At 46.1% G+C, this 238,914-nt stretch overlaps 6 protein-coding genes and 1 non-coding gene across 13 annotated transcripts; 3 read left to right on the top strand and 4 right to left on the bottom strand.

Moving 5' to 3' along the window:
• Positions 1-2,429: 2,429 nt before the first annotated feature.
• CLUAP1 (clusterin associated protein 1) lies at positions 2,430-38,061 on the bottom strand. 2 transcript variants are annotated; one of them, XM_029058557.2, is made up of 14 exons: positions 37,917-38,061; positions 31,228-31,339; positions 28,321-28,405; positions 27,528-27,707; positions 26,865-26,960; positions 22,450-22,533; positions 19,602-19,735; positions 16,785-16,926; positions 10,640-10,712; positions 8,606-8,713; positions 8,164-8,219; positions 7,811-7,867; positions 4,896-5,084; positions 2,430-2,635 (listed from the first exon to the last, which is right to left on the bottom strand). In XM_029058557.2, exons 1-13 carry the CDS (start codon positions 37,936-37,938, stop codon positions 4,935-4,937), a joined length of 1,299 nt encoding a protein of 432 aa, XP_028914390.1. In that variant the 5' UTR covers positions 37,939-38,061; the 3' UTR covers positions 2,430-2,635; positions 4,896-4,934. The 2 variants fall into 2 exon arrangements, with proteins under 2 accessions (XP_028914390.1, XP_028914391.1); XM_029058558.2 differs by lacking the exon at positions 7,811-7,867 and having other exon boundaries at positions 37,917-38,060.
• Positions 38,062-54,901: 16,840 nt separating this feature from the next.
• C2H16orf90 (chromosome 2 C16orf90 homolog) lies at positions 54,902-63,229 on the top strand. Of its 2 annotated transcripts, XR_001604263.3 has the most exons (4): positions 54,902-55,019; positions 59,149-59,526; positions 59,877-60,397; positions 63,031-63,229. XR_001604263.3 is itself a non-coding variant. In XM_016226640.3 (3 exons), the coding sequence occupies exons 1-3, from the start codon at positions 54,974-54,976 to the stop codon at positions 60,101-60,103; spliced, it is 651 nt and encodes a 216-aa protein (XP_016082126.2). In that variant the 5' UTR covers positions 54,902-54,973; the 3' UTR covers positions 60,104-60,436. The 2 variants fall into 2 exon arrangements, 1 of the variants encoding a protein (XP_016082126.2); XM_016226640.3 differs by lacking the exon at positions 63,031-63,229 and having other exon boundaries at positions 59,877-60,436.
• On the bottom strand, positions 63,229-122,959 carry NAA60 (N-alpha-acetyltransferase 60, NatF catalytic subunit). 4 transcript variants are annotated; one of them, XM_029054148.2, is made up of 7 exons: positions 122,788-122,959; positions 82,719-82,834; positions 73,075-73,204; positions 72,207-72,303; positions 68,340-68,593; positions 67,473-67,593; positions 63,229-65,193 (listed from the first exon to the last, which is right to left on the bottom strand). In XM_029054148.2, the coding sequence occupies exons 2-6, from the start codon at positions 82,826-82,828 to the stop codon at positions 67,510-67,512; spliced, it is 675 nt and encodes a 224-aa protein (XP_028909981.1). In that variant the 5' UTR covers positions 82,829-82,834; positions 122,788-122,959; the 3' UTR covers positions 63,229-65,193; positions 67,473-67,509. The 4 variants fall into 4 exon arrangements, with proteins under 4 accessions (XP_028909981.1, XP_028909978.1, XP_039766890.1 ...); XM_029054145.2 differs by lacking the exon at positions 67,473-67,593 and adding an exon at positions 66,824-67,028 and having other exon boundaries at positions 68,359-68,593; positions 122,788-122,955; XM_039910956.1 differs by lacking the exons at positions 67,473-67,593; positions 122,788-122,959 and adding exons at positions 66,824-67,028; positions 99,891-99,911 and having other exon boundaries at positions 68,359-68,593.
• A 13,173-nt stretch (positions 122,960-136,132) lies between these two features.
• Positions 136,133-156,536, bottom strand: C2H7orf26 (chromosome 2 C7orf26 homolog). Its single transcript, XM_029057464.2, is given in 8 exon segments — positions 136,133-139,636; positions 143,078-143,117; positions 149,305-149,662; positions 149,664-149,833; positions 150,897-151,062; positions 152,749-152,970; positions 154,111-154,309; positions 156,457-156,536. Coding segments are annotated over 7 exon segments (1,356 nt in total). The 5' UTR covers positions 154,303-154,309; positions 156,457-156,536; the 3' UTR covers positions 136,133-139,428.
• DNASE1 (deoxyribonuclease 1) lies at positions 156,483-186,386 on the top strand. The gene is made up of 9 exons (XM_039911282.1): positions 156,483-156,988; positions 178,349-178,490; positions 179,437-179,525; positions 179,899-179,982; positions 180,977-181,092; positions 181,322-181,434; positions 182,584-182,738; positions 185,185-185,281; positions 185,895-186,386. The coding sequence occupies exons 1-9, from the start codon at positions 156,483-156,485 to the stop codon at positions 185,940-185,942; spliced, it is 1,350 nt and encodes a 449-aa protein (XP_039767216.1). The 3' UTR covers positions 185,943-186,386.
• A 4,863-nt stretch (positions 186,387-191,249) lies between these two features.
• ZDHHC4 (zinc finger DHHC-type palmitoyltransferase 4) lies at positions 191,250-238,541 on the bottom strand. 2 transcript variants are annotated; one of them, XM_007656212.2, is made up of 7 exons: positions 238,473-238,541; positions 207,075-207,205; positions 199,956-200,029; positions 196,483-196,661; positions 194,443-194,568; positions 193,594-193,838; positions 191,250-191,825 (listed from the first exon to the last, which is right to left on the bottom strand). In XM_007656212.2, the coding sequence occupies exons 2-7, from the start codon at positions 207,195-207,197 to the stop codon at positions 191,538-191,540; spliced, it is 1,035 nt and encodes a 344-aa protein (XP_007654402.1). In that variant the 5' UTR covers positions 207,198-207,205; positions 238,473-238,541; the 3' UTR covers positions 191,250-191,537. The 2 variants fall into 2 exon arrangements, with proteins under 2 accessions (XP_007654402.1, XP_007654398.1); XM_007656208.3 differs by lacking the exon at positions 238,473-238,541 and adding an exon at positions 210,268-210,355.
• LOC114809325 lies at positions 229,582-229,719 on the top strand. The gene has a single exon (XR_003757112.1). It is a non-coding gene; the product is annotated as a small nucleolar RNA SNORA7 (small nucleolar RNA).
• Positions 238,542-238,914: the final 373 nt, after the last annotated feature.

Raw genomic sequence — 238,914 nt, 5'->3', positions numbered from 1 at the left:
GGTGGGAGTTAGACGTGGTCTCTGTCCCTCCGAGGGGGGCGGCGGGGGGGCGGGACTGAAGCGATCTTATTTCTGATTTATTTGGGGCTTTCCTTTGCTATCAAAATGGGTCTTAACTTTGTTTTTCCCAGGGGGTGGAAGGGATCTTGCTTCTGCATCTTTTTTTTCTTGTTGGTGCTTTGTTTCATTCCATTCCTACTGTTGGTGAAAGGGATATAAAAGTTCTAACCAGAGCGGTCATCCTCCAACCACACATCCCCAGAAAGCTACTGCAGCCGTTTGATGGGCCCTTTGACTTCAGAGTCTCAGGGGTTTGGAGGCGCAGCATGGCCTAGTGGAAAGCCCAGGGCCCTGGGTTCTAATCCCAGTTCTGCCACTTGCTTGCTGTACAACCTTGGGCAAGCCACACAACTTCTCTGGGCCTCAGTTTCTTCTCTGTAACATGGAGATTCAAGGCCTAACAGACTGTGTGCTGCATGTGGGACAGGCAGGGACTGAGTCCAACCTAATTAACCTATATCTACCCCAGTGCTCATCACAGAGTAAGCGCTTAATAAATACCATTATTATTAGGAGCCGGCCGACCCCACAAATGTAGGATGGTGTGAGTGTGCCTTTGATAGGGAACTTTACACTGTTCTGTGTCCACAGAGGAATGTGTCTGTTTACTGTTTTGTACTCTCCCCAGCGCTTAGTACAGTGTTCTGCACACAGTAAGCGCTCCATAAATATGATTGAATGAATGATGGTTTGATGCCAATGGTTTGTTTTTATCTCTAGGAGATTCAGATCTAAAGTGTCTTGAAATTTTAGCAATATTCAAAAATGTGCTCCTTCAATGCAGACTAGGCTAATACTGTTTTAGATGCCACAGTTATTGGCAAATAACTTGATTTCAAAGTATGGCCATTTATCAGTTGGTTATAGGGGGAATGCTACAAACAGGAAACTGATTTCTGATCAAAATTAGATTGGGTAATCAGAAAAAGTAGAAAACTGAAGAAGATTGGGTGTAATCCTCACTGATTTCTTCCATTTAGTTGGGATACTGTTTTCTAATGCAAACAAATTGACAGTTGTTGGCCTTAGGCAAAAATCAGACTGAAATCGATAAACTGTGATGCTAATAATCATGGTATCTGTTAAGTGCTGGCCTAGGTGGAAGATTATTTGATCAGACACAAGTTCTGTCCCATATGGAGCTCACAGTCTAAAGAGGAGGGAGCACAGGTATGGAATCCTCATTTTACAGATAATGAAACTGAGGCCCAGGAGGTGAGTTGCCCAAGGTCAAACAGCTGGCAAGCGGTAGAGCTGTGCTTAGAACCGAGTTCTCCCGACTCCCAGGCTCATGCTTGTTCCGAAGGGCTAAATCTTGCACATGAGGCAGACACATCTTGGGTCCTTGGTTTAGGACCACTTCATTTACCCGGTGACTACACCCACGCGTGAAGTCCTCGGACCTGGAAAGGCTAATGTATCTTCTGAAGGGACTAAAACCTGTGGAATAAGCATGGGAGCATCGCCGTGGGCTCGCCAGCTTTCTTGGGGGCGGGGGTCAAACACCTATTTGCAGTATCAGGGACCTTAGAGCTCCTGAGTGATTTACTGCCAAGTTAGGGAGTCTCTTTGAGCTTCACGTTCACGTACCCCAGAACTGCCCCAGTTGTTTGGCTACCACTTTTTCCCTGCTTCTTAGATTTAGTAGATGCACCATCCAACTTCTGTCTCTTCTCATTTTCCCCCCTCCCTTATTCTGGATTTATCCTATCAACCGGAAATCACCCAATCTTTAGTCAACCTCCATTTAAATGTGTCTACTGAAACACTCCAGATTGACTCCTCCCACTCTTCTGGCCTCAAGATAATAATAATAATAATGGTATTTGTTAAGCTCTTATTATGTGCCAAGCACTGTTCTAAGTGCTGCGGGGGGTGATACAAGGTAATCAGGTTGTCCCATATGGGGCTCACAGTCTTAATTCCCATCTTACAGATGAGGCAACTGAGGCACAGAGAAGTTAACTGACTTGCCCAAAGTCACATAGATGAAAAGTGGCAGAGCCAGGATAAGAACGCAGTACCTCTGACTCCCAAGCCTGTGCTCTTTCCACTGAACCACACTGCTTCTCAATCTATGTCAATGTCTCCAGCCTTGTTTCTATTTCATTATATGTATGCCAAAGGTACCTTTATTCTTTTATTTTATCTCACTATAAGTTGTTCTCTACTAACCAAATGTTTGCGCATTTGGCTTTCCCTCTTATGAGTTTAAATTTCTCACAGGCAGGGACCACAGCTTTCATTCCTGTGTAATTCCCCTCTGTGTTCTGAACAAAGTAGGTGCTTAATGTTGTTTATATATATATGTATATATATATGCATGTATATATACACAGAGATCGTAAAAGTGTAAATAAATGACAGTGTATTTTTAAATGTAGAGTTTAATGTATAAATGAAGTAATTAAATATTTCTTAAATCTCATGGATTGCTCCAGTCTTTTGTTTTAGAAATATGATTTTTTCCTGGATAAATGTTGAGCTCTCCAATCCCATTTTGAAAACCAAATTCACTCTTTTTCCAAAAAGCTCTAGGTCATTTCTTGCATATCTTGAAAATAGATCAGGAAATCTACAGCGGGGAAAAATAAACAACAAAAAGCCATATAAGTCATTCTTGACATTTGTTTTGGGTAAGGAGGAATGGCATTTTAAGATCCTGTTTCAGCTTTGGCATTAAGTGCGATAACCGCCTTCCAGTGCAGTTCGGCAGTGGAGGTGTAAAATGGCCCGCTCTCTGGTGACTGCACCCGGAAATCAAATAACTTGGTTTCCCTGCTGGGTCAAACAGCAGCAGTTAACCCCGCCTTGCTGTGCAAACGGCAGAGGTATTGCTTGCCTTGATCAGAGACTGGGGGAAGACCGGGTCACCGTAAGACAGTGAAAACCAGCAGCTCCTGTAAGTGGCAGTCTCTGAACTTGTGCCCTTAGGACGGATGGGACGGTGGGTTTTTCAATCTCACACACGTGCCCAGATCAGACCTCACAGGTGGTATAATCCTCTTCATCAAACAAGAACAGCTACAGTTCTTGTCCTACCTCCTTTATAAAGAACTGAGATGTTCAAAATTGTCATTTGCTTTGCTGCAGTAGGGAGGAGAAGGTATGATTTTGGTGGTGGCTGAGGAAGATGATTCTTCTATTCTCTGTGTTGGTCCTCTTAAAAAGTGTTTCAGTTTCACAATGTGTAACACAGACAAAGAAATCTAGGTCAGTACAATATTAGTTAAGTTCCTCAGCTCAACACGACACTGTGGGCTTAACCCATAGTACAACAGGGTCGCAGTCCTTAAAAATGGATGTGTATGGGGTATGGTTTGGGATGTTATAAATTGAGTCCTGGTTCAGGACCTCTGGGAAACTATTAAATGCCTTTTTATATGGCCCACATTGTTTAACCACCACCAAATCATTGCTTAATTCTGTGCAATGCATTGTCTTAATATTAAATTTTTCCACCACATACATGCACAACAAATCCATTCCCAGCTATTACCCATTACGGAGTAGAATGGTTGACCCAGCTGTTCACCGGCCGAGGGATGCTCTTGGCTGCTTGGGCTGCGCATCTGGAAAAAGTGAGTTTTCCCTTCCCTATTAATAATAAGGACTGTGGCATTTGTTAAGCGCTATGTGCCAGGCGCTGGACTGGATACAAGCAAATTGGGTTGGGCGCAGTCCCGTCCCACATGGGGCTTACAGTCTCAATCGCCACTTTACAGTTGGGGTAACTGAAGTGACGTGCAGTAGAGAAGCAAAGTGACTTGCCCAAGGTCACACAGCAGATACGTGGTGGAGCTGGTATCAGAACTCAGGTCCTCTGACTTCCAGGTCCATGCTCTATCCACTAAGCCACACTGCTTCGCAGGCCCCCTTGGTGTTGAACTGGGCCTCGTGGTACAGTTCGACCGGTTCATTGTTTCCCCTGTAACTCTTAGCAGCAGCTGGGGATCCAACTGACTTATCGGCAGTGACTGGCTCTAATGTCAGTGGCTGAGTTAGACTTTTCAGCACTTCCTAGCTTGTACTAAGAAGTGGCATTATTCACAATTGTATTTCCTGGTAGACAGGGCCATTTAAGCCTTTCACCCTAAGGTAAGTGGGTGCCCATGGCTATCATTGCTGATGGCCTGTGGACACTCTTAAGGAAGCCAGGCTCAATTACCATAGAAATCACCTGTTACCTATCCCCCTCTCAGAGGGATCAAAGTGAACCATTGATTTTTCTCAGGTTCAGCTGTTCTTCCCCCAACATTAGTGGTCCAGAATGGCACTTTTAGGGTGGATGTAAGGACTGGCCGAGCCTCTGATTGAAAGAGGAAATGAGGGAGGAACGGGCAGAATTTGAAATGTTAATTTCCCTTGAAGTTACCACAGTGTCAATCTTATCCCTAAATCTGAAGCACATTTCTATTGGAAACTGAGGACGCGGTCTAAAGAGGGCATAGTTCCAGTGCTTCTAGGCCTTCAAAAATTGTGAATAAAGAATCAATCGCTCTGGAGTTCCTGGGCCAACAAAGTTTACTTATCCTTGGGCCCAGGGCTGGGATTGATTCTTACGACGAAGAAGATTTTGGGTCACAAGGAGCTTCTCGGGCCCCTCCTGGCTGAGAACTTAACCTGGGGGAAGTGACTTGTTTTTCCTGTTAGATTTAAGATCAGTGAACCTTTTGAGGGCTTTGATCATTTACCAATCCAGTGCAAGAGAGGGGTAGCTGGGGCTTCATCCTTAAACGACATAATGCTCCCCAAGATGGGCTTTGGACTGAATTAGACTATGCAGGCCATTATTATTACCCAGATAACGTGTCTAGACCTCTGATTAGATTTACCTATTGGCATGTCTTAGCTAGCCTTGGACCAGAAGGGAGTCAGAAGTCATTATCACTCTCCTCCAAGGGCTCGGGTTTCCTCGCCCTTTGGCTCGCCTTGGTCGGAGACAGCGCCACGCTCTCATCTTCTACGTCTTCGTCGTCGTCTTCGTCATCGTCCATATCGATTTCACTCTCCTCTGAACCTTGCTGGGAAGACAAAGGGAGGTAAGGGCTTTCAAACCTCGACTCTGCCTTTGGTCGGCTCCTTACATTAGGATTTGAAACCCAACAGGTTGCCATCCAATCCACGAGAGCGGAGGGGAATAATAAAGCGGGACACAGAGCAAAATCTAGCTACTGTGCACGATGAGTGAGGGAAAAGAGGGATGCTGGATAAATGGCAAGGTAGGAGAGGTAGAGGGGAAAGGGCTTGGGTCTCTGGGTGGAGCTCTGGGTTCTAGGGCCAGCACTGTCTCTACCCTGTTGCGTTACCTTGACCAAGTCACTTAACCTATCTGGGCTTCAGTTTCCTCACCTGTTCAGCAGGGATGATGTGAAGACAAAATGCACGAAGTAACAAGAGAGTTTTGGTAAAGAAACAGCTTGACAAATTCATGGTGTCATTCTAATGTTAAGAAGCAGCGTGGCTCAATGGAAAGAGCCTGGGTTTAGGAGTCAGAGGTCAAGACTCTGCTGCTTGTCAGCTGTGTAACCTTGGGCAAGTCACTTAACTTCTCTGTGTCTCAGTTACCTCATCTGTAAAACGGGGATGAAGACTGTGAGCCCTACGTGGGGCAACCTGATTACTTTGGATCTACCTCAGTGCTTAGAACAGTGCTTGGCCCACAGTAAGCGCTTTACAAATACCAATATTATTATTATTACCCCTTTAATTGTGAACTTTGGCTATTTGTAAACCAAGAATGAGGTTTGTATTGCCACCCCACTGCCACCTGGATTTTCAGGCTGTTGAATTGGAGCATAATGATGTGCTCTTTTAGAGATAAAAGTATAATATTATTATTATTATGGAATTTGTAAAGTGCTTACTATGTGCCAGGCACTGTACTAAGCCCTGGGTTAGACACAAGTTAGTCAGATTGGACACAGTCCCTGTCCCACACAGGACTCACATTCTTAATCTCCATTTTACTGATGAGGTAACTGAGGCACAGAGAAGTGAGGTGACTTGCACAAGGTCACGTAACAGGCAAGTGGCAGAGCCAGGATTAGAACTCAGGTCCTCTGACTCCCAGGCCAGTGCTCTATCCATGAGGCCACGCTGCTTCTAATTGCTTGGGGGACAGCAAAGAAAGGGTTTTGGTGCAGTTCCTGGAACGTCAAAGGAAACAATGCAGTTTAGCTGAAGCTCCCAAGAGTTTGCTCCAAATTTCCCCCTCTCCTGGATCACTGGCCCTTGAATTGTTGGTGCTGGAAATTGTCCAATCATATTTTTTCTCTTTGCCTTAGTTGAGGAGTCTTAAGTCACGGTTACCTAGTCACCTTAACCCAATAACTGCTCTTTAGGATGCCAGCTTCAAGTGAGGTGAGGTAAAACCTCACTGTAAGTTATGGTTTCAGTCTGCTTGAATTGGGTCTTTCACCAGAGCAATGAATAAATAGCACACTTGGAATTTCTTCGCTGACTCTGGAAGCCGCTAGTGTAATGTAGCCAAATCCCTACACCTCCTCACCCTGCCTTGGCCTTTCTGGCTGGTGAAAGGTCCTTAACCAAAATACCCAGAGTATAGGGCAGAGGCTGGTGTAACCCTTAAAATAAATAAAATAAATGTTGGTATTTGTTAAGCGCTTACCAAGTGCACAGCACTGTTCTAAGTGCTGGGGTAAATACAGGGTAATCAGGTTGTCCCATGTGAGGCTCACAGTTAATCGCCATTTTCCAGATGAGGTAACTAAGGCACCGAGAAGGGAAGTGATTTGCCCACAGTCACACAGCTGACAAGTGGCAGAGCCGGGATTCGAGCCCATCACCTCTGACTCCCAAGCCCGGGCTCTTGCCACTGAGCCACGCTGCTTCTCTAATACTAATAATGGAATGCGTTAAGCATTTACTTTTTGTCAAGCACTGGACTATATACGGGAATCAGGTGAGACACAATCCTTGGCCTCCATGGGGCTCCCAAGTCTAAACAGGAGAGAGAAGAGGTACTGAATCCCCATTTTAAAGATGATGAAACTGAGGCACAGAAAAGTAAAGTGAATCGCCCTATATCACACAGCAAGCAAAGTGATGGTGCCAGAGTTAAATAAATTGTGGTATTTGTTAAGCGCTTACTATGTGCAAAGCACTGTTCTAAGCGCTGGGGGATACAAGGTGATCAGGTTGTCCCACGTGGGGCTCAGAGTTTTTTAATCCCCATTTGACAGATGAGGTAACTGAGGCACAGAGAAGTTAAGTAACTTGCCCAAGGTCACACAGCTGACTAGCAGCGGAGGCGGGATTAGAACCCGTGACCTCTGACTCCCAAGCCCGTGCTTTTTCCACTGAGCTACGCTGCTTCTTATAATAGTAATTGTGGTATTTAATAATGTTGGTATTTGTTAAGTGCTTACTATGTGCAGAGCACTGTTCTAAGCGCTAGGGTAGATACAGGGTGATCAGGTTATCCCACGTGAGGCTCACAGTGAATCCCCATTTTACAGATGAGGTAGGTGAGGCACAGAGAAGTTAAGTGACTTGCCCACAGTCACACAGCTGACAAGTGGCAGAGCCGGTATTCGAACTCATGACCTCTGAATCCCAAGCCCGTGCTCTTAACCCAGGTGCTCTGACTCGCTGGCCCCTGCTCTTTTCAGTAGGACCTGAAGCTGGAGAGGATAGAGTGGTTATTCAGAAAGGAGAGGTGAAACCAGACACTAAGGAAACTCTGCCTATGCCTGGTTTTACCACAAAGGGGAAAAAAGAAACCAACCTGCTTCTTGCTGCTGGAAGTCTTGCATTTACTTAAGGGAGCTGGGGCTGCTTCCGGCTTTGGAGAGCGAGAAGAGAAGACCGTGGGAGGGTGGAGGGAGGGGAAAGTCAGGGCAGGGATGTTTGTTTGAAAAGAAAAGAAACAAAATAAGCAAGTCAACAGGTAATGGAAACAGTTCAGACCTTAGTGCACCCCAGCTCTGTCACTGGAAAGAGTCAGAACTGACCTCAGGCCTCATCCACTGATTGGACCAGCAAGATGGAACCCACTGTAGACAGGGTTTATCTACACCACATGCTGGCTTCACCGGAGCCCAAACCTGCGATTTCTAAAGGAGGTTGTTTTCCACTTACATCATCATCTGTATCTCCACCTTGCATGGTGCCCACGACGCGTTTGCGAGGTCTTCCTGAGGAGGGTTTTAAAAAATAAAACGAAATAAGACTCGCGGTTGCTTGGGTCTGGAATTGCACACTTACAAAACAAAGCAGGAGCGACAGTCATAGGCTTTCCTCAGTACTATATAACTCAGCACACTGGCTAGCAGCTTCTCCATGTACTACTGAGGAGCTACAGATAGCAGTTACACGCTAAGTTGTTCCCTGGCAACCTGGAAGGGTGAATATGCCTTCCTGGCCTTTGGAGAGAAGATTCTTCCTGGCTGAGCATATATACAAAAATGGGAATCATGAAGCTCAAAAGGATTTGTGGCAGAGAGTGTCTTTTACGCCTTCAAAGGGGACATCTTTACAACGTACAGGCAGGAAGGAAAATTAGTAAATGAACTCTGGATACCTTCCATCAAGGCTTCCAGGGCCGTCCGAGGCTTTGACAGGCGTCTGTCTTCTATTTCACTGTCAGATTCATCATCCTCTTGGATTTCTAAATCGGAATCGTCGTTGCCTGGCAAAAACACATAAGAGAATGCGGCCGCTGTAATTTTTTTTCTAGAATTCATCTGCTACATTCATCTGAAATTGCTTCCACACTTAAAAGCCACTCGCACAAATCTCTACCCTCAAATCTGCGAGGAGGATAAAGGGGTTTTCTGCTTTGGCCTGCAGGCTCTCGGTTAGCTCAGTTCTGCCCTTCAGACCATGGAAGGACCGAGCAAAGGTGAACCGGGGAAAAGGGCTCCTCCTGCCCTCTCTGAGAGGCTCGGATGCGGGCACATAACCAGGGAATCGCCCAGCTGCCAACGGGAGTCATGTGAAGCTCCATCCTGTTGGAGAAGGGAGAAGAGAGAAGCTGACTCCCAGGGACCCCCACCATCCCAGGGTGACACCAGAGGATGACTCCACATGACAGCTTCCTCCCATTCTAGCTTCCCATTCTCCTTGGGTTCCAAAGGAGCATTTTCCCCAAGCCTGGTCAATAAACAATCTTCACTTTGCCTGAGGGCAGGCAGGGAAAGAAATCCTGGTGATCCGTCAACATCCAGTGGGAAGCCAGATCTGATTTCCCATCCTCCCTGCCACTTCAACCTTCATTTGCGGAAACTCTGGTGGATCTGCGGTCACAAAGAGGGTGGGGAGGGGGTGGGGATGGCTATTTGAACTGCTCCTATTTTTGCAGTCTTCGAATCCAATGTCTCTCCCTATTCACAGAACGATTTCACAGCTTTAACTACTCCTGCCCAGATAGACAACCTGTAGTGGTTTGGATTGAAATTTGTGGCTTCCAGAAGATGTGATAGAGAGCCCAAGAAGCATGTACTGATTTCAGGGAAAACTGAACACAGAGTGGTTCCCACTGGATGACTTAAATTTGGGCTTTCACTGATTTTGCAAAAATACAAAAATAATTAGATGAAGCACTCAAAATGGGATGGTTATTTCATTAGAAAACCACATTAGCTGGAAGACCTCAGCCTTAAAACAAATAAGTGATGTAAATAAGGAAATAGCAGTACATCAAATTAAATCTAAAAATCAACTTTTAAATAATAATAATAAAGATGGTATTTGTTAAGCGCTTACTATGTGCCAAGCACTGTTCTACATGCTGCTAACGGTATTTGTTAAGCGCTTTCTATATGCCAAGCACTGTTCTAAGCGCTGGGGTAGTTACAAGGTAATCAGATTGTCCCCTATGGGGCTCACAGTCTGAATCTACATTTTACAGATGAGGTAACTGAGGCACAGAGAAGTTAAGTGGCTTGCTTAAGGTCACACAGCAGACAAGTGGCGGAGCCGGGGTTAGAAGCCACGACCTCTGACTCCCAAGCCTGGGTTCTTAAAGAAACCAAAAGGACTAAAGTTATGCCAGTGTTTCATTTCAAAATGATAATCTTCTGGGTGAGAGAAGGTATTCTTTGGTCTCATGGTACAGCAATCAATCCAACAAGATTTGACTCCCTTGGCACTTTGAATTGAGGAGCAGCATGGCCTAGGGGGCACAGCACAGGCCTGGGAGTCAGAAGGAACTGGGTTCTAATCCCGGTTCCCAAACTCGTCTGCTGTGTGACCTCGGGCAAGTCTGTGCCGCAGTTACCTCATCTGTAAAATGAGGATTAAGACTGTGAGCCCCATGTGGGACAGGGATTGTGTCCAACCTGACTAGCTTGTCTCTAATCCAGTGCTTAGAACAGTGCTTGACACATAGTAAACACTTAAATACCATCATCATGTATTCATTCTGGCTAGATAAAAGAACACATTATAGAGAAATTAAACGTTGGTTTCAATGACTCATTACCGAACCGATGAAGTTTCGTTCTAGAGAGTAAATAAAATGATAATTATTTCAAAGCAACTTTTTGGGAAACCGAAGCATTTCAGTGTATTAAGGATGAGAGAGGGAGTCCTCTCTCTAAACAGGGAAGCTTACTTCCATTCTTGAGCAGTCGTTTTTCTTCTTCCTTCAGCTTGCTCTGCATCAGACGTAGAGTGTTTTCAGCTTCCTAAAGGGAAAGAATGGTGAAGAGTCAGAAAGGCTGCGATACTCACTGGAGAGTGGAAATGCTAGGCAGTGAGGAGGTTAATATTATAAAGAAAATAACAACATTGCAATTCTAGCAGTTGTGTGTGCAAATCAAAGGGTGATTTCTTCTCCCCTTCAAATCCCTCTCCGCCCCACCAGGTGAAGGGGGTTCCCTGTTCTCACTCTACTAGGCTGACTGGAATCACCCGCTCAGAGAGTAGAATCCGCCCCAACCAAAATCGCCAGACCACCGGGAAGCCTCAGTCAATCGTATTGATTGAGCACTTACTGTGTGCAGAGCACTGTACTAAGCACTTGGGAGAGTACGAGGACAGTATAACAGATAAGTTCCCTGCCCATAATGAGCTTACAGTCTAGAGATGAGCTTATGCTTATGCCCTCCCTGGAGGTAGCCCTACTGTAATACTAATAACTGTGGTATCTGTTAAGCATTTACCTTGTGCCGAGCACCGGAGAAGATGCAAGAAATCAGGTCAGCCCACACAGGGCTCACAAGGGGAGGCAGGAGCAAGGGAGCACGGGAGACTTAGGTGTGGAACTGCTCTAGCCCTTCTCACCACCTCCCCGCCTTGCAGAGCAGGTGACCCCAAGAGGGTAGGACTGAGCCAACCGCCCCAGATGGGCCCTCCGCAGGACCGACCCCGGTGGAGGCACCATCAAAACGCGGGATGACACCCCCTAGCAAATAAGTGCTGCAAGAGTGGCTATTCACTGTCCTGGAAAGCTCAACTTCCCAAACACACTGGCAATCTAATCCCCTCGAGGATAGAACTCTGATTAATTTTCATGACAGTAATTTACAAGCCACCTTTGGCTCTTGAAAAAGATGGGAGCCGCAATTTAGAGAGAGACACTTACTTGACTGAACACGTTTTCCAAATAAAAGTTAATAATATCTGTTGAGTGCCCGAGTGGAGAGCATTATACAATGCACTTGGGAGAGTACAAGAGAATTAGGAGACCTGATTCCTGCCCTCTGGGATTTTACAGTCTAGTGTGGGGAGGCAGACATTAAGTTACGATAGGAGGAAGTAGCATATAGAAGATAGATACATTAGTACTCATAACCACCCCTAACCCTTACGGGTTCAGGTGATGTGAAAGTGAAAAGCAGTGCGGCCTAGAAGATACAACACGGGCCTGGAAGTCAAAAGGGCCTGGGTTCTAAACCTGGCTCCGCCACTTGTCTGCTGGGTAACCTTGGGCAAGTCACTTCACTACCCTGTGCCTCAGTTACCTCACCTCTAAAATGGAGTTAAGACTGTAAGCTCCATGCTGCTTCTCAAAGTACCAGGTTACACCTCTGCATATGATTGAGTCGGGTACCCAGAAATCTCTCTTCCCTCCATCTCTGCAAAAATAATAACAATAATAATGGTGGTAATTTGTTAAGCGCTTACTATGTGCAAAGCACTGTTCTAAGCGCTGGGATATACAAGGTGATCAGGTTGTCCCACGCGGGGCTCACAGTTTTAATCCTCATTTTACAGATGAGGTAACTGAGGCCCAGAGAAGTGAAGTGACTTGCCCAAAGTCACACAACTGGCAAGCGGTGGAGCCGGGATTAGAACCCACGAACTCTGACTCCCAAGCCCGAGCTCTTTCCACTGAGCCACACTGCAAAAAGCCAAGTTAGGTCAGGAGGACCTAACAGAGAGGAGGACCCAGAATTTTGGTCCAGGTTGCTTCCTATGCTTTCTGTAATATTGAAAAGAAGGGTTTAAGCACCTGTTAAGTGCTTACTATGTTCCAGGCACTGTTCTAAGTGCTGGGGTAGATACAATGTAATTAGGTTGGACACAGTCCATGTCCCACATGGGACTCACAATTTTAATCCCTATTTACAGACAAGGGAACTGAGGCACAGAAAAGTGAACTGACTTGCCCAAGATCTCCCAGCAAAGAAGTTGCAGCACCAGAATTAGAACCCAGGTCCTTCTGACTCCCAGCTCCATGCTCTATTCACTAGGCTATGCTGCCTACATATCTTAAAAATCAAGTTTTCAGCCCAATTCTTCTTTTCTGGTCTTTAATTCAATCCACTGAAGCAAATGATTCAAAACAAATAAGGTATGAGCGGTTAATTAACTATCTGCAACAGTAATTAGTTTGACATGTAACCAACTAAAGATGCAAATATTGCACCATCAAACAAGGAGGCTAAAATGTAAGAGGCTTTTGTTGAGAAGAATGTTCATAATTTTTTGCTATTTAAATTAATTCAGCATAACATGCCACAAATGCCATTTAATCCCCATTTTCCCATGGAGAAAGAGATTGCTAAAATTTCCTCCTGGATTAAGCTAGAATTAAGTCACAATGAGGAACCAAAGGGTTTTGCTCTGGAGATATGCCCAGGTGAAATCTGCTCGAGGATAAGAGCTGCTCCTTATTCTACCTTCCTCTAGTCTCCATGGATCGTGTCCTCCAATCAAATCAACGTTAACTGAAAAATAATTTGCTCAATCGTATTTATTGAGCACTTACTGTGTGCAGAGCTCTGTACTAAGAGCTTGGAAAGTACAATTTGGCAACAGATAGAGACAATCCCTACCCAGTAACGGGCTCACAGTATAGAATTCACACTGGGTCTTCTTATGGGGACTGCCAGCAAATAGAAAAAGACAGTGACACCCCTACCTATCAATCAATCAATCACTCAATCGATATATCAATGGTATCTCTTGAGCACTTACTTCGTTCGAATCTTGGCTCTGCCACTTGTCAGCTGTGTGACTGTGGGCAAGTCACTTCACTTCTCTGTGCCTCAGTTCCCTCATCTGTAAAATGGGGATTAACCGTGAGCTTCACGTGGGACAACCTGATTACCCTGTATCTACCCCAGCGCTTAGAACGGTGCTCCTTACATAGTAAGCGCTTAACAAATACCAACATTTATTTTTATTTTATGCGGAGAGCATGGTACTAAGAGCTTGGTAGAGAAGAATAGGGTTAGACACTTTCCCTGCCCACAGCGAGTTTACAGTCTAGAGGTACGCCATCCTTACCTTCACGTCACTGCAACGAGTGGAAAAGATAGCCATGTTTGTCTAAACTTGATCCAGATATTCCACAAAGACTCACTGAAGACTGTGTTTTTTTAATGGTATTTGTTAAGTGCTTACTATGTGCCAGGCTCACAGTCTTAATCCCCATTTTACAGATGAGATAACCGAGGCACCGAGAAGTAAAGTGACTTGCCCAAGGTCACACAGCCGATAAATGGCGGAGCCGGTATTAGAACACAGGTCCTCCGAACTCCCAGGCTCGTGCTCTGACCACTAGACCAAGCCGCTTCCTTTTGAAAGGGACCTTGATCGAGTCATCCAACTGGCTCTAGGAAGGAGATTCCAGACCTCTCTGGATAACCTCTTTGAATGTCAAGAAACTTTTACCGGGGTTTCCTCGAAATCCTTCCTTCTTGTACCATCATCGGTGCAGATGTAGGACAGCTGTCCTCACAACCTGGTCATTTCACCTTTCGTGTATGGCAGCTGTCTCTGCAAGGTCAACTCATTGTTGTTCTCCCCAGATATCCCGATTTCTAGCTAAGTGGTTGCCCATCCACTTCTGCATCAAACAGAAACTCCTCAACATTGGCTTTGAAGCACTCAATCACCTTGCCCCTTCCTACCTCACTCACTACTTTCCTATCACAACTCAGCCCGCACACTTCACTCCTCTAATAATAATAATGTTAATAATGTTGGTATTTGTTAAGCGCTTCCTATGGGCAGAGCACTGTTCTAAGCGCTGGGGTAGATACAGGGTAATCAGGTTGTCCCACTTGAGGCTCACAGTCTTAATCCCCATTTTACAGATGAGGGAATTGAGGCACAGAGAAGTGCTAACCATCTCACTATACCCTGATCTCATCTATCTTGCCACCGCCCTCTCACCCATGTCTTACCTCTGGCCTGGAACGCCTTCCCTCCTCATGTCCGACAGACAATTTCTCTACTCGCCTTCAAAGACTTATTGAAGATACATCTCCACCAAGAGGCCTTCCCTGACTTAAGCCCTCCTTTTCCCTTCTCCCATTCCTTTCTGCTTCCCCCTAACTTGCCCCCTTTAAACATCCCCCCTTCCTAGCCCCACAGCACTTATGTACATATCTGTAATTTTATTTATTTATATTAATGTCTCTCCGTCAAGACTGTAAGCTCACTGTGGGAAGGCAATGTGTCTGTTATATTGTTATACTAAACTCTCCCAAGCGCTTAATATAGTGCTCTGCACACAGGAAGCACTCAGTAAATACGACTGATTGACTGGCTGACTTTTAAAACTATTGGTTTCCTCCTGCCTTTCTGGAAAAAGAGTCCTGATATGGCCATGGCCCTACATACTTCCTCACCTTGGCAGCATCCCTGATGGTGTCTCATCAGCAGGCAGTCCCCTACTCCTAGCTATTTCACCCCCGTGCTACAGGAAGGTGTGGGTCAGACTTTGACGGGACGTTTAGATGGACTGGAATGAGAAACCCTGTTTAAATTTTGTTTAAGGGCAGACAGGCAGATTTGGGCCTTAATACTTCATTAACCTCGTCATATAGAGGTGTTCCCCTCCTCTCTCAAACTAGGAAGCACAACCACTCACAGATGTATTATCAATTCATTTTGCCAAAGACTGCTACGCTTTGGTTTTCTAGAATGAAAGGCAACCCTGGGCCTGGAAACTCCATTACTCGCTAGCTAAATTTCCATTTTTGAATTCGAGGGATCTGATTCTAGGAAAGGTAAAGCGATTACGGTGAAATCCTAACGCTTTTCTCTGCCGAGTTCAGGTGAAGAAAATATACTTCTCGCTTAACTGGCACTAGTTTCTAGTAGAATTTCAAAACATTATATAACCCGAGTGCGTGACACAGTGCAGTCTCCTAGCCAGAGCCGTTGATGGGAGTGGTGAATTGGGTTACAGATGCTTCAGGCTCTGGCTCTCTCTGATGTAGTCACCACGCAAAGTCGGCTTCCCTTCGTTCCCCAAGGGCAATAGAGAGGGTCGGGGCAAATCGGGGTGAGGAGAGCTTGGCCTAGGCTGCCGTCTTCGTCCTCTCCTGAGCCCATAGCTGGATGTGCGAGCAGAATGTAGGCTCCCGGTGGGCAGGGAATGTGTCGGCCAACTCTGCCATATTGTACTCTCGCAAGTGCTTAATACAGTGCACTGCACATAGTAAGCCCTCAATAAATACCACTGACTGATTGACTGATTGGGGCCCCTTGCTGGTAATGCTATATTTGACAGCGGTTAGACTGGTCAGCACTACTGTCAGTCAAGACTTCTGAGTAATGAGGAAACAAGCTACAGGTTCTTTCCTTTTGGTATAATGTGGTGAAATGGCCAACTATTTTAAGGTGGAAACCACTGTTTTTCCAAAATGACTTTATGGGGAAAAAAAAAGGTGTCCAGCTTGGGGGGAGGGTGTTATCCTCCCCACCCCAAAAGCATCCGTTGAATGCTTCCTGTGAAGAGGACTGAACAGAGCGCAACACCGGCTTCAGACATTTAGTCACCCTGAGGTCGGAAAGATTTCACTGCTCCAACCCTTTGTGGTGTCATTCACAACATTTTGCGAGCGTCCATCTGAGGAATATTTCTCCAGTGGGGATCAATGACGCACTCCCTTACTGTGTGAAGCTGGCCCTTAGGCACTGGGGAACAGATAGTAAAATAAAAGATAACCCCACACCTCGAAGAGTTTATAATCTAATGATGGAGAAGGGCAGACACATAATAGCTAAGTGAAAGCCTACACATATCCTCTGGACTGTAAGCTCATTCTGGACAGGAAATGTGTCTACTAATTCTGTTGCACTGTTCTCTCCCAAGCACTCAGTACAGTGCTCTGCACATAGTAAGGGCTCAATAAATACCACTGATTGATACAAATATAAAAACAAAAATTTGTAACTTTATATGTGCCTATATAAGATTAATCATTGTATTCATCTTATATATAAGATTATATCAGGAGAAAGAGTTTGACATTTGGGACGTCTGCAAGGCCCGATCGGTAGGCATTTACGGCTACCTCAAACCGCTCCTGCTCCATTCTATGGTGATCCTCAAGTTGCTGTTCGAGGTAGGCCAGATTCCGAAATTTTTCCAGGTAAGTGTCATATTGCTTCTGCAGCTCCTCCTCAATCTTCTCATACTCATCCATAAAGGCTGGCCTGGAGAGAACAACGGAAATGGCATTTAAAAATAAACGGATTTGCAGCTGCCTGAGCTTTTGAATTTTCCACACAATTGGGGGTCTGTCCAGTTTTCCTGCCATAAACCTTTGGCTCTGGATACATGCCCTCCTTTTACACATTGGAAACTAGTTTAAGAAGCAGTTACGAACTCTCCCCTCACACAAATCCAGTTCAATTGGCAAGTCTAACCAGTTTCCTCCCCAGCTATTCTTTCCTCTTTCCTCTCAGAGTCAGAGGGAAAATTCTGATACTTTCAAATGAACAAACTGAACAAATCAGTTGAAGGAAACATTTGTCAGGGGAAGTTTTCTTGTTCACCAAAAGTCAATGTTTGTTTTAAAAGGAACTATGATAATCAATGGCTTGGATGAATTTCGAAGATTGTTCCTGAGGAGAAAGGAGAGGTGGTAGAAACAATTAATACCATTATGATATTTGTTGAGTGCTTACTATGTCAGCCACTGTTCTAAGCTCTGGTGTAGATACAAGTTATCTGGGTTGGACACAGTTCCTGTCTCACACAGGGGTCACAGTCTAAGACAATCCTTTCTCTAGACAAGGCCTCCACAGCTTCCCACAACCGTATCTGATTTCCTTGGCTGCCTCTTTCCCATAATTGGCAGGAGGGTGGACTCACGCTGCTCTGGAGAGGTCTGGAGACAGAAATGCCAAACCCGAACTGTACAGACTATTGTTGGGGAGAGAAGAGAGAGCAGGCAGACAAAGAGAAGGGAGTGAAAAAAGAAAGAGTGAGCAAAGCAGAGCAAGAGAGAAGTGATGATGCAGATGGAAAAGAAGAAAAGAGAAGGAAAGCAGATAGATGAGGAACAGGCTGAAGAGATTTTTTATGGAACACTTAAAGGGAAATCAATCGTATTTATTGAGCGCTTAATGTACTAAGTGTTAGGGAAAGTACAATGTAACAATATAACAGAGTTCTTAGACAACATTCCCTGCCCATTACGAGCTCTGTCGTGGCCACTTAGGTAAAGCATTCTCTGAACGGGGCTCCTTCAAAATATTTCTGAAAAAGTCATTTTTAATATAGGAAAACTAAGGGAAAGGTCAACACTGGTTGGAAATGTAAGCAATCTTCTCAAATAGAGCTTTGGGAGAGGGTTTTTCGCTTTCATACAAAAGGCAGTACAGTATACTGAGGGCACTGTTTCCCTTTTAGCTTTCTATGATCACCACCATCTGGATTTACTTACTGTACTTTTGTTTTTCATTCCAGTGATATTCAAATGCTTGAGCTGGACTACAGAAATCGAGTAATGTACCAGACATTTTCAGAGCAGTAAAAAAAAAACCCCAAAAAACAAAACCGTACTTAAATTTTAAACCCGTTACATGCTGTAAAGTAGATGACTTAAAGCTGTTCGTACATTTTTGGGTAATGGCACACATTTTCATCCTATTTCTTGGGTATAAGAAAATGAGAGTTTAAGAACAAAGACATGCCACACTAGGATGAATCAACGGTCCATCCAATCCACCATTCGACTTGGAAAGTGACCCTAAAAGGCTCTGGAACCAATCTTACGATGGTTACCCCACCATCCAACCCTGTGGCCAAAAATATACCTCGTAAATTCCCAACTTTCCTTATTAATAATCTATCTTGGACCCATTTTACCAAACTAAACCTCTTTATTCTTCCCCCCAGCCCAAGACCTTTTACGGAACTTTTCACGAGTTGAACTATTCTTAAGCTCACTGATATTTCGGCCAGCACAACTTCCAGTGATAATGCTTACCAGCAGTTATTTGAGGAAATAGATCTTATGGGTCTGGACCTGGCTCCTTCCAGTTTTATTAGATGCCTCACAGTCTAGCCTCATACAGAGGTGGCAACGTGGGAGGAGGTTGAAAACCTGAAGCAGATCTGAGAGGGGAGAGAGGCAGCTGCTGCAGTCTCTCGGGTGGTCCAGAGCTCCTTTCCCCAAGATTCCTCTGGCTCCTGGGCTCACTGGCTCTGAGATGCCCACCCTGTGAGCCCCTGGCATTACTAGCCCCTGTGTGGTGGGGAGGGAACAGAGTACTGAATGCTTAACAGGTATCATAAAAAAAATTACCCATTAGGCTTGCCATTTTGTTTCAGTAGCCTTCCTGATAATAATCTCGACGAAAGTATTTGTTAAGCACTTACTATGTGTCAAGCACTGTTTTAAGCACTGGGAAAGGCAATCAGGTTGAACACAGTCTCAATCCCCATTTTACAGAGGAGGGAACTGAGGCTCAGAGAAGTGAAGTGACTTGCCCAAGGTCACAGAGCATGCCCAACATTTGCAGACCTTTGAGTGCCTCAGGTCATGAAGCTGATCCTCACTTAATAATGTTGGTATTTGTTAAGCGCTTACTATGTGCAGAGCACTGTTCTAAGTGCTGGGGTAGATACAGGGTAATCAGGTTGTCCCATGTGAGGCTCACAGTTAATCTCCATTTTATAGATGAGGTAACTGAGGCACAGAGAAGTGAAGTGACTTGCCCACAGTCACACAGCTGACAAGTGGCAGAGCCGGGAGTCGAAATCATGACCCCTGACTCCGAAGCCCAGGCTCTTTCCACTGAGCCACGCTCTCTTTAGCTTGACATCATGGTCAGAGGCTCCAATTCATTTTGCAGTGGCTCAACGGTCTCACAGCGCATACCTGACACTCTGTAAAGTCTGGAGGCGCTTTTGGTTCCTTTCGAGTTCGGATTTTCTCTTTTCGATCTTGGTCTCCAAGTTAGCTTCATCAGAGGCCACGTTGTTCAGCAGGTCTTTCGTCCTTTGGATTTGTGCCTGAGTGTGATAGGAAATGGATGAACGTGGATCATCCTTCCAAACCGGATTCTTTCTACAGCCACATATATATGTCAGAGAAGCTGGAGGAGATGTAAGACTTATCATTCTTCTAATTCATTAATCATAGTATTATTAAGCACTCACTAGGAGTCAAGTACTGTTCTAAGTGCTGAGCTAGGTTAATCAGATTGGACATAGGACCTGTCCCACATGGAGTTCTAAGTAAGAAAGAGGACAAGTATTGACTCCCCATTTGACAGATGAGGAAACTGAGGCACAGAGAAGTTAAGTGACTTGCCCAAGATCCCACAGCAGGGAAGTGGCAGAGTTGGGATTAGAGCCCAAGTCCTCTGACTCCCAGGCCCGAGCTCTTTCCACTACGCCACGTTGCTTACTTTTCTAGGCAGCCACTTTTTTAGTCTTCTCTTTAGTTCTTGCCAGTCACAACAGAATCCTTTCCTGAGAAGCCTAAGGATGGCAAGAGTAACTTCTTCCCAAAAAAGTTGAGAAGCCCGGGACCTGTGGGTCTAGACAGAGCAAGGACGCCTGGTAAACAGGGAAATAAAATCTGGGGCTATTCGAAAAACTATTCAATACTCTTAATAGAGAAGATCTAAGTACTCTCAATAGAGAAGTGGCCTAGTGGATAGAGCATGGGCGTGAGAGTCAGAAGGGTCTGGCTTCTAACTCCAGCTCTGCCACTTCTGTTGTGTGACTTTGGGCATTGACTTAACTTCTCTGTGCCTCAGTTAACCTCATCTGTGAAATGGGGATTGATTATGAGCCTCATGTGGAACATGGACTTGTGTCCAATCCGAATAGGTTGTATCTACCCCAACACCTAATATTATAGTGCCTGACACATAGTAAGTGCTTAACAAATACATATATATATATATATTTAAAAAAACATGCTTGGGAAGGAATTTCACTGATTGGAGTGCTTTACCGTTCATCTGACCCTTTTATTAAAGCAAAATTGACCTTCTTTGGATGCTAGAAAATAATCCATCCAGGTGCTAGTAAAATGGGGGGGGTCTCCGTGGGGCAGAGGAGAGCGGGCTTCCGTGAGAAGGCCGGAGGCTCCTCTCTGGGACTCCTGGAGCTAGGGAGGTGGTTCCACTTGGCCACTGGCCCCTGGAACTCCTGGGAGTAGGAGGGAGAGGGGAGTCCAGCAGTAGGCAGCCCACGCTGGCAATAAGTACCTCATTTTCAACCTTGAGAACTGCGGTGAAAAATTAGACATGGGAGTGCAAATATGGTGACTTCAAGACCTTTCCAAAATCTAAGTTAGCATCAAAAGAGAAACGACGTGGCCTTGCTCCTGCCTAGTCCTGCCCCAGGCGCTTTCCATTTTTTCTCCCAGTAGAATATAACGTTTCTACTTCTAGCTCTTTAAGTTCTCCTACTCTTGCTCTGCACTTCTTTTGGGCGGTGGTCAGGAAGACATTGGGCATAGGCCCTCAATAATAATTAATAATAATTCCGGTATTTGTTAAGCACTTACTATGTGCCAGGCACTGTACTAAGCGCTGGGGTGGATATAAGCAAATCGGGCTGGAGACAGTCCCTGTCCCAAATGGGGCTCACAGTCTCAATCCCCATTTTACGGATGAAGTATCTGAGGCACAAAGAAATGAAGTGCCTTGCCCAAGGTCACATGACGGACGAAGGTACTCAATGGTGCCAGGAGTCTATAGTTTTGAGAGCGGTTGAAAAATGATCTCGATTTCACCATCTTTTTGTATAAGCAGAGAGGAGGATTTCCTCTGAAATGAAGTGAGAAGCAGAGCAGGGAAGAGCCAAGTGAATGAGTACAGAACCCAAGAAAAGAGGAGGGAAAATAGATGACAGAAGCGAGAGACAAAGAGAATGGGAGGTGGGGGAAGAGGTGAAAAAAAGAGAGGTAAGGAGAAGGAAGAAAACAGAGGACAGGAGAAAAAAATACAAGATGGGAATAAAAGGAATGTGCAACAAGGAAAAGGAAAGTAACATGGAACAAAAAAAGGAAGAAAGGAGAATAAATGGAAAAAATGAAGAGAAATGAAAACATATCAAGGAACGAGAAGAGAAGAACAGCAAGAAAGAAGAGAGGAGGCAGATGAGCGAGTCCTTAGGAACTTGGCCACTTCTCATCTGTAATTTATTTTAGTCTGCCTCCCCCAGCAGACTGTAAACTCCTTGTGGGAAGGGAGCGTGTTTTCCAATTCTGTTGTACTGTACTCTCTCAGGTTCTTAGAACAGTGGCCTGAACTCACCAAGTGCTCAATACAGACCATTGACTGAATGAGTGAAAAAAAAGAGAGATCACAGAAAACCGGGGAATTGGGATTAGCAAGGGGAAAAGGAGCGAAGGGTTCAGGGAATTAAGGAGAGAAGCTGCATTTGTGAAGGAGGAAGCAGTTCGATTTATTTTAGCCCGAGTGCTTCGGTTGACCTGGTGTATTGGAAATGTTTAGACCAACTCTGCCTGTTGAAGGTGAGACCCCTTGACAGATTTCAATGTTGGTAATGAATGATCACAGATACAATTGCGACGTTATCTCGACATTAATGATTCAAAAGCAATCCAGGTCCTAACCTTTTTTCTCCACTTACATAGTCCCTATTTTTACAATTAGATTCACTGAGCACACTAAAACGACTCCTGTTCTATGTAGGCCACACGCAGCTATGGTGGATGCTTGCTATAATAAGCATTAACGGTTTACCAAAATATCTTTGACCGCGATCTTCATCACTTTTTCTGCTTCGTTTATCTCCAGCGGTCTGGCAATTGCCTCCATTCTCAGTTCCTACAGACAAAAAGCAATGTATTTACAAGCTGACATAAACAGGGCAAGCAATTTTCCAAACGGGATTACTAATGCTCCCAGGACCGAAGGTAGTTCAGTCAATCAAACCGCATTTATTGAGTACTTACTTGTGCAGAGCATCGTGCTGAGCACTTGGGAAAGTACAATAGCACAGAGTTGGTAGATATATTCCCTGCCTAAAAAGATCTTACGATCTAGAGGGAGAATGAATTGCACGAATGAGTGGAATTCAAATACGCCTCAGAATTTAGCTGCCATAGCAACATTAGCTCTCCAGAGGATTTCACTTTACAGTGACTTTATTTAACACATAATGTTGAGTGCCTCAAAATAAAACATGCACCAACCAACATGTTACCTGGCTCTTTATCAAGAGGATCCGAATGCCTATTGCAAACATTTTGAACATGCAGTTATAATAAAAAAATCAGTAATACTGGACAAAATTTCTACTAAAATAGGAAAACAAGATTTCGGGAGTAACTCTGTTGACTAACTGTTTTCTTCCACTCATCCTCCTCTTTCCTTCCTTCTCACCTACAGCCATCGTCCGCTTTCTACCTCCACCTCTTCACGTCTTCCTACTCACCCACTATGGGTGAATGAACACTGATGTACTAATTATTATTATTATTGTTAGCATTATTATTATACTTGTTAAGCATTTACTTTGTGCCAAGCACTTTCCTAAGCACAGGGGTAGATACAAGTTAATCAGGTTGGACACAGTCCCTGTCCCTTATGGGGCTCACAGCCTAATTAGGAAGGAGTAGGATTGAATCCTCATTTTCCAGATAGGTAATTGAGACACAGAGATGTTACGTGAGTTGCACAAGGTCAAACAGCAGATAATCGGCAGATCCGCGATTAGAATCCAGCTCCTCTGACTCCCAGGCCCGTGCTCCTTCCACGAGGCCAGGCTGTCTATAGCCATTTTTATGGACTTCTAATTTTGACTCATTTGTATCATTTTAAGCACTGGAGCCATGCAGTTTAAAATTCCTCTCGCCTTTCCTACAACATGGAGTTTTTTTCACTGTTTGTGAATATAGGAATACGGGGATTGTTTTCACTTTACCTAGAAATTCTGATGTGGTCTATTTGTTAGACTTAAGGTAGCTGCTGAAGCTGCTGTGGTTTGTGTTGAAGAAGATAAAAGTCAGAGGAACGTCTGAATCTTCTATCACAGGAAGTTATGCAGGCTGAAAATATCAGAGGTTCAAAAGGAGTTTAGATGAACTAATGGGCAGTGCTTAATACAGTGCCTGGCACATAGTGAGCACTTAAATGCCAGAACTATTTTTATAATGGGCCACTGCAGGAGAAAGGGAGACAGAGGGGAAAAATTTGGTATAGTCGGTGATGGTATTACTATTCTTATCACTACTAATAATAAAAATAATGGTATTTATTAAGCACTTACTTTACACCAAGGATTAAACTAAGGCCTGGGATAGATACAAGATAATCAAATGAGAACCAGAGTGGCCTAGTGGAAAGATCATGGACCTGGCAGGCAGAGAACCTGGATTCTAATTCTGGCCACGTATCTGCTGTGTGACCTTGGATAAGTCATTTAAGTTCTCTGTGCCTCATTTCCTCATCTGTAAAATGGTGAATAAGACTGTGAGTCCCACATGGGACAGGGTCTGTGTCCAACCCAGTTATCTTATAATAAAAATAATTAATAATAATAATGGCATTTAAGTGCTCATTTTGTACCAAGCACTGTTCTAAGCGCTGGGGTAGATACAAGTTAATCAGGTCAGACACAGTCCCTGTCCCACTTGGGGCTCACGCTCTTAACCCCACTTTACACATGATGTAACTGAGGCTCAGAGAAGTGAAGTGACTTGCCCAAGGTCACAGAGCACACATATAGTGGAGCTGGGATTAGAAACCAGGTCCTTCTCACTTCCAATCCAGTACTCTGTCTACCACGACACACTGCCCTAGAGCACGGGTCTGGGAGTCAGAAGGTCATGGTTCTAATCCCAGTTCCATCACTTGTCTGCTGTGTGGCCTTGGGCAAGTCACTTCACTTCTCTGGGCCTCAGTTACCTCATATGTAAAATGGGGATAAAGACTGTGAGCTCCAGGCAGGACAGGGACTATGTCCAACCCGATTTGCTTGTATCCACCTCAGTGCTTAGTACAGTGCCTGGCACACAGTAAGTGTTTAACAAATACCATAATCATTATCATTATTATCACAGTGCCAAGCACATAGTAAGTACTTAACCAATACCACAATTATTATTATTATCATTATTAATCAGGTTGAACAGAGATCCTGTCCCTCATGGGGTTCCCAGGTTAAGTAGGAGGGTGAAGAGGTACTGAATCCCTATTTTACAGATGAGGAAACTGAAGTCCAGGGAAGTTGTGACTTGCCCAAGGTCTCAAAATAGGCAAGTGGCAGAGTAGTTTTAGTGATCCATCCCTAAATTTGAGGATGATTTCAGAGGTCAACCATCACAGAGTTCCTCCAAGGAAGAGTGGAGGAGGTTTTGGGAAACACTGATTGATGCCCATCCACAGTCCACAGAAATTTTTTCCTCTGTTGTATTCTTCTAAGTGCTTAGTTCAGTGCTTTGCACAAAGTAAGTGCTCAATAAATCCTATTAGTTGATTATTTTTCCTTGATGAGCTGATTTGGTTAATCAATGGTATTTATTGAGTGCTTCCTGTGTGTAGAACACTGTACTAAGCACTTCGAAGAGTACAGCAGCGTAATAAATCTTATGGATGCTGGCTGGGCACTCATCATTGCTTCCTGGCATAATAATAATGTTGGTATTTGTTAAGGGCTTACTATATGCAGAGCATTCATTCATTCAATAGTATTTATTGAGCGCTATGTGCAGAGCACTGTATTAAGCACTTGGAACGTACAATTCGGCAACCGACAGAGACAATCCCTGCCCACTGACGGGCTTACAGTCTAATCAGTGATGTAGCACTTGAAATTAACCTTCGAAAGTATAAAATGAATACACAGTACTGGTCTAAGCGCTGGGGTCGATACAGGGTGATCAGGTTGTCCCACATGGGGCTCACAGTTTTAATTCCCATTTTACCGATGAGGTAACTGAGGCACAGAGGAAGTGAAGTGACTTGCCCACAGTCACACAGCTGACAAGTGGCAGAGCTGGGATTCGAACCCATGATTCCCTCCAGTGTTCCTTCAAGGAACTGTGCGGCAGTTATCCTCTGAAATCAGGAATGGGGTAGGGGGGGCAAGAGGTAGAAGCAAAGAGTCTTTTTTGGAGGCTCAGAGGAGGTTGTGTGAGAAGTGAGAAGTGGGTGGGCTTTCTGATGTGGTAAAAGCACACAGGCCTAGGGACATGGGCCTCCAGAACAGCGTTTGCGAGTTTTCTGTGCGGTTCCTTCATGTGCAGAGTACAAGACAGCTGGCCTGCCGCTTGGGGCTCCTAGAGAGGGTGCCTTGAAAGAGGGGACTGAAACAAGCTGAGAGAGGATAGTATTTGAGAACTGTTTGGGGGGAGATGAGCACAGCTGGTCCAAGACCCAATCAAAAGTTCCCCCAAAGCAACGGCTGCCTTTGGCAAGACATACAGGTACCATAGAGCCATTGGTTTTTTTTGAAAAGAGATGTCGTACTTCCTTCAGACTGAGCCCGTGTTCCCCAAAAGGAGCATTCGAACGGCATGTCGATCTTCAATACAGTTGACCCTGCCGCTATCCCTGTTGTTGTTCTGATAATGGATCAAAATCGTATTTGCTCTAGGGCTGTTGACCCTTTTGGAAAGGGTCGGTCAGTTCTACAGCTTCCCCTACATTCCCGTTCTCATCGCTGGGAGCCCAGGGTGTACATTCGTCCCGCAGGCCTTCAGAAACCCTTGCTGGACCTCCTGGACACCAGCCAGGTCTTGAGCAGCCGCTGTGCATCAGTCAGTCAGCCGACTGTATTAAGTGCTCACCTTGTGCAGAGCATGTACTAAGCACTTGGGAGTGTACAATACAACAGAATTATTAGATACGTTCCCTGCCATAACAAGTTTACAGTCTCGACGGGAAGACCTGAGGGTTTGGATGAGTCCAGTCTGTTTGCCACCATTCCCAAGTCAGAGATTCAAAGTTGTCCCAGTAGCTGGGTACCTCACTGCCACAAAATATGTCATTTCCAGCCCATCACTGAATCACAGTTTTAGTTTTAGCTCATTTGACCTTTAGCAGTGGGGCTCAAACTGATAAAAAAAATGTTCTGGTAATGTGATTTCCATTTGTTTTTTTTTCCCTTGTCAAGCTGCTTTGCTCAGTAACACAAATTAGAATCTGTGGCTTACCCTCAGCTCCACTTCTTTGCCAAGTAAGTCATATAAAGATGCGCCTTTGGAGGTGATTTCAGATGCAAGATGCCTGGCTGCCTTCAAATCAGCAATCTAAAACAACAGCATCAAACCATACGATTTCAAGGTTTCACGTTACTTTGACTTCAAACCGGCACGGTCATTGTATCTAAGTGTCTGATCTGTCTACACAGCAGATAGGTCATTTTTGGTAAGATGAGAAACAGAACTCATCGCTGATTGAAGGAGACTATATAGGCATGAATGTACGCGTGGAAACACACACACATAAATACACACACACATACACACACACACACACACAAATACACACACAGATGCATAGCTGACCACCACTCTGGAAGATGAGCCAACTGATGAACGTGATTCCCTAGATATGAGCATGTTCAGAAGGGTAGACTATTGTCTGGTGTCCATTCTCCACAGGCCCATATGAAGATGGCTTTAGGAAGGGCCCTGGTTTTATTTCTACTCACTGGGATGAACTGTTTCAAATGCTGATGAACGCACATCCAGCAAAATGAGCGAGAGACAAGTAGAATGGAAAAAAGGGGATGGGGCATCTGTGGGGTGCATTTCTTTTCAAAATTTTAGAGCAAAATTAGTCCCTTCGTCCCAAGCCATTAACATCTGCCTTACCTTTGAGCCTAGATCAAATTTGAATTTGCTGGTATCTTCCTCTTCTATTTCAGGACCTTCCATCCTTTTGGTCTTCATTGCATTATAAAGCACAGAAGTGATTTTCAACAGTTCTTTGACTGCATACCCATCTGCCTGATAAAGCTTCTTAGTATTGAGTTTTATGTGAGCTTTGGTGGCCTGTTTCAAAGAAAAAAAAGGAATCAAATAATTCCAAACACAGTAACTTGACACACCACATGTAACATTTCAGAAAGTGTCGAAGTAAAGAGGACCCTAACAGCAGTATCACGTTATCCTAATAACCACATATTCCGGGAGAAATTATTTCAGAAAATGAAAGCAGAGAACTCCGAAGTAGGAATAAGGGTGTATCCTTCATCTTCATATCTGACAGACTACTATTCTCCCCATCTGCAAGGCCTTACTACAATCACATCTCTTCCAAGAAGCCTTCCCTGACTCCTATCTCACCGCTATCCTGTTCTCCTCCCTACTACATCGCCCACACATTGAGCCGATGCCTCTTGGTACCTACCCATCCACCCCACTCTCACGATGAATATCCTTATGAATATCGTTATACTTGTTTCCCCTATCTGTAATTTATTTTAACATTTATCTCCTCCACTAGATGGTAAGCGCTTTGAGGACAGGGATCATGTCTAATTAGTCAGTGGTACTCTCCCAGATGTGTCAAACAGTGCTCTGCACACGGTAAGTGTTCACTAAAAACCATCGACTGATCTTTTCCATCTCTCATTTCCTTGCTTCTAGACATCTAGGAACTCACCATGAATTGTGCAATTGCCTTAATGAAGAAAACTCGATCTTGTTCCGTCTCAATATCAGAAGGGATGTCAGTGTGTGGCTCATACCTATCATCAGGAGGAAATTTAGTTAACTGGGGGACAGTCCAAGGTGACAGTCCAAGACAAGCAACGTACCCCATACTCTCCCATTCCCCCATCAATAAGTAATTTTCTCTTTCCCTACCTCTAGTCGGAGCGCTCCTCGTGGGCAGAGAATGTGTCTACCATCTCCGCTGAATTGTTCTCTCCCAAATGCCTAGTGCAGTGCTTGGCACACAGTAAGCACTCAATAAATACCACCAACTGATAAATGGAAAAACTGTGGAGGTGCGAATCAGAGAGTGTACCAACAAGTGCCCCTAGAAGTCTGGCTGGGATGCAGGAGAAAAAGACGGGAGGAAATCAGGGAAGGCTTATTGGAGGTGGGCTTTCAGGAGGTATCTGAAGGAGGGCGACGTGGCAAAATTGAACAACGAAGATTATCCCAGGCTAAAACGTGGACCGTTCAGTCCATATCTCCCCAGTCCTCAAAAACCTCCAATTGTGGTCCATCCACCTTGGAGGCCCAAGAAGTTGAGTAGGGGCTATCTTTAAACAATTAGCTTGGGCTGATTACGCAGCACTGCTAGGGAGAAGGGAAAAAAAAGACGTCTAGGTAAGAAAGTCTTAAAGTTAATGCCCAATGCTCTCAGCTTAGAATCAACTCTTCCAGGATCACTCTTTCCCTGGGTTCAAACTATTCCAAGGAAACACTCAGACCTTCCCGGGTCAACCTGGAATTTCCCTCTTTCGAACACTCAGTCCCTGCCAGCCTGGCAGCATTATGTGCCCTTTATCAATCAAGCAAGCAGTCAATCATATTACTGAGAGCTTATTGTGTGCAGAGCACTATAGTAAGCGCTTGGGTGAGTACAATACTATGGAGTTCACAGATCTGTTTCCTGCCCACAAGGAGCGACAAGGGAGAGGCAGACATTGATAAAAATAAATAAATTAAAGATAAGTACATAAGTGCTGTGATGCTGAGGGTGGGGTGAATAAATAGTGCAAATCCAAGTGAAAGGATACCACAGATGGGAATGGGAGAAGAGGAACTGACGGCTTAGGGAAGGCCTATTGGAGGAGATGTGCTTTGAAGGTGAGGAGAGTGATTGTCCCATATGAATGGGAAAGGACTTTCAGTCTAAAGGCAGGATGTGGGCAAGGGGTTGGTGTTGAGATAGATGAGATCTAGGTACATCGAGTAGACTGGCATTTGAGGAGCAAAGTGTACAGACTAGCTTCTTGTAAGAAATAACAGAGGTAAGGGACAACCTGATTAGCCTACAACCTGATTAGTACAGTCTCTGGTGCATAGTAAAAACTTCAATAACTTTTTTTAAAAAAGGGTAAGGAAGGAAGCGGCAAGGTGAGTGAGTTCTTTAAAGCCAACTGTAAGGAGTTTGCTTGATTTTGAGAGGGCGTTTATAACTAAACCCCCTCTCAGCACACCACAGTTCTTCATGAATTGCCTCACTTGCCCCACCAGGGCTACTTCTTCCTCTTTAAAACAGAGGCTTCCTTAGAGGCAGCCATTCCTCTTACTCCATAGCCAGCCCCGCTCCCCAGGCCTTTACCACCAGAACTCCATGTGCAGATCACCTGTTGCACTCTGAGATCTCCACTCCCCTGCGGACTACGCCACAAGGCACAAACATGGACCGTTCAATCCACATCTTCCCATTCCTCAAAACCCTCCAATTGTTGTCCACTCAGCTCTGCAAACAGAAACTTCTTGCCATCAGCTTTAAGGCAGTCAATCCTCTCTTCCTCTCCTTCATTACTTCACTGATGATCTGATACAACCCTATCCACACACTTCGCTCCTGTATCGCCAACCTACTCTCTGCACCTTGATCTCATCTATCCTGCTGCCAACCCCTTGTTCACGCCCTCCCTCACGCCTGGAACTTCCTTCCCCTTCATATCCAACAGTCCATCACTCTGCCCATCATGGAAGCCCTCTTAAAATCACATCTCCTCCAAGAGGCCTTTCCTGACTAAGCATTTATTTCCCGAACCAAACCTCTCCCCTGCGTTTCTTACGCATTTGACTGTGTATCCCTTAAGTACATCTCCCAGACCTACAGCTCTTACGTACAAATTCTTACAGTCTACTTCCCCTGTCCCTAATCTACCTTAATGTATGTCTCCCCCTGAAGTCTGTAAGTGTCTTGTGGGCAACTCTATTATTGTATTTTCCCAAGAGCTTATTACAGTGTTTTGAACACAGTAAATGTTCAGTAAATACCACTGATTGATAGGTAATACAGAGATCCAACCTTGTTATTTTTAATGGTATTTATTAAGGGCTGACTATATGCCACTCACTGTACTAAGCATTGGCGTAGATGTAAAGTAATCAGGTTGGACACAGTCCATGCCCCACATGGGGCTCACAGTATTAATCTCCATTTGCAGATGAGATAACTGAGGCACAGAGAAGTTAGGTGACTTGCCCAAGATCATACAGCAGACAAGTGGTAGAGCCAGTATTAGAACCAAGGGCCTTCTGACTCCCAGGCCTGTGCTCTAACCACTAAGACACATTGCCTCTCTACCATTCTCCAAAACCCTGGAACAGCTGTTTCCTCCTAAGCCACACCTCCCCTCAGGGCACTTCTCTTCCCAGTTCCTCTCACATAACCCCTCTTACTTTAATTTCTTTTTTTTTAATTTTACTCTCGTTAACCTTCAGTGATTTTTCAACAGGCCACATTCAGCTGTTGGGGCTAATAATTTCAATTTCACCAGCTTCTCTTTTGGCCTCACATGTTCCCAGGTGAAGTGTGCATTCTAAACATTAACATCAGCTATCAAGCATTATCTCGCTGGAATAAAAGACTAACCTCTTCACAAGCCAGAGAAGCATTTCCGATACGAGTCCGAAGTTTGGAGTGCGGAAATTCTCCATAGAGATGTGACGGGGGTATCCCAGGGTCCGCATCATCTCTGTGAAATCTGTTCAAAGAAAAATGATTATTATTATGGTACATGCCAAGCACTTACTATGTGCCAAGCTCTGATCTATGCTCTGGGGCAGATACCAGTTAATCAGGTTGGACACAGCAGTTGTCTCACATGGAGCTCAGAGTCTAACTTAGGAGGCAGAAGGAGTGAATACCCATTTTATACATATGTAATTGAGGCACAGAGAAAAACCCAATACTGTCAACTCAATTTTTCATGGCTGATTTTTGCAGGTTATGAAATATTCAAGACCCTAATGCCCTTCTCTCCATCTTCTGGATAGATGTCCAATAGATACTACTGATTGACAATGATTTTCAAACAAAATTAAGCCTAAGGTTAAGTGCATCATGAAGGGGGAGGAGTAAAATAAGAGTCTTAATTGAATGAATCAAATAAGAATCAATCAGTGGATTGACTCAAATAGGCTGAGGCTATAGTAGGGTGATTTGGAAGAGGTTTGTCAATTTTCTGCCAGATAGGGAAGGCTTATCGAAGGAGGGCTTTCAGGGACTCCTCAAATGATGAGAAAGGTCTGGGAGCTGGAACAACATGGTTCTGAGCAAATTTGCCTAAGAAGAGAAAAGGGGACAGACTGGAGAGGCAGAGGAGATGGGAGAAAGGTGGTAGCTGGACAGGAGAAAAGTGGTAACCAGACAGGAGAAAGGCGGGAGACAGAGAGAAGAAAGGGGGTAGCCAGACAGGAGAAAGGGGTAGCCAGACAGGAGGTGGGTGGTAGCCTGACAGGAGGTGGGTGGTAACCTGAGAGGAGATGGGTGGTAGCCTGACAAGAGACAGGCGGTAGCCTAGGAGGAGAAAGGTGGTAGCCTGATGGGCTGATGAGGACTTTTGAAGCAGAGACTGAATCTTGCACAGACTGGGCCTCGCCCTTGAACCCCTTGGAGCCAGACCAGCTGCTACAAAACTAAGCCCATTCGGGCCCAATCGGGTTTGGCTAGCCCTCTGATGTCCACAGCAGCCCACTGAGGCAGTCACACGTTTGAAAACATGGCACATGCCTCAAGTCACCTTCCTAGTCTGATGCTTGGACACTGAGGTCAGTAGCTGGAACCAAAGAAGTGCCTGAATCTGAACAGAGATCTGGATTTCTGGCCTGTGCAGGAGTCTAGCGTAAAGATCTTCAAATCAGTTGTATTTATTGAGCGCTCCCCGTGCGGAGGTCTGAAATGCAATGGGAAGGGCGGAAGGACCAAATACAAAGGAGAAGAAATAACCTGGAAGCACCAAGGATCAACGAGAGTACCTGGGAGTGTTCGGGGAGCAGGCTGAAAGTGAAGTTTCCAACACCCTATTAAATTCAGCCCGATTGCTTTACTTGATCTTCTAGAATAGCGTATCCTGTTGGATTGGGTGATGTGGTTTTACAGACTTAAAGTAGTACTTTGAATTTCTACAGTTTTTTAAAAATATTTTACTAAAGCATTTGCACATCAGTTATCTCATTTTATCCTCACAACATTCCTATGATGTAGAGAGGGGCAAATATTATGATCCTCATTTGACAAATGAGGAAACTTAGGTAAGGAGACAAGTCTGAGGTCACCCAGCAGGCCAGGGCTAAAGCATGGACAAAAAACACAGGACTCCTGATTCCCAGGCTCTTTCCGCTAGCTCATACTATCTCCGAGATGCCACTTTATCACAATATACAGGTTAGTGCCTGTGGATTTGAATGAAAGGGGTAAGAAATGAAAAGGTAAATGGGTGAGAAATTTGAGACCCTAACCGCCTCGGTAAAAAAAATCAAATCACATCATATCACGAGAAATACTCGTCTGCTCAAATGTATATATTTTCATTACCCTATTTATTTTGTTAATGAAATGTACATCGCCTTAATTCTATTTGCTATTGTTTTAATGAGATGTTCATCCCCTTGATTCAATTTACTGCTATTGTTCTTGTCTGTCCGTCTCCCCCGATTAGACTGTAAGCCCGTCAAAGGGCAGGGACTGTCTCTGTTACCGATCTGTACATTCCAAGCGCTTAGTACAGTGCTCTGCACATAGTAAGCGCTCAATAAATACTATTGAATGAATGAATGAATGAATGAGAAATAGATTAGCATTGCTTCTTTATCAAAGCACAAAATCCCCAATCTTAACCAGCATCAGAGACCGGAATTGCCAATTAAAGCCTGTGAACACAAATCCAAGCCCACACTGAAACTCCCAGAGAGAGAGGATACCAGTGCTCATCACTAAACGGAAGCAATTTTATGCAATTTTGCACTTGAAGCAGCATGGCCCACCAGACAACTGGGAGTCGGAATCCCGGGACTTTAGTCTGTAATCTGAGCTCCATCACTTGCGTGCCTTGTGACCTTGGGCAAGCAACAACTTCCTGGTGCCTCAGTTTCCTAATCTTTCAAATGGAGAATAAAACCTGCTCTCCTTCCACTTAGAGTGTCTGATCGGATGGGCTGATACCTTCCCCAGTGCTTAGAACCCAAGTGCTTAACCAGTATCACAATTATTTACTTAGCACAATCACAACTACAATCCAAAAGTAGGAAAGAAACATAGCTGAGCAGTCAATTGCATTTACTGAGTGCTTACTACATCCACAGCACTATACTGACTGGGAGAGCACAATTCAACAGAATCAGCAGACACGTTCCCTGCCCAAGGGACGTAATGAAGGGGTCACCCTGACTCTCTTATGTTTCAGAGATTTGGAGAGTGTGTCTGTGGGCTCAGTCCTGTTTGGCTACTTCTGCCTTTCCTCCTTTGGTCATTAGGAGGCTGGTGCATAGAGGATTCTGAATGAGGGCTCACCTCCTCCAAGAGGCCTTCCCAGACTGCGCTCCCCTTTCCCTCTGCTGTTCCTCCCCTCCCCCCTCTGCTCTCCACCCTCTGCTCTTCCCCTTCCCCCTCCCCTTAGCACTGTGCTCATTTGTATATATTATTTATTACCCTGTTTATTTTGTTAATGAGGTGTACATCCCATGATTCTATTTATCTTGATGATGTTGTCTTGTTTTTGTTTTGTTCTGTTTTACTTTCCTGTCTGTCTCCCCTGTTTAGACTGTGAACCCGTCACTGGGCCGGGATTGTCTCTATCTGTTGCCAAACTGTACATTCCAAGTGCTTAGTACAGTGCTCTGCACATAGTAAGCGCTCAATAAATACTATTGAATGAATGAATGAAGATATGTAGATGAGAAGCAGTGTTGCCTTGTGGATAGACCACGGGAAAGGGAGTCGGCGGGCCCTGCCTTCTAATCCCAGCTCTGCCGCTTGCCTGCTGTGTGACTTCGGGCAGGTCCCTTCACACCGCTGTGCCTCAGTTACCTCATCTGTAGAGTGGAAATTAAGACTGTGAGCCCTACCTAGGACACGGATGGAGTCCAACCTGATTAGCGCTTAATACAGTGCCTGGCACACAGTAAGCGCTTAACAACTACCATTAAAAAAAGAAGACCAGCTATTAACTGCTCTTGAGGTTGAGGCAACAACAAAAAAAAATTAAAGTATACTTAAAAAATGAAATCTAGCAGGTGCAAGTTGGCATAGATTTCCCTGATTGAATAACACCCCAAGTTGCCCTCTCCCCTTGAGGCTACTTCATTCATTCCTGTTTACTGAGCACTTACTGTGTGCAGAGCACTGTACTAAGCGCTGGGGAGAGTATAATATGACCTCTGACCTGGAACTGCCCTCCCTCCTCAAATCTGCCATTCAATTCAAATCTGCCATTCAAATCTGTCTCTCCCCTCATTCAAAGCCTCACTGAAGGCCCATCTCCTCCAAGAGGCCTTCCCAAACTAAACCCCACTTTCCCTCATCTCCCCCTGCCCCTTCCTCCCTCTCCCCACTCCACAGCACTTATATATATAGCTATCATTTTATTTATTAATATTGATGTCCGTTCACTTATATTGATGCCTGTGTCCCCCACCTCTAGCCCGTGAGCTCGTTGTGGGCAGGAATTAATTAATTAATTAATTCATTCATTCATTCATTCATTCAGTCATATTTATTGAGCTCTTACTGTGTGCACAGCACTGTATTAAGCACTCAGAATGTACAATTCAACAATAAAGAGAGACAGCCCCTGTGCACAGTGGACTCACAGTCTTGAAGTGGGGAGACAGACATCAAAACAAGTAAACAGGCAACAACAGCATCAATATAAATTATATATATATATATACACATCAAAACAAGTAAACAGGCATCAATACAAATAAATAGAATTCTAAATCTATAGATATATATAAGTGCTGTGGGGCAGGGAAGGGGGAAGAGCAAGGGGATCCAGTGGAGGCAGAGGGGAGGGGGAGCTGAGGAAAAGGGGAGCTTAGTCTGGGAAGGCCTCTTGGAGGAGGTGCGCCTTCAGCAGGGCTTTGAAGGGGGGAAGAGTGGTTGTTTGGCGGATGTGAGGAGGGAGGGCGTTCCGGGCCAGAGGTAGGACGGGGACCAGGGGTCGGCGATGAGACAGGTGAGATGGAGGCACCGTGAGGAGGTCAGCACCAGAGGAACCGAGTGTGCAGGCTGGGATGGAGAAGGAGGGAAGGGAGGTGAGGTAGGTGGGAGCAAGGGGATGCAGACCTCGGAAGCCAAGAGTGAAGAGGTTTTGCTTGATAGGCAACCACTGGAGGCTTCTGAGAAAGGAGTGTGACATGACCAGAGCGGTTCTTTAGAAAGGTAATCCGGGCAGCGGAGTGAAGTAGCGTGGCTTAGTGAAGACAGCACGGGTTTGGGAGCCAGAGGTCGTGGGTTCTAATGCCGGCTCCTCCACTTGTCAGCTGTGTGACGCTGGGAAGGTCACTTCCCTTCTCTATGCCTCAGTTCCCTCGTCTGTAAAAATGGGGGTTAAGACTGTGAGCCCCACGTGGGACAACCTGGTGACCTTGTATTTACCTCACTGCTTAGTACAGTGCTTGGCACAGAGTAAGAGCTTAACAAATGCCATAATTATCAAATATAGACTGAAGTGGGGAGAGATGAGAGGTTGGGAGGTCAGAAAGGAGGCTGATGCAGTGATCCAGACGGGACAGGATGACTATACCAATGGGGGAGAGGTTTGGATGGAGAGGAAATTACGGATTGTGAAGGTGAGACCGGCAGGCTCGGGTCTCTCTCTATTCCTGTAGTGTACTTTCCCGAGCGCTTAGTCCAGTGCTCTGCACACATTAAGCGCTCGATAAACAGGATTAAATGAATGTCAGTAAACGGGCCCATTGCCTGGCCACAGTGAGGTCACAGTCCTCCCTGGTCAGTAGGGGCTGGGCCGGGCCGGCCTGGGAGCCTCTTGGTGACCCTTCCTCTCCCTGCCTGGACGCTGGTGGGCAACAACCCACCAGAGAAGCAGTGTGGCTTAGTGGACAGAGCCTGGCCTTAGGAGTTAAAGGTGTGGGTTCTAATAATAATAATGATGATAATAATGATGACATTTCTTATCCCGGCTCCGCCACTAGTCAGCTGTGTGACTGTGGGCAAGTCACTTCACTTCTCTGGACCTCAGTTCCCTCATCTGTAAAATGGGGATTAACTGTGAGCCTCACGTGGGACAACCTGATTGCCCTGTATCTCCCCCAGCGCTTAGAACAGTGCTCTGCACATAGTAAGCGCTTAAATAATAATAATAATAATGTTGGTATTTGTTAAGCGCTTACTATGTGCCGAGCACTGTTCTAAGCGCTGGGGTAGACATAGGGGAATCAGGTTGTCCCACGTGGGGCTCACAGTCTTAATCCCCATTTTACAGATGAGGGAACTGAGGCACAGAGAAGTTAAGTGACTTGCCCACAGTCACACGTGGCTCAGTGAAAAGAGCACGGGCTTTGGTGTCAGAGGTCATGGGTTCGAATCCCGACTCTGCCACTTAGCTGTGTGACCGGGGGCAAGTCACTTCACTTCTCTGTGCCTCAGTTCCCTCATCTGTAAAATGGGGATTAAGACTGTGAGCCTCACGGGGGACAACCTGATTGCCCTGTATCTCCCCCAGCGCTTAGAACAGTGCTCTGCACATAGTAAGCGCTTAAATAATAATAATAATAATGTTGGTATTTGTTAAGCGCTTACTATGTGCCGAGCACTGTTCTAAGCGCTGGGGTAGACATAGGGGAATCAGGTTGTCCCACGTGGGGCTCACAGTCTTAATCCCCATTTTACAGATGAGGGAACTGAGGCACAGAGAAGTTAAGTGACTTGCCCACAGTCACACGTGGCTCAGTGAAAAGAGCACGGGCTTTGGTGTCAGAGGTCATGGGTTCGAATCCCGACTCTGCCACTTAGCTGTGTGACCGGGGGCAAGTCACTTCACTTCTCTGTGCCTCAGTTCCCTCATCTGTAAAATGGGGATTAAGACTGTGAGCCTCACGGGGGACAACCTGATTGCCCTGTATCTCCCCCAGCGCTTAGAACAGTGCTCTGCACCTAGTAAGCGCTTAACAAATACCAACATTAGTATTATTAACCAAAGTCATCATGGCCCGGAGGGCGCGGGGGCTGTCGGGTCCGGCAGCCCCCGGGGCGGAGGCCGCGGGCCCGGAGGGGGCGTCCCCGGCTCCCCTCACGGAATCGGACGGAGGAGGCCTTACTCCTGAGGTCGCGGAACGTCATGGCGCCGGTCCGGCGGGGCTAAGGGCGGCTGAGACGGCCGGCGGCGGCTGAGGCGAGGGAGAGACGGAGACGGAGAGACAGGGAGACAGGGACGGAGAGAGACGGAGAGAGACAGAGAGAGGCGCGCATGCGCGCGGGCCTGAGGCGTTCAGTTTCCATAGAAACCAACGGGCCCCCGCGACGGTGCGCAACCAGGGCCAAACCAGTGACAAAGCGAAGCTGGGCCCAAGTCCGCTCCACAGCGCCCGGCGGACACCGGGAAAAACCGCCCTGGCTTCATTCATTCATTCATTCATTCATTCATTCATTCATTCATTCATTCATTCATTCATTCATTATGTTGGTATTTCTTAAGCGCTTACTATGCGCAGAGCACTGTTCTAAGCGCTGGGGTAGATACAGGGTCATCAGGTTGTCCCACGTGAGGCTCACAGTCTTAATCCCCATTTTACAGATGAGGGAACTGAGGCGCAGAGAAGTGAAGTGACTTGCCCAAGGTCACACAGCTGACAAGTGGCAGAGTCGGGACTCGAACCCATGACCTCTGACTCCCAAGCCCATGCTGATGCCACTGAGTCACGCTGCTTCTCCACTCACTCAATTATTCACTAGTATTTATCGAGCGCCTACTACTACTACTACTATAATAATAATAATGTTGGTGTTTGTTAAGCACTTACTATGGACTGAGCACTGTTCTAAGCACTGGGGGAGATACAGGGTCATCAGGTTGTCCCACGTGAGGCTCACAATCTTCATCCCCATTTTCCAGATGAGGTCACTGAGGCACAGAGACATAAAGGGACTTGCCCAAAGTTACACAGCTGACAAGAGCCAGGATTGGAACCCACGACTTCTGACTCCTAAGCCCGGGCCCTTTCCACTACTGTGTGCAGAGCACTGTACTAAGCGCTGGGGATGGACAATTGGGCAACAGCTAGAGACGATCCTTGCCCAACAACAGGCTCGCCATCTAAACGGGGGGAGACAGACAACAAAACAAATAGGCATCAATAGCTTCAAGATAAACAGAATCATGGATGTATACACATCATTAACAAAATAAATAGTGTAATAAATAATATCTACAAATATGCACGAGTGCTGTGGGGAGGTGCAAGGGCAAGAGCAGAGGGAAAGCGAGGGCTGAGTCCGCGAAGGCCTCCTGGAGGAGGTGAGCTCTCAGTAGGGCTTTGAAGAGGGGAAGAGAGTTAATTTGGCAGTATTTATGATGATGATGATGGTTTATGTTAAGTACTTACTATGTGCGAAGCACTGTTCTAAGCGCTTGTGGGGGGGAAACAAGGTGATCAGGTTGTCCCACGTGGGGCTCACAGTCTTAACCCCCATTTTACAGATGAGGTCACTGAGGCCCAGAGAAGTTAAGTGTCTTGCCCAAAGTCACACAGCTGACAATCGGCGTAGTCGGAATCGGAATCCATTACCTCTGACTCCCAAGCCCTGGCTCTTTCCACTGAGCCACGCAGCTTTATTGAGCACTTACTGCATGCGAGCACTGTGCTAAGTGCTTGGAAAGTACAACTCAGCAACTAATAGAGACTGGACTGTGAGCCCGTTGTTGGGCAGAGATTGACTATATCTGTTGCTGAATTGTACATTCCAAGCGATTAGTACAGTGCTCTGCACACAGTAAGCACTCAATAAATACGATTGAATGAACAAATAGAGACGGTCCCTACCCAACAATAGACCATCATAATAATAAATAATGATGGTACTGGTTAAGTACTTACTATGTATCAAGCACTGTTCTAAGCGCTGGGGTAGATTCGAGGTAATGAGGTTGTCCCACGTGGGGCTCACAGTCTTCATTCCCATTTTACAGAGGAGGTAACTGAGGAACAGAGAAGTTAAGTTAGAAGCAGCGTGGCTTAGTGGCAAGAGCACTGAGCTGGAAGTGAGAGTTCTTGGGTACTACTCCCAGCCCTGTCACTTATCAGCTGTGTGACCTCGGGCAAATAGCTTAACTTCTCTGTGCCTCAGTTATCTCATCTGTAAAATGGGGATTAAAACTGTGAGCCCCACGTGGGGCAACCTGATTACCTTGTATCTTCCCCAGTGATTAGAACAGTGCTTGGCACATAGTAAGTGCTTAACAAATACTATTATAATTGCTATTATTATTATTATTAAGTGACTTGCCCAAAGTCACTCACCTGTCAAGTGGCGGAGTTGGAATTTGAAACCACGACCTTTGTTTTGTTTTGCAGTCTCCCCCTTTTAGACTGTGAGCCCGTCATTGGGCAAGGATTGTCTCTAGCTGTTGCCGAATTGTACATTCCAAGCGCTTTGTACAGTGCTCTGCACACACTAAGTGCTCAATAAATACGAATGAATGAATGAATGAATGAATGAATGAATGACCTCTGACTCCCAAGCCCGTGCTCTTTCCATTAAGCCAGGCTGCTTCTCACATCAGTCCATCGGTTATGTTTATGGAGCACCTACTGTGTATAGAGCACTGTATTGAGAGCCTAGGAGAGTATATCATTATTCTTACATTACTACTAATGATCAATCATATTTAAGTCGATCAATCACTTGAATGTATTGAGCATTTACTATGTGCACAGCACATAGTAGTGTTTGTGAGAGTACAACAGAATTAGCAAGTGTTCCCTGTCCATAATGAACTTATTATTAGCAATTATTATGATTATTATTATGGTATTTGTTAAGCGCTTACTATTCATTCATTCAGTAGTATTCACTGAGCACTTACTATATGCAGAGCACTGTACTAAGCTCTTGGAATGTACAAGTCAGCAACAGATAGAGACAATCCCTGCCCATTGACGGGCTCTCAGTCTAATCGGGGGAGACAGACGGACAAAAACAAGAAAACTTAATTGCGATAAATAGAATCAAGGGGATGTACACCTCATTAACAAAACAAATAGGGAAATAAAAATATAGACAAATGAGCACAGTGCTGAGGGGAGGGGGAGAGGGGGAGGAGCAGAGGGAAAGGGGGGAAAGGGGGCTTAGCTGAGGGGAGGTGAAGGGGGAGCAGAGAGGGAGCAGAGGGAAAAGGGGAAGTTCTAACCCTGGGGTAGATGCAAGGTAATCAGCTTTTCCCACTTGAGGCTGACAGTTTTAATCCTTATTTTACAGATGAGGTAACTGAGGCACAGAGAAGTTAAGCAGCTTGCCCACAGTCACAGAGCAGACAAGGGGCGTAGCCGGGATTAGAACGGACATCCTCTGACTCCCAAGCCCGGGCTCTTTCCACCAAGCCACTCTGTTTCCCCAACAATAATAATAATACTACTAATAATGATGGTATTTGTTGAACGCTTACTATGTGCCAGGCACTATACTAAGCACTGGGATGGATACAAACAAATCATGTTGGACACAGTTCCTGTCCCACATCGAGCTGACAGGGGTACTACTATTACTAGTACTAATCATTATTATTATTATTGTTATGATATTTGTTAAGCTTTGACAAGCTCATTGTGGGCAGGGAACGTGCCTACCAATTGTTATATTGTACTCTCCCAAGCACTTAGTACAGTGCTCTGCCACAAATAAATGCTCAATAAATACCACTGTTGGATCAACTGATGGTCAAACAGTGTTTTAAGCCCCGGGGTCGAAACAAGATAATCAGGTTGGCTCTAGTTCCTGTCCCACATGGTAGTCACAATTTAAGTAGGAGGGAGACTGGGTATTTAATCTCCATTTTACAGATGAGGAAACTGAGGCATAGAAAAATGAAGCGACTTGCCCGTGGTCACCCAGCAGGCAATTAGCGGAGCTGGGATTAGAACCCAGGTCCTCTGACTCCCAGGCCATGCCCTTTCCATTAGGCTACTCTGCTCCTCAGCTACCACTGGTAATGGCAGGAGTTTGGTAATGGTATTTATTGAGTACTTACTATGTGCAGAGCACTGTACTAAATACTTGGGAAAGTATAAGACAGTAGACTTGTTGAACGCATTCCCTTTCCCCTACGAGTTTACAGTCTAGAGGGGGAGACAGATGAATAAAAATGAGTAAGTGGTGTGCATAAATAGATTTCTACTTAAGTGCTGGGGTTGTGGGAATTGATTTAGGAAGGCTTCCTAGAGGAGGTGGGTCTCCAAGAGGAGGGGAGGGGAGAGCTGTGATCTGCGAAAGACGTGCTGTGATTTTCCCCATGGCTCAGTGGAAAGAGCCTGGGCTTGGGAGTCAGAGGTCAGGGGTTTGAATCCCAGCTCTGCTACTTGTCAGCTGTGTGACTGTGGGCAAGTCACTTCACTTCTCTGTGCCTCAGTTCCCTCATCTGGAAAATGGGGATTAAGACTGTGAGCCTCACATGGGACAATGTAATAATAATAATAATAATGTTGGTATTTGATAAGTCCTTACTATGGGCTGAGCACTGTTCTAAGTGCTGGGGTAGATACAGGGTAATCAGGTTGTCCCACGTGAGACGCACAGTCTTAATCCCCATTTTACAGATGAGGTAACTGAGGCACAGAGAAGTGAAGTGACTTGCCCACAATCACACAGCTGCCAAAGTGGCAGAGCCAGGGTTTGAACCCTTGGCCTCTGAATCCCAAGACGTTTCTCTTTCCACTGAGCTATGCTGCTTCTCAATGTGATGACCCTGTATCTACCCTAGTGCTTAGAACAGTGCTCTGCACATACTAAGAGCTTAACAAATACCAACATTATTATCATTATTATTAATAATGATAATAATAATTATGGTATTTGTTAAGCACTTACTATGTGCCAAGCACTATTCTAAGCGCTGGGGTAGTTACAAGATTATTGGGTTGGATACAGTCCCTGTCCCATGTAGGGCTCACAGTCTCAATCCCCATTTTACAGGTGAGGGAACTGAGGCACAGAGAAGTGAAGTCACTTGCCCAAGGCCACCCAGCAGACAAGTGGCAGAGCCGGAATTAGAACCCATGACCTTCTGACTCCCAGGCCCAGGCTTTATCCACTATGCCATGCAGCTTCTCCTCCTAACCACTTGCTCACCTTGAATGGCAATGAACAAAAAAGGGACACTAGCCAGTCAGTTGTATTTATTGAGCGCTTACTCTGTGCAGAGCACTATACTAAGCACTTCAGAGAGTAAAATACAACAGTATAACAGATAGGTCCCTTGCCCTCAATGAGTTTACAGTCTAGAGGGAACTTATTTTCACTGAACTATGAATAATAAGAATAATAATCATCATCATAGTTGTTAAGTGCATACTATGTGCCAAGCACTGTATTAAGCACTGGGATAGATACAAGTTAATTATGTTGGACACAGTACCTATCCCAAATTGGGGCTCACAGTCTAAATAGAAGTAGGATTTAATCCCCATTTTACAGAGAGGGTAACTGAGGCAGAGGGAACTTAAGTGACTTGTCCGAGTACATAGTGTTCTTTCCACTAGGCCATGCTGCTTCTCTACATATAAGTGTGCAAGAAATTCTCAGTGGGACATTCCTTTTCACCATCAACCACATCATCTTCTAAACTCTGGAGTTCTTTAGTACTTAAGTAATCTCTTCTCTTGGATGTTCTGCAGTGGTGGTGTAGAATCAAGTAGCATGACTAGCCTGACAAGCCCCGATTCACTTTTGTTCAATCCCTCACTTCAGTGAGGATCTCAATAAATTCTCTTGACTGACCATCTCCTTCACACTTGTGCTCGAGCTGCAGAACGCTGCTGGTGAAAATCTAAATATCAGGCTGATTTTGTCCATTTCTAATTTATCCTTGCAAGCTTTAACTCTGCCCTCTCCTCTGCCCAGCAGAGCCATTTCTTCCCTTATTGACATCCATACCCATCGCCCTCGCCAGTTGTTCCAGACATTTAACTCCCTCCTCAGGCCCCACAGAATTTATATACATATCTGTAATTTAATTATTTCTATTAATGTCTGTCTTCCCCTCTAGACTGTAAGCTTGTTGTGGGCAGGGAACGTGTCTGTTATTATATTATACTCTGCCAAGTGCTTAGTATAGCGCTCTGCACACAGAAAGTGCTCAATAAATCCGATTGACTGACTGTTTGAGGGCCCGATGGGGGCGGGGGGCCTGCACACATTAATCTGGTCTTTGCTGGGAGACTTTGTTTTATGGGGTTTTATAAAAATATATATTATTTGTTAACTGTTTACTATGTGCCAGGCACTGTTCTAAGCACTGGGGTAGATGGAAGCTAATCAGGTTGGACACAGTTCCACTTAGGCCTCACAGTCTTAATCCCCAGTTTACAGATGAGGGAACAGGCATATAGGATGGAGAACTGGTATTGAATCCCTACTTTACAGATGAGGAAACAGAAAATTTCAGTGACTCGCCCATGGTTACAGAGCAGGCAGGTGGCCGAGCTTGGATACCCTAGCAAGAGTTGAGAGGTCTGCAGCCCATCTAGGGTAATCAGTCAGTCAGTTGCATTTATTGAACACTTAATATTTATTAATAATAATAATAATGTTGGTATTTGTTAAGCGCTTACTATGTGCAGAGCACTGTTTTAAGCGCTGGGGTACAGGGTAATCAGGTGGTCCCACATGAGGCTCACAGTCTTAATCCCCATTTTCAGATGAAGTAACTGAGGCACAGAGAAGTTAAGTGACTTGCCCACAGTCACACAGCTGACAAGTGGCAGAGTCGGCATTCGAACCCATGACCTCTGACTCCCAAGCCCGGGGTCTTGCCACTGAGCCACACTGCTTCTTTGCAGAGCACTGTACTAAGGGCTGGGGAGAATACAATATAACAGACACATTCCCTGCCCACAAAAAGCTTGCAGCGTAGGTAGGACAAAGAAGCTGACTCTCTCATCTGGGCATCAATGGATAGGTTTCCTGCTGCAAAAATATGGTGTAGTTTGGATTTCTGAGACAAGAGCCTAAGGACTTTCTCTTGAAAGCACTTAGTCCCTTGGGAAATTTGGCTTCATCTCTTTTTTTGCAAAATCCCTGTGGGGATAGAAAAGTCTGGATGGAAACATTTTGACATTCAAGGAGGAATTCCCGGAGCGGAAAGGGACAGGTGGGGAGGAAGAAAAGAAATCGTTGAACGGAGGCTATGGAATTCCAGAGGAGGGGGAGAGCGGAGCCAGCAGCACTTGTGTTCTTCCCCACCCCCCCCATAGAGGAAGAATCTCTGCAAAAACAGCAGAAGCTGGGGCTCAACTCCAGAAGTGGTTTTATTCCCCTCTAGTGGTTCCTGTCTCTCTCTGCTCCTGGATAAGAAGGAAGTCCAGGAGCCTGAATTTGGAAATCTGCCTTTCAAACCTCCTTTCTCCCTTTCAGCCTCCCTTCCAGGGAGAATTGATGCCAACTAGGACAATAGAGCAGAAGTGGGCAACTGCTGTCTTCTTTCTTCTGAGGAGTTTTCTTGGACTGTAACTGAGAGAGGCTGGGAGAGGAGAGCACCTCTAAAAAGTAAATAGCCTAAAAAGCAAATTTAGAAAAGGGAATAGTCTTTTACTAGGGGACAGCAGGCTCAGTAAATCAGAGAGAAGGCAAAAAGTAGAAGGAAAGAGGAAAAACCTGCATTGTATGCAGGCTTGTTCAATTATGATTCTTCCCCCCTAATTTGGGCCTCCACAATCAACATTGTTTTAAATACAGCAAGTAGTCTGGGGGGTGTTTTAGTGACTCTTTGAATCCTAAGGGAGAAGAGAAATAATTGTAAATCAGTGGACTAAGACCCATTTGTATTGACAGCGATTGAAACCAGGAGTTGGACTTTTGCACAGATTTATTTCACACACACATATAAAGCCTTCCCCAAACAGGTCTCCCTCCCCCATTCCCTTAAATCTCATTTACATGACAAGCAGAAATTCCAACATCGGGAAATTCATTCTGAAACCAAGTTAAGCTCTTTTGGTACTGACTTGGAAAAGGCTGAGTGACACAACTAGGTGGTGGAAACTGCAGGACATGAGAAGACTGGGCAAAAGAAGAATGTAGGAGGAAATTAGGAGTTAAGAGTTTCCGCCCTTTCCTCTCCATTCAAACCACTATCACTTTAGTATAATCACTCATCCTGTCCCGACTGGATTACTACATCAGCCTCCTTTCTAATCTCCCAACCTCCTGTCTCTCCTTACTTCAGTCTATACTTCACTCTACTGCCCGTCTGCTGCCCAGATGTTTCTTTCTGAAACGCTCTAGGCATGTCACCCCCCTCCTCAAAAATCTCCAGTGATTGCCTATCAACCTCGGGATCAAGCAAAATCTCCTCACTATTGGCTTCAAAGCTGTCCATCACCTTGCCCCTCATTTCCTCACCTCCCTTCTCTCCTTCTCCAGCCCAGCCCGCACACTTCGCTCCCCCGCCACTAACCTCCTCACTGTGCCTCATTCTTTCCTGTTCCGACATCGACCGCTGGCCTACGTCCTACCTCTGGCCAGGAATGCCCTCCCTCCTCACATCTGCCAATCACACTTTCCCCTTCAAAGCCCTACTGAAAGCTCACCTCCTCCAGGAGGCCTTCCCAAACTAAGCCCCCTTTTCCTCTGCTCCTCCTCCCTTCCCCATCACCCCAACTCTCTCCCTTTACTCTATCCCCCTCCACTGCACTTGTGTATATATGTACATTTTTATACTTCTATTTATATTAATGATGTGTATATATCTATAATTTTATGTATTTATATTGATGCTATTGATGCCTGTTTCCTTGTTTTGATGCCTGTCTCCCCACTTCTAGACTCTGAGCCCGTTGTGGGCAGGGATTGTCTCTACTTGTTGCTGAATTGTACTTTCCCAGCACTTAGTACAGTGCTCTGCACACAGTAAGCACTCAGTAAATACGATTGAATGAATGAATGAATTAACCTGAAGTAGACCTTCCAGTCTGACAGTGAACACATGTTTGAAAAGAAATCTTCTCATTCTTAGCCAGAGAACCCTTGGGAGAGTTTTCTGGAAACAGGTGGAGATTCCCTGTTCTTTCTCACTTATTCTCCCTGCCTATTCCTTCACCTTTGCTCCCAAGGATAACAAAGGCACCCCAAAGGCATGGGTTTCTCCCCATCCACCCTGGATTATAGATTAATGGAGCTAAAATGGTAGAGACCAGGTCTACCAACTCTATTGTATTTTCCCAAGCATTTGTAACATGTAACATGGTCATTTGTAACATGGTTCTACCTCCTGTTCTTTCCAATAGAAATATCCCTCAGCCATTCCAGACAAAGACCCTCCAGAGAAAAAGATCCCACAGGCTCTTACCATAATCCTCTGTAACGTGCAATACCCTTCCTGTCAGGAACTCTTTCTTAACTACCCTAAATCCTTCCTGCCTCTGGCTAAGCTCCCAAATTCTTATCCTGACCTCCCGGAAGGGAAAACAGCTGTTTGCCGTGCCTGGGAGAGTAATTCTTCCGATACTTGGAAAGGGCCCCATAGAAAAGTTCTCGTTAAAAGTACTCAAATCCATTCTTTATATTGAAAGATCTTAATTCTAAATCCTACTTTCAGAAAGCTCACCAAACCCATCCCATTCTGGGGCTTGAGAAAAGCTTAATCAGCATAATAATAAGTGATGAACAAAAAATACAACCAGAACTTCCTCATGAGAATCAATGCTGCCCAGAAGGGGGCTTTGGAAAGTTGGAGAAAGTTTGGTTCTTTCCTCTGAATCAATCATTTGCTCGTTTGCAGGGAAAGAAATGGGGAAGCTTCCAAATTTAATTTTTAAACTAATGGGTTTGTTAAAATGTTAAATTGCAGTTGAAATGCACTGTGCAACAGAGGTTTCTCAACCTCTTTTAGAAATCGTGCCCTGATCTTTAGGTTTTACCAGAAACACTCCCTCTCCCACCATCTCTATCTCTCCCTTATTCTCCCCTCACATCCAGCGACTCCCCCAACACACACAAAGACCCTTGTGCCCGTCCCCACTTTGGTTTATTAACACACAGAAGTGTTCAGTGGAGGTAAGCTTCCTTCCAGGAGAGTTGAAAGCAGCAACATTCTGTGCTGCTGAGTAGAGAAAATAACTTCTGCTACACAGTTTTGATATGCTGAACAAGGCACTTTTACCATCTGCTGATGTTACTTTTATCTGAACTCTTGAGAGTTGCCTTTGTCGATTGCCTGTCTTAATTGCTGTTCCCTCTGCAGTACTTTGAAGTAGTCCTGGAGTACTCATAAGCACTTAGTACAGTGCTCTGATGGTGATGATGATGACTGTGGTATTGGTGAAGCACATACAATGTGCCAGGCACAGTCCTCCTTGACCTCTCTGCTGCCTTTGACACTGTGGACCATCCCCTCCTCCTCCATACCTTATCTCACCTTGGCTTCAGGGACTCCGTCCTCTCCCGGTTCTCCTCTTACCTCTCTGGCCGGTCATTCTCGGTCTCCTTCGCTGGCGCCTCCTCCCCCTTTAACTGTTGGAGTTCCTCAAGGGTCAGTTCTTGGCCCTCTTCTGTTCTCCATTTACACTCACTCCCTCGGTGAACTCATTCGCTCTCACGGCTTTGACTACCATCTCTACGCAGATGACACGCAGATCTACATCTCCGCCCCTGTCCTCTCCCCCTCCCTTCAGGCTCGCATCTCCTCCCGCCTCCGGGATGTCTCCACCTGGATGTCGGCCTGCCACCTAAAACTCAACATGAGCAAGACTGAGCTCCTCATCTTTCCTCCCAAGCCCGGTCCTCTCCCAGACTTCTCTATCACCGTGGATGGCACGACCGTCCTTCCCGTCTCTCGGGCCCGCAATCTCGGTGTCATCCTTGACTCATCTCTCTCGTTCACCCCACGCATCCTATCCGTTACCGAGACCTGCCGGTTTCACCTTTACGATATCGCCAAGATCCGCCCTTTCCTCTCCACCCAAACGGCTACCTTAGGGCTACGGGCTCTCGTTATATCCCGGCTAGACTACTGTGTCAGCCTTCTCTCTGACCTCCCTTCCTCCTCTCTCGCCCCGCTCCAGTCTATTCTTCACTCCGCTGCCCGGCTCATCTTCGTGCAGAAACGATCTGGGCATGTCACTCCCCTTCTTAAACAACTCCAGTGGTTGCCTATCAACCTCCGCTCCAAACAAAAACTCCTCACTCTAGGCTTCGAGGCTCTACGTCACCTTGCCCCTTCCTACCTCTCCTCCCTTCTCTCTTTCTACCGCCCACCCCGCACGCTCCGCTCCTCCGCCGCCCACCTCCTCACCGTCCCTCGGTCTCGCCCATCCCGCCGTCGACCCCTGGGTCACGTCCTCCCGTGGGCCTGGAACGCCCTCCCTCCTCACCTCTGCCAAACTGATTCTCTTCCCCTCTTCAAAACCCTACTTAAAACTCACCTCCTCCAAGAGGCCTTCCCAGACTGAGCTCCCCTTCTCCCTTTACTCCCTCTACCGCCCCCCCTTCTCCCTCTACCGCCCCCCTTCACCTCTCCGCAGCTTAACCCTCTTTTCCCCCCATCTCCCTTCCCATCCCCTCAGCACTGTACTCCTCCGCTCAACTGTATGTATTTTCATTACCCTATTTATTTATTTGGTTAATGAAATGTACATCGCCTCGATTCTATTTAGTTGCCATTGTTTTTACGAGATGTTCTTCCCCTCGACTCTATTTATCGCCATCGTTCTTGTCTGTCCATCTCCCCCGATTAGACCATAAGCCCGTCAAACGGCAGGGACTGTCTCTATCTGTTGCCGACTTGTTCATTCCAAGCGCTTAGTACAGTGCTCTGCACATAGTAAGCGCTCAATAAATACTATCGAATGAATGAATGAATACAAGATAATCAGGTTGCACACAGTCCCTGTCATTCATTCATTCAATCATTTATTAAGCGTGTACTGTGTGCAGAGCTCTGTACTAAGTGCTCAGGAAAGCACAGTACAACAATAAACAGTGACTTTTCCCTGCCCACAGTGAGCTCACAGTCTCGAGGTGGGGAGACAGACATCAATACAAATAAATAAAATTGCAGATCTATATATAAGTGCTATGGGGCTGGGCAGGATGAAGGGAGCATGTCAGGGCAATGCAGAAGGGCATGGGAGATGAGGAAATTCAGGGCTTAATTTGGGAAGGCCTCTTGGAGGAGTTGTGCCTTCAAAAGGCCTGTCCCTGTCCCACTTAGGGCTCCCAGTCTCAATTTTCCAGATGAAAAACTGAGGCCCAGAGAAGTGAAGTGACTTGCCCATGGCCCAAGGCCATGCTGCTTCTCTCCTGCACACAGTAAGTACTCAATAAATAGCACTGACTGTGAAAACCTCAGTTGTACAGTATAACAATCTGCTGCTCTCCATGTAGGTTTTTTTGTTTTGTTTTGTTTTTTAAATGTCAAGCACTTACTCTGTGCCAGGCACTGTACTAAACACTGGGGTAGATACAAGCTAATCAGTTTGGACACAGCCCATGTTTCACATAGCGCTCACAGTCTTCATCCCCATTTACGGATGAAGTAGCTGAGGCACAGAAAAGTGAAATGACTTGCCAAAAGTCACACAGCAGACAAGTGGCAGAGTCGGGATTAGAACCCAGGTCCTTCTGACTCCCAGCCCCCTACTCTTCCACTAGGCCACACTGCTTCTCTCCATGTGAGGAGTATGCTGTCCCCCTCAAATCTCTCCTATCCCCTGGACCTGATCCTCAATCAATCAGAAGTATTTAGTGAGCACTTACTAAGGACTACTAAGCACTTGGAAGGGGACAATAAAGTTAGATATGATCCCTGCCTTCAAAGAATTTTCAATCAAGGGGGAGAGACAGACACCAAAATAAGTAACAGGTGAGCCACGGTAGAGGAACAGAATGACTGGGTGACCAGCAATCCATCAGTCAAGGCTATTTATTTAGTGCTTACAGTGTGCAGAGCACTGTACTAAGCTTACAGTGGGAGAGTGCAAAACAACAGAATTGGAAGTCACATTCTCTGCCCACAAGAAGCTAATGGTCTATAGGCAAGACAGACATATGTCTTCTTCAGCAGCAAAAATGGAGGATTCATCTTCCCTAGTGATGGCTAAGATTGGTCTCGTCTGGAGGCCTTCTTCCAGCCCCAGGGTTCTTGGAGTCTGTCCTCCTACCATTTCCTATTTCTGGAAACGGTTGGCTGACTCATTTTCTGTCACTGGTCCTGGCCTACTTGCCTGTGGAGTTGACACTCTTTCTTAGCAAGAATCACATCTGCTCTGCTGGTGCAGTTGGAATCTCAAACTGCATTATTCCCAAGGCCCCCAGCCAAATAGCTTCCCAAATAACTCCGCCACCAGAGTATTCGCGACCGATGAGACCTCCTTCGCTTGCCACAAATTCCACTACCCCAGACTAAAAACTTTTCCTGTCACAGGACCTCTCGGTGTGAAGTCTCCTGTCAGATGTGTAGCCCTCCTGCTTCCTCCTGAACTTGACCCCTCTCCTGACCTGATTCAATCACTTAAACATTCAATGGTATGTCTTGAAAGTGGACAGACTGCAGAGAATCCTGAAATCCTGGGTCAGGACTGAGGAATAGGGGTCTGGAGGGACTCAGTATGTTCAGCATTATCAATCAATCACATTTTTTATGGTATCTGTTAAGCACTTACAATGCGCTGAGCACTTTTCTAAGTGCTGGGGTAGATACAAGCTAATCAGGATGGACACGGTCCATGTCCCTCATGGAGCTCAGTCTTCATCCCCATTTTACAGATGAGGTCACTGAGACAAAGAGTAAGTGAAGTGACTTCCCCAAGAACACACAGCTGACAAGTGGTGGAGGTGGAGGTGGGATTAGAAACCGGGTCCTGGATCTGAGTGCCGGTTGACGCTTACTTAAGGGCAGACCACTGTACTAAGTGCTTGGGGAAGTATTCATTCATTCATTCGACTGTATTTATTAAGCTCTTACTGTGTGCAGAGAGTACGACACATTCCCTGCCCAAAATGAGCCTACAGTCTAGAGGAGGGGGAGACAGACACTAGTATACTATATACTTATATACACAAAATTACAGGTATGGAAATAAGTGCTGTGGGGCTGGGCAGGGGAAAGAACAAAGGGAAAAAGTCAGGGCGATGCAGAAGGGAGTGGGAGAAGAGGAGAGGAGGGCTTAAACTGGGAAGGCCTCCTGGAGGTAAGACTTTGAAGCAGGGGTGGGTAATTGTCTGTAGGATATGGCGAGGGAGGGCGATCCAGGCCAGAGGCAGGACAAGTGCAAGGGGTTGGCAGTCAGATAGATGAGACACAGTGAGAAGGCACTGGTGAGGAAGGGTGGCCATGGGCGAATAGAGGGACGGCCCCAAAACAGCCAGTGGGCAGTCCAAGGCAGGTATACTGACTCCGGGAGAGGACACTGCAGGGGGGCTTCAAGCCCCAGGCACGAGGTTTCTCCCAGCACCTAACGGCGAATAATAATCTTGGTATTTGTTAAGCGCTTACTATGTGCAGAGCACTGTTCTAAGCGCTGGGGTAGATACGGGGTCATCAGGTTGTCCCACGTGAGACTCACAGTTAATCCCCCTTTTACAGATGAGGTAACTGAGGCACCGAGGAAGTGAAGTGACTTGCCCACAGTCACCCATCTGACAAGTGGCAGAGTCGGGATTCAAACCCATGACCTCTGCCTCCCAAGCCCGGGCTCTTTCCACTGAGCCACGCTGCTTCTCTAATGGTTCGTTATCAAAAGGCGAGCCGACCTGGAGTCGCCACAGACAATCGGGCTAATCAGAAAGCGAGACAATGCCTACGGGCATATTAACAAAGTATAAAAGGCGAAGCATAAAGGCCTTGGGTGCGCTTCCCTTCCCTCGAGGGATCGCCCGCCACTTTCAAATTCCTGGCGTTATAATTCGGGCAGGGGGCTGGGATTTGGGAGTGAAATAAACTTGTTTTGGCCTTGTTTATCCCCTCGGAGTAATTCTTTACTCACCAAGGTTCTGAACCGTAGTAGTCGGTAGCGGATCGCCAACACTGGGGTAGAGAAAAGCTAATTAGGTGGCTAATCAGAAACAGCGTGGCTCAGTGGAAGGAGCCCGGGCTTGGGAGTCACTGGTCGTGAGCCCTTAAGTAAGCATCAACCAACACTCAGATCCGGGACCAGACTTCTAATCCCAGCTCCGCCACTTTCTGCTGTGTGTTCTTGGGGAAGTCACTTCACTTACTCTTTGTCTCAGTGACCTCATCTGTAAAATGGGAATGAAGACTGAGTTGCATTAGAGGATTTGAAGAGGTTGCTGGGCCAGGAGGTAAATGGACCAATCCCCGGCTCCCAACCTGCGAGAATGAGGATCTTGCCCTCCTCCCATCATCTCCAGGTGGTCACCAGGTGACCAGCTAGCCAGACTAGTTTAGGCATCTAGCTCTCTGGCCCGGGGCAGGGCAGATTTAATAATGATGGCATTTGTATTTACTATGTACCAGGCCCTGTATTAAGCACTGGGGTATTATACAAGCTAATTAGGTCGCTAATCAGAAGCAGCATGGCTCAGTGGAAAGAGCCCGGGCTTGGGAACCAGTAGTCGTGAGTTCTAATTCCGCTCTGCCACTTGTCTGCTGTGTGACCTTGGGCAAGTCACTTAACTTCTCTGGGCCTCAGTAACCATCTGTAAAATGGGGATTAAGACTGTTAGCCCCATGTGGGACAACCTGATGACCTTGTATCTACCCTAGCGCTTAGAACAATGCTTGGCACATAATAAGCACTTAACAAACACTATCATTATTATTATTATTACATAGCTCTGCATGATGAGAATAACACTGGTTAAGCGCTTATTATATGCCAAGCACTGTTCTAAGCACTAGAGTGAATACAAGTTAATCAGCTTGGACAAAGTCCCTGTCTCACATGGTGCTCACACTCTTATCCCCATTTTACAGATGAGGTAAGTGAGGCCCAGAGAAGTGATGTGATTTGCCCAAGGTCACAGAGCAGGCATGTGGCGGCGCCAGGATTAGAACCCAGGTCCTTCTGACTTCCAGGCCTGTGCTCTATGCACTAGGCCACACTGCTAAGGTAAGCACTTAGGAGACCCACTGCAGTGCTAACATATGAAGTGCCCTTTTTTCAACATCTGCTCTGGCCTCTGCTTCCCCAGGAGGGTCCATCTGCTGGGGAGCAGGCTGCATGGGGGTCAAGATGGCTGAGGGGCTCCCCAGATTCCCAGTAACTTTTTGACCACCCACAAGGCAACCCCAAATTGGGAGCACAGGGCAGGGCTGTGTTTGGGCCTGCCCTCTCAACCCTTGCAAGGCTCCAGGGCCGAATTCCACACTGATAATCTCCCAGGCCACTCAGAGATGGGCTATGAAGAGCCCCAACTTTGGCTAGTAGGATTTAATTTTCCTTGGAGCCAGGAGCACTTTGCTACCTGATCCCCAGGAGGTGTCAATCCCTTCTCAGATAGTGGGCCAATGTGGGCCTGAGGGTAGAGGGCCTGGGGAATGTCACTGTGTTTGGTGGGCCTGAATCTAGAAGAGCATGGCCCAGTGGCTAGAGCACCAGGCCTGGGAGTCAGAAGGAGCTGGGTTCTAATCCCAGCTCTGCTATTTGTCTACTCTGTGACCTTGAGCAAGTTGCTTAACTTTTCTGTGCCTCAGTTACCTCATCTGTAAAAAGGGGATTAAGACTGTGAGCCCCATGTGGGACAGGGACTGTGTCCTACTTAATTAGCTTGTATCTATGCCAGTGTTTAGTTCAGTGCCTGCCACATAATAAGCACTGAATAAAGATCACAATTATTATTATTATTATCTCCACTCCCATCTCACTTGGATCCTTTCATTTTTCCCAGGCCTGGGCCCTCCTCTCTCCACTCCTCCCTCTCTAGTCACATGTTCCAGGAAGCTGGACAGATGGACTGGTGGATCCTGAGGTGATGAGGACGATGCTGAGGGTGATGATCGTGTCTGCGGTTGTGAGGTAGGGAAGGTGGGACGCTTTATAACTTGTCCTGCCTGGGTTCCCCAAGTTAGGAAAAATGATATTTTCCATTATGACATCACAATTCCCATGGAGAATATCTGCTGCAGTGCCTGAGCTCCAGAGTGTAGACTGAGAATGGACCAGAGGAATGCCCGGTTAGCTTCTCTGGCCTGCTCTCTTGGACAGAGATGGACGCCTTGGCCAGTGCTTTTTCTCAACTGCGGATAAGAGAAGGTAGAGGATGGGTGAAGATGGGAAGGGGGGATTGGAACTCTCTCTCCTACTGAGCTGAGTCCGTGCCTCGAGATGCTCTTATTGAATGGCAGTGGGTAGTTGTCTTTAGAGGCTGAAAGTGGTGAAAACCGCCTCGCTCAAGGTAGTACAGGCGGAGACCAGAGGACGGGGGCAGGTGATGAGATGTTACCCCCACCTTTCTCATCTCAGTTTCCACATCTGTAGATTGGAAACTGGAGCGCCCTCCCTGTTTAGGTCTCCTAAAGGAGTCCTGAGGGATAAACAAAATGACCGTCGAATGGTTGGAGCCCTCGGGAGATGGGTGTTGTGAGGCTATCTAGTGTTACCCTTAACCTGATCTGAGTACTTGTTTCATCCCAGCAATTAATGACTGTTTCCCAGCCTTTGGTTGATTTCTGAAGAGTCACTCTTGATCCCTATCTATCCGATCTGCTGCACTGTTTGTTGGAAACACAAGCTATTATTATTACTGTTTTTATTATAGTACTTATTAAGCACCTACTATGTGCCAAGCATTGTACTAAGTGCTAGGGTAGTGCTGGAGTAGATACCAGATAATCAGGTTGGACACGGCCACATGGGGCCCACCTGGGACTTCCTCTAGACTGTATACTCATTATGGGCAGGGAACATATCTACCAACTCTGTTATACTGTACTCTCCCAAGTGCTTAGTACAATGCTCTGCACAAAGTAAGTGCTCAATAAATACCAATAATTCAACCCCATTTCACAGATGAGGAAACTCAGGCACAGAAAAGCAGCGTGGCTTAGTGGAAAGAGCACAGGGTTGGGAGTCAGAGGACATGGGTTCTAATGCCGGCTCCGCCACTTGTCTGCTGTGTGCCTCAGTTACCTCATCTGTAAAATGGGAATTAAGACTGTGAGCCCCATGTGAGACAACTTGATTACCTTGTATCTACCCCAGAGCTTAGACCAGTGCTTGGCACATAATAAGTGTTTAACAAATACCGTAATTATTATTATTATTGTTACCTAAGGTCCACAGAGCAAACGAGTGGCAGAGTCAGGATTAGAATCCAGGTCTTCTGATTCCCAGGCCTGTGGTCTTTCCATTAAGCCATGTCGTTTCCCATGTTCTGGCTTGTGAGTACTGTTGACCTGAAAAAAAAGTCCTAGCTATGGGTTCAGTGGACTGATGTGTTCCCACTTTGAAAACTGACAGAGGATCAGGAGGGTGGGACATGGCGGGAGGGATTGGCAAGGCTATCCCAACAAAAGAAAGTCAGCCCTCAATCAAATCAATCAGTAGTATTTATTGAATGCTTACTATGTGCAGAACACTGCACTAAACATTTGGGAGAGTACAATACAACAGAATTAGCAGACACGTTAGCGCTTAGAGTCTAGAGGGGAAGATAGACATTATTATGAATTAACAATATATAATTTAGAGATATTACATAAGTGCTGTGGGCTTGGGAGTGGGGAGAACATCAAAGATCCAAAGATCACAGATCCAAGCACATAGTCACGTTGTCATGGACCCAGGGGAAGAGAAATCCAGCAGGCGGGATCCTGAGGGAAGTGTGGCCACACCAAGCCCTTGACTCTGTGACACACTGACTTGTCTCCCTTTATTCATTCTCCTCCTACCCCCCACAACACTTAGGTACATATCTGTAATTTATTTATTTCTATTAATGTCTGTCTCCCCCTCTAGACTGTGAGCTCGCTGTGGGTAGGGAATGTGTCTGTTATATTGTTATATCGTACTCTCCCATCTTTTAGTACCGTGCTCTGCACACAGTAAGCGTTCAATAAATACAATTGTCTGACTGACTCTGACTCTGTGCCGAGCCTCCAGAGGCCTTTCCCGTGTTAATCTTGAACACTCTCAGGGGGGTTCTGGAATCTAATGGCTGCATTTCCCAGTCAACCTGAGGCCCAATGGAACACATCTGGCACATGTTCCCATCATTACACCGATTCCACATTCAGGCTTGCACCCAACCGATGTTTCGAAACGTGGGCATCCTGCTGCTGCTTTAGAGGTGCCCACCTCGAAAGGTGCCACCTAAAGGACGATTTGGGATTCCGTTTGGGTTGGAATAGAGCAGGGGACGGGGTTATGCGTTGAGCTGATTCCGATAACAGAATCTCCCAAAGCCCCTGCTTTAGGAAGAGTAGTTTGAGCAGCGTTCTCTCTCGTCCCTGTCAGGCACGGTTCTGTTGGGGCACAGAGTACGTACCACGAGGGAGTAGATGGGTGGCAGAGGCACAGGACATTTCAAAGTGCACACACGATTTTTTAATGTGTTGGACAAGTTTACGGTCGAAGCGAGGGCAGCAGAGCGCTGACCCTGGGCTGCAGCACCCCATCTGGAAGACAGTCACCTCTGTAGCCACCGGGTCCTTCCCTGCCCACGTTACCCAGAAATTTTTTAGTCAGTCAGTCATCCAGTCAATCAATCATATTTATTGAGTGCTTACTGTGTGCAGAACACAGTACTAAGCACTTGGAAGAGTACTATATAACAATGTAATAGACACATTCGCTGTTCACAGTGAGTTTACACTCTGGGGGGGAGACAGACATTAATATAAATAAACTGTGGATATGTACATAAATCTTGTGGGGCTGGGAGCGGGGGGAATAAAGGGAGCATATCAGAGTGATGCAAGAGTGGGGGAAGAGGAAAAGAGGGCTTAGTCAGGGAAGACCTCTTGAAGATGTGCCTTCAATAAGACTTTTAAAGGGGAGAGAGTAATTGTGTGTCGGATTTGAGGAGGGAGGGTGTTCCAGGCCAGAGGCAGGATGTGGGAAAAATGTTGGTGGCGAGATAAACGAGATCGAGGTACACTGAGAAGGTTAACATTAGGGGAGCAAAGTATGTGGGCTGCCCCAACCCCTTCAGAGACCTGTCCACCCCATGCAACGCTTAGGCCTAGGAGAAGCAGAAGGGCCTAGTGGAAAGAACATGGGCTCGGGAGTCAGAGGCCCTGGGTTCTAATCCTTGTTCTGCCACTTGTCTGCTGTGTGACCTTGGGCAAGTCACGTAACTTCTCTGTGCCTCAGCTACCTCATTTGCAAAATGGGGTGTCAATACCTGTTCTCCCTCCTACTTAGACTGAGAGCCCCACGTCGGACCTGATGATCTTATATCTACCCCAGCGCTTAGTACAGTGCTTGACACAGAGTAAGTGCTCTACAAATTCCGCAATTATTACTAGTCTTCGGTCAGAAATGAGAAATAACTGCTGATATATGCAGAGCCTCCCTAAAGTGAAGAGCAGTGTGGCCTTCTGGAAAGAGCACGGATCTGGGAGTCAGAAGATCTGCGTTCTAATCTCGGCTCTGCCACTGGATGGCTGACAGTGGGCAGGTCACTTAACTGCTCTGTGTCTTAGTTTCCCCAATTGTAAAATGGGGATTAAATATCTGTTCTCCCTCTTCCTCAGACTGTGGCCCTCTGGGGATAGGAACTTTGTCCAACCTGATTATCTTGTCTCCACCCCAGAGCTTAGAACAGTGCTTGACATATAGTAAGTACTTTAATACAACAATAAAAATTAAAATACTTAAAAATAGTAACGAGGAATAGAACTCAGGTCTACTGATTCCCAGAGCGGTGCTCTATCCACTGGACAAAGGCAGGGTGACAGCAGATTCTAGGGCAAACACAAAGGCAGAGTTAAACTGGGAGCATCTTGGGTTCCCCGGAGAGGACTCTTGTGGACCAGCCTGACCTAAAATGGATCCAGGGGCTGGGAGAAAGGAGCAGAGCCAGTGCAGGGTAGGGTTGGATGATGGTTCTGAATAATAATAATAATAATAACTTTAGCATTTGATCAATGCTTACTATGTGCCAGGCACTATACTAAATGCTGAGCTAGATATAAGCCAATGGGGTTGGACACAGTCGCTGTCCCATGAGGAGCTCACAGTCTCAATCCCCGTTCTACAGATGAGGTAACTGAGGCCCAGAGAAGTGAAGTGACTTGCCCAAGGTCACCCAGCGGGGTCAGGATTAGACCCCATAACCTTCTGACTCCCAGGCCTCTGTTCTGTCCACTAGGCCTTGCTGCTTGGGGGTGTTTTCCAAACGACAGTGGAGCCTTCACATGCCTCTGTGCTTTCCCTGTAGATGAACTGAGCCAGGCGGCGGACGACACTGGCTCTTCGGACATGCCCCCTGACATCTACGAGGGGGGCCTGGGGGCCCGAAGGCCACCGTGCTCCAGCCCGCCCGGAAGCAAGCCCAAGAACTTCCGCCTGCGGCACCTACGCGGGCTGAATTCCTACCTGCCCAGCGACCTCCGGCCCGCCGGCCAGTGTGAAAGCCACTGGCTGTGGAGGCTCATGAGCGGAACCTGTCCCCCGCTCCCTCGGGTGCCAGCCGGGGGTGGGGCCGGGACACTGCGGACTCTTTTCCCGGAAGGCCAGACATGCCCTAAGACAGCCTTCCCGGCCCTCCCTGCGTCCGCGGAGAGCCCCGGGACTAGCCGCCAGCAGGAGAGCTTGGGTGAGCAGACACACCGTCTAGGATTTTGGGATGGGATTTTCCATGGGAACGGGTGAGGGGCAGGAGGAGAGACTGGGGGGAAAGATTATTTTCCTTCCAACCTACCAACTGCCCGGAGCTGGGATCCTTAGAAGGAGGCAGTGAGGCTGGAGAGTTGGAGAACATGAAGCCTTAAGGGGCTCCGGGGAAGCCTATAGAATAAACCAAAGGTGACTGGGGAAGAGATCAAATTCTTCCATTTTTATAGGATTGCTGGAAGATTCCAAGCCTAATGGAGACAGGAGGGAGGGTTCCCCCTCTTGGACACCCCGGGATCACTCACCTCCCTTCCCTTTCCTCCCCCTCGGCAGCTCCGGGTTCCGTCAAGGATACGACAGAGGCTTCCCCCTCCCAGGCCAGACCCAGACCCGGGCCCAGGCCCAAAAGGTCCAGGTTGGCCTCGCAGAAGTCTGCATACCCCGCGTGCAAGAGAACACGCCCTGATAGCCACGAGGGGCCACGGCAGGGCCCAGAGGCGGAGCTAGGATGCTCACAGGAAAAAGGGGAACTGAGTGCAGAGACGTCTGACCTCGCCTAAAGGGCCCGTGGAGGGGAAGAGCTGAGAGAGACCCCGGGCGGGGGAGGACGGCCTCTTGCCGCCACCACAGCCTACCAGCCAGCCGGTCGGGCGGCCCTGGAAGAGAATGCCAAACGGTCCAGGGCCACCGAGAGAAGAAGCGGGGTGGCCCATGCCCCGGTGGCCAGGAGAAGAAGAAGCAGGAGTCGGGGCACCGGGAGGCTCTGCTCTCAGGGCATTCAGGAACCGGCATGACACCGCAGACAAGAAGCAAGGCAGAACATCCCAGCCGGGCCGGCGGCATCAGGGTTTCAGGTCTGTCCTAATAAAGGACCGGTAATGCGGTTGTCTTACTGCCGGTCTAGCCTTCTTTTTCTCTCTCTCTTTCTCTATAATAATAATAATGATGATTATAATAATAATTGTTGTATTTAAGTGCTTACTTTGTGCCAGGCACTGGGGTAGATAGAAGATAATCGGGTTGGATACAGTCCCTGTCCCACATGGGGCTCACAGTCTTCATCCACATTTTACAGATGAGGTAACAAGCACAGATAAGTGATTCTCTCTCTCTCTCTCACACACACACACCCTCCCAAAAAAAAAACTAAACCTCATAAGGAGAAGTTCCATAGTCATTAAAGAAGCAGTCTTCTGACTTTACCTATCAATAACTCACCTGGACCACTTTTTTAAAAAAATGGTATTTGTTAAGCACTTAGTATAATGCCAGGGACTGTACTAAGCACTGGGGTAGATAGAAGCTAATCAGGCTGAACACAGTCCCTGTCCCACATGGGGTTCACAGTCTTAACCCCATTTTACAGGTGAGGTATCTGAGGCACAGAGAACCGAAGTGACTTGCTCAGTGCCACAGAGCAGACAAGTGACGGAGCTGGGATTAGAACCCAGGTCCTTCTGACTCCCAGACTACATTGCTTCTCAAGACCACTTACTCAAGAAAATCCAAAGTACTGAACCCAATCACCCTGGCATCCCTCTGGCCCCACAGCGACCAGTTGGCAGTTGAGTAGCTCAGCTTTCTGCTCAGTGTAGGGACACTTTCTCCCTCCTCCCTTAGTTGCCCTGATTAAATCCTTCCTCTGGCTGGATCAGACACACACATGACCTGTCCAATCTAGTATTCTGCAGGGCAACAAGCTGCTTAGAGAGATTGGGTGGTGGTTGCCCTTCTTGACATAGCCATCCTGATGTTTAAGAATGTACCTTTGAACATACCTAACCTTTTCTAGTAACCCATTAGGCATCTATCCATGGATCTAATGCAGGTTGATCAATTGCATAATCCTTTTCAAGTCTTATTAAATTCCTAAATCTTCCCTTTAACACCCCAAGTGTGCTATAGGTGATCTACTTTGGACCTCTTGCCCAGAGAATTCATCTCAAACCATTTTGAATCTACTGATATTTTTGGGCTATTTCTTAGGGAAAATTCCATATACTAAGGTCTCTTTGGGTAAATAAAGAGATTTTCCTTTTGTTTTTCCCCCCTACAGCACCACGTTTCAAGAGCTGCCCTAAATAGTCTTCTGGTTTCCCATAGTCCTGGTAGTGAGCGATTTGGTGAATGATAATTCCATTAGGAAATCCAGTCACTATAGAGGGGAGGGGGACAGAAGGAAGGGGAGAATTGAGGGAAGAGGGCTGGACTTATGTGCTCTACTGCATTTACTGATGGTCCTTGATATTCCCCCCACCACTTGGCCTTGGCAGGCACCTCCCACCCAAGTTAAGTAGCGGGCAGCTGACAGCAGGCATGCTAATGCCAACCTTTCCAGCCTGCGAATGAGAGTTGGTTGGGGCCCAGGAGAACCAGTTCAGCTCTTGTGGTAATAATAATTATGGTATTTGTTAAGCACTTACTACATGCTAGGCACTGTACTAAGCACTGGGGGAGATAGAAGATAATCAGTTTAGACATACTTCCTGTCCCATAGTCTTAATCCCCACTTTACAGATGAGGTAACTGAGGTACAGAGAAGTAAAGTGACTTGCCCAGAGTGACAGCAGACAAATGGCAGAGCCGGGATTAGAACCCACGTCCTTCTGACTCCCAGGCCGGTGCTCTATCCATTAGGTAGGCCTAGCTGCTTCTGTTAATGGCTGATGGAATCAGCAACCCAGACTGTGTGCAAAACTCGAGTGGAAGGGTTGTGATTTTTAGATAGTGGGCAAAAGGTTACTTCGCTTAGTTTCTGTGCCCTTCTCTGCTAAGTTCCTTCTGAATTCTTAGGCCTGGTGAGTTGTTTGTATCTAGCTAATCAATTTGTGTTGCTTTTATTGTTGGCTTTAGTTCCTGACCTGCCTGTGATACAACACTATTTGGGTGTGGGAACTTCCCTAACATGTTTCCGGAAAAGACTATGCTAAAACTTCCAGGTCGCTTTAACGCCTGTGGGCATATTTTGCCCATGATCTTGCGAGCTCAGCTGCTACCCTGGTGGCTGTTAATCTTCACAACCCTCACCAGGCCAATTTTTAAACTCCTTTCCAGACCATGTTCCTGTTGGCAGTTGACCTGCCACTCCTTTTGGATTTACCGATCCCCCGATACCCGTTCATTTTGGTAGTCTAAATTAACCTGTTTGGACGGCTGACATTCGGATCACTGACTTTTCAACCGGAGCTTACGTTAGAGAAGCAGCATAGCTCAGTGGAAAGAGCACGGGCTTGGGAGTCAGAGGTCATGGGTTCGAATCCCAGCTCTGCCACCTGTCAGCTGTGTGACTGTGGGCAAGTCACTTCACTTCTCTGTGCCTCAGTTACCTCATCTGTAAAATGGGGATTAAGACTGTGAGCCTCATGTGGGACAACCTGATTACCTGATCTCTACCCCAGCACTTAGAAGAGTGCTCTGCACATAGTAAGTGCTTAACAAATACCAACATTCATTCATTCACCATCTTCTCTTTTTTCATTTACTACAGACTCGGGAGACTCCTCCAGAACTCTAACCAACAAACCCCGAAGTTCCATTTTCAGTTAATACTGAACAGTGCTGAATGCTTTCTCCCCTGGCGTCACACTTGCGATCCCACGAGCCCCAGGGAGGGTAGGTGATGAGAGGTCAGGGGAACGTGTTATTTCGGTCGAGTCCCCTAATATACCAAAAGCTGAGCATCTGATTGACTTAAGATTTTATTAATTTTTTGTAATAAGACAGACAAAACACTACAATCCATTCAACACTGAATTAAACTCCATGGTGATGGGGCGGGCACGGGGGCAATTCCCTTCTTGATTGAATGCTGAATGGTTAAACATTACAGGGCGAATATTAGAATCGGGAACATTCGTCCCCACCCCTCATCACCAAAAAAACCCAAACCAGATGATAATCTGGATTTATTAAATAAGAGGGCACGTTAGGGCCTCAGAGCACCTGGCCAGCTATCGCAGTAGTCTGGACTGGTTTAGAAGGTGACCGAGACCCTACTTTGCTCCAACAGTTACACGTGCCAGTTACCGCCCTAGTGCCTGCCAGCAGGGGACAACAGGGTGCTGCCAGGGTGCTGGCAACCTTCATCTAAAGAGGTCTCTAAAATACACCTTCCCCACCACCGGGACAGTGGAAAAAGAGGGGCAGAGAGGTCCAATCGGTCTCCTTCGAGCATGCTGGGAGGGTGGGTGGAATCAGGTGCTGGGAAATCCGGTTATATTTGGGCGGTTGTTCGCACGCTTGGAGGGAGGGTTGAACTCGTAACACTATGCAGTGGTTTAACGGAATACTGATGACCCTGTGCCCTTTGCTCTCGCCACCCTTTAGGGGTGCGGAATTTAAGGGAGGGGGATGTCAGAGGGTCACACAACGGATGAGCATGCTGCGAGCCCGGTTTTACAGTACTGAAATAGTCTAACTACCGCCACGGCCTTATCCGCCCTGGAGGAATTGAAATTGGCTTCCTCAGAGGCTGAGAAATGAAGCGTGGGCCTCAGCCCACACCAGCATTTCTCTAGTCACTGTAGCTCCGAAGCTGTAAATTCTGACCCGCATTAATTTCTTCCTACTTATAAGGTAGTTCACGCTGGCTGATTCACGTGAGGCCTTAGGAAGCTCTAGGTGGGAAGGAAGAGGAAGAGAAGGAAGGTCAACAGGGGAAACATCGGAAAGAATTCCTCAGGAATAACAGGGAAACAATTGGAAAGAATTTCTTAAGGCCTGGCCTTGGGAACTCTAATGATTCAGCCACTGTGCCTTGGGAACTCTAATGATTCAGCCACTGTGCTCCAGCCCTTGGACACTAGCTCAGAAACATAGAATTTCAGTAAGAAAAAGCAATTTCATTCCCCGTCCCCAAGGCATAATTGAAATCAGATACTAATGAGGATGTGAAAGAAACAGAATGGGGAATTATCCCTGGTTGCCAGACCATCCCAGCACAAGTTCATCGGTCTCCCATCCAACGGAATCTGAGGATCACCGGTCCATTTGTTCTGGAAATCCTGTGGTGGCTGGGGGCGGTGCGAGAGGGTCTGGGCCTGACCGCCAAAAGAGGCCTAGGCCGTAAGAAGCCGCCATCTGCAGTCAAGGACGCCAGGTGACTGTGACTTTGGCAGGCTGGATAGCCTCAGAGGGAGGGCCAGGGTGGTTTTTAAGTCAGCATCTTCTCTCCGCTGCGCCAACCAGGGGGCCATGGCATCGCGGGGCGGTGGGGTTCGGTTTCTCACACAGGTGCTGCAAAAGCATTGTGCGATCTCCTCATCTGCCCCACTTTCTCACTTCCAATCTGTTCCGGGGTCCAGCCGGCCAATTAATTCGGAGCTGAGGCCACGTGGAGGACTCGGTAAAGTGATGAGGGAAGCAACTGGATCAGAAAAGAGCGTGCTCGTTCCAGTGATGAGACTTTGCTGCTCCCCAGCTGGCTGCGGAAGGGCAGGTCCTGGGCGGCCGCCCTCTATGAGGGCAGAGGTAAGCCTCTCCTGCACCTGGAGGGGAGGTTAAAGGTATGGCAAATTGGGATCAGTGTCAGCCCGGCCTTGGCTCATTTATGGAGGGCGGGCATTTTAGAGGACCTGGTGGACAGGGAGGTCAAGTTTGCAGGAATCAGTGCAGAATTAGGTGGTTTCAACTGAAGAATGATGGGATAAGCCTGGGTAAAAACAACAACGAAAAAACCAGTGTCAAAATGCATCAGTGAAAGCTCAGTCTTCCAGAAGTGTTGAGGTACAGGTATGGGCCTGAAATTTTTACTGCAAGTCTCGTCACTTGCTGGGCTGTGCAGGTGATGAGTGCCTCCAGATTTCACTTTGGCTTCTTCCCCTCTTCAAACCTGGCAGGTCACACCTCTTCCCCCTTCTTCAAAGCCCTCAAGAAAAATGCCACCTCCTCCATGAAGACTTGATGAATTAACGTTGCCCCACCCAATTCACTTCAACCCAGCAATCACACTTAGGGTTCACACCCATTCCCTGCAAATGTGTTGACTGACAGAGTGGTGGCCTATCAGGCTACATATTTTATTTTATTCATCTCTTTCATTTATCAACTCACCTGCCACCAGATGCATTTGCTCTTCCTTCTGCTCACAGGATTTGTAAATTTCTATCTCCCCCTCTCCCTTACTAGCTTGTAAACTCCATGAAGGCAGAGACCAAATCACTTAGGCCTTTGGCATACTTCCAACTGTTTAGCCCGGCAGTTTCTCTACACTATCGAATTCTCGATGGCTGGAGAAATGCCATTTATTACAGAAACGTGTTCGGTAACTAGCTGACGACAACCATATAGGATGGTAACCTGTTTTTCAAATCCAGCATTTCTCCATTGCAGAAGGCTATGGATAGGGGAAATGATCCAAGCAACAAATTATCAAAGTGGTTAAGAGGCCAAACTTAGATCTAATAAAGCTCAATGAATTAGGAGTTCCTTATACTGATCGCCCAGAGTAGGGATACTTGTTTTAAAGTTGCATTATTTTAGGGGACAGTCAGCTCTCCAGTCTGGGATTGTCGATCCAGTTTAGGGTTTCACCCGTTGCTCGCACTTCCCAGCTCAGTCGTCACTCCACTACAAAATCTGAGCCAGTCCATTGGGTGCTTTCTGCTGCTTAAGGTTTGGAGGGAGCAGAGCTTCTGACTGATCACCTGTGACTTGAAGCCCTTCAGGCTCTTTCTTCCCCTTTCTCTCCTTGGCCCCCCAACCAACATGGATCATCAAGTGTTGGCTGTGCTTCGAGGGAGATCAGTCTTTACAACTGCAAACCAGAGTCGAAGGGAGATATTATAGCTACTGGTAGTGGGGGAAATCGGGCCTAAATTAAGAAACAGGCCCGAAAAAAAGGGGAAAAGCATCAGGAAGGCAGCAGCCAAAATGCCCACACCTGCTAAACTGGATTTCTTTCTAGAAGCTACCGATCTCCCATCCAATTCCTGTGGCTGAGCTGCCGGCGATGCCGACCGCCGCCGCAAGTAGCGATTCGAGGGCCTGAATGAGCAGCAAGGCTCCACCACGTCCCCTTTGGCCTCATCTTCCTCACACCTCTTGTGAGCCTGCTTCGACTGTTTAAACCCCCATGTTAAAACTGAGTTACATGGTTTCGCTTGATTTTCCGTTCCCTCTCTGCCCTAGGCACCTCTGATTCCCACCCTCCCACCCCCGACACACCACCACCTCTCAGCAGGGAGCGCTCCTCTCCCCGAGCGAGCTGGGTGGTCCCGGCTTAGTGTCGAGCCGATGCTAGGGTCTTGAGGAGGGGGTGAACGGACACTCCGGCTCGGTACCTCTCGTTGGCTTTTTTCCGGGGGGGGATGGCGGTCTTCTACATGAAGTCACATTGTCCTGCTGTACTCGATTCCGCTCTTGGCAGAAATGCCCGACCAAGGCAAGAGGCTGCAAAGAAGGCTCTGGGCCTGGCGGTAAATTCTCTGAGGAATTGAACAAGGGCTCAGGTTGGCTAGCGCAGAGCCGATATGCTGAATATAATCGGTGGTACTCTGTTAAGGAACGTCACCTCAAAGGGGAGACAATGGCAAAAATCCCTTCCAAAACCCCAGCCTAATGAGCAGCTTCCACTCTTGCCACTCTTTAGGCGGGGCTGCTTTGCAAGTTGGCAATATATGTGGAAGCAGTGTGGCCTAGTGGAAAGAGCACGGGCCTGGGAGCCAGAGAATCTGGGTTCTGATCCCGGCTCTGCCCCTTGTCTACTGGGTGACCTTGGGTGAGTCACTTCATTTCATCATGCCTCGGTTACCTCAAAACATAAAATGGGAATTAAGTGTGAGCCCTATGTGGGACAGAGACTGTGTCCAACCTGATTAGTTTGCATGCACCCCAGCATTTAGTACAGTGCCTGGCACACATTAAACGCTGAACAAATACCATGAGTTTTGAAAAAGGCCACAGGGTTCCCTTAGCAGCTCTTGTACGGACCTGATTTGGTACAGCTTCTCCTGAACAGGTTGAAAAGTTAAGGGCTGCATTTTGGAGCACTGTGTCTCTGCGAGTTGTCATATATAGCCTTCCTGCCCCTGCTTCCAAGTCTTCCTGTTGCCTGTGGAAAGGCCACGAGAGTAAAGACAACAGGTAAACTAAAGATGGGTGGGAGGAAAAAAAAAATACAGGAATGACGGTCCAAAGACTCCCCACATCCTTCTCCTCATATCTCTTACCACAAAATGAAACCCACATTCAAGTGTAAATAAATATTCAGTGCCTCTGCCGGGCCTATGGAAAGAGACAGGAGACTGGAAAGAGACAGGAGACCCAGGTTCTAAACCCGGCTCCTCCACTAGCCCGCTGTGTGACCTCGGGCAAGTCGCTTAACTCCTCTGTGGCTCAATTTCATCATCTGTAAAATGGGGATTAAATACCCGTTCTCTCTTCCCCTTACACCGAGGGCAAGGGACTGTATCCAATCTGATTATATGGTTTCTACTAAAGCACTTAGCCCCATAATGAGGCCTTAAATACCACAATTACGATTGTTATTCTCTGAACAAATGGGTCTAATCCTGGACTTAGAGGGTGGACACACAGCCCTAGCCAAAAGCAGGCACCCATCCAGGCCACGCTGACTTGCATGAGCGCCCTTGTCAGTTTTCTGCTTTTCCCACCAAATTTTTACTGGACACATTTTATAGAACTGGAATGGGGCAATGGTGGAGACACTGCCGGCCACTCCACCTCTGGTCTGCAGAGGCAGTTGGAGGCAAGAGCTACCCCCCTGCCACTCAAACCTTAGATCTGATAAAACCCTTGGAGACCCACACAAGCATCCAAAAGCCAACTCATTGCTACCCGACACTGCAAAGGATATAAGATTGTCCACGGAGGGTGCCCTCCATTGATATAGAGAACATAGGTGAAGCCATCTTTCAGGACTCCCCGAATGGAATAATAATAGGGCAGATAGTGGTGCTGCTTAAAGTCTCTGTTTTCGTAAAAGTTTATTGCAGTGTTGTTGGTGGTGAGGACGTGCAGGTAGATGGCTTTGCAGTGGTCTTGGGCTGTAGTAGATATATGATCCTTCAAGCTTTCCAGTAAGAGGGAACCTAGGTCACAAAGAATGAGAGGATTACATCTAGCTCTCGTGCTCCCGTCGGCTTCTTCCCCGAGCTACGCCAAGATCGGTTTCGGCATCCTCAAAAATCATTCGGAACATTGAACCAGACATTGGGAGAACGTGCGCATATCTGCCCTCAGGTAGTTTAGAGATATAATGGAGGACAACCGGATGACCCACCCTGACTCCCACAGCACTTATGAACATAGCCGTAATTTATTTTAATGTCTGTCTCCCCCTGTAGACTGTAAACTTGTTCTGGGCAGGGGACGTGTCTACCAACTCTCCCAAGTGCTGAGTACTGTGCTCCGCACACTCTAAGTGCATTTATTTTTGATTGATAATAATGACGGTACTTGTTAAGCACTTACTATATGCCAGGCACTTTACTAAGGGCTGGGAAAGATACAGCAAATTGAGCTGGACACAGTCCCCGTCCCACATGGGGCTCACAGTCTCAATGGATGTGATTTGGCAAATTTGAGGAGGAAGAAAGTCTGAGCAAAAAGGAAAAACTAGAAGCAGATAGGAGGCAGGAGTCGTAGCAAGGTTCAGAGATGAAGCTGGGTTTCTTGGTTTAATAAAGAGAAGGGAGGTTGGATATGGGACTGGGAAACCAATACTACTTTTAAGTGGAAATCCCTTGGATTTTTATACCCAGATTGTGATTCTTGAATTGAAGCCCCACTTTAGCCAGCTAAATACTTGCTCTCTAAATCTGCTATTAAAAGGGGTGGCACCCTTTTCCCATAAGCAAAAAAAAAAAACCAACCCAATTATTTTGGGAGCCTGATGGCTCTCTCGGTTTAAATCTGCATCGGACTCAACCTCTGGCAAAAGACTGCAGTGGGCGAGATGTTTAAAAATAGAATTTTAAAAGTTGTTCTTAGAGCCACTTTGGGCTCCGTTACAACTGTTTCAGAACTGTTTCCCATTTTCTGTGGGGCTCTCTGTTCTCTACTGGAGACTCTGAAGGCATTCTGGCTGGGCTCAAAGATGTTTAGAAGGCTGTGGTAACTCACACGAGCAAGGTGAGTGGAAAACAGGAGCTCAAGACACCACCTTGCTTTTTATGCCTTCAAAATAGAAGATGCTCTCCTTAGGTTGAGATGGATGGAGCCAGAAGACAAGAAGTCCCTTAATGATCAAAGGAGTTGAGTGGATCAAGAAACATTTTCAATCAGGAATCCAGATTAACTTGGTTTACCAGTACACTGTAGTTTTGTACATATACGTAGATATATGACTGAACAACAGGTCTCCTTCAGCCACAACGTTCCTTTCACACTAGGGGCTTAAACTTTGATTCAGTCCTAAAACTGCCATCCCCTTCACCCATGGGTTTATCTGTGCCCGGGTTGCTGGGGCTTTTTTTACCCCCAGACTCCTCAATCACAAGCAGCCTTTCTTTTAGCTGCCTCCAGGCCTGGTTCAGAACAGGTTTGCTACTGAAAATAGCCAGAGATGTGGGCATGACCGAATGACCACAGAGAAAGCCCCACTTCTTTACTTCAGGGCTGGCCTATGCTTAAATTTTTTTAATGGCATTTGTTAAGCGCTTACTATGTGCCAGGCACTGTACTAGGAGCTGGGGTAATAATAATAATGATGGTATTTGTTAAGCGCTATGTGCCAAGCACTTTTCTAAGCGCAGGGGGGATACAAAGTAATCAGGTTGTCCCACGTGGGGCTCACAGTCCTAATCCCCATTTTACAGATGATGGAACTGAGGCACAGGAAGGATAAATGAATTGCCCAAAGTCACACAGCTGACAAGTGGCGGAACCGGGATTAGAACCCATGACCTATGACTCCCAAGCCCCTGCTCTTCCCATTGAGCCAAGATGTTTCTCTAGACACAAGCTAATTTGACTGGAGACCGTCCACGTCCCATATAGGGCTCTCACAGTCCTAATCCCCATCTTTCAGGTGAGGTAACTGAGGTGCAGATAATTGAAGTGACTTGCCCAAGGTCTCACAGCAGACAAGTGGTGGAGCCGGGATTAGAACTCAGGTCCTTCTGACTCCCAGGCCCGTGCTCTAGCCACTAGGCCATGCTGCTTCTCAGATGCAGGGAGCCTAGGTCATCCCTATGTCTGTTTTAAGTTTGATCTCTGAATTGGTCCACCAATTGATGTTTCAGCTCACGTATTTGCAGATTTTTGCCTCCTGGCAGATATTTACGTTTAGAATAACAACGATGTCTTGCATATACTGAATGCATTTCAACTTCACCTCTATTCTAGACTTGTTTATAAACTGTGATGCAGTGGCATTCTGTTGCATCCCAATATCAATATGAGACCTGGCTGAGGGACTGTCTTGCCTTCATGACTCCACATAGAAAAAAAAATCAACCTTTCCATCAACAGAATTTATTGAGCTCCTACCATGTGCAGAACGCTACAGTAAGCACTTGGGAGAGTACAAGAGAATGGCTAGTCACGTTTGCTGCCCTCCAGGAGCCTACATTCTAGCAGGGTTTTAAAGAAACACTAAAGACTAGACCACTTGTGAATCAACACAAGGGGATGTGATGTGCTAATCCCCTCATGCCAAGAAAGCACACACATTAAACCCTAACTCATTGTTCTACTTTCGCTATTAATCATTAAAATCATGCAGGCCATTAATGTGGAAGAGGAAACATTAAAAGCATCAGAAGCTGAAACAAAAGTACCATCAAGGTTAATGGTATTTGAGGAGAAAGCTAAATATGAAAGCTTGTGGGTTAAGAAGTCATCCCTAAAGATTTTTGCTAAGGGTCACCCACCCAGCTTCATTCTCTCTAAGACTTGAGCTGCGGTTGAGGTTTCAGCAAGAGTCTGAATCGGAATGCTGGGGGGGAACATTACAAGCTGCCATCCTGGAAAAAATCTTGCTATCATGTGGGCGTAAAGGCGAGCTGAAAACTCCTTTCTCCCCCCTCAGAATGTGCATGAAAATCAAACACAAACTGCCGAGTGTTGCTGAAGATGCAGGTTATAAATATCCACCTAAGGGGAGAAAAAAAACACCTCATTCATCCTCTACCTGGATAGTCTTGTTGGAGAAAGGAAAAAACAAAAACTGCATTTTGGTGCTGGTGATAAGTATTGTAGAAACTCTTCTCCAGTGAAAACCCTTTATCTATTCAGTCAATAGGTCTAAGTCGGGAAACGTACACAGGAGAGCTAGTAGATACAGTCCTTTCACATCACAGGTCTTCATTTTTGGTTCAATGTACTTTTAACCATCCCTCGAGGACTTCGTTTCTTTTCCCTGGAATAATCCATATTCACATTTAGGGTAGCCACTGAATTCTCCAATGTGACTCCCTTACTCCAAATTTCAGGCCAAGGTGCAAAAGAAGTCATTCAATTGCATTTATTGAGCACTTATTGTATGCAGAGCACTGTACTAAGCACTTGGGAGAGTACAACAATAAGCAGACACATTCCCTGCCCACAACAAGCTTACAGTCTAGAGGGGAGACATTCATTCAAATTTATTGAGTGCTTACTGAGACAGACATTAATATAAATAAATAGAATAGAAGAGAAACCCGGACAACAGAGACGCAATTGCAGGATGCCAAGGAAAGGTATGCTGTATGTTCTTACCGATTCCGTGCTTTCTAAATTCTTTCACCACACCTAGGCTTAAGATGTAAGCAACTTGGGTATCAACAGGAAAGTTGGAGGCTAGAATATCTCCATCCTAAAGAGAGAGGACAGAAAAAAGTAAGTAGGGGTTCTCTTCTTGCACACTGCAACAATAGATCCAAATCTCTCTCTAGATTATAAAGCAGATAAAAAAATGGTCAAGTTTGCAGCTAGCTGGATTATTTTTGAAGAACTGAGAACACGGGGGAGAGGAGGGCAAGAGTCTGGACCACGGCAGGATGACTGCTGTGGAGAAGACTTTCCACGATCATCAGCAAAGATTTTTTGAGAGCTTAATGTGTGCAGAGCACTATACTAAACACTTGGGAGAGTACAATGTAACCAAATTGGTAGCCATGTTCCCTGCCAGCAATGTGTTTACAGTCTAGAGAAGAGCTTACAATCTACCTTCCATGGGAAAGAAGGAGAAAATATTAACTTTCAAAAGAAGGTTCTACTGATCCCTTCTCCACTCTAGAATCAAGGATAGGTTGAAGAAATTAAATAAATAAATACATAAATAAAGCTTTTCTGGAAGAGGAAAAAAAAAGCGTACCCAGAAAGAGGCCATGGCCGAATATCCCTGCCAGTAAAAGTTTCAGAGACAGATCTGATTAGTCCATTAATCTTTTTGATGATTAGAACCTTGTGTTTGGCCTCAAGATCGGCATTAAGACATATGCCTGGGGAAGGCGGGGATTAGCATGCTCCATTAACGATCGCCTTTCTGGAGTCTGGCAACCCTCTTCGCTGACTCCCAACCCCACGTCCCTCTGGGCTGCTCAGAGGCTGATGATTTTCTTTTGGGCTGCACTCCGACCCCTACCTCTTTATGTACTTTTGTCCTGTTTTTTATTTCCGCCACTATCATTCCCACAATGGCTCCTCTGTAAGTGGCAGCGAGGGAAAAGAATTTCTTGTTGGAAGTGATGTCACGATACCATGAGTCAGGATACCTAGGGGGAGGAGAACAAAGGTTGACATCGGTGTCTGGAGTTGGAGTTGCAACTAGACTGTACGTTTCAAATCAACTTTCTGTCCCTGGGAGAAAGGTGCCATTTACTTCCCTTTCATGGTCCATTACTAAGGATTTTCTGTTTTCATCTGCTTTTGTTCAAGGAGGGGAAAACGAAACAGGCACAAAGAATTTGACTATTTAAAACCATATCCATATGCTTATTGCCATAATCTCTAGGCTTTTGCCAAACATACTACAGCAACTAAATGATAAAATGATGGCATTTGTTAAGCGCTTACTACGTGCTAGGCACTGTAACTAAGTGCTGGGGTGGATACAAGCAAACTTAGTTGGACAACTGGTCCCTGTCTCACGTGGAGCTCACAGTCTCAATCCCCATTTACAGATAAGGTAACAGAAGCCCAGAAGTGAAGTGACTTTCCCAAGGTCACCCAGCAGACAAGTGGTGGAGCCGGGATTAGAACTCATGACCTGCTGACTCCCAGGCCCATGCTCTATCCACCATGCCATGTTGCTTCTCAGCTAGTGAAATATGCTACAGATATGCTAAGTTCTTCCATAACGCATGTTCTTCCTGTGTACTTCAGATAGAACCCTGTTAGGGAATTAGAGAACGTTCTTCCAACAACGCGGATCTAACTGATGTTGGAAGGAACGGTGCATATTTATGTACAATGACAGTCCAAACATGCACATATTCTAACATGAGATTTTCTTAACATAGCCTGCCAAGACCATAACCTCCATGTTCTTAAGGTAATGTTGAACGGACACCAAAGACTGAATTTTGGCAGAAAAAAGGCAGCCGCCATTTAAAGGACATCCAAAACCAAGCACCTATCCTCAAGTATCGCAAGAAAATTGAACAAGTGCTCTTTTTTAAAATGGCATTTGTGAAGCACTTCCTATGTGCCAGGCACCGTACAATCACTGGGGTAGATACAAGGTAATCCTGTCCCACATGAGGCTCACAGTCAAAATTCCCATTTTACAGGTGAGGTAACTGAGGTACAGAGAAGTGACTTACACAAGGTCGCACGGGAGACAAGTGGAGGAGCCGGAACAGAGCACAGGCCCTTCCTACTCCCAGGCTCCAGTTCTATCCACTAGGTTTAAGGTTTGCAAGTAGGATTAAACGCAGCCCTCAGGGAACAGAGACCACAGTGCAATCTTCTGAATCAGAGAAAATGGAAGAGCCATGGGACTCTGAAACGTTTTGTATGGCTCTACCGATTACTCTACAAAAGACTGCTACGTTATCGCGAAGCCGTAAGTCATGTTGGCACTTCTGGGCCACCTAAGCACTGGTCCATTCGAAATTTCCTGAAGCACTTATATCTTACAAACCCTATTCCTTAAACATTTGCTTGTGTACCTATCCCTTCTTCCTTCTGCATCATTCTTTTTAATCGTATTTTTTAAGCACTCACTATGTATCAAGCCCTGTTCTAAGGGCAGGGGTAAATACGAGATAATCAGGTCGGACAAAGACCCTGCTTTACAAGGGGCTCGCAGTCCAAGTATATAAACAATCTTAGTGTCAGTCTCTCTCACCTGCTCTTAAAGGGCAGGGAGCATGTCTACTGACGTGCAGAAATGTGCTCTACACAGAATGTGCTCAGTAAATAGTACTCCCTGAGTAAAGGAAATGCAAATTTAGAGAAGCAAATTTGAGAAGCGGTGTGGAGAAGTGGAAAGAGCATGGGCCTGGGAGTCAGAAAACCTGGGTTCTAATTCTGACTCTGCCACATCTGCTGTGTGACCTTGAGTAAGTCACTGAACTTCTCTGTGCCTCCATTTCCTCAACTGCAAAATGGGGATTTAATACTTGTTCTCCCCCTTAGAGTGTGACCAACCTGATGAACTTGTACCTAGCCCAGTTCTTAGAACAGTACTTGGCACATAGTAAGTGCTTAACAAGTACCATAATAATTATTTAGATGAATTTTGGGGACAAGATGTTTCCTAAAGATGATAGACACTTGACTCTCCTATCAGCAAACCTCTTAACTATTCCTTGCTCTCCATTTTCCCTTCTCAAATCCATTCTTCACACTCTTTTCCCTTTTCCAATCCCCGACTGACCTCCTCAGACATGCACTTGGATCTGTGACATTTGGGCACATGACATTCGCCCACTCCCAACCCCAAAGCACTTACACATGTATCCTTAAATGATTTCCTATAAATTAGTTATTTATTCATATTAATGTCAGTCTCCCCCTCTAGACTGTAAGCTAATTACGAGCAGGGAATGTGTCTAATTGTGTTGTACTGAATTCTCCCAAGCGCTTAGTATAGTGCTCTGCACATAGTAAGCGCTCAATAAATACCACTGATTGATCATGTCTTCCCCCTGACCGCCTCAGCATTTTATTTGACTTTATTTGTTGATGACTTATTGTGTATTATTTATATCTAGTCTCTTCTCAGTGACTGCATTTTTGTTGATTTTTATCTACTTGCCTCTTTCCATTATGGTTTGAGTTCCTTTAGGTCAGAAACAGTGTTTTTTTTTTTTACTTCATGTTTTACTTTTCTACCTAGCACTTACTGCAGTGTTTTACAGCCAGTAGGGAGAGTCAAGCAGAGGCCTACCCATTCCATTCCTAGCTTGGGCAGTAACTAGTGAGTGGAAGGCAATCTGCTACAAGTCAAAACTCACTGTGCCGGGCAGCAGCGGCATGGGAGAGAGTCGAGGGCGGAGACTCAAATTTACTGCGCGGAAGGCGACAATGGTAAACCACTTCTGTATTTTTATCAAGAAAACTGTATGGATCGTCTACCAGAACAATTGCAGATGCAGAGCGGGGCATTCTGGGAGAGATGTGTCTGTTGTGTCGCTATGGGTGGGAAATGACTCGAAGGCCTAATACAAGACCCTAGCAAGTTCTTTTGATGCTAAATCAAGTGCACAGCGGATGGCGGGGTGGGGCTGGGTTTAGAGTCCAGGACCTCTGACTCCTAGGTCCGTTCTCTTTCTACTGGACCACACTGTTTTTCTCTTTCCTGTCACTCTGGACTTTGAGCTCACTGTGAGCAAGGAACGTGTCTACCTGCCAACTTATATTGTACTCTCCCAAGTGCTTAGAACAGTGCTCTGCAAACAGTAAGCACTCAATAAACACCACTGACTAATGAAGGAATTTGGACAGAGCACTTCAACTAGAAAGCTAGTCTCAAAATCCCAAATGGGATTCCCCAAGGTGGACACCAATCCCAACCAGGAAAGCGTATATTGGCAGGTCCAGAATTCCTTGTTTCGATCCATGACACCTGAGTCCTTACTGTGTGCAGAACATCATATTCATTCATTCAATCGTATTTATTGCGCGCTGTGTGCAGAGCATTGTACTAAGCGCTTGACCCTGGAATCGGACGGGTTACAGAGCTTAGGAGACGGCACAGCTGTAAGCACAAAAAAGGAGCAACACCAATCTCTCAAGTGCCAGCTCTGACTTTTAGTGACTGAATAATACAAAGACACAAGGCATGAGTTACTTAGTCAAGAATCAGCCCAGGAATCTCACAGAAACCAAGAGGAAAGATCCTTTTCTTTATATGCTGGAAATGTCCTTTAAAACAACAGGATGGGCGCAAATGTGGCTGAAAAGGCTGATGGGGGAAGTACAGCCCTCAGCCACCCTGTGCAGACATCTATCAACCAATAGTATTTATTGAGCGCTTACTGTGTGCAAACCATTGTACTAAACGTTTGGGAGAGTACAATACAACAATAAACAGAAACATTCCCTGCCCTTAATGAGATTATAATCTAGAGGCGGGGAGAGACAAGTCAATCCAAATATATAAATTACAGATATGTGCATAAGTGCTATGAGGCTGGGAGATGGGAAGAGCAAAGGGAGCAAGTCAGAGTGACACAGAAGGGAGTGGGAGATGAGGAAAAGGGGGGCTTAGCTTGGGAGAGCTTTGAAGTGGGGGAGAGTAATTGTCCGTCGGATTTGAGGAGGGAGGGGGTTCCAGGCCAGACGTAGGACGTGGGCTAGAGGTCAGGAGCAAGATAGGTGAGATGGAGGCATAGTGAGAAAGTTAGCACTACAGGAGCCAAGTATGTATGCTGGGCTATAGAAGGAGAGTAGCGAGGTGCAATAGGAGGGGGGGCAAGGCGGTGGAGTGCTCATAGCCAATGGTGAGGAGTTTCTGTTTGATGCGGAGGTGGATGGTCAACCACTGGAGTTTTTTGAGGAGCGAGGTGACAGGTCCTGAACGTTTTTGTAGAAAAATGATCCGGGCAGCAGAATGAAGTATGGACTGAAGTGGGGAGAGACAGGAGGCAGGGAGACCAGCAAGAAGGCTGTCGCAGTAATCCAGGAAGGATGGGAGAAGTGATTGTATTAACGTGATAGCACTTTGGATGGAGACGAATGGGTGGATTTTAGCTATATCGCAAAGGTGGCACAGACAGGATATAGTGATGGACTGAGTATGTGGGTCGACAGAGAGGAGTCAAGGAGAACATCGAGGTTGAGGGCTTGTGAGACAGGAAGGATAGTGGTACTGTACTAAGCATTTGGGAGAATACAGCCTGAGGAGGAGCATGGCCTAGTGGAAATAGCACAGGCCTGGGAGTTAGAGGATCTGGGTTCTAATCCTGAGCTCCGCCACTTGTCTGCTGTGGGCAAGTCACTTGGGCAAATCACTAAACTTCTCAAGTACGAGAAGTCGGGCACTAGTCACAACTTTTCAGTGCATAACTGAGTTAAATTAACATCTCAGTGCGCAAGTCACTTAACTTCTCAATGCATCAGATACCTCATCTATGGGACAGACTGTGAGCCCTGTGGGACAAAGGCTGTCCAACTCGATTTGTTTGTACAGTGCTTAGTACAGTGCCTGGCACATAGTAAGTGCTTAATACCATTAAAAAAAAAAAGGTACAACCATAAAGTAGGCAGACACGATCCCTGCCCTCAGGGAGCCTCCAATCTAACTGGGGAGATTACTCGTCTGCTCCCACAGAGTTCTCCAAAACCAAGAGATTTCACCAGGCTCCCAATCTTCCAATTAAGAATGTTGGGGGCAAGACTGGAGTGCTCTGTGCAAGCAGACTCAAGGGACTTCTTTTACCTTCCATTTTTCACTACTTACAACTGACAGCACTTATGCATATATATCCGCAATTTATATATTTATAATAATGTCTACTTCCCCTCCTGGACTGTAAGGTCATTGTGGGCAGAGAATCAGAGTTATACTGTTGTGTTGTACTCTCCGAAGTGCTTAGTACAGTGCCTTGCACACAGTACACACCGAAGACACACATTTCCTTATTGCACACCTTTTGGTGCCGCACCCTCTGGCTGTACTTGAAGACTCCACCAATTTCTACTATGGGCTGAGTGTCTTTCAAGCACCTATCCCGCTGATCAAATCTCACCCACTTCCTCTCCCCTTTAAAAAACCACTCCCCGCACCCCGATGTTAGACCAGAAGAACAATCTGGGTCAGATCGGTGGTCCGTCGAGCCCCAGGATTCCCTCTCTGAATTGAATGAACTTTTCCTAAGTCTCCTAGCATCCCTAACTTGCCCCCACAGTGATCCACTATAAATCTATTTTCTGTGTGTATATCCACACTTTCTGAACCTATACAATTTTCTGTCTCCACTTCCTGTGGTTACAAATTGCATGTGTTGAGCCCCTGCTGGGTGTAAAAGTAGTTCCCTTTATGTGCACTGAACCTGCCCCTTCAAGTATCAAGGGGTTCCCTTTAGCTCCAGTGTTGTGGGATTTGGCATTTGGGAATTCACAGTCAGCCTGCCCACACCCTTAATGAATTTGTAGACTTCAATGATGTCACCTCTCGTCCTGGATTTTTCCAAACTGGTCAGGCTGCTTCCAGGCTATTTATTAAAATGGTTCTTAACTCTGAATAAGAGGGACCTGATTCAACACTTTGCCTATCCTCATTTTGGAGCAGTCATAATGCAAATCCAGCTCATAACTTAGGAATATGGAGATTAATTGGAATGTAACAATTACAAATTCTGAAAAACAATCCCACATTATAAGGAAAGGCCAAGATCACATTCAGTTCTCTTTGAAAATATCCCCAACTGAAACAAGGAAATGAAATGCAAAAAGCCATGTTAATGTAAATTCTGGCTTAGGGTGATCACAAAACAAAGACAGGAATTTTATAGTTGCCCTTAGTACTAGAAGCAGTTTGGCCTGGTGAAAAGTGCACAGACCTAGGAGTCAGAGGACCTGAGTTCTAATCCCTGCTCTGACACTTGCTTTCTGTGTGACCATGGGCAAGTAACTTAGCTTCTCTGAGCCTCATTTACCTCAGTGGTAAATAGGGATAAAATACCCATTTCCTTCATCAGACTGTGAGCTCCATGTGGGTCAGGGATTTGGGCCTATATGATTATCTTGTATCAATCCCAAGCTTAGTGCTTGGCTCATAGTAAGCACTTAAATATCATCATTATACAGCATGGCTGGGGCCTAGAGGTCCATATTCATTCAATAGTATTTATTGAGCGCTTACTATGTGCAGAGCACTGTACTAAGCGCTTGGAATGAACAAGTCGGCAACAGATAGAGACAGTCCCTGCCATTTGACGGGCTTACGGTCTAATCGGGGGAGACAGACAGACAAGAACGATGGCAATAAATACAGTCGAGGGGAAGAACATCTCGTAAAAACAATGGCGACTAAATAGAATCAAGGCGATGTACATTTCATTAACAAAATAAATAGGGTGATGAAAATATATACAGTTGAGCGGACGAGTACAGTGCTGAGGGGATGGGAAGGGAGAGGGGGAGGAGCAGAGGGAAATGGGGGAAAAGAGGGTTAAGCTGCGGAGAGGTGAAGGGGGGTGGTAGAGGGAGTAGAGGGAGAAGGGGAGCTCAGTCTGGGAAGGCCTCTTGGAGGAGGTGAGTTTTAAGTAGGGTTTTGAAGAGGGGAAGAGAATCAGTTTGGCGGAGGTGAGGAGGGAGGGCGTTCCGGGACCGCGGGAGGACGTGGCCTGGGGGTCGACGGCGGGATGGGCGAGACCGAGGGACAGTGAGGAGGTGGGCGGCAGAGGAGCGGAGCGTGCGGGGTGGGCGGTAGAAGGAGAGAAGGGAGGAGAGGTAGGAAGGGGCAAGGTGATGTAGAGCCTCGAAGCCTAGAGTGAGGAGTTTTTGTTTGGAGCGGAGGTTGATAGGCAACTACTAGAGTTGTTTAAGAAGGGGAGTGACATGCCCAGATCGTTTCTGCGCGAAGATGAGCCGGGCAGCGGAGTGAAGAATAGACTGGAGCGGGGCGAGAGAGGAGGAAGGGAGGTCAGAGAGAAGGCCGACACAGTAGTCTAGCCGGGATGTAACGAGAGCCCGTAGCAGTAAGGTAGCCGTTTGGGTGGAGAGGAAAGGGCGGATCTTGGCGATATTGTAAAGGTGAAACTGGCAGGTCTTGGTAACGGATAGGATGCGTGGGGTGAACGAGAGAGACGAGTCAAGGATGACACCGAGATCACGGGCCCAAGAGACGGGAAGGATGGTCGTGCCATCCACGGTGATAGGGAAGTCTGGGAGAAGGAGCGGGTTTGGGAGGGAAGATGAGGAGCCGGTCTCGCTCATGTTGAGTTTTAGGTGGCGGGCCGACATCCAGGTGGAGACATCCCGGAGGCAGGAGGAGATGCGAGCCCGAAGGGAGGGGGAGAGGACAGGGGCGGAGATGTAGATCTGCGTGTCATCTGTGTAGAGATGGTAGTCAAAGCCGTGAGAGCGGATGAGTTCACCGAGGGAGTGAGTGTAAATGGAGAACAGAAGAGGGCCAAGAACTGACCCTTGAGGAACTCCAACAGTTAAAGGATGGGAAGGGGAGGAGGCGCCAGCGAAGGAGACCGAGAATGACCGGCCAGAGAGGTAAGAGGAGAACCGGGAGAGGACGGAGTCCGTGAAGCCAAGGTGAGATAAGGTATGGAGGAGGAGGGGATGGTCGGCAGTGTCAAAGGCAGCAGAGAGGTCAAGGAGGATTAGAATGGAGTAGGAGCCATTGGATTTGGCAAGAAGGAGGCTGCTCAACTGTATATATTTTCATTACCCTATTTATTTTGTTAATGAATTGTACATCGCCTTGATTCTATTTAGTTGCCATTGTTTTTACGAGATGTTCTTCCCCTCGACGCTGTTTAGTGCCATTGTTCTTGTCTGTCCGTCTCCCCCGATTAGACTGTAAGCCCGTCAAACGGCAGGGACTGTCTCTATCTGTGGCCGACTTGTTCATCCCAAGCGCTTAGTACAGTGCTCTGAACATAGTAAGCGCTCAATAAATACTATTGAATGAATGAAAGGTGACCTTAGAGAGAGCAGTCTCGGTAGAGTGGAGGGGACGGAAGCCAGATCGGAGGGGGTCTAGGAGAGAATGGGAGTTAAGGAATTCTAGGCATCGATTGTAGACGACTCGTTCTAGGATTTTGGAAAGGAAGGGTAGTAGGGAGATAGGACGATAACTGGAGGGGGAAGTGGGGTCAAGAGCGGGTTTTTTTAGGATGGGGGAGACGTGGGCATGTTTGAAGGCAGAAGGGAAGGAGCCATTGGAGATTGAGTGGTTAAAAATAGAAGTTAAGGAAGGGAGGAGGGCAGGGGCGATGGTTTTAATAAGGTGAGAGGGAATGGGGTCCGAGGCGCAGGTGGAGGGGGTGGCACTTGCGAGGAGGGAGGAGATCTCCTCTGAGGATACTGCAGGGAAGGATGGGAAAGTAGGGGAGAGGGTTGGTGGGGGGGAGGGGAGAGGCGGAGGGGTGACTTTGGGGAGCTCAGACCTGATTGTGTTGATTTTCGTGAGAAAATAGGTGGCCAGATAATTGGGGGTGAGAGATGGGGGAATTACGCTTCCTTCAACTTTGTCTCAAATTGCAGTGAGTCAAGAGACTATCTGATATTCAAATGCAGACAACTGATTTCCTGTCACAGAGTACAAGGTTGCCATTTTTGCAGGGCAGAAGCTGGAGAAATAAAGTTAACTGTTCACTTGCTTTACTTAGAGGCTCTTTCTAATAAAATGGAAGCATCAACTTACTTTTTGGCAGGCATAGAGGACATTATATTTATTCTTACTGGTTGGGTGTAGAATTATAAAAAAAAAAATCAATCTAAATGCAGCTGAATCAACTTGGAAATTCTATACACAACCCATACGGAAAGCCTGATTTTTTGTTTTCTTTAATGCAGATTAACAGAATTACCTTTAATCATAAGTAAATGTATTGAATTGGAGAAGACAACATTTGCGAAGAGACCGCAAATCCAGCACTGGTGCTGGGGAGGGAGAAGGCTAAAGGGGGTGGGGGGTGAGGAAACTATCAGGTTGGCTAGGGCTTAAGGACCAAAAAGGAAGCAAGGAACAGGCTAATTCATACTGAGAGGTAGGAAGGGGCTTGGACAAAGGAGGATGGAAAAAAGCCTAGCAACCTAGCAGGGCATTCGCGACCCTGAAATTCACTCTAATGGAGGAACAGCACCTACAGTACTTACTCAATGGGGAACCAGTCGGCACAGAGTTGCTTCACTGTGTCTATGTCATCATGGCAGAGAAGGCGCCGGTTGACCTCACTGAGTGCAGTGGAGGGCACTTCCTCTGTCATTCACACCTAGAAGGAAAGGAAATTATATTCAGGGAGGAGCCTAGCAGGGTTAACTTTCTTTTACTCCATCAAGCATTGCTGCTGCTAAATGGGGAAGTAGGTCAGTCACATCAAAGTCTGCTGGTTCCAGTTTCCCTGTGATCCCTCATGGTCTCTGGCCCAGACAGCCCTAGAGCTGGGGCCGGGGGGCAAATCCTGGCCTGGAAGTGTGGTAGTACAGATGCCACTCTAAGCCACCCCCTCTCCTCACCCTGCAGATCAGTTCTGTACAACTCCCCAACGGGAGTGTGCAGAGCGGAGAGTCCCCAGTTAGGAAACCAATCTAACCAAATCAGCCACCACCTGTCTGCTATGTGACCTTGGGCAAGATACTAAACCTCCTTTTTTTTTTTTTCTTTAAATGGTATTTGTTAAGGGCTTAGTTTGTACCAGGCACTATAATAATAATAATGTTGGTATTTGTTAAGCGCTTACTATGTGCAGAGCGCTGTTCTAAGCGCTGGGGTAGACACAGGGGAATCAGGTTGTCCCACGTGGGGCTCACAGTCTTAATCCCCATTTTACAGATGAGGGAACTGAGGCACAGAGAAGTTAAGTGACTTGCCCACAGTCACACAGCTGACAAGTGGGAGAGCCGGGATTCAAACCCATGACCTCTGACTCCAAAGCCCGTACTCTTTCCACTGAGCCACTATATAAAGTGCTGGGGTAGATGCATGCTAATCAGGTTGGAAACATTCAGTCTTAATCCCCATTTTACAGATGAGGGAACTGAGGCCCAGAGAAGTGAAGTTACCTGCCCAAGGTCACACATTAGATAAGTGGTGGAGCCAGCATTAGAACCCAGGTCCTTCAGGTGCCCTGGCCTGGGCTCTATCCACTCGGCCACACTGCTTCTTTAATACCTCATTTGTAAAATGTCGATTAAAACTGTGAGCCCCATTTTCACACTGGGAAATGGACTGTGTCCAACCTAATTAGCTTCTATCAACACCGGAGTTTAGAACAGTGCCTGGAACATACTGAGCGCTTAAAAAATACCATAAAAACCCTCCAAAAGACAACAAAATATTTAGATGATTCCAAACCAGGACTCTCAAAGCCTCCATCCACCCACTGCAGAGCTGGATCTGCTGCCATTTTACCCTGAGACATGAAGACACTGACAATCTCCATGTCTGTAATTCAGTGGATGAAGCAAGGCTCACCAGCTTCTTCCCCTGAATTGGAGAGGACATGGAGGATCTCTGTGCTGGCCCAGGTGGTTGCCAAGGTGTATAGGGCTGGCTCAGGGAGTCCCCATGGGGAGAAATAATAATAATTGTGGTATTTGTTAAACACTTATGTGCCAAGCACTGCACAAAGTGCTGGGATGGATACAAGCAAATCAGGTTGGACACAGTCCCTGTCCCACATGGGGCCCACCGTCGTAACCCTCATTTTACAAATGAGGGAAGTGAAGCACAGAAAATTAAGTGACTTGTCCAAGGTCACACAGCAGATAAGTGGCAGAGTCAGGATTAGATCCCAGGTCCTTCTGACTCCCAAGCCCGTGTTCTATGCACTAGGGCACGCTGCAAGATAGCATGCTCCAATTTATTGTAATTACAGCTTTCGTAATTTAAGAATATAGGGAACCCAAATTACAGTTGGGTACGAGGTCAAACAATTCTATAGTCTTGAAGATCCAAAAGTATTTAGACCTAAGAAAATGAAGTATTGCTCATATTTCAAATTTCCTCAAAATTCTCTAAAAAAAAAAAATCATTCTTTTTTCCCACGGCCTCAAGGTTTCCAGAAATTTCACTCTTAGCTCTAATCCAGCTAAAATGCGGTGTTCAATCACCTCCTGGTTTTCAAGGCAAGGGAACAGTAGATGAATCAGCAGCAATTAGCACCACTGACCAGGAGGAGCTTGAAGAGAGAGACAATAAAGTGCAAACTAAAATGCAAAGAAGAAGTATGCTCCTCTCTACACCCCCATTAGAAAAGAGGCAAAAGGAAGCAGAGTTCTTTCTGAACGGCTACCTGAATTTGGACCAGTGAGCAAGCTGGTTGACCAGACCTCTCAACCAGAATCCCACAGTAAGGGGCAAATCTGGGACCTGGCCTGGATCTGGCTGCCACTGCCTCTCGCTCTTGGACACTGTCATTTATTTATTTGACCGGAGGTCTGTCTCTCCCCTCTAGACTGTAAGCTTGTTGGAGGCAAGGAATGTCTCTGTTTATTGTTCTCCTGTACTCGCCCAAGCACTTAGTACAGTGCTGTGCACACAGTAAGCACTCAATAACTAGAGAAGCAGTGTGGCCCAGTGGAAAAAGCCCGGGCTTGGGAGTCAGAGGTTATGGGTTTGAATATCAGCTCTGCCACTTGTCAGCTGTGTGACTGTGGGCAAGTCACTTCACTTCTCTGGGCCTCAGTGACCTCATCTGTAAAATGGGGATTAAGACTGTGAGCCTCACGTGGGACAACCTGATTATCCTGTAACTACCCCAGTGTTTAGAACAGTGTTCTGCACATAGTAAGCGCTTAACAAATACCAACATTATTATTATTATTATTATTACAAGTGAATGAATGAATGACTTTTCCATCCAGGAGCACTGACACTCAGACACCAAGCATTTGAACCACTTACATTTCATCTTGTGGCTCCTAACTTTTATCCTTTGGCTGTGTTCTATTGCAGGAACAGGGATTATCAGCAAAGTGCCCATTGTTATTTCTACTTGCCCATCAATTGCCACACTTTATCACCTCACCCACACCTCCCCTGAGTTCTAGGGTCCAGAAGGTAGTGTGCCGGGCCTCTCTCTGCCCAAAGCCCCATTCGCCACTGCTGGGGTGACCACCTGGCCCCCTGGGAGCAAGGTGGGCTAAGGCCAAGACAGCAGTCACAAGGTCCAGCCTTCCCCCTCTGGGGTCTGGGCCTCCTCCCTCTTCCTTTGGCGCTGGGGAGGTTGTGACTTTCAGATATAGAGGATTATCTTGTATCTACCCAGTGCTTACACATAGTAAGCGCTTACAAAATACCATAATTATAATTATGATGTTGAGTATATTTGCCAAAAAGTGTCATAAATGAAACAAACTCCAAAACCCGGTTCTCCCTGGCAACAGGTCCATGAGGCTGCCACTGCTGGACAATTTAGGCAGGGGCAGGGGAGGGATGGAAAAGGAGTTGAGAAAATCTGGGACCAGGGGAAATGACCATTCCGTCCCTTCCAGCATGCCTTGGTGTATATTCAGCCAGTTGAGAAGCCTGATACCTGCCTAACCTTCCTGTGATTTATTTTGTTCTGCTTAAAATGCATAAAAAAATTATAAGAGTGCTTTAATGGCATAACAATTGAAAAAAGAGACATCTGGAGTTCAACTGTCTGCCTCAGCAGAATCTATCAAATGAGGAAGCATGGCAGAATAACATGAAGCCCTCACTTACCTAAAATGAAGATTTAAGCTGCCTGCTGTGAAACTTTGGGCAAATCACTTCACTTCTCCATGCCTCAGTTTCCTCATCTGCAAAATGGGGATTCAACAACTGTTCTCCTTCCTACTTAGACTGTGAGCCCCGCATCAGACCTGATGATCTTTTATCTACCCCAGCCCTTAGTACAGTGCTTTTTTTTTTTTGTTGGTATTTGTTAAGCGCTTACTATGTGCCGAGCACTGTTCTAAGCACTGGGGTAGACACAGGGGAATCAGGTTGTCCCACGTGCGGCTCACAGTCTTAATCCCCATTTTACAGACGAGCTGAGCTAACTGAGGCACCGAGAAGTCAAGTGACTTGCCCAAAGTCACACAGCTGACAAGTGGCCGAGCCGGGATTCAAACCCACGACCTCTGACTCCAAAGCCCGTGCTCTTTCCACTGAGCCAGGCTGCTTCTCACATAGTGAGTACTTGGAAAAGCAGCATGGCTCAATGGAAAGAGCAAGGGCTTCAGAGTCAGAAGTCATGAGTTCTAATCCCGGATCCTCCACTTGTCAGCTGTGTGACTTTGGGCAAGTCACTTAACTTCTCTGGGCCTCAGTTACCTCATCTGTAAAATGGGGATTAAGACTGTGAGCCCCATGTGGGACAACCTGATTACCTTGTATCCCCCCCAGCACTTAGAACAGTGCTTGGCACATAGTAAGTGCTTAACAAATGCCATCATCATTATTTAACAAATATCACAATCACTGATGGTCTTAGAAACGTGCACTGCTGATATACACCGAGTCCCACTGGGCAGAAGTGAAGAGAAGTGTGGCCTACTGGAAAGAGCACGGGCCGGGGAATCAGAAGGCCTGCATTCTAATCTCAGTTCTGCCACAGGCCGGCTGTATATTTAAATATGGCAGGATGGGTATGTGTGTGTGTGTATATGTGTGTATCCATCCTTTTATGGTGGCTATGTATTCACCTAAAGGCAATAAAATCCTCGAATGGCCCCCCAAACCTTTGCTTTATTCAGTTTCGTCCTCTTTCCCCCATCAAACTTTGGTGGAGGTGGCAATGGGAATAAGAAATGAGGCAGCCACAAGTCCAAATTTAGAAAGAGGAAGGGGCTTGGTTGATTCACAAACTGGATAATCAGTCCCTGAATCACCAGGCACTGGCTGAAGTAGATAACTCTCTCTCAAATACCACACCTAAATTCAGGGGTTACTTTAGAAATGTTAGAGATACTTGGTGACACATCAGCATGTCCTATTTGTGTGTGATTTATAAACAAAAAACATTCCACAAAGCTCTTAATGGGAGCTCCTTCGACCCAAGTTCAGAATTTGTTCCACATTTAACATTCAAGGAAAATAGTATGCTCAGAAAAAGTTATTTGGAAACCAGTTTCTCATCTCTATTAAGAGGTTTCTGTGTTTTCAAGGCTCTGGTTCTTTATTTAAACACTGCCTTTGGATAGTTAAAAATAGGAATAGGTTGCATTAGGCCAGCCAGGATGTGGTTATGGGGTAATAATTTTTTTTAAAAACCAAACACCCTATTCTATGTCTAGTCTTAACAATTCCAAATTTACTGAAATGTTTACCTTAATTGACAGGTCATTTAACTATGACCTGTTTTAAATTAATGGGGGTGGGAAAAGGTTCAAGAATATGGACAGAAGGAGGTAATGTGACCACTCAAAAGGGACCACTCAAGGTAGGATGTCTGTTGGTCGGGAGTTGATGTCCCTGGCTAGTTTGGGTTTGGGGAGAGGCTGGGGGTGGGTATTCCAGGCTACCAAGATGCATGAAGTAGTGTGGCTTAATGGAAAGAGCAGAGGCTTGGGAGTTAGAAGACCTGTATTCTAATCCTGGCTTCACCACTTGTTTGCTGGGTGACCGTGGGCAAGTCACTTAACTTCTCTTTGCCTCGGTTACCTCATCTGTAAAATAACAACAACAAAAACAATAATGATTATGGTGTTTGTTAAACACTTACTTTGTGCCAAGCACTGTTCCAGGCACTGAGGTAGATACAGGGTAATCAGGGTGTCCCACATGGGGCTCACACTTTTAATCCCCATTCTATTCATTCAATTCAATAGTATTTATTGAGCGCTTACTATGTGCAGAGCACTGTACTAAGCGCTTGGAATGAACAAGTCGGCAACAGATAGAGACAGTCCCTGCCGTTTGACGGGCTTACGGTCTAATCGGGGGAGACGGACAGACGAGAACGATGGCAATAAATACAGTCGAGGGGAAGAACATCTCGTAAAAACAATGGCAACTAAATAGAATCGAGGCGATGTACATTTCATTAACAAAATAAATACGGTAATGAAAATATATACAGTTGAGCGGACGAGTACAGTGCTGAGGGGATGGGAAGGGAGAGGGGGAGGAGCAGAGGGAAATGGGGGAAAAGAGGGTTAAGCTGCGGAGAGGTGAAGGGGGGTGGTAGAGGGAGTAGAGGGAGAAGAGAAGCTCAGTCTGGGAAGGCCTCTTGGAGGAGGTGAGTTTTAAGTAGGGTTTTGAAGAGGGGAAGAGAATGAGTTTGGCAGAGGTGAGGAGGGAGGGCGTTCCGGGACCGTGGGAGGACGTGGCCCGGGGGTCGACGGCGGGATAGGCGAGACCGAGGGACGGTGAGGAGGTGGGCGGTAGAAAGAGAGCAGGGAGGAGAGGTAGGAAGGGGCAAGGTGATGTAGAGCCTTGAAGCCTAGAGTGAGGAGTTTTTGTTTGGAGCGGAGGTCGATAGGCAACCACTGGAGTTGTTTAAGAAGGGGAGTGACAGCCCAGATCGTTTCTGCAGGAAGATGAGCCGGGCAGCGGAGTGAAGAATAGACTGGAGTGGGGCGAGAGAGGAGGAAGGGAGGTCAGAGAGAAGGCTGACACAGTAGTCTAGCCGGGATATAACGAGAGCCCGTAGCAGTAAGGTAGCCGTTTGGGTGGAGAGGAAAGGAGGTAACTGAGGCACAGAGAATTTAAGTGATTTGCCCAAGGTCACACAGCAGACAAGTGGCAGAGGTGGGATTAGAACCCAAGTCCTCTGATTCCCAAGCCTGGGCTCTTTCTACTAAGCCACTGTGCTTCTCTAAAATGGGGATAAAGACTGTGAGCTCCATGTGTGACAGGGACTGTGTTCAACCTGATTAGTTTGTATCTTCCCAGTGCTTAAAACAGTGCTTAGCACATAGTAAGTGCTTAAATACCATGTATAAAAAAAAAAACCTCAAAAGGGGGCTGGAGGAAAACAAAAATCCATGATCATAACAGTAATAATAACTGTGGCATTTGTTAAGCTCTTACCATATGCCAAGTACTGTACTAAGCAGAGAGGTAGACAAGATAAGACAAGTTACAGTCCTCATCCCAATCCCATACAGTCTAAGGGGGAGGGAGAATAGGTACTGAAGACCCATTTTACGATAAGGATACTGGGGCACAGGAAAGTTAAGCGACTTGACCAAGGTCACAGCAAGCAAACGGCAGGACCGGGATAAGAACCCAGGTCCTCTGCCTCCAAGGCCCCCGCTCTTTCCACAAGGCCAGGCTTTGCCTTACACAATTATCTGCTCTAAAGGGATCATGATTGCCTTGGGGGAAAAATGTCTGAGGGGAGATTTCCACCTGGTACCCTGGGAGAGATGTTTAGAGTGAGCGGGAAGGGTATTCCTGAAGAGAGGTCTGTGAGAGGCAAGTGTTTTCAAATAGGATAGGGGAAGGGAAACTAGCAGCAGGGGGAAAGTGGTAAGGACTGCTGGACTGTTCTCATTAAGGGAGGCAGTCAGGTGACTGAGCCCTTGGGATGAAGGGTGCTGGGGATGGGAGGGTGGGAATCCCATGATGGAGAAGGCTTTTCAAAACAAACGGCTCTTCGAGGCGCCCTTTACTACTGAGGAACTCTTTTCTCTCCCCCTTGCCCCAGCCCCACTCCTTTCTTTCTCTGTCTGAGCCACAGGCCAACCACCTGTGAAAAGCCCTGCAGAGGTTCAGTTCAGTTCTCTCAAAACTGAGGGGAACAAAGATGAAGAGAAAAGAAAACCAAGCCAGTTCAGTAGGCAGTATCTTGGGCCCTGGGGAAGCAGTTACCAGGATGTGTGCAAGGGAGGAGTGGCAGGAAAGGCCATTAGGAGTAGTCTGACTGAGGGGACACCTAGTTCCAACAAAACAGCTCCCTCACTCCACCACGCCCTCTTGACACCAGGGCCTTTATGGTGGCAGGATGTGGCATACTTGTTAAGCACTTATTATATGCCGGGCTTCACTGTTTTAAGTGCTGGGATAGATAAAAGTTAATCAGGTTGGATACAGCCCTTGTCCCACATGGGACTCACAGTCTCAATCCCCATTTTACAAATGAGATAACTGAGGCACAGAGAAGCAAAGTGACCCACCTAAGGTCACACAGCCAGCAAGTGGCGGAGCCGGAATTAGAACCCATGACTTTCTGAATCCCGAGCCTGTGCTCTATCCATTAGACCTCGCTGCTTCGACGGTGTGGACCGCTCCACTCTCTGGAAACACTATCTAACCTTGGGGTTACTGCCACTGTCCGCTCCTGGTTTTCCTCTTACCTTTCAGACGGATCGATCCCTCTCAGCTTGTAGTCTTAGCTCTTTGTGGGAAAAGATTGTGTTTACCCAGTCAGCTGGGCACTCAGTAAGTGCTCAATAAACACCACTGATTTGTCTGGCTGATCGATATCATTTGCCAGTCCTTCCTTTGTCTCCCACCCTCTCATTATAGGTCTCTCCCAAGACTCTGATCGGGGTCCCTTCTCACTTTACATCCATTCTCTTGGGAAACTTATGCACTGGCACGGCCTCAACTAACCCCTCTTTACGGCTGACTCCCAAATCTACTTTGTCAGCCCTGTCCTCTCTCCTCAGAAGCCCTGAATTTCCTCCTAACTCCGTAGCGTCTCTAGATGTGTATCATACCGGCACTATATATCCAAAATTCAACTCATCATCATCTTTCACAAATCCTGTCCTCCACCTCACTCTCCCATCAGAGTTTACACCACCACCATCCTCTCCAACTCAACCCCACAACTTTAGCAATTCTCTTGAATCCTCCCACTCTTTTAATCCCCACAGTCAATCTGTCAACAAATTCTATCAGTTTGTTCTCAAAATTTCAAGGATCCATTCCTTCCTCTCCAGCCTAGAGCCACCAACCTGGCCTGGGCACTTGCCATATTATGGCTTGATCACCTTTTCGGTCACTCCAGCCCATACTACACTCTTTAGCCCAGGTCAGCTTTCTAAAATGACATTCTTCACACAACTCCTCTCCCTCAAAAACTTTAAAATGGTTACCCATAATGGTTACCCATTCTTCTCCACAATAACAAGCCAAAAGTTCTGACCACTGGCTCTAAGGTATCCGCTCAGCATTCTCCCTCCTACTTATCACTCTCTTCTTCCACTATCCCCCAGTTAGCACTTTGATCCTCTCAAGCTAACCTACTAACTGTGTCCTGTTGGAGAGAGCACAGGACAGGCAATCAGAAGACCTGGGTCCTAATCCCAGCTCCACCACGTACTAGCTGAGTGATCTTGGTCAGACCACTTAATTTCTCGGCACCTCAGTTTCCTTGTGTGCAAAACAGGGATTAAATATCCATCCTCCCTCCTCCTTAGACTGTATCCCCATGTGGGACAGGGGCTGCATCTGATCTGATTGCAATGTAAATACCCCGGCCCATAATAAGCGCATCCCAGATACAACTCTTAATACTATGAAGCTCTTGCGCATGTCCTCCCTTAGGCTTAAAACCCTTTCCCATCAACTTCATCAGACCAAAGCTCTCCCTATTTTAATAATCCATCTGACATCACATCTCTTCCAGGAGAGCTTTTCAACTACCACTGTTGTGCAACTAAGCACTCAACTTCCCACAGCATTTATGTTACAGATCTTACATACCCTATTAAACTTTAGCTTACACACATACACACCCTTGTCCTACTCCTTCCTCCCTGTACTTTAGATTCTCTCTCGACCTCTAAATTGTAAATTCCTTGAGACCAAGGGCCAGGTCTTACAGCTCTCTAGACTGTAAGCTCATTGTGGACAGGAAATGCTGTATTGTACTCTCCCAAGTACTTAGTAAGCGCTCTGCACGCAGTAAGCACTCAATAAATATGACAATGAATGAAAGGTTGAATTCCTTAACTCCCATTCTCTCCTGGACCCTCTCCAATCCTGCTTCTGTCCCCTCCACTCTTTCGAGACTGCTCTCTCTAAGGTCACCCATGACCTCCTTTCTTGCCAAATCCAATGGCTCCTACTCCATTCTAATCCTCCTTGACCTCTCAGCTGCCTTTGACATTGTCGACCATCCCCTCCTCCTCCACCTTATCTCACCTTGGCTTCACGGACTCCACCCTCTCCTGGTTGTCCTCTTATCTCTCTGGCTGGTCATTCTCAGTCTCCTTCGCAGGTGCCTCCTCCCCCTCCCATCCTTTAACTGTTGGAGTTCCTCAAGGGTCGGTTCTTGGCTCTCTTCTGTCCATTTACACTCACTCCCTTGGTGAACTCATTCGCTCTCACGGCTTTGACTACCATCTCTATGCAGATGACACGCAGGTCTACATCTCTGCCCCTGTCCTCTCCCCATCCTTTCAGGCTCGCATCTCCTCCTGCCTCCAGGACCTCTCCACCTGGATGTGTGCCCGCCACCTAAAACTCAACATGAGCAAGACTGAGCTCCTCATCTTCCCTCCCAAGCCCGGTCCTCTCCCAGACTTCCCTATCACCGTGGATGGTATGACCATCCTTCCCGTCTCTCAGGCCCGCAACCTCGATGTCACCTTTGACTCGTTTCTCTCGTTCACCCCACACATCGAGCCGTTACCGAGACCTGCCGGTCTCACCTTTACGATATCGCCAAGATCCGCCTTTTCCTCTCCACCCAAATGGCTACCTTACTGCTACGGGCTCTCGTTATATCCCGGCTAGACTACTGTGTCAGCCTTCTCTCTGACCTCCCTTCCTCCTCTCTCGCCCCGCTCCGGTCTATTCTTCACTCCGCTGCCTGGCTCATCTTCCTGCAGAAACGATCTGGGCCTGTCACTCCCCTTCTTAAAAACCTCCAGTGGTTGCCTATCAACCTCTGCTCAAAACAAAAACTCCTCACTCTAAGCTTCAAGGCTCTACATCACCTTGCCCATTCCTACCTCTCCTCCCTTTTCTCTTTCCACTGCCCACCTCGCACGCTCCGCTCCTCCGCCGCCCACCTCCTCACCGTCCCTCGGTCTCGCCTATCCCGCCGTCGACCCCCGAGCCACGTCCTTCTGCGGTCCTGAAACGCCCTCCCTCCTCACCTCTGACAATCTAATTCTCTTCCCCTCTTCAAATCCCTACTTAAAGCTCACCTCCTCCAAGAGGCCTTCCCAGACTGAGCTCCCCCCTTTTTCCCTCTGCTCCCTCTACCCCCCCCACCTCTCCACAGGTAAACTCTCTTCTCCCCACTTTCCCTCTCCTGTCCCACCCCCTCAGCACTGTACTCCTCCACTCAACTGTATATTATCTTTATCACCCTATTTATTTTGTTTATTTTGTTTAATGAGATGTACATCACCCTGATTCTATTTAGTTGCCATTGTTCTTATGAGATGTTCTTTCCCTTGACTCTATTTATTGCCACTGTTCTTGTCTGCCTGTCTCCCCCGATTAGACTGTAAGCCCGTCAAAGGGCAGGGACTGTCTCTATTTGTTGCCGACTTGCACATTCCAAGTGCTTAGTACAGTGCTCTGCACATAGTAAGCGCTCAATAAATACTATTGAATGAATGAATAATTCTATTGTACTCTCTTCAGGAGCTTAAGTAGACGCAAGAAATATTAATTGACTGGACTCACCAAACGTTGAAGTCAGCACCAAAAGCATCAGGGTTGTGATCAATGGTTCAATTAAAAAAAAAATCGCTCCCCAACAAACGTGAATTTACATGGAAATTCTGCTGAGGGTATTCGATACATTCTGTAGTTCTCTCCCCGCCAGGACCTCAAAATCAGAGTTGTTTCACACTATCAGATTCAACAAGAAGCTGGCCTATTGTGGGTGAGTTTCATAACAAGAACACTATTGTCTGAAAGGATGATTGAAGTCCCTACATAATATGGTCTCTGTAGAATTTCTGGAAAGATACCAATCAAGCAATTGTTTTGATTTTTTTCTGTGTGCAGAGCACTGTACTAGGTGCTCAGGAGAGTAAATGTAAAAGAGTTGGTACAGTTTACATGCCAACAATGAGCTTACAGTTTAGAGGGGAAACAGACATTTAATATACATTCCAGATACGTTCCTAAGTGTCATGGGGCTGAGGGTGGGGTGAATAAAGGGTGCAAATCCAAGTTCTAGGGTGACATAGAAGGAAGTGGGAAAAGAGGAAATGAGGACTTGGTGAAAACCTCTTAGAGGTGATGTGAAGCAGCGTGGTTCAGTGGAAAGAGCCCGGGCTTGGGAGTCAGAGGTCACAGGTTAGAATCTCGGCTCTGCCACTTGTCAGCTGTGTGACTGTGGGCAAGTCACTTAACTTCTCTGTGCCTCTGTTACCTATTCTGTAAAATGGGGATTAAGACTGTAAACCTCAAGTGGGACAACCTGATGACCCTGTATCTACCCCCAGCACTTAGAACAGTGCTCTGCACGTAGTAAGCGCTTAACAAATACCAACATTATTATGTGTCTGAATTATTACAAAAAAAGCAACAAGACCATATTTCCTCTTTTTCTCCAGACTCTAAAGCCAGTAACAGCAAGTATACTAAACAAGTGTAGTCATCCTAGGGCTTTATCACAACCTCACAGAAATCCCATGGGGATAAAAAAATAAATGAATAAAATCAAAGGGTCACAGGACATCCAAATGTTTTTTTAAATGGGATGATGATGATGGTATTTGTTAAGCACTTACTATGTGCCAAGCACTGTTCTAAGCGCTGCAGTAGATACAAGGTAATCAGGTTGTCCCACATGGGGATCACATTCTCAGTCCCCATTTTACAGATGAGGTAACTGAGGCCAAGAGAAGCGAGGTGACTTGCCCAAGGTCATATAGCTGACAAGTGGCGGAGCCGGGATTAGAACCCACGACCTCTGACTCCCAAACCCATGCTCTTGCCACTAGGCCAAGCTGCTTCTCATTGTTTATTTATTTGTTAGAACACTAAATGCTATGCACTGTATTAAGTTTTGGGGTAGACAGAAGCTAATCAGGTTACACGCAGTCCATGTCCCACGTGGGGCTCACAGACAATCCCCATTTTACAGATGTGGTAACTGAGGCCCAGAGAAGTGTTAAGTGACTTGCCAAAGGTTACACAGCAGACAAGTTTTAACCAGTGTAGAAACCATCTAATCAAAAATAAGAAGGGCTTCTCCACTGAAAATACTCTCTTGACTCAGATGGAGGAAAGGTAACTTTTTTTTTTTTTAAATGTCCACCTCTAAAGGAATGTGGATTCTGGGGCAATTTTTTTTTTCCAAATGAACAGCTTCACATTAGTAAGCAAAAAGTATTCTGTAGCCGCCTACACCACTTCTAAGACTCTAAGGGAAACATGAATAATTTACAGAGTGACAAGATCCTGCCCACCATTCCACCCACAAATAGATACGCTCACACCTTATTAATCTTTCAAGTTGGGAGGGGAGTTTCACTATGCGTGTGTGTGCACATTTGCATGCATGTCTCAAGTGCAAAATTCATTCATTCAGTCCTATTTACTGAGCGCTTAGTATATGCACAGCCCAATAAGCCAGGGTCAATAATTCATTTTTGGATTCCTGGAGAAATTTGTTTCCACTGTGTCAATAGACAAACAAGAATGAAAAATGCTCATAATTGGTTCCATCTTGAAGGGATGGTACAAGCAATTGTATTTATTGACTTTCTGTGCTCATTGAGCTGTACTAAGCGCTTGTGACAGTACAATATAGCAGAGTTGGAAAACATGTTCCCTGTTCACAACAAGCTTACAGTCTAGAGATACTTGCGAATCATTTGAATTAACTCAGGTCTATCTTCCGCTTCTGGAGACCCAATCATAAAGAGAAGGATGCACACCAAGCCTACATAACTCTTCAAAGAGCAACGTAACGAAAGTTAAAATTGAAAAAACAGGAAGAAAAGTGATCAAACCAAATCATTACGCATTGAAACAGTCCTGGTGCTAAAAATGCTTTTTCAAGGAGGCAAAACGTCCTGGTTTCTTTAAAAGAAAGAAGTAAAAAATAATTTTCAAATGCTGTCATATGAGATGAAACAAGCCTGGCCTCTCCTTAGGGACTGGTTTGTTTTTCTCTTCTGGATGAACCTAAGGCATTGATATAATGGGGTAGAATGAGTTTTTCCAAGCAGTGACGAAGTCACCCTATTATTAGGAGAAAATTCTGTGTATGGGAACAAGGCTCTCAAAAGACAAGTTTGTGTTTCCTAAGTTCCAAAGGGAGTTCTGTACTAAATTCCTTAGGGGCCTAAAGGGGATACATCCTGCCGGCCACAAACACCGGGCCATAGCTTAAAGGGCACTACAATCACAAAAACCTGTAAACAATACCTGGGCAAGTGGTTTCGGGAACTTACTGACCAGAGAGAGGATGCTGTTTGCTGAAAGTGACCATCACTAGAAGGGTTGCAGGTGGATGGGAAGCAGCATGGCTCTGTGGAAAGAGTACGAGCCTGGGAGTCAGAAGGACCTGGGTTCTAATCCTGGCTTCACCCCTCGTCTGCTGTGTGACCTTGGGCAAGTCACTTAACTTCTCTGTACCTCAGTTACCTCATCTGCAAGGGTATAACGACTGTGAGCCCTACATGGGACAAGGTCTGTGTCCAACTTGATTATCTTGTATTTACCCCAGCACTTAGTACAGGGTCTGACACATAGCTTTTAACAAACACCACTAAAAAAACAAACCAGAAAACCCTACACTGGCATTTGGTGACTTGCTAGGTTTCTAAGTTCCAGCTGAGGAAGTTGATATGTAAATATCTCTCCCTTCCAGACTTGACTCTCTTGTCCAAACCACTTTTCTTCAGCACTATTCTGCATGTCTCCCCACTCCTCAAGAACCTTCAATGGTTACCCATTTCCCACCAAGCAGAAACTACTAAACCATTGGCTCGAAAGCTCCTTCTGACTCTCCCACCCTTTTCTCCCCCACTTCACCCCAGTCCACAATCTTTGTTCTTCTCAGTCTCACCTACTCAGTGTGTTTTGTTTTCAGCCCTCTCTCTCTCCCCCACACCACCCTTCTTCATACTTGACAACCACTGATCAATCAGTGCTCCTGATTCAGAAGATCTTCCTCATGAAATCACTGCTCTCCCCATTTTACATTCAACTGACACCCAGCTCTTCTGTGTCACCTAAATCCTTAAATTACCACAAGGTCTGTAGCATTTAAGAAGATATCCTGTGTATTCTATTATTCCCTCTATCTGTAATTTAAGTGTCTACCTCCTCCGTTACACTCTAAGTCCCCTCTCAGGATCACATCTGAAGAGTTTTCAGTACTCTATCAGTCTCAGCTATGGGAGGGAGACCCCAAGCTGAGGCATACCCATTCCTTGCTTTGTCAGTGGCTAGTGAGTGGAAGGCAGTTTGCTAAAAGTCAAAACTCACCTGTGCTGGGCAGCAGCAGCATGGGAGAGTTGAGAGCGGAGACTTAAGTTTACTGCACAGAAGAAGGCAATGGGAAACCACTTCCGTATTCTGACCAAGAAAACTCTATGGATATACTACCAGAACGATTGCGGATGAAAGTGGGACATTCTGGGAGAGAGGTATCCATGGAGTCGCTAGGAGTCAGAGATGACTTAACAGCACAAGACAAAACACTATAAGCTCCTTGAGGGCAGAGATCATCCATCCATTCATTCAGCTATATTTATTGAGCACTTACTTAGTACGAAGCACTAAGCGCTTGGGGGAGTACAATATTACAACAGACATTCCCTGCCCACAATGAGCTAAATTCCCAAGCACTTATTACAGTGCTCTGGACACAGTAAGTGCTCAATATGACTGATTAATTCTAATTTCAAACTCTTCGGTCCTCTAAGTACACAGTTTAGTGCTCTGCATATAGCAGACACTCAGTCAATGCTTCAGAATGACTGGCTACTGAGCAGAATGCAAACCAAATTGTAGTTGTAGCAAGAAAGCGGAACAGGGATGGAAACCCATCTAGTCTTTGGCAGCTATGAAAGGTGAGTACTTCAGAGGAATCCTCATACTTTGGAAGCGATAATGGGTAGTTCCAGAAGCCAGTCTTGCAAAAATGGATAAATATCAACTTCAGGAGATATACTGGAAAGAAAATAAATGTAATTCACACTCTGATCTAGTTTCCTGGGCAAGTGACAATTTGCCCCAAATCTGACTCTCTGAAAGAAAGGCACTACAAAATCTAACCAATTCGGGCAATTCGATCCAAGACACTGCTTGGTTCTTCAGGCTTGGACAGAGTGATTAACTAGGTGTAAGACCCTACCGGGTTGCTAGCTCGGCTTCTGACTTGCAGAACGGAAAAAGTAGATTTTAACCTGAGGCTGGCTAAGCTTCAATTAGAGGAATAAAGCAGCAGCAGAATTCTGTTTCCGGAAATTCCATCCAAGTCCCGCTGTGGTTGCCTTAGGCTAAAGGAGTAGTAGAGATAGGATAAAAAATCTTAATTCTCCACTCTCCCCAAATCCTCCATCTCCTTTCAACATCTCTATGTTTGCCTGAGCTAACATCTAGGTTATAAACACCTCCAGGGAAGAAAACAATCTTTCTTCACACTATCTTAAAAAGCAATATACAACGACTGTTTAATATAAAGAGCTAGTTTAGAAGAAAAATCAATTAGCATGGGGCTTTTAGTTAAAAGCCACACTTTTGAAGAGCCTGAAGACTTTATATACACTTTATTCAACAGCTGCCTCATTGCATATAATTGTATACGATTCCTGGAACTCTTCTGCTTCAGCTGCCCAAACCTAATAAGGCTCCACTCTCCAAACTGCTCTGCCCATTAATCATATCCTTTCCCATCCACTCCACCCTCTCCACAGGGTTCTACTGTGGCCACTTGTCTGCTGTGTCACCTTGGCCAAATCGCTTAACTGCTCTGTGCCTCAGTTACCTCATCTGTAATACGGGATTAACTCCTCCTCCTTCCGATTTAAGACTATGAGGCCTGTGTGGGACAGGGACCGTATCCAACCTGAATATATCTACCCCAGCACTTAGTACAGTGACGGACACACAGTGAGTGCATAACAAGTACCATTTAAAAAAATAAATTTTTTAAAAGTTGGCTCGCGCAAAGATATTGAAGGCAAACTCCATCTCTGAGCAGCTCTAAGAGCCCTGGGTGAGGGGACCCTTAGGAAGTGCTTGTTGGGCTGCAGACCTAAGTCTGATTCAGCCTTCCAAAAAAGTCACAGCACAAGCTTTATTATTTTTATTATGGAATTTGTAAAGTGCTTACTAGTGGCAGGCTTTATACTAAGCGCTTGGGTGGATACAACCAAAGCAGGTTGAATGCAGTCCCTGTCCCACATGGGGCCCAGAAGCTCAATCCCCATTTTCCAGAGGAGGTAATTGAGGCACAGAGAAGTGAAGTGACTTACCCAAGTCTCTCCAGGACAACAGGCATGTGTGAATGCACCATATTCTCCTGGCCCTGCCCTGAAAGGGATGGGAGAAACTGTTAGCAATGAGAAGAGCGGAGGTGGGGCTAGAGGGCAAGAGGAGGATGGGCTTTGTCAAGGGAATCAAGTGCCATCTTGGTTTTACCTTGGGACAAATCAGGTTTTCAGCTTTTACTGAGTTTGACTCCTATCTAACTTGCCTTCAGTAAAGATTATCATCCAGAAGGCTCAGTACGGAGCTTTGAACAGCACCCCCCCGCCCCGCCCACCCCCCACCCCCCAATATGGGGACCATGGAATAGGGAGGGATAGCAGCTTGAGGCATCTCACCAGGGCAACATGCATGTGTGAATGCACTGAACACTCATGGGTCTGCCCTGAAAGGGAAGGAACGGAGGGAGGAAGCGGGAGAGAGAGAGAGAATATGTGTGGGTGACACACACATACACACATATATAAGGGGGAAGCTCACAACTGTGAGGCTCACTTAAGCCTGGACAAGGCCCAAAGTCTTTATTTCACACTAGGCTTTACCAGGGTCCTCTGCTCATTACCACTGTAGCCCTTCCTAGCCTCCACTTGCCACCTGATTGTCCTCAGGCCTCTTCATCCTTGGCTCTGCTTCCTAGTCCTAAACCAACAGCCTCTCTTCCTCCTTAACAGTCCCTATAAAACCATCTTAACTACTTGAAGTATTTCCTATGCAAGTGACGTTTACATCAGCCAATGGGATTCTTTTGAGCACTGTACTGAGTACTGGGAAGAGTACGCTGCAACAGAGTTCGTAGACGTGATCTCTGCCCTTGAGATTTTTCCATATAAAACTTTAAAAAAATAACCTGAGATAGAACGATGCAAAAATGACGTGGCACATAGAACATACATCGGTGAGAAGCAGCATAGCTCAGTGGAAAGAGCCCGGGCTTGGGAGTCAGAGGTCATGGGTTCGAATTCCAGCTCCGCCACTTGTCAGCTGTGTGACTGTGGGCAAGTCACTTCACTTCTCTGTGCCTCACTTACCTCATCTGTAAAATGGGGATTAATTGTGAGCCCCGTGTGGGACAACCTGATTAGCCTGTATCAACCCCAGCGCTTAGAACAGTGTTCGGCACATAGTAAGTGCTTAACAAATACCAACATTATTATCGGTGACTTGAAAGAACAGAATGATATTTAAAGAAAACTCCAAGAGAAAAATGACAGTTGAGATTAATAAACAGTGATGAACTAATGCACTCTCACCTCAGTGGAGCAGTGCGAGGGATCAGATAGGTGAGAGAAAGTGGGTGGAGGGTAGGAATAAATGAGGATTAAAGTTAATAGATGGGAGAGAAAATCGCTTCAGAGACCAGCTAACCATTTCAGAATCCTGGGTATCTAGATTAAAAAAAAAAATTATCCCATCTCAGGAGGTCACAAAAACAGGTCTCAGGGAGGTGGGGTAGGGAGGGGAAGAGGGAAGAAAAAAAAAAACTTTTTGAACTTCCTTTTTGAAGTTCCTTATCTTTTTGGAACAATGCGGTCTATTCATGAAGAATTATTACAAATGAAGTTAGTTTTCTATGTCTATAGTTGACATTTTTAAGAGAGACAAGGAGTTGGTGAACATACTAATGGGCAAAACCTGTATTCTCAATAGTTTCTGCTTAAACTCCTGAAATGTTTTACAGGGTTGTGCATTGTATTAATGCACAATGGAACAAAAACACTCACTTCAAAAGGTGGTGGGGAGGAAGAAAAGGGGGCAGATTAAGCCAAGAAAGATAAAAGCTCAAAAGGCAAAGTGATAATGAGCCTCTACCAAGAAAACCCAATAACATTCTGATCCCATCAGAGAACAAGAATCTTTGACGAGTTTAGAGATGCCAGATAATTATAAACCAAGATAATATTAGTTGGAGCAAAGTACCCAATAATTAATGTTAAACATATTCCACTAGTCCAATATACAGATGTCATTTCATAGCCAGAAGAATTATTTTTTTAGAACACAATAGGGAATGTTACCCACAGGGGTCTTTTAACAGAGTGAAAACTATTTCCTCTCTGATTTCTTTTCATGAGAATGAACATTCTTGCCTCATTCTTCTTCAACTCAGCCCATGCCAGGGCCACAAAAGTACTTAATACAAAAGCAACTGAACTGGATTTCTAGAGATGACTTTTTCACCGCCCAAAATACAAGGGGGAGAGGGGGAGTACTGAAAGAAGTCGGTATTAAATTTGGACGCTGAAAGCCTGGAGACCAGTGAGGTGCTGGGAACACTGACATGCTCCTTGATGAAAGCCAGTGGTTTATGAATGTGACTGTCACAGGCTGATTATTTCAACAAGGCCAAGGCAGAATACAAGAGCCCCTGAGCTCTTCAAAGTGCGAATCATGGGGCAGGAAGCGGCAGAGTACGAAAAGAGAAGAAAACTCAGTGACAAAATAATGAGAGGTCTTGACCCAAAAAAATACCAAGGCTGATTAAAATGACTCGGCCAATGCTTGGGGTCTCATCATTAAGGGATAAGTCACAAGTGGGAAATTTGAAAGCACTATGATGAAGAGTCATTTGCCGGAATAAACTGTAGGGATGAGATGCGTTTTGAAACTATAGTGCTGTTTGTGTCACCATGTTCTCTCCTAACACTCCTTGTTGGCTTCATGCCTAGGCCTTTCTCAACTGGCAAATTGATGGCATCCTTATTTTCCCCACATTCTTTGTTTACTTTTGAATTGTGGTCATTGCTGTAGAGGAGAAAGGTTCAGCATGGTGCCTTCACAAGAGAAGTCATATTTTGTTGAAAAACTAGGACCACATGCAACACAAATGCATCCTTCTCTAAGCAAAGACAAAATCAGAAAAAGGGATCAGTCAATGCCTGGATCATTTTTCTAGAAAAAAAAATTCAGTCCATATCTCTCCACTCCTCAAAATACTCCATAGCTGCCCATCCACTTCCACATCAAATAGAAACTCCTTACTACAGGCTTTAAAACACTCAATCAGTTCCTCCCCTCTTACCTTACCTTGTTGATCTCCTACAGTCAAACCCACACATTTCCCTTCTCTAACACCAACCTACTCACTGCACCTCAATCGCGTCTATCCCGTCACCGACCCCTTGCTCACATCCACCCTGTGGCTTGGAACTTCCTCCCCTTCATACCTGTCAGACCACAACTCTACCCGCCTTCAAAGCCCTCCTAAAAATCATCTGCTCCAAGACGCATTCCCTTAACTAAGCCCTCATTTTTCCTACTGGCCTGCCCCTCTGCAGTTGGATTTATTCATTCATTCAATCCTATTAAGAGCTTATTGAGTTCAGACCACTGTACTAACCGCTTGGGAGAGTACAATGCAACATTAAGGGGACACATTGCCTGCCCACAACAAGCTTGGATCTGTCCCTTGTAAGCACTTGATATTCGCCCCGCCCTCGGCCCCACAGCAGTTATATTCATAACCTCACTCTCTGCCATTTCCTCTCTCCATAATTTATTTTAATGCCTGTCTCCCCTGCTAGACTGTGAGCTCCTTGTGGGCAGGGAATGTCTTTACCAACACTGTTGCACCGAACTCACCCAAGAGCTTAATACAGTGCTCTGCACATTAAGAGCTCAATAAACACCCATGATTGATTGTTGTGTTTGGCACAACAGCCCATACTGGGCTGAGGCTGTTAACCACCACTCCTGTCTTAGCGGTATTGTAAGCCCCTACCTCCTATGACAGTCATGGGTTCATCTCTCAAGAGTTACAGCACACTTGCACAAAGTCTCAGATCTGAAAGTCAGGCTGCAGCAGCTGAAACAAAACTAAACCTCCACTGGAAGGCATCGCTGAGGGAAATGGAGGAAGAGTCCCCTACTGCTATCAAAACGCTGGTATTTGGGGAAACACATCCCACTCAGATCGACGGCAGCAGCCCGTGGTCCATCTTGTATCTACCCCTGTGCTTAGAACGGTGCTTGGCATATAGTAAGCGCTTAACATTACTATTATCATTATTAATAAAGCCAACGGTAGTTGCTTCTTGCTGTCCATATCATCACTCTCCTTTGTCATCATCCGCTCTGTGTTAGAGGAAAGTTAACTCTAATAGAGAAGAACTGTCAAACGAAATTTGCAGACCACTGTACACAGTGAATACCACAAAAATTTGTCATGTTAAGTATTTTAAAATATCGTGTGTCTATATATAAATGGTCTGAAACCAAAATGACACTTTTTCCAGTATAAACATTTTTACCAAGTTTGAGTTCCTCCTATGAATTGACACCTTATCGTGGCAGGTTAGTTTGTGTATGCTGATGAAGTTTAGAACTAGGCCACACAGGCCTACCCATAACGGAAAGGTCTAAGCAGAAGCATCAAAGTCAATTCACCTGTGCTGGGCAGCATCAGCATGGGAAAGGGTCAAAGGCCAACGATCAAGTGATAACAACATTGATCAGGGACAACAACAGAGACTCAGGTGTCTGCTGCGTGGAAGAAAGCAATGGTAAACCACTTCCGTACCTTTACCAAGGAAACTCTATGGATACACGTACCGGAAAGATGTTATGGCAGAAAACGGGACATTCTCAAGAGGGTGTGTCCACGGAGTCGCTATGGGTCGGAAATGACTCACCAGCATTTGAAGAAGATGAGGTCCTGGACTTTTGTGTTTGTTTTTAAATCAAGAGCTACAAAACAAACTATGGTGGTTCACACAGATACTTTTAAAGGACTTGGCATGTGTACAGGAGCAAGAGGAAAGAATCTGGGACCCTGCCCTTGAAACATAAACACCATGTTCCCAAATATGCACTCTCTCTTAGGACAAATGTCTTAGAACACACATTCTCCCACAACAGTCTCCCAAGACCAGTACATTCCCCTGACTCAAGTAAGGTCCTCTGCTGGTATTCCACACTCTTTGCCAATAGCCATTTCTTCTTCATTTTTATGGTATTTAAGTGCTTACTATGTTCACTCATTCAATCATATTTACTGAGTGCTTACTGAGTGCAAAGCACTGGACCAGGCACTTGGGAGAGTATAACAAACTGACACAGTCCCTGCCCATAATGAGCTCACGGTCCAGAGGAGCAGACAGCCATTAATATACATAAATATATAAATATGCATCAGGCACTGTACTAAGTGCTGGGGTAGATACAAGCTAATCAGTTTGGACATAGTCCATGTCCCATGTGGGGCTCAGTCTTAACGCCAGTTTTACAAATGAGGTAACCAAGGTACAGAAGTGAAGTCACTTGCCCAAGGTCACAAAGACAAGTGATGGAACTGGGATTCAAACGCAGTCCTTCTGACTCCCAGGTCAGTGGTCTATCCACTAGGCCATGCTGCTTCTCTAATCTTTCTTTCTATGCTCACCGTGTCCCCTATTGTCTCAGAGAAGTTTCCTTCACCCTAGAAACATCCCTATTTACCTGGCAATGCATTTTACTTGAATTCTTCAGCTGATGAGGAAGAGTTTCAATGGGAGGGACTGAGAATGGGCAGGAACAAGCTCTTTCCACAAAAACCAAACTGAGGTTTTCCTGCCACTGGAGCAGCTCTCAATCCCAATGGAATTGGTATCTAAACTCCAGTTTTTTTTGGTTAATTTTTTTTTAATGGCATTTAAGTGCTTATTATCTATCAGCCACTCAAACACTGGGGTAGATACAAGTTAATCAGGTTGGACACAATTTGTGTCCACATGGGGCCTACAATCTTAACTGCCATTTTCCAGATGAGGTAACTGAGGCACAGAGAATTTAAATGACTTCCCCAAGGTCACGCAGCAGACAAGTGAAGAAGCCGGGATTAGAACCCAGGTCCTTTTGACTCAAGTTTCAAGCATATCCACTACACAACAGCAGGGTGAGGTAGGCCTTCACTGGGATAATTCTCCACAGCCTCCATATCGCCTCTCGATAAGGTCCCTACTTAAGGGACTCTATTCCAAATTTCTCTCCCCACAATCAACTCTTTCCCCAAATCAAGAGAAACAGTGTGGCCTAGTGGATAGAGGATGGGTCTGGGAATCAGATGGACCTGGGTTCTAATCCCAGTTCTGCCATTTGTCTGCTGTGTGACTTTGGTCAAGTCATTTCCTTTCTCTGTGCCTCAGTTACCTCATCTGGAAAATGGGGACTAAGACTGTGGGCCCCATGTGGGACAGGAACTGATTCCAACCTGATTACTTTGTATCTACCCCAGCACTTGGAACAGTGTCTGGCATGTAGTAAAAACTTTAATACCATTTAAAAAAATCCACAAAACTTCCACCTGTCTCATGCCTGTAAAGCCCTCTCAAATTAGTCACCTCCATTTTGAGCTACATCCCTCAGAAAATTATTTCTTCCACCCACTATTTTCAATTGAGTCCTCAATTTAGAACACCTCCCTAGGGTGAGTTGTTCCCTTTCTTCCCACTCCTTAACCATGACAAAACTTTTCTTGGAATTTTACCTATCCACCTGCCCTCTTTAACTGGGGGTGAAGGATGGATTGGAGATTGGAGTATAAACTAAAATTTAACAGGATTTAGAGCACATTCTTGAAAACAGTCAAATAGCTATACACTTCCAAAGAAAAAAGCCAGTGTAGTGCGGATGGGGTTGAGGAAGGGCTTTAGATGTTTAAAATTTAAAAATGAGGAAGAAATGGATTGTAGGAGAGAGAAAATAAGATAGAAGGCATAGGGAATGGATGCTTGAGTCCCCTGACCCAGGGCTTTTTTTTTTTTTAAATCAACAGTATTTATTAAGTATTTATTTGTGCAAAGTGCAATAGGACAGGACCCCACCTAAAGAGTTTACAATTTAAGGTAATGATCCAGGCAGAGATATTAAAAACCCACTGTTACTCCTTACTTATGTCACTGAATGACTGATTAAGGGAAAATCACCTTAAAACACCCAATATTCACTTGCTACACAGTACTGTATGGGTACCATGTGCTAGTAAGGTAACTATGTAACTATTTTGTAACAGACGCCAGGCAATGATCCTGCTTCAGCATACCAGTAGCCTTACCTGTGATTGTACTGTTCAGACTAAGGAGCACAATGCAACAATGAGAGAAGAACGGAGCGCTTAGCAGTAAGAAAATCATGAGTTTGGGTACGAAACCAGCAGAGTAGATTTTAGTGTCACTTTAGGTCTTATTCCGGCCACTGGAAACAATAGCCGACAATAGCAGGTCTAGTGTTCAGTGTATACTGCCACTTTGTGTGACTACAAAAGGTCAATCGACACAATTTAATGGAAAACATGAAGTGCTTTCTCTGAGTGGACAGAAGACTAGCACCAGCTGACCCTACTTCTATGTTTGCTAATGCTCATAGGGTCAACTTTTCATTTGGAGTGAAGAGGCAGACTGATTGGACATGAAAAGAGGGATTGAGGTCCAGGAGGAGACAGGATTTATACAGCTGACAGACCAGGAAACCTCTATTTGGGGACCTTTTGGGCTCTGACTGCAAACCTTCGGGTGTTTCCAGAGGCCTGGGATGAACAAAACTGGAAGTCCAGATTACACTGGTCAAGGGGCCATAACTCCCAATCCCCCCATGAACTGGGAACCTACACTAGAGCTACAAGTTAGACCAAGAAGTAGGATAATTGGAAGAAAATTATGCCTATACAGTTTCCCTGGAATTTAACCCTTCCCTATTATATCAAGTCCCCTGGAAAAACAATTCTAATAATTGTGGTATTTAAGCATTTACTATGTGCCAGGCCCTGTACTAAGTGCTGTGGTGGATACAGCAAATCGTGTTGGACACAGTCCCTGTCCCACGTGAGGCTCACAGTCTTAATCTCCATTTTACAGATGAGGTAATAATAATGATGGTATTTGGTAAGCGCTTACTATGTGCAAAACACAGTCCTAAGCATTGGGCGGGGGGGAGAGATACTAGATGATCAGGTTGCCCCACGTGGGGTTCACAGTCTTAATCCCCATTTTACAGATGATGTAACTGAGGCACAGAGAAATTAAGTGACTTGCCCAAAGTGACACATCTGACAAATGGCGGAGCTGGGATTAGAACCCATGACCTTCTGACTCCTAGGCTTGTGCTTTATCTACTATGCCATGGAGCTTCTCCTGAAAAACTGGATTAATTTAACGCTGTTTCACTTAGAGTTGCATTTTTAAAGATGTTCCGGTTGAACTCTGTTGTACTGTATTCTGCACATGAGAAGTGCTCAATAAATACCACTGATTGATTGAACATACAAGTGAACCAACATTAACCAAATGTCACGGAAGGCCATATCTTAATCACTGCTCTCCATCAGGGCACAGTTGAATTTCTTGGCTGTTAAACAGGCATGTGAATATCATTTTGGATACTGTATGGGTTATGTAATTTGGCCATATTTAGAAAGTACATTGAACTTCATAATGTTCTCGTTTTCTCAAGTTGAGTCCCTGTCTAATATAAAATTAAATAGGAGATTTATGCTTAACTAAAAAACAAATATCACCTTTCACTACGGAGACTCAGTTGGTTTAGTCAAGCTAACAACAGGAAAGCAAGGATAAGGTTGCGAAGCGACCCTCCAGGGAGTAGTTTATAGAGTACCTAAGAAAGGCAAATTATAGCGCTCCAGACAAAACAATCACAGAGCTCTGGATTTCCAATGAGGCATACCAATCTGTGCATGCGCTTAGAAGCACAACAGAGTTAAAGCAATAAAAGCTGTTCCCATTATACTAACCTGGTTTTTACAAGGTTTGTAAAAATCTTGTGTGAACGATACCTGTAATAATAATAATAATGTTGGCATTTGTTAAGTGCTTACTATGTGCCGAGCACTGTTCTAAGCGCTGGGGTAGACACAGGGGAATCGGGTTGTCCCACGTGGGGCTCACAGTCTTAATCCCCATTTTACAGATGAGGTAACTGAGGCACCGAGAAGTTAAGTGACTTGCCCAAAGTCACACAGCTGACAAGTGGCCGAGCCGGGATTCGAACCCAAGACCTCTGACTCCAAAGCCAGTGCTCTTTCCACTGAGCCACGCTGCTTCAACCTGTGTAACCGCTTACGAGGCTTCTTGGATCTGCTGTCATTATGGCTCACTGAGCAAAGACCTCTGTCTTTTACAAGCAGAATTCTGAGCTATGAACACAAAACCGCATAGCCTGGATCTTTGTTTTCTAATCTTTTAAACCTGAACATGAGCCTTTTTGCATTAAGGTCAGAAAATTCCATTCTAATCATTATGTTTCTTTTTTAGGCAACTTTTCTCTGCTAGAAATTCGAATATCTAGGAGGCAGTGCTTGTCCACTGTCTGGCTGATAACCCTATGGAATCAGTGACAGACACTCGGCTGTTCTTAGCTGACCTTGAAAAAACAGTGTTCCTCTTTACCCTTGAAACAAAAGTGCTGTATAACCTCAAGGTGCTACATTCTTACTGGTCCAGCTTACCAGTTCACAATCTACAGTGCAATGCAAATTAATACAGTGCAAGTGCTTAGTACAGTGTTCTGCACACAGCAAGTGCTCAAATACAAATGAATGAATAAATCTGATTTCAAAGGCAAAAGATCTATTTTTTTTTTTTAAAGAGACTTGCAGTCTACCTTTTGATGCTCTTAATAGAAGCTCTCAAAAAGATTTCCCCCTTCATTATGAGTGGCCCCTGCAAAAAGTGTCTGACCTTCGCTACAGGCGACCCTTAGATTTACCACACAATTGGTTCCTGGAAAAGTCCAAGTCAAAATTCTATTAGAACAATGTTACAAATATTTTAACCCCAATTACCTAGACATATGGAAGCGATCCATTTGACATGATGAATATAGCTACATTAATGTATTTTGAGTCAGAGGGGTTCCATAACAGAGTAGCTGACTGACTTAATGGGAAATAAAATGGACATGCTGAATTTTCAATCAATGTCAGCTCGTTATGGGCAGGGAATGTGTCTGCTAATTCTGTTGGAGTGTACTCTCCCAAGCGCTTAATGCACTGAGTGTCTGCTGTGTGCAGAGCACTGTACTAAGCAGCTTGGGAGAGTACAATACAATATAGCTGGTAAAACAGGCTCCCTGCCCATAAAGAGCTTAGGGTCTAGAAGGGGATTTCTCCCTGGTGGCTCCTCTCCACCCAATCTCTCCTACTCTGACTCTACCCCTTTAAAGTTTCCTCCATGACAGCTTTTAAAAAATATGTCCTCATTTCCCCATCAATGTCTATTCCCGCCAGAACCAGTGCTATAAAGGAGGTTAATGCTGTAAAACCCAAAACTTTGTATACCTAAAGCAGGCGGGGAAATTAGAAATGTTGGCAGTGTCATTCAACTTCACTTGAGACATCTTGATCGGATTTACTTTTTTTTTTTTTTAATGGTACCTGTTAAGCACTTACTATGTGCCAAGCATGGTGCTAAGCCCTGGGAGAGAGACAATTTTATCAGGTGATTACAGTCCCTGTCCATCTGGGGCTCACAGTCTAAGTACAAGAAAGTAGGATTTAATCCCCATTTTAGGGATGAGGAAACTGAGGCTCAGAGAAGTTAAGTGAAAGTTAAGTGACTTGCCTAAGGTCACACACCAGACAGATGTAGAAGCCGGGATTAGAACTCAAAACCCCAGACCAGGCATGCTTCCACAAAGCCATAGTGATTCTCTGAGCTCATCTATGGGCAGAGCACTGTACTAAGCACTTGGGAGAGCACAATAAAATAGATTTGGTAAACATGAATCCTGCCCTCAAGGAGTTAAATCAAGGACTATTACACTTTAAATATTAATGATTTTAATCAGCTTCAATATGCATTGCTAGTCTGACCCTACTTAACATTGCCTGCCACCTCTTCCTCCTCCTCTCCGATCTATCAGTGTTTATTGAGCACTTACTGTACTGAGCACCTACCTTCTGTCAACTCTACTGGGTGCAGACTACTGAACTAAGAGTGCTTGAGATCTGTCAATGGTATTTACTGAGTGCTTAGTGTGTGCAGAGCTCTTTTCTAAGCACTTGAGAGAGTTCAATACAGGAGAATTAAAGACACGTTCCCCTCCCATAATGAACTAACAGTCCGGAGAAGAATAAAATATAAGAGTTGGTACTCACTTGCCCTGCCCACAAGAAGCATACAGTCTAGAGGGGGAGACGGACATTAATATACATAATTCATTCATTCAATAGTATTTATTGAGCGCTTACTATGTGCAGAGCACTGTACTAAGCGCTTGGGATGAACAAGTCGGCAACAGATAGAGACAGTCCCTGCCGTTTGACGGGCTTACAGTCTAATTGGGGGAGACGGACAGACGAGAACAATGGCACTAAACAGCGTCAAGGGGAAGAACATCTCGTAAAAACAATGGCAACTAAATAGAATCGAGGCGATGTACAATTCATTAACAAAATAAATAGGGTAACGAAAATATATACAGTTGAGCGGACGGGTACAGTGCTGTGGGGATGGGAAGGGAGAGGTGGAGGAGCAGAGGGAAAAGGGGAAAATGAGGCTTTAGCTGCGGAGAGGTAAAGGGGGGATGGCAGAGGGAGTAGAGGGGGAAGAGGAGCTCAGTCTGGGAAGGCCTCTTGGAGGAGGTGATTTTTAAGTGAGGTTTTGAAGAGGGAAAGAGAATCAGTTTGGCGGAGGTGAGGAGGGAGGGCGTTCCGGGACCGCGGGAGGACGTGACCCAGGGGTCGACGGCGGGATAGGCGAGACCGAGGGACGGCGAGGAGGTGGGCGGCGGAGGAGCGGAGCGTGCGGGGTGGGCGGTAGAAAGAGAGAAGGGAGGAGAGGTAGGAAGGGGCGAGGTGATGGAGAGCCTCGAAGCCTAGAGTGAGGAGTTTTTGTTTGGAGCGGAGGTCGATAGGCAACCACTGGAGTTGTTTAAGAAGGGGAGTGACGTGCCCAGATCGTTTCTGCAGGAAGATGAGCCGGGCAGCGGAGTGAAGAATAGACCGGAGCGGGGCGAGAGAGGAGGAAGAGAGGTCAGAGAGAAGGCTGACACAGTAATCTAGCCGGGATATAACGAGAGCCCGTAATAGTAAGGTAGCCGTTTGGGTGGAGAGGAAAGGGCAGATCTTGGCGATATTGTAGAGGTGAAACCGGCAGGTCTCGGTAACGGATAGGATGTGTGGGGTGAACGAGAGGGACGAGTCAAGGATGACACCGAGATTGCGGGCCTGAGAGACGGGAGGGATGGTCGTGCCATGCACGGTGATGGAGAAGTCTGGGAGCGGACCGGGCTTGGGAGGGAAGATGAGGAGCTCAGTCTTGCTCATGTTGAGTTTTAGGTGGCGAGCCGACATCCAGGTGGAGACGTCCCGGAGGCAGGAGGAGATGAGAGCCCGAAGGGAGGGGGAGAGGACAGGGGCGGAGATGTAGATCTGCGTGTCATCTGCGTAGAGATGGTAGTCAAAGCCGTGAGAGCGGATGAATTCACCGAGGGAGTGAGTGTAAATGGAGAACAGAAGAGGGCCAAGAACTGACCCTTGAGGAACTCCAACAGTTAAAGGATGGGAGGGGGAGGAGGCTCCAGCGTAGGAGACCGAGAATGATCGGCCAGAGAGGTAAGAGGAGAACCAGGAGAGGACAGAGTCCGTGAAGCCAAGGTGAGATAAGGTATGGAGGAGGAGGGGACGGTCGACAGTGTCAAAGGCAGCAGAGAGGTCAAGGAGGATCAGAATGGAGTAGGAGCCATTGGATTTGGCAAGAAGGAGGTCACGGGTGACCTTAGAGAGAGCAGTCTCGGTAGAGTGGAGGGGACGGAAGCCAGATCGGAGGGGGTCTAGGAGAGAATGGGAGTTAAGGAATTCTAGGCATCGATTGTAGACGACTCGTTCTAAGATTTTGGAAAGGAAGGGTAGTAGGGAGATAGGACGATAACTGGAGGGGGAAGTGGGGTCAAGAGCGGGTTTTTTTAGGATGGGGGAGACGTGGGCGTGTTTGAAGGCAGAGGGGAAGGAGCCCTTGGAGATTGAGTGGTTAAAAATAGAAGTTAAGGAAGGGAGGAGGGCAGGGGTGATGGTTTTAAGAAGGTGAGTTAGAGATCTGTACTTAAGTGCTACGGGGCTGAGGGTGGGGTGAATAAAGGGTGCAAATCCAAACGCAAGGGTGATGCAGAAGGGAGTGGGAGAAGAGGAAGTAAGGGCTTAATTGGGGAAGGCCTCTTCTGTCAGGTCAATCTAGCTGCCTTTCGCCATCTTCCTTACTTTATCCCCCTCCTGCCTCTGTGTCTTTTTCCCAAGGCTATCCCTTGGGAAAGCTATACTTTGGTAGCTATCCAAGGCTACTTGGATTCTCTGTCACCAACTTTTCCTTGCTGAGCTACTGACAAAGTATCTTTTTATCCTCTTTCAGAGCTCGCAACAAAGCTTTCTTCAGGCAGGGTGTCCCAGCCCAAACCATGCCTTTTAACTGCCACCCCCGACCTCTAAAGCCTTAATGGAGATGACGAGGGGCTCTTCAACTCACCACCCAAAACTTTAATCTACAACCCTCCTCCACTGGCTCAAATTTAAATGGATTTAGGGGAGAAATTCAGGGTGCGTGCATACCTGTGTCGGTGTTCAATTTGCCTGGTGCTGGTTCCCTTAAGGTAGTAATTATGTCTTGTTTTTGTTTGGCTACAAATCCCATCAGCCCATTGTCGATGCTCGGAAAGGAAGTTGACCTACCTCTTAGTCACAAACCCGAAAGCCACAACCCATCCTACTTTAAAGGATGCAACATTACCTAGACACTTTACATACCAATGTATATTTTTGACTTTGTTACTGTTCCGGAAAGAAACAATAATAATGGTATCTGTTTAGCGCTTATTATGTGCCAAGCACTGTTCTAAGCACTTGGGTAGATACAATCAGGTTGTCCCACATGGGGCCTCACAGACTTGATCCCCATTTAACAGATGAGGTAAATGAGGCATAGAGAAGTGAAGTGACTTCCCCAAAGTCACACAGCTGACAAGTGGGAGGGTCGGAATTAGAACCTACGACCTTGGACTCCCAAGCCTGTGCTCTTTCCACTAAGCCACCCAACAACAGACAAGGAAGTAGAAAAACTTCAACAAAACATTAAGCATTTCTTTGGGAGATTGCCAGACAGGCTGCAGTGACAACATGGCATCAGGATTTATATAAAACTGAAGGTCTGGAGACCTTTAGCACTGCCCAGCGCTTTATAGGGTTTTGAGACCTGGATCCCTGCCACACACACACACCCTGGTCTTTTTTTCCCTAAAGTAGCATTTAAGTGCTTACTATGTGCCAAGCACTGTACTGAGCACTGGGGTAGATACCCCTAATCATGTTAGACATAGTCCGTGTCCCACATAGGGCTCACAGTCTTAATCCCTCATTTTACAGATGAGGTAACTGAGCCCAGAGAAGTTCAGTGACTTGCTCAAGGCCACTGAGGCGACTAGATTAGAATCCAGGTCCTTCTGCCTCACAGGCTTGGACTCTTTCAGGTAGGCCACGCTGCTTCCCAAGCATTTAATCAAGACTTGATTATCTTGAATGTAACCCAAAGTTTAGCCCAGTTCTTAGCACAAAATAACTGCTTAACAAATGCCACAATTAAAACAAAAAAAAAAGGAAAATCAGTATCAGGTAGAGCAGATACAACAGCCCAATAAAGGGCAATCTGGGTGAACATAATGTGACCAGGACCTTTGGCTCCACTTCGATCTCTTGCAGCCCGCAAAACCACTGGTAAATTTAGGAAGATCAAATCTAAATACTACAAATTGGAGGGGTCTTCTCTTACAATCAATGGTATTTATTGAGCACTTACTCTGTGCAGAACACTGTAATAAGCTCTTGGGAGGGTACACGATAACAGAGTTGGCAGACAGTATTTCACATATTGTTACTTGATGACAAGTAAGAGGGAACGAGCAATGGACTGGGAACAGAGGACCCAGATCAAATTGAGCCAAATTGGCAAAAGTTAATAATAATAATGGTATTTGTTAAGCACTTACTATGTACCTGGTACTGTGCTAAGCACTGGGGTGGATACAAGCAAATTGAGATTGACAGAGTCCCTGTCCCATGAGGGGCTCACAGTCTCAATCCCCATTTTAAAGATGAGGTAACTGAGGCACAGAGAAGTGACTTGCCCAAGGTCACAGCAGAGAAGTGCCAGACCTGGGATTAGAACCCATGACCTAACTACCACACCCATGTTCTATCCATTGCTTTACAGGCTTGAACATCTCCCTTAAGGCTGCTGGGTTTTGTGGTTCGAAGCCTAAACAGAGCAGAAGAGACTGAGATGAGCTGGTATATGATGCACACTTCTGGAGAACAATTACCCTAAGTGACTTCTCTGTCACTAGGGAATCAATTAATCACAATGAATGTTATTTACTGAGCACTGTGTTCAGAGCACTGTACTAAGTGTGCTGGAGTAAACAATACAACAGAGTTAGTAAACACAATCTCTGCCCACAATGAGCTGAGAGATTTGAGGAGTGCTGTTGCTTCTGACCAAAAAGGAACAAGAAGCAGGTCGCGACAATAAACCAGTTTGAAAAATCGGAAAAGGCCAACTAATGCAATATGTTGGTTAGAGCTCTCCGGCTACTTAGAGGAAATAATGTTAGTATTTGTTAAGCGCTTACTATGTGCAGAGCACTGTTCTAAGCGCTGGGGTAGATACAGGGTAATCAGGTTTTCCCACGTGACGCTCACAGTTAATACCCATTTTCCAGATGAGGTCACTGAGGCACCGAGAAGTGAAGTGACTTGCCCACAGTCACACAGCTGACAAGCGGCAGATCCGGGATTTGAACCCATGACTTCTGACTACCTCTCCTCCCTTCTCTCTTTCTACCGCCTACCCACCCTGCATGCTCCGCTCCTCTGCCGCTCACCACCTCACCGTCCCTCGGTCTCACCTATCCCGCCGTCGACCCCCGGGCCACGTCCTCCCGCGGTCCTGGAACACCCTCCCTCCTCACCTCCGCCAAACTGATTCTTTTCCCCTCTTCAAAACCCTACTTAAAACTCACCTCCTCCAAGAGGCCTTCCCAGACTGAGCTCCTCTTCTCCCTCTACTCCCTCTGCCACTCCCCCTTCACCTCTCCGCAGCTAAACCCTCTTTTTCCCCTTTTCCCTCCGCTCCTCCACCTCTCCCTTCCCATCCCCACAGCACTGTACTCGTCCGCTCAACTGTATATATTTCCATTACCCTATTTATTTTGTTAATGAAATTGTACATCGCCTCGATTCTATTTAGTTGCCATTGTTTTTACGAGATGTTCTTCCCCTCGACTCTATTTATTGCCATCGTTCTCGTCTGTCCGTCTCCCCCGATTAGACCGTAAGCCCGTCAAACGGCAGGGACTGTCTCTATCTGTTGCCGACTTGTTCATCCCAAGCTCTTAGTACAGTGCTCTGCACATAGTAAGTGCTCAATAAATACTATTGAATGAATGAATGACTCCCAAGCCCGGGCTCTTTCCACTGAGCCACGCTGCTTCTCTAGGAAAGAGGAAAGAAAAGAATGCCTAGGCATAATCTTCAGAAGACCTTTTTAAGATGTACTGTAGACAATTCTGCATTTTGCTCCTTGTTCTGCTCCATAAGAATTAGAAGGGATATGTCTATAGATCTCCCATCCTGCTAGGGAAGCAGCGTGACCCATTGGAAAGAGCATGGTTCTGACAGTGGACCTGGGTGCTAAAGCGCTTAACAAATACCAACATTATTATTATTATTATTACTATTCTGGATGACCTTAGAAGTTTACTGACTCACCCCAGTTCCCTCATCTGCAAAATGGGGATTCACATCTCCCACTTAGTAATAATAATATTTGTTAAGTGTTTACTATATGCCAAGCAGTGTTCTCAGCACTGGGGTAGATACAAGGTAATCAGGTTGTGCCACGTGGAGCTCACAGTCTTAATCCCCATCTTACAGATGAAGTACTGGGGCACAGAGAAGTGATGTAACTTGCCCAAAGTCACACAGCTGATATGTAGCGGAGGGGGTTTAGAACCCACAACCTTTGACTTCCCAGCCCCTGTCTTTCCATGAAGCCACACTACTTCTCTAGACTGTGAGCCCCATGTGGGACCTGATTATCTTGTACCTATCCCTGCATTTAGTACAGTGTTTGGCACATAGCAAATGCTTAATATCACTATTATTATTAATAATAACAATTCAAGATGAAACAGCCTTTAAGACTTGACAACTAAAACCTCATTGCTGGTCACCCGAAGACAATGATATTCCTCAGCATGAAGAGCAGCATCCTGATTTCCCAGCTAAGTCTGAACTCAACGTGATCTACCTTTCATCACCCCCCATCTCACTACACTTGGGAATTTCTCCAATTTTAGTCATTGTGTTGCTGTCAGCTATTTATTACTTCTTCCGGGCTACCGTACTTACATACCATACGAAATTTAGTAACTAAAAATCACCAAAAGCCTTTAAATTCTAAAAATACCCTCTCCATCTCAGTACGCTAGACGCCTCATTCCAGCACCCTGACGACAGCTTTCATTATGGTCCGGCTGCTTCTCCGAACAGATTTGGAGGCGAAAAACCTTCGCTTAGAAAATTAAACGCCCCTGACCCTCACCTAAAACTGCATCCTGATGCGTGCTCCAACACCGGCAGAAAACAAATCAATTTTCACGCAAACTGTGCGCGGCTCAGAATCCCAGATGCTACCGTAAGAAAAATGGTTCATTTGGAAGGATTACCGGGTCCTTCAGTCGATCTCACCCACGCGTCAGTTTCTGGAAAGCGAACGGATGACACTTAAGTGGAAAACATTGATCTGTTTCCCACCAGTCTCGGGTAGGCGAATACCCAACTGTGCCCATAGTTGGAGAGATTTTTCTGTCAGATTTTAACTCTGGGACCGTGGAAATGCTCAGGGGACATGTTACGTGTGCAACTGGGGCAGGTTCACTGAGGTGTGGTCATGTCCATGGATAACTACAGCTAAGACTCGCCCACGCCCGTGCATCACTGTTCACCTGTCCTCCTGCAGGACTCGCCTCCCTCAGTTTGGAACAGGAGGATGACAGCTGATGGAAGGGCCCTACTTTCATGCATCTGATTTTGCATTTGGGCTGTTTGGCCTGGGCGGGTCCTGTCCTTCACCCACTTGAGCTTGAGGAAGGCCATGGCCATAGGAAAATTCTGATTTTAATTTCTTTGTGTGAGGTCATATTTCTTATTCCATTAGCTCAGGGCTGGTCACAATTCCCCCTGCAACAAAGGCTGGAACACATGAATGGGGCACTAGTCAAATGGGTCGAGCCTTAGGAGTTACATTTATTGTACTGGCTAGAGATAGTTTTGCCTCTAATTTGAGCATTGTTGGGAAATGAACTCTGTATTAGACAAGAGCACTTGTGATACTTCTGGCCTGTTGTCCCTCTTCTAATTCACCGGTTAACTGACTCCAGAGTCCGGTAATTTCTGCTGACAGTATGTGTACCTCTGTTAGATTTTGGATGGGGAGGGGAAGAAGACAGAGAGAGAGAGAGAGAGAGAGAGAGAGAGAGGGAGAAAGAGAAGAACCAGAGACAGTACTAAATAACTGAAGACTTGGCAGAGAAAAACAATTCTATGATATATCCAGTTTTCAATGTTTACAGCACGATTATAATTACAACCACTCAAACTCTGTATGTGAATTAAGAACATCTCACAGCCACAAATAATCCTGAATTTCATTTTGATTCTTCATTTCACTGGGCAGGGCTATTTATTTTGACAGATTTATACCTACTTCCATTAAAGTGTAATAGGGCAGGAGGATGCGGTAGGCCGGGGGGTAGGTGGGAGACACTAGCTGGTCACCAGTGCCCTCTTTAGACAGTGGAGTTTGTGCCACCCCGGCAGTCTCCACTAGCCACCCATCAGACTTTTAGCATGACGTTTCCTCTTTGAAATGTGCATATTTTACACTGGGCCTTCCCTGGCTAACCCCTCATCTCCCTCCCTTCTGCACTGCCCATAAGCTCAGATCTATACCCCTTTAAATGATACTTGTTATGCGCTTTTTCTGTGCCAGGCACTATATTAAGTGCTGGAACAGATAAAAGATAATCAGGGTGGAGAGAGTCCCTGTTCCACATGGGGGCTCCCAGTCTAAGTAGGAGGGCTTTAATCCCATTTTACTGAAGAGGCAACTGAGGCAGAGAGAAATGACCTGCCCCTAAAAACCTGATATTCACCCAACCCTCGGCTCTACAACACTGCTGCCATTTATTTTGTCTGTCTGCCCCTCTAAAATGAAAGCTCTTCGTGGGCAAGGATCGCGTCCTCGAATTCATTTGGATTGAACTTTCCAAAGCACCTAAATCAGTGCTGCACACATAGTAAATGCTAAACACCTTTGATTGACTGATTGGGGCAGACCTAGGGTAGGATATGGAAACTGATTTTCTTTCCACTCCCTCTCTCCATCTACAGAGGGAGGATGAATATAGAAGAAGCACACCCTTGGTAAAAATTAAGTGGATAAGTACTTAATCCTACTTAAACTGTGAGTCTCCAGTTGGACAGGGACTTAGTCTGACCTGATAACCTTGGACTTATCAATCACATTTATTAAGTGCTTACTGTGTGCAGAGCACTGTACTTGGTGCTTCAGAGAGTAGAATCCCAATACTCAGTACAGTGTTTGGCACATAAGAGCTAGACAATACAGTTATTATTACAGGACACTACTAGGCTTCTTGGCCAAACATTTAAGCGAGGGTGTTAGCACGGCGTTATTGACAGATTTGGGTTTCACCTTCTCTCTCATCCATACCTTCTGTGGGAGCTAATAATAAAACAGTAAAAAGAGAAGGTGAGGAGAAAGAAGAACAAACTCCCTCAATCCACCATCCTTATATAATTGAGGGTTCACTAAACCGCAAAATACAGGAGGGCTTGTCTTTCAAAAGATACATACACACACAAATGGATATACATTTCATGGAGCTACAAAAGAGACAAACCTGATGGGGCTGGAGAAAATATATTTGCTGATGGAAAAACCATAGTGCTCACTGATGAGTCAAGATAATAAGTACTATTTGAGGCATTAGGTTGCTAGGCTAAAACCTCCAGTCTCGGATCCAGGCTCTAATTGAGTCCAGTCTGGGCTTTAGTTTTACACATAATTGTGCCACTTTCACGGGGAAATTAGGAGATTGCAATTTCAGTAAAAGATCTTGAAGAACAGGAGTCGAATACATGAGGGGGACATGTTAAGTCCGATCGGGTCTACAGAAGTATCTTTGTCGCTCATTCTCTGCCTGGGAAATTTTAATTCCCTCATAAAATTGTATTTATTGAGCGCTTACAGTGTGTAGAGCACTGTACTAAGCACTTATTTGTGTTTACTGCTTCCAAGGTTCACAAGCTTCCAAGGTTCCAAGCTTCACAGCTTCCCTACCCGAAATGGACTCACTGGGCAAAAAGCTCATCTTCTGAAAGCTTGGGATAGTTTGGAGGTAAGGTTCGAGAGCTTAAAAATGGCTACAAAAACAACCTCCCTCATAAACCTTGATGCCATAGCTTTGCCCTACAAGGCCAAGCTGCTTCCTACAGCTGATGCTCTAAACTTCCAGTAATCTTCTAGTAGGTGCCTCTCCAATCAGATTAGACACACGGGGCTTAGAGTTTGAGGGGAGGGAGAAGGGGTAGTGTATCTCCATTTTACAGATTAGTAAACTGAGAGCCAGAAAAATTTAAGGGCCTTTCCAATACCCACTGCCACTGTCCAAATCCTTATACTCCCCGAGGCCTTTTAACCCACGGTCTTTTGGTCTCCTCAACCTTCACTGCTGGGTCCCTGGCTTTTTACTCGTTACTGGCAGATCTCTCTTTTCCAGCCACTGTGAGTTCTCCCATCCACCCTGGGCTGGTGAAAAGGGCACAGGGATGGACCTCAAATGGGATCTTGGTTATAACCCCAGCTCCACCACTTCCTGCAAATCACTTAAACTTTTCTGGGTCTCGGTTTCCTCTTCTGTAAAATGGGGATTAAAATACCTGTTCTCCCCTCCCCTCAAACTATCAGGCCCGTGTGTCCAATCTGATTGTATCTACCCCAGCACTGAGTAATAATAGTAATAATGGTATTTGTTAAACACTTACTATGCGCTAGGCACTGTTCTAAGCGCTGGGTAGATACAAGGTAATCACGTTGTCCCACGTGGGGTGCTCAGTCAATACCCATTCTACAGATGAGGTAACTGAGGCACAGAGCAGACAAGTAGCAGAGCTGGGATTAGAACACACATCCTCTGACTCCCAAGCCAGTGCTCTTACCACTAGGCCCTGCAGCTTCACTACTTGGCACCTATCAATCAATAGTATTTACTGAGCCCTTACTAGGTGAAGAGCACTGAACTAAGCACTTGGGAGAGTACAATATAACAAGAATTCTAGACTGAGAGCCTGTTGTTGGGTAGGGATTGTCTCTGCTGCCGAATTATACTTTGCAAGCGCTTAGTATAGTGCTCCGCATTCGGTACACTCTCAATAAGTACAACTGAATGAAAGAATTAGAAGACTCTTAGTAAGCGCTTAAATAGTAAACACTGTGGCCCAGGGGGAAAGACACTGGCCTGGGAGTCAAAGAACCTGGGTTCCAAACCCGCCTCTGCCACTATCCTGCTGTGTGACCTTGGGCAAGTCCCTTTACTTCTACGTGCCAAAGTTCCCTCATCTGCAAGATGGGGAATTCAATACCTGTCTTCTCTTCTACATAGACTGTGCACCCCATGTGGGACCAGATACAGAAGCGGCATGAGGTAGTGGATAGAGCCCGGGGCTGGGAATCAGAAGGTCATGGGTTCTAATCCTGACTTCACCCGTTGCCTGCTGTGTGACCTTGGGCAAGTCACTTCACTGGGACTCAGTTCCCTCATCTCTAAAATGAGGATTGAGACTGTGAACCCCACATGGGGCACGGACTATAATGATAATAATGATAGTATTTGTTAAGTGCTTACTATGTGCAAAGCACTGTTCTAAGCGCTGGGGGGATACAAAGTCATCAGGTTGTTCGACGTGGGGCTCACAGTCTTAATCCCTATTTTACAGAGAAGGGAACTGAGGCACCGAGAAGTGAAGTGACTTGCCCACAGTCACACAGCTGACAAGCGGCAGAGCCGGGATTAGAACCCATGACCTCTGACTCCCAACCCGGGGCTCCTTCCACTGAGCCACGCTGCTTCTCAATGATAATAATGATGGTATCTGTGAAGTAGCGTGGCTCAGTGGAAAGAGCACGGTCTTGGGAGTCAGAGGTCATGGGTTCGAAACCCGCCTCTGCCCCTTGTCAGCTGTGTGACTGTGGGCAAGTCACTTCACTTCTCTGTGCCTCAGTTCCCTCATCTGTAAAATGGGGGTGAAGACTGTGAGCCTCACGTGGGGCAACCTCATTCCCCTGTATCTCCCCCAGCGCTTAGAACAGTGCTCTGCACGTAGTAAGCGCTTAACAAATACCAACATTACTATTATCATGGGCAAAGCACTGTTCTAACTGGTGGACTATGTCCAACCCAATCTGCTTGTAACCACCCCAGCGCTTAGTACAGTGCCTGGCACAGAGTTAAGCGCTTAACAAATCCCAGAATTATTACCTTCTATTCATTCAGTCGCATTTACTGAGCGCTTACTGTGTGCAGAACACTGTAGTAAGCGCTTCTATCTATCCCAGCGTTGAGAACAGTGCTTGGCCCCTAGTAAGAGCTTGGCAAACAGCACAATTATGATGTACCCCAGCGCTCAGAACAGTGCTCTGCACATAGTAAGCGCTTAACAAATCCCCACATTATTATTACTATTATTAGTAGTAGCGGGGGTATTAAAAGAGTAGCAATTCCCGAGCCTTCAGGCAGCCACCGGCCGGGGGGCGCCCTCCAGGGTCTCACCTTGTAGGAGAGGCGGCGACGGGTGCGAGGGCTGGAGCGCATCAGCGCAACCTGCAAGGTTGTCCCGGGCCGCGGGGGAGACGCCGCCGGGGCGGGGGTTACGTAATAGACAGCGGCAGGGGCGGCGGACAGGACCGGCCAAGCCACACTTCCGCCTCCTTCCTCCCCCCCGGCCCGGCCCGGCCCGGAGGCAGCCCATTGGCTAGCGGGGCGCACGTGACGCCCTCCCCCGCCGCCATCTTAGAAGCGGGCAGGGACGGCTGAGAGGGCAGGCTCTAATCGGGAGTGCGCGTGCGCAATAAAAAGGGAGCGTTTGCCCCCCGCCGTCGGCACGTGGCTCCCGCCTGGGCTCGAGCTGCGCGCATGCGCGCTCTGCCTCCCCTCCGGCCACTACTGCCAAGACGAGCCGACCTGAATAATAATGTTGGGATTTGTTAAGCGCTTACTATGTGTAGAGCACTGTTCTAAGCGCTGGGGTAGACACAGAGGAATCAGGTTGTCCCACGTGGGGCTCACAGTCAATCCCCATTTTACAGATGAGGGCACTGAGGCACAGAGAAGTGAAGTGACCTGCCCACAGTAATAATAATAATAATAATGTTGGTATTTGTTAAGCGCTTACTATGTGCCGAGCACTGTTCTAAGCGCTGGGGTAGACATAGGGGAATCAGGTTGTCCCACGTGGGGCTCACAGTCTCAATCCACATTTTACAGATGAGGGAACTGAGGCGCAGAGAAGTGAAGTGACCTGCCCACAGTCACACAGCTGACCAGTGGCAGAGCCGGGATTCGAACTCATGACCTCTGACTCCAAAGCCCGTGCTCTTTCCACTGAGCCACAATGCGGCCTCCTGTCCCTTCACCCTTTGGGCGAGATTAGGCCCTGTTGAGCCCAGTGGCTCTCCACGTTGGCCCCGAGGTTCAACTCCCATTTAGGCCCGAATTTATTTATTCATTTATTTATTGAGCGCTTACCATGTGCAGAGCACTGGACTAAGCACTTGGAATCGACAATTGGGCAACAGATAGAGACCATCCCTGTCCATGATGGGCTCACAGTCTAAACGGGGGAGACAGACAGCAGAGCCAAAGAGAATAAAACCAAAACAAGACAACATCAAGAGATAAATAGGATCAAGGGGATGTACACCTCATTAACAAAATAAATAGGGCAATAAATAATATATACAAAGGAGCACAGTGCTGAGGGGAGGGGAAGAGCAGAGTGGGGGGGGGATGGGGGGAAGCAGAGGGAAAGGGGGGCTCAGTCTGGGAAGGCCTCTTGGAGGAGGTGAGCTCTCAGTAGGGCTTTGAAGAGGGGAAGAGAGTTAGTTTGGCAGATGTGAGGAGGACTCCCTTCTAGTGGGTTGGGTCGAAGCCAGTAATTAGCGTTTTTTCACCTTGGGGTTTGCGCATGGAGAACCCAAAGCCCACAGGAAAAAAAAATGGCTCCCAGTCGGTGGAAGAAATGTAGTCCCAGGGAACAGAGCACAGGACTGAATCAGTCAATCCATCAATCGTATTTATTGAGCGTTTATTATGTGCAGAGCACTGTACTAAGCGCCTGGGAGAGGGACAATACAATGGAAGTGGCAGACGTGTTCCCTGCCCAAACTGAGGTTACTGTCTAGAGGGGGTGATGGAATTTGTAAGAATATAGAAACCATTAATAATACATAATTCAAAGGTATGTATATAAAGTGCCGTGGGGTTGGGCGTGGGGCAAATTTCAAATGTCCAAAGTCAGTCAATTATATTAATTGAGTGCTTACCAAATGCAGAGCACTGTAGTAAGTGTTGGGGAGAGGACAATACAACAGTGTAACAGGCACAGTCCCTGTCCACAGTGAGTTTACAGTCTAGAGGGGGAGAAAGGTCACAGAACCCAGTTCTAGTTCTGGGTTCTAGTTCACCTTACTTGTCACATTAACAGCTGTGTGACATTGGGCAAGTCACCACTTCTCTGTGCCTCAGTTTCCCCATCAGTAATATAGAGATAAAATAGATTGTGAGCCTTTGGCAAGGCACTTTCTCATTCCCACACTCCCCATTTTTTGAGCTCTAAGGACTTCCTGATGAAGGCAATGAGAAAAGGAGGGAATTGTCTATCAGTAGACCCCAGTAGAAGCAGTGTAGGCTAATGGATAGAACATGAGGCTGGGAGTCAGAAGGACCTGCATTCTAATCCCAGCTCTGTTATCTGTCTGCTGTGTGACCTTGAGCAAGTCACTTCACTTCTCTATGCCTCAGTTACATCTAATAATAATAATAATGATGGTATTTGTTAAGCGCTTACTATGTGCAGAGCACTGTTCTAAGCGCTGGGGTAGACACAGGGGAATCAGGTTGTCCCACGTGGGGCTCACAGACTTCATCCCCATTTTACAGATGAGGTAACTGAGGCACAGAGAAGTGAAGCGACTTGCCCACAGTCACACAGCTGGCAAGTGGCAGAGCTGGGATTTGAACTCATGACCTCTGACTCCAAAGCCCGGGCTCTTTCCACTGAGCCACATCTATACAATGGGGATTAAGACTGAGCTCCACGTGGGACATGGATTGGGTCCAATCCGATTAGCTGGTATCTACCCTCTTGCTTAATACAGTGCCCGGTACACTTGCTTAATACAGTGCCGGGTACATAGTACGTACTTAACAAGTGCCATAAAAAAACAACAACAACAAGGCTCCTTTCAAGAGCTGTCTCATTTAAACTACTGTCCTAGATTTTCTACCCTGGAAGATAGCTTGTTTCCTGAGAACCTTTTGGTGGGGTTTAAAAACAGGTAAATGTTTGTTCTCCCTTCCCCCAAAATAAGAAAAAATGGGGAGTCAACCACATCGGGTTTTCTGCCCACTGGCTTTGGTTCATGACTCAGGGTCACGATGTCACTTTTGGCAGCAACCCAAATGCCACACCTAACTAAATGAATTACCTTTGATCACCTTTTTGAAAAGATGAGGCAACTATTTCTTCACACCTATGTAAATTCTAACCAGTTCAGCCAGTTCCAGAAGTGGTTTGCAGTTGAGTCAGGTCAATTCCTTGCAAAAATCTTAAAACCTTAGTTCCTGCCGTCCAGCAGTTTACAGTCTAATCTGGGAAGCAGGACAAACAAGGGAGAGAGACTGAAATCACTAAGAGAATCTGAACCTGATTGCCAAAGGCAAGTGAGACCCCGGGCAAGCAGTCCTCAGCTCTAGCCACCAGCCACCTATGAAATGCCACAGAATAGAACCAACCAAAAGTTTGGATACTCTTCTAACCAAATTCAAGGAAAAACTTCATATTGTCTCCAGGAAACCTTCTTCAATTGATTTCTAATCTCTGAAATATAATTCCCTTTGGTGCTTAGTACTGGGCTTTGCACACAGTAAGTGCTCAATAAATATGATTGATTGAGCCCTCCCAATTACCACTTCCACTCCAATGCCACCTAAGCTTTCAGGTACTTGCATTTCTTGAGGCTGAAGCACTTAGAGGCATATCATTAAACTGGAATTCTTCCTCCTATCTGTAACTCATTTTAATGTCTGTCACCCCTGCTAGATTGTAAGGCCCTTGAGAGCAGGGAACATATCTATTAATTCTGTTGTACCTCTCAATTCTCTGCTCACAGGAGGCTCTCAATTAGTACTTTTGATTGACTGATTTTGACTAGGCCTAAAAGCTACTGTTGGACTTTGACTCTTGGCAGAAATATACCACAAACTACTCCTTAAATTTGGGTATTGTTTTCTATGGTTAAAAAGCAAATCTTGACCAAATCTTAAATTAAACCCGCCCCTTTGTTCAGTAAAATTTTCAAATAGATCAGTCTTTTAGGAAACACACCCCTTACAAATAATTCTGCACAGTAAATCCCAGATAAATGCATTTAATTTTTGAAAATGACTCAAACGGTGCCAGTTCTTGATTACTGACTTTATTTCTGCAGTTGAGGTCACTTCTTCTGAATGCTGCTGTGATGGAGGCAAGAGCCAAATTTAAACCATTTTCCTTTCATGCTTTGCCAAGGGGCCAGAAAAGGTGCACCACTGAATTTTCATGGACAAAGTGGGCAAGTGCTACTCTCTCAGAGGCATTCATACCCACGGAGGCAGCTTCACTGTCAGCAGCATCACCCTCAAACTGAAGGACACTTTATTATTAGCTGTCCTACTCAGTTTCTGATCAGGTAAGAGAAAAGGACTTTTAACATCCTCAGTCCTCATTTCCCCTACGGGTCCTCTCCTTTGTACTTCAAATGCACTTGCCTGAATTCATTCATTCAATCGTATTTACTGAGTACTTCCTGTGTGCAGAGCACTGTCCTAAGAGCTTGAAAAGTACAATTCCCTGAAGCACTTTGATACTCACCACAGCCCCCAGCACTTATGTCCATTCCTCATACTTTACTCTTTCCCCTATCTGTAATTTATTTTAATGCCTGCCTTCCTCTGTAATCTATAAGGTCCTTTCTTATGGTATTTGTTAAGCGCTTATGATGTGCTAGGCACTATACTAAGTGCTGGGGAAGATACAGGCTAATCAGGGTGGACACAGTTCCTGTCCCACATGGGGCTCACAGTCTTAATCCTCATTTTACAGATGAGGAAACTGAGGCCCAGGGAAGCGAAGTGATGTACCCAAGGTCATACAACGGACAGGTGGTGGCGGGATTAGAACTAGGTCCTTTTGACTCCAGGTCTATGCTCTATCCTCTAGGCCACACTGCTTCTAACTCGGCCACACTCCTTGTAGGTGAGGAGCAAGATCCACAAGATCTGTGCAAGATCCGCCCTTTCCTCTCCATCCAAACTGCTACCTTGCTGGTACAAGCTCTCATAGTATCCCGACTGGATTATTGCATCAGCCTCCTCTCTGATCTCCCATCCTCCTGTCTCTCACCGCTCCAGTCTATTCTTCATTCCGCTGCCCGGAGCATCTTTGTACAGAAACGCTCTGGGCATGTCACTCCCTTCCTCAAAAACCTCCAGTGGTTGCCTATCAACCTTCGCATGAAACAAAAACTCCTCACTCTTGGCTTCAAAGCTCTCCATCACCTGGCCCCCTCCTATCTCACCTCGCTTCTCTCCTTCTACTGCCCACCCCATACACACTGCTCCTCTGCCGCTCACCTCCTCACGGTCCCTCGTTCTCGCCTGTCCTGCCGTCGACCCCGGTCCATGTCCTACCGCTGACCTGGAATGCCCTCCCTCCTTACATCTGCCAAACTAGCACACTTCCCCTCTTCAAAGCCCTACTGAGAGCTCACCTTCTCCAGGAGGCCTTCCCATATTGAGCCTTCCCTTTCCCTCTGCACCTCCTCCCATCTCCATCCCTCTGCTCTTCCCCCTTCCCCTCCCCACAACACTTGTGCATATTTGTATATATTATTTATTACTCTATTTTGTTAATGATGTGTGTATATCTATGATTCCAACTATCTTGATGATATTAACACCAGACTACTTGTTTTGTTCTGTTTTGTTGTCTGTCTCCCCCGTTTAGACTGAGAGCCCGTTGTTGGTCAGGGATTGTCTCTGTTGCCAAATTGTACATTCCAAGCGCTTAGTACAGTGCTCTGCACATAGGAGGAGGGAGTAGGGGGAATGGGGAGGGTAAGAGGGGCAGAGGGAAAGGGAGGGATGGGTCTGGAAAGGCCTCCTGGAGGAGGTGAACTCTCAGTAGGGCTTTGAAGAGGGGAAGAGAGTTAATTGGGCAGATGTGAAGAGGGAGGACGTTCCAGGTCAGCAATAAGACGTGGGCCAGGGGTCGACGGCAGGATGGGCATGAACGAGGGACTGTGAGGAGGTGAACGGCAGAGGAGCGGAGTGTATACGGGGTGGTCTGTAGAAGAAGAGAAGAGAGGTGAGGTAGGAGGGGGCAAGGTGGTGGACAGCTTTGAAGCCAAGAGTGAGGAGTTTTTGTTTTATGTGAAGGTGGATAGGCAACAACTGGAGGTTTTTGAGGAGGGGAGTGACATGTCCAGAGCGTTTCTGTAGAAAGATAAGCCGGGCAGTGGAATGAAGAACAGACTGGAGCGGGAAGAGACAGGAGGATGGGAGATCAGAGACGAGGCTGACACAATAATCCAGTCGGGATATTATGAAAGCTTGTTACCAGCAATGTAGCAGTTTGGATGGAGAGGAAAGGGTGGATCTTGGCAATGTTGTGAAGGTGAGACTGGCAGGTTTTGGGGACAGATTGGATGTGTGGCGTGAATGAGAGAGCAGAGTCAAGGATGACACCAAGGTTATGGGCCTGTGCTCTGCACACAGTAAGCTCTCATTAAATATGATTGAATGAATTAGCATTAGTTCCTTCCTGAGCCCTGCCTGTGCCCTGCCCATGATCCCCAAATTTACTCAGTGTCCTAGTATCTGGAAAATTTGCCCCATCTGGGAGTGGAGATATCTCACATCTCCTGAACCCACTTCTGTGTCCCTAAAAGACTCAGTCAAAGTACCCCAGCTCTGGCAGAGTGGAGCCAAACTATCCTGTTCAGGATTTCCTGATGAGGGGGTCATTTTGGATGGAATTTGGGGCAGCTGCGGTCAGTTCTGGGCAAACTGTGACAGGTGGCTTACTCTAGTTCAGGAGCTCCTCCTGTCACGTGGACTTTTTCCTGTAGGTCAGCCCTGCCTAGAATAAATAGTGGGTTGAAGGCGAGGTATTCTACTGACTCAGAGAAATAATTGAGCCATTAAAGAAGCACTTTCCATTCTGCAGGATTGAAATGGGTCTGATCCTACTGTGGTTTCAGGGAAAAAAAATCCCATTCAAATCAGAGTGTGCTGCTACTGAGCAAGGGCCGTAGAATACAGTCCACTCAGTCCTGGAAAAATGAACAAAAGCTGGGAACCCTCAGCTGTTCCAAGGAAGTTTTATCTATGAGAGCCTGGGAATTTTTGGAACTGCTTTTTTGGAAATCAGGAAAGGGGAGAGGGTGACGTGGAACTCTCTGCCTCAGGTTCTAATATCATTTGCTCCACCCTTCTGCCCTCACAAGAGCAGTGTTACACAGGGCAGTTAAGAATGTCCCCCTGGTTTGTTGTTTTCTTTCGAAAATAGAGAGGAAACATGGCAACATACACTGTGGTTCATTTTTCCTGGCAAAGCAGAAACAAGAAAATTATGAGAGGTCTTTAGGTTAATTATTTTGGGGTGTTTGAATCAGTGGTATTTTTTCAGAGCTTACTGTGTGCAGAGCACTGTCCTTGGGAGAGGACAGTACGACAGAGTTGGGGGCCATGTTCCCTGCCCAAAGGGAGCTTACAATCTTGAGAGGGAGAGCAAAACAACTCTGCAAAGATGGTGCAGGGCTGCTGAAATGGCAAATAAAGTGCACAGATGTTTCAAATAAAACTTGCTTTTGCCTTTCAAAAATACCCCAAATGCAGGAATTAGAATTTTGACACATGAAAAAAGGGACCAAGAAAGTACAGATGCACCAGCACCACCATGTTTTCTAGTCGATACATTTTTTTGGGGTGCCTGCACCTTTTTAAAATCAGATTTCAAGTTGAAGCTCTGTAGGCAAATATAATAAAATACGTGAAACATTACATTTTGTATTAAAATATCTATTATTTGGATTATTATTTTGTTGGCAATTGAACTGAAATGATTGGGTGGCTGCACGTAGTCACAGTGTCTGCATTTGAAAACCACTGGTACAGGACTTCTCAAGCAATAAAGCAAAATTGCATTATCCCCAAAGAAGCAAGAAGTATCTTTGGGTAAGAGTCTCGACTGAGTTCAGAGATGAGCTAAAATTAATTTGCATTGATTTATACCCTGTAATCAGAGAACCCCAAAGGGTTTAATTAAATACATCGAATGGTGGAGAAGTCAGCACTGAGGCGATCAACACACATTTCTTAGCTGGCCAATTTTGAAGTCCAGGAAAACAGAACCTTGGATAAAGAATACAGTTTCTAAAGGGCACATTCAACTTTTATGGAATGAAGAAACCCAAAGAATGTGAAAATGGGTGGGATTAATGGATTCAGTTTTCAAAAGACAAAACAATGAAATGGCATGATTTTATATCAGAGGGTTTTTGGGGTCACTTTGGTATTAATATGCTCTTTGTTGTACTTGGGACTACACTGCAATAATTTACACATCTGGGTTTTCTTTTCTATTGCCTCCCCTTTTTTAAAAAGAAAGTGAAAGGGAGAAACTGAATTCTAAAAGGAGAATTAAGCCCGGGCTAATTAAAGACCCTAGGTAATTTCAGTGGGGAGTGTGACTTGAACTTTAAACTGCCACTAGAGTCCAGACACAAAATTAAAATTTCAGTAGAATGGTGACCTGTGGTACAACTTCATTTGTTCATTCATTCATTCAGTCAGTTGTATTTATTGAGCACTTACTCTGCACTAAGCGCTTGGGAGAGTACAAGAGAAGCAGCGTGGCTCAGTGGAAAGAGCCCGGGCTTGGGAGTCAGAGGTGATGGGTTCTAATCCCGACTCCACCATTTGTCAGCTGTGTGACTTTGGGCAAGTCACTTCACTTCTTTGTGCCTCAGTTACCTCATCTGTAAAATGGGGATTAAGACTGTGAACCCCAAGTGGGACAACCTGATCACCTTGTATCCCCCCAGCACTTAGAACAGTGCTTTGCACATAGTAAGCACTTAATGAATACCATCATTATTATTATATAATAGTAAACAAACACATTCCCTGCCCACAATGAGCTTAAACAAACAAAAAAACCCCAAACTTGTCCAGTTAGTTTATGACTTCGGTATATATCTAGTATTTGTGTCAGAATGTATTCTTCAGGAGTGGGTCTGCACATATCCACCAGGGTCAGGGGCTGCAGGAAAATAGCTGTAGCATGATGCTACAGTCCTTCTTCTGTTACTACTCACTATTGGCTTCAAAGCTGTCCATCCCCTTGTCCCCTCCTACCTCACCTCCCTTCTCTCTTCCTACAGCCCAGCCCGTACACTCCGCTCCTCAGCCGCTCACCTTCTCACCGTGCCTCGTTCCCACCTGTCCTGCCGTCTACCACTGGCCCACGTTCTACCTCTGACCTGCCAGTAATGTTATTTGGGCATTTCTCACATTTATTCATGATCCATTTGGTTTGATTAAGCGGTAGAGGGTAATGACATCAGGGCAGCAGTCTCTCTCTCGACTTTAAACTCGCTGTGGCCAGGGAACGTGTCTGGTTATTGTTGTATGGCTCTCTCCCAAATGCTTAGTACAGTACTCTGCACACACTAAGCAATCAATAAATAGGAATGAATGAATGAAGAGCAGAGCCAAGGTTAGGAATTTCTCAGCTCACAACTCGGCTATTGCAATTCCCTCTTTCCCCCACTCCGATTCTCTAAGTCCCAGAAAAATGCCACACACACACACACACCCTCACATACTTATTGTGTGTGTGTGTGTGTGTGAGAGAGAGAGAGAGAGAGAGAGAGAGAGAGAGAGAATGTGTCCTTAGGGGTGTGCCCTTCAATTCCCCAATCTCTCTGATTCTAACTTTTAACAAACAGCATATTTCAGAGAGGGAGGAGGGTAGCTTTGTCAAGGAGAATGTCCCAATCAAGGATTTTTTGCCAACACTTTTGCCATCAATTTGCAAACAAATGATTAGTTTCCTCTATCTTCCAAACCCTGAATTGGAGCCATAAGTCCAAATTTCCTTTGCCCCCAGGTAATCAACACTGTCCCCTTCCGGCCTACAAAATGTTTCCATAGTACGCCAAACTCTTTCAACCCAGCTTGACTTGAGACATTTCTAAAGAATGGATTTCACATCACATAAATACATAAAAAAATCAAAACAGAGATGGAAGCATTAGAAAAATAGGTGTAGCAGAGCACATGATTGGAATGCATACTTGCCTTACCTTAGCATAAAGAAAGCATAATGAACACACGCTGTAAAAAAAAAAAAAGGCCACTTTATTTTAGAGTGCCATCACTTCATTTCTAGATTTCTCTTTGGTCATTTCATGATTGTAACCCTCTATTGGCTGCTTTAATTACTCTACAAACTTGTCCTAAACTTGCATTATACCCTCCCAAGTACTTAGTTCAGTCCTTTGCACACCGTAAACAAGCATTGAATAAATACGATTTGACTGACTGGGTAAGGTCGGTTTGATTCACTTTGGAAATTGTGATGATGCCAAGGTCGATGGGAGGGGTTTCCTGACCTGATTTCCCCTGGTTGAAGGCTGGATGGGTGTGAGACTTCCAGGGGGTGAAATCAGAAAGAGAGTGGGGACAGAAAAGGGGCGAGGGATAGAGGGAGGGATCAAAGAGAAGGACAGAGAGAACAGATGAAGAAAGGCAAAGAAAGAGGGGGAAAAGGATGCCCTGCTGCTACTCTAATAACACTAATAATTATGGTACTTAAGCACTTTCTGTGTGTCAAGCACTGTTCTAAGTGCTAGGTTAGATACAAGTTAATCAGGTCGGACACAGTCCCTGTCTCACATGGGGCTCATACTCATCCCCATTTTACAGATGAGGTAACTGAGGTCCTCCTCTGTCCTTTGCTGCCGCCTCATCTTGGCTACGGCAGTGATGGGCAATGGCAACTCTGGCTGCCCAGTTGTGACCCAACAGATGCTTCTGGGCCATGGTCGGGACTTTTCAGCACTGTCAAATGATACCTTTATGTTTTTGCTTTTTTGCGGTATTTGTTAAGCACTTGCTATGCGCAGGCACTTTACTAAGCACTGGAGTAGATACAAGTTAATCAGGCTAAACACAGTTCCTATCCCTCCTAGAGCACACAGATCACTTAGGATCACTGGTAGGAGTGGGCAGGGATGAAACTCCTACTCTAGCTTATTTATCCCACCAAAAGAAAACTGAATGGCTGGATTCCTCATGGTTTGGGGGGGCACCCGTTTCTGAGGAATTGACCCAATTCTGGGTATGTGCATTATTTTGAGGAACTGAAAGTTTAAAAGTAATTTTTAGATCCAGCCACAAGGAGACAGGTGACCAGCGATTCCTCATTTTACAGATGAGGTAATTGAGGCAGGGAGAAGTGAAGTGGCTTGCCCAGGGTCACACAGCCTCGGGGAGCCAGAATTAGAACCCAGATCCTTCTTACTCTCAGGCCCGTGCTCTATCCACTAGGCCACTCTGCTTCTCACTCTAGGTGTATGTCCAATTTCTTAAAGCCAAGGATGACTACTGTCCAGAGCTACTCATCTGCAAACCAAATAACCTTGATTCACTCCTTTCTTTAAGGCCTGGACATCTGCTGTCAGATACGCTTCTTTAATTTCCTCCTTTGGGTTAGGGACTCCATCCTGGCTATCACACTTTGCTTAGGGCTATGCTATTCATAATAATAATAACAGTATTTGTTAAGTGCTATGTGCCAACCACCGTACTAATTCCTTGGGTAGATACAAGATAATCAGGTCCCACATGGGGCTCACAGTCTAAGTAGGAAGGAGAATAGCATTGAATCGCCATTTTGCGAATGAGGGAATAATAAGCACAAAGAAGCTGGGTGACTTGCCCAAGGTCACAGAGCAGACAGGTGAGAGAGGCAGGATTAGAACCGAGGTCTTCTGACTCCCAGGCCTGTACTCTTTTGAACAGTGCTGGGCACATAGTAAGCGCTTAACAAATACCAAGATTACTAGGCCACGCTCAACCTATTCGGTTGGCTTGACTACACCTGTCCCCTAGTGGCTGGATCTGAAAAATCCTTTTAAACTTTCAGTTCCTCAAAACAATTCGCATATCCAGAATTGGGTCAATTCCTCACAGATCGGTACCCCCCAAATCAAGAGGAATCCAACATTCAGATTTCTTTTGGTGGGACAGAATAAGCCGGAGCAGGAATTTCGACCCTGCCCACTCCTACCAGTGATCACAAACTGGTAGGGAAGCAGCGTGGCTCAGTGGAAAGAGCCCGGGCTTGGGAGTCAGAGGTCATGGGTTCGACTTCCAGCTCTGCCACTTGTCAGCTGTGTGACTGTGGGCAAGTCACTTCACTTCTCTGTGCCTCAGTGACCTCATCTGGAAAATGGCAATTAACTGTGAGCCTCACGTGGGACAACCTGATTACCCTGTAGCTACCCCAGCGCTTAGAACAGTGCTCTGCACATAGTAAGCGCTTAACAAATACCAACATTATTATTATTAGTGTGGCCTAGTGGGTAAGAGCATGGACCTGGAAGTCAAATGACCTGGATTTTAATCCCAGCTCTGCCCCATGTCTGCTGTGTGACCTGGGGCGAGTCACTTTAATGTTAATGTTGGTATTTGTTAAGCGCTTACTATGTGCAGAGCACTGTTCTAAGCGCTGGGGTAAACACAGGGGAATCAGGTTGTCCCACGTGGGGCTCACAGTCTTAATCCCCATTTTACAGATGAGGGAACTGAGGCACAGAGAAGTTAAGTGACTTGCCCACAGTCACACAGCTGACAAGTGGCAGAGCTGGGATTCGAACTCATGAGCCCTGACTCCAAAGCCCGTGCTCTTTCCACTGCGCCACGCTGCTTCTCTAACTTTACTTCTCTGTGCCTCAGTTACCTCAGCTGGAAAATGGGGATGAAGACCGTGAGCCCTGTGTGGGACATGGACTGTGTGAACAGTGCCTGGCACATAGTAAGTGCTTAACAAATGCCAAAATTATTATAAACTTCATAGCCGACAGTATCAGAGTCTACAGATTGTCTTGAAAGGAAGTATAGGGGCATTTGGCTGCCATCTTGCACTGCAGGGCCAGGGGGAGGGAGAGGAACTTAGGCAAAGATATGATGATAATAATAATATAGCATTTAATAATAACAATAATAAGGGTATTTTTTATTACAATGTGCCAGGCACTCTACTAGGTGCTGGAGTGGATTCAGGCAAATTGGGTCACTGTCCCAAGTGGGGCTCACAGTCTCATTCCTCATTTTACAGATGAGGTAACCGAGGCACAGAAAAGTGAAGTCACTTGCCCAAGGTCACACAGCAGACAAGTGGGAGAGCCGGGATTAGAACCCATGATCAGTGTGTGAGGTGGGGAGGAGGGTCTGTCCTAGAGGGCAAACTTTTCTAGGTAGGACTTGCTTCAGGGGATATCCAAGTGGGTATGTTCTTCTTGTGGGGTGTTCCAGAGAGGGGATCTTTTTCTAAGTCAGGATTAGGGGGTTGGGGAAGGTGTGAGTGAGGAAGGGGGAAGAAACTCCTTTCCTATGGCTTTTGTCCTTTCTCTTGAATCCCCCTACAACCTCCTTCCTACCCATCTGTCTTTAAGATGTAGGCTTCAACACTTAATTTGATTTCTGGCTCATGGTAGGAATCTTTTTTCCCCCTTTCGCACATGCATGGTTATTACAAAAGGGTCACATAGGAACTGGAACACTTGCCTTTTTCATGGTAAAGATAGAAATGCAGCAATTTTAATACAATCGAGAGGCACCTTCCAAGATTAATATCCCAAACATAAGGAAATATTAACAATATCCCTGGGACTTGGATCATAATCCCTTCAAATAATCAACTACTGTTGCCGTTTGAGTTGCTAGAATGTCACAGAAGCTTTCGGGCCACTCCTTGCACAAATTAGACGTTTTTTCTCCAAGTTCCAATTCTTGCATTAGGGTATATAGTCTTTCTTCAAAACACATTCTGAAAGGTTAACCAGCATTTGCTCTTCCCTGGTAACTCAAGAGCCCTGAGTTGAGGCTGGACGGATTGCCGCTAGACATTTTCACCTTGCAATACTTCAATTATTTCAACCTGAGCATTGTTGATACTGGCAGTGAAACGAAAGGTCGGGAAGTGAACCCAAGACCTGAGCCTTCAAGGCCAGGCAGTTTTAATCACTTTACCGCATCTAGTTGCCTACAAGCTACCCATCCTTTGAAGAACCCCATGATCATTTATCAGTTCCTAGCATTCTTTATTCAACGAGCTCCATGAACTAGCCTTTGGGACAGTGAGGGCTTTTGGGGTACGATGATCTCGATGCTAATAATTGAGAGACTCCTCTTCAAAGTCTTGCAGTCAACATGATAACAAACCGTGGCCCTGAATATTCTCACCCAAAATATCGTCCAGGGGACACCACCAACCCTTACTCTGAGTCATGACATTACCCAAAACATCCTTTAAGGAGGGTGGCAACTTTCAAAGGTACCTTTCTTTTTGGAATAGAAACAAACTATCTTTGGTGAAACTTCTATAAATTCTAATGACTTGAAGGAGTGAAGGAATCACCTGTTTGAGGAAGGCCGGTGTCATTATGCTCCGTGCATTTTCGCCGGTATTACACTTCAGTACGGCTTCAAGTCAAACGTTTTGGCTCGTATTGGCCTGATACTTGTCCTACTTCCTTGCTCCACTTTAGGAGAGGAGATGAGGTGGTATTGTACAGGAGAACCAAGAAGCCCAAAATGGTAAACAACTTGGTCTATCACGTTTATGACCCGGTGGTTATTTCTATGCAAGAGGCACCTCGATTTTAAACAATTTTCCAAACTAGCTGGTATCCTACTTGCATTTCAGGGAAGAAACATCATTCTAAATTGGGGTGGTCTGACATTTTACATTTCAAAGCCCGCTCTCCAAGTAAATGGCGGACAGCACTTTTCTTCAAAAACAACTTGATTAAAAAGCCTCTGGGTTGCAAATGAACATGGTCTGGCTTTAATTTAAAAAGAACAAAAGTAAATTCAAAAGAAAGGTATCTTCTTCAGGCAAGAAATTGTAGATTTCAATTTTCTCTAGAGAAAAGAGTTTGAGAAAGAGGGAGGAAAAATAGAAAAAAAACCCCCATGGCTTTGTTGTTCTGGAAAATGACAAAAAAACAGCATCTTCATCCCCGAACAGTGTTTGAAAAATAGGGTTCAAAGACGACTGAGTAGCGAACTGCATTAAGAAAACATCGTTAAACAGCAAGGTTAACATCACTTCTACCCAAGTTTAAGGAAGAATCTGAAAGAAATGTCACATTTGGTATTAACCAAATATAGAATTTACTTTGTACTTTTATTTTAATAAACTGCCTTTTAAAAAACTTTTCCCACTCTAGGTTAAAAATGGACTCACAGGAATGTTTTCAGTATTCTGATTTGGACTTCTTGAAATTCTTCTTTGGCCAAAAAAAGACAAAAATGATGGATAAATCACAGGATTAGACTTTCGTCACGGCATTTGGTCCTTACTGAGAGAACAGAAGAGGCCATAAAGTGGATTCATTCTGTTTACCCCACGATTTCCAAAAGGATCAAGTGGCCTACTGCAATTTTATAATTCAGAACCTTACTCTTCTGTCCTATCTTAGCATCTTCCTACCATTGTCCAAAGACACTGCAAGCAAAGAAAGCCCACTACCATCCTAAAAAGGAATAAAATTTCAAGGGGGACACATTTTGCAAAGAATGTAGTACAGATTCCAAAACTGTAAAACTGTGATCCAGAAAAATCTGCCACCTCCAGAGTGAAGGTCTATTGTCATTTCCCATCTTTCTCGCTGTGAAAACATAAACTGGGCCATTGCTCCAGGAGATCATTTGCATTAGGAAATGTGAATTGACAGTGTTCACCGCTCAGGCAGTTAAAAGATCAAATCCGACAGTGAATGCATCTGGATCTCACTATCCTGACAGTTAGCCTACCTGATGCCAAACCTTTGCCTCTGAAAGAAGCAGGGTATAGTATTAGTATATCTCATATACATAAAAAGCAAATGAAGAGTTATATTTCATCCTTTACCATGATTAGCCACAAAATTCATTGGGAGGTTCAATGGAGCAATACATTTTGTAAAACAAAATAGCTTTTTACAGCACAAGCTCTCTTTATATCCTACCAGGTGGTTTTGGGTTGTTTTTTCTTTTTTTAAAAAAACTGATGGGAATAGGTTAAAGGAAACCTCAGAAAACTATCTAAAAATAAGACTCATTGCAGTGCCCAAACAAAGCAAGTTTTTTCCTTAAATTTCAGAAAAAAATTTGAGTTGTAAGATGCAACCTCAAGAATAATTAAAAATGGATGGGCACTTTATACCTTTATCTTTCGAGGTTTTCTTTAGCAGTGGAAGATGCTAAGTGTACCTTGCAGTCCGCAATCTTCTTTTGTAAAAATATACACTATATATTAATGGGCCACTTTACCAACATGGAGGAGGGAATGAATTTGTATATACTGATTCCTGGCCCACTTTTTTTTCCTCCCAGCCCTTTGTGAGAGGGACCATTTAAAAAAAAAAAGAGAGAAAGAAATCCGGCTACTTCGACACTAGGCTCTGGCGGATAATGGGTCATAGGTAAATGATGACAATGGTGCTTTTCGTGAATGAGAGGCAGGGTTGGCATGTTTGGAAAAAAAATGAGGAAACAAACAAAAAATGACTTTAGAAGGGGGCTCACATTTTTTCCTTCATTCACACAATCTCAATTTTTAAGACTACGTCCATATTTAGAGCCGGTAATCCCTACTAAGTGTCTTTTTATGGTTTGCCTTCCCCCTGTCTTGGCGGGGTGGGGAAAAATTCAAATCTTCTATGCGCACAGTTCTGTTAGGAGAGAACAAGGTTCTTTAAAAGTCCTGATCGAAGCAGGAATGGATGAATCCTCTTCTCCGTAAGGCTTTCCCATCCCTCCGAGGCGAGGGAAAATGGACGTGTGTGGGTGTTCCATTTTCTGAGAGCGGTGGGCCTTTTAACGAATCGGTCTGTACGGAAAGGTCATGCCCGGTATGAACGTCTGTACGGGATGGGCCGGGAGGGCCGGGTGGGCGGGCATCGCGGGGTGAGCGGCGTGGGTGGGGTAGCCTAGGGGAGGGGTGTGGATATGAGGGTAAAACCCCGGGGGCAGAGCCGCGTGGGTGGACTGTTGCACCGGCCCTGAGATCACCAGCTGCAGCAGGCTGAAAAACAGACAGACGGACACACAACGGACACGTTACTGGGCTCACTCAGGATTGTGTCTGCTATACTATTATACTGTACCCTCCCAAGCGCTTAGTTCAGCAGAATGTCACAATGGATAGAGCAGGGGCCTGGGAGTCAGAAAGTCATGGGTTCTAATCCCAGATCCACCATTTTGTCTGTTCTGTGACCTTGGGCAAGTCATTTCACTTCTCTGGGCCTCAGTTACCTCATCTGGAAAATGGAGATTGAAACTGTCAACCCCACATGGGACAGGGACTGTGTCCAACCCGATTTACCAGTACCCACCCCAGCACTTAGTACAGTGCTTGGCAAACGGTAAGCACTTAACAAATACCACTATTATTATTATTCTTAGCGGATAGAGGACGGGCTTGGAAGTCAAAAGACCTGGGTTCTACTCTCAGCTCTGCCACTTGCCTGCTGTGAGACCTCAGGCAACTAACTTCACTGCTCTGTGCCTCAGTTGACTCATCTGTAAAATGGGGATCAAGACGGTGAGCTCCAAATGGGACATGGTCTGTGTCCAACCCGATTAGCTTGTATCTACCCCAGCTTTTAGAACAGTGTTTGACACATAGTAAGTGCTTATCAAATACCAGCATTATTACTATTATTATTACTACTACTACTATAATATATTACTATTATTATTACTATTACTACAACTACAATCAATCAATGGCATTTACTGAGCCCTTACTATGTGCAGAGCCCTGGGCTAAGCACTTGGGAGAGCAAAATAGAACTACAACCCTGAATGATATTTTGGGTGGAGGCACTGTTATGGCACATGGGAATTAATATCTCTCCAAAAATCTGAATGGGGATTCAATAATTCTGCTTTGCGATGATGTGGTTGGGAAGGGGTCTGCGTGACCTTGTCCAGGAGCCTTGAGAGCAAACAGCCTGAAGAATCTCACCATCCTTAATCTATTTTAAAACAGGACTGTATAGAAGGAAAATGACGAGCTGCTCTCTTTTCCCAAAAGTCTCTCCTCTACATTTGGTACTTAGACTGTAAGCTCATTGAGAGCAGGAAATGTGTCTACCAAACCTTTTCTTTATGGTCTTTATTAAGTGCTTGCTATGTGTCAGGCACTGTACTAAGCACTGGGGTAGATACAAGATAATCAAGTTGGGCAAAATCTGGGGCTCACAGTCTTAATCCCCATTTTACAGATGAGGTAACTAAAACACAGAGAAATGAAGTGACTTGCTCAAGGTCACGCAGCAGACAAGTGGTGAAGCTGGGATTGGAACCCAGGTCCTCCCGACTCCCAGGCCGGTGCTCTATCCACTGTTATCCTAACCTATCCACTAAGTCTGTTATATTGTATTCTCCCATGCACTTAGTACACTGCTCTGCAAATAGTTAGCCCTCAATAAATACGATAGACTAATTTGTGAAACCTTCTGCTTAAAAAGACCACAAGATTACTAGAACAGGATGGGCTAAGAATCCAAAAAGGATTCCAATAGGATGTCCACGGGAATCTAGTAGGATACTGTGTGCAAGGGACCCAGAAAGCTCAAAAAATACTCAAAAAATTGCTTGACTGACTGATTAAAATAGGGAAGGACAGGTCTTTTGCTAGACGGATGGAAACTCAACTTATCAAGAAAAGGATACAACTGTAATTTAGAAATTCGGGATTTGTTATACAGAAATGCAGTTTTTGTTCCAAACGAATGGTGATCTGAACTAAAATCTCTGATTTTAGCTCACCGGGAAGCTACGAGGAACAACTAAGAACTGTAACACGATTTGAAAATAATGTGCTACGATGAGGTATTAAAAGGCACGCTCACTTCCTGCTAAAAGTGAGGCCAAAAAACTTTTCTGTCTAAAACAGAAAAAGAACTAGAGAGAGGAGGTTGAATAGATAACCTGAATGGAAACACAACAGGTTCAAACCCAATTCACATCTGGGAAATTTAGACAGAATATCTAAGCCCCAATATGAGGGTGTTCTGGGTTCTATCTTCTGTCCTTCTCTCTGCATTTTGGGTCTCTCTCCAAAATAAACATGAACACCGGAAGATTTTACAGAAAACTGAAACAGCTGGGGCCAAGCTGAATGTTCTGAGGTTCCTAAAGTGACACAGAAAGGAAATTAACATATATGGGGAAGTCTGAAGGGAGTAGAAGAAAGGTCATGCACGTGGGGTATTCCTATTCAAGTGAATTCTTTTCCTAATCGGTATAAAGCCCTCTAAGAGATAACCTAAAATGGGATACACATTTATATTGTTCTGGTTCCTATCTTTGTCATGAACATTGATGCTGGAAAGAAAAACACAGATTGGACATTCAACTAAATTGAACAGGGGTCAGAAACGTAGCCTTCGCTGCAATAAATTAATAGCACACTTTCCAGTTCTGTAATTTCTAAGGAATTTATTACCTTAGAGTCATCTCCCTGGTGGAAAAAATACAGTACTGGGAGTCAGAAGAGCTGGGTTCTACTCCCTACTTCTCCACTCGTCTCCTGTGTGATCTTGGGCAAGGCAATGCACTTCTCTGGGCCCCAGTTTTCTCAGCTGAGATATGGAAGTGAAATACTTGTTCTCCCTTCCCCTTAGACTGTGAGACCCTTGTGGGATAGGGACTGCCTTTGATCTGTATCTACAACTCAGTGCTGGGCACATCAATCAATGATATTTAGTGAGCGCTTACTGTATGCAGAGCACTGTACTAAGCGGTTGGGGGACGACGATATAACAGATGAAGACTGTGAGCCATTATGTGGGCCGGGGACTGTGTCCAATCTGATTAGCTTATACCTACCCCAGTACTCAGAACAGTGCTGGGCACAAAGTAAGCGCTTAACAAATACATTATTATATTATGAGCAATCAAACTATAGTATTTATTGAGTGCTTACTAAGTGCAGAACCCTGTACTAGGCACTTGGGAGAGTACAACAGAGTTAGCAGTCACATTCCCTGCCCACAGTGAGCTTACAGTCTAGAGAGGAGCTTACACCACCATCCTCTCAAGCCAGGAGGCAGCTAGGAGGAGCTAATTATGTGGGATTATCATTTGTTTTGGATGATATATATCACTGATCCTTTTTATTAGTGCAGATAATTAAGAGCTGATTGTTTTAGTACTTAACTACCTTAGATCTTCCTTTCCGGGAGATGTGAGGATTCATGGTCTAAACCTTGTAAAATGCCGTGAGAACTTTGGAGGAAAGGTGAGGTAACATAAGTGAATTTTCCTGGTTCCTTTCAACAGAGGATCTCCCAGGAATTTTAGCCGATATTACAGAAAGCTGCTCACTATCCAACCAAACTGCATTTCTAGAGATGGATGGGACTATGGTGTGGAAATGGACCCCAACGGTGTGTCAAATATCAAATGGGCTGAGTCTCCCAACCAGGGAAATGAGGATCCAGTTTAAGAAACTTACTTGTTATGTGGCAGTCTGGAACACAAGGTTCTTAAATCATCTGAAATTAAAGGAGAGGCAAGGAGTTAGGATATCACCGAATCACAGAGCTGAAAGGGTATTTGAGAAGTCAAACATTCCAGCCTCCAGTTTCCAAAAAAGAAGAAGACTAAACCAACAACGGTAAATGGTTGTCTATTACATATTATCTTTTTTAATGGTATTTGCTAAGCGCTTACTCTCTGCCAGGCACTGTACGAAGCGCTGGGGTAGACAGAAGCTAATTGGGCTGGACATAGTCCGGCTTCCATATGGGGCTCGGTCTTAATTCCCATTTTACTGATGAGGTAATGGAGGCACAGAGGAAGTGAAATGACTTGACCAAGGTCACACAGCAGACAAGTGGTAGAGCTGGAATTAGAACTAAGGTCCTCTGACGCCCAGGCTTGAGCTCTTGCCATTAGGTCATGCTGCTTTACTCTACCATCTTCCCTGGAAGATCCTTGAAAAAAAACTGAAGGAGTCCTGACCTTCCAGGTCAGCACACAGAACCTTTGGGCACGTTCTCCCTTCAACTTCCTACTAGAAAGGCTTTACAGTCCTTCCTTCCTCAGATTCATTTTTGATCCAGTGACAAAATTATCCCTCGGGACTGTGTTCACTCTGATAAACGTATATCCACCGCAGCACTTAGAACAGTGCTTGAAACATAGAAAGCACTTAATAAATGCTATTTTATTGTTATTATTACGGAGCCAAAATAGTGGGTGAAGTTGGAGCAGGGAACCAAGCTTTCGGACAATTCTCGGGATCCAGGAGGTCATGGAGTCCCCTGCAGAATCGCCATACCTCTAGCTTTCTTTCCAATCCTCCCTTCAGCTGTTCAGGACGCAGAGAGCTGAGTTCTAGTAAGGTCTTGCCCCAACCTCCCCTTCTGCTCAGGACTGACGTCGGTGCCTTGCCAATACTGGAGAAACACCTCTTTTATTCAACCAGAGAGGTCCATGGTGTACCGGTTAGAGCACGGGCCTGGGAGTCAGGAGGTCATGGTTCTAATCCCAGCTCTGCCACTTGTCTGCTGTGTGACCTTGGGCAAGTCAGTTCACTTCTCTGTGCCTCAGTTCCCTCATCTGTAAAATGGGGATTGAGACTGTGAGCCTACATGGGACAGGGACTGTGTCCAACCCTATTTGCTTGCATCCACCCCAGTGCTCAGTACAGTGCCTGGCACATAGTAAATACTTAACAAATACCATGATTATTATAATTATTATTACTCGAGGAGCAGTTTTCCATGGCCGAGTAGATCTGGAAACAGCTCTTCTCATCTCTCAATCAGCAGCGGGGGAAGATTGCAGCACCCCATTATCAATTTAAGCAGCTTGGCTGCATTGGGCTCTAAATTTTGGTCTCAGCAACACTGCTTCCTTCAAGGACCACTTTCCTAACATCCTCTCATTAACTCTCAGAATAGCCCATGGGCAGCTCTTTGCCACTGTCTGTCGGTCAACCATATTTACTGAGCGCGTGCTGGCTGTGTGCAGAGCACTGTACTAAGCACTTGGGAGAGTAAAATATAATAATAAGCACACACATTCCCTGCCTACAACAAGCTTACAGTGTAGAGGGTGAGAGAGACGTTAATAAAAGAGAAATAAACGACAGATATGTACATAAGTGTTGTGGGGCTGGGAGAGGGGATGAATAAAAGGAGCAAGTCAGGGTCATGCAGAAGGAAGAGGAAAGGAGAGCTTAGCCAGCGTAGGCCTCTTGGAGGAGATGTGCCTTCGATATGGCTTTGAAGACAGGGAGAGTAATGGTCTAATTGTCACCTGGGATCTACTCATGGCCTGGTGCTTGTTTGTTTGCCTTGTGGAGAAGAACGCGAGTTGCAACTTGCTGGACATTTGGGAAGACTCAAGTTTGAAAAGGGTAAGATATCTTGTGCATTCACAACCTTATACTGTCAAATCCAAGGGCCTAAACTGGCGGCTTCAGAGGAATTCTAAAAGCAGGCATGAGATTCTAGCACAACGAGGCACTACTGAAGCATTAAGGTGGTGGGTCCCAAAAAGCCAAAAGGAAACACGTCTTCAAGGTGTGGGCGGTAAGCAAATGAAATGCACAATCACAGGATATTGTGCAGGCCAGAAATATCAATAGGCTCGAGAAGGGGATGGGATAAAATCATGGCCAATAATGTCAATAATGTCAGAGAGAAAGAGCTGTACAGGGGAAATGTTGGGGTATCCAGGATGGAGAAGAATGAGGGAAATTATGCAAGCCCATTCGAAAGCGGGGGGGGTGGAGAGTTCTAAGACGACCCTTGCCTCAATTTTCTGGATTGTCTTTCTGCAATTTGACATCATCTCTGTCTTGTTTGCATTGAACCCTGGTTGGCTCCTTTTCACCAAGCCCCAGACTCTGCTGGACAAACCGCGAGAAGTTGAACCACTAAGCAAGACTGAAAATACGACAACCCAAATGGACTCATAACACATTAGAAGGAGCGGCAGAACAAAACAGACCTCTTCGGCTCTCTTCAACGAGGAATGGATCAACCACTACACAAGCCCTCCTTCTCCTGCCAACCATCTTGAAAACACAATTGCACGATCACGGGTGCCGTATTAAAGTCCACATTTTGGCTCTAAAAGTACCCGCATGAACATGTAAGCTCGGTCCATTGCTTGGAGAAGGTCAACTAACCCCCTAAACTAGAAGGTCTTCTGATTTACACTGGGTTTGAAAGGGGGTTGAGTGGTCAAGTACAGAAAGCTGCTTCTCAACATCTATATTATTATTGTTATTATTATCCTATCCTACCATCTAAGAGGGTGGCACAGATCTACCTTGTCAACGATGAATCCAGTAACTACTCCCCTTCCCTCGACCGTCATGAAGAGGGGTCGATTTTGGAAATTTGGTTACTGTGCTCCTAACACAACCAAAAAACCTTGGGTAGAACTTGCTGAAACTCAAGAAGATGATGGTATCGATACCCCTAACTGCTTTCTCTCCTTATCTAAGAGTCCCATGTGGGACAGAGGCTGTGTCTTATTTAATTACCTTGTATTTACCCCAGTGTTTAGGACAGTGCCTGGCACAAAGCAAGCACTTATTAAGTATCATCATTATTATTTTTAATGGCATTTGTTAAGCACTTACTATGTGCCAGGCACTGTACTAAGCGCTGGGGTAGGCACACGCTAATCAGGTTGGACACTATCCATGTCCCAAACGTGGCTCCTATCTGAAATCCCCATTTTATAGATGAGGCACTGAGATGGCAAGTGACTTGCCCAAAGTCACACGGCAGACAAGTGGTGGAGCCAACACTTAGAACCCAGGTCCTCTGCCTTCCAGGCCCATGCTCTTTCCACTAGGCCACAGAGCTTCTCTTTAGGTAGGTAGGTATTATAATTTACCACACAACATTCTGCTATTACAAGTTTAGCCAATTCACTCTGAATAGAAGGTTCCACGGGTTTAGTTTCTGTTGTATTTTCCCAAGGACTTCACGGTCAGCAGGCCTTCAATAAATACCACTAATCCAAACTTCAATGTATTTATAAGTTTTCAAACTAAGAAGCTGGAACTACAAATCCTTGCCTTTAGCTGCGAGACTCATCCCAAGCACTTAGTACAGTGCTCTGCACACAGTAAGCGCTCAATAAATACGATTGAATGAATTCTCAGGTGTACCACCCAAATAATGAGCAATGTGGTCTAGTGGATGTAGCATGGATCCTGGAGTCAGAAAGACCTGGGTTCCAACCCTGGCTCTGCCACTCGTCTGCTATGTGACCTTGGGCAAGACGCTTCGCTTCTCTGGGCCTGTTTTCTCATCTGTAAAATGGGGGTAAAGACAGTGAGCCTCATGTGGGACACAGACTCTGTCCAAGCTGACTAGCCTTGTATCTATGCCAGCGGTTAGTACAGTAAGTGCTTAACAAATACCACAAAAATAATAGTAATACCCCTTGATTTTCTCTTGGAGCCTAAATTTGTAAGGGACTTCAAAATGATCCTTGAATAATTTCTGAAGCGCTTGTTGGTGGGGACTCCCCTTCATTCTATTTATTGTGATAATGTTGTCTTGTTTTTGTTTCGTTCTGTTTTTCTGCCATCTGTCTCCCCCGATTAGTCTGTGAGCCCGTCACTGGGCGGGGATTATCTCTATCTGTTGCCGAATTGTACATTCCAAGCGCTTAGTACAGTGCTCTGCACATAGTGAGCGCTCAATAAATACGACTGAATGAATCAATGAATGAATGTAGTTTCCTGGAGGAGCACTGCAATATGTTCAGAGAACACCAGCATGGCCTAGAGGGTAGAGCACAGGCCTGGGAGTCGGAAGTTCACAGGTTCTAATCCCGGCTCCTCCACTTGTCTGCTGTGTGACCTTGGGCAAGACACTTCACTGGGCCTCAGTTCCCTCATCTGTAAAATGGGGATTAAGACTGTGAGCCCATGTGGGATAGGGACTGTGTCCAACCTGAATGTCTTGTATCAACTCCAGTGCTTAGAACAGAGCTTGGCACATAATAAGCACTTTAAAATATGTTATAATAATAATAATGTTGGTATTTGTTAAGCGCTTACTATGTGCCGAGCACTGTTCTAAGCGCTGGGGTAGACATAGGGGAATCAGGTTGTCCCACGTGGGGCTCACAATCTTAATCCCCATTTTACAGATGAGGGAACTGAGGCACAGAGAAGTTAAGTGACTTGCCCACAGTCACACAGCCGACAAGTGGCAGAGCTGGGATTCGAATTCATGAGCCCTGACTCCAAAGCCCGTGCTCTTTCCACTGAGCCACGCTGCTTCTCATATTATTTATTCTCATATAACATGCTTCTCATGTTATTTATTATTATGATGATGATGTCCAATTTCTCAAACCAGAAATCAGTTTTCGGCCAGCAGTGGTCATCAGCACAACAACTGAAACTGAAAAGCCAAGTCTTTCTTAGCCTGGAATGATTGACAAAATCAGAATGAACCGAAAATCCCCCACCCTGGCTTTGGACAAAATTGGAGGAGATATCCCTCCACACCAAATTAAATATTAATTTTTCAGTTTTGTTGAGTCATTAATATTTTGCTGAGATTAACTGGGTTTCTGGTTCCTTTGCTCCTTAACAAAGGAAGTGACTCAATAGGGAACACGCTCTGCAGTCAGTTCCAGGGAGTGGCCTACTGGGAAAGAAAAAAAAAATCCAATGACTTCCCTCCTGGCAAATTTTAAAGGGGACTGGAGGTGAAAAGAGGAGGGCAGATCCCTAATTAAGAAATCCTTCTTAGTCGGTCATAGGCTGTTACAACTCCACAGTGGAAATCTAGCATCCATCACGGTAAAAAAGCCAATTCCACATGCCAATTTAAAATGAGAAACAAAACTCAAAGTTGGTTTACTCTTTTACTTCAAGGGTTCTTCTTGCATACTTAAAAAGTCACCACATCTCTTTCCCCGCAGAAGATTCAGGGGATCGCGAAGAGTGAAAGTATACAGCTGCAAATTTTCTTCTATTCGAGATCATCTAAAACCTAATCAAGCTTTTGATCAAGTTACAGTAATCAGTCAATCGATCAGTGGTATTTATTGAGCACTTATTATGTGCAGGGCACTTGAGAAAGCACAATACAGCAGAGCCAGCCGACACGATCCCTACCCACAAGGAGTTTATAGTTTACGGGGAGGGAATGAGTTCATTGTGGGCATGGAATGTGTTGTTATACTGTACTCTCCCAAATGCTTTGCACACAGTGAGCATTCAGTAATAATGGTATTTGTTAAGCGCTTACTCTAAGCGTTGGGGTATATACAAAGTAAGATTGGACATAGTCCCTGTCCCACATGTAAGGCTGTCGCTCAGTCTTAATCCCCATTTGACAGACGAGGTAACTGTGGCACAGAGAAGCGTCTTGTCCAAGGTCACACGGCAGATAAGCGGCGGAGCCGGGAAATAAGATCGAATGAACTATGTCTTCTTTCAGGATACTTTTGGGGATAAATACCATGGATTGACTTTCAACTCTGCACTCCCAGTGAAAAGCTGGAACCTACTCAAGCCGGGTGAATTTCCCTTGAAGAGGGGATCGCTTGTGCAACCTATTTCCCCGCAACCATCAGCCACATTGTCCCCTGGAGGCGAGGATGTTTCCATATCCGCCCTGACAGCCAGCCCCCGGGCTGAGGAGCGGCGCCCCTATGCCAGGCTCCTGGCTTGGCGTTTTCACTCACCTCTGGTGCAGAGCAACGCCCCGGTTGCCATGGCCACCTGCAGGGCCTGAGCCAGCCTATCCAGAGACAGCTCGATCTCTTTGGAGGCGTTGAGCGGATTGAGTTCATCCGACAGTCTATTAATCTCCTCCACGAGGGGCACCATGTGGTCAAAGAGGACCAGCCCTAGGCGGCCATAGAGGTTCTTCTCCGTTAAATGCACCTGGAGCATCATTAGAACCTGCAGGACGCTTAAGTGCAGTTTCGAGTACAGGGAGTGGCAGTCTCTGACTGATCCGAGGGAGGAGTCCTTGGCGATTTGGGTGTCGGTGTGGCCGTTGGATAAGGTGGTCTTCTTTTTCCTCTTGTAAGCGAGGGGGGGCCTTCACACACCAGCGGATTAGTCCGGTGAGTGGCGTAAGCTCTAAGAATCCAATGGGTAGGTTGGCTGCAATGGGGGTGTTCAGAAAAGTGATGAGGATCAACCTGGGGTCCTCGAAAATCCAGGTGACGATCGTCTCGAGCAAATCCAAAGGTGGGATCAGATCATCTGGGAACAGATAAGGACCATTAGGACGATTTAAAAAAAAGAGCAATGTTTGGTTTCTTTTCATTCTTTAGGGAGCAGATGGAGGATGAGCCCCAATGTCAAAATTCATTTTCACATCTTGACTTCTCGATGAAAACTGCAATTCCCGGGTGGACCGAGTACTGCCCTGAATGCCTGTCCCTGAAATCAGCCTCATTTGGGGTCATAATCAACTTGTTGGCAGTCTTAAAGAAACTCTGATAAAGGCAGTACCTGGACAGATTGTAAATAGAAAGCCTTGGAAGGGCAAACACATTTGTTCAGGCTGTCTACTTCAAAGGGAGATCTCAGAATCCTCTTTCCAAGACTGGAAAGCACAGTATAACAGAGGTGGCAGACGTGATCCCTGCCCACCACGAGCAGCATAACCGCCGCCGCCCCCGCAAATTTGGCGAAGTTCGCGGTGGAACAGTCAAAAGCCAGAATCCCAAATAGGTCTTTGGACTGTGAGCCTACAGTTGTGGGTATATGAGCTGTATTAGCAAAATGTGGAAATTAGCATCAAATGCTCACACGTTCAAAATTGGTAGAGCATGGGTCTGAAAAGATAGAATGCTCATTAGAGTGCGCCACTGTCCTTTGAGAATGAACGTTTACAATTTACAGACTTTAGTAATTCAAACCTGAGGGCAGAGAGTCAGTCCTCTTCTAAATGGGAAGATTTATCTGCTCAGATTTTAGACAGACTTCTGCATGTCCTATTCTGTCTCTTTACAAAACACACACCTGTCTGGTGGAGGAGCTCGGAAAAAAGAAGCACTACCTTTGGAAAGTGCCAATTCCGGCTGACGACCACCAGCTCCTCAGTCCTTCCTCTAACCCCGCGGGCCAGTAAGTGATGAGTTTCCCTAAACAGAGCCTGCCCCCGAACGTCATGACAGGTGAACAACTGAGAGCAGATATCCCAAGCAAGTGACTCTGGGCTTGACTTTAGCATTCTTTTAAAACACAGGGACAGTTCCTACAGCCGTTTTTGCGGGCTCCTGGTATTCTGAAAGTGATAAACACTTCAGGGGACGTTTACCTGAGGAGAGGTCGTAGAGCGCGGTGACCGACGTGATGAATTGGCAGCAGAAGCGAGGGCTGGCGCTGAATATTTGCTTCAACGTCTGAATGGAACCTGGCACCAGACTACAGTAGTCGTCCACTAAGGCCCTGGCTAACCTCACACAGTAGATGACAGGCGTTCGCTGGAAAAGATTTATAGTAAAAAGAGCGACCAGTTCCACTTCATAATAATAATAATGATAACAATAAAATACTTATGGTACTCGTGCCAAGTACTGTACTCAGCACTGGGGTAGATAAAAGTTAGTCAGGTCGGCACACTACCTGGTCCACGTGGGGCTCACAGATTAAGTAGGGTGGGGAGAACAAGTATTTAATCCCCATTAGAGAAGCAGTGTGGCTCAGTGGAAAGAGCCCGGGCTTGGGAGTCAGAGGTCATGGGTTCAAATCCCGGCTCTGCCACTTGTCAGCTGTGTGACTATGGGCAAGTCACTTAATTTCTTGGTGCCTCAGTTACCTCACCTGTAAAATGGGGATTAAGACTGTGAGCCTCATGTGGGACAACTTGATGACCCCGTATCTACCCCAGCGCTTAGAACATTGCTCTGCACATAGTAAGCGCTTAACAAATACCAACATTATTTTACAGTTGAGGAAACTGAGGCACAGAGAAGTAACTTGCCCAAGGTCTCGCAGGAAGCAAGTGGCAGAGCCGGGAACAGGACCCATGTCCTCTGACTCCCAGGCCTGTGCTTTTTTCACTTGGCCGCCCTGTTCCTCTATACTCCACCAGATGCTGCTTTTCATTCAATAGTATTACTATGTGCAGAGCACTGTACTAAGCACTTGGAATGTACAAATCGGTAACAGATAGAGACAGTCCCTGCCCTTTGACGGGCTTATAGTCTAATTCAACTCTTCAGTGCCACTTAAGTGCACACCAACCCCACAGTGCACTTGTCTATGGATCTAAGCTACTGTTTCCTTCTACTGTATCTTACTTTATTGTCTGTCTTCCCTGCTAGACTGTAAGCTTCTCGAGGGGAGGGATTGTGTCTGTCAACTCCGACGCGCTCTCTCAAGTGCTCAGTAGAGAGCTCTGTCCGGAGTAGGGCCTCAGAAAATACCACTGACTAAATGAAACATCTACGCTTATAATAATACTGATATTTGTTCAGCGCTGCTGACACGCCAAGTGGTGTAGAATGGGGACTGATTACCTGTTCTACCTCCGACTTGGACTGTGGGCCTCCGACCCGATGAATCTAGATCTACCTCAGTGCTTAGAAGAGTGCTTGGCACATGGTAAATGCTCCATTAATATAACAGCAGTAATCAAGGTGATAATAATAAAAGTTAAATTGATTTTCAGAAATTTCCATTTAGGTAAGAAAACTCACAAAATCCCTGATTGATTGACTGGTAGTTGCTAAGCGCTTACTATGTGCCAGGCACCGTGCCAAGCGCTGGGTTAGATACAAGGTAATTAGTTCAGACATAATCCCTGTCCCACATAGGGCTCAAAGTCTTCATCCCAATTTGACGGATAACTGAGGCCCAGAGAAGTGAAGCGACTTGTCTAAAGTCATACAGCGGGAGGTGGCGGAGCCAAGATTAGAACCCGTACCCTCTGACTCCAGGTGCATGCTCTTTCCACTACATTTTCATTCATTCAATCGTATTTATCGAGCATTTACTGTTGCAGAGCACTCTACTAAGCGTTCGGAATGTACAATTCGGCAACAGATAGAGACAATCCCTGCCCGACGACGGGCTCACAGTCTAAACGGGGGAGACAAGCAGCAAAACACACTGCTTCTCTAGGGCCTCACATCCCTCCCCACCCCACTTCATTTTCAGAGGCTTACCTGCAGCCAGGATGCAGCACACTCTAGCACCGGAACCCGACACACCGCCACTGCCATCGAGACCAGCTTCCCAAGTAAGGCCATCCGGCTATCATCTGCTTTGTTCCCCTGAGGGCTGAAGAGGGATGAGAAGATAATCTGCCTCACGGAATCCTTGGTTTGTTCCTGGAAGTAACTGCACATGATCTCGAGGAGTTGAAGCTCCTGAAGTGAATTTAACCTCTGTGAAAGAAAGCAAAGAAAGGCGATAGGATCTGGGGTTTCTAGAAAGCAAAAGGACGTGCCGCTCCCGGTTTCTTCGTTTCTCCCTCTGCGAAAACCTCAAATACCAAGGAGGCGTGGGATTCCATCCTTATTTCCACAGTTTTTATTACAGCAATTTCTAAGCGCTCAAATCATACGATTAACTGACTGATGGACTCTAGGCTGTAAGTTTGTTGTGGGAAGGGAGTGTGTCTGCTATACTGTTGTACTGCACTCTCCCAAGCGCTCAGTACAGCGTTCTGCACACATTAAGCGCTCAATACATACGGCTGACTGACTGAGGAGCTCTTTGACGCGCACTCGTACGATCTACGGCTGAGACCAGGATGGAGCCCAGCTAGCTGGGTTCTGCCATCTTACGCTTGCAGTGAAAAATAATCATCGTGCTCTTGTGCAGGAGGAGTGGCGCTCAGTAAACAACTGCAGGCGTTACACATCATCCCTATTACAAGCGGGTCCTCATGATCAGCTGATCTCTCAGAAAATAAAACTGGGAAGAGGGTTCCCAACAAAAAGCCCAGGAGAGGCTGCAATAAGGAAAGGAGGCTTTGATTATTAATCAAGTGCTGTGTGCCTACCAAGGCGGCACTAGAATTATCTTGGAGAAGCAGTGTGGCCAAGTGGGTTGAGCCCAGGACTAGGAGTCAGAAGGACCTGGGTTCTAATCCCGGCTCTGCCACCTGCCTGCTGGGTGACCTTGGTCCAGTCACTTTGCTTCTCTGGGCCTCGGTTACCTCATCTGTAAAATGGCGATGAAGACTGTGAGCCCCATGTGGGATCGGGGCTTTGTCCAATTATCCATCCCGGCATTTAACACATAGTAAGCGCTTAACAAATACCATCATCATCATCGTTATTATTTTACTACCGATCTTTTGACAGAGAATGCAAGTGATAAGAGGACTAGGGAATTTGACATTTTCAAAGGGGGACGTGGCTTATTATTTATTCACGAAAATCCTATAAAAAATACACGGTAACTATAAACGACACTCAACCAGTTCATACTGGATCGCCCTAAAACTTGACCAAGAAATGCATTCCTCCGATCCCGGGGGTTTATTACCCCATTTTACCCCTTAAGCCCTCGCTACTTACTTTTGGTTGAGAATTACGTTCTTTGGGGATCTGAAATATGAATTCTTCCAAAAGCTCAATGGGCCCTTTGTCCACAATAGGAAGAGGTGCATTTTGGAGCTGGCTGTTGAAATAAATGTCTAAATGATACAGAACTTCCTTAGCAGCACTTAATGCATCTCGGCGGATCAAGGAGTGGCGAATATCACTCATCGTGTTCCTGTGGGAAGACAGAGACGAGAAATGACGGTCGGCTCCCCAAAACCACAGTAATAGAACACTCTGTTCCCATTCCACGGGCCAAGTGAAAGTCGACATTTTACTTCTACCTTTTCCTTCTTTTACTGTTCCCTCTGCCCACATTCTCTGAGGGAAACCACTAAGCCTCCAACTCCACTGGCTGTTTGATTTTTTTTTAGCATATTAAAATTGTGCAACTAAAAAGCCAAATGGCACTTCTTATTCTGAATGGTTATTCAACGTTCAAAAATACTGGGTGATACTTGACCATTCCGGGTCATTTGATTAAAAAAAAAAAAAAAGGTGTCCAGTCCTTAAAACAGGGAGAGAAGCTGCCATGTTAGAGATCCAGAGGGCTCGAGGCTAGACCACTCCTTTCTGCTGACTTCGGAGGAGCTTCGCTAAAATCAATACCACGTGCAACTATTTCTGTCAGACTGTAAACTCGTTGTGGACAGGGGATTGTGCCTCCCAACTCTGTTATACCGGCCTCTCCCAAGTAATATTTATAATAACCGTGGTATCTGTTAAACGCTTACTACGGACACCGTATTAAGCGCTGGGGTGGGTGGAAGCAAATCAGGTTGGACACAGTCCACGTTACCAAAGGGGTTCACAGTCTCCACCCCCACTTTTACAGATGAGGTAACTGAGGCCCGGAGAAGTGACTTGCTCAAGGACACCCGGCAGATCAGGGGCTGCGCCCGGGCTCAAAACCCATGATCTTCTGACTCCCAGGCCCGTGTTCTATCCGCTACATCTGGCTGCTTCTCACGCTTAGTCTTCTTTGTTGTTGTTGTTGGTATTTGTTAAGCGCTTACTATGTGCAGAGCACTGTTCTAAGCGCTGGGGGAGACACGGGGGAATCAGGTTGTCCCACATGCGGCTCACGGTCTTAATCCCCATTTTACAGATGGGGTAACTGAGGCCCAGAGAAGTTAAGTGACTTGCCCACAGTCACACAGCTGACAAGTGGCAGCGCCGGGATTCGAACTCATGACCTCTGACTCCAAAGCCCATGCTCTTTCCACTGAGCCACGCTGCTTCTCAGCAGTCCCGTGCTCTGCACACAGTTCGCGCTCAATAAATACCACTGACAGACGGATCCCCCGCCTTACTTAAATAGACAGATGGGCGGACTCCCCGTCTCCCTCCCCTTAAAACTTCCTGCCTTCTCCTCCACAGGGTCCAAGTTTTAGGACGTAACGAAACGGTGCAAGGAAAAGACGCTGGGCAGACAAAAGTAGCGTGGTGGAGGATTTGGGGGCGTGAGGGCGAATCGGTCTCCATCTGGTGAAGCTGGGGCCCCGGTGGATTGGGGTTTAAAACTCCCAAAGTGGAGGGAGGGCTCCAAGACGTGGGTGGGTGGGTGGGCGGCTTTTCGGGCCCTGCGGGCCTCGGGAAGGGGGAGCGGCCTCCGGGCAAGCGGGTGGGCAACGAGCCGGGCAAGGGGTCCGGGCCCCATGGCTTGGGGAGCCCGGGTGGGGCACGGTCTGGGCACTGGGGGGGGGGGGGAGCAGGGTCCGGGGCTTCGGGGGGGAGCACGGTGAGGACATCAGTGGGGAGCATCGTCTGGACGACCGTGGGGAGCACGGTCTGGGCACTGGGGGAAGCAGGGTGAGGACATCAGTGGGGAGCACGGTCGGGGGGAGCACGGTGAGGGCTTCAGTGGGGAGCACAGTCCGGGGGCTGGGGGGCGCCACGGCGAGGACATCGGTGGGGAACCCTGTCCGGGGACTCGGGGGAGCACGGGGAGGATTAGTGGGGCGCAGGGTCCGGGGGCCCGGGGCGAGCACGGTGAGGACGTCGGTGGGGGGCACCGTCTGGACGTCCGAGGGGAGCACAGCGCTAGGGCTGGGGGGGGAGCAGGGGGAGGACACGGGTGGGGAGCGGGGTCCGGGGCCTCGGGGGGAGCCCGGCCTGGGCCCCGGGGGAGGGAGGGGAGGCACCGTGCGGATGCTGATGGGGAGCACCGTCTGGGCCCTGGGGGGAGCACGGGGGGGATGGCGGGGGGAGGGAGGAGGAGGAAGGACCGGCCCGGGGGCCCCCGCCGCGGCCTAGGCCTCGGGCGCCGCGCCGCGCCGCCCGCCCGCCCGCCACCCCGCGGCCCCCGCCCGCCGGCGCTACCTTCTCCTCGCTGGCGTCAGCGGGGCATGGCGGGCGGGGGGCTCGGAGGGCTGCGGGGGGCTGCGGCGGGGGGCTGCGGCGGGGCCCGGCGGCCGAGCGGGGGCACCGAACGCCGAGCGCAGCCGACGGTGGCCCTCTCAGCCCAAAAAGGCCCGGCCCCCGAGACGCCATCGGCGGCCCGGCGCCCCCTCGCGGCCAAAACGGGAAACCGACCCGACCCCGGAGACGCCATCGGCGGCCCGGCGCCCCCTCGCGGCCAAAACGGGAAACCGACCCGACCCCGGAGACGCCATCGGCGGCCCGGCGCCCCCTCGCGGCCAAAACGGGAAACCGACCCGACCCCGGAGACGCCATCGGCGGCCCGGCGCCCCCTCGCGGCCAAAACGGGAAACCGACCCGACCCCGGAGACGCCATCGGCGGCCCGGCGCCCCCTCGTGGCCAAAACGGGAAACCGACCCGACCCCGGAGACGCCATCGAGGGGCCGGCGCCCCCTCGTGGCCAAAACGGGAAACGGGCCCGGACCGGGATGCGTTAACTATAATAATAATAAAAATAATAATAAAAATGATAATAATAACAATGATGTTGGTATTTGTTAAGCCCTTACCCTGTGCAGAGCACTGTTCTAAGCGCTGGGGGTCGATACAGGGTAATCAGGTTGTCCCACGTGAGGCTCACAGTCTTAATCCCCATTTGACAGATGAGGTACTGAGGCACAGAGAAATGAAGTGACTTGCCCACAGTCACACAGCCGACAAGTGGCAGAGTCGGGATTCGAACCCATGACCTCTGACTCCCAAGCCCGGGCTCTTTCCACTGAGCCACGCTGCTTCCCTAACTAGAAGGGGGGAGACCGACATCAAGACAAATAAACAGGCATTGATATAAATAATAAAAATAATGGTATTTGTTGAGCGCTTACTTTGTGCCAAGCACTGTTCTAAGCGCTGGGGAAGATGCAAGGTGGTGCCACGTGGAGCTCACAGTCTTCATGCCCATTTGACAAATGAAATAACTGAGGCACAGAGAATAATAGCGATGATGGCATTTGTTAAGCGCTTACTATCTGCAAAGCACTGCTCTAAGCACTGAGGAGGATACAAGGTGATCAGGTTGTCCCACGTGGGACTCACAGTATTAATCTCCACTTTACAGTTGAGGGAACTGAGGCACACAGAAGTGAAGTGACTTGCCCAAAGTCACCCAGCTGACAAGTAGGGAAGTTGGGATTTGAACCCATGACCTCTGACTGCCCAGCCTGTGCTCTTTCCACTGAGCCACGGTGCTTCTCTAAATAGATAAACAGACATCACTATAAATAAACAAAATTATGGATATATGCTCATCAAAACAAGTAAACAGGAATTAATATAAATAGAATCATAGTTACTATATATACATATATATATATATGTATACACACGGACTGTGGGGCGGGGAGGGGGGTGGAGCAAAGGGAGAGGTTCAGGGCGACGCGGAGGGGAGGGGGAGCCGAGGAAAAGGGCGGCTTAGTTTGGGAAGGCCATTTGGAGGAGGTGAGCCTTCCGTAAGGCTTTGAAGGGGGGAAGTGTGATTGGCGGATTTGAGGAGGGAGGGCATTCCAGTCCAGGGGTAGGATGTGGACCAGGATCCACGGCGGGACAGGTGAGAACAAGGCCCAGTGAGGAGGTTAGCATCAGAGGAGCCAAGTGTGCGGGCTGGGCTGTAGAAGGAGAGAAGGAAGGTGAGGTAGGAGGGGGCAAGGCGACGGACTGCTTTGAAGCCAATAGTGAGGAGTTTTTGCTTGGTAGGGGGGTGGTTAGACAACCACTGGAGATTTTTGAGAAGCGGGGGTGACATGCTCCAAACGTTTCTGTAGAAAGATAATCCAGACAGCAGAGTGAAGTATGGACTGAAGTGGGAAGAGACAGTAGGTTAGGAAGTTGGGAGGTCTCCCCTTCTCATTTTCTGGATTTTGAAACCCCATCAAATCATTTCCACTAGTTTGGGACACCTGTTCCCTTTAAAAGCACACCCTCTTTTCCATTCCTCTTGTCAACCTTTCCGTAGGTTATGGCTATTTATTCAGCTCGAGTCTCTGCCCAGTCCTGATGTTTCTGGATGATCGCATCGCCCTCTCCTCCGTTTTGGTTTTATAAATCTGCCCTGAGGGTGAGCGAGCGGAAAAAACCAAAAACAAAATACCCCGATCTGTTGGAGAGCTGAGTAATGGAGGGGGCGAATACCATGAACCTTCCCACTTTTACTCAACCTTTCCGACATTGATGTTGTCAAGCCTGAGGCATTCCCTGATGAAGCATCCCACACCTCCCAGACATCTCAACACTTAAATGTATTCACTGGGCTTTCTTATGGTACTTGTTAAGCATGTACTATATGCCACGCACTGCTCTAAGGTCTGAGATACATACAAGTTAATCAGGTTGGACACAGTCCCTGTCCCACATAGGGCTTACAGTCTGAATTCCCATTTTACAGATGAGCTAACTGAGGCCCAGAGAAGTGAAGTGACTTGTCCACACATCAGTCATGTGGCGGAGCCAGGATTAGAACCTAGGTCCTTCTGACTTCCAGTCCCATGCTCCTCTATCCACTAAGCCACGAGGCTTTTGTTATTTATTCACTTATTCCTCCAGTTGTGCTTGTTATTTGTATCTATTAGATCAATCAGTGGTATTTACTGACCACTAACTGAATGAGGAGCACTGTACTGAGCACTTAGGCAAGTACAATACCACAGAGATGGTAGAAACAATCGCTGCCCTGAAGAACCCAAGAGTCGATTTTACCCTCTTGACTATTGTGAATTGGTCAAATGATGTCCACTTCTCTCTCTCAATCACATGTTAGCTCTTCAAGGGCAAGAATCACATCTTTTACTTCTTCTTTGGGTATCCAAACTCCATTAAAGGACTCTTCTCACAGAAGACGCTCAGTAAAGCACAGAGACACTGGCCTTCTCTGTCTGAGCCAGGCCAGGTGAGTTGTTGAACAATAACTGAGATGGTGAGAAAGGTGATTTGCCAAGATCAGTTTTGCTCCATAAAAGTGGTCAGATTGAATGGTCTGGGCTTACCTTGCCCCCTGCGATCACCTCCTCTTTTTTCCCCCAACCACCATTTCTGCTTGGGTAATGAATAAAACCGAGTCGGTGGGAAATAAGGTCATTTTTCTTATAGAACAGTAAAGGCCAAATAATTGGTTTCAAACTGTCTCAGCCTAACTACCAGAAATGAGTTAACTAAAGGCCCGAGGAAGGAAACCCAGGCTTCATCAAGTGGGAAAAACTGTGGCACTGTCTTGATCTGAAGAACTTCAGGGTACATGATAGATTAGTGGTCTGCTGGTAAGGTACCTTGAAAACGGTAATCCGTGGGGAATTTGCCAAACAGGAGAAACGCCCCTCATGAAGTTGCATTGACTTTGTGGTACTGAAATTCAGACAGCTGGGAAATGTGAGTGAACCCATTGTTTGTAATAGAAAATATTTCCCCACCTGAAGATAAATGACTGCAAATACCATTATCGATCCAATGGAAAGCTCATTTTTTTCCTCCCAGTAAATAAGCCTCTCAGCCAGGAAAGTAACATCTGGCCACAGCAACTGACCTTGAGTAACTATTTTTAGGAATATGCCTGGAGAGGTTAGGGTTTCAGAAATGGTAGAAAATCCAAAGCAAAAGGAAGGTATGGGTGTGAGGAAGGAAGATCTCAACTCACAGGCCCTTGACAACTTTTCTTTCTCGCTCTGTTTCAGTTTTTTAAGCTCAAAGGAAACATGATATGAACTGTGAAGACTAAAGGTGAAAAAGAAAGGAACATTGGACTCTAGAGAATAATAAAAATAACTGTGGTTCTTGTTAAGGGCTTACTACGTACCAAGCACTGTACTCAACTCCGGGAGAGATACAATATCAGCAAGTTGGACACAGTCCCTGTCCCACATGTAGCTCACAGTCGAAGTAGACAGGAGAACTGTCAATGATGGAAGTCCCATTTTACAGAAGAGGAAATTAGGCACAAAGAAGTTAAGTGACTTGCCAAAGTCACCCAGCAGCCAAGCCAGGATCAAATTTTAAAAAAATAAATGATGGCATTTGTTAAGTGCTTACTGTGTGCCGAACACTGTTCTAAGCCCTGGTATAGATATAAGGTAATCAAGTTGTCCTAGGTGGGGCTCCAAGTCTTAATCGTCATTTTACAGATGAGGTAACTGAGGCACAGAGAAGCTGTGACTTGTCCAAAATCACACAGCAGAGAGGTGACAGAGCCAGGATTTGAACCCATGACCTCATTGCCCAGCCCGTGCTCCTTCCACTAAGTCACGCTGAATCTCCAATTATTAGATTAGATTAGATTAGAACTCAGGTCTTCTGACCTCCAGGCCCCCTTTCGTTATTCTTGCTAACCCAGTTGTATTTTTAACCTCCCTATTCGTCTCACTAGACCTCTAGACTGTGAGCTCCTTGTGGGCAGGGAATATGTTGTTGAACTGTATTCTCCCAAGTCCTTAGTACAGTGCTTTGCACATGGTAAGCACTCAATAAATATGATTGATTGAATGAATGAATGGTAAATAATTAATCAATTAATAGTATTCATTGAGTGCTTACTCTGTGCAAGGCTCTGTATTAAGCATTTAGGAGAGTGTGATAGAGTTAATAGACAAAATCCCTGCCTTAGGGGATCTTAAAATCTAGCTGGAGAGACAAGACACCAAAAGACGAAAGTAGGGGGAAGCAACCGAGTTTAAATACACGTAAACAATGTGCTACCAAATAATTAGATAATTAATAATTTGTGTCTGCATGTCTTCCCTAATAGGTTATAGGTTCCTTGATTGATTTATTAAAAAAAGCACAGATCTAGATCATATTATTTCTAACATCTATAATTGCCTGTAATGTGAAAACCGTGACCTAGTGGGTAGACCATGGGCCTGGGAGTCAGAAAGACCTGGGCTCTAGTCGAGGCTCTGCCACTTGTCTGTTATGTGACCTTGGACAAGTCACTTCACTTCTCTTTGTCTCAGTTATCTCATCTGTAAAATGGGGATGAAGACTGTGAGCCCCATGTGGGACAGGGACTGTGTCCAACCCAATTTGCTTGTATCCTCCCCAGTACTTAGAGCAGTGCCTGGCACAGAGTAAACACTAAACAAATACCATAATTATTATCATCATCACTATACTGAGCGCTGAAATACGGCAGCAACTTCTGCAATTTTCATTTTACTAGAGGTCTGCTAGAGGGGAAGTAAACCTCAGCTGCCCTCTCACAGTTTTGGCTCTAGAATGGTCTTCCATCCTGGAGAAACAGAAACTGTGCCAGAAATGGCGAGATCTAAACCCAAATCCCGCTAAGAATCATCACGATATTTGGACGCGGTTTATTCATTCATTCATTCATTCATTCGATAGTATTTATTGAGCGCTTACTATGTGCAGAGCACTGTACTAAGCGCTTGGGATGAACAGGTCGGCAACAGATAGAGACAGTCCCCGCCGTTTGACGGGCTTACAGTCTAATCGGGGGAGACGGAAAGACGAGAACAATGGCAATAAATAGAGTCGAGGGGAAGAACATCTCGTAAAAACAATGGCAACTAAATAGAATCAAGGCGATGTACAATTCATTAACAAAATAAATAGGGTAATGGAAATATATACAGTTGAGTGGACGAGTACAGTGCTGTGGGGATGGGAAGGGAGAGGGGGAGGAGCAGAGGGAAAGGGGGAAAAGAGGGTTTAGCTGCGGAGAGGTGAAGGGGGGGTGGTAGAAGGAGTAGAGGGAGAAGGGAGCTCAGTCTGGGAAGGCCTCTTGGAGGAGGTGAGTTTTAAGTAGGGTTTTGAAGAGGGGAAGAGAATCAGTTTGGCGGAGGTGAGGAGGGAGGGCGTTCCAGGACCGTGGGAGGACGTGGCCCGGGGGTCGACGGCGGGATGGGCGAGACCGAGGGACGGTGAGGAGGTGGGCGGCGGAGGAGCGGAGCGTGCGGGGTGGGCGGTAGAAAGAGAGAAGGGAGGAGAGGTAGGAAGGGGCAAGGTGATGTAGAGCCTTGAAGCCTAGAGTGAGGAGTTTTTGTGTGGAGCGGAGGTTGATAGGCAACCACTGGAGTTGTTTAAGAAGGGGAGTGACATGCCCGGAGTGTTTCTGCAGGAAGATGAGCCGGGCAGCGGAGTGAAGAATAGACCGGAGCGGGGCGAGAGAGGAGGAAGGGAGGTCAGAGAGAAGGCCGACACAGTAGTCTAGCCGGGATGTAACGAGAGCCCGTAGCAGTAAGGTAGCCGTTTGGGTGGAGAGGAAAGGGCCGGTCTTGGCGATATTGTAGAGGTGAAACCGGCAGGTCTCGGTAACGGATAGGATGCGTGGGGTGAACGAGAGAGACGAGTCAAGGATGACACCGAGATCGCGGGCCCGAGAGACGGGAAGGATGGTCGTGCCATCCACGGTGATAGAGAAGTCTGGGAGAGGACCGGGTTTGGGAGGGAAGATGAGGAGCTCAGTCTTGCTCATGTTGAGTTTTAGGTGGCAGGCCGACATCCAGGTGGAGACGTCCTGGAGGCAGGAGGAGATGCGAGCAGTCAGGTATTTGGTGTTTGGTTTCCCCGTCACCTGGCCTCTTTGGTGTACACTTCCAAAATGAGCGGGCGATGATGACGATGACATTGTCATTATTATTATTATTATTGGAAGGTCCCATCAGAACCAAAAGCCTGCCTGGAGAAGTTAATTACGATGAGCTTACCATGGACAGGGAATGTGTCTGTTCGTTGTTATATTGTACTCTCCTCCAAGCGCTTAGTACAGTGCTCTGCACACAGTAGGTGCTCAATAAATGTGATCGAATGAATAATGACTGTGGCTCACCTGGCGCCTCACATATTCTCTGGTCCATGCCAGACGCGTTCTCGCTGGCGTCCAAAGAGTTGTTGTTTTTTTATAATGGCATTTGTTAAGCGATTTCCTATGTGTCAGACACTGTACTAAGTGCTGGGGTAGATACAAGTTAATCATGTTGGACCCGGTCCATGTCCCACAAGGGGCTCACCATCTTAATCCCCATTTTACAGATGAGGATCTGAGGCACAAAGATATTAGTTGACTTGTCCAAGGTCACACAGCTGGTAAACTGCAGAGGTGGGATTAGAACCCAGGTTCCTCTGACTTCAAGGCCTGTGCCTACCCACTAGGCTGCACTGTAAGAAGCGAGGTTAGTGAGGAGGTGGTTAAGGGCGCAGACCATCGTGGAGTGCATAAGCTCGTTTTGTGCAGGGAATGTGTTACATTTTTGTGTTGTCCTTTTCCAAGTGCTTAGTACAGTGTCCGGCACACAGTGAGCGCTCAATAAATAACATTGATTGATTGATTGCATGTATGAGGTCTTTGCTCACGTTAGCCAGCTACAGGCAGAACCAGGGAAGCAGCAAGGCCTAGTAGAAAGATCCTATGTCTGGGAGTCAGAAGAACTTGAGTTCTAATCCTGGCTTTATCACTTGTCTGCTAAGTGGCTTTGTGCAAGCCACTACTGTTATATTGTACACTCCCAAGCATTTAGTACAGTGCTCTGCACACAATAGGTACTCAATAAATAGGACTGAATGAACATCATTCCTCCGGGCCTCAGTTCCCTCATCTGTATAATGGAGATTGATACTGTGACACCCACATGGGACATGGGCTGTGTGCAACCTGATTAGCTTGTATCTACCCATCGCTTAGTACAGGGCTAGCCACATAGTAAGCGCTTAACAAAAACCATAAAACCCCCCCACAGGACCAGAACCAGATCTCATTTCCTGAACAGTGCTCTCTGCAGTGACCCAGCAGGAAGGCTGTACACCTAATAATGAGCTCATCTCAGTAGATTCCGCTCTTTCTGGGCTTTATAAGTCTGCATCTGGCTGCTTACTACCTAGACTAATTCTCCCAATCTCATATATGGAAGAGAGGGAGAAATCCCCGGAGGGAGTAACTGACCTTTCAGCCCAGGGCCCGCTTAATACTGTACTCTGTACACAGTAAGTGCTCAATAAATATGATTAAATGAATGAATCTGCCCCAAACATACAATGAGGAGGTCACAGCCCTTAGCTACCCTCGTATCATATCGTGGAGAGAAGCGGCGTGGCTTAGTGGAAAGACCCCGGGCTTGGAAGTCGGAAGTCGTGGGTTCCAATTCCGGCTCTGCCACTTGTCAGCTGTGTGGCCTTGGGCAAGCCACTTAACTTTTCTGTGCCTCAGTTACCTCACCTGTAAAATGGGGATTAAGACTGTGAGTGCCACATGGTAGATACAACCTTGTACCTACCCCGGCGCTTAGAACGGTGCTTGGCACATAGTAAGCGCTTAACAAATACCATTATTATTATTATTATTACAGTCTCAGAACATTCCAAAGTGGCCCATCACCACCTGCTTCCCCATCCGCTCCAACTCCTACCGGGCCCGGCCCAGAATGTTGCTACCTCACACAAGCTTTTCCACTCCCACCACCTCCTCAGCATTCGTTGCCAGGGACGGTGGGGTGTTTTTCAACACGTGGAAAAACCCCATCATAAATCCACAGAGATTCCTGGATCCAAATCCTTTTTTATTTCTAAGCCCTCTTCAGGCCCCTGCTCTGAGTCATCCCTGGGACCCAGGGTCTCTTCCTCATTCCAACATAAGAGTTACAATACAACCTGAAAAGTCACCCTGATTTGATCCCACTTATAAGCAAATCTACTACGGCACTTATATAAATATCCATAATGCATTTATTTGTATTAATGTCTGTCTCCCCCTCTAGACTGTAAGCTCATTGTGGGCAAGGAATGTGTCTGTTAATTGTTATATTGTACTCTCCCAGGCGCTTAGTACAGTGCTCTGCACACAGTAATTGCTCAATAAATATGATTGATTGATTAATTGAAAAGTCACTAGAAAGACATTGGCTGAGCTTGTGGCGGGAGCGGATATTCAGAGGAGTATAAAGGAAGGTCTAGATTTAGGTGCTGTTATTTTCCAGAGGAAGGCATTTAGTAGTGTTTTTACCTCGAAGAGCTGGCTCATTCTCTCTCTCTCTTTCTTCCTCATTCTAGAAAACCAGTGCCCAGACTCCTGATTTATTAGAATTCCTCCTGGTGTTCAGATCCCGACTTTGAGAAGCTGTGTTGCCTAATGGATAGAGTACAGGCCTGGGAGTCAGGAGGACCTGGGCTCTAATTCTGCCTCCACCAAGTATCTGCTGCCTGACCTTGGGCCACTCACTTCACTTCTTTGTGCCTCAGTTTCCTAAAACCTCTTCTCCTCCCTCATCGACACCCATGCCTGTCACCCCCGCCAATTGTTCTGGACCTTTAACTCTCTCCTTAGGCCCCCTGTTCCTCCCCCTCCTCCATCCTTGACCCACAGTGATCTGGCCACCTACTTCATCACAAAAATTAACACAATCAGGTCTGAGCTCCCCAAAGTCACCCCTCCCCCTCTTGCCTCCCCTCCCCGCAACACTCTCCCCTACTTTCCCATCCTTCTCTGCAGTATCCTCAGAGGAGATCTCCTCCCTCCTCGCAAGTGCCACCCCCTCCACCTGCGCCTCGGACCCCATTCCCATTCACCTTATAAAAACCATCGCCCCTGCCCTCCTTCCCTCCTTAACTTCTATCTTTAACTACTCACTCTCCAATGGCTTCTTCCCCTCTGCCTTCAAACATGCTCACGTCTCCCCCATCCTAAAAAAACCCTCTCTCGACCCCACTTCCCCTTCCAGTTATCGCCCTATCTCTCTACTACCCTTCCTTCCCAAGATCCTAGAATGAGTCGTCTACACTCGCTGCTTAGAATTCCTTAACTCTCATTCTCTCCTGGACCCCCTCCAATCCGGCTTCCGTCCCCTCCACTCTACTGAGACTGCTCTCTCTAAGGTCATCCATGACCTCCTTCTTGCCAAATCCAATGGCTCCTGCTCTATTCTAATCCTCCTTGACCTCTCAGCTGCCTTTGACCCTGTCGATCATCCCCTTCTCCTCCAAACCTTATCGCACCTTGTCTTCACGGACTTCGTCCTCTCCTGGTCTTCTCTTCTCTCTCTGGCAGGTCATTCTCGGTCTTCTTCGCAGGCTCCTCCTCCCCCTCCCATCCTCTAACTGTTGGAGTTTCTCAAGGGTCGGTTCTTGGCCCTCTTCTGTTCTCCATATACACTCACTCCCTCGGTGAACTCATCTGCTCTCACGGCTTCGACTATCATCTCTATGCAGATGACACACAGATCTACATCTCTGCCCCTGTCCTCTCCCCCTCCCTTCAGGCTCACATCTCCTCCCGCCTCCAGGACGTCTCTACCTGGATGTCTACCCGCCACCTAAAACTCAACATGACCAAGACTGAGCTCCTCATCTTCCCTCCCAAACCCGGTCCTCTCCCAGACTTCCCTATCACCGTGGATGGTACGACCATCCTTCCCGTCTCTCGGACCCACGACCTCGGTGTCATCTTTGACTCGGCTCTCTCGTTCACCCCACACATCCGATCCGTTACCAAAACCTGCCGGTCTCACCTTTATAATATCGCCAAGATCCGCCCTTTCCTCTCCACCCAAATGGCTACCTTACTGCTACGGGCTCATGTAATATCCCGGCTAGATTACTGTGTCAGCCTTCTCTCTGATCTCCCTTCCTCCTCTCTCTCCCCGCTCCAGTCTATTCTTCACTCCGCTGCTCGGCTCATCTTCCTGCAGAAACGCTCTGGGCATGTCACTCCCCTTCTTAAAAACCTCCAGCGGTTGCCTATCGACCTCCGCACGAAACAAAAACTTCTCACTCTAGGCTTCAAGGCTCTCCATCACCTTACCCCTTCCTACTTCTCCTCCCTTCTCTTTTTCCACTGCCCACCCCGCACGCTCCGCTCCTCTGCCACCCACCTCCTCACCGTCCCCCGTTCTCATCTATCCTGCCGTCGACCCCTGGGCCACGTCCTCCCGTGGTCCTGGAATGCCCTCCCTCCTCACCTCCGCTAACTAATTCTCTTCCCCTCTTCAAAACCCTACTTAAAGCTCACCTCCTCCAAGAGGCCTTCCCAGACTGAGCTCCCCTTTTCCCTCTGCTCCCTCTACCCCCCCCACCTCTCCGCAGCTAAACCCTCTTCTCCCCCTTTTCCCTCTGCTCCTCCCCCTCTCCCGTCCCATCCCCTCAGCACTGTATTCATCTGCTCAACTGTATATATCTTCATTACCCTATTTATTTTGTTAATGAGAGGTACATCACCCTGATTCTATTTATTTGCTATTGCTTTAATGAGATGTTCTTCCCCTCGATTCTATTCACTGCCATTGTTCTGATCTGTCCGTCTCCCCCGATTAGACCGTAAGCCCGTCAAAGGGCAGGGACTGTTTCTATCTGTTACCCATTTGTACATTCCAAGCGCTCAGTACAGTGATCTGCACATAGTAAGCACTCAATAAATACTATCGAATGAATGAATGAGTCATATGTGGGACAGGGACTTTGTCTTACCTAATTAGCTTTTATCTAGCCCCAGGGCTTAGTACAGTGCTTGGCGTATAATAAGCACTTAAGTAAGACCGTTTAAAAAAATCATTCAGAAGGTGCTTTAGAACAGTTTCTGTACCTGGAAGGCACTCAGTGAATACTGTTGATTAGTGCTGGAGCCCAGGTTAGTTTAGTGATAAATATGGAACTAAGTGCTCCCTAGATTTTGGAACTTCAACAAATTCTCAGAGAGATTGATTATTATTGGATGGCATATAATGCACAATCAATCAGTGGTATTTATCGAGTGGTTACAGTGTGCAAAGCACCATAGTAAGCACTTGGGAACATATAATAGAGCTTGGTAGACCGGATCCCTGTCCTCTTGGAGCTTCGCCATAAAAGATGCCTTTGAAGCATGGGGTTTTCCAGATGTGCAAAACCAGAAACCGTGAAGAGACCGAAGGAGCCGTCCAAGCTCTAAAAACTTGCCTTGAAAGAGGCAGCTGACCTGGCTCAAAACTGCTACCAGGAAAGAAAGAGCCTCTCCTAGAGGCAGTTAGGGAGGGAGGCATTCATTCATTCATTGTATCATATTTATAGAGTGCTTACTGTGTGCAGAGCCCTGTACTAAGCACTTGGGAGAGTACAATGCAACAGTAAACAGACACATTCCCGGCCCACAACAAGCATACAGTCTAGAAAGCTACAGTCTAGTTACCCACAACGACTTACAGGCAGACAGGGAGGAGGGTGGGGCAGGCAAGCAGGCAGGGAGCCAACTAGAGAGGGAGACAGGCAGAAAGACAGGAGGGCATGTACACAAGAAGATAGCTGGGGGGGAGATAGGCAGGCAGGGAGGTAGCTGGGGGGCAGGCAGTCAGGTATGGAGGCAGCTAGGGAGGAAGGCAGGCAGAAAGGCAGGAAGGTAGATTGGGCAGCAGCTGAGGGGGGGCAGGCAGGCAGACAGGGAAGCAACTAGGGATGGAGGGGAGGAGGCAGCCAGAAAGGTAGGAAGGGAGGCCCTTAGGGACATAGACAAGCAGGCAGGTAGGGAGGTAGGCAGATAGGGAGGCAGGCAGGGAGATAGGCAGATAGGGAAGGATAAAGGCAGGCGGGCAGGTAAGGAGGTAAGCAGGCCAACAGGTAGGAAGGCAGGGAAGGAGGGAGGCAGGCAGGGACCGAGGCAGATGGGCAGGCAGGCAGGCGGGCAGACAGGAAGGCAGGCAAGTAGGGAGGGAGGGAGGCAGGCAGACAGGGAGCAGGCAAGTAGGGAAGGAGGCAGGCAGGGAGTTGGGGGCCAGGCAGGGAGAAATGTAATTGGGGGGGCAGACAGGCAGGCAGGGAGATAGCTGGGCAGGCAGAAAGGCGGGCAGGCTTACAACCTAGGCCCAAGCACCACCTTAGAATTAGGCCGTGGTTCACACCAGTTACTTCGAAAGCCATTTACAAAATACAGTAGATTCCAACGACCTACCTAGCAAAGGAGAAGAACTCAAAGGTGTGCTGTTGACTCTGCCCCCTGGGTATATGTGGTAGAATCAAGAGCAACTACCAAGAGAGACAAACTCTGCCTGTGGCAGTTCAAGGAACCAAGGTTTCATTTCAACAGGAAATAGAGCTCAGGTGCTTCCTTAGCCGAGCGAGATTAAAAGAGACTGAAATGAAAACTGAATGAAGTCCAGAGAATATAAAGAGAAATATAGGAGAAAGCAGGGGATCAGGTCGAAAAACATCTTGTGAAGTAGGAGCTTCACTAAATTGCCTTCACCCCTGAAAATGGCTCCACTTAGGTTGAGGCTTATCTAGGGATGTCTATGAGTCTGAAAAGGCCAACTGGACACCCTCATTCTGGCCACATTGTACACACACGACTCTTATGGCCCTAGGCCATAATTGTGATATTTGTTATGCACTTACTATGTGTCAGGCACTGTATTAAACACTGGGAAAGGTACAAGCAAAATGGGTTGGACATATTCCCTATCCACATTGGGCTCACTGTCTTGATCCCCATTTTACAGATGAGGTAACTAAAACCCAGAGAAGTGAAGTGATTTGCTCAAGGTCACGCAGCAGGCAAGTGGTGGAGCTGGGACTAGAACCCAGGTCCTTCTGACTCCCAGGCCCATGCTCTATCCACTAGGCCATGCAAGGTGCAGAGTGGCCTCGTGAAAAGAACATGGACCTAGGAATCAGAGGACCTGGGTTCTAATCCCATGTCTGCCATTTCATCATCATCATCATCAACAATTGTATTTATGGAGCGATTACTTTGTGCTGAGCATTGTCCTAAGCACTTGGGAGACTACAACAGGCTCGGTAGACATGTACCCTGCCCACGATGAGCTTACAGTCTAGAGGGAGTTGTACATGAGTGCTGTGGGGCTGAGGGTGGGGCAAATCCGAGTGCAAGGGTGACGCAGAAGGAAGTAGGAGAAAAAGAACTGAGGGCTTAGTCAGGGAAGGTTTCTTGGAGGAGATATCATTTAATAAGGCTTTGAAGGTGGGGAGAGTGATCGTCTTTCAGAGAGACCCCGCCTGCCTTCCCAGCCGACCCAGAGCTTTGTGACCTTGGGCAAGTCATTTAACTTCTCTGGGTCTCAGTTTTCTCATCTGTCAAATGAGGATTCAATATCTGCTATCTCACTCCCTTAGACTTAGAGAAGCAGCATGGCCTAGTGGAAAAAACATGGCCCTGGGAGTCAGAGGTATTGTATTGTCTTATACTGTTGCTCCGACCCACAGTGATGCCTTGGACACATCTCTCCCAGAACGCCCCCCGTCCTCCTACTGCAATTGTTCTGGTAGTATCCATAGAGTTTTCTTGGTCAAAATCCGGAAGTGGCTTACCATTGCCTCCTTCTGCACAGTAAACTGAGTCTTCACCCTCGACTTTCTCCCATGCCCCTGCGGCCCAGCACAGGGGAGTTTTGACTTGTAGCAGATTGTCTTCCACAAGCTAGCCAGTGCCCAAGCTAGAAATGGAATGGGTAGGCCTCTGCTTAACTCTCACTCCCATAATCGAGACTTGTAAAGTACTAGAAACTCTCCGGGGGCAGGAGTCAGAAGACCTGTTCAAATCCTGACTTTGTGACCTTGGTCAATTTCCCTGTGCCTCAGTTCCTTCATCTGCAAACCGTTGTTACAATACCTGTTCTCCCTCCTACTTAGACCGTGAGCTCCATGTGGGACCGGTTGATCTTATATCTCCCCCAGCGCTTAGTACAGTGCTTGGCATACAATAAGCGCTTAACGAATACCACAATTGTTATTAGACTATGAGCCCCATGGTGGGGGGACTGTATGTGATCTGATTATTTGGTAACTACCTCAGTGCATAGCAAAGTGCTTGACACAGAGGAATTGCCTAACAAATAACCACAGTTATCATTATTTCCTCTTTGCCACGGGTGTCTCATGGTTTGCTCACCAAGGCAGCTTCCATTCTTTTCCTTTTTCATTCTTTTCGGTAGCATTTATGAAGCACTTACTCTGTGCTGAGCATTGCCCCACTCCAGGGCTCACAGTTGAGGACAATTCTTTTTCTGAAAATCAGCAAATTTTGAACTTTTAGATCAAGTAAAATAGGCTATGTTCTGAAGTGCCTGAGGAAACGACTCCAATTTTGGGCTTTGCCTTTTGTGAGCAGCTTAATCTAGTCAAGCGAATGCTCACCTTACAAGAACATGCTGATCTGGAATATGAGACATTTGTTGTAGACTATCAGGATTTGTTTAAAGGATTAGGATGTGGACCAGGAGAACACATAATTTGGATAAACCATGAATTCTTTCCCAGTAGACATCCATGCAGAAAGTTGCCCTTTCCTCTTCATGATAAACTTACAGCACAGCACTGTGATAGCAGAAAGGCAATCGTGGTATTTTGTTAAGTGCCAACCCCATGCTGGGGTTGATACAATCAGATCAGACACAGTCCCTGTCCCACATGGGGCTCTCAGTCTTAAAAGGAGAGAGAACAGATATTAAATCTCCATTTACAGATGAAGAAACTGAGACACAGAAAAGTGAAGTGACTTAAGTGACTTATCTGAAGTCATGTAGCAGGCAAGTGGTCAAGCCAGGATTAGAACCCAGGTCTTCTGACTCCCAGACCTGTGCTCTTTTCACAAGATCGTACTGTTCTCTATCAATCATGTTTATTGAGTGCTGGCTGTGTGCAGAGCACTGTAGAAAGCACTTAGGAGAGTATAATACAACAGAGTTGTTAGACACACCCCTGCCCACATCTCTGAAAGTCACACTATGGAGGACACCCCACAAGCTGGCCTTTGTTGAAGTTAATGTTCCTTCACATTCATGATCATCTGTGGGTTACTGAAGGAAGCAGCGTGGCCTAATGGATAAGAGCCCGGGCCTGGGAGTCAGAAGGAGTGAATCCTAATCCCAGCTCTACCGCTTTTTTGCTGTGTGACCTTGGGCAAGTCTTTTAACTTCTCTGTGCCTCAGTTACCTCATCTGTAAAATGCAGATTAAGACTGCGAGCCCTACATGGGACAAGCGCTGATGCTCTTGTATCTATCTCAGCTCTTTGAACGGTACTTGACCCAAGGTAAGCGCTTAACAAATACCAACAATATGATTATTAATAAACCCCTATGATCACTACAAATATGGAGTCTATGGTTATACTCAATCCATCATATTTACTGAGGACTTACTGTACTAAGTGCTTGGGAGAGTCCAATATAACAGAGTTGGTAGACAAGTACTTGAGCAAAGTGTGCTGGACAACCATGAGAGATGGCTAATCAGAGAGCCTGGACTCCCCGTGCATGAACATCTGCTCCGGCTCCCTGGAACCAGTCCGGAGGGTAAGCTGGCCGTGGCCAAGCCGAGCTCTATTTCTGGCCACAAACATCAGATAGCTGCTGATAACTACTCCGATTCAAAGGACTATTTTTGCCTAAGAGATGGAGCCTTTCTGGACTGAAAATTCACATGTGGAGGCAATGAATCAACCCAGACAGAAATCGAGCCCAAAAAATGGCACCGTTCCGCCCCTTGGGGCTGACGCAATGGCCGAGCACACCTTAACAAAGGTCATGGCTTCCACCACACATAAAAGCCACCGAGAGGGAGGAGGGTTTTCGAAGCACACGACAAGCAGGCGGGTGAACAGGTACCTTTCAACTCCATTTTCTTGTGAATTTCTTTTGTGCGGCTTCTGGAAATCAGCTAAGAACACTTAGACCAAGGAAGATAGGATATATGATTAGAACGGGCTGCCAGAAGCCAGTAGGAAAAGTTAAAGTCAGAGGGAATTAGAGACTTGATGTAAAAAGGAGTTGCAGGGAAACTTCAAAGTGACCCTAATTAGAAACCTCGACAGGTAAAAGGACAAGGTTCTAGGAGAGGAAAGGGCATAGCCAGGTGAGAGCCAGGGGCCACCGGATAGTAGGGAAATGAGACACGAATAAGAAAAAGGACTTTAAAGGAGAAAATTTGTGAGGAAATACTATTCTCAAGATCGGGGGAACAAGGGGATCCCTTTCTTCTGCCATATTGAGAATGGACAGATCACAGTGAACTTTCCAAGCTTAGCTGTGACCTGGTTGGAACTCAAGCAATTGGATTTACTGAGTGCTTACTATGTGCAGACTTGGAAAATAACTGGACTCTGTGTTGGAAAGGTAGGCTGGAGGGCATGAGAGCGGAGAATCCATTGGAGAGTGAGTTCCCAGTGGGGGCCAGATGTGATAAGGCCAGGGGAAGATAGGATAATATGGGAAGGTGGGAGTGAGAGAGATCAAAGGATCGCAAGTCCTTAATGCCTGCTTGTTCAGAGCTCTGTGTGCAGAGCAGGCATATGGTAAGAGCTGCTGCTGTTAGTGGGGAGGGATTTGGAATATAGTTTTGCATATCTTCATTTGGAGTGACAATCAGGCTCTTGTTGAGACAGGTAAGTGGATGGACGGGTGACATTTGGGGGTGCCTGTGCTTATGAGGGGGTGTCTGTTTCCCCTGGAGATGTCTGCCCTAGGGGAGAAGGTGTCTCAGGACAGGGATTCGATTCAGGGAGGGGAGGGTTACTATAGGTCTTATTCTGAGGACTGTAGACTGTGAGATTCTTCAGGGCAGAGAAGGTATCTACCAACTCTATACTCTCCCAAGCGATTAGTACAGTGCACTACACACAGTAAGTGCTCAACAAATACCATTGATGGAGGGAAACTGATATTTGTGAATGAGTGGGTGGGTACTCTCTCTAGGGGTCATCACCTTAAAAAGGTCCATTGGCATCAGTGATGGGTGGGCAAAGCAGGGGACCGACAGGAAGGTGTGTCCTGAGGTAACTTTGTAAGGACACAAGTTCTAACCTTGGCTCCACCATTTGTGTTATGTGTGTGAACTTGGGCAAGTTTCCATGTCTAGTTTCCTCAACTGTAAAATGGGAATTCAATACTTGTTCCCTCTCCTACTTAGACTTCTACCTCCATGTGGGACAGGGACTGGGACTGAACTGATTAACTTATATCTACCCCAGAACAGTGCTTGACACACAGAAAACACTTAACAAATATAAAAAGGCAGGTCTCCTAAGGATACCTGTCCCTTAGATTGTGAATTCCTTGTGGGTCAGAGTCTGTATCCCACCTGACTAGCTTGTACCTACCCTAGCTCTTAATATAGTGTTTGATATAAGTAAGCACTCTACAGATACCACAATTATTATTATGCAAAGGAAGAAATTATTATTTCTTTCCCTCCACCTATTTGGTTTCAAAAAGATCTCAGATTTTTTCCCTTTCCTTTTCTCCTCCTTCATGTCCTCTCCCAAAACCAGCCCACAATCTTTCCCTCCTCAAGAACAGCCTTGACCGGACTTATTTCTTTGGAACTACACGGGGCTGCTTTCATTCCCTTGCATGGTATCGGTTCTTTCAAATGGGACAGATGGACACTGAAGAGTAGGTGGTGCCATGGTAGAGGCTGCGTGTACGTGTTTGGGCGTGGGGATGGTGGCCCTGTGGGAAGACTGAATGCTGAGCTTAATCAGGGAGGGGAGGTGTCTGGATGCTATTGGTCACCCGCTAATCTTAGTTGTCCCTCAGTTTGCCATTTGTGTGAACTCACCAATGCCCCCTGACCCTTCCTCTGCCATGACTTGCTTTTGGCCACCTGGACTGGAGTCCCAGGAGTGAGTGACAAGTAAGTTGTGGAACCCCAGTTTTTCCCCAAGCTTCGGTTGATTCTTGCCTAGGAGAATGGCTGTCTGGGGGGAGGGAAGGGGGAGGGATGAGCAGCTGAACAGGTGGTTGTGAGGGCTAGGGAGGCAGGCCAGTCAGAGCCCTCAGCAGATGCCACTCCTCCATATGGGCAGAGCGGAGCATTGCCAAGGACTCAGGGAGACTCCCTGCTAGGGTGGCCATGGTTCTCTCTCCTGCCACCATGTGATTCTTGCTCGGTAATGATCAACCGGTGAGAGTGACAGCTAAATGAGTGCAGAACACCACACTCAGGGCTTGGGAGAGTACAGTAGAAGTAAACCCACAGTCTCTTTCCTCAAAGGGCTTATAATCTAATTCCGGCGGCTGACTTTCAGGGGTTATTATGCTCCCCAGGAGTTGTAGGAGATGCCAACTGGTATCGTGGGAACCCTGCTGCTTGCTTGCTTCCTCCTCCTCCCACTGCCTGCCTCTCCTCTTTTATTTCCCTCTTCCTCCTCCCCCTTCCTTCTCTCTTTTTCTTCCTCCTCTCCTTCCTTTTCCCCTCTTTTTTCTCCTCCCCTTTTCTCTTCTTCCTCCTGACCTTCCTTTTCTTCTCTTCTTCCTCTTCTCTTTCTTTTCTCCTCTTTTCTGCCTCCCTCTCCTCTTCTCCTCCTCTCTTTTCTGCCCCTCTTCCTTTTCTTCTCCTCTTTTTCCTGCTTCTCCTCCTTTCTCTTCTGCCTCCTCCTCCTCGTCTCACTCCCCTTTCTCTTCTCCACTCCTTCTTCTTTCTCTTATCAAAAAAATCAATTCATCAAGGTGCCTGGGAGAGAACAATACAGTTAGGAGACAGGATTTTGGCCCTTGAAGAGCTTACAGTCTAGCAGGGAGACAGAAACTGAACTAAAGTACGGAGAGAAGAAAGAAAGTAGATAGGAAGTGAGTGAGTGAATAATAGGGAATGTACAAAAGTCCTACAGGGCTGGTGTGACTACATATGTGGTTGGGGCAAAGTGCTGGAGTGGGAGTTGGGGAAATTGGAAATTAATCAGGGACGGTATCCTGGTGGAGATGAAATTTCAGCAGGGCTTTGAAAGTGAGGAGAGCTGTGATCTGTCAGACATGAATGGGGAGGGAGTTCCAAGCAGGAGGAAAGACATGAGCACAGAGTTGGAGAGGAGAGACCAGAGCATCCATATTTTCCAAGTGCCTCTGTGTGCAGGCTAAGGACAACGGCAATGCCCTATCTCAGGTGAGGCAATTCCTCTTTTTAATATGTGGTTGGCAGAATTTTACCTGCAGAGGTGCAATCTCCTGTACCTGACATCCAGGTCAATTGGTTCAGAGCCAGAAAGGATTAGAGGCCTGGGAGATGCAGCCAAGACTGATAAGGCTGTATCCAAAGGTTCATTCCTCAAGAGATGCCAAGGATCAGAACACGGCATGCCCTGGGCTGACATGGGGACAAAGAAATCAATCCTATTTGATTTTATCAACCCCACCCTGATGAATCTAAGAAAAGGGACAACTCAAGGAGGTCTTGAGCCTAGAGGGAGGGAGGGCCATAGAAAATTACTCCAGAACCCTGATTGGAGAGTGTGAGTGAGTTTAGAGATTTTATTGGTTGAAAAAGATATCCCTCATCCTTTCAGATGGATCTCAGTCAGAGATAGTTAGAGCTAAGCGGGTTGGGTAGTAAAGATGAAACCTGGAATCTGCAAGGGAAGCTGTGTGGCCTAGGGGAAAGGGTCGGGTCCTGGGTGTCAAAGGGCCTGGGTTCTAATCCCAGCTCTGCCACCCTTCTGCTGTTTGACCTTGGACAAGTCACTTCACTTTTCCGTCTCTCAGATTCCTCAGCTGTAAAATGGGGATTCCTGTTCTCCCTCCTACTTAGACTGTGAGCTCCAGGTGGGACAGGGACTTTGTCCAACGTGATTAGCCTGAAGCGACCCCAACCCTTAGAACAGTGCTTGACACACGGTAAGTGCTTATCAAATAAAATACAAACAAAAAAAAAACTGCAGTCAGTTCTCTGCCGGCAGTAGGCTTATAATCCCAATGAACCCCAAGTGAGGAAAAATTTGCATTGCAGTATTCGCCCTGAGTCTAATGCTACTCATGGGTAAAAAACTGTTTCTTTCAGTAAAATTGTTGTACTGTACTCTTCCAAGTGTTTAATATAGTGCCCTGCACACAGTAAGCACTCAATAAATATGACTGACTGATACATCCATAATTTATGTGTTTATATTAATACCGGTCTCCCCTTCTAGACTGTGAGCTTCTTGTAGGCAGGGAAAGTGTCTACCAACTCTGTTATATTGTACTCCCCCAAGTGCTTAATACAGCACCCTGCACACAGTAAGCACTCAATCAATATGATTGATCAATTGATTGATTCTAATACTGCACGTCACCATATCTGGGCAGACTGGTATTGTTGGGAAAACATTTCCTAGCTCTGCTGTCATGTTGTGTCTGGAAGCCTTTAGATTGTAAGCCCATTGTGGGCATGGATCATCTCTATTGCTGATTTGTACTTTCCATTCGCTTAGTACAGTGCTCTGCACACGGTAAGTGCTCAATAAATACGTTTGAATAAATAAATGAATGAAGACACCCATTTTGACTGAACTGACTGTGCTCTCCAGGGGTTTCTAACTGGCTCTTGTGGTTCAGGGTTATCAGGAAAGGAGTTTGGCTTGGTTCAGACCCAGAGCCCCGAAGACTGAAGAGTCCTCTAAACTATAAGCTCGCTGTGGGTAGGGAATGTGTCTGTTTATTGCTATAATGAACTTTCCAAAATAATAATAATGGCAATGATAAGAATGACAATAACAATAATGTTATTTGTTAAGCGCTTACTACGTGCCAGGCACTGTATTAAGTTTTGGGGTGGAAACAAGCAATCAGTTTGGACACAGTATCTGTCCCACAGGGGGCTCACAATCTCAACCCCCATTTTACAGATGAGGTAACTGAGGCATAAAGAAGTGAATTGACTTGCTTGAATTCACACAGCAGACAAATGGCAGAGCTGGGATTAGAAACCATGAATTTCTGACCCCCAGTTCTGTGCCCTTTCCGCTACACCAGGCTGCTTAATAGAGTTCTGCATATAGTAAGCACTCAGTAAATAGATTGACTATGGCTGACTGATTGAGGTTGGTGTCGAACCAACTGAGCCAATGGTGTTCCTGACTCCTCACTCTAGAAGTAGCTAACGTCCCCTCGGGTTTGCATCCCTGCTACAGAAGGATGAAGCTGACCGTGTTTCTCCTGTCACTGGCTGGCCTGCTGCAGGCGGCCACGTTCCTGAAAATAGCTTCTTTCAACATCAGAACATTTGGAGAGAAAAAAATAACGAACGTCACCATCGCCGACGTTATTGTCAAAGTAAGTCTTGGACACCAAGGCCTCTGAGCCACAGCAACTGGGATCAACTAGGACTCGGGGAAAGCAGTTGGGAACATTTGTTCTCCAAGGATGGGAGGGAGAATTGAAATATGAATAGAGAAATGGCTGAAGGACCAATTGTTAATCATCTTCTCCCCCATCAGAGTGCAAGTTCCTTGAGAGCAGGGATTATGTCTTTTAACTTTTTTGGACTCTTTGCAAGTGCTTAGCACAGGGCTGTGCATAGAGCAAGTGCCTAATAAATACCATTGACCGTTTGATTGATTGATTGAAAGAGGGAGGGAGTGATGGTCATGTTATGGCATGCACCTCTAAATTCATTCATTCAATCGTATTTTTGGAGCGCTAAATTTTGGGTTACCTGGGCATACAGAAATCATCAGCTACGTAAGCACTTGAAGTACAAAATGAACCCTCTTTCGCATCTCTCCCTTTATTTGTGATGGTATTTATTTAGTGTTTACTATGTGCCAAACACTGTATTAAGCACAGGGGTAGACGCCATATAATCAGGCTGGACACAATCCCTGTCCCATTTGGGACTCATGATCTAAGTAGGATGGAGTAGGATTTAATCCCCATTTTACAGATGAGGAAACTAAGGTAAAAGAAGTGAAGCGACTTGCTCATGGCCACAGAGCAAGCACGTGGCAGACCCGGGATTACAACCCAGGTCCTGAAGTACTCCCCTGCACTTCCCTGCTCCCACTTCACCTCCCGGCTTCACTGTTATTGGACGCCTTCTGGGTCCCGAGCCATCAGCAAGGTCCTGAAAAGGGTGGGTGAAAATGAGCGGAGAGAAGACGGGCAGGTTTTCTGCATCCATCTCTTCGTCGGCCCTCTCTGGTTCAGAGGAGATTGGGGTACAGACCACCTACCACCTTTTGAGGGGAACTGTCTTCCTCCTCCATTTTACCTCCCACAGATCCTGAATCGCTATGACATCGCCCTCATCCAAGAGGTCAGAGACAGTCGCCTGACTGCCGTGGGGAAACTAATGGATAAACTCAACAGGTAATTAGCTGACATAACTGCAGTTGAAGGAGGGAAGTAGTCATCCCAGCAAGGCAGGGGAGGGATCGAGTGCAAGAGAAGGCTCCCTGGTGAGCCTTTGGGCTCCCTTAGGGCTCCATGGGGAGTCACATGGTTCCCACATTTGGGAGGTGGACGTTTGGCCAAGACACGAATCTCCAGGATCAGAACCAGCAATTATTCCTAGATATAGTGACTCCGGAAGGTCTAGGTACACATCACCTGGAGATGAGCTATGAAGGGGTTGGGGGATGCGGACTGAAGGGGAGAAGAGAAGTCTGTGGGAGGGGGGATTTGGCTACTTTCCATCCTCTCTGGCCCATTCGGTGCCCGTTTTCCTTTCTTTCCCACCCAGGGACTCCCCGGACACATACCGATTCGTTGTCAGTGAGCCACTGGGCCGCGGCTCCTACAAGGAACAATACCTCTTTGTGTTCAGGTAAACCCAGTACAGATTGCACCCAGAGAACTGCAATAATCAATGATGTCTGCAAGTCTAAATGGGGCTGTGGGGAACTTTCTCTGGGAGGCCTCTAGAAACCTCAGTGGTGACCGGCAGGAGCTTATCCTGGAGCCCTTAAATGGGAATCTGCCCAGAGACAAGGGAATGGACTTCTTGAGGTTCCCAACAGAGCTCTGATTCTCTGATCCTCCCTCCCACCCCCATCAGATCGGGGAATAGGTGAGCAATCCCCGAAGGTCATAGGCCCTGCTCCTTGGGGAACCATATAATGGGGATCTCTTCTCACCTACCTCACCTCCTGCCTTTCACCCGCATCTTGCTTCTGGCCCGGAACGCCCTCCCTCCTCCTTATAATGATAATAATAATAATTATGGTATTTGTTAAGCGCTATGTGCCAACCACTGTTCTAAGCGCTGGGGTAGTTACAAGGTAATCAGATACTCCCACATGGGGCTCACAGTCTTAATCCCCATTTTCCAGATGAGGTAACTGAGGCACAGAGAAGTTAAGTGACTTGCCCCAGGTCACACAGCAGACAAGTGGCAGAGCTGGGATTAGAACCCACGTCCTCTGATTCCCAAGCCTGTGCTCTTTCCACTAAGCCATGCTGCGACCGACAATTACTCTAACCTTTTCAAAGTCTTTAAGCCCTCCTTTCCATTTCCACCACTCCCTTCTGCGTTGTCTTGACTTGCTTCTTTTATTCATCCCCTCTCCCAGCCCACAGCCCTTATGTCCATATCTGTCATTTATTTATTTACTTATATTAATGACTGTCTCTCCCTCTAGACTGTTAGCTCACTGAGGGCAGGGTATGTGTCTGTTAATTATTCCATTGTACTCTCCCTAGCTCTTAGTACAGTGCTTTGCACACGGTAAGTGCTCAATAAATACGATTGAATGAATGAATGATGGGAAGGAGCGCACCAGATGAGTCCTTTTATCGTATGCACTTTCCCCCGAGGGCAGGCCCGAGAAGGTGTCCTTGCTGGACAGCTACCAGTATGACGACAGCCGTGAGTCCTTTGGAAATGACACCTTCAGTCGAGAGCCTATGGTGGTCATGTTCTCCTCCCCATCCACAGGTACGCAGTGGCCGGGAGGAACTTACCATCCCCCGTGTCTGGCCATGCGGCTCCTCCTCTGACCTCTGACAGGTGGCAGGGCAGGTGGGAAGGTGGCAGAGGGGAATGATGTCAGGGCCCTCCTCGGCTCTCTGCCCACCGCGAGGTTTCTGTCCGCCATCCTGCTCTCCGGCCGGGGCCCCGGGGTGGGAAGCGGCGGCACTAATGGCGACCGTCGCCTCTCTCCTAGAGGTGAAAGAGTTTGTCATCGTGCCCCTGCATGCCGCCCCCGCCGAGGCCGTTAAGGAGATCGATGCCCTCTATGACGTCTACCTGGATATCATCAGCAAGTGGAACATGGACGTGAGCCGGGGGGGTCTCCACTCTCTGGGGGCAACTATCCCACTGATCATAATAATCATAATAATACCTGTGGTATTTGCTAAGCGCTTACTCTGTGCACTAAGAGCTGGGGTGGATACAAGCAAATTGGGTTCATTCGTTCGATCGTATTTATCGAGCACTTACTGTGTGCAGAGCACTGTACTAAGTGCTTGGAAAGTACAATTCAGCAACAAATAGAGACAATCCCTACCTCACAACGGGAGTTGGACACAGTCCCTGTCCCACATGGGGCTCACAGTGTTAATCCCCATTTTATAGATGGGGTAACTGAGGCACAGAGAAGTCAAGTGATTTGCCTAAGGTTACGCAGCAGACAAGTGGCAGAACCGGGGTTAGAACCCAGGTCCTTCTGACTCCTAGGCCCATGCTCTAAATTACGGATACGTTCATCAGTTCTTTGGCGCTGAGGGATGGGTGATCAAAGGGAGCAAATCCAAGTGCACGGGTGACACAGAAGGGAATGGGAGAAAAGGAAAGGAGGGTTTATTCAGGGAAGGCCTCTTGGCGGTGATGTGCCCTCAATAACACTTTGGAGGTGGGGAGAGTCATTGTTGGATGTGGAGAAGGGAGGGTGTTCCAGGACAGAGGCAAGACTTAGTCGAGAGGTCAGCGTCCAAAGCGTTAAACGAATAACGCTATTAAAAACAAAACAAACCAAAACTCATGTTCCCGGCCCACAGTGAGTTTACAATAGAGGACCTGGCAGGTTGAGTGGCAGGGGGAAGTGAGATCCCCATTTAACCTATTCCCATCCCAGCTCCGGGCTGCTCCCTCTTGCGCATCGCAAGCTATGGTGCGGGGCCGTGACTGCGCTTGGTGTGGCTGAGATTGAGCCCATATCTCCACACGGCTCCAATACATTCATTCGTTCAATCATATTTATTGAGCGCTTACTGAGTGCAGAGCACTGTACTAAGTGCTTGGGAGAGGACAATACGATAATAGACACATTCCCTGCCCACAGTGACCTTTATAGTCTTAGATGGGGAGAGTACTACAGGAGTGACCAGCAAGGAATGATTCTTTTGCTTGGGAACTCAGGTTTAGAGTTGTAGAGGGCTGGGTTTTTCTTTGTTGCTGAGCTAAGATCATCACTGTGCTCTACAGAACATCCTGTTCATGGGAGATTTCAATGCAGGCTGTAGCTACGTCTCGGCCTCTAGCTGGTCTGCCATCCGCCTTCGCACCAACCCGAAATTTCAGTGGCTCATCTCCGATGACGTGGACACTACTGTGACCTCAACGTACTGCCCCTATGACAGGTGAGTGCTTAAGCTTCCATTCGCTCTTGATGCTGTTGTTGCTTTATGCTGCTGAGTCGTGTCCCGCCCTTAGCAACACCATGGACACATCTCTCCCAGAACGCCCCACCTCCATCCGCAGTCGTTCCGGTAGTGGATCCATACAGTTTTCGTGGTAAAAATACGGAAGTGGTTTACCATTGCCTCCTTCGGCATAGTAAACCTGAGTCTCTGCCCTCGACTCTCTCCGAGGCCGCTGCTGCCGGGCATGGGTGAGTTTTGACTTGTAGCAGATGGCCTTCCACTGGCTAGCCACTGCCCAAGCTAGGAATGGAAGGGATATGCCTCTTTTTGACTCTCCTTCCTATAGAGGAGACTGGTAGAGGACTGGAAATTCTCCAGGTGTGACCCCGAGGGGTGGCTCTTGATGCTGGAGGATATTTCACATTCTGATTCTAGGTGCAGAGTTCATCCTGGGCAATTGAATTAGAGAAGCAGCCTGGCGTATTGGAAAGAGCACGGGCTTGGAAGGCAGGAAACGTAGGTTCTAAGCCCGGCACCACCGGTTGTCTACTGTGTGACCTTGGGCAAGCCACTTAAATTCTCTGGGCCTCAGTTACCTCATCTGTAAATGGGGATTAAATACCTGTGTGAGCCCCAGGTGGGACAACCTGATTACCTTGCATCTACCTCAGTGCTTAGAACAGTGCTTGGCACATAGTAAGCACTTAAAAAATGCCATTATTATTTATTTTAATCCCGGCTCCACAGCTTGTCTACTGTGTGACCTTGGGCAAGTCACTTCACTTCTGTGTCTCTGTTTCCTTAACTGTAAATTGGGGATTAAATACCTGTTCTCCCTCCTACTTCGACTGGGATCCCCTGAGGGACAGGGACTGTGTCTGACCTGATTAACCCGTATCTACCCTAATGCTTGGAACAGTCCTTGATATATAGTAAGTGCTTAACAGATACCATAAAAAAGACAGTAATTTGAAAACAGGCAAAAATGAGTGAACTTTCACCACAAGGTGAAAATACTTCACTTCAGGAGAAGGCCTTCTGCTGCTGCTTACTTTAATAAGGGTCTTCCTAGACCCCACCCTATCCCAACCTATTAGTAATAATAATATTGGTATTTGTTAAGCGCTTACTATGTGCAGAGCACTGTTCTAAGCTCTGGGGTAGCTACAGGGTAATCAGGTAGTCCCACGAGAGGCTCACAGTTAATCCCCATTTTACAGATGAGGTAACTGAGGCACAGAGAAGTTAAGTGACTTGCTCACAGTCACACAGCTGACAAGTGGCAGAGCCCGGATTCGAACCCATGACCTCCGACTCCCAAGCCGGGGCTCTTTCCACTGAGCCACCCTGCTTCTATTCTCTGCAGGGAATCCTTGGAACAGTCCTGAAAACCTTTCACTAGAAACCCAAAGAACCATTATTAGAGAAAAATAATTATTCCTTTCTAGTCAGAAATCTTCTCCGCTTCATAAATTTGGAGGCCATTATTGGATCACCTTTAAATCTTCTCTTCCCAGATCCTTCAGCCTTTCCTCATATTCTAGTAGTAATATTAATGAAAGCATTTAAGTGCCTACTGTACGCAGAACACTATACTAAGCACTGGCAAAGAAGTCCTAGGTGGGAATTGAGACACGGTCTCTGTCCCTCGGTGGGCTGACAATCTCAGAAAAATAAGTGGGGATAAAGAAGGCTGCAGGACAGACTCATCAGGAATGATGAAACAATAAAACAGTGAAAAAGTACACAAAGAAAACCTAGTAGGGAACTGAGGCTAGAAAAAAACCTCAGGCTCTTCCTGGCTCAGAATCCCAGGCACATCCATAGCCGCAGCGACCCATTCCTTGTGGACAGAGAATGCCGTGTCCCTGGGTTCTAATCCTAACTCTGCCACCTGTCTGCTGTATACCTTGGGCAAGTCACTTAACTTCTCTGGGTCTCAGTTTCCTCATCTGTAAAATGGAAAGACCCTCGGGGGGACAGGGACTTTGTCCAACTTAATTAGCTTGTATCTACCCCAGCACTTAGTACGGTGCCTGGAACATAATAAGCACTTTACAAATACCATAAAAACAACCCCAAACCAAAACAACCACTCTGTTGTAGCATACTTTCCCAATTGCTTAGTACAGTACTCTGCCCACATAATAAATAAATACCGATAAATGCCATTGATTGATTAATCCAGGCTATTAATCGTCTTCGTGACTCCCTTGCAGCTCCCTCTAAAGTTACGAAGCCCAGAATTGTACTCCTACTAAGGGGATGATCAGTGTAGCCTCAAAATTTCTGAAGGCTTCTAGTGTCACGCTTGCTTTTTAATTGATTGCTATTCTGAAAGGCCTTTGCCGTCTTGAAGCTTGGTGAAGAGGGGACTCACTGGTAGGTCTGCCCATGATTTATTCTGAAATTCAAGGTAGAGTTTGACTCTGGTTCACCACAGGATTGTGGCCTCTGGGAAGAAACTGAGGAGTAGCATTGGGCCTGGATCTGCCTTCCCATTTCATTTCGAGAAAGCATACAAACTGAAACAAGAGATGGTAAGTTTTTAGTTTGTTTTTCCCCCACTGGGTTTTGCTCCTTTCACTCCAACTAGAGCATCTTGTGGGGCTACATCCAGAATCGGAGCTGAGTTTTATGGCCCGATACCCACAAAATAATGTGCATCCTAAGAGCAGTAAGCAGCATGGTCTAGTGGCTAGAGCACAGGCCAGGAGTCAGAAGGTCCTGGGTTCTAATCCTGACTTCGCCACTTGTCTGCTGTTTGGCCTTGGGCAAGTCACTTCACTTCTCTGGGCCTTACTTACCTCATCTGTATAATGGGGATTAAGACTGTGAGCCCCACGAGGGACAGGGACTGTGTCCAACCTGATTTGCTTGTGTCCACCCCAGGGCTTAGTACAGTATCTGGTACATAGTAAGCATTTAACAAATACCTTAATTTTTATTTCTTCCTAGACTGTGAGCCTCATGTGGGACAGGGACTGTGTCTGATGCACGCATCTTGTATCTCCCTCATTTCTTAGTACAGCGATTGGTATAGAGTAAGTGGTTAACAAATACCAGTTATTATCTCCAGACCTGCGTTATAGGAAGTCTCAATCGAGCTGGATGCTTCTTTGTAACCTCTCTGTTTTTGTCTTCTCTGTCCAGGCTTTGGCTGTCAGTGACCATTACCCTGTAGAAGTGACTATTGAATGAATGAATGACCCTGGAGAGTGTCTGAACCTCAGGGAATGCTCAGCCCCAACGCGTTTCCTTGCTTTTAGGCTCCCCCTTCTCCCCTTCCCTTTCTTTCCAACGTCCCTGGGTGGAACAACTAGCAGAATGGGCACCTCTCTGCTGGTTCCTTGCAGCCTTTTACACAGTTGTGTCTCCCTAAGGCTGCTTTTTAGTTTATTCTAAAGGCATGGGGATTCCCCACACAATGACTTCCCGTAGGGTGCAGGTTTTAGGGTGTAGGTGTTGCGATGTGCAGGTAACTAAACTTCAAAGGGTCAAGTCCGAAGGAAGACGTCACCATGGTCTCCAGTGTCACCGTGGTCTCCGACAGGCTATGGTTTTCCTTTTTAAGCAGCAACGGTAGCCCAACCTGGCTGCTGGAATATTTCCCTCTCTGGCACAAATAAACCTAAGAGGACTGGGTATACTGCTTTGTGGAGGCAGTTATAACTTGGGAGGTTTGGCCTTGTCATGGGAAAGCTCTCTGCACGACTCGTTTGGCTCTGGCAAGAAGGAAACGAGAAGCAGCTTGGCGTAGTGGCCAGAGCACCGGCCTGGGAGTCAGAAGGCCATGGGTTCTAATCGCGCCTCCGCCACCTGTCTGCTGTGTGATCGTGGGCAAGTCACTTCACTTCTCTAGGCCTCAGTTACCACAACTGGAAAAGGGGGATTAAGACTGTGAGCCCCACCTGGGACAACCTGACTACCCTGTATTTCTATCCCAGCACTTAGAACAGTGCTTGGCACATAGTAAGCACTTATAATAATTGTGGTATTTGCTAAGTATTATTATTACTGTTGTGGTATGATGGTGGCAACAACAGGGAGCCAGTCAGTCAATTGTATGTCTCAAGTGCTTACTGTGTGCAGAGTACTGTACTGAGCGCTTTGGAGAATACACTGTAACAATAAACAGACACATTCCCTGCCCACAATGAGATTACATTGGAATGGGAGCTTCCAGTCTGGAGGGAGGAGAGGAGGAAAGGCTCCCTGGCAAGAAGAGTGACCCCTGGTTCAAAAATGGAATCGATTTAATTTGTTTAGGATGGAAAAACTAGAATTTGCATTCTTCAAACTTTCTAGAAATTCCAGACCTATCTAGAACCCAACAACAATGTAATACTTCAAACTGAGGTTTTTGCAAGACACCAAGAATGGCCTAAGGTTAGGGAAGCTAACTAACCCAATTTAGTGGCACTATATTTAAGAATTTTTGAACTGGAATATGACCTTCATGTCACTTCAAGTCTGGAATACATTTGGTCAAGTGGGTTTGCAGACAGTGGACAGGATAGGATAGTAAAACTGTCTGAAAGGACAATGGTAAAGACAGCAGGATGGAGAAGATCCACCTTACTTTCGGAGAAGAAAATCGGACTATCAACAAATTTAGAAATGAAACCCGTGAGGGAGAGAAAACAAGACTTCACAAGAATGTTTTCAACAGTGCTGGAGTCTGGGTGGAGATAATAATTTAATAATTAATAATGATAATTATGGTATTTGTTAAGCACTTACTATGTGCCAGGCACTGTACTAAGCGCTAGGGTGGATACAAGATTAATTAGGATGGACTCAGTCCCTGTACCACATGGGCCTCAGAGTCTTAATCCCCATTTTACAGATGAGGTAACTGAGGCCCGGAGAAGTTAAGTGACTTGCCCAAAGCCACACAGCAGACAAGTGGCAGAGCTGGGCTTAGAACCCATGACCTTCTGGCTCCCAGGCTCAGATGATGGCAATATCAAGGGTGAAGAAAACTGACTGACAATCAACACTATTTATTGAGCACCTACCATGCAGGGCACTGTATTAAGTACAATAGAGGGAGAAGACATCCCTGCAAGATAATTAAGAGGGTTATCTAATGTGAGAAGGCTATACATAAGGTTAACTGAAACCATTTAAATGATCAGTTAATGTAAAAATACCAAGTATTAATACAGTATTTATTAACGGGAAGATATTAGTTTATCTTGAAGAGGGAAAATTTCAGATCAACACAAGAAACACTGTGAGAGCCAGCTAAACTAACAGAACGAATTATGAGAAGTTCACTTGTATATTATTAAGTCATTCAGGGGGAGGGACTGTCCAATCTGCATATCTTGTATCTACCCTAGCGCTTAGTACGGTGGTTGGCACATAGTAAGCGTTTAACAAATAACTTGATTATTATTATTCAAATAAACCAATTTATTTGTTATGTTGGGAAAGCGGTGTGACGTAGTGACTGAGTGCCGGTCTAGGAGCCGGAAGACCCGGGTTTGAGTCCTAGTTCTGCTGCTAACCTGCCATGTGACCATGGGCAAGTCACTTAACTCCTCTGTACCTCAGTTCCCTCATCTGCAAAATGGGAACAATACTACCAGACTTTCCTACCTACCTCACACTGTTGTTGTGAAGGCTAAAATAAGCTGATTTAAGTGAGGGCGCTTTGCGAATAAAAGTGCTATAAAAAACCAAAGTACCCTCTAGATTATAAACTTGTTGTGGAGAGGGAGTATGTCTATCAATTCTGTGGTATTGTACTCTCTGAATATAGTAAGCACTCAATAATACCACTGATTATGTAAGACAGTGATTGAAGGTTGTAAATGAAAATACACAAGTTAGCTTTTTAAAAGCCCCTTGAGACCAAAACAGGATCAAACAATTATTCTCCACTTAGGCAAAACAGAGAGAAGTATGGAGAATTACACAATTTGTCCTTGGTCACACAACTAGGGACAGAAACAGGGCTAGAACACAAATTCATTCATTCGTTCCATTGTATTTATTGAGCACTTACTGTGTGCTGAGCACTGTACTAAGTGCTTGGGAAGTACAATACAACCATAAAGAGTGACATTCCCTGGCCACAATGAGCTTACAGTTTTTGGCCCCTAGGCCAGTGTTCTTTCCATTGGATTAGGCTGCCATCCTACAGGCCAAAGATTATCGTTTTAACAGTTTGCTTAACTAGTCACTGGTAAGCCATGTTCCGAAGGAGAAAAATTTCACTGGACCAAAGCAACCTATATCTACCAACACAGTGACAAGAAAAAAAGAGACCAGAAGGTATTCTGCAAGTCTATGTGAATTAAAATAGGCTGTATTTCCTTTGTATCTCTAAGGTGCTCAAACAGTTTTTTAAGCCATCTTTCTCATTCTTCTTCAGAGTCAGAAGAGTTGTTTCTACTTTATAGGTTAAAAATAGAATGAAGAGCTTCGTTCAAGATACCAAACTGAATCAGAACTCAAAGTGAGAACAGAAGTCCAGTCTCTCAGCTCCTTATCCCACTGTTATGCAATCAGTTCATTAGGCATTTATATATTTCATTTAAAAAAATTCACCCTCCACCTAAGCCAGCTCTGACAAAGGCTATTAGACGTCCTACTTCTTTAGCGTTGGTCCGTGATTCTTCGACTCTATTTGGGACAACTGAGGGGGTTCAGTTGCCCACGTGGTTCAATCGACCCTTGGAGATGGCACCATTTTGGGGGTGGGCAGCTACAACGGTGGGGCAGAGCCCAGGATGGGTCCGATATTTTCAGCTGACCAGCCTGGACTCAGAACTGTGGAACCTGGGCCTGGCCCCAATGCAAACCAAGCCTGAAGAGGACCTCTCAAGTTCACTTCTGAGGCCCGGGGCTGTGCGAGCAGGGTACTTTTAGGCATAATCTCTGAGGACTGCCCGGGTGGTTCCAGCCCGCTGGGGCAAATGGCCGGGGATGCCACACAGGGAGGACTTGATGCCACTGCGCATTCCCGCACCCGACAGGTGAAATCAGGACAGCGGAATCGGGACTGGTGGCATAGAGTAAGCGGGGGATCGCTCAGTCCCCAGCTGGGATCTGGGATTCGGGATTCTTTGGAGATGGGTTTAAGGGCGGTGGTTTGGCTCACGAGACCAAGATCGAAGCTCAAGTTGAGACGCCATTCAGGTCCCTCAATACCGGCCGGCTTTCTGTACCAGCAGCCATCCAATCACGGTTCCACCTCCGCACTGTCGCCTCCCCCCATCCAGGGGGCCCAGGCTATGTGGATTCAGTGCAGTGTGGCCTAGTGGAAAGATTATGGGCCTGGGAGGAAGAGGACATGGGATCTAATCCTGGCTCCGCCACATGTTTGCTCAGTGACCTCAGTCAAGTCACTTCACTTCTCTGGGCCTCAGTTACCTCATCTGTAAAATGGGGATAAGAGTGGAGCAGCATGGCTGTGGGAGCAGCATGGCTTAGTGGAAAGAGCACTGACTTGGGAGTCACAGGTCATGGGTTCTAATCCCAGCTTCGCCACTTATCAGCTCTCTTTGGAAAGGCACTTAACTTCTCTACACCTCAGTTACCTCATCTGTAGAATGGAGATTAAGACTGTGAACCCCACGTGGGGCAATCTGATTACCTTGTATTTACCCCAGTGTTTAGAACAGTAAGCGCTTAACAAATACCATCATCATCATCATCATCATGTGGGACCGGGACTGTGTCCAACCTGGTTAACTTGTATTTACCCCATCACTTAGAAGAGTGCTTGGAACACAGTAAGCACTTAACAAGTACCATAATTAATATTATCATTGTTACTATTATATGAACAGTTCATTCACCCTTGTGTTGTACATTGATCTCAGTGCTGCACCTGCTTCTGACCAGTGGAGATCTGATAGGGGAATGAATGGGAAGGATGGGACTGGGCCTCCCTGCCTCAGTTTACCACAAACTGGGAAATGAAACAAGGTGAGAAAACTACAAGTGTGAAAAGGGAACCTGTGGATACTGAAAAAGTCTCTAGCCAGCTGAGGGTGGCAACCTATCTTCCTTTTCCTATCTTCCTTTTACAGTGGAAAATCTGGTCATTTTAAACATTCCACACATCTGGTAAATGCATTGTGACCAAACAACGACATGGAGCCGGAACCTGTATTTTAAATATCCTTATGGACCCTGATGAAGGGATTTGATTTGTCTGCACAGAGTGATAAATAAATCCTACCTACTATTATATCCATGTTTGTCTCATTTCTTGGAAAGTACAAAAGGTTTCAGGACAGGCTGAAAACTGGATGTTGCCTTTCTTTTCCATGGAAACGTCTTATGCCAGGGCAAGGGGTTCTGTTTCCACAATGATCGTTCTCTTATAATCTCCCTGAAATGTGGATGTCTCTATCCTCCCAAACTGAATCTATAAATGTAGACAATAAGGCAGTTAAGAACAGACTCTAGAAACTCTGTTTCCCCAAGCCTGACTTGATTATTTCAAAACACAATTACCCGATAAATCAATGGCTGGGAATACAGATATTCTCCAAAAAGGAATCTATTTCTGATAGAGGTTTACAAGTTCTTGTCTTCCAAGGGATTTTAGCTAGTGAGGTGGTCAATGGCCATTTCAAGATCCAGCCAATTTAAAAAATACCACAAAATGAAAAATCAGCAAAATGGACTTCTTCTATAGCCAATGACAAATATTTGTTGAAAACCCAAGAAGGAAGGAAAGGTTAGGGAAAACATACCAAATGGAATTACCTCTAGAAAAATTGTTAAAAAAAATACTTATATTTTAAATGTACAATTCATGAAGCCACCGTCTCAAAATTTCTTCTTCACTTCATATTCCACAGTGGGTTTAAAGATTTCTTGTAAATTGCTCCAGAAGTCCTTGGAATAAATATTCCTAGACACATGGGGCTTCTCCAGCCGGGGTTCTGAAGTCTGGCACGGATGACCCTTGGTTCTGCTTGATTTATACCACTCATTGGTGGTTTGGTTGGTGACTGCCAAGTATAAGGAGAAACAGAAATATCCCCCAAGCAAGAGGCAAAGTACAATTACAAAACCAAGCATGAAGACAATCCTTGGGAAAGTCAGGAACAGGTGCTGCAGAAAAAAAGAAAATTGCAGTGTGATTATTCTAGGTGAACTAGGAAATATTATTCATACTATTAGTCAGTCAGTCCATTGTACTTATTCAGTTGAGTCTCGTCTTTGCACCTTGTCACTGCCTTAGGGGAAGTCACTTAACTTTAATGTGTCTCAGATTCCCTATCTGTGAATGCAAGCAAATAAAACACAACCATTTTTAACTTAAAGTGGTGACCGATGGAGAAGCAGAGGTTCTTTGGACTCACTAGCTGCCCTATGCAAGATGCACCCAATAGTGCTCTGGGTCTTTTGGGGGCAGGAGAATTGCCACACTTCTTAGGTGAGATGGTCTCCAGCAGAAACTTGTGGGGTGTCTTCCTGTATTATTCCCTCTAGGGTAAGTCATTCAGGGCCAAAAGATGCCAAGCCCCATGACGTCTTGGGCTAGTTCAGATGCTCTGGGCCCTGGCAGGGGGTCTGTATAGCTTCAGGGGGCTAGGCCAAACCGAAGGCCTCCTCGTGAGTGGGAATAGGGAAAGTTGACCAAGCCTAGTTCCCAGTTTGGGGAACCTTAAAAGGGGTAGGAGATATTTCTTGGATGGTTTCTAGAGGCTGAGTCCCAGCAATTCTGAGAATGTGTGTGTACGTGTGACTATGGTACACAGAGGTCATGAGCTGTAACTAGTTGAAAATCAACAAAGGCACAGGAATAGAAGCCACAGAGCATGCCAAGATGAAATCTTCCATGAAAATTTAACCACGCCTCAGGCCTGAATGGAGAACATACCCCTCTAGACTGAGCTCGTTGTGGGAAGGAATGTGTCTGTTTGTTGTTATACTGTACTCTCCCAAATGCTTAATAAGGTGGTTTGCACACTGAAAGTGCTCAGTAAATACAACTGTAATGAAATGAATAATGTCAGGAGAAGCCATCTCCATGGAGCTGGGCCCCAGCTGTGTGAGCCCAATCCAACAGCTGGTCTCTGTTCACCCAGAAATAGTTCTGATGATTAAGGCTTTCACTTTCCACAGGGAAATTTCATCCATTTGGAAGGAAACCACCTCTGTCCAATTGGAGGCGGTCTCTGATTTGACTGATTCTGTTTTCTGGGCTATAGGAGATCGTCTTCAATAGAGGCATCAATCACCCTCTTTTTAAAAAATGGCACTGACCGGACAGAGAGGGTGTTTGTTCCCGTGAAAAATGCCTGTTTCACCGGGGGAGGATGGTTGGTTTGGAGCTTTCTACCTGGTTAAAGGCAGCTATAGCTTTGACAGGAGTCAGCTGACCCCAGGGTGGCATTGTGTTGACATCTGAATTTGCTGAAGTATTGACCTGAATGTTTGACACTGTTGATAAGTATGGATAGGTTTTTTGTTGTTGGTGCTGTTGTTTTGTTTTTCCCTGATAATTTATCACTCAATAAAAGGGCATGTCTGAGGTCAAGGTGAAGTGTTAATCTGGTTAGCCTATAAAGATGGGCGATTTTGTGCATAATAGAAATAAATCTAATGTAAGACAGGCAGATAGATGTACCTCAAATATAAGACAGGGAGTGATCGAAATAAACCAATTCAAGATGTAAGGGGAGTATTAAAGCACTTCTCGTTATTAGAACTGAGTATAGAAATACACGAGCGATTCACAAAAATTCAGAGTACAACCTTCTAGAGAAACAAAACAAAACTTGGCTAAATTTACTTGGATGCTTTTAAAGCAAAAAATAAAAGGCTCCTTTAAGAGTAGTGAAGCCCCAGGTAAGTAAGAAATCCACACATTTACCTGAATTAGAAAAACAACATCAACTGCCTTCTCCTGTCCCTCATCATCAATGTAACTTCCCAGAGTCATGTTTGATAAGAACACCAAATGGACTAGAAATGCCGTTGTTATAATTGCAATATCTGCAGCCATGGCAGTCAGCGTGAAGAGGTAGAGCAGGAAGTATTTTGCATTGAAGGCTCCGATGCAATTGTTCACCCACACACAGTGGTGATCAAAACGATGCACACATCTGTCACAAATGCCTAGTTAAAAATAGGAGGAAAGGGCAACATATTATTTTGCCTTGAATTGCTCTCCTGGCCTCGTTGTACTTGCTCTAAATGTATTCATGTTAAAAAAAGATGAAGTTGGGTTGAGCATTAGGCAGGGTGTGAAAATGTTGTGCTATGGCTTTCAGTGATGTAAGTCCTATTTGCTTTCTACCAAAAGAATCTGTTTTGTCACAAGATAATAGTAATAATAATAATAATATGTATTAAGTGCTTATTACGAGCCAAAAACTGTACTAAATGCTGAGGTAGATACAAAACACACTCGTTGGATAGGCAAGTAAGGACAAGAACCCCTAGAATGTAAAGAGAAAAGCACTCCAGAAGAGGATATCAAAAAATGATTTTAAGTGAATAAATGTGCTTTATATCCCAAACCATTCACTTAGTGGGTAAAAAAACGCAATGATTAAAATGAAATATATTTTAGGATAGAAGCTGTCCTCTCAAACAAGGGATCACACACCAGCAATTCTTCATAAAAATTGGCCTAGTGCACCTGATAAAAGATTTCTAACCCATCCGCAAAGCTTGACGTTGGAATTTCCTGGATTGGGCAATAAGCAAAGGTTCTTACTGCAGTGTTTGGACCTAGCTGGTTTCTCCAAGTTGCAAGTTGGGCACCTTGAGTTTTTCTGAAACATCACTTCGTCATATTCATATGCACCAAGAAACACTGCCTGATTTGATTTTGTGATTGTACCTGTAAAGGAAGCAAAAGGAAATAAGTGATTTTCTCAATCTTAAAGCAACAAATTTGATTTTGTAATTGCACCTGTAAATGAAGCAAAAGGAAATAACTGATTTTCTCAATCTTAAAGCAACAAACAGGCATGAGGGTAACCGTGAGGGTTAAGCAAGAAGTTTTAAGGGCCAATATCTTAAAGAATCAACATTCCCAAGTGAAAGATAAATGGTTTCAAAGAATGATAAAGTATAAAACATAGCACCCTGGTTATAAAGCAAATATAGTAAGTTACCTCCTAGATCATTGGAGTTCATTCATTCATTCAATTGTATTTATTGAGCACTTACTGTGTGCAGAGCATTGTTCTAAACACTTGGGAGAGTACAATACAACAATTAACAGACACATTCCCTGCCCACAGTGAGCTTACAGTCTAGAGGTGGGGAGAAAGACATTAGTATAAATAAATTATAGATATGTACATAAATGCTGTAGGGCTGGGAGGGGGGAAGAAAAAATGGAGCAAGTCAGGGCAACACAGAAGAGAATGGGAGAAGAGGAAAGTGGGGGGCTTAGGGGAGGCCTTTCGGAGATGTGCCTTCAATAAGGCTTTGAAGCGGGTCCGGTGGGGGTAACTGTCTGTCAGATTTGAGGAGGGAGGGCGCTCCAGGCTAGAAGCAGGATGTGGACGAGGGGTCGGCGGTGAGCTAGGTGAGATCAAGACACAGTAAGAAGGTTAACACTAGAGGAGCGAAGCGTGCGGGCTGGTTGTAAGGAGAGTAGTGAGGTGAGTAACTGGTTTATAGGCCTTGGGCAAGTGGCTTAACTTCTCTGGTCCCCAATTTCCTCATCTGTAAAAATGAGGATTCCAAACCTGCTCACACTTCTACTTCAACTGGGAGCCCCATGTAGGACAAGAACTGTTTCTGAACTATTTTGTATCTACTCCAGCGCTTAGTACAGTGGTTGGCACATAATCAACATTTCAACCCCACCATTATTATTATATCCATTCCTTCACAACTCTTTGGGCACTGGTCAATAGGACTAGTGGTGTCCTCGAGTTGAAATTCTGACACCCAGCTTAGTTTCAGGCTGGCCCAAGCCCAATCATTCTCTTTAGTGTGGTACTGTTGTCTGGCCCACTCTTCAAAATCTTTAGAGAGGTACAGTTTGACTCTATTGCTCTCTCCCTATCACACATCCAAGAATAGGGATGTGGGTTAGGACTAGAAGCAGGAGGCGACTTGAGTCTCCATAAAATACTGCAACTGCAGTCTCTTCTTGTTCCTGGCTGCTCCACTTTCCCATCTTGCTGATCTGGAGGCCTGCAGAAGTCCCAGCAGGGTAGTCGGGGGAGAATGCTGATCAGTTCATTAATGCCTGAACCTCCCACAAATCTTCACAAAAGACTTCCATCTTATATTGTTATACTGTACTCTCCCAAACGCCTACTACAGTGATCTGCACAAGGTAGGGTTCAATAAATTCGACTGACTGATTTTACCTGCTGTATTGTCGACGGTCCTCCCGTCCTGTCCCGTCCCTCGTGTATCTGGGTGCTTTATATCCGTACACGCACTTTTCCATATAAATACAGTAGTCCCTCTGGATTGGTTAGAGCAACACTCACGAAGAGGATGCAAGTTTGAATACCATCTATTCCTAAAGGTGGATGCCCTCAAATCACTAGAAAGTTTAGCGGACAATTCCTGGTCGCCCACAGGAAGAGGGGCAAGGGGGAAGGCTGTGGGTGGCACCAAATAGGTAGGGCAACTGAATAGGGGAAATCGACATAAAAAAATGTGTGCATGCCAAGGGACAATATATCCACATACACTGGACATGCTGGTGATGTCAGGGTCAGGTCTGTGTTGTACGTTCTCTTCTGCAGCCGAGGTACACCGCTCCAAATACATTTCAACTTACCAGGGTTGGTAATGCAACTCAGGATGAAAAAAATCAGGTTCACGATGAACAACAGATATGGGAGGAGAAGATAATTCAACGAGAACTCCAACTCTCTGCAATAGCCAAATATTTCCCAGGTGTACTCGCAGTAAACGGCCACTTGCAAAGCTAGATGCAGGGTGAAGAAAGCGTAGTTCCTATAAGAAAATGAGGCAGAGCTTTTTTCTTTCAGCTAACTGCAAACCGAGAATTCTTTGGAGACATTTCAATGCCTGAGTATTTTTGAAGGAAAGGAAACAAAGATCTAAACTGCTGTTTTGGGATTAAAGGTCTTTGGGTTTAATTCTTTTAGCCAAGTTCTTTTCCCTTTAGAAACCCAGTTTGAACCAAAATAGGAAACATCACACAACTATCATTCTTCCCATTTTTGGAAGGGTCGGGGGGTAACGGCCACCTCTGGTCTGGCCCAGCAGTCCAGTGCTGATGGGCTAAGTAGCAGCGGGGGAGAAGGAGGAGGAGGAAGAACCAGGGGAGTAGGAAGGTGAGATGGTGACGCACACCTAGTTTACACAGAGCACTCAACTAGGTAATGGCAGAGTGAAAATACGCTAGTCAACCATCAGATGAGCCTCAGGCCTGGAGAAGATTTCAGGACTGGGAACCTCATGAACTGCAGTAAAAATAACAGACACATTAGAAGTATTCTCTTACCTTTCTCTCCCTTCTTCCCCTTTCCTTTTTTCTGCTCTTTTCCTCCTCCTCCTTTTTCTCTTTTCTCCCCCACCCCTTTTTCCTTTCTTACCCCTAGGAAGCAGTGTGGCCTAGTGGAAAGAGTACAGGCCTGAGGGTTAGAGAACCTGGACTCTAATCCTGGCTGTGTCACCTTTATATGATGTAAAGGGCCAGACCAGAGGCGGCCGCTACCCCTCTGACCCTTCCAAAAATGGGAGGAATGATAGCTGTTTGATGTATTTTGGTTCAAACTGGGTTTCTAAAGGGAAAAGAACTTGGCTAAAAGAATTAAACCCAAACTGGCAAGTCACTTAACTTCTCTTTACCTCAATTTTCTTCTCTGTAAAATCGGGATTCAATACCTGTTCTTCCTACGGCCCCCCCCCCCCCACCATTAGAGCCCCACATGGGAGAGGGACTGAGTCTAATCTGCTTACATTTAACTTAATCCAGAGTTTAGTTCAGTGTTTAGCAGATAGGAAGCACTTAAATACCAAAATGATATTTAATGTCTTTCCCTAAGTTTATTCAGGCTCAAAATGAAAAGTCACTCAGTGATCAATCAGAATTGCTCCAGCTTCGGCATCCTAAGAATGTCCAGTGATTCTCTGTGATTTGTGAGATTTTCATCCCCGAGAGGCATGAGAATACCACGAATATCACTGACAGGAAGCTTACCCAGGGGTTTGCTGCTGGTCTGTCTGCATTGCATTCAGCAGCTGATTGGGGAAGAAAGCTAATGGCTTCAACTTCCTCTCTAAACAATAATGCATTCTGTCTGAGGTAGTGGTTCACACAGACTTCACAAACACCACCCACCCCACCACCACCACACATTCATTCATTCATTCAATAGTATTTATTGAGCACTTACTATGTGCAGAGCACTGTACTAAGCTCTTGGGATGAACAAGTCGGCAACAGATAGAGACGGTCCCTGCCGTTTGACGGGCTTACAGTCTAATCGGGGGAGACGGACAGACAAGAACAATGGCACTAAACAGCGTCAAGGGGAAGAACATCTCGTAAAAACAATGGCAACTAAATAGAATCGAGGCGATGTACAATTCATTAACAAAATAAATAGGGTAATGAAAATATATACAGTTGAGCGGACGAGTACGGTGCTGTGGGGATGGGAAGGGAGAGGTGGAGGAGCAGAGGGAAAAGGGGAAAATGAGGCTTTAGCTGCGGAGAGGTAAAGGGGGGATGGCAGAGGGAGTAGAGGGGGAAGAGGAGCTCAGTCTGGGAACGCCTCTTGGAGGAGGTGATTTTTAAGTAGGGTTTTGAAGAGGGAAAGAGAATCAGTTTGGCGGAGGTGAGGAGGGAGGGCGTTCCAGGACCGCGGGAGGACGTGAGCCAGGGGTCGACGGTGGGATAGGCGAGACCGAGGGACGGCGAGGAGGTGGGCGGCGGAGGAGCGGAGCGTGCGGGGTGGGCGGTAGAAAGAGAGAAGGGAGGAGAGGTAGGAAGGGGCAAGGTGATGGAGAGCCTTGAAGCCTAGAGTGAGGAGTTTTTGTTTGGAGCGGAGGTCGATAGGCAACCACTGGAGTTGTTTAAGAAGGGGAGTGACATGCCCAGATCGTTTCTGCGGGAAGATGAGCCGGGCAGCGGAGTGAAGAATAGACTGGAGCGGGGCGAGAGAGGAGGAAGGGAGGTCAGAGAGAAGGCTGACACAGTAGTCTAGCCGGGATATAACGAGAGCCCGTAATAGTAAGGTAGCCGCCTTTTCAGAAATTAGATATCAAAGAATTTACTATATACTCAAAATGTATTCAAGTTTGAATCTTCTTTAGCTGGAGAGTAGCAACAGTAATTTGGCAGAAGGGATTTTAAACCAAAATTCTAGTTTAACCTCAGATTAATCCTAGTTTGATACTAGCTCATAACTTGGGTTACCCCCAAAGCTAGCAATTATCCATTTATCTTTTCTCCTCAAAGAGGCCCCCCATCATGGATTTTCTTCTGCAGCACAAAGCCATGGCACAGGACTGCTTTGGGATCCCCTCAGCACTGTGCTCACTTGTATATATTTTTAATACCCTATTTATTTGGTTAATGAGGTGTACATCCCCTTGATTCTATTTATCGTGATTATGTTGCCTTGTTTTTGTCCATCTGTCTCCCCCGATTAGACTGTGAGCCCATAATTGGGTAGGGATTGTCTCTATTTGTTGCCAAACTGTACATTCCAAGCACTTAGTACAGTGCTCTGCACATAGTAAGCGCTCAATAAATACTATTGAAAATTGAAATTGAAAATTGGATGGGGCAAGGAACAAGATGGAGCCTCTCACCTCTGTGGCCCTATTTAACTTGACCTTCTGACCTCCCTTTTGTCCTAGTTTTCTGGGACACCAGCTGAGGTCTCCAAATGAGTGATTCTCTTCGAGAATGATTGGCAGGGCATGTAAATCAACCTCTCCTGAGGTCAATGGCAGACAGCAACAATTACCTTACTGCTGATCTGTGCCCAGACCATCACAACAACAAGATCCTGTTCTGGCTCATTCCACCAGAAAAAGGAACCTGAGCAGCAACTGCAAAATTCTCTTAAGCATTTTAAGATGGCATCACTAACCCCAAACTAAGTAACAAGCTCACAGCTTACTTTGAAAATACCACACAGCCTAAGAAGAATCTTGGAAAAACATCACAGCTCTTAACAGAAACTATGCTGGAGCTAATGGAAAGTAATGACAAAGGAAAAAAAAAAAGGAAATAGAGAATGGGAAAAAGAATTGCACAGTGTGAAATACCGTGTATGGAGGAGGTGATGAAGCACCCTATGTGCTGCTCTCTGAAGCCATCCTGGAATTACACATGAAAATACCTGGAACCAAGAGAAAAATGAAACTCAGATGATCTCTTATTCCCCCAAAAAACTTATCATGCAATTTTTAGTGTCCTTCACGCTAATCTCTTCAGCTACTTTATTTCCAGGAAACACCCTAGAGTTTACAAAAGAATCAGGCTGAATTGTGTCAAAAAATAGTAATCACCAAGTCCCATGTTCTCCTTAATCTCTTCAGCTACTTTACTTCCAGGAACCACCCTAGAGCTTACAAAAGAATCAGGCTGAATTGTGTCCAAAACGAGTAATCACCAAGTCCCACGTTCTCATTTCCTGTACATAGCTGTAATTTATTTATTTGTATTAATGTCTGTCTCCTCTCTTCTAGACTGTAAACTTGTTGTGGGCAGGGAGTGCATCTGTTTATTACTGTATTATACTCTTCCAAGCACTCAGTACAGTGCTCTGCACACAGTAAATGCTCAATAAATACAATGGAATGAATTTTTCAAATTAAGGAAGTAATATTTGTGCCATTTGACAGACTCCATTTACTTTTTCAATTCTTCCCTAAACTCCTCTGTGGTTTGATTCTTGCAGAAAAATCTCTTTTAGGCCTTGAGAGTGGGGGTTCCGTCATTATAATAATAACAATAATAATTACTATTATGGTACTCATTAAGCGCATACTATGTGTCAAGCACTGTTCTAAGCCCTGGGCATTTAAATACTTATTAAATGCTAAGTGCTGGAATAGACACAAGTTGATTCAATATTTTTCTGTTGCACTCCAGGTAGAAAAATGTTTCACTAATAATGGGTAAAGTGTTGAACAAACTTACATGCTCTTAGATTCGTTTTAGAACCAAAACCTAGAGGCTACATATATAACTCAGGCAATAAGTACTCTCTCCTATAATCCTAAACAAGAATAGTTCTAGTGAGTTAAAGCTCAGTGGCACAAAATAATGTCTGAAACCCAAGCTGAAATAGAACAAGCTCATAATTGATTTGGTGATCAGCATCATCAGTGGTATTTACTGAGTGCTTTCTATGTGCAAAGTCAGACAGTCGGTCAATTGTGTTTATTGAGCGTTTACTGGGTGCGGAGCATGGGAGAGCACAGTAACAATATAACAGACACATTCCCTTTCCACACTGAGCTTACGGTCTAGCGGGAAAGCGGGCGGAGCACTGTACTGATAGCTTGGGAAAGTATAAAATAACATAGTTGGTAGATACGCTACCTGCCCCCAGTAAGCTTACAGTTTAGATAAAGGTGATAAAGATCGTGTGACTTCTACTGGGGGGGGGAGGTGGTGGGAGGGTCTCACTAACTGGGGTTCCATTAATGGCTGGGAGGACCCCAAGGACACTGCTAGAAAAGCCCCAAAACTCTGCTTTGTCAGGGGGCCATGGCCATGATCATTCCTCCAGCAAGCTCATCGCTGCTCCCTTTGCCCTTACCTGGTTTGACTGGTAAAAATGAACGGGCTATTACCCTGAAACCCAGGCCAGTTGCCTCTCTCCCCACCAGACTGCTGAGGGAAACCAAGGGGTGTTTCTGCCACCTTCCCATCACGACATCCGGGACCCCCGCTCCCATCTGGCCTGGGCACGGGAATTTAAGCAGGGGGACTTCGGAACCTCTACAGATTTACAATCTCCCTATGGGTCCCCTTTATCACTGGACTTGTTGGACTCTTCACCCTCTATATTTGTCCCGTACCTAACCCAGCACTTAGAACAGTGTTCTGCACATAGTGAGCGCTTAACAAATACCAACCTTATCTTGAATTGCTTGTAACTACCCCAGCGCTTAGTACAGTGTCTGACACATAGTAAGTGCTCAACAAATACACTATAAAGACTGTAGGCATGATGTGAGCAGAGAATGTTTCTACCCACTCTGTTCTATTGTACTCTCCCTAGCTCTTAGTGCAGGCCTCTGCACTGTAAGTGCTCATAAATGTGATTGTTTGACTCCGTACTTTTATACTATCTTTTACGTTGAACCTCACTCCGCCCAATTTTTAGATTGTGCTGGGATTAGAACCCAGATCCTTCTGACTCTAAGGCCTGTGGTCTGTCTGCTAAGCCACACTGCTAAGGAGACACATGGCACTAAGCGCAGCATGGAGACCTATAGCCTCTAGTTTTTTAGTTTGCCGTTTGTGGTTCTGCGATTCCTCCAAGCTGAGAACATAGAACAGGAAATCAAAAAGGTCCCTGAAGAACACATGAAACCACAAACAGCAAGGCTTAACTATACTTCATTGAAATTAGCCAGCTTTTTTTCACAGAAGTTTCTCATGTTTTTGCTTCTTCTTCCACTTTCCCCCACCCAAAAAATGTTTGATACTTCAAAACCAGCTGAACCTACTGAAGAACAGATCATAGTCTCATTTAATGTTGCCGCATATTTGAAATGCTCACTGGCCTAAGAAATTGGTCTTGCTCTCTGCCTCTCAGGTGATGCCATCTCTATGGCAACCTTCTCCATCAATGGTTAAGCCATCCATCAATGGTAGAACTGTTAAGGGTGGACACAAAAAACTCAGAAAGAATGCATATATCAGAGTATTTTATTCAAGCAACATCAAGACTTATTCTATCGCTTTAATTACATTTAAGAATTGCCAGCCTGATCTATTTCCCTTCCTCCTCCAATGGCGCTTTGGCTCAAGACTTCCCTGGGTTTCGAAGTGCTTTCTGCAGATGAGCAATTGCTTTCCACAAATTCAAAAGGCTCCCTAGAATAGCTACTTCCCTTTGGGGTGGCTATAGGGCAGGATGCAGGGGGATATGACTGCCTTTGGCTTCCAGGGCAGCATGAAAAAGAGGACAAAGCCTGGGAGGGAACCCATCACAAGATTAAGAACAACTGTGGGATTTGCAAGGAAATATCTCCACGCATGCATTCAAGGGGACTTTCTGAGAGGTTTATGAAAAATGACGAGAAGAAATGAACATTATCACCAGGGCTTATTAATGATGGGGAGTGATGAGGGAGGAGAAAGAGGGGGAAAATGGGGGGAAATTCAGAACACACAGAATCTGTGGTTGAACGAACAAAATTATGAGTTCAGCTTGCAGAAGAACAACCGAACCCATCTCCAGAAAGCTTTCTGTGGGCCATAATGTGGTTTAGTAGAAAGAATGTAAGCCTGGATGAGTTACCTGACTGTATCTTGTTCCAGCTCTGAAACTGACCTGACTTATTACCTTGATCAAGTCCCTTAACCTCTCAAGGCCTCATCTATAAAATGGGGAGAATTCTTGCTCCTCTTTACTTCACAGGAATACCAGGAGACAGAATGATTCAACTGAAAGTCAAAAGTCCTTCAGAAAACAAAAGCACTATGAATTCTAGGAAGTGGGGGTATCATTGCTGAAGAAAAGAATTAGAATTAAATTTAGAGTTATATCAGAATTACAAAAAGCCATTCTGCCACAAGGGGAGATAATATTTACATATTGCTAACTGCCTCTAGACTGTAACCTTGTTGTGGGCAGGGAATGAGTTTACCAACTGTTGTACTGTACTCTCTCAAAGGTTTAGTCCAGTGCTCTGCCCACTGTAAGTACTCAATAAACCCCATTGATGATGATGACGATGATGCAACCCACTGAAAATGAACTAATTAAATTAGGAGGAAAGGCTTGTAAGAGGGGATCAATCAACCAAGAGTATTTATTGAGTGCTTATTCTATGCAGAGCACTGTACAAAGTGCCTAGGAGCAGGCAACGGAGTTAGGAGACACAATCCCTGCCCTCAAGGAGTTTTCAATCGAGAAGGGAGACAAACCCTTTCTGACACGTTTCCACCTTTCCTGAATCCAGGCTATCTATTGCTTCCTTAGGATAATGTCCCTAGGGGAAACTCTTCTTTCTTAAGTATCCAGCTATTTGCACAACCTCAGATCTCCTAAAGACCTCAGGAGAGAAGTGACCTACCTTTCCATCCATTAGAACAGAGATGGGATTGACTAGTTGGACCCCATGGGTAAAATCTTTCACTAGCCACATCTGCATTGGGTAGGAACATTTCTTTGAAAATGGTTTTTGGGGAAAAATTCCTCTTGAGACCCATATTTGTCTGGGCACACATCATGTCCACCATCAAGTTTACACTAGCAGGGCTTGCTCTAAGCAGACAAGACTTGTGGTTTTTCATCACTAAACTAGACCAAACACAAGGGTCCACCTAATGTGTATGACTGATTAACTGTATTTCAGGCTTTTCAATCCTTTCTCCTTCTCCTGGAGTCACCCTTTTGGCAGTCCCCAGGATCCTGGTAACAATAATAATAACAATCTGTGATTATCAGTGATAATCTGTGGTTCTTGTTAAGCGCTTACTATGTGTCAAGCACTGTTGTAAGCACTAAAGTAGACCCAAGATAATCAGGTTGGACACAGTCCCTGTCCCACCTGGTGCTTACAATCTAAGTAGACCTTAGTGTAATGAAACAAAGCTTCCCTAAGACTGGGGAATGTTTCAGCAGCTGTAAACGCGGACTAATGACCGAGAGATACAGACCTTCTGGCTTCCCATGTTTAATTCTGTTTTAGCTAATATTTTAATGTTCGTTTGGAAATGTGGAATTTAATTTATTTGTTGTTCGGAAGTTCTCTTTATTGCTCTACATGCCTATCTTTTCTCCACTGAGATAGGGTCTGTGTCTAAATGGTTTATCTTCTATTTACCCCAGGCCAGCACAGTACTTAACATACAGTAAGTGCTCTATAAAGGCAAATAGAGAAATATAAGGCTGAAGCTGCTGTCTGCTCCTACTTTTTCTCCTTACATGGAATAACAGTGCTAATGCCAAATAATAGTAATAATGATGGCACTTTTTAAGTGCTTACTATGTTGCTAACACAGTTCTAAGCTCTATGGTAGATACAAATTAATCAGGTTGGGCACAGTCTCTATCCCATATGGGGCTAACAGTCTAAGCAGGACTTAGCTTAATGAAACAAAGCTTCCCTAACATTTATCCTAAGGACTATTTGGTGTAGTGGGAAGAATAGGAAACTAGGAGTCAGGAGGCATTTAGTACAGTGCTCTGTACACAGTAAGTGCTCAATACATAGGAATGAATGAACTCCGCCACTGGCCCGCTGTGTCGCTTTGGGTACATTTTGCTTCTTTATACCTCATCTTCCACACTTCTAAAATGGGGAGAATAATATCAGCCTCTGCTTGCCTCACTGATGGTGTGAGGGGAAAATGAGATAACTGTTGTGAAAACTTTTTTGTGGGGGGAGGGAGAAATGCAATACAGATTCAAAGGAGTATTATTAGTATCTCCTACCTGGGCAATGTTAGAGACTAAAAATCTCTGCGACAAAGTCTTACTGATCTTTGGGGATAAGGGCAAAAAAGAAAAAAAAAAATCAGCATTCCTGGACAGCACCTACCAAACAGGTAGGTTTGGAGACATATTCCAGGCCTCAAATCTCAAACTTGAACACTTCCCTTCTCCTAAAACTCTGAAGAGGACCTCAGTCATGTGGATTTCAATTATTCCTTGGTAACATGGCACATATCACACAAATAGAAAAATTCCCTTTCATTGGGTTGAAAAACAGGTCACAATAATTTGTGTCACTAAAAAACATTTTCATCCTCTTTTTTTTGTTTTATTTTGTTCTGTTCAAGGAGACATTTGTTTTGCCCCGGGTGACTCTGCTATTCTGCTTTGGTTCAAACAGAGCCTTATGAAAAATTACATAAAGGATTTTACATGGGCAACAGTTTAATTAGCAGTCCTGTGAAAGGCTTCTTAGCATCGTGTTGTTTTTTTCCTTTTGCTTGTTTGCTAATAAAAATCTCTTTTTAAATGAAACTCTCTGTAAACAGGAAAAGATTATGCTTTTCACTTCGGTTTTCTGCTCAAATGAATAACACCAGTGGACAGAGCAAGGGCCTGGGAATCAGAAGGACCTTAGTTCGAATCCCCACTCCACCACATGTCTGCTGTGTGACCACGGACAAGTCACTTCAGTTCTCTGGGCTTCAGTGAACTCATCTGTAAAATGGGGATTAAGAGCCTGAGCCCCATATGGGGCAGGGACTGTGTCCAGCCTGCTAAACTTGTATCTTCCCCAACACTTAGAACAGTACTTGGCACTTAGGAAGCGCTTAACAAATACCATAATTATTATTAAAGTTGTAGGGTAAATAATTTTAAGATTCTGAACCTCAGATTTCTCCTCTGTGAAATAAGCATGTTCAACAAAGGCTCTAAGATTCTGAGAGGAAAAGCATTTCATAAAAAATATTTTTAATATGACATAAATCATTCCTAGAAGAGGTAACTTCTCTATTGCCATAGTACTGTTGCTCAATAACTCACCAGTTCTACAGTGATTGATTAAAAATGAGTCCCTTTTACTCCATCTGGTTCCTAGGAGTGTGATAAGAGGCAGACTTTCACTTATTCCACAGCAACAATGAAATATTTTCAACTACAGTTTTTGTTAGGATCGGTACACGCTTCCACTGCTACTAGAGTAAGAATAAAAAAATTCAAGTTTCATTTCTAGTTTGTCTAGAGACTTTAAGATTTTGTGGCTAATTTTTATCCTACCATGGCTGCTCTCCATTTTCTCCAAGATATTATGGAGATGAATGAGATGTCTTTAAAATGTGAATAATTTTGAGAAAGATTCAAGCTTCCAGAAGTCATTATTTTCCTAATGACATCATCACTCATGGTTAAGAAGCAGCATGGTCTAATGGAAAGAGCATGGCCCTGGGAATCAAGAGGACCTCGGTTCAGATTTACCACATGTCTGCTGTGTGACCTTGGGCAAGTCACTTCACTTATCTTGGCCACAGTGGCCTCAGTTGTAAAATGGGGATTAAAGCTGTGAGCTCCATGGGGGACAGGGACTAAATCCAGCTGGATTACTTTGTATCTACCCCAAGGCACTTCCTACATGGTCAGCGCTTAATTACTGGGGACAACTTCATGACACCTGGATTAAAAATCTAGGGCATCAGCCAGTCTCACCCTTCGAATACTAGTTCAAAAGTTTATTCCTCCAGGCAAATCGTATTCTTGAAATTACCTGAGATCCAGCTGTTAGGACTGCGTCTGCCAAGTTATGGATCCTTTCTGAACGTGTACAGACCAAGATAACGCTACTCAGAATCAACACCAGATAAATCAGGAAAAGGACCAAAAAATCCATCTTGGGTGCTACAAGAGAGCAAAGAGTATGGATCAGTTTTCTTGGCTGAGGTATCCCAGGGTTCCTATAGGCTGCGATACTATCTACTCAAACCCTCTCTTCCACCATTCCTTATTTCTCTAATCGATTAGAATTCAGGTTAAAAGGCTCATTCTCTATGGAGGCAGCTTTTTCTGACTGACACGGCTCTGATCATAGCATTAAACACGTTGGAAGGAAGAGTACGATGTCTTTCTTCCATCCGCCTTCCTGGTTAGCAACAAACACACGCAGTTCTCCTTGAACATGGGGGTTAAGTTCTAGTAAAACCTGGCATTGTAGTCTGATGCTATACCCCTGACATGACAAAGAAACTGTTTCTTCTGCTTCACTTCACAGAAACCACCCTCTCAAAGGTCACCAATGATCTCCTTCTTGCCAAATCCAACAGCCTCTACTCCATCCTAATCCTCCTCGACCTCTCAGCTATCTTCGACACTGTGGACCACCTGCTTCTTCTGGAAACGTTATCCAACCTTGGATTCTCTGACTCGGTCCTCTCCTGGTTCTCTTATCTCTCTGGCCAAGCGCTATTCTAAGCACTGGGGTAGATACAAGGTAATTAGGTTGTTCCACGTGGGGCTCACAGTCTTAATCCCCATTTTACAGATGAGGTAACTGAGGTACAGAGAAGTGAAGTGACTTGCCCAAAGTCACACAGTTCTAATCCTGCTTCCGCCACTTATCTGCTGAATGACCTTGGGGAAGTCACTTCACTTCTCTGGGCCTCAGTGCCCTTATCTGTCAAATGGGCATCCACCTCTGCCTCCCACCCCCTAACTGTGAAGGTTCCTCAAGGTTCAGTTGGGGTCCCCTTCTATTCTCCACCTACACCCACTCCCTGGGAGAACTCATTCACTCCCATGGCTTCAACTACCACCTCTATTCAGATGATACCCAAATCTACATTTCCTCCCCTGGACCTCTCTCCCCTCTCCAGTTTCGCCTCTCCTCCTGCTTCCAAGACATCTCTACTTGGATGTCCTTCCTTCACTTCAAACTTAAAGTGTCCAAAACAGAGTTCCATACCTTCTCAACCAAACCCTGTCCTCTCCCTGACTTTCCCATCACTGTAGACGTCACCACCACCCCTCCTGTCTCACAAGCCCATAACCTTGGCATAATCTTCGACTCCTCTCATTCAGTCGACATATTCCATCCATGTCTAAGTTCTGTCTGTCCCACCTTCACACCACAGCTAAAATCCTGCCTTTTCTTTCCATCCAATCTCCTACCACGCTAATATAATCACTCATCCTCTCCCGCCTGGATTCTGCATCAGCCTCCTTGCTGACCTCCCAGCCTCCTGTCTCTCCCTACTCCAGTCCATACTTCACTCTGCTGCCCGGATCAGTTTTCTACAAAAACGTTCAGAACACGTCACCTCCCCTCCTCAAAACACTCCAGTGGTTGCCAATCCACCTCCACATCAAACAAACACTGTCTCTGGCCTGCCTCTGCCACTTTCTGCTTCTGGCCTTTAACGCCCTCCCTCCTCAAATTCATTCATTCAATCGTATTTATTGAGCGCTTACTGTGTGCAGAGCACCGTACTAAGCATTTGGAAAGTACAATTTGGCAACAGAGACAATCCAACAGTTACTCTCCCCTGCTTCAAAGCCTTAATGAGGGCACGCCTCCTCCGAGAAGGCCTTCCCGGACTAAACCCCCCTTTTCCTCAACTCCGACTCCCTTCTGTGTCACCCCAATTTGCCCCCTTTGCTCTTCCCCACTCCCAGCTCCACAGCACTTGTGGCCAGATCGGTCATTTATTGATTTCTATTCATGTCTGTCACCCCTGCTCTAGAGTGTAAGCTAATAGGGGGCAGGGAATGAGTCTGTTTATTATGGTGGTAATGTCCTCTCTCAAGCACTTAGGAAAGTGTCAGTGCTCAATAAATAGGACTGAACGAATAAAATGAATGAATGAATCTCTGAGTGGTCTGGGGCCAACAGAGTGGAGGGGCAGGGGTTCACAGAAGAGGGCATTGGCCTTGCAGGAGTGGGCCTGGCTTCAGAGAGGTGGGCGTGGCCGCCAGGGTCTCATTCGTAATAATAATTAATAATAATAATGGCCTTTGTAAGCACTGGGGAGGATACAAAGTGATCAGGTTGTCCCACACGGGGCTCACAGTCTCAATTCCCATTTTACAGATAAGGTAACCGAGGCCCAGTGAAGTGACTGGCCCAAACTCACACAGCTGACAGGTGGCAGAGTGGGAAGCAGCGTGGCTCAGTGGAAAGAGCCTGGGCTTGGGAGTCAGAGGTCATGGGTTCGAATCCCAGCTCTGCCACGTGTCAGCTGTGTGACTTTGGGCAAGTCACTTCACTTCTCTGTGCTTCAGTTCCCTCATCTGTAAAATGGGGATTAACTGTGAGCCTCACGTGGTACAACCTGATTACCCTGTATCTTCCCCAGCACTTAGAACAGTGCTCTGCATATAGTAAGCGCTTAACGAATACCAACATTATTATTATTAGAACCCACGACCCCTGACTCCCAAGCCCGGGCCTTTTCCACTGAGCCACGCTGCTTCTAATGAATAACTATAATTAATTATAATTAATAATGATGATGTTTTTTGTTAAGAGCTTATTATGTGCAGAGCACTGTCCTAAGCGCTGGGGTAGTGATCAGATGGTCCCACGTGGGGCTCACTTTTTTTAAAATCCCCATTTTTACAGAGGTCACCGAGACACAGGGAAGGTAAGTGTCTTGCCCAAGGTCACACAGCATACAAGAGGCGGAGCCGGGTCTCATTCATTCAATCGTATTTCTTGAGCGCTTATTGTGTGCAGGGCACCGTACTGAGCGCTTGGAATGGGCAGTTGGGCAACAGAGAGAGACCATCCCGGCCCAACGACGCGTTCACAGTCTGTAACGGGGAGACAGCAGAGCAAAACAAGTAGTCAGGCGTCAAGATCATCGTCAATATCGTCTTAAAGAAGAGGGCACAGGAGGGGCTGTTGGTGGGCTGGGGGGGGTCACCGAGGAGGGCGGGGGGAGGGGGCGGGAACCAGGGCCACTGACCTGGGCAACGCTCCACCCAAAAGCAAACGAGGGCCGAAGAGGCGGGCGGACGAGAGCCGAGCAGCCGAACAGCCGAGCGGACGGCAGCCGAACAGCCGAGCGGCCGACCAGCCGAGCGGCCGACCAGCCGAGCGGACGGCAGCCGAGCGGCCGAACAGCCGAGCGGACGGCAGCCGAGCAGCCGAGCGGACGAGCGCCGAGCACCCGAACACCCGAACGGACGAGAGCCGAGCACCCGAACAGACGAACCGCGCCCTCGTGTGCGATGGCGCTCGGCGGGGGCGCGCACTTGCCCTGCTGCCGATTGTGTGGGAGGGAAACCCTGTCCCTGTCCCGGAAACGGGTCGGAGCAACTGATAGCAAGAATAATAATAATATTTAGAGTATTTGTTAAGCGCTTAGTATGTGCCAGGCCCTGTACTAAGCGTCGGGGTGGTCACAAGCCCATCGGGTGGGACACAGTCCCTGTCCCACGTGGGGCTCACGGTCTCAATTCCCATTTGACAGATGAGGGCACTGAGGCCCAGAGAAGTGAAGTGACTTGCCCAAAGCCACACAGCAGACAAGTGGCAGAGGCAGGATTGGAACTGTGTGGCTTTGGGAAAGTCACTTCACTTCTCTGGGCCCTCATCTGTACAATGGGGATTAAGATTGGGAGCCCCACGTGGGACAATCTGATTACCTTGTCTCTAACCCAGCCCTTAGAACAGTGCTTGGCACATAATAAACGCTTAACAAATATCATCATCATCATTAGAATTCATGACCTTTTGACTCCCCGGCCCAGGCTCTAGCCATTAGGCCGTGCGGCTTCCAGGGGACGGGAGGGAGAGCATCACTTCATTCATTCAATAATATTTATTGAGCGCTTACTATGTGCAGAGCACTGTACTAAGTGCATGGAATGGACAATTCGGCAACAGCGACAATCCCTGCCCAATGACGGGCTCACGGTCTCGTGGCTCACTGGAAAGAGCCCGGGCTTTGGAGTCAGAGGTCATGAGTTTGAATTCCAGCTCTGCCACTTGTCAGCTGTGTGACTGTGGGCAAGCCACTTCACTTCTCTGTGCCTCAGTTCCCTCATCTGTAAAATGGGGATTAAGACTGTGAGCCTCACGTGGGCCAACCTGATTACCCTGTACCTACCCCAGCACTTAGAACAGTGTTCTGCACATAATAAGCGCTTAACAAATACCAACATTATTATTATTATTAAATGGAAGAGTCAGCAAAGCAAAACAGAACAAAACAAAACAAGACAACATCATCAAGATAAATAGAATCATGGAGATATACACCTCATTAACAAAACAAATAGGATAATAAATAATATATACAAATAAGCACAGTGCTGAGGGGAAGGGGGAAGAGCAGAGGGCGGCTGGGGGGAAGGGGAGAAGGAGGAGAGGGAAAGGGAGGACTCAGTCTGGGAAGGCCTCCTGGAGGAGGTGAGCTCTCAGTAGGGTGCCAGCAGGGAGCCTGGAAGCCCTTGGAGGGGAAGGGGTTAAGTTTCCTCAGCCAAGCACTGAGCTTGGAAATGGTAGTTTATCAACTAACCAATCAATCAATCAATTAACCAATCAGTCAATCGACCAACCCATAGAATTTACCAGGTGCTTACTGAGGGAAGAGCTTACACCTAACCTGTTGAGGAAGTTCAGTAAATCCTGGCCTCGAGGATTTTACAAACTAGCATGGGGGATGGAGGCTAAAATAAATTCATTCATTCAATCATATTTATTGAGTGCTTACTATGTGCAGAGCACTGTACTAAGCACTTGGAAAGGGCAATTCAGCAAACAAATAGAGACATTCCCTGCCCGCAATGGGCTCACAGTCTAATGACTAGTCGCAGGATGGCACTGTGATAGAGCATGGGCCTGGGAGTCAGAAGGTCATGGATTCTAATCCCTCCCCTGCCATGTCTGCTGTGTGTCCTTGGGTAAGTCATTTCACCTCTCTGTGCCTCAGTTACCTCATCTGTAAAATGGGAATTGAGACCGTGAGCCCCATGTGGGACGGGGACTGTGTCCAACCTGATTCGCTTGAATCCATCCCAGTGCTTAGTATAGTGCTTGACACCTAGCAAGCACTTAACAAATACCATTATTATTATTATTATTATCAGTTAGCGCTGGAGTAGCTACGAGACAATCACGTCAGACACAGTCCCCCTGACACAGTCTGTGGGGGAGGAATATCCAGGTATTATAGATGAGGAAACCAAGCCCAGAGAAGTTATTCGCCCAAGGTCACACAGCAGGCAAGTGGCAGAGCAGGAATTAGAACTCAGGTCTTCTAATTCTCAGGCCAGTGCTCATTTCTCGAAACCCCGGCTAGGTCTCATTTATGGCTCTGCTTCCTGCCCCTCCCCAAATGAGTTTTATGACGTTGATAAGACTCACATGACTATCAGTGGGAATGTACATGACAATAACAATAATAATAATACTAAATAGTAGTGTTTGTTAAGCTAATACCGTGTGCCAAGCCACATTGGGGTAGATACAGTACCATCAGACTGGTCACAGTCACTGTTCCAACATGGGGCTCAGAGTCGAAGGGACATAGAGAATAGGTATATAGTTCCAATTTTACAGAGGAGGAAGCTGAGGCTCAGTGAAGTTAAATGACCTCCCCAACGTCACACAACAGACCACTGGCAGAGCTGGATTCGAACCCAGGAACCCCCAAACTCCTCACATTTAGCTTCATAGCAGTAGATTACCTTGTCCCCTTCTACCTCATCTTGCTATTCTCCTACCGGAGAAGCAGCGTGGCTCAGTGGAAAGAGCCCGGGCTTGGGAGTCAGAGGTCAGGGGTTCGAATCCCCACTCCACCACTTGTCTGTTGTGTGACCTTGGGCAAGTCACTTAACTTCTCTGTGCCTCAGTTACCTCATCTGTAAAAATGGGGATTAAAAAATGTGAGCCCCACGTGGGACAACCAGATGACCAGATGACCCTGTATCTACCCCAGAACAGTGCTCTGCACATAGTAAGCGCTTAACAAATACCATAATTATTACTACAACCCAGCCCGCACCCTTGGCTCCTCTAACGCTAACCTTCTCTCTGGGCCTCCATCTCATTTGTCTAGCCACGTCACCGGCCCCTCTCCCAATTGTACATTCCAAGCGCTTAGTACAGTGGTCTGAACATAGTAAGCGCTCAATAAATACTATTGAATGAATGAATGGGAATTCCCACATCCTGCCTCAGGCCTGGAGCACCCTCCCTCCTCAAATCCGATAGATAATTACTCTCCCCCACTTCAAAGCCTTATCGAGGGCCCATCTCCTCCAAGAGGCCTTCCCAGACTAAGCCCCCCTTTCCTCTTCCACTCCCTCCTTGCTGACTTGCTCCCTTTGTTCCTCTCCTCTCCCAGCTCCACAATACTTACGTACAAATATGTAATTTATTTATATTAGTGTCTGTTCCCTGCCCCCCCTAGACTGTAAGCTTGGTGTGGGCAGGGAATGTGTCTATTGTTGCAGTAGACTCTCCCAAGGGCTTAATACAGCACTCTGGACACAGTAAGCACTCAATAAATTAAATTCAGAATGAATAACTCTGACTCCGGTTCGCATGTTCTTTCCATTACCCGAGCTGCTTCTCCTGGCCAAAGAAGTACAAGGGGAAGGTTGCCAGGATACTAGATACTAGTATTGCCAGGATATTAATAGTAATTCTCGTATCTGTTAAGCACTTACTACGCACCAGGCACTGTACTAAGCACTAGGATGGATACAAGCAAATCGGGTTGGACACAGTTCCTGTCCCACGAGGGACTCAGGGTCTCAATGCCCATTTTACAGATGAGGTAATTGAGGTCCAGAGAAGTGAAGTGTGTTGCCCAAGGTCACAGAGCAGACAAATGGCAGAGCTGGGATTAGAACCCATGACTTTCTGACTTTCTGAGGGTGGGCATGCGGCACCAGTCCTTTCTGTCAGGGCCTTGGGGCATACTATCCTCTTCTCTTCCCCGACCTTGCTCCCCCATCTTTGTCACCATCAATAAGCAGCAGAGCCACCAGGGAAGGTCTGCCTGAGCCAAAGCCCTTCTCCTATTTAGTCCTCTTGCTCTCAGAAACACCTCTAACTTCCGATGATCTTCTATCTGATTATCTTCTATCTACCCCAGTGTTCAGCACAATGCTGGGCTCTCAGTAAGCACTTCAGAACTATGTTTATTATTTTCCATAGTTTCCAGTTCTGGGAAACATTCACTATCAGTTTTAAATTGTCAGGTCCTTTCAACTCATCTATGAGAAGTAGTCTGACCTAGTGGAAGGAGCAGAGGTTCTAATCCTGGCTCTGCCAATTGCTTGCTGTGTGACACTGGGCAAGTTATGTTCCCCTGTGTTTACCCCAGCGCTTAGAACAGTGCTCTGCATGTAGTAAGCGCTTAACAAATACCAACATTATTATTATTAAGTGACTTCACCTCTCTGTGTTTCAGGTTTCTCACCTGTAAAATGGGGGGTTACATACCTGTTCTCCCCCACTGTTTAGACTCTGACCCCCATGTGGGCCAGAGACCGCGTCCAACCCGATAAACTCCGAATCTTCCTCAGTGCTTAAAAAAGCACTTGACACATAGTAAGCACTATGTATTCATTCATTCAATAGTATTTATTGAGCGCTTACTATGTGCAGAGCACTGTACTAAGCGCTTGGAATGTACATATCGGTAACAGATAGAGACAGTCCCTGCTCTTTGATGGGCTTACAGTCTAAACACGGGCTTGTCGTTAATATTATGTCTTTTAGGAATCTTTGTTAACCTGCTGGTATATTTTTCTCTTCAAAACATGTTTTATGATAAAAAAGAGTTTCTTATTTAAAAGATCAGCCTGTACACTGGCAAACCTGTGTCAAGTTCATCTGTTTTTTCTCCATGCTCTGCTCTACCCCCGTTATCTATTATAAAGTAGGCATAGAGGGTGAAATATCCGTGGGGGTGAAGAAGGTGATCACCTCAGTGGGGTTGGCACAGCCTCTTGAGCAGGGCAGCTAATTGGCAGCTAGTTTCCCATCCCTTGAGGCAGCAAAGGAGCTGAGAAAGAGAACGTGAGAAGCAGCATGACCTAACAGGTAGAGCTTGGGCCTGGGAATCAGAAGGGCCTGGATTCTAATTCCAGCTCCACCACCTTGGGCAAGTCACTTCACTTTCCTGGGCCTCAGTTACCTCATCCGTACAGCGGGGATTAAGACTGTGAGCTCCATGTGGGTCCTGATTAGCCAGACTGACCCCAACACTTACTACAGTGCCTGGCACGTAGTAAGCGCTTAACAAATACCATTTGAGAAGGACCTGCTGTACCCACCTCTCAACTGGCCCGGCCTTGGGGGTCTATGGGCTACCAGCCCACCTGACCAGGCTGTGGGCTTAGGCCAGAGGCTCCCATAGGGATGAGCCATCCAGAACTGATGTTCCCCTTCCTCTGCTGCTCGTTATGACTACCGTTACAGTCCTTGTCAGCCTGCTGAACCACTCTGGGGAAGCAAGACATCCCCAGCTTGCCCCTGTGGAGCATCCTCAGAGTCCCTGACAACTGCTTGCTTGGGCTGTGACAAGACCCCCTTACTTGCCCCGGCCCACGCACCAGGCTGCCTCACTGGCCCAAGAGTGAGAGAAGACTCCAGTCTGGCCCCAGATCCCACAGCGGGAATAATAATAATAATAAGAAGAATTGTGGTTTTTGTTAAGTGCCAGGCACTTTACTAAGCGCTGCGACGGATACAAAGAAACCAGGGAGGACACAGTCCCCGTCCCACATGGGGCTCATAGTCTTAATCCCTATTTTACAGATGAGGTAACCGAGGTGCACAGAGAAGTGAAGTGACTTGTCCAAGGCCACAGAGCAGACAAGTGGCAGCGGGGATTAGAACGCATGACCTTCGGACTCCCAGGTCCGAGCTCTCTCCACTGGTTCTAGGTTCTAGGTCTGGTTACGGAGCCACTACCCACCGATGAGGCAAAAAGTGGAGCCACAATTTTGGCTTCACTCCTAGAATCTACCTGGGTCCAAGAGGAGGGGCAGGCTCCCTGGGGGGTGGGGGGAGCTGTAAAGCCAAGGGGGTGAAGCCAATGGCTTCTCCCCAATGAAGCCAATTCCAGGGGTGGGAGAGGGAGGAATCATCCTCATCCCAAGGTTCGGAGAGTGCCTGATGATATTAACAAGAAGGGGGGGGAAATGTTGGAATAGCTTCATTTCAGGAGAATAAGTGTTCCAGAGTGTCCGGAGAAGCCCGGAGCACCGAATGCCCAGGGTGCATGCAGCAGATTAGAGTGAAAAACATGGTCACATGATTTATTTATAAGAATTTATAAGTTTCTTATCTGGTTTTCTCTTCAGTGACGACACATAACACCCCCAGCTGTAGGGAGGTAATTGGCTCTAAACCAATGTACTGCGTTGCGTTCAGTAAGCCATTTGAAACGCTGAAAAAGCCACCTCATCATCATCAATCATCAAATGTATTTACTGAGCGTTGTGTACAATGCAAAAGAGTTGGTAGACATGTTCTCTGCCCACAAAGAGCTTAAATCCAGAGATAGACAATGTTTTGGAGTTTTGGAAAAGGAGAAAGATAGCTGAATAAGCACTAAGAAGGATATTATTCCAACTTTAGAGGACTCAATGTGTATCCACCAGATTTCATTTCCTCCTCCTTAGTATTTTGCTAGGTAGGTGTAAGATTATGGTGCTGGGACATTCCCAGATTTGGTGTCCACTTCAAAGTGAACAGGAGGGGTTTACAATAAAAAACAATGCCCTCGATAAATAATGGATCCACCCCTGGTTTCACTCAGACCTTCCTAGTCTATCAGAAGGCCTACTGATAGCCCTGAAGAGCTTTTATATTAGTCTGCCAGAGGGAGGTTTCTTCCAGCTCACTGGCAGAGGAAAATTGTATAAAGGTTCAGCAGAACTGGGGATTTAACTGCAGCCAGTAAAGTGACTTGGTTACATAAATAATTCCAGACTTGCAGTTCTAATAGGTCAGTTGCTTTGTCACCCAATTTATCTGGTGTAATACCTCCTCTCGGCCCTCTTGGACACGGGTACTTATTATTTATTTCCATCCATTTCTGTCTCCCTCTCTAGACTATAAACTCATTACGGGAAGGGAATGGGTCTGCTAACTCTGTGTACTCTCCCAAGCGCTTAGTACAGTGCTCTGCACATAGTAAATGTTCAATAAATGCCACTGATTGATTGATGGATTGGTGGGGCGATGCTCCTTGGAGGCCAATGTAGCACTTTCACAAGGAGCAGGGCCTTGGAGATAGCATTGGATGTTTTCTACTTAATGTGGGGTCAAGGAGCAATTTAAAAAAAAATGTATTTATTATAGTATTTGTTAAGCGCTTACTATGGGTGAAGCACTGTTCTAAACACTAGGTTAGATACAAAGTTAATCCAGTTGGACACAGTCCCTATCCCATATGGGGCTCAGAATTTAAGTAGGAGGGAGAACAAGTTTTGAAGGAGCAGTTTGGCCCATCGCCATCAGTTTTTATTGAGCCATGATTTTGTGGAAAGAGCATGCATCTGGGAACTGGGAGACCTGAGTTCTAGTGCTAGTTCCGCCCCAGGACTGCTGTGTGACCTTGGACAAGTCACTTAACCACCACTTATCTGCTGTGCGATCTCAGGCAGTCACCTCACTTCCCTGTGCTTCAATTACCTCACCTGGAAAGTGGGGATTAAGGCTAAGAGCCTGATGTGGGACAGGGATTGTGTCCAACCCTACTTGCTTGTATTCCCCCTCAACATTTAGTACAGTACCTGGCACATAACTCAACAAATACTACAATTATTAATATTATTATTATTACTCTGGGGACAGTAGAATTTTGTCCTGTAGAGGAAGAAGTAGTCACTAGGAAGCAGTCAGGATTGTTCGTTTTGAGTGGGTGCGGTGAGTTGGGGAAGGTTTGATCCTAGTAGGGAAGGTCTCAATAAGGGCAAGGGGGGAATCTCTGGGTATGAGGAGGGAATCTTAGGAGAGTTTTAAGGGCAGTGGGGAGGGGGGTTTCCTGGGGAAAATCTCTCTCATGGGCTCCACTTTCTCCTTCCTTCCCCGTGTCCTCATTTTTCCCCACTCCCTTTCTCACCTTTTGCTGATTTCGCCACTCTGCAACACCACCTTTAATAGCCTGCACTGATCCTGCCCATTTCATGGAAAACAAAATCTCAGGCTTGCCGCTTGTCTGCAGTGTGATCCTGTGCAAGTCACCTCACTTTTCTGAGCCTCAGTTACCTCACCTGTAAAATGGGGTTTAAATTCTCTTCCCTCTGGTTTAGACTGGGAGCCCCATGTGTCCAGCCTGATTACCTTGTAACTACCCTAGCACTTAGTACAGTATTTGGCACTAGTAAACACTTGGCAAATGCCATTAAAAAAATAAAATATATGGTGGTTGTTTTTGTTCCTTCACCATAATCAGTAATTGCAAATCTAAGGGACAAGATGGAGCCAAGGAAGGGATCTCCAAATAATAATAGTAATAATGACATTCATTAAGTGCTTACTATGTGCCAGTCACTTTACTAAGAGGTGGGGTAGATACAAGCAAGTGGGGTTGGACACAGTCCCTGTCCCATATGGGGCTCAGTTTCAATCTCCATTTTACAGATGAGGTAACTGAAGAACAGAGAAGTAAAGTGACTTGCCAAAAGGCAAACAGCAGACAAGTGGAGGAGGTGGGATTAGAACCCATGACCTTCTGACTCCCAGGTCCATGCTCTTTCCTCTAAGCCACACTGCTTCCCTAAGTAGCTGCGCAGCTAGTCCCTCTAGACTGTAAACTCGTTGTGAGCAGGGAAAGTGTCTACCTTCTCTATGTTGTAGTCTACTCAGCACTTAGTACAGTGCTCTGTACATAGTAAGTGCTCAATAAATGTCATTGATTTGATTGATTGTTCTGGGAGAACGTCAGGGTCTGCGTGGGGGAGGGAGAAATTTTCCAAATTAATCTAGGTGAGGTCCCTGGCCATTTTAAGCTGGAAGGGGAAATCAAGGGAACTGGATTTTGGCATAGACATGGTCTAAGGAGAGAGAGGGATGGGTAGGAACGGTGTGCCCAAGGGAAGTTCAGGGATTTCCATAGCTCCTCAGGGAAGTTCTAAAGGTGGGAATTTGCCACCGAAAGGGGACAAAGCGGATCCTGGATTAAGGTTTTTTCTTGGGGGAGGGTGGATGGAAAGGGAAAAAGCATAGGCCTGAGAGTCAGAGAACCTGGATTCTAATCCCTTATCCACCACTTGCCTACTGGGTGACCTTGTGCAAGCCTTTTAACTTCTCTGTGTTTCAATTTCTTCATGTGTAAAATGGAAATTAAATACCTGTCTTCCTTCCTTTTATTGATGACAATAAAAAAAACATTTTTATTATAATAGTGGCATTTGTTAAGTGTTCATTTCGTGCCCACACTGGGAAGCAGCAAGGCCTAGTCGATAGAGCACTGGCCTGGAAGTCAGAAGGTCACGGGTTCTGTACCCGACTCTGCCACTTGTCTGCTGTGTGACCTTGGGCAAGTCACTTCACTTCTCTGTGTCCCTCATCTGTAAAAAGGCAATGAAGACTGTGAACCTTATGTGGGACAGGGACTTTGTTCAACCTGATTAGCTGGTATCTACCCCAGTGCTTAGCACAGTGCCTGGCACACAGCGCTCAAAGGGGGCCATACAGATGTTCTTGGGTTGAAGAAGCCCTGCTTGGAGGGGGTCCCTAATCTTTCACCTCCCCACTCTGTGTTTCCTCCATTCTGTGTCACCTAGGCATTCAAGTCCCTAGCATTTAGGAACTCACCCTCTCTCACCCCCTATTTGATGGTTTCCCCTCTCTGTCTAGCTAAGCAATTTCCCCATTTTCCTGTTTTTAGTAATCAGCCTTCTGCAGATGAGCAGATATTTTTTTCTCTTCATTGACTAACTTCGCATCTCATCTTGAGAAGCCGCATGGTATAGTGGATAAAGCACGGACCTGGGAGTCAGAAGATCATGGGTTTTAGTCACACTTGTCTGCTGTGTGACCTTAGGCAAGTCACTTTACTTCTCTGTGCCTCAGTTACCTCATCTGTAAAATAGGGATGGAGACTTTGAACCCCACATGGGACAGGAACTGTGTCCAATCCAATTTGCTTGTATCTACCCTAGGGCTTAGAATGCTGCCTAGCACATAATAAGCATTTAACGAATACCATAATTAATCTCAGCACAAATTTTGACTCCTGCCTTCTAACTGGAAGGGAGAAATTAGTTCTAGAATCTTAAGCCTAAAAACCAAAAATAAAATCCCATTTTAGTGTGGGTTGAAGATACAATGAAGCCTGTAACTCACAGTCTTTCTCCTCAGGGTCCTGTTTTCCTAAGCGAACACTCCTGGACACACTGAAACTGGACCTGGAGTGTCAATTTCCTAGCCTCCGTGAGATCAGTTGACTGGATCAACCAACTCTTTCACCACCCACTCCAGCCGTGAGCAAAGAGGTCTGGAGTTTATTAACCCGTCTCCACCTCTAGACTGCGAGCTCGTTGTGGGAAGGGCATGCATCTGTTTATTGTTCTATTGTACTCTTCCAAGTATGTAGTACAGTGCTTTGCACACAGTAAGTGTTCAATAAATATGACAGAATGACTGCCTGAATGAATGGAGTTCCCTCTCACCATTAATGGGATATTCTGGGCTGGGGGCGGTGAAATGAGGCCACAGCCAAAGGTAAGTGAGATCCTGGATCTGGAATGGGATGATGATAATAATATCTTTTAAGTCTTACTATGAGCCAAACACTGAACTAAACACCGAAGTAGATTCAAGATAATCAAGTTGGACACAGCTCCTGTCCTACACGGGGCTCACAACCTAAGTAGGAAGGAGAGTAAGTATTTAATCCCCATTTTACAGATGAAGAAACTGAGGCCCAGATAAGTTAAAGTGATTAGTCTAAGTTGCACAGCAGGCAAATGGTGAAGCTGGTATTAGAACTCAGATCCTCTGACTCCCAGGCCTATGCTGCTTTCTCTGGGCCACACTTCAACTATTTTGCCCTGTCAATTGAAAGCTTTTAAAAATTCCCTCTTCTGAGTGGAGGGATAAACCTCAGGGAAGTTAAGGGCCCAGAGGAGCAGGGAGAAAGCACAAGGATCCATTTAGTAACAGCTCAAGCTCTTCTGTCAGCCTCCCTTCCCCCACTAATCCATCAGACCATGATTCTCCTCGCCTCCTCCTAATGGCCTTCCTTGATTAACTCCCAACACTCTGAGTCCATCAGTCATCTCTAGCATTTGTTGATTTACACCTAGGTTCAGCACTTTGGTATCTATGTATAATCGACTGTACAGTCAATTGATGTATTCTGATTACCATATTTGTAAATATATCTGGGTCTGTCTCCCCCTTTATGCTTCCATTCTATTCATTCATTCAACTGTATTTATTGAGCATTAACTGTGTGCAGAGAACTGTACTAAGCTCTTGGGAGAATACAACAATAAAAAGGTATTTCCTAACCACAGTGAGCTTTTCCATGTGCACTGCAATCAGGAACACTGTCCCTGGTCCAAATAGGGCTCACAGTCTAAGAGGGAGAGAGAACAAGCATTTAATCCTTATTTTCCTAATACTATAATTTCTTCCATGAAAAATCGCCAATTAATGATTTTTTTGAGTGCTTACTTTGTGCAGAACACAGAGCACTGCATGAGGTGCTCGATAGATACAATCCCTGCCTCCAAGGAGCTTACGGTCTATAGCTGGAGGCTGAATCCAGGGTCTGGCCATTGGAACTCAGCTTGGCTGAGCCAAAAATCCAGTTGGTGTGCCCAGCTGGGCTTGAAGAGATCCCAACCAAGCAGCCCCAAATTTTCAAGCACTTCCTGTGGGGGAGTATTCAGTATTCCAGAGTGCCACCTTATTTCCCAGGCAGCATTGTAAGTGCTAATGAAAAAAATGAAAAAAATGATGGTGTTTGTTACACGTTTACTTTGTGACACGCGCTGGAGTAGACATAAGGGAATCAGGTTGTCTTACGTGGAGCTCACGCTCTTAGTCTCCATTTTGCAGGTGAGGTAACTGAGGCACAGAGAAGGCACACAAACTAGCTCACTTTCCCCCTTCAAGCCCTACTGAAAGCTCACCTCCTCCAGGAGGCCTTCCCAGACTGAGCTCCCCTTTTCCTCTGCTCTACTCACTCCACTCCCTCCCTCTACTCTATCCCCTGCCATAGCACTTGTGTATCTTTGTACATATTTATTATTCTGTTTATTTTATTAGTGATGTATATATCTATCTATAATTCTATTTGTCTATTTTGATGCTATTCATGCCTATCTACTTGTTTTGTTGTCTGCCTCCCCCTTTCTAGACTGTGAACCTGTTGTTGGGTAGGGTTTGTCTCCATTTGTTGCCAAATTGTACTTTCCAAGCACTTACTACAGTGCTCTGCACACAAAGTAAGCACTCAATAAATACGATTGAATGAATGAGTGAAAGTTAAATGGGTTGCCCAAGGTCACACAGCAGACGAATAGCAGAGCTGGGATTAAAACCCATGTCCTGCGACTCCCAAGCCCATGCTCTATCTACTAAGTCATGCTGCTTCTCTACAAGCAAATTGGGTTGGACGCAGTCCCTATCCCACGTGGGGCTCCCAATCTTGCTCCCCATTTTATAGATGAGGTAACTGAAGCTCAGAGAAGTGAAGTGACTTGCCCAAGGCCACACAGCAGACAAATGGTGGAGCTGGATTTAGAACCCATGATCTTCTTACTCCCAAGGCCATGCTCTACTACTCCATGCTGCACAGGTAGTCTGGTAGGTCAGTCAGATATTCTCTTCCTAGAGGGGATTATCTGGGAAACCAAATTAACTTTTGCTGTGTGAGCTATACCAGAGTACAGTGCTCTGCACATAGTAAGCGCTCAATAAATACTATTGAGTGAATGAAAGTCTGGAAGATTGAATACCAAATCTTCTTCCTAGCAGGATACTGTTTGGGAAACCAGATTAGATCAGGCATGGACTGTGTCCAACCTAATTAGCTTGTATCTACCCCAGGACTTAGTACAGTGCCTGGCACATAGTAAGCACTTAGTAAATGCCATTAAAATTAATGTAAACAATAATTGTCATATTAAGTGTTTACTATGTGTGCCAGGCAGTGTACTAAACACTGCATCAGATACTTTTTAATCAGATTGGACGCAGTCCCTGTCGCACATGGGGCTCACAGTCCAAGAGGGAGGGAGAACAGGTATTTAATCCCCATTTTACAGATTTATAACTGAGGCACAGAGAAGTTGAGATCACACAGAAGTCAAGTAGCAGAGTCGGGACTAGAACCCAAGTCCTCGGACTGCCAGGACTTTGCATTTGCATTTTCCATTCGGCCAGGCTCTTCCCACTTTGCTCTCTTCAGTAATCTCTTGGTCAACATTTCTATTTTAATATTGATCTTAATTTGTATTATCATTAAGCTATTTCATTACGTTTCAGCTCCTCTCTCATAAAGATAAGCAGTGGAAGGAAGAGGGGCTGAAAATAAAATTCAATTTTAGGTGCTGGTTCGTGTCAGTCAGTCGAGTCAGTTGCATTTACTGAGCGCTTACTGTGTGCAGACCACTGTACTAAGCGCTTGGGAGAATACAACAATAAAACAGATACATTCCCCACCCACAACGAGTCACATAACTACCTTGTGCCTTAGACTGTTTGGGTGCTTCCTGAATTCCTTAGAACAACCAGAAGCTGTTCCAAATAGTGTTTCTGTCAGTTACTTTCTTAGTGGGCAGTAAATCCAGTTGGAAATTTACAAATTCCGATTTCAGTGGTTGCACGTCGAGCCTGTTGTCCAACGGAACGGTTTTCGGTATATGTCATCTTCAGTCTTGTCTTATGCTGTCGAGTAGCTTCCGACCCATAGCGACACCACAGACACATCTCTCCCAGAACACTCCATCTGCAATCGTTCTGGTAGTGTATTCATACAGTTTTCTTGGTCAAAATATGGAAGTCGTTTACCATTGCCTCCTTCCGTGAAGTAAACTCGAGTCTCCACCCTCGACTCTCTCCCATGCAGCTGTTGCCCAGCGCAGGTGAGTTTTGACTTGTAGCAGATGGCCTTCCACTCACTAGCCACTGCCCGAGCTAGGAGTGGAACGGGCAGGCCTCTGCTCGACTCTCCCTCCCGTAGCCGAGACTGGTGGAGTACTGGAAACTCTAGGTGAGACCCTGAGAGGGGATTATTTTCATTACCGTTTGCTGAATTCCTCTTTTGAATAGAGTGCTCTCTGGTTCTCCTCCTCTAGACTGTAAGCTTGTTGTGGGGAGGGAACTGTCTACCAACTCTGTTGTATCGTCCGCTCAACTGTATATTTTTTCATTACCCTACTTATTTTGTTAATGAATTGTACATCTCCTTGATTCTATTTAGTTGCCATTGCTTTTACGAGATGTTCTTCCCCTCGACTCTATTTATTGCCATTGTTCTTGTCTGTCCGTCTCCCCCGATTAGACTGTAAGCCCGTCAAATGGCAGGGACTGTCTCTATCTGTTGCCGACTTGTTCATCCCAAGCGCTTAGTACAGTGCTCTGCACATAGTAAGCGCTCAATAAATACTATTGAATGAATGAATGAATATTGCAGTCAGTCCATCAGTCAGTGGTACTGGAGTGCTTACTGTGTGCAGAGCACTGTACTAAGCCTTAGAGGGAGAGTATAATGGTAGACACATTCCCTGCCCACAGGGAGTTTACAGTCTAAAGACAAGTTTACCGTCTAGAGTGTTGTAGGACTGTACTTTCCCAAGCCCTTAGTACAGTGATCTGCACATAATAAATGCTCAAACATACATAATTGATTGATTGGGTTCTTAAAGATCTGAAAGGAATCAAGACGAGTTTCCTTCTCTTGAAGCACTTTCAAACCAAAGGGAGGCAGCAAAGGAGCCATGAGAATACGATGGTCCAATTACACAAGTGCGAAGTCCATGAACGAAATGAGAAGCAACATGGCCTTGGAGTTAGAAGGACCAGGCTTCTAATCCCAGCTCTGCCACCTGTCTGCCGTGTGACCTTGGGCAAGTCACTTCACTTCTCTGGGCCTCAGTTTCCTCATCTGTAGAATGGGGATTAAGAATGTGAACCCCACGTGGGGCAGAGTCTCTGTCCAACCTGATTGATTTGAATCTACCCCAGGGCTTAGGACAGTGCTTGGCACATAGTAAGCACTTAAAAAGTACCATAATTATTATAATTATTACCTCAGGCAAGTCACTTCACTTCTCTGGGTCTCAGTTACCTCAGTTGTAAAGTGGGGATGAAGATTAGAGAAGCAGCGTGGCTCAGTGGCAAGAGCCCAGGCTTGGGAGTCAGAGGTCATTGGTTTGAATCCCGGCTCTGCCACTTCTCAGTTGTGTGACTGTGGGCAAGTCACTTCACTTCTCAGTTTCCTCATCTGTAAAATGGGGATGAAGATTGTGAGACTCACGTGGGACAACCTGATGACCCTGTATCTCCCCAGTACTTAGAACAGTGCTCTGCACATAGTAAACGCTTAACATATACCGACAATATTATTATTATTATTGTGAGCCCCTTGTGGGATGTGGACTGTGTCCAAGTTGATTAACTTGTATCTGCCCCAGCACTTAGCACAGTTCCTGGCACATAGTAAGTGCTTAACAAATGCAGATGAACTAGAGTGGTGTAATAACAATAATAATAATAATGTTGGTACTTATTAAGTGCTTACTACGTGCCGAGCATTGTTTTAAGCTCTAGGGTAGATATAAGGTAATCAGGCTCACAGTCTTAATCCCCATTTTACAGATGAGGGAACCGAGGCACAGAGAAGTGACTCGCCTAAGATCACAAAGCAGACAAGTGGCAGAGCCGGGATTAGAACCCATGACCTGCGGACTCCTAGGCCCCTGCTCTATCCACTACCTCAGTGCTAAGAGAACTGAAGTGGTTGACTTGCCCAGGGCAGACAAGGGGAGACTGCTTAGCGTTCAGGGTGATTTCTAATAGTTTTCCCTCACTCCCTGAATAACCAAAGGGTAGGTTGTATTTCTGGAGTTTCTGTCCCACAGTAACACATTAACAGCAATATATAATCTCCCTAGCTGTTCATCTGGAGCTCTTGTAGCACAAGAACACAACAACAACAACTCATATCTCTCTAGGATTTCTCTCGGGGGACTTTGCTGTTATGAACTCCATGATTACTGTTCAGATTTTACAGACATGGAAGCTGAGGGGAAAAATAAAAAAGACATGGGATAGGATACAAAGCTAATTTTATAGTTCAATATTGAATTTTCTCCAGCTTTATTGGTAGAGCCACTGTTCTCAGCAGCTTTGGGTTCAAAATTCTCCCTATGGGGGTAATAATAGTACTCTGGAGTTTCAGGATGAGAGAAGAAAAATAGAAACCTCCCCTTTAAAAATACTTGTTTTACACTAATAATTGTTGTGACTTTTGTTGAAAGCTTATTATACGCCAAGCGCTGTGCTAAATGTTAGGGGAGATGCAGGATAATTAGATCGGGCACAGTTTCTGTCCCACATGGGACTCATGGTCTTTAGGGAGAAAAGGTCTCATCCTCATTTTTAAAGATGAAAAACCAGTGGTATAGAGAAATCAAGCTTATAAGCTCACTGTGGGCAGGGGATATGTCTACCAACTCTGTTGTATTGTCATTACAATAATAATGCTAATGGTATTTGTTAAGCACTTACGCTATACCAGGTGCTGTACTAGGCGCTGGGGTGTATACAAGCAAATCGGGTTCGACAGAGTCCCCGTCCCACACGGGGCTCACAGTCTTAATCCCCATTTTCCAGGTGAGGTAACTGAGGCATAGAGGAGTTAAGTGATTTGCCTAGAGTCACACAGCAGACGAGTGGCAGAGCCGAGGTTAGAACCCAGGCCTTCCGACTCTCAGGCCTGGACTCTATCCCCTAAGCCACACTGCACTCTCCCAAGTACTGAGTACAGTCCTCTGCACACAGCAAGCGCTCAATAAATACCATTGTCCAAGGTCACCTGCACATCTAAAAGCACGAACACGGTATCCGAAGGCCATCTATCCAGAAATAACACCAAGAAGATTAATAGTGGCCCCGGGGGCCGTGCCCCTTCCGAGCCTCTGAGGGAGGAAATATCTCCATCATTTGCCAAACTCAAAATCGAGAGCAGGGAGGCCAGGGAAGTCGCCTGCACTTAGATGAGAAGCAGCGTAGCTTAGTGGGTAGAGCACGGAGCTGGGAGTCAGAAGGGCCTTGTAAGTTCGTTGTGGGCAGGGAATGTATCTGTTTACTGTTATGTTGTACTCTCCCAAGCACACAGTACAGTGCTCTGTCCACGGTAAGCTCTCAATAAATATGACTGCTTGAATGAATCACCTCGGTTCCAATTCCTGCTCTGCTGCTTGTCTGCTCTGTGACCTTGGGTAAGTTCCTTCACTTCTCTGGGCCTCAGTTACCTCATCTGTAAAATAGAGATTAAGAGTGTGAGCCCCATGTGGGACAGGGACTATGTCGGACCCAATTAACTTGTAAGCGCTAAACGAATACAATAATCGTTATCATCACACGTTACATTGGGCGTGTAGCCTACCGTAACGATATCACAAGAAACATTTCATGGAACTAATTATTAGTACATCCTCCCAAACCTGGGGTAATTCTCTTCCGTCGCTCCCGAGCCAGACAGGAACACTCCCAAAGTCCCTATTAATGGGGTGCTACTACAGCCTGTGTGGTATGGGGGTAAAAGCTGAGGTGGAGAGAGGCCGGGCTGCCAAAATAAAGACAGGAAAAACCCCTGGTGCCATACTGTCCCCACGTAGGGGACCAGACCAAGTGCAAACCAGACTGTCTGGTCTAAAGCCGGGCAAGTGGTCACCTGAACCCAGACTCAGAGTCTCTGTTAAGAACCAGTCCCACGGATTTCTAGTGCCTGCTGCCAACACCATCTTCATCTAAACTCCCTTTAGACTGTCAGCTCACTGTGGGAGGGAACGTATCTGTTTATTGTTACACTGTACTCTCCCAGAGCATTTAGTACCGCAGTAAGCGCTCAGTAAATAGGACCGAACGAACGAAAGGGGTCTCCCAAGGGCAGAGAGCAGACCTGCCTGCGGCCCATCATCAGTCAGGCAGGGATCCCGCAGGCTCGCTGATAAAGAGGGGCCTATCGGGTTACCGTGTAGAGAGGCGCTCCGCCATAGAAACTCCGGTTGCTGCCACTGGGATGAAACTGAGCCACAAGGGCTGAAGCTGCTCCCACGTTTGCACCCGGCTCCGGTCCGGCATTCTTTCCTCCTTCAGCTGGCGGCCAGGACCAGCCCGCGACAGGTAAGCAGGGCCAGTTTGGGCCCGACCACATCCAAAGGCTCAAGCCACTGCTCATGAAAGAGATCGGGTGGGTTTTTCGGCATCTGTGGGTGTCCCCAGCCCCAGAACCCAACATGGCCCTATTTGCTCGTCCTCTAGACTGTTAAGCTCATTGTGAGCAGGGAACTTGGCCGCTAATTCTGTTGGACTGTACTCTCCCAAGCACTCAGTACAGTGCTCTGCAGGTAGCAAGCGTTCATTAAATACCACTGATTAGTTGTCAGATTGTACCCTCCCATGTGCTTAGTACAGTGCTCTGCACATAGTAAGTGCTCAAAAAATACAACTGATTGATTATATTGTCATATTATACTCTCCCAAGAGCTTAATACAGTGCTCTGCACACAGTAAGTGCTCAAAAAATATGATTGATAGTGCAGGGACTGTGTCTGCCAACTTTTTTTTTTTAACTGTATCTGTTAAGTGCTCATTATGTGCCAGGCACTCTTCTAAGTGCTGGGGTAGATATAAGCTAATCAATTTAGACACAGTCCCAGTTCCACATGGGGCTCACAGTGTTAATCCTCATTTTACAGATGAGGCATTTGAGGCACAGAGAAGTGAAGTGACTTGCCCAAGGTCACACAGCTTATAAGTGGCAGAACTGGGACTAGAGCCCAGGTCTTCCCAACTCCCAGGCCCATGCTCTACCCATTAGGCGACACTGCTTCTCAATATAACTTTGTTATAGTGTTCTCTTCCAAGCACTTAGTACAAGTGCTCTTTACACACAATCAATTGTATTTGAATGCTTACTATGTGCGGAGCACTGTATAAGCACTTGGGAGAGTACATTATAATAATAAGCAGACACATTCCCTGCCCACAGTGAGCTTACACTCTAGAGTAAGTGCTCAAATACTATTGTTTGGTAGGGTTTTAAGAGCGATAAGGAGATGCACCCCTCTCAGGATCGCATCGGGAGAGTTTCCAATACTCTACCAGTCTCGGCGCCGGGATGGAGAGTCAAGGAGAGGACTACCCATTCCATTCCTGGCTTGGGCAGTGACTAGTGAGTGGAAGGCAATCTGCTACAAGTCAAAACTCACCTGTGCTGGGCAACAGCGGCATGAGAAAGAGTTGAGGGGTGGACCCTCAAGTGTACTGCCTGGATGAAGACAATGGTAAACCACTTCCGTATTTTGACCAAGAAAACTCTATGGATACGCTGTACTGAATGATTGCAGATGGAGAGTGAGATGTTCTGGGAGAGATGTGTCCATGGAGTCACTATGGGTCGGGGTTGACTCAACAGCATAAGACAAGACAAGGATTTCCATTCTCGTTCCCTAGGGATGGGAAGGGAACCTGGGATGGTACAGGAAGGAGGTGTCCATTTGGGATTCTCAAATATTTTATCTGCTGGAAACTGACCTGTGGTCCTCAGAGAAGCTGCCAGAGGATGATCCAGACAGGGGAATTCACAAGTCACTTTCTGGGCTGTAACAGTGGAAGTCTGGGGTCCAGAACAGACTAATAATAATAATAATGATATTTGTTAAGCACTTACTATGTGCCCAGACTGCACTAAATGCTGGGGCTCATGCAAGATAAGCAGCTTCTGATGCAAGATGCGAGAAGCAGCATGGCCTAGTGGAGAGAATACAGGCCTGAGAGTCAGAGGACATGGGTTCTAATCCCGATCCACTACCTGCTATGTGACCTTGGACAAGTCACTTAACTTCTCTGTGCCTCAGTTATCTATAAAATGGGGATTAAGACTGTGAGCCCCCGGTGGGGCAGGCTCTGTTCCTGACCTGATTACCTTCTATCTACACCAGCACTTAGAACACTGCTTGGCACAAAGTAAGCTCTTAAAAAATATTATATTATTATTATTAAGATAATTAAATCAGGCACAGTCCCTGTCCCACCTGGGGCTCACAGTCTAAGGGAGTGGGAGAGCAGGTACTGAATCCCCATTTTACTGAAGAGAAACCTGGGGCACTGACATTAAGTGACTTGCCCGACGTCACACAGCAGGAGAATGGCAGAGTCACATTAGAACCCAGGTCCGCTGCCTCCCAAGCCCGGGCTCTTTCCACTATGCTGAGTTTCTAGGGTAACCTGAACGACGCCAAATCCCACTGCTGCGGTTAGAGGTCTGAAATAGCTGTACTGAGCTCTATCCACTCACTGGGGAGGGGTTAGCATTATGTCCTCTTTAGAACTCCACCCCCAAAATAGGCAAAGACCATCTGTCAGTCCCTCTAGACTGTAAACTCACTGTGGGCTGGGAGCGTGTCTACCAGCTCTGTTATATGGTATTCTCCCAAGCTCTTAGTACAGTGCTTTACAGATAGTAAGTGCTCATTTTTTAATGGTATTTATTAAGCACTTACTATGTGCCAGGCTCAAGTTTACTGCGCGGAAGGCTGAAATAGTAAACCACTTCCGTATTTTTTACCAAGAAAACTCTACGGATCCACTACCGGAACGATTGCAGATGGAGAGCGGGGCGATCTGGGAGAGATGCGTCTGTGGTGTCACTATGGGTCGGAAACGACTCGGCATAAAGCAAGACAAGTGCCAGGCACTGTACTAAGCGCTGGGGTAGATATAAGATTGGACACAGTCCCCGTCCCCCAGGGGGCTCATATTCTTAATCCCCATTTAACAGATGAGGTAACTGAGGCCCAGAGGAGTGAAGCTACTTGCCCAAGATCACACAGCAGACAAGTGGCAGAGCAGGGAATAGAACGGCAGGTTCTTCTAACTCCTAGGCCCGTGCGCTATCCTTTGGGCAGTGCTGCTTCTCTGTGCCTCATTAACTCCTCTGTAAAATGAGGTTTAAGACTATAAGCCCCATGTGGGACATGGACTGTGTCCAACCTGACCGGGGTTATCCGGGGCAGCTGCTCTAAAACTCCCTTTTCTTTTGAGTTGAAGCTTAGGGAAACCAATCAAGGATAAAATGAAGATGTGAATTTATAGGGTGCACAGCTTTTCCACTTGGGGGGGTTCAAAATCTTGGGGGTTTCTTGCCGGGTTTTCAGTCATCCCCAGGGCTCCACGGAGCACAGGGCAGCCAGCCGGAGTGCTGCTGGCGGTGGGGCGGAAATTGTAGCTTGCAGCATTTTTCTTCCCCTGCTGCTCAAGGCAAAATACACACCCAGGCCCGAGGTCTCCATGGTTAGTTACCTTGGTTCCTCTGGCCATCACGAGTCAGTGCTCCAGTCGAAACATTTCGTCACAAGAGAGTTTACCAGCTGCTAGAAAAGGAGCACGTTCAGAGAGGTCTGGGTGTTCATTTACTTAAGCATTTCTCAGTCTAAAATGTCAGCTGAACCCCCAGGCTGGGAAGGGAGGGTCTATCAGGGGGCAGGACTAGGCTGGGGTAATTGCAATGCATCCGGAGGCCCTGAACCACATTTTCCAGAGTCAGTTTTTTTTTGTTGTTTTGTTTTTAACTTATGTGCCATCTACTAAGTGATAGAGTAGATGCAAGCTAATCAGGTGGAACCCAATTCACAGTCTTAATCTCCATTTTACAGATGAGGTAACTGAGGCACGGAGAAGTTAAGTGACTCGCCCAAGGTCACAGATCAGACAAGCAGAGGAACGGGTTTAGAATCCAGGTCCTCTGACTCCCAGGCCTGTGTTCTTTCCATCGGACCACACTGCTTTTAGATTTTGAATTTATTTTCAGAATCAATAATGACTTTGCTTTCACCCTCACAGTGGAGCAGGTGCTTCCTATGTCGAACTTGTGGGAATGGTTTCAAATACAGGACCAACATCCAGTCTTTCGGCTATTCTTATGTCATGTGGACTATTTCATTACAAAAAAATACTCCAATAAGAAACAACAATCATATGAGCTTCAGACCACTGAGTCAGAACCCATTTTAACTAGACCTTATTGGATGCATCCAGTAGAGAAGCAGCATGGCCTAGTGGCAAGAGCACTGGTTTGGGAGTCAGAGGATGTGGGTTCTAATCCCATCTCTGCCACATGTCTTCTGTGTGACCTTGGGCAAGTCACTTCACTTCTCGGTGCTTCAGTTACCTCATCTGTAAAATGGGGATTCAGACTGTGAGCACCATGTAGGACAGGGACTGTGTCCAACCGGATTACCTTGTGTCTACCCCAGCGCTTAGAGCAGTGCTTGGCACATAGTAAGCTCTTAACAAGTACCATTATTATCATTACTATTATCTGATTGAGGACACACTGGCAGTATTTCTGCTCGTCAAGGCACGAAGCCTTGGTACACTGATTACTTGGCTCTATTTCTAAGAAGGGCCACACTTTCCAGGGTTCATGCATGCCTGTAAACCAAAGCTTTGATTTGGGCACCCCTATGTGGTAGATTGATCCCACATCTCAAGTTGGCTATGTCTTTTATGTCTACAATGTACCTTAAAGATTTGAGATTTTCTCAAGCTCGAATTCTACCGGTACAAATTTGGCAGGCTTCCTCCTTTCTGCTTGGGTATCAATCATGCTTGGATGCCCTAATTTGTTCAGAGATGAGCCCTGAGGACTTTCCAGCTTTTAACGATTTCTCTAGCTTGCCAGGTATCCAGATTTTCTTCTACATAGAATTTTCAAAGATGGGGGAGGGGGTTTCCATCAGATTGTAGTCTGAGGGCAGGATGCATGCACTATACTTTTACTGTGTAATAATAATAAATGTGGTATTTGTTAAGCACTTACTATGTTCCAGGAACTGTATTAAGCGCTGGGGTGGATAAGAGCAAATTGGGTTGGACACAGTTCCTGTCCCACATGGGGCTCACAGTCTTCCTTCCCATTTTACTGATGAGGTAACTGAGGCACAGAGAAGTAAAGTGACTTGCCCCAGGTCACAGAGCAAAGTAATGGAGTCAAGATTAGAACCCAGGTCCTCTGACTCCCAGGCCCATGGCCTGTCCACAAGGCCATAATGTTGGTATTTGTTAAGCGCTTACTATGTGCAGAGCACTGTTCTAAGCGCTGGGGGAGATAAAGGGTCATCAGGTTGTCCCACGTGAGGCTCACAGTTAATCCCCATTTTACAGATGCGGTAACTGAGGCACAGAGAAGTGAAGTGACTTGCCCACAGTCACACAGCTGACAAGTGGCAGAGCCGGGAGTCGAACCCATGACCTCTGACTCCAAAGCCCAAGCTCTTTCCACTGAGCCACGCTGCTTCCCCAAGCATGTTACTGCGTCCTCTTAGATTGCAAGCTGGTTGTGGGCAGGGAATGTATTGGTAATTATATCTGTAATTTATTTATAACAACAATTTACTTATAATAAATGTCTATCTCCCCACTTAGACTGTAAGCTCACTGTGGGCAGGGAATGTGTCTTTATTGTTATATTATACTCTCCCTAGTGCTTAGTATAGTGCTCTACCACAGTAAGCACTCAATAAATACAGTTGAATGAAAGCCAACTCTGTTGTATTGTACTTCCCCAAGCACTTAGTACAGTGCTCAATAAATACCACTGATTGAATCATTACCTGTAATTTATTTTAGTGTCTTTCTCACCCTGCTAGAAAGACAAAAGGATCATATCTCCTATCGTCCTCTCCCAAGTACTTAGTATAGTGCTCTGCACATAGTAGATGCTTAATAGATACTTTGGATTAGGTGGAATTTCAGAAGGACTCAAGATGAGGAGAGCAGAATGGGGAGGGAGTTTCAGGCAAAGCGAAGGAAATGCAAGGGTGCGTCAACATCTCTGCCCTCTTTTGAGGAGGCAGATCTGTGGCGTTATGTTAGGTACATATCGACCGTGTCTGTTTTTCCCTAGATGTGAGTGTGTGCTAAATATAGGCTTAACTTCCCCATATCTGTGCTGGTTTGTCTTAGATTTCTCTGACTCCCTCTTTAAAATCTGCTAGCACAGCTGGAAATTCAAGCTTCCTGCCTCTCTGGCTGATTTCCCATTGATTCTACAAGTCTCCTAGGTCTGCAACTTAATTGAGGCTTTCTTAACCAAAGGGAAGATCAAGTGTTATGAGAAGCAGTGTGGCCTAATGGGAAGAGCACAGGTGTGAGAGGCAAAAGACCTGGGTTCTAACCCCAGCTCCGCCACTTGTCTTCTACGTGACCTTGGGCAAATCACTTTACTTCTCTGTGCCACAGTATCCTGATCTGTAAAATGGAGAATATCTTCCATATATATATATATATATATATATATATATATGGAAGATATTCTCCATTTATATATATATATCTGTATATATCTGAAGATATATCTGAAGATACAGATATATCAGAAGATATATCTGTATATATCTTCATTACCCTATTTATTTTGTTAATGAGATGTACATCACCTTGATTCTATTTAATTGCTATTGTTTTAATATGTTCTTCCCCTTGATTCTATTTATTGCCATTGTTCTTGTCTGTGTCTCCCCCGATTAGACCGTAAGCTCGTCAAAGGGCAGGGACCGTCCCTACCTGTTACCGATTTGTACATTCCAAGCGCTTACTACAGTGCTCTGCACATAGTAAGTGCTCAATAAATACTATTGAATGAATGAGAAGCAGCTTGGCCTAGTGGAAAGAGCACAACCCTAGGAATCAGAGGACCTGGATTCTAATCCTAGCTCAACCACTGGCCTCTTCTGCGGCCTTGGGCAAGTCACTTGATTTCTCTGGACCTCACTTACCTCATTTATAAAAATGGGGATTAAGAGTGTGAGCCCCGTATGAAACTGCATCCAACTGATGCCACAGAGTAACAGCTTAACAAATGTTATAATAAATATATATATGTAAAGACCTTGGCAAGTCACTTAACTTCTCTGTGCCTCAGTTACTTCATCTGCAAAATGTGGATTAAGACTGTGAGCCCTGTGTCGGACAGGGACCGTGCCCAACCTGAATATCTTGTATCTAGGCCTGCGCTTAGAACAATGCCTGGGACATAAGAGCTTTTAATAAATAGCATTAGAAAAAAATGTGTTTATGGACTGTTGGAGAGTCAAACTAGAATAGAGGAAGAACCAACTAGAATCAGTTCAAGAGGATTGCTTAATATTGGATGTACTTAAGCCTAGGACCTGAAGCAGTGTGTTCTTGGGGTACTTAAGGAATGGCTGGCTGTTTTTGAGGAGCCTTTAGCTAGCAATTGAGAACACTGGAAGTCCCTGAGGATTGTAGAAAGACAAATAGTGCCCTTTTAAAGAAGAGCGACCCTGATCATTGCAGATCAGTTACGGTAATATCAATACCTGGAAAGATCCTATGATAACTGCTCAACGATCCACTGCTAGAAGTATGAATCTTATCCTTTTCTAAGAGGAAATTGTGCCAGACGAATTTAATTTCCTTCTACAATGGATAGTGACAGACCACATAAATAAGGTAGAAATCTAGATAGATGAAAAAACTCTGGCTTGTATAAAGCTTTTGTGTCTCTGGTTTTGTGTCTGTTATATTGTACCCAAGTGCTTAGTACTGTGCTCTGCACACAATAAGTACTCAATAAATACTATTAAAGTTCACTGTCCACCTAGAAAAGTATGATCTAAACCAGTACTAGGAGGGTATGAGAAAACAGTGTGGCTTAATGGGAAGAGTATGGGCCTGAGAGGTAGAGGACCTGGGTTCTAATCCAAGCTCCATCACTTGCTTGCCGACTGACCTTGAGCAAATCACTTTACTTCTCTGTGCCTCAGTACCCTCATATGTAAAATGGAGAAGCAACCTGTTCTAGGGGAAAGACCACGGCCCTAGGAATAAGAAGGGCTGGATTCTAATCCCAGTTTCGCCACTGGCCTGCTGTTTGACTTTGGGCAAGTCACTTCACTGGGCCTCACTTTCCTCATCTGAAAAATGGGGATTCAGTATGTGTAAATAATAATAATGTTGATATTTGTTAAGCGCTTACTATATGCCAAGCACTGTTCTAAGCATTGGGATAGATACAAGGCAATCAGGTTGTCCCAAGTGGGGCTCACAGTCTTCATCCCCATTTTACAGATTGAGGTAATTGAGGCCCAGAGAAGTGAAGTGACTTACCCAAGGTCACACAGCTGACAAGTGGCGGAGCTGGGATTAGAACCCACGACCTCTGACTCCCAAGCCCGTGTTCTACCTCCTTCTTAGACTGTGAGCCCCTTGTGGCACAAGAACTGTATCTGACCCGATTAACTTGTATCTACCCCAGTGCTTAGCACTGTGCTTGACACAGAGTAAGTACTTACCAATTACATTAAAAAAATGATGAGGATATGATACCTTTTTGGGGTTCTGGGCTGAAGTACCTTGAGTTGTTGCTCATTCATCTCTGCATTAATGAGAAATTCCTTACTAAAGGCCTTAATCAATGAATGAATTGAATTTATTGGACACTTATTGTGTGGGCAACACTTTACTAAGTACTTGGGTGAGTACAGGATAAAAGAAAAATTATTTGCTTACAGACCAGAAGCAATCAACTAGCTTGCTCCCTCTTACCTCGCCTATCTCCTACTACAACCCAGCCTACAGGTATTTCACTCCTCTAATGCCAACATACTCGCTGTAACTCGACCTCGTCTATCCCACTTCTCTCTCCCCTCCTCACTCTGGCCTGGAACTGCCTCCCCCTTCACATCCAACAGATCACCACTCTCCCCACCTTCAAAGATTTTCTAAAATCCTATCTCCTCCCCCGACTAACCCCTCAATCAATCCATGGTATTTACCGTGCATTTACTATGTGCAGAGCACTGTTCTAGGCACTTGGGAGAGTACACATTTCCCTACCCTATTTGCCTTCCCCTCTGCATTGCACGTGCGCTTGGGTGTGTACTCTTTAACCATTCTGATACTCACCCCAGCCTCACAGTACATTTCCTTATCTTCTGCCATTCTCCATATCTGTAACTTATTTTTAATGATCACCTCCCCCTATAGAAAAGCAGCATGGCCTAGTGGATAGACCATGGGTCTAGGAGTCAGAAGGTCATGAGTTCTGATCCCAGTTCTGTCACTTATCTGCTGTGTGACCTTGGGCAAGTCACTTAACTTCTCTGTGCCTCAGTTCCCTCATCTGCTAAATGGGGATTGAAACTGGGAGCCCCATGTGGGACAGGGACTGTGTCCAATCCAATTTGCTTGTATCCACCCCAGCACTTAGTACAGTGCCTGGCACACAGAAGGCACTTAAATGCCACAATTATTATTATTATTACTAAAACCTGCTGGTAGTCAGGAGTTGTGTTGACTAACTGTACTGTACTCTCTCAAGTGCTTAATACAGTGCTCTACACACAGATAGTGCTCAATAAATGCTATTGTTTGATTCCCCAATTTGCCCCGTGAGAGGGAGGGATGGGGATCTTTAGAGATACAGACCCTCTAGACTGTAAACTCTTTCTAGGCAGGAAACACGTCTACTGAGTCTGTTGTATTATATTCCTCTAAGTCTCAGTACAGTGCCCTCGATAAATACAGTAAGCGCTCGATAAATACCCTGATGGATTTAACCTGAACAATTCCTAACAGTACCAGGAGCTGTTGCAAAAAGTCTCCCAGGGCAGCCACTCTGAAGCTCAGAGCTGAGCACCACCTTCCAACAACAGGAAGTGGGTTTAAATGAAAGCAAGAGATTTTGGATGGACAGATAGAAGTGCTCATTTGCCAGCAGAATGATCTGGAACAGGCTACCAAGGCCAATGATAGAGTGTCCATCCCTGGAGATTGTCACGAGCCCCCGCCTCGTACCAACCCGGACTTTCACGGACCAAGGGAGCCTCAGTGATATGTAGTAGAGACAGACCACTCCACCCACCACCAAGATTACTGTGGAAAGTTTTTTACTTAGTTTTACCAACTGCAAGGGAGTGACATACATACTCTGGCTCGCTCAGTCACTCCAAGTACTCCTCCAGTCCGCCGGTCAAGGGAGGCTTTTCTGCTAATCCCACGGAGGAAGGTTGGGAGAAGATCCCGGCAACACAGCCCACTAACACTGCAAGCTTCCTCCACACTTTGCTTCCCTCAAATGCTACTTCCTCTCTGCTTCCAAGTGCTGCTCTCCTGCCTTGCTTCTCTCCACTTACTTCCTCATGATTCAAATGAGCGCCTTTTATCTACCTTAGGCATCACAGCTGTGGCTCTTCCTGGCAGTCATTTATTGGTCCAGGGCCGTTATCTGGTAGAGCAGGGAGACAAGGCCACATCTCCCTCCTTGCTGTGGCCCCACAGGTCGGCAACCACCTGTCCTCAAGTAGAGCCCATCACTGCCTTTGCCATGTTGTTATACGCGAGATCACAAACAGTCACTAGTAAGGCAACT

Source organism: Ornithorhynchus anatinus, chromosome 2 (assembly GCF_004115215.2).
Source record: "Ornithorhynchus anatinus isolate Pmale09 chromosome 2, mOrnAna1.pri.v4, whole genome shotgun sequence".
NCBI classification, from domain to species: domain Eukaryota; kingdom Metazoa; phylum Chordata; class Mammalia; order Monotremata; family Ornithorhynchidae; genus Ornithorhynchus; species Ornithorhynchus anatinus.
The sequence above is the reverse complement of the archived record's forward strand: the minus strand, read 5'-3'. Positions and strand labels throughout refer to the sequence as shown.

Coding starts and splice junctions, on each gene's coding strand:
- CLUAP1 (XM_029058557.2), bottom strand. CDS start 37,938: ATGACGTTCCGCGACCTCAGGA. Junction 31,340..37,916: donor GACGTTCCGCGACCTCAGGA/GTAAGGCCTCCT, acceptor TTCTTTGAACAG/ATTTCACAGAGATGATGCGG. Junction 26,961..27,527: donor AATTTGATCTAGGCTCAAAG/GTAAGGCAGATG, acceptor CTGTTGTTTTAG/ATTGCTGATTTGAAGGCAGC.
- C2H16orf90 (XM_016226640.3), top strand. CDS start 54,974: ATGGACGCCTTGGCCAGTGCTTTTTCTCAACTGCGGATAAGAGAAG. Junction 55,020..59,148: donor TCAACTGCGGATAAGAGAAG/GTAGAGGATGGG, acceptor CTTTCCCTGTAG/ATGAACTGAGCCAGGCGGCG. Junction 59,527..59,876: donor CCGCCAGCAGGAGAGCTTGG/GTGAGCAGACAC, acceptor CCCCCTCGGCAG/CTCCGGGTTCCGTCAAGGAT.
- NAA60 (XM_029054145.2), bottom strand. CDS start 82,828: ATGACAGAGGAAGTGCCCTCCACTGCACTCAGTGAGGTCAACCGGCGC. Junction 73,205..82,718: donor GCCGACTGGTTCCCCATTGA/GTAAGTACTGTA, acceptor TCCTCCCCCTAG/GTATCCTGACTCATGGTATC. Junction 68,594..72,206: donor ATTTAGAAAGCACGGAATCG/GTAAGAACATAC, acceptor TTTGTGACCTAG/GTTCCCTCTTACTGGAAAGC.
- DNASE1 (XM_039911282.1), top strand. CDS start 156,483: ATGGCGGGCGGGGGGCTCGGAGGGCTGCGGGGGGCTGCGGCGGGGGGC. Junction 179,983..180,976: donor CAATACCTCTTTGTGTTCAG/GTAAACCCAGTA, acceptor CCCCGAGGGCAG/GCCCGAGAAGGTGTCCTTGC. Junction 181,093..181,321: donor GTTCTCCTCCCCATCCACAG/GTACGCAGTGGC, acceptor CCTCTCTCCTAG/AGGTGAAAGAGTTTGTCATC.
- ZDHHC4 (XM_007656212.2), bottom strand. CDS start 207,197: ATGGATTTTTTGGTCCTTTTCCTGATTTATCTGGTGTTGATTCTGAGT. Junction 200,030..207,074: donor TCCTAACAGCTGGATCTCAG/GTAATTTCAAGA, acceptor TCTTGGTTCCAG/GTATTTTCATGTGTAATTCC. Junction 191,826..193,593: donor ATGTTGTTTTTCTAATTCAG/GTAAATGTGTGG, acceptor TTTTTTCTGCAG/CACCTGTTCCTGACTTTCCC.